The 236309-nt window shown below is 40.3% G+C and overlaps 7 protein-coding genes, 1 long non-coding RNA gene and 1 pseudogene across 11 annotated transcripts; 3 read left to right on the top strand and 6 right to left on the bottom strand.

Annotated features, from left to right (window-relative positions):
* Positions 1-32799: 32799 nt before the first annotated feature.
* Positions 32800-45077, bottom strand: ndufa4l2a (NDUFA4 mitochondrial complex associated like 2a). Its single transcript, XM_020940849.2, has 4 exons — positions 44897-45077; positions 39725-39810; positions 35281-35341; positions 32800-33519 (listed from the first exon to the last, which is right to left on the bottom strand). Exons 1-4 carry the CDS (start codon positions 44939-44941, stop codon positions 33463-33465), a joined length of 249 nt encoding a protein of 82 aa, XP_020796508.1. The 5' UTR covers positions 44942-45077; the 3' UTR covers positions 32800-33462.
* A 17930-nt stretch (positions 45078-63007) lies between these two features.
* On the bottom strand, positions 63008-77508 carry actr5 (actin related protein 5). Its single transcript, XM_020940832.2, has 9 exons — positions 76652-77508; positions 74754-74992; positions 73510-73679; positions 72555-72772; positions 71032-71193; positions 67913-68017; positions 66759-66898; positions 65013-65145; positions 63008-64003 (listed from the first exon to the last, which is right to left on the bottom strand). Exons 1-9 carry the CDS (start codon positions 77057-77059, stop codon positions 63671-63673), a joined length of 1908 nt encoding a protein of 635 aa, XP_020796491.2. The 5' UTR covers positions 77060-77508; the 3' UTR covers positions 63008-63670.
* Positions 77509-87573: 10065 nt separating this feature from the next.
* On the top strand, positions 87574-94060 carry LOC110174747 (vesicular inhibitory amino acid transporter-like). The gene is made up of 2 exons (XM_020940850.2): positions 87574-88125; positions 92506-94060. The coding sequence occupies exons 1-2, from the start codon at positions 87739-87741 to the stop codon at positions 93691-93693; spliced, it is 1575 nt and encodes a 524-aa protein (XP_020796509.1). The 5' UTR covers positions 87574-87738; the 3' UTR covers positions 93694-94060.
* Positions 93246-101903, bottom strand: LOC129412317 (uncharacterized). The gene is made up of 4 exons (XR_008633656.1): positions 101837-101903; positions 99291-99405; positions 98773-98960; positions 93246-93689 (listed from the first exon to the last, which is right to left on the bottom strand). It is a non-coding gene; the product is annotated as an uncharacterized LOC129412317 (long non-coding RNA).
* Positions 101876-120425, top strand: bpifcl (BPI fold containing family C, like). Of its 4 annotated transcripts, none has more exons than XM_055165691.1 (17): positions 101876-102032; positions 103428-103549; positions 103645-103919; positions 104394-104493; positions 105957-106088; positions 109340-109495; positions 110604-110667; positions 110750-110810; positions 111498-111589; positions 112984-113160; positions 113239-113298; positions 115073-115240; positions 117455-117522; positions 119565-119607; positions 119901-119961; positions 120064-120140; positions 120218-120425. In XM_055165691.1, exons 1-17 carry the CDS (start codon positions 101928-101930, stop codon positions 120263-120265), a joined length of 1809 nt encoding a protein of 602 aa, XP_055021666.1. In that variant the 5' UTR covers positions 101876-101927; the 3' UTR covers positions 120266-120425. The 4 variants fall into 4 exon arrangements, with proteins under 4 accessions (XP_055021666.1, XP_020796479.2, XP_055021667.1 ...); XM_055165692.1 differs by lacking the exon at positions 103645-103919 and adding an exon at positions 102212-102243 and having other exon boundaries at positions 101913-102032; XM_020940820.2 differs by lacking the exon at positions 103645-103919.
* A 2155-nt stretch (positions 120426-122580) lies between these two features.
* Positions 122581-137644, bottom strand: LOC110174720 (PRELI domain containing protein 3B-like). Its single transcript, XM_020940822.2, has 6 exons — positions 137524-137644; positions 132893-133061; positions 131546-131635; positions 131393-131463; positions 130849-130951; positions 122581-128312 (listed from the first exon to the last, which is right to left on the bottom strand). Exons 1-6 carry the CDS (start codon positions 137553-137555, stop codon positions 128196-128198), a joined length of 582 nt encoding a protein of 193 aa, XP_020796481.1. The 5' UTR covers positions 137556-137644; the 3' UTR covers positions 122581-128195.
* Positions 137645-141804: 4160 nt separating this feature from the next.
* On the top strand, positions 141805-143432 carry atp5f1e (ATP synthase F1 subunit epsilon). Its single transcript, XM_020940847.2, has 3 exons — positions 141805-141928; positions 142202-142323; positions 143269-143432. Coding segments are annotated over exons 1-3 (156 nt in total). The 5' UTR covers positions 141805-141896; the 3' UTR covers positions 143271-143432.
* A 3061-nt stretch (positions 143433-146493) lies between these two features.
* si:dkey-11f4.7 (piezo-type mechanosensitive ion channel component 2) lies at positions 146494-233828 on the bottom strand. Its single transcript, XM_055165796.1, has 56 exons — positions 233765-233828; positions 226413-226508; positions 219925-220026; positions 219541-219586; positions 218259-218418; positions 217905-218118; positions 216005-216218; positions 214533-214698; positions 212755-212859; positions 212631-212672; positions 211112-211241; positions 210867-211018; positions 208224-208490; positions 206376-206484; positions 206177-206298; positions 205788-205847; positions 200540-200688; positions 200144-200308; positions 198888-198929; positions 198782-198814; positions 198586-198698; positions 197705-197880; positions 195924-196100; positions 193980-194141; positions 192671-192871; positions 191551-191755; positions 190225-190326; positions 187242-187407; positions 182968-183211; positions 180849-180945; positions 180554-180713; positions 179078-179167; positions 178916-178997; positions 178781-178841; positions 178565-178677; positions 178366-178486; positions 175850-175924; positions 175519-175685; positions 169600-169799; positions 167833-167981; positions 166374-166728; positions 164213-164471; positions 162755-162943; positions 161553-161754; positions 159691-159826; positions 159385-159532; positions 158217-158431; positions 157066-157224; positions 155510-155657; positions 154073-154261; positions 152803-152895; positions 152549-152718; positions 151509-151625; positions 151341-151420; positions 149017-149236; positions 146494-147058 (listed from the first exon to the last, which is right to left on the bottom strand). Exons 1-56 carry the CDS (start codon positions 233826-233828, stop codon positions 146803-146805), a joined length of 8235 nt encoding a protein of 2744 aa, XP_055021771.1. The 3' UTR covers positions 146494-146802.
* A 1900-nt stretch (positions 233829-235728) lies between these two features.
* On the bottom strand, positions 235729-235845 carry LOC129412472 (5S ribosomal RNA; annotated as a pseudogene).
* Between the last annotated feature and the right edge of the window lie 464 nt (positions 235846-236309).

The following is a 236309-nucleotide window of genomic DNA, read 5'->3' as shown; positions in this document are numbered from 1 at the left end:
TTATGTGTAAGAGATGGTATTGTAGCACTTGAGAGCGGCCTTGAGACCACTTTTTTCTGGTCTTGGTCTCGTCTCAGACTCAAGCGCATTTGGACTCGGTCTTGTCTCGGTTTTGATGGCGCTTGGTCTCAGTCCTGTCTTGGTCTTGATGGTGCTTGGTCTCGGTCTTTTCTCTGCCTTGATGGTGCTTAGACACGGTCTTGTCTCGGTCTTGATTTCGCTTAGTCTTGGTGTTGTCTTGGACACTTGGTCTCGATCTTGTCTCGGTCTTGATGACACTTGGTCTCGGTCTTGTCTCGGTCTTGATGGCGCTTGGTTTCGGTCTTGTCTCGGACACTTGGTCACTTGGTCGGACACTCGACGAGTACGATCATATTTCATTCTGGCCGGTAGTGCACAGACTGTTAAATATCACCGCAAAACCAGAGAATGCCACTGTAAATGTTATAAACTTGAAAAAACTCACTTTCTTCACTTTGAAGTTGTTTTCTGAAAAGTGCCAGTGGAAGCAGGATTAAAGGAGAGGTTCGCAAACTGTGGGTGAGAGTCCAGAAAAGGGGCACAGACTGTTTAAGTGTAGTATAGTTTGCTTGGCTTATTTTAAGCTTAAATGAACATTAACTAAATCAGATGGAGAAATTTATAAAAACATAGATATATATCTGCCAAAATAACTGTAAAATACAAATAAATGTAGGAAATGACAAAGACGGTCTTGAGTTGGTCTCGATGGGCCATGGTCTCAGTCTTGTCTCGGTCATGGCCCTCAGATGTCTTGGTCTTGTCCTGGTCTTGGACTGGTCTTGGTCTTGATTAGAGCGCTCTTGACTACAACACCAGTGAGAGACTTGTTTAACAGTGCAAACAGTCTGACCTGTAGTAGTTCCAGCTAGGTCAGGTCTTTCTGGTCCAATTGTGTTAAAATAATGCACAGATTAAAGTCTGACTTGGGTAATAAAGCATCAGACAGAGCAGTGCCTACAGTTAGTGTCACACTCTCAGGCAATCCTCATGACATCAGCTGCAAAGTATCAACTGAAAAAACCTCAAAACAGAAATGTCTAGGTGTAATCTCCCAAACAAGGATATAATGTGACATAGTGCGATAGTAGGTCAGTTGGTAGAGCGTTTGTCCACTGATCTGAAGGTTGGCGGTGTGAATTCAGCTCCCACAGATGAATGCTGTTGTTGTGTCCTTGGGCAAGACACTTAACCCCCCCGCCGTGTCTGTGTACACTGGTGTATGAATATGTGTGTGAATGGGTGAGTGGTTCCTTGTTGTGAAGCGCTTTAAGAACCTTAAACGTGGAAAAGCGCTGTATAAAAATGTGACCATTTACCATTTCTTATGCTCTGTTCACATTAAGAGCAATACATAAACCTCAACCAAGGCACATTTTATTACATATATTACATTTTTGTCAATATCTCCCACCCCTAACGATATGTTAACAATGTTTCATCAAACTTTGTAGTAAAACCCCAATACAAGCAAAGATCAAATTTTTATGTCTGCTATATATTGGTTTAAAAATGTACATACTCGTTATTTGAAAGTAAATGGCTGTGTTTCACCACATTCTTAATAAGAAAGTATATTTATTCTGTTTTCAGTGTGACGGGAATGGTCCTATATTGTGAGATTTAAAGGGACAGTCTGGAATTTTGGACATAGGACCTCATTTCCTAGTGATCCAGAGTGTTGGAGATGTGTGGACACATTTTTTAAAATATTCCGTCCAGTCCTTGTATTTGCAGCGGTCGCTGGTGCTAGGCTAGTGCATGTCAATGACCATAGTTATCCTGCCACTAAAAACAGTCTTACCCACTCCACAAAACACCCAAAGAAAATCTATTATTACGCCAGACTGCCCATGTAAATGTGTTGATAGAATAATGTTTGAAATAAAACTAACCTTGCATCGCATGAATCGTCGCATGTTGAGGGACTATGTTCTCAAAAGCAGCGGAATTTTACTTTGTTGGTAAGATAGGTGCTAGGTGATATCAGTCCGCCGCTGCCAAGCTTTTTATCAGGATCATGGATCTATTAAAATAATGGGATAGGGTGTTGCTTTTTGTAGCTGCCCCTAGTTGACGTAGTGACACTCACTGGTACTACAGCGGAAAAAATCCTCTGGGATGAGAGAGAATTTTTCTCATAGAGCGCTATGTAATCAAAAACTGTTTGTGTTCGGCTGACAGGGACCTACAACTTTCAAAAATGTCATTTTGTGGCGATTTTTACCTATTGTTAGATCATAAACTTTTTCTCAGCTCAAAATCCTTCAGTTGTTGTAAAAAAACACTTTATAATCGTTAGCTCTAGCTCCGCTCTGCTCCTCTCGCTCTGATTGGTCAAAGCGATCATGTGATACACGAGACCATGCTCAGTGCGTGTGCTCGTGTGCATTGGCGTGTGCCCGCAGGAGAAAGGCACACGCCAATCGGCCCAGAGCCACCAGAAGTACCTCGCCAGGCTAAAGGCGAAGTCATGCGCCATTGAGCTCGGCCCATTGACTTGAAATGGCCGCTATTTTTGAAACCCCAGGGCTTGATCAGGAAGTACAACTCGCTGCTGCTGCTCAGACATAAATCCTTCAAATGCAAGGTTGGTTTTACTTCTGAAATTATTCTATCAACACAGACATTTACATGGACAGTCTGGTGTAATAATAGATTTTCTTCGGGTGTTTTGTGGAGTGGGTAAGACTGTTTTTAGTGGCAGGATAACTATGACCATTGACATGCACTAGTCTAGCACCAGCGACCTCTGCAAATACAAGGACTGAATATTTTAAAAAGTGTCTCCACACGTCTCCAACACTCTGGCTCACTAGGAAATGTCAAAAATTCCGGACTGTCCCTTTAAGACATCATGCTATAATGTTGTTACTTCCTCAAAAACAACTCTCCAAATCTCAAAATGCTCTGTTCCACTTTGTAACGTCATGAAGCGGTAGTTTTCAAGTTAATAGCTTCTTTCTACCTTTAGTTTAGTAGAGACTGGCTGAAATCATCCACATGAGTCTAGTGAAAGTGTATGGAGTTTAAAAACACTGTACCAGAGTTTGTGTGTTAAATGTGTGAATGAAAGAAAACACAACTCCTGGTCTGTTTATGTTTTTGATGAGGAAACAACATTATAACACAGATCATAAAATGGCATAACATGGGCCCTTTAAGTGATGGAAGTCCGAGGAAGAACAAAGGAGGACATTTTTGTAAGGACCCAGTTTCTGTCCTTGATCTTAATGATTTTTTCCTGGATGTTTATCGACGGCAAAATCAAACCGAGGATTTTCTGTTGAGCTGTACAAAGTTTTACACTGTGGACAAAGAACCCTCCATTGGATTTATGTCATTACATTTTTAAGACAATCAGAAGTGTTGAGGACCAGGCTGGAAGGAGATGCAGCGTGAACCACAAAGGATAACCACTCTGCCATCGTAGGAAAAGCAAAATTCAGTTCCAAGGTTCAAGGTTCAAGGTTCTTTATTTGTCATTCAAGCGAGAGAAACACATGACAGAATGAAATGTGTTCCTCGAAGCCAGGTGATTAAGTGAGTTTGCCAACTGGACAAAAGAAAAGGACAAAAGAGGAGCTAACTACAATGAAACTACTCTGAAACTAACACATCTACTTGTTTACAGTTTCAGTTTGTTAGCTCGGTCTATTGAACTGCACTGAGTCAAATTTGCATAATCAATCAGGTCTCTAAACAAAAACTGTAAACAAGTAGGTGTGTTAGTTCCAGAGTAGTTTCGATGTAGTTAGCTCCTCACCTCAGGCAGATACAGAACTGATTTTTTTCTTTTGTTTTGGATCATATCTGGACGACTGGGTTATTACACAGACACTGCCATTATGCAAAAACAAACTGTCTAAAGACTTTTGCGATTCTCACCGAGTCAAAACTTTGATATGATCTTGTTGAGGAACTTTGGAATGGTTTTATGTTTGGTAACACTTTGAAATAGCTGCACACTACTACAGCAATAATGAGGAGTTGGTTGATAAGTAACTGTTTCGTAGCCTTAGACTTCGATGAACTTTATTGATTCACAAAGGAAATATTTGGACACAGTAGCAAAAACATAAATGATGGTAATGATAAATTCAAAATAAGTAGCAAAAACAGGTGTCAAATAAGGCAAAAGTATATAAATGTGTATGTACATGTAAAAATAAAATATAGAAAATATGATAATACAAATATATCTTTTATTGTTGCTGTTTTGGTTTGGTCTTCTCTGGGCCTTACGTGTATTTGAGACAGGGGCGGGTGTAGTACTGCCCACATTCATCAACCACTGATGAGCTATTTTCAAGTGTTACCATATCTCACATATTTACTGTCTGATACTGTTTCTGTCCACGGCTCAATACATTTGACTAGTTACACTCAGATAATGAGTTGGTTTTATTATATTGAGTTCTGAGTTTCTTTTATGCTGCGTTAAGACAGCAACCTCATGTTGATGTGTGGTAATCAATCATATTTATTAATTTATTTAAATAGGGACAATCCACATTAATAAACATTTCTGTAAAGATCCCACTATTTGCTATAAGACCATTTTCCAACTGTAGTCCCTGGGCAAGGTGTAAATCGATAGCCTGATTCATCAGCTGGTTTCACTTCGTAGAATCCGTCTGACCTCGCAGCATTAGGATTCATTCACTCAACAGTAGGCAGGTACTTTTTTTATTTAACCAGTCACTACTACTTGGTCTTAATGTATGTAATGTGCCGCAAACAGAGCTAAATGGTATATTAAGCTTTTCCCAAAGCCTGTAGGAAGAAGGACAATAACGTCTTTCCCCTTGATAAAGTTCACCAAACGTTCCCTTTGTTCTGGGTTTAAATCCTCGATCTCGGGAATTGTTACCAACACAGAATGTCTGTCTTCGTCTACATCCATCTCAACGCTTTGTTTACTGTTGTGCTGTTCCACAAAAGGGTCCCAGACAGGTGCTTGAGTTTGACGTCATGGCTTCACAGCTCTTCGCTGAGTGGCCGGTGCGCGGTCCACAACTTCTGGGGTTCTTGCAAACCATCTAGTGTGTTCTGATTCCTCACCTAGTTGCTGAAGAGAAATGTAATTGAGCAGAGGCACTAAGTGGCACCAGCCTGGCTAGTAAATCTGTAGTATAAAAGACAAAATTTACTTTATATACGAAACATGCCGCAGAAATATTGCACTAGCCCATACACTTTTGCCCCATAGACACCCCTGACCCCGTGGACTAAACAGCTTTGACAAAACTTCACAAAAACAAGTGGATCTAGAGCTGTATCATGTCCCTTCGATTCCAGAGTGCAGGTGGATTAACTAATCAGAGACATGCTCAGTTGGCTTCAAAAACAAAACAAACGTGGCTGCTTATACATTAAAAAAAAGGATTGAGGATTGAGAAACAGCACAGAAACAGAAGCACCAAACTTTCATTTAAGGTAAACAAGTTATATATTTTGTTCTGAAAGTTATGGGAGTTTGAGAGACACGGGGTACAGATTAGCAGCAGGGGTTGGACTGTTCTGTGGCCTGATTCCAGGCTCTTCTAGTTTCGAATAGACTGTGTAAATGACCGGCTTGTTTAGTAAGCAGGCAGTGACCCTATTTTCACCTTTTTTTTTTTTTTTATTCATTTAATTTTCGTCCCAGTTTGAACACTGTGGCTTCCAGACTGTGATCACGTGGACTCCGTGCTGCATAGGTGAGTGTGTCCTGACTCTTTGATGCAGACAGCGTTTTTCTAAAGTCACATTTTAGAACCATAGAACTCATCTGTCTGGGTCCAACAGGCACAACAGCCAAACAAGGTCAGTCTGCGCTGGAAATGTATGAGCAAAAAGACGACATTGTTTTGTTGCGTAACTGTCTGGCTTTGAGTAGGCTGTTGAAGCTAATTTGTGTAAAGCTCTTTATTGAATGGTGGCCACATTTCAAAACGTATTTGCAGTGATGTAAGAGTTCATTTTGAGTTAATTTAAATGAGCATTGCGTAACTTTTCTGGTAGAGGGTCCGTCAAACGCTTTTCTCTGTGTAGATGTTATTGCTTTGTCTGGAAAGTTTAACAGTATGGCAGGTTACAGGTCAGATCTGTGGAGAGGCGACCCCACTCACAGTCAGAATTCCTGTTTTTTGAGGCATTTTTGAGCTATAAAACCACCTACACTGCAAAAAAGCTTGGCCAAAATGTAAGATATAAACTTAAATCTATCAGAAGATGACTTAAAAGTGGTGAAATTATCTGTCCATGCAGCAAGATCATTTTACTTGACAAGTTATCTTAAAATAAACAACCTCTAGACAAGAATTAAGACCTTTTTAAAACCACTTAAATCAAAATTAAGACCAACATCGTGCTCATTATGCGGGTGAAAAACACCAGATCCAATTTTAAAAATGACCCACCAACGACCGTATTTTCTGGGCTATTGGGCACTCTGGATTATAAGGCACACTGTCATTAAATGGTCTATTTTAGAACTTTCTTCACAAATAAACCGCACCAGACTTTAAAGGAAACACAACAGTTAGATGGGTCAGTGGGACTTTGTTTGTTGCGTTCACGGTGACTCTGGACTTTGTTTGTGGGTCATTTTTTTGATGGGGTTAGAGGCTTAAGAGCACGCCTAATAGCCCGGAAAATACGGTACTATATCTAGAACAGGTTTGCCCACACTTTTTCAGGATGCGAGCTACTTATAAAATGACCAAGTCAAAATGATCGATCTACTTCAAAGCCAAGAAAAGGCTATGTTCAGACTGCAGCCTGAAGTGAGCCAAATCCGATTTTTTGGCCCCTATGTAACCTGTATCTGATCTTTTAATGACTGTCTGAATGACACAGATCTGATTTTTTCAAATGTGACCCAGGCCACTTGGATATGTGGTCTTGAACCCGATACATATCTGATCTTTTGACATGCGACTTCAGTCTGAACGGCCAAAGTGCATTTATCCGACCTACACGTCATCAACAAGCCACAAACATCACTATTCTGCACTGAAGTAGGCAAAAATTGTTAATGAACTCGAAGCACATCACCACTCACCACTCTTGGCTACGTCTCCACATCCACACGTTCCTTTCAACGGACGTTGCTGCCGCTGTCCCACAAAATGCCACGGCCAGAAACCTCATCCTTCTCCTTCTCAATCTCCTCAAAACAAGTAAGTTGTTCATGTTTTGGCTCCGGTACGAGAGGAACTTTAAAATCTCCAGGTGCTCAATGCTCGCGTCCATGTTTGGACAACTTCCGTAAACACAGAGCACACTCCCTGCGGTTGAGGTCGTCGTGTCCTCCAGTGCCCGTGTGGGGCACTTTCGGGCAGTTTAATGTTCACACTGGAGATCACATACAAGACACATTTAATTGGAAATGTGAACGACCTCGCAAAAACATCGGATTTCACAAAAAAACTCAGAATTTGTTAAAGAATCACTGGTTGGAACCAAATATGCAGAGGAAAAAAGTATTTTATTTACAAAAATAGTCTTGGCGGGGGGATAGATTCCAGGGGAGGCAGGACGGGTCCGGGTTGGCTGCAGATGGGAGGTCTGTGGAGATGAAGGCTGACTGGAGGCTTACAGAATCTGGTGGTAACGGGATGAGGCTGGCTCCAAAACGGAAGAACTGGGGAACGGATAAAAGAAAACAGGTAAGAGTCAAAAATCTTCAAAATGCTCAAAAGCACCACTTGGTTGACGGAACGATCTGGCACTGGGGAGCAGGTCAGCAGGTCTTTTATTGCAGGAGATAATTACTTGACGAGGATCAGGAGTGGAGCTCAGCAGGTGAGTGATTGGGGTCCGCCCAGGAAAAACCAAATAGGGTAAGGAGAGAAAGAGCAGGGAAGGGAGGGGTAGGAGGGGCAGGATGAAACCCTCAGAGAATTGAGCGTTAAGCCCTGCAGCCCTGCAAAATGTGCTGCACTGAAACACTCTGCGCCTCTTTTTGGACCCTCATCAACAGTTTGAGAACCCCTTCTTTAAGAGAACTTCCACTGGCACTTTAAACGAAACTGTGAAAAAACTGAAGAAAGTGGGTAGGATTTTTAAACCTGTTTGTTCAAGTTTCTAACTGGAGTTACATTCTCGTACTGGTTTTGTAGTGGGATTAAGCTTCTGCACATTTACCAAACCAAACACACATCATGACAAACACAGATGCATTTTTGCACTTAATAGACTTAATAGACAAACTTCAACTTCACATTGTTGTCATTTTTTTTTCTCCTCCATTTAACATTGCACTACAGCCTAACTGAGTATAAAAAAAATATGCTAATGAAATTTAAGACCTTTGTAAAAATTAAGACTTGGACAGCATAATTTAAGACTTTTTAAGGCCTTCATTTTGGAACATGAAATTTAAGACCTTTTAAAGACTTTTAAGACCCTTCGGCTGCACTGAAGATGAATAACCTGAGTTTTTAAAAAAAGAGAAATTTACAGAGTGTAATTGAGTACATGTAAGATAGAGCTATTTCATGTTATAATGTGGAACATTCTAGGCAAAGCAATAACATCTCCATGGAGACAAGTAGGTAGCAGACCTATAGTGCACCTTTAAGCCCGGTGTATACAGCAGGATTATTTTTTTGTGTGTGTTATCAGATTGTTGGATGTCACACTACACGACGTGAGGAGTTTAAATGGTACAACAGTGATAGTTTGTCTGAGTGAGTATCAGGTTTCAGGGTTTGTAAAAGTAAGCGGTTGAAAGTGAATCACGGAGAGATGGCCCTGAGTTTTTCTGCTGTTACTCTGAGAAACGTTTGCCTTTACTGTGGCCACAAAGATTCATCACAGACACAGCAAGAGAGAGAGGAGGGCTCACTCTGTGACCCAAATTTAAAACATCACACAGGCTGATATCAGTGGCAGCTCGTTTTTGGTGATGAAATTTGATCTTTGTCCCGGTCTCACTCTGAGATCCTACGATTTTAAGCTACGACTCAAGATTTCTGGCCTGGTTTCACTTCGTAGAAACAATGGTTAGGGTTAGAATTCGTTCACTCGATGGTAGGCAGGTACTTTTTATCATTTAACCAATCGCTGCTATTTGGTCGTGACGTATGTAATGTGCCGCTAATGGGGCTAACTGGTATATTAAGCTTTTCCCAAATCCCGTAGGAAGAAGGACAATGACGTCTTTCCCCTTGATAAAATTCACCAAACATTCTCTTTGTTCCGGCTTTAAATCCTCGATCTCGGGAATCGTTGCCAACACAGAATGTATGGCTCTTCGCCGATTGGCTGGTACCTGAACTTCTGCTTCCGGGGTTTTTACAAATTGTTTAGTGTATTCAGATTTCTGACCTAGTCGCTAGAGAGAAATGAAATTGAGCAGAGGCACTAGGTGGTGCCAGCCTGGCTACAAGACTTTCCTCACAATCAGAAATTTTCATTAAACTAAGGCCGCTTTCAGACACTAGGTTGAATATTTTGTCTGCACCAGGGTATAAAATAGTTCTTCTGTATCATATAGACTCCAGTGTAATCTGTTTTCACATCTGCAAACTAACCAAAACTGGTCCAAAGCGGAAGTCAGTCTCCAGACTCACAAACCTATGGACCACCAGCCGTGGGTCAGGCATCCAGAACCAACCCCGGCCCCAGTCACACTCTTTAACCGGGTCACGGGGACCCACGCGCTCAATTCGGGATGGTGAAAATTGAGATTGAAGACCGAGGGGGTGGGTTGGTGCGCTCAATTTCGGAGCTCGAGCCTGCCCTCCCATGATGTATTTCCAGTAGTTAATTTGGACCTACTGTCTATGGTTTGGACCAGAGTTTGCGTTCTCATCAGATTTAGTGCGGATGTGAGTGCGATTGATGCTTTCACACCAACAAAAATGAACCGAACTAAGAGCTTTTGTGGACTAACTCAAAAAATTTCTCAAACCAAGACTCAAGCAGGACTAAACTAATACCAACACAGAACTTTAACTAGGTGTAATTAAACAAGAAGATAAATAAATACAAGAAAATGCAAAAATTAAAAAAGGGGCAAGAGAAGACAATTTCCAAAATAAGACCCAGAACCAACCATATACAAAATCAACGCACAGTCTGCTCTTACACATTTAAAATGTATATTATATTCAGTACTCTAAATGTGTTGAACATTTAGTTCAAAGCAACTACAGCAAAACAAAGAAGACTTTCTTTCTTTGGCTTTCTTTTCTTTGAGTCAAATTCTTCTTCTTCCCTGAACAAATGCCTCCCATGCTGTTAATTATCAAAAAGGACACAACTCTTTGTTTAGAACAAAGATCAGACTTGATGTACCACACTGTTCTCCGTCACAGGGGTCAGTACAGTAATATGGAACATTCTGTACCACAGTAAAAACACCATCTGGACTTAAGCAGCACATTCAAGGCCCTCGCTCTGAGCTGGGGTCAGGGCCCAAGTGACTCATGCTGAACACAGCCTGTGGAGAGATGGAAGTATAAAGTTTAAGAGACATATATTTTTCCTTGAATGTGTAACGATCTCCACACTATTCAAACCCTCCTCACAGTACGAGTCAGTACAACATACAAGCTCCCACGTGCAATTTGCCATAAATATACAAGTACCATATTTTCTGGACTAAGTCACACCAGCCAAAAAATTTATTTTTTCAAATGTGACCTAGGCCACTTGGATATGTGCTCCTAAAACCGATACATATCCGATCCTTCATCATTCATTCCCACCTACACATCAGGCTCAGAGTCTTGTCAATGGAGGGACTGCGAGGTTAGCGAGTTTATTAATATTTGGGGGGATTGCTGTATTCAGGACAAATTGGAGGAGTCTTATCTGAACCGGGCCAAAGAAAAGAAATGTGCGAGCGCGGCTACAGTCGGTCCTGGCTCCAATCTCAACGAACAATAAAGAGCCTGTGAGCCAAGACAAGGAGGTTAAAGACTCAAACAAACGAAGCGGCCGTGGACGTGTAACCTGTCCATTTTACCAAGAACTGGACTGTATTTTGGGAGACAAGCCCAGGGTTTAGGTGACTTCTGTAAACACTGAGCATGCTCGCTGTGTGTGACGTGCTCATGCGGGACACTTTTGGGGAGTGTAAAGTTCACACTGGAGATCACATGCAAGTCGCATTTAATTGGAAATGTGAACGACCTCACAAAAAAATTTGATTTCACAAAAAAATTTGAATTGAGCATTAACCCCTGCAATCTGAATGTAGCCTACGTCACAGGAAACACCCAAACCATGAAAAAAGTGTGACTTATAGCAGAGTCCTGCACTGGTACGTCACACACAAATTACAAGCTTTCTAACTGAAGCATCAATCAGAAAACAAATGAAAAATTTACAACTTCAAGAATTACAATCAATAAATGAAATGAAGCGGTTATACTTTCTTCAGTATGAATACGAATTTACAGGCGCAACTTGACTGTCATCACTTCACAGGATTTATTTACTGAGCAGAAGACTGATTGAGATGCCGGATTTTGCACCTCATACAGACTGAACCAGGACTGGTGATTCCAGGACTAACCCAGAAATAACCCAGGACTAATGTAACGGTCGCAGATTCTCCGTCAGGCCATATACAGAAGACAGGACACAGTGTGGAGTCAGTCCACTTTATTCCTGTGACATATAAATACTCCATTAATATTTCTCTGCGTATCAGCACTGGCTCCCCTCCTCTGCAGTTTCCAACGTGCTACTCAGAGGGACTTACACTTACAAACTGGCTAATTTATGTAAATCATGTATGAACAACAAAATAATTTCAAATCCAGTACAATGGAGCAGCTACCTGGAGAAACAAATGCACAATTCACACCCTTCATAAAAATAAAACTAAATAAAACATACCTGTGACATATAAATACTCTATTAATATGTCTCTGCGTATCAGCACTGGCTCCCCTCTGCGAGAATGAAAACAGCACTGTTAAGACGGCTGTTAATTTTAGCGGCACTCAGCACTAGGCTATGACATTAAGCTAACTTTTACAATACAAATAAAATATACAAAACTCAAAGCCAGTGCACCACAACACATTCACTACACGAAAAAAAAGTTATCTTATCAATATGTGTTCTTGTATTTTTGCTAAACATGCGCTGTTTTTGTGAAATATATTCATTTATACTCTGAGAGAACTCACCCTCTGCAGTTTCCAACATGCTACTGAGAGGGGAAGTTGAACTACCAAAATAAAATACACAGGGGAGCAGTGCCAACTTCCGGTTTTCAAAATAAAAATGTTAAAATGATAAAATTCACATAAATTACAATTAAACATGAAATACAAAAAAAAAAAAAAAAATAGTAGCATGTGCATTTTTAACTCCATTACACTAACCTAGGACTGATTCCAGGACTGAACCAGGAGGACTAAACCAGAACTGAACCAGGACTCGGAGTGGTGGTCGGGTGAACGCAGGTGAAAGAACCAGCACAGAACTCTTCGGAGGTAAGCACAGCCGTCGCCTGATCGTGCTTTGCATACACCCTGCTCCATGGGCTCGGGGTTCTCTCTCTCTCTCTCTCAAGTCCCAAGATTAGTCCTGGTGTAGTCCTGGTTTAGTCCTGATTTAGTCCTGACACGCCCATGTGTAATTACTTCCAGAATGTTAAAACTCTACTCGGTGCAGGACTCTAACTTATAGTCGAAAAAAATACGGTAGTTTCATTTGCATTTCCGCCTACACCACAGGGCTGCTCTGTGATTGGTCAGCTCTGTATGCCCCAATCACACCTGACCTGACCTGGAGCTGGAACCTGATGGAGTCTTACTCAGAATTCACGTTGCAAGTCTAGATTTTAATACGTCCCCTTTAAAAGTTGCATAAGTTTGACTGGCAACTTTGATTTCCAAATATTCCGAAACACAGATCCAAAAAAAAAAAAATCACACTCCAATTTACTCACGGCTTATGGAACCCTTTACGAACAAGATGAAAGCCCCGCATGTTTACGCAAGCTAAGCCCAAAATGCATTTGTAATAGGCTAAAGTAACCCCCCCCCCCCCTTTACGTAACTATCACACCGCTACACACTACAAGCTTGATAAGCAGTTAGCAAGTCCGAGGATTCTCCAAACATTTTATTTAATGTTGTTGTTTAGACTTCAAAAGGCGTCTTACCGCTCTCCCCCGTGGCCCCGCCCCCCTCTGCGCCGGGGATTGTAATTTGACGTGATGAAAGAAAATGTATTCGGCGTCAAAGGAGCCATTAAGGACGATAAACAATAAGAAATACATATTAAACAAAGCATCGCGTGGCTTATGGGGCAAAAGTGAGCGCTAAAAAGGCATAAAGGGACTCTGTTTATTCTTTTTACAAGCATTTTACTGGACTCTGGAGATTAACACAGTGAATATTATGGGATGTGGTTCATGTCTTTTTATGATTATTGGTCTGTTTGAACGCCAGACGTAAAAAATAAAAGGAAAAATAATGGGGAAATGTGCTGTGTTTGAATATAGTGGTTGATAGTTTGATCCCGGCTCTGAACAGTAGCGTAAAAATAAGACTGTCCTCAGATTCACGAATATTATATCAAGTGAAGTCATCCAAAAAGTGCTTTATTCTATTAATTACGAGGGCTGAACAATTAAAGGTTGTACGGAGGGTGTTTTTTTGTTTCAAATTGTCAGTAAAAGTTCAAAATAGCCATAGCCCCTTAACGCCGACTGTCACGAATATTTAAGAAACTGATAAAGATATAGGAACCTTTGGCAAGCTCTTTTTTCTAGTTGTCGCAAATTTGTAACATACCCAAAGTTGTTTTTTTTTGCTATAGTCAAATTAACCATCTCAACTTAATTGACCATCTGCTTAAAGGCAAAAACACACACAAAACTTTTTTTTTTTTTTTTTTTACATACATCTATATAAATTCAGGTGTAAAGGGGTTATAGTAGGGTGACCAAACGTCCATTTTTCCCAGGACATGTCCGCAGTTTTTTGCGTCCTGTCCTGGGCATCCGGGTTTGTTTGTTTTTTTAAAGTGATGTAAATGTCCGGGGTTTCATTACCTTTCATTGGGGCCATTAAACTGAGCGGTCAGTCTGCAACACGCCGAAGAGCAAATGCACATTTAACGGTCAGGACAAGTGGGAGGCCATGGCACAGGTTGCGAGATGAGAGTAGCTCAATGTCGAGGCCCCACCACCCCACTCCCGGTAAGGTGTCCGGGTTTTCACAAACAGAAATATGGTCACCCTAGGTTATAGAGATAGTCTGATTCATCAGTCGGTTTCACTTCGTGGAAACCGTCTGACCTTGCAGTGTTAGGATTTGTTCGCTCAACTGTAGGCGGGTACTTTTCTTATTTTACTACTCGCTGCTATTTGGTCGTGATGTATGTAATGCGCCAAATCCCATAGGAAGAAGGACAATAACGTCTTTCCCCTTGATAAAATTCACCAAACATTCTCTTTGTTCTGGCTTTAAATCCTCGATCTCAGAAATCGTTGCCAACACAGAATGTAGGTCTTCGTCTATATTCATCTGGACAGGCGCTTGAGTTTGACGTCATGGCTTCACAGCTCTTCACTGATTGGCCCGGTGCACGGTCTACAACTTCCGAGGTTTTTGCAAATTGTTTAGTGTATTATGATTCCTGGCCTAATCGCTGGAAAGAAATGAATTTGAGCAGAGGCATTAGGTGGCGCCGGCCTGGCTATTATAGAGTTGCAGCAGTTTGTAATTGTAATTATGATGACCCAAAAAAAAGAAATGAACATCTATCAACTGTGAACTTGGTGTGGCCATATAAACATCATCTATCATAGTTAACGAGGTAGCCTTCTTATCTATTGGTGCTGGGATTACATGGTTTATGTTCGTCTCTCATGCATTCCACATATGCAAGACGCTGTTTACTCAACCAACGCAGTGTTACCTCCTCAAAAACAGACCTGGAGTTGTGTTTTTGAAGAGAAAAAAACATTATAACACATATCAGAAAACAGTGTAATATGTTCCTTTTAAACACTGACGTCATCTGAAAACTACCAGTGTTTCTGTGATATTGTTTCGTGTATAACTAAAAGTGACAGCGTGTTTGTGTTTGTGTTTGTGTTTGTGGTGACAGAACCTGGAGCAGAGGGCTGTCCAGGACACGGGGAAAACACGAGCTCATACATAATACAAATATATGGACAGAATACAGAATGAACCACAACCCCCCGTCTGACTGTAAACACCACGTCTACAGGAGCTGCCGCAACTCATCTCAAAGGAGCTTTTTGACGCTGTTTTAGGATCTATGTTATAATGTTGTTTCCTCATCAAAAACAGACCTGGAGTTGTGTTTTGTTTCATTCACACATGTTTAATCCTGCATATTTAGGCTGAATTCTTCTCTCAAACAGAAAACAAGGTTCCATCCCATCTCCAAAGACCTTCTCTAGAATCATTTGGATCATTTCAGCCTTGGAATTGTAAATCTCTGCTGAATTAAAGGTAAAAGGTAAAAGTTTGTTAACGTGAAAACTAACACATGATATCACAAGGTGCAAAAGAGCATTTTGAATAACTCTAGTTAATGTTTTTAATAAGGTAATAGCATTATAACATGCTTTAGTATAATATAGGACAGGGGTCTCCAACCTTTTTCCTCTAGTGAGCTACATTTACAAAATGAAAATGCCAGAGAGCTACTCATTTTAGTGGTTCCAAGAAATTGAGTAAATATCAGAGCCTTAGATGGGGAACAGTCTGATGCCTATAAAACATTTACACAACTATTATCCATTTATTAGTGCACAAACACAGGAAATGATTTGTTTACAATGGTAATGAAATAAATTTTTTGTTATTCAGCACAATACAGATGATTCAGAAATCCCTTGGCGAGATACCTGGAAGGGGGTGGAGAGCTGCTGGTTGCTCCCGAGCTACAGGTTGGAGACTCCTGATATAAAGTAAAGATTTTATTGATGGATGTGTCAAATGCAGAGAATATCTATGCCAGATAAACGTGAAATCAGGATGAGGAGTAATTTTTATTTAGTTTTAGTCTTCATCTTTGTACAAAAATATTTTTGTTTTATTTTAGGCAGTCCTGTGTGATGTCACATAACACTTGAAATTGCAGTGGCCCCTGGTGACAGCACACACTCAGTTTTTGAGTGTTTTTAATCACAAAGCTGCAAAGTTATAGCCTGATTGACCAGCTGGTTTCACGTCGTGGAAATTAGATACTTTTTTTATTTAACCAATCGCTGCTATGTGGTCATGACATATATTAACCTTTTCCCAAATCCCGTAGGAAGAAGGGCAATAACATCTTTCCCCTTGATAAAATTCACCAAACATTCTCTTTTTTCCAGCTTTAAATCCTCGATCTCGGGAATCGTTGCCAACACAGAATGTCTGTCTTCGTCTACATCCATCTCAACGCTTTGTTTACTGTTGTTCTCTTCCACAAAAGGGACCGAGTCAGACGCTTGAGTTTGACGTCATGGCTTCACAGCTCTTCACTGATTGGCCAGTGCATGGTCTACAATTTCTGGGGTTCTTGTAAACCGTCTAGTGTATTCTGATTCCTAACCTAGTCGCTGGAGAGAAATGAAATTGAGCGTAGGCACTAGGTGGCACCAGCCTGGCTAACAGAGTTACACAGTTTGCGCTAAAATGGCCAAAACAAGAACAGTATCCAAAGCTATTAAAACACCATATAGTATAACCTATGTAGTAGCAAAAAAGTTTAGTAGCAAAACAAGGAAAAAAGTATTGATTTTTGATTGCTGCGGACACCGGCCCATATTGACTAGTTCTGTAAATGTTCTGACAGTTTTTAAACAGGTTCCGTCTCCTCCTTCCTTAATAGCGCGGCGTTTCCTCTCCTCTGTCCGTCCTGATGATGTATTGTCACTGACACTTTTGCTGCAGCTGCTCTTTGGCTTTGAGGCAGCTTCAGGCCAGACATCGAACTCATGAGGACACTGCGCTGGAGTGGCCTACATGACTCAGGTTAACTACATTTAACTATATTTAACTATATTTAAAGAAGACATACTTTTTCTGTTATTTAGAGATGTGAAATAATTTACACGGGTGATTTAAGTTTGCTCATTTTTAAGGAAAACCATTTGAATTAATGTTACTCTTCCCACTGCTGTTGAAGATTCAAAGACACTTTATGATCCAGTTCTTTGTGTATATATAGTTTTAATTATTCCAGCTCGGTGAAGAAAGCTGATGCAACTTCCCTCTCCTCTCCTGTCTCTGATAGAACTCACCTGCACAGCTCAAAACAAGTAAAAACACACTTTATTTGACAGTTGGGGAGAGGCTGATAGACTTTTGTGCATAAACATTAAGTTCTATAAAGAACTTTTTCCACTGTGACTTTCGCATCTGACTGATGTGTAACCTCAGATGGTTTAAGATAGAATAGTACTGAATCTATCCCCATAGCATTTAAAAGCACATATGAATATTGCTTGTTTTACTCTGAAATACACTGACAAAATATTTACTTTATATATCTATTTTTCTTTAATGCCAATTTTCTTTCCTCTGTTAACATCTCATCTTCTAAAACAAATCGTCATCTTGATTAACTCGTACTCATACGTGCATTCAGAGAAGAGTGTGGTTTGTGATTATAAATGACATAATCCTACATAATATAATAATAAGATAGGATGTGAAATGTGCATACAGTGTGTCCCTAAGTTAACCGTGCTCTCTGTATCTGTAGAATGTGAAGGTCATGTGACAAATTTTTAGAACAATGCTCTCAGTTACTTGCTCTTCAAGTGCACTTGTATTTCTCATCTATTGCTCACATTTGCTACAAATCAAATTTACACAAGAATCAAAATGAATTCAGCTCATCACAGCAAACCTGCAAAGGAAACCTCCTTCAAGGACAGCAAATAGATCATTTTAAACATATTCTGGGAGGATCTTTTGGTGTGGTCGCTTGATGCTTTCACCCTCAAGACTTTCAAGGTTGTGGTTGTGAAAGTCCTGAAGGACGCTGGGAGCAGCGTGGAAAATTAAGTGGAGATCTTGGAGTTGAGCCTTTTACAACCTGACAAATACAATATACTTCAAGGATCAGGACTTCAGATGCCTGGGATTAACGTGTGCTATGGTCCAAAGCAAGAAAAATATCCGATGAAGGCTTTTTTTGCTGAAATATTATTTTGGAAATAAATAAGCTTTTGGACATTGGCCATCTGAGTGTGCTATGCATTTTTTTTCACTTTTGTGGGATTAACCTTAGACCTTAGACCAGAGCCTGCAGCACTTCGTCAAACACAGAAACAAGTTCCTCTCTCGAAGAGAGGCTGGGATCATCCATGCCGACCTGAAGCCGGACAACATCATGCTGGTGGACCACAGTCATAGGTTTTTTTTAAGTCAAACTCACTGACTTTGGCCTGACTTGTTACACCGGCATGATGTGATCCATCCTTTACAGTACCGGACTCCAGAAACCACTCTGGGCTGTGAAGTCATGTGGTCTCTAGGCTGCACTCTGGAGGCCTGCTTCACTGGCTCTATTCTTTTCAATGGAGGCTCTTCCAACAACAACCTGCACTCTTTCGTCAAACTGCTGGAATTTCCCACCACAAAAGTGCTCCATAAAGGTGTAATGTCCCAGCAGGTCTTTATTTTAGACAATTTAAACCAGCGGAAGTTTAAAAGCCCAGAGGAGTATCACCCAGTCCCTGAGAGGAGGATCAGTTCCAGTTGATTTGACTCCTCCAAGCCCCAACCTGCAGGTCCTGTATTAAAGTACCTGTTGAAAAAATGTACGTAAAGAGTAAGAAGTTAAAGTATTTTAGCAGAGATTTTTAAAAGAATTAAAAGATGAAATGTAGTGATTTTGAAAAAGATTTGAGCGGATTTTAAATGATTCATTTGGTTTCTAGATGTTTTTGTGTATTTGGTTTGCTCAAAGTTGGGACGTTAACTCAAATGAATGTGTAAAAAAAGTAAAGTCTCAACCATTTCAGCACGTCTCACATCATAAAGAAAAGTACTTTTTACTTTTCAGTCCAAATCTAAAATGTAGTGGAGTAGAAAGTGCAGATACACATTCTCAAATGTAGTGAAGTAAAAGTAAAAAAGTATCCACCTTTGTAAGTAACTCTTGAGTGCAGACATTCTATAGTTAAAATATAATGTATGTTAAATATTCCAAATATTATATAAAAATGTAAAAATGTGGTTCCTTCTCGGTGTGACTCTCACTCTGTGTCTGTTCTGTCAGACCCTGTTTCTGCCACACTGCCTCTCCTCTCCGGTGACTTCTGTTTTTATGTTTTATTTTTCTTATATTTCTCCTTCTTTATGTTTTCTCTGTGTCACCTGTCAATCACTCACCTGTCCACCTGTCAGTCTGTCTCCTGACCCTCAGATCACCCATCTGCTGCAGGTCTGTGTGGAGTTTGCCTGGAGTTTCATGAGCTGCTGTCCTAAATATTTGCCCCGTTCACTTTACTTATTCATTGTTTTAACTACCGTATTTTTCAGACTATAAGTTGCACTTTTTTTCATGGTTTGGGTGTTTCCTGCGACTTATACTCCTCATATATTAAAATTTTCACTCTGACAGCTGCGAGAGGTTCTAGTCTTGTGGGTCAGTATCTGCTGCTCCTGTTCCTTCTGTACCACTGTCACTTGGATCTACTGCACATGTCTCCTGCAGAAAGAGCGTCTGTTCTGTCTTTATCATGTCAGTCGATCGCACCATTACTTCTGCACCACTGAACAAGTTAGCATTTAAACAAACTTATAAAGATGACTGAGAAGACTGAACACAAATGCCCCCAAAAAGAAAATCATAGTTTGCAGATTACAAGCCGCAAGTCGTGAAATCTGCAGCTGAAAACAGTAATCGAGCAGCAGAAAGAAAGTTTGGAGTGAAAGAGAAACTTGTGACACCGGGAGGATGCACCATGAAACTTTCCTGAAGTCACTGGATGGATGGTCAAAGTCTGGACTTCAGTGACACTGAAACCATCCTGTCGGGATTCAGAAAGGCCGGAATAATTCTAACTGGAACTGATGCTGAGTCTGACGACAGCTACACAGAAGAGGAAGTGACGCTCCGTTTACCTCCGGAGGGCGACGAGTTGCTCAGAAGTGACACTGAGGATGAAGAATTGAATGGATTTAATGATTTGGAGTGAGATGGAGAGTTTGGTAAACTTGTTCTGTTCTGTTATTTATGCTATAGTTATCTGAAGAACTGTTCATATGTGACGTTAACAGTCTGTTGTTCTCTGAAGTGTTCCAGAGTTTGGGACTGGTCACAGAGAAGATCCTGTCCCCCCTGGTTTTAAGTCTCATCTTAGGCCCCATGAGCTGAAGCTGGTCCATGGACCTCAGAGTAAATCTGGACATATTGTGGGACCAGTCCATTCAAAGCTTTAAAAACAAACAATAAAATCTTAAAAACAACTCTAAAACGATCTGGAAGCCACTGCCAGAGGACTGAGGGGTTTGAAGAGTGCCTGGAAGAGATTGCATAGATGACATATAAAACCACTTAAGGCGTTTTTGTGTTTTTTTGTTTGTTTTGTTTTTTTTTTTTTTTTTTTTTATGAAGGAACAACATTATAACATGGTAGAAAGCTAAAAAAAAAAAAAAAAAAAAAAGCACAACACCCCCTCTTTAAAGGAACTGTATGTATTTCTCTCTTGCAATTTTAAAACAGGTACTACAATCACAACTGAACCTGTGTTTCCAGAGCCTTAACCGGCACACAGAGGAGACAAATTTTTCTCATTCTATGGACAGGCCTCACCTGAAAATGTCACGTTTATTATTGTCCTCTTCTGTTTTTGAATCTCTTCTTAAAACACACTTGTTCACTTTGACACAGTTTAAGTTGTTGACATTCATTCATATGTTGTTTTATTATTTTTATTGCTTATGTTCTGCAGCGCTTTGGTCAACCTGAGTTGTTTTTAAAGTGTTTTATAAATAAAGTTGCAATTGCAATAGAAAAAAATAAATAAAAGCAAGAATTCAAAATCTGCTGTACAGATCTACTTTCTATAAACATCATATAGAGCACAATCACAAAGCCACAAAGCCTTTGTTGTGTGACCCAGAGCTCTGTGCTGCATCACCGAGCTTGACCAGAGGGGGGAGCTGTTTACTTGGCCCTCCCCTGTGCTTTTCCTCTCTGACCAACGACAGAACAAGAACAAGAGCTCTGATCACAGTTTAAGTAAGACCAAAGTAAATCCTGAAGGAGGTTTTAACATATTTGGTTTATGGAGAATTTGGACTTGCATACTATGCTGAAAAAGCTTGTCTTCATGTTATTTCTTTACCTGGAATGTTCCACAGTATAGCATTAAATATATATCTAAACATGTCTTACTTGACTATCTTTAATTTATTTACTTTACTTATCTATCTTTAATTTATTTCATTTATTATAAGTGTTTTGAATACTAAAATATACCTTGTAAACATATATTCTTGCTCTTGCTTGTTTCCATGGAGATAGAGAAGTTAAGAAAGCACCTGTATCTGATTTTTAATCAATCAATCAATCAACCACTTTAAAATAAAGTTCGCACAGCTCTAGTCATGCACAATCTATAAATAATAAAAGAAAAACAGACACCATACATTTAAACGTCAGTGCATCAGGGACACAATAGCAAATTCACTTTCCATTTAAAAGTTTTATGGCAGAAGGAATAAATGATTTAGCGTAGCGGTTAGTCTTTTGCTGTGGGGTGACATAGCGTCTCCCAGAGGGCATTTTCATGAACTGTGAGGGCAGAACATGGTTAGGCTGGCTCAGTATGGCCTTTGTCTTTTGGAGGACCCGATCTGAACACCACTGATTTTGTCGCACACTTTTACTATCTGGTTCAGACTGTTCTTGTCCTTCACACATAATCCATAAAACCAACAAATAAAAGAAAAGATCAGCAAACTTTCGAAAAAGGAATGATAAAAATTATTTAAAATGTTAGACGATACATTAAAAGAGTTTCCGCATCAAGTGAACCCTCTGCTGTCCTCGTTTGATCATTTGCTCAGTGTTCTTATCAAACCTTAGAGAGGAATCAAACACAGTTCCCAGTTACTTATAAGACTTCACCATTTCTACTGCTTCCCCATGGATGGAGCTGGCTATTGGGCTGTGGACTTTTTTCTGGAAGTCCACAACCATTTCTTTGGTTTTAGCTACATTTAGACCCAGGTAATTTTTATCACATCATTCAATGAAAGTGGGTATTTTGTACCAAGTATTTAAGTAAAATGTGTCTTTCCCCAGTACAGATATATTATATAAGCAGCAGCTGAGGTCAAAATAAGTCTGCTGTGTTGTCTCCATCTATAAAGTGCTTTCTTGTCTAAGAATTAGGAAGTGAGTGCTAGCATTCTGGTTGTTGCTTATAAAATCATTGCAGTGAAAAATTGATGATGTTCTGAACATATAAGGAAAGTGAGGAATAACTTTAGACTGCAAACTATTTAAAATGATCTAGTTATTTTGTGCATGTTTTAAGACAATAAAAATCAGATAAAACAAAAACAAGCTCATGGCAGACCACCAAAAAAGTTAGTGTAGCTTATCTTAAAAGTCCTACCACATGTTTTATGCATTCGCTGGTTATAAAAAGCACCTGTTGTGATTGTTTTGCATTTCATTTGTTGTGTTGAATCAAAAGCCTCTGAGCACCTGGAGTCCTGAGTCCTCGTGTTGTTCAGGTTAATCCTCCTGTAGAGCCCTCAGCTTTTGGGGTAAAGCCTGGGAACTGCAGCTGCCCAATGAGAGGCAGCTCCAAAACCACTCACGCCGCTTTAACATGCATTCATTTAAACTCGAGAGGCATTCATTATTCAGCAGAGAGTTCAAAACAATATTGTCAGGTCAACTTGATTTGGGTTTCATCAGGTTCAGCATTTGTGGGTTTAGCTTTTGGATGTTTCACAAGAAAAACGGGCTCTTCTTCATATCAAACATAGATACTTCTTCAATATTGTGCAAAAATGTGAGTCTGGTCACTTGTGAATCTCCCCCGAGTCCATATCCAAACAAATGTGGCTGCTCACAAGGAAATAATTAAGCCAAGAGGCTGAAAAAAATGGTGGATTTCTGCAGAATCACTGAGCAAAAGCACCAAACTCTGTTCATCTGAGGTGAAAGAAATGAGAGAAATGTCTTTTTGTTGTAAATGATGAGGAACCAATGAGCTCCTTTGTTTCACATGGTTCACTGGAATAAATAAATCTGATTGGACGATCTTGTAAAGTTCGGACATGAGATGGGACAGAGGCTGTGGGGACCAGACTGATATCCCTTTGTATAAAAAATATAGATCTGGACTGGCCTGGCTACAGATACAGTAAAAAAGATCACTTGTAGATGTAACTGTTTAAACTGTTTAAAGACTTGAACATCTTAAAGTAACAGTATGTTTCCTGAGTCTTAACCTGCAGATAAAGGACACGTACATGTTTTTCTCATTCTCAGTACCGTATTTTTCACACTTTTTTTCATGGTTTGGGTGGTTCTGACATATACTTAGGTGCGACTAATATATTACAGTATATAATTTCATATGTTTGTTATTTTCACACTGACAGCCAGTATCTGCTCTTTCTATTACTCCTGTACCACTGTCACTTGACACTACTGCACATGTCTCCTACAGAAAGAGCCTCTGTCCTGTCTGTATCATGTCAGTGTCTTGTAGAATTTCAGCAGATTTCAGGTTCTCCCAGGGGTGGGGATAGGTGTATGGATCAGGTATGAGTGAATGTGCGGCTACTGAAGTTTAAGACATTTCTTCTCGTCATTTACGCACTCACCTGTTTTTAAAACATACAGGTCAATTAAGACGTATCTCACTCACTAATGTTAATTTAGCATCATAACTTATTTATCATGTGCCGATAAACTGTTAATCATATTCTGCAGATTACAAGCTGCAGGTAATGAAATATGCAGCCAAAAACGGTAAGAAGCTTGTGTGGGACTGGTGAAAAGCGGAGGATACTCTATCTGCAATGAAGAAAACAAAAAAGCTAATCGCGGTGATTTGCTCAGAAGTGACACCGAGGATGAAGAACTGAATGGATTTAGTGATTTGGAGTGAGATGGAGAGTTTGGTAAACTTGTTCTGTTCTGTTGTTTATGCTATAGTTACCTGAAGAACTGTTCATATGTGACGTTAACAGTCTGTTGTTCTCTCTTCTATTGTTTTTACTAGAACTTGACTTTCAAGATGAAATGTCAGTTCCTGGTCTCTGATTTTATAAAATAAATTTCTCCCAAAAAATGCGACTTCAGCACAACTTATATATGTTTTTTCTTCTTCATTATGCATTTTTGGCTGGTGGTCCGGAATGACTTCTAGTCCGAAAACTACAGTATATGGACAGGCCTCATGTGAAAGCTCAGAACCTCCTCCCTGAGCTGCAAAGGCTACACAAGCACTGACTCATGATGTCTGCAGGTGCTCAGGTGACCACTCAGATCAGAAAGAATCCTTTTAGGTTTAAACCAACTGGATTTAATCACTATAAGTCATTTTTGTTGTATTTTTTTAAGTATAGGCAGATGTTTTTGCACTCATCACTGGTGTAGGTCTCATTCAAATATTACACATAATATTTCGGATTTTTTTTTAAAATCAGGTTTCTCAAGTTTCTTTGCGGTTGGATATATTTCTCAAATCTTTTTAAGTTCAGTGTAATGGTAGTTGTAACAATTGCCAGCATTTCTTCATGGATATTTTATTCAGCCTTGGGGCCCCTGGTGGTTTGAGGGCCCCTGCACATGTGTGATAAGTATCTGCGCTCTCAGGGGCCGGATCAGCTGCTCTGTTTGTGTTTGGGGAAGGTCTTTGATGATGTTGATGCTGTGAGGAAACGCACAGAGGAAATACCAGCAAATTATGACAAGATGGACGACGTAAACAAGACGATGCAAGAGACAAAGAGGATCAAATGAGAAAGACTGCAGTGAATTTGAAATAGAACGACAGCACTGGTCCTGCATGTAAGATTTTGATTTGAAATTGCATAAATGTGACCCGTGTCCCCAGATACGAAGTAGACATGTTCAAATGTACTTTTACTGATAAAACACTGATTTATTCTTAATTACAAAAATACTGGGCGTGATGGCCAAGTTGTTTTTGTTACAATTTGGTGTTTTAGTTCACGACGACTATCGTTTGTGTCTTTGTAGTTTCTCTGGTCTTGGCGCTCGATGACACAGAGCAGCGTCTTCTGTTGGAGCACGTTCATGAACAGAAGCATGATGTGCATAAACTCTTTGTTGTGCTGAGGTCCAAGGGTGTAGGTTTGCATAGGGACGGTGGGGACTTGTCACAACCAATATTTGGGGAAGACAAAATAGTCACCACAAATATTTGCCATTTTATTTTAGAATTCTGATATTTTTCCAAACTCAGTAGTATTAATTGAACACGTTTTAGTTCCCATTTTGTTTATTAGATGTTCTGAGATGTATTCAGTGATATGATGACAGGGTTACTCCTGCCACTGTTTCATTGGCTGCAAAACTTTGAAAAACTTTTCAAAGTTTGGTGCAGCTTCATCTTCATTTAAACTTGTCTTATAATGAGTCGCCGCGGAAAAAGAGTGACTATCAGCACGAGTGCACCTCCCAAACAGAGCTCTACTCGTGTGTTGTGAGACCCCGACTCTACTGACAATATTCCATGGAAAAATGTACGGACATGACCTCACAAATATCTCATCATCAAAGAGCAAAGATAAATCTGATACAAACTTCTACATCGCTGTTATCTGCTAAAGAATCATTTTTAGAAGGACAATGGTCACAAACTGAAAGATTAAACGACCTCTCACTTATTTTGGAAGCAAGATTTTTATAGGCTAATGTTATTTGTTATCTGAAATGTTTTTTTTGTTGCACAAGAGCCCAAAATATTCTTAAAATCTGAAAAAAGGAAAAAGTTAAGTGTTGAAGTATTCAGCATAGTGTGACTGTTTATGTGTGTGTTTCTGATAATGTCTCCACCAAAGCTGAGACCAAACCTACGGCCTTGTTGCGGTCCATCAGTGCCCAAAGCGACCAAAGCCAATGGTCGTGTAAACACTCCCCGGCGGCCCCAACTGAACCGTGCCAGTAGAAAAAGCGGCTCCAGACTGTTCTGTGCCAGGGGCCTCACATACACAGGAGCGGCCCTGCACACGTACACAAACATGTCCCCAGCTCCTCACAATGTCCTCACACTCACACCACAAAATCCTGCGCAAACATAGAGCCGATTACTGTAATGAAGAGGCCTTCACTGTCCTCACCACAGTGGGACGTTTAAGTTTACAGCAGCACTTCCTGTCTCAGTGCTTTTGTAACTTCTGTCAGCAACCAAATTCAAAAGTTCACATAACTTCTCTTCTTTCTCTCCTCCTCTCTTCTTGAAAAGAGTAAAGATGACTCATGAAAAGAAAAAAAAAAGCTGCATAATGCATCTCCTTTAAAACACAGGTTTTTGAGGTGGAAATAGAACTTGATTTTTATCTTGTAAAACATGAAAAACAGAAGTGTTATTTCATTTTTAATGCAGTGCTCCAAAGTTATTCCTCACTTACCTTATGCATTCTGAGCATCCCAATTATTCACCACAATGAAATGTCAGAGACCAGAGTGGAGTTTTGCCGTCATGGTAAGATAACAACAACGAGCAATGTGCTAACAGTGAACTTGTTGATTCTTGGTCAATAAATTGTTTTATAATCAGATGCAGACAGCACAAAGCAGTCTTATTTCTACCTTGAGAGCTGCTTTTACAATATATTTGTATAACGAAAAGCTCCAAAGGACTTTATGTTTTATCTCCTTTTTACAGTCACCATAAAAGCTAATTTACACAACACAAACTGGAGGGTCAGAGTAGTTTTTAACACAAAAAGTGTTATTTTAACTATTTGAAATGTAATAAAATAAAATGTAAAAATAAAACACCTCTGTGTGTTGTTTAGCTAAATCAGGATAACTCTACAAAGTGTTATCCGTTTACTTTCAAAACGTTAATACAACTCTTGATTTCGAGGTTAAACAGGAACTTTGGTCCAGTGTTACTTAATTAACATTTCCAAAAATGTTAAATGAACTCTAGAACAGATTGGACTCATATAAACCCTGCGAAAATGTTATAATTGATTCTGTGAGAGTCAATTTTAACACTCCACTTTTTACTAGTCATAGTTTTATATCAGCTTTTCTCTGTCTCGCATCTTTTTTTGCATCTTAAAAACCGCAGACTTGTTGCTGATATAAAACTGCGGCAGATGTCAGCTCTCATTAGAAACAGCTCCTCTTCCTCAGAGACACAGCAGCTGAGTGCAGGGTCGGAGGTCACAGCGGGGGTCAGAGGTTTCTCTCCGGTCATGGTGGAGGCAGGAGAACGTGCAGCTCTCTCCGCTCGTCTCTGCTCCTTCTCACGACCAAGACGCCGCTTTAGATCCTCAGGGACCAGTTTGTTTGTTTTTGAAAAGTGTGGATGATTTCTATAAAGAAAGTGCAGTTATTGGCTTTCTCAACGTGTTTACAATAGGCCGTTTAATTACTCCCTATTCACAGTGGTGAGCACGGAGAAGTGTTTTGCTCAAGGACATAACAGCACAAATCTTCTAGTTAGAGGGTTTGTTTTGTTTATTAATATGTATCTGTTTGGAAATAAATTAGAAGAACAATAATGGCTATAGGACAAATACGTGCCTTACCCATACTACTGAGTTTAATGCCTTACAGTGGAACATTTCAGGCAAAGAAATAACATCTCCATGGAGACAACCTTCCATCAGAAAGGGTACACAGTGCACTTTTAAATCAAATTATTCAATATGGGTGAGTGGCTAGAATTCAGAGGTGGAAGGTAACAGTGGAAGTAAAAGTAGTAAAGTGCTGTACTTAAGTAAACAATTTAGGTATCTGTACTTTTTTATTTGTTTACTTTTACTTTACTACATTTAAGAGCAGGTATCTGTACTTTCTACTCCACCACATTTTTGAACAGGACTGGAAAGTTGAAAGTGTTTTTTTATTATCATTGTTTGAGACCTGCTGAAAAGTTTGAGCAAATAAAAATATACAAATAAAAACAGCTATAGGGAAAAAAAATGATTCAGTTGTTTCTGCAGAACAAAATTCCGCTATAATCTGTTAGGGTTGGGCGGTAATACAGTATTACAGTATCCTGCTGCATCAGAAAGTAGCAACAGTATCAGTATCATTACAGTCATTAAAAAAATCTGCAGCACATAAGGACCTAATATAGTAATATCATTTATTGATACCTAAATTAGTTTGCTCAGCACAAATGAATGTGTGGTTGTATTTTCAGTTTAGTGCATCACGATTTAAAACTAATAGTGTCTATAATGTTTCTTTTAACTGCGTGGGGGGATGACGTTTGATTAGTTTTGTTCCGTTGTCACGTGACGCTCATAAGAGACCAAGACAAGACGACAAGTCCGGCCGCAAGTGAGTTGAAAAAAACAAAAACTAGTGCTTCTACAATTTGGCAGCATTTTGGCTTCAGGCACATTTGTTTACATTTTACAGAAACAAACTTAAAACCACATGGCTCATTTGTGTAAACTATAAAGCGCTGATACTATTGTGCGCTGATGCGGTTCAGCTTCTGTCGGACTAAAGGACATGACTCAGTGGAATATGAGTGTTCTTTTTGTGACAGAGGGATGTTCTGCTGATGGTGAGTCTGTTCTGTGTTTCTGTCGTGTTGGAGATGGTTCATCTGAAAAATTATAAGTCTGCAGGTCGTACGCACAGACCTTACAGCATTGCAGCTTCATATCTTACCAATGTTACTAAAACATTTTGATAATGGTAATGGTCACATTTTTCTATAGCGCTTTTCCACCTTCAAGGCACTTTACAACAAGGAACCACTCACCCATTCACACACACATTCACACACCAGTGTACACAGACACTGTGGGCAAGGTGGGTTAAGTATCTTGCCCAAGGACACAACGACAGCATTCATCTGTGGGAGCTGGAATCACACCAGCCAACCTGTGGGTCAGTGGATCTGACCGCTCAACCTGTGATGTTTATGTCAAGAGCTGGATTCAAACCGCCAACCTGCAGATCAGTGGGCAAATGCTCTACCAACTGAGCTACTGCCGCCCGTATTAATATGGTAATACAGTACACCTCGGTAAGATACTGAGAAGGTTTAACAGTATAAAAATTTGGATGCTGCCCAACCCTACAGTCTTAATCAACACATCGACATTTGAAGTTTTATTAGATACTTTTACTTTTTACTCCTTAAGTACTTTTTTAAATGGGTACTTTTATACTTTCTCATGTGATACTTTTACTTTTTTTTTTTTTTGCCCTGGCATCTGTACTTTTAGTTAAGTAACAGAATCACATTCTAATTTTCGAGTAGGCGAGACATTTCCACAGACATTTTGCCACAGAAAACCATTAGCCAGAAGTTCCTCAAACCTAAAGCAACGCACTTCCGGCTGTTGTGAAAAAGGTTTATTTTCAGACAGTAGGTTGTTGATGGTGGTGAAGAAGAGGAGACGGAGAGGCTGGTGGTTCGTGGTTCTGCTGCTGCGATATCAGAAGGGATAGGGAGTGCATTTATAGGCGTTAGTTGAGAGCAGCGGTGTTTTCAAGTAAATGATCGAAATGTCTCATCTCTCTCTCCTCTCTCCCTCTTTCTCTCCTCTGACCTCCTTTTCTCCTCACTTTCTCTCAGTCTTTTATGGACAGGAGTGACAGGAGTGACAGGAGTGACAGGTGTGACAGGTGTGACAGGTGCAGCGTGGACAGATGGATCCGTTCCAAAACAATGGCACCTGTCTGTCAGCCCCAAACACACACACACACAGAAGCGACGCGTGTGTGTTAGTGTGAAAATGTATGAAAATGTATGAAAATATACAAATATACGAGACAATGTTCCACAAAGTTATAATTTATTTAAGATTTCATTATCTTCAGACCTATTTCTACCACATAATTACATTTCTTCCAATTGAGACTTTGCAGTGAGTTCCCTCTGGGGGTGTTCTACATGTATGTGTGTGGTGGAATGTTCATCAGTTACCATGGTGACACAATGCATGCACGAAAAAAATACAAAATGGATTGAAACGGCAGACTTTCAAGAGCCTGTGATCATTACGAGCATTCATGATTCTATTTAGGCATTTGATTTCCAAGTCAGCTCTTTATGGTCAGATTGTGTTAAAGTAAAGCTCAGATTAATTAAACTTCAGACAGAGCAGTGCCTACAGTTAGTATCACACCCTCGGGGAATGTTGATCAGCTGCAAAGTATCAATATGACACAAGAACAACATGTACAACTCAGTCAGTGTATGAGAGCAAATATTACAAATACTCATATGATACACACAGAGGCTTAAGTGACATAATTTGTGTTTTAGTCCAAAAAGTTTCAGAGTCTCATGGTGTGAAAAAGTCTGGCTCTTTTACTCTCAGATCTGTTTAAAATGGTTCAAAGTCAGAGTGGGAGTGTGTTTACCCTTTGAAATTATGCTGATTCTATTTCAAATGTTGCAGTACAGTCATAATAATGAAGACTAAAGGCCACCACACGCTACAGGATTTTTTAGTCTTAAATGATTTATAAAAGTGCGACAAAAAGTGTACACCACAGACACGAGGAGAATCTATGAGATTTAAAATCTGCAATCGCAGAAACTGCAGCGGGATATGACTGCGGACCACAGGATATAAAGTTGTGAACGCGATTATGTCAGCTGTTTCCTGTCTACAGTAAAAGACTCTTAAGTGTTCAAAAGATAAGAGCTCTATACTTCTAGTTTAGACACAAGTCAAAACTGTGTTGTTATGTGTGAAATGTGATGAAAAACTTCAGATATATGTTTTTTAAAGCATAAAAGAGGAGATAAAGTCCACAGGAAGTTGAGTCAGTATCGATAATCTGCAGCTTCACCTCGATCCGTGCGCTGTGTGGATGTAAACAGACACGCATGAGGAACTACTCCCACCTTTTTACTTTTAAAGAACGACTCAAACTGGTTTAATTGTTTGCAATAGTCAGATTAATAATCTCAATTTAATTTATCATTTACTTAAAGGCAAAAATACACAGAAAACTTTTTTTTATATACATCTCTATAAATTCAGGCATTAAGGGGTTAAATTTATCACTTTGGCTGCACGGTGGCTGAGTGGCTAGCACTCATGCCTCACAGCAAGAAGGTTCTGGGTTCAATCCCCAGGTCGCCTGGGCCTTTCTGTGTGGAGTTTGCATGTTTCTCCCCGTGTCTGGATGGGTTTCCTCTGGGCGCTCCGGTTTCCCCCATCAACCCAAAACATGCTACAGGTCTCCATAAACAGTTGCTAGTCAAGGTCAGTTAAATACAATCAATTCAATCATTGTGTCCTTAGGCAAGACACTTCGCCCACATTGCCTAGTATGAAAGTGGTGTGTGTGAGTGATGGTGGTGGTCGGAGAGACTGATGGCGCCGAGTGGCATGGCAGCCGCGCTTCTGTCAGTGTGCCCCAGGGCAGCTGTGGCTACAATAGTAGTTTACCATCACCAGGTATAGAGTGAATAAATAATGCTGTGTAAAGTGTCTTTGGGGACAGAAAATGTCTGTGAAAGCGCTATATAATTATAGACTTACTTACTTTACGAGAGGTGAGTAATAAATTCTTCTCATTATTTTCGCTCTATCCTGAATTTGTATCTTGTGCTTCTGTGTCCATCACTCCTCTGTTTTATTGTCTGTTATCATAGAGTTGCTGATGTTTGGTGGTTCTGATCTGACAGAGAAGAGAAGAAGACACAAAGTTGGATCACGCCTCCCTGAAATCTGGGAGAGGCAAATCACAGCCAAAATCAGGTAAATTCTCCTGTCGTGTGTGGCAGTTTTAACTTATTACACTGCCAGACATGTTTTTGTGTATAAATCTCTCACTCGTGTTTCCTGCAGGACGGGGCTGGGGGGTTTTATGGTCAGTGAGTGATACATTAAACTTTGCTGTCAGGTTTCGTATTTGACCTGCCTTTTAATGAGTAGAGGACAACCACAGAGTCCAGGAACACGTGTCCAGATCTGAGCCGAGGTCAAGCTCAGAGTTAGAGACATGTCCCACAGTGGACAGGTCAGAGACAGGTCCCACACATAGACTGTAAAAATAAATGGACATAGATAACCTGAAAGTGGCCACGTTCCAAAAAGAAGTGAGTATGGGGGGCAACATTCGTTATACCATTCATTCTTTTGAATTTCAATTAGGAACGAAAAACAATAAAATGGGAAAACTGTTTATTTTATTATTCCGTTTTAGTGTCAAACAAAAAAGTGTATTTCCAGTAACACCAATCAAAAAACAGTCTCTGTGCCTGTTTTAATTCTGACATTTTATTCTCTCTGGTTTATTTGCCCCGGTTTAGCACGCCGCGTGTGAATTCAGTGTCCGCTGAACAAAGGAGAGTTTATTGCTGCTTCCTGTTTCTCGTCTCGGAGATTATTACTTTCTAATAATTACTTTCTAAGACGTGAAAGTAAATGCGTTGCTATGTATCATTCATTCATTCGTTTTTTCAATATAAAACCAAAAATAAGAAAATGAAAAAACAACAGTTATTTGTCTCCAAAACCAAAATGAAAAAACAGATAATGGTTCTGTTTTTTCATTTTTCAATTTTGTGTTTAAATGAATAATGGAAAAAAAGTTTAAGGGTCGTTTCCCGTTTACATGACTTAAACTGCGAGGAAACCAGGACTGAAAACAGGAGTAGAAATCAGGACCAGGACTAAAACCAGGACTGAGAACGGGACTAGACTGGGACTCAGACTTGGTTTAGTCCTGGTTCAATTCTGGTTTAGAGCTGGTTTAGACCTGTTTTAGTCCTGGTTCAGTCTGTATACGGCACAAAAGTCCAGCACTAAGACTGTTTTTTGATCGGTGTTATTGGAAATAAACTTTAAATAAAATATTGGAAATAGAGGTTTGACACTAAAACTGAAAAAATGAAATAACAAACAGTTTTCCCATTGTATTGTTTTTCGTTCTTAATTGAAATTCAAAAGAACAAATGGTACACGAACCCATTTCCGGCTCCAATTGACTTTTTATTGAAAAATTGTCACCCCTCTCTCTGTAACTGCTGCTGTGAGCCTTGTCATTTCAGTTTTAAAATGTTCATATTAACCTGAACTACATGATCCTGGTGTTTTTATTTTGCTATTTTGTCCATAAATCAATTCCTATTTCTGATATGGAACTCGGCTCTAAATCCGCTCCTATAACTGCCAGCCTTAGTGAGCTTCATTTGACTGGAGCCGAATCCTGTGACATCCACTTCTTGATACAGTCTGTGATGTGGACACAGTGGACGGGTCAGAGACAGGCCCCACAGTGATGAACAGGTGAAGGACATGTCTCTGAGGACGTCTGCAGTGCTGGGGACGTGTTCAGAAGTCAGGTCCCTCCTTCTTCAGGTTCTTGTAGTCGGTGGTAATCGCCATGAACTGTGGACAAAAATCAGACTCAGTGAGGACAGGACACAGTTAATCTACTTCCACTTTCCACTTTATGTATATATAGCACATTTTACAAACAAGGCAGATTCCAAAGTGCTGCACAGAGACCATAAAATGATGACAACAAAAAGGTAAACTGCTAAAATTTGGTCATACCAGTCCTAAAACAATAAAACCAGTAAAAGCAAATAAAAGCAAAACCATAAAAATAATAAAATAGCAGTAAATATTAGAGGTGTAATGGTTCACAAAATCACGGTTCGGTACATACCCTGGTTTGGAGGTCACGCTTCAGTTCATTTTCGGTACAGTTTGGGAACAAAATGCAAAACCATTTGCTTGATGTTTATTTGTGTTTTTATTTAACCAACAATTTGTTTCAACATTATACAAACAAGAAAATAAAATAAATGCAAAGTGCTGCTTGGTAAAACTAATAAGTTAAATAAAATATTCTCAAATAAGCAAGAAATGTATGAAATATTATTTAAAAAATGAATTCCTTGTAAACAGTAAAGAAAACTTCTCAAAAAGTAAAGTGCAGCACTAACAGTTCCAGCATGAACTTGAACTCAATCTTCATATTTTTGGCCAGAGAAACCAACTTATGGGGGGGGGGTTTGGTACACTGTTTTTTTATGACCTGTCACCCTTGGGTGTTTGCCACACCCTATTTAAGATGACCACCTGAGCTCTCATTCTGTTTGCCTGACGAAGCCCTAGTGCCGAAACGTTGCACGGTTTGTCCTAATAAATCTCACAATTTGCAAGTAAGACGGTGTGCGGGATTTTTCTCCATGTCCTGGTGAAAGGCGAGAGTGAGGACCGGGGCACGACAACCATAGTTTTGCAAGGATTCACGTGGTTCAGAGGGACGTAGTTAAGGCAGGGGGCAATTGTTGTCATGACAGCTGCCCTAACTATAAAGCGCTGAGGGAAACACTGTCCCAATCACGGACAAGTTTCCTTGTGAATATTAAAGAGCCGAGCCTCCGTGTAACTGCACATGTACTGGTCGAATGTAAACATACACACACGCAGGAATTCACTCGTGTACAGCCCTGCACCGAACCGAACATCCCATACCGAAATTTGGCACGATACATGTACTATTACACCCCTAGTAAGTAATTTTTAAAAAACAAATAAAATAAATAAAAGACACAGAGGACCACACAACTCACTCACTGTTAAAAGCCAAAAGGTTAAAGGTCATATATTACACAAAATGGACTCTTATGAGCTTTAAGTCATGATATAATTTATTACCTCCTCAAAAACAGACCTGGAGTTGTGTTTTGTTTCATTCACATGTTTGACTAACCCTGCATTATTAGTCTATATTTCCAAAACTTAAAATGCTCTGTTCCACCTTGTGATTTTATCTTTAGTTCAGTAGAGACAGCGGAAATTATCCAAATGATTTTAGTGAAGGTACATGGAGTTTAAAACACAGTGGAGTATTTCATGTTTGACGACATGACAACACAAGGTGGAGTGTTTTAGTTTGAGAGATAAACTCCTAAAAGCCTAAATATGCAGGGTTTGTATGTTAAAACGTGTGTGAATGAAACAAAAAACACAACTCCAGGTTTGTTTTTGATGAGGAAACATAACACAAATCAGAAAATAGTGGAATGTGAACCCTTTAAACCAAGATGTATTCTGTTTCAGGAAGTATACATTCCAGTGGCTCTTTTTGCCTTTTGCTCTCATGTCCGTCCTTATATTTATCATTATTTTTTTTACCTTGTACTGATACGTGGGATCCAGCTTGTTCCAGGGCTCAGGGTTCTTGGTCTTGTTCCAACTACAACACAAAACACAAAACACAAAACCACCACATTTTACCATCTACCATTTACTGTATTCTGGTGTCTTATTGTGTCAGAGCAATCGGGCCAATCAGGAGCAAGGAGCAATATACACAACCCTTCCTGCTCGTGCCAAACAAAGACTGCTGTCAATTAAAAGTTACACAATGCCTCTTTAACGAATCCTCAAAAAGATACACAAAGATTATGAAAACTAAGCGATACAATAAACACAAAGATTCAAATTATTTCACATTGTCGATATAAAGATTTTGTCACTTGTAGAGTAGTCAAAACTTTTACTCTTTTTAGGTTGCACAATACAGGATTGCCATTGTGCGATTTTTGGTCCTTTTTGAGACGATTTTTCACTCCTGCAACACTTTTTAGCCAGCCAATTAGCGAAGAGTCAGTGTTGGCAACGATTCCCGAGATCGAGGATTTAAAGCCGGAACAAAGACAATGTTTGGTGAATTTTATCAAGGGGAAAGATGTTATTGTCCTTTTTCCTACGGGATTTGGGAAAAGCAGTTACCGTCACATACATCACGAACAAACAGCAGCAATTGGTTGAATGATAAAAAGTACCCGCCTACTGTCGAGTAAAGAAATTATAACACTGCGAGGTCAGACGGTTTCTACGAAGTGAAATCACACTTTTTGGGATCGAGAACAGATTAATACCTCAAGACCAGCTCCTGATAGGCAATCATAGGTCGCACGAATATCAAACCTGTTTGAAATCCAGTCGCCTCTCGTGAGGGTTTTGCTCTGTTGAAGTCGTTCCATGAAGTTTTAAACCCTGCGATTTGGACCTTCAATTTGAGCTGGGGCTGAATGAAATATCAAAATGATATCACAATGTATGTAGAGCATTTAACGATTTTTAAACCTGCAACAAAAAGCGCAAATTGCAGACAAGAGTAGAATCTTATGAGACTTAAAATCTACGACTGCAGCGGGATCTGTCTGCGAACAACAGAATATAAAGTTGTGAGTGCGATCACGTCAGCTGTTTCCTTGTTGAGAGTAAAACTACTCGCTTTGAGACTCTTACACCAGGCGTACACTGTGCGATAAGATTTAAGATCATTTTACTCAGCCCCAGCTCAAACTGTACGACCAAATCACAGGGTTTAAAAGTTCACAGCTCAGAGATTCATGTTCTCACACTGTACGAACGACTTCAACAGAGCGAAACCCGCACGAGAGGCGACTGGATTTCAAACAGGTTTGATCTTCTTGTGACCAACAAATGCCGATCAGGAGCTGGTCATGAGGTATTAATCGGTTCTTGTTATCACATGCACACAAAGTACGACACACAATTTAGCCAAAACTTGTCTCGATCCCAAAAACAGTCACACGAGTGAAAAATTTACTCAAAAAGGACCAAAAATCATACAGTGTACACCTGGATTTGAAGTTTTCAAAAGATCAGAGCTCTGCACTAGTTTAGATAAAAGTCAAAACTGTGTTACTATTATTTGTAAAATGTGGTGAAATACTTCAGATACATGATTTTTAATGCACAGAAGGTTGGAGATAAAGTTCACAGGAAGTTGAGTCACTATCACTAATCTGCAGCTTCACCTTGATCCGTGCGCTGTGTGGATGTAAACAAACACACATGAGGAACTACTCTCACCTTTTTACTTTTAAAGAACATCTCAAACTGGATTAACAGCGCTGTTTTGTGGACCTGGATCATAATTTGCAGAGGACAAATTCTATAGATAAAGTGGATGAGATGCTGCAGTTTAAATTTACAACTTTATGAGAGATGAGTAATGACGTCTTATCATTATTTTCATAATTTCCTGAGTTTTTATCTTGCTTTTATCCAATGACTCTGTGTTTTTTCAGCTGTTATCATAGAGTTCCTGATGTTTGGTGGTTGTGATCTGATAAAGCAGCTCAGAGTCACACGGACACCACACACACGAGGAGCAGCGGCTTCAAAAGCAACACGAAGACACAAAGTCGGGTTCCCGCCCCTTGAACTCTGGAAGAAGCAAATCGCAGCCAAAATCTGGCAAATTCTCCTGTAGTGTGTGACGTCCTTTACACTCTCACATGAATAAAAGTACTAAATGTAATGTCGCTGAGTCACAGTGGTGGTCATTGCTTGTGTATTTTGCGGTGTTGCTTTGGGCTCTTTTCTTTTTCAAACCAAACAGTGTTCCTTTTAACTACATCTTCAGATCCAGCTTGTTAATTAAACCGCGGTAGCTGAGCGTAACATAGGGGGTCCATCCTGTGCTCTGTCAGCCACATCATTTCAATCAGAACTGAAACTTCTGCACCAGATGTCCAACCACCCGGGGTTCATTTAAGACGCTTTTTCCCAATCTGTGGTGCACTGACGCCTTTACAACACACAAGCAATTTGTACTAACATTCACAACCTCCTAATTCTGCGTTTCAGTCAGTCACATCTCAATCTCAGTCGCCGCTCCGCAGATCCGACCTGTAACTTGGTCTGGTTTGGTCTCCGTGAAGCAGAAAGGTTTAATGTCATACTGTGTAACGTTCCAGACAAAGCAATAACATCTCCACAGAGACAAGCATTTGACAGACCAGAAAAGTGACACAATACACCTTTAAAGATGCACTGCGTATCTGCGGATTTTTAGATCAAGGGACCATCACCGTGGAGATGCTATTGCTTTACCCATAATGTTCCACAATATGGCTTTAAACTTAAATAAGATTAATTTATTCAGTTATGGTTCACACGTTTACCTGGTTTAGTTCTGGTTTAGTCCTGGTTTTGTACTGGTTTAGTACTGGTTTAGTCGCACAATAGATTTCACTCAGTCCTGGTTTAGTCCTGGTTTAGTACTGGTTTATTTCTGGTTTCGTCTCAGAACAGATTTCATTTAGTCCTGGTTTAGTTCTGGTTTAGTCCCGGTTTAGTTCTGGTTTAGTCCTGGTTTAGTTCTGGTTTAGTCTCACAATAGATTTCATTTAGTCCTGGTTTAGTTCTGATTAATAGAGATTTCCACAGTTCTGGTTTAGACCCAGATCTTGGCCTTGGTGCAGATCTTAGTTGGACCGGATATAATCTGGGGTCCTGAAGGGGAAATGATTCTGATGCCAAAAGCTGACACAGCAAATAAATAAAATGAACAGATAAATTGTTTGTCTGGACTTGGACCAGGACTGGACTAGAAATGAACTGGGAATTTATAGGTCTGGACTAGAGCTAGACTAAAACAGGACTGAACTAAGTCAGGACTTGAATTGCACTAGACTTGAACTTGGACTGGTCTTAGATTGGACTTGGTCTGAAGTTGGACTGCTGCTGGCTGCAAACCATCTTCAGAAGTGTCACTGGTGTTGGTGGTGACGTGAAAGTAACAACAGCTGATACTCGACAAATCACCACCAACACCGGGGACAGTTCTGAGGACGGCAGCAGCAGCCGAAACATGTCAACAAGCTAAACACACTTTACTGCATTGCCTTTAAAAAATAACCCAAGAAGTTAAAGCCTCATCATCTCCTCTTCTTCTCACTAGCAGAGGCGGTGCTACCATTAGGCAACAGTAGGCAGCCACCTAGGGCCCCGGAACCTGGAGGGGCCCCCAACCAATTTGCCGTCAGTGACACTAATGGAGCAATTAGATTTTTTCTCTGTACGACATTAAATGAGAGCAGTTTTACTTTTAAACAAGAAAACACCATCAAAATAGTATCTGATTGTCAAATCTATTTTAACTGTCAATGCGTTCCCCCTTTCATGTTAGGATGGACGAGTAATCTTGACCCTGATTTGAACATAAGCATAGCATAATCATAATCATATGTAATGGATGTAAACAAAAATGTAATTGTACTAGCACATAAAAGTACTAGCAATAAAAGTACTTTCAGGTCTGGTTATCTAGTAGGTGACCAAACTAATAAGAGTGCATTATAAACAGTGCATTATAGTGAGAGCCTCAATCTCAAATTCACCTTAGGGCCTCCAAAACTCCGCCACTGCTCACTCTCTAGCACCAGATTATCTTTAACTATATCACTCTTTAGGATAATAATGGACTATGGACTCTGTTCACGCTTACACCACAAAACTGGAAGAATTTGGAAACATAACGACTTCCTTTGGGTTCTGTTTGTGAGAGTAACCCGGTTTTCTTCATATAGATGTCATTGTATTCTTTCTTTTTTCCTTATATAAATTGCTTATTAATTTGTGTATTATAATTTATGAAGGCGCTGCTGTTGAATCCACGGTTTCATCACATGCCCAGTGTCAGTAACTGCACCAGAAGTCATCATCTGCATGTTTCCAAATGTCTTCCGGTAAGCCTGAATAGAGTTTATAAAATGTCTATTGCATGTGTTTATAGTGTTGGTGGGCGTGTTCTTACGTCACATGGGGTCCCTTGGCCAATCGGAGCAGGTAGACGAAAGCTCCGCCCATCCCCAAACAGATGAACAAGACCTGCGGCACCAGCTGAAGACAGACACATGAAGGATATTAAAATAAAGGATTTAAATTACTTGAAGACAAATAATTATGTAAAAAAAAACGAAGACTACAATGTGTAAGTAGTAACAGTAACTCATTATTCAGCACCATAGACTGTATATAGAGGTGGACTCACAGATCGCTTTCACACCTCTAGTTCGATTATATGGTCCGCAGCAGGCAATAAAATAGTTCTTCTGTATCATATAGACTCCAGTGTGTTCCTTTCACACCTGCAAACCAACCAAAATTGGTCCGATTGACTATAGGCTCCTGCGCACAGCGGGTTCGACCACTTCCCCACACTTTCCCCCTGGAGAGCTCAGACGTGCAAACCTACGGACCGCCAGCCATGAGGCAGGTGTCCGGTCCCATGCAATCTGGCCTGGTGCAGGCACAGGGCAACCTGGTCGATCCTGCCAGTAGCTTGTCTCAAAGATTAAGCCATGCAAGTCTAAATCCACACAGCCAGTTCAGGGAAACTGCGAATGGCTCATTAAATCAGTTCTGGTTCCTTTGATCGCTCTGCCATTACTTGGACCACGTCGGGCCACGGTCCGAGGTTAGGCCCATGTCCTCTTCACTCACCACAAACAGGAAATAAATTAATTAGTATCCTCTCATCATGCATTTCGACTAGTTAGGTTGGACCTACTGTCTCTGGTTTGGACCCGAGTTCGTGCTCTCACCAGAGAAACTGCACCAGAGTTTGGCATTTGGTGCAGAGTCAAGCGGATCGAGACCACCTCTTTTTCTCTGTCTCGGTCCACTTGATTTAGCACAGATCCAAGTGCGACTGATGCTTTCACACCAACGAAAACAAACCAAACTAAGAGCTTTTAGTTCCAATTGAATGTCTGATGTGAACCAACTGCTGTCAATATGAAAGCACCCATAGACTGTATGAAAAAGTAGATTAAGGGAGTGTAACGTCACCTATAGCGTTTAGCTCCAGTCAAATAAAGCTGGTTGAAGTTTGCCGTTACAGCAGCTAATTTGGATCTGTATTTGGAAATCCGAGCATCACAGCAATCAGGCGAATCAGGAGCAAGGTTGTTGAATATAAACGACTTGCTTCCTGCTCGTACTGGTGGTTTGGCGGGGGGTGGGTGCCTAGCAAAGAGCTGTCAATTAAATTTTACACAGTGCCTCTTTAAAGAATCCTCAAAATTGGGTATTTAAGTCAATTTTGAAAGAGTGATAGCACAAATGTCATGGCAAAATCATTTCATATTGTCGACATAAAAATTTTGTCACTTTAGACTTTCTCACAGTGAGAGAAGTAGTCAAAACTTTTACTCAAGTAAGTGTACTGTAAAATATTAAAAGTAAAATCTTAATAAAAACTTGGCATAGAAAAGCACTATACTAAATTTAACATGGTTGAGTAATAACTGCATTACATTGGCCTTTAGTTGTAATCGTATGTACAGACACTCCCTCTAGTGGCCATTTTCTTAATTTTGCCATTTTTTTCCCCATAAAGCGTCCAATATTTTTAATGATTTGCTCTGTTAACGTCACCTCCAGACCCGTAGCTGCACTTTCTAAACCAGGTCTAAAACTTTAAAAGTTATTCAGGAGTTGCATCATTTTGGGTGAAACAATCGAATTAAATAACTCCGTATTTCATCATCCCTCACAGTAATAAGACCCAGCAAGGAGTTTTGTATATGCAGATGAGACAGAAGAGAGTTTCGTCATTATGCTGTGAATGCCAGGTCAGAAATATGATAAAGAATTGAGCTTTTTAATTATTTATTTTAAAGATGCACTGCATAGTTTTTTTTTGTTTGGGGGAGATGTTTTTGCTTTGCCTGTAACGCTCTAAAAATATGGTTTAAACTTATATAAGATGTGTTTAAAGGTGCACTATGTCATCTGCTTGTTTCTATGGATACGTCATAGCTCTGCCTGGAATGTTCCTCAGTGCAACTTTAAATATCTCTACTTTACATTTGCCACGTTTACATGATGTTTTTGAATTCCGATTTAATTATTCCAAATTAAATTGTTCTACTTCTAGTTTACATGGAAATAATAATTCGGAATTAAGGTTTACATGGAAAACACGTTAAATCAACTTTATTTAATTCTGCTCAACGTCTGCCAGTGGGGAAGGGTTCTGATTGGACAGAGACACGATCGTATTTACGTCGACCGAAATGATTTTTTTAAGCGGACTAAACGTTTACATAATCACCAAATAAATTAATTCGGAATAAACCACCCACTTAATTCGGATTTAAGTTTAATTCCGAATAAGGTTAATTCTGAATAATCATTAGGAATTAAGTGTTTACATGTTCGTTTTAAATTGGAATACATTTTTATTCAGAATATAATAAATTTAATCGGAATTAAAGACCATAGGTGGTTTTATAGCTCAAAAATAACAATAAAAAACAGGTGTTCGGACTCTGAGCGGGGTCGCCTCTCCACAGATCTGACCTGTAACTTGGTCTGGTTTGGTCTCCACACAAAGCAGCAACATCTCCATGGAGACAAGCATTTGACAGACCATGGTTTAGTCTTTGTTTAGTCCTGGTTGAGATATTGTTTAGTCTTAGTTTAGTCAGTTTAGTCCTGGTTTATTAATCCTGGTTTAGTCCTGGTTTGGTCTAGTGCAGGTATAGTCCAGATTTAGTCCTGGTCTATGTCTGGTCTCACATTTTAATCTTGTTTTTAGTCCTGGTTTAGTCCTCCTGTAGTCCCTTATAGTCCAAAATTCTCCCGGTGTAATCCTGGTTTAACCCTGACTACACGTTTACCTGTTTTAGTTCTGGTTTAGTTCTGGTTTAGTCTCACAATAGATTTTATTTAGGCCTAGTTTAGTTCTGATTAACAGAGATTTCCACAGTCCTGGTTTAGTCCGGGGTCTTGGCCTTGGTGCAGGTTTTAGTTGGACCGGTTATAATCTGGGGTCCTGAAGGGGAAATGATTCTGATGCCCAAAGCGACACTGCAAATAAATAAAATTAACTGAAAAATGGTTTGGCTGGATTTGGACCAGGACTGGACCAGGACTGGACCAGGACTGGACTAGAACTGGACAAGGACTGGACCAGGACTGGACTAGAACTGGACTAGAACTGGACAACGACTGGACCAGGACTGGACCAGGACTGGACCAGGACTGGACTAGAACTGGACTAGGATTAAACTAAAACCAGACTAAAACTGGACTTAGCCTGGAGTAGGACCAAACTTCGACTGGCCTTAGACTGACTAGGTCTGGACTGGAACTGGACTAGAACCGAATTTGGTCTGGACTAGGACTGGACTAAATTTGGACTTGGATTGCACTAAGACTAAACTTGGCCTTGGACTGGACTAGGTCTGAATTTGGACTGGACTAGGAATGAACTTGGATTGGACTGGTTTTAGACTGGACTTGGTCTGGACTTGGACTGGACTTGGACTAAACTTGGACTGGACTAGAACTGGACCTGGACTGGACTTGGACTGAACTAGATCTGGGCTAAATCTGGACTTGGACAGGCCTGGTCTTAAACTAGACTAGGTCTGAACTTGGACTGGACTTGGACTGAACTAGAACTGGACTAGGTCAAGACTTGGACTGAATTTGGACTGGACTAGGTCTGAACTTGGACTGAACTAGAATTGGACAAGAATTGGACCTGGACTGGACTTGGATTGAACTAGGTCTGGACTTGAACTGGACTTGGACTAGACTGGTTTTAGACTGGGCTAAGTCTAAACTTGGACTGGACTAGGACTGGACTTGGACTAGACTGGTCTTAAACTGGACTAGGTCTGAACTTGGACTGGTCTTGGACTGAACAAGAACCGGACTAGGACCTGGACTCTAGTTGGACTGCACTCAGATTATCTCAGGCGTTTATCTTTAGTCCATGTTCTTCTTTTTGTCACAGTCAGAGAATATTCACTAAAGTAAAACAGTGAAATAAAAAAATAAAAGTTAAAATATAAAACTTTTAATGAGGCAGATGGACGCGCAGATGCTTTCATTATTTAATCTGTAAAAAGTGACATATTGTGCATTATTGTCAGGGAAGACAATTAGATGAGTGTAGTCACCGTAGCAACGAGCAGGTCTGAGTTGCTCTTATCTCTGAGCTTTAGAAGTATTATTTTTATTTGTTTTATATACGTCAGTTCCATAATTTAATATATGTTTTATTTTTCCTCTTTCAAGCTCAGTTTTACCATCTAGTGCAGACATGTCAAACTCAGGCCCGGGGACCAAATTTGGGCCGCGATATAATTATATTTGATCATGTAAAATCATGATCGTGTAAAATCAAATCTGTATAGAGACATTTATTTTAAATGTTTATATATATATATATATATATATATATATATATATATATATATATATATGTGTACATATTATGCTTGTTCTAGATTAAATTTTTAAGCAAAACTATTATTAAACATTTATTTGAATAAGAACTTACATATCTTGAAAGAAGAGAAAACTTGCAGATGTTGTTGAAATTTTCCAATAAATCTTTAGTTTGGCCAATGACTTAATCCCAGTTTTTAATTTTGGCCTCTGTGAATTTGAGTTTGACACCCTGTTCTCGTGGGTTAAGAAAATTGTGTAAAAGAAGAAGAAGAAAGAAAAGAAAACAATGCTACAGATTATTTAGTACTTCTATTTTTAAAATTTGAAAACAAAAAAATAAGACAGTGAATGTTTGCGTGTCTTCTATTCTATTTTTCTAATTGCACAAAACCTTGAATTCAGATTATATATTTTTTTAAATATATGTATAAAATCTTAAAGCCAACCTTATTGAAGTCATATAAATCAAAACAAATGTACATTAAATCGGGATTCATAGTTTTGCATTGACCAAATTTTTACCAAATTGTTGACTTTTCAGTGTTTTTATTTTCAGTTTTCATATTTTTTGCAATTTCAAATAACATTCCACATTAAAATCTAAACGAGAACTCTGAAATTTTTTGTTAAAACATTGATTTTAACCACAAATTCTAACATTTTGCAAATGAAAAGTTCAGTAATTATTCTTGCAATTTTTAAAAAATATATAAAAATGTATAAATATTGTACTTACGCCCGGGTGCTTTCTGGCTTTCTCCACTGCAAACTTGAACAGCATGACTCCTCTGAAAGTAGGTCTTGAGTCCGGTCTCTGGTCTGGTCCTGGTCTGGTCCCTGGTCTGGTCCCTGGTCTGGTCCTGGTCTAGTCCTGGTTTAGATCTGGGTCTGGTCTGGTCAGTGAGATGAGAAGGACTGGAGCCTTTGAAAAGTCCAGAGCCAGAGCAGAGCTGATTACAGCTTGGACCCAGAGGACTCGAGGGGGCGGGGCTAAAGGGCAGGCGGGGAGGGGCTAAACATGACAGGTGACAGGGCAGGCGTGACAGGGCCATGACAGGGGAATCAGGACAGGGGCCCAGCAGGATAAGCATAATTGGTGAAAGGGTAAGCATGACAGGGGCACATGACAGGTGACAGACACATGACAGGGACAGGTGACAGGTGACAGGGCATGACAGGTGACATGGGTAGAGCAGGACAGGTGTGACAGGTGACAGGGCATGACAGGTGACATGGGTAGAGCAGGACAGGTGTGACAGGTGACAGGTGACAGGTGACAGGGCATGACAGGTGACATGGGTAGAGCAGGACAGGTGTGACAGGTGACAGGGCATGACAGGTGACATGGGTAGAGCAGGGCAGGTGTGACAGGTGACAGAGGTCGAGCAGGAAAGAGAAGAAGGGAGGAGGAAGAGGAGAGAGACGGAGAGAAAAGAAGAGGAGGAGACGAGAGGGGGACAGGAAAAAGAGAGGAAGAGAAGAGGAGGAGGAGAGAAGGTAAAGGAGAGGAGGAGAAGAGAAAGAAGAGAAGGGGGATAGAGAAAAAGGAAAGAGAATAGGAGGAGGGAGAAGAGAAGAGAGGGAGGAGGAGAGAAGGTAAAGGAGAGGGGGAGAGGGGAGAGAAGAGGAGAAGGAGAGAGAAGAGGAGGAGGAGATGAGAGGGAGACAGCAAAGAGAGAGGAGGAGAGAAGGAGGAAGAGGAGAGAGAAGAGTAGAAGGGAGGAGAGGAGAGAGGAAGAAAAAAGAAGGAGAGAGAAGAGGAGAAGAAGGATAGAGGAGAAGGGAGGAGAGAAGAGAAGGAGAGAGAAGAGGAGGAGGGAGCAGGAAAGGAGGATGCAACGAAGACAGAAAGCAAAGGAGAGGAGGAGAGAGGGGGAGAGGAGAGAGAAGAGGAGGAGGAGATGAGAGGGAGACAGCAAAGAGAGAGGAGGAGAAAAGGAGGAAGGGGAGGTGTGAGAGAGGAGGAGGTGGAGGAGGAAGAGGAGAGAGAAGAGTAGAAGGGAGGAGAGGAGAGAGGAAGAAAAAAGAAGGAGAGAGAAGAGGAGAAGGAGGATAGAGGAGAAGGGAGGAGAGAAGAGAAGGAGAGAGAAGAGGAGGAGGGAGCAGGAAAGCAGGATGCGAGGAAGACAGAAAGCAAAGGAGAGGAGGAGAGAGGGGGAGAGGAGAGAGAAGAGGAGGAGGAGACGAGAGGGGGACAGGAAAAGGAGAGGAAGAGGAGAGGAGGATGAGGAGAAGAGAGGAGGAGAAGAGAAAGAAGAGAAGGGGGATAGAGAAGAAGGAAAGAGAATAGGAGGAGGGAGAAGAGAGGGAGGAGGAGAGAAGGTAAAGGAGAGGAGGAGAGAGAAGAGGAGGAGGAGATGAGAGGGAGACAGCAAAGAGAGAGGAGGAGAGAAGGAGGAAGGGGAGGCGTGAGAGAGGAGGTGGTGGAGGAGGAAGAGGAGAGAGAAAGGGAGGAGGGAGCAGAAAAAGAGGATGAGAGGAGGAGGAGAGAAGGTAAAGGAGAGGAGGGAGAGGAGAAGAGAGGGGGAGAGGGAAAGGAGAGAGGAGGAGAGGAGAAAGAAGAGGAGAAGGAGGAGAGAGGGAAGAGGAGAAGGAGACGAGAGGGAAAAGAGGAGAGAGGAGGAGAGGGGAAAGAAGGAGAGGAGAAGAGGAGAAGGAGACAAGAGCGGGACAGGAAAGAGAGAAGAGGAGGAGAGACAGAGGAGAGAAGGCAAAGGAGAGGAGATAGAGAGGGAGAAGAGAGGAGGAGAGGGAAAGGAGAGAGAAGAGGACAAGGAGGGAAGAGGAGAGAGGAGGCGACAAGAAGAAGCGAGAAGAGGAGAAGAAGGATAGAGAAGAGGAGAGGGAGGATAGAGGAGAAAGGAGGAGCAGGGAGAAGAGGAGAGAGGTGGAGAGAAGGACGCAGAGTAGTGAGTGAGAGAGGAGATTTTGGAGGAGGAAGAGGAGGATGAGGAAAAGACAGAGAGAAGAGAAGAGGAGGAAGAGGAGTGGTTCCTGTGGAGATGCTCTGGGCTGTTGTTGTTTATTCCAAACCCTGTGGGACCAAACAGGGAAATGGAAACACAAACACACTGTCCACTTCCACCGGGACAAAAACGAGAGACTCTTACAGCACGGACGAGTGTTTGATGAACGAGTGCTTCTGTTACTCGCACCGAATACACCTGATGCCCTCCCACGTCCACACACACACACAGATATCTCACAGTATTTTACAGTATTTTCGTTCTGGAGACGTTCCTGAAGAGCAGTTTGCGGTGGCATCGTTAAACGTCCGTCTTCTGCAGCAGCTGTTTCCTGTTTATCGTCGCACGCCTCACGTCAAGATCTGATATTTCCAGAACAAACTGTAAAGCTCCTCACACGAGCCAGGCCCACGGTGTTACGTAAGGAGAAAGTCAACGGAAGAAAATGTCGAAATGTCCAGGAAGATTTTATCACCAAGTCAATCAAAACAACTGGACTGACTGAACTTCTGCAGCCGACGTCTCAATACCAACCGGGACGTTTTTTAACACTCCAGCTCCACCGTTACATCTGCCTCGAGTCACAGTCAGTTTTCAATATCAAATTAAATTAAAAATGTCTCTCATATTTTCCAAAAGCTTCGTAAATTCGCTCAGTTAATTCTAGAATTAATTCTGTCTGAGTGAACAAAGTTACTTCTGTTTTATTCATGATCATAATGTTAGTTTTGTTCAGTAATTCACTAATGCGTCGTCGTTCTCCTTGATGTTTTCATCTTTCTTACCTTGATAGTTGTGGATAAATTCTTCATGTTGTCTAGAATGTTTATCCTTTGTGGACCTTGTTGGATGAAGATTTGGTGATGGGGCAGATTTATGAAGGTGGGTGAAAATACGCAAGACATTTCTTCAGATATTTCGCCACAGAAAACCACCAAGGAGAAGTGACATTTACCCTACATCGCTGCATTTCTGGCCATTGTGATCAAGGTCTATAACCCTTTATTATTAGTCTGTCCATATCTTCAAAGGTCAAAATACTTGGAGTTTTGTGGTTTAAAAACTCAAAAACCTGAAACCACCCTCCAGAGTGGAAAAGTTGAATACACTCCGCCGTAGCGTTTCCATCTACACTGCCCAAAACGCAAAACTCTGGTTAGATCTGCTCAGGTCACGTTTACGTCACATTCATACAGTAACAGAAACAAACATGTCGGATCATTTCCATGCACTGGACCTTCAAGCTGCTCTTTCAGCTCTAATAAACTTACAGGAGGCTCCCAACAAATGTAGAGAATCTGCAGAGATACTGTTAGTGAACAGAGAAAGATCTGCAATAATCTCTGTCAAATTCTGGATGCACCAGGTCGTCACAGGGGAGTCGGGCGAATATAGACGAGACCTGGAGAACCAGTCGATGGTGGGACAAGTTTGTGGAAGGAGTAACTGATGAAAATGCGTAGTGTGAAAACTTCTGTATGTTCCAAGACGCCCTTGTTGCTTTAAGTACAAACATACACAATCAAATTCCACACACTTTTGCGTCACTGTATGTACGCAGATTTCCTCCTAAAAAAGCTTGTCTAAATGCAGAATAAAAAGTGAAGATGTGACGCCACGTAGCCTAAATCTGCAGGTTTGTGAGTTAAACATGTATGAATGAAACAAAATACAACTCCAGGTCTGTTTATGATGAGAAGTAGTAGTTTATTCAATCATTTTGCAGCCCATTATAACATAGATCAGAAAACTGTGTAATTTTGTCCCTTTAAATCAAGGTTCTCGAGGTTTTACGTAATCTCTCTTCATTAAAATCCTAAAGATAATCCAGTGTCCGTGCCGTGTGTGGTGATGTCCAGAGGCACATGTCCACACGCACGCTCATATTGTCTCTTCTTCCTGTATGTGCCCGGTCCCTGGCCCCTGCCCATTTCTTCACACTCTGGGCGTTTGTGAGGGGAGGGGCCCCGGCGGGGGGACAATGGACAGGGCGCGAGGGACCCGAGGCCTGGGCTCGCCTGGGGACCGCCGTACGTGTGGAGCGCTGGCAGACCTGGGCCTGATCTAATGCCCACATGTGAAAGACGGGCTGATGCTGACGCCACTTTAACAGCTGCAGATGTGATTGTAAACAAACTTGGGACACGCTGTTGTTGTGATTTAAAGGTCCATCTGATGATTGCCAGGAATGTTCCACAGTACGGCATTAAACATCTATCTATCTTGCATTTATTTAAGTATTTTTATTGCTCAAAAATACATAAAAAAAGTAACATAAAAAAAAAATTGTCCTGCTTTAAAACTGGTTTAGTTCCAGTTTAGTCCTGGTTTAGTTCCAGTTTAGTCCCGGTTTAGTCCTGGTTTAAACCTGGTTTAGTCCTGGTTTAGACCTGGTTTAGTCCCGGTTTAGTCCTGGTTTAGTCCGGGCTTAGTCCTGGTTTAAACCTGGTTTAGTCCTGGTTTAGTCCGGGTTTCGTCCTGGTTTCGTTCGGGTTTAGTCCGGGTTTAGTCCTTGCTTAGTCCTGCTTTAGTCCTGGTTTAATCCTGGTTTAGTCCTGCTTTAGTCCTGGTTTAGTCCGGGTTTAGTCCTGGTTTAGTCCTGTCTTAGTCCTGCTTTAGTCCTGGTTTAATCTGGGTTTAGTCCTGCTTTAGTCCTGGTTTATTCCTGGTTTAGTCCTGGTGTCTTACTGATGTTCAGTGATGTTAAAAGTCGCCTGCATGAAGTTGGAAATGATTTGCTGTTACAAAAATCATTTATGAATGCTCTTTTAAAAATAAATGGAAATATAATATTCAAAAAATATATTATCAGTTCTTACTGAAACTCGTCATTGCAAGAACACAGCAACCCTGCTTTACATCAAAAACCTGATACAAACTGTGCACAGAAACTTAAAATTCTCCTCTTTAAACGAAATATAAAATGCTTTTTTCCTGATGATTTACAATTTTGAATTACAGTGGGCGGGGCTAGGGAGTAGGTGAAAACTGCAAATTTTAGAGCCTCAAATGCAGCACAGTTCAAGAGATTACTGAAGCTTGCAGGAATCACTCAAAATGCATAAGTCATTTTCTATTTCATATGTCCCTTTTTTCTTTTTTTTAATTTATAAGCTTTTTCATTTTGAGGGAATGAATATCCAACACATTAATAAATCCAATAAATAAATAAATAAAATCCAATTTGTGGACAAAAGTTTATTTTGGTTGAAGCAGCTGTGAAACATGTGTATTTATATTTTAGGGCTGTCTAATCAAATTTGCAATTACATATTTTCTGTTCCCTTATATATTTAGTTTTCTGTTCATTAATCTTTTTTGTTGTTACTTTTTTTGTCATTTCCCAGAGTTCAGATCAAACGTTTATCTTTTATTCTAGATGCAGTTCTGAATGACACGAGCACATTTGAGAGCAGAGATAGAGGGGCCGGGCCAGGATACATTTTTACTTTGTTGTTGTACCCAGCGTTTCACAGTGACCTGGTCTGAACTCAAGTCCAAGAAAAGATCAGTGGCTTCTTTCCCAAACAAAAGCAGTTGTTTTAAAGACCAGAGCGGACCCAGCCCCAAAGCCTGAAGCAGATCTGGCACCAGCGCTCGGTTCCCATCGTCTCCTCACGTCCAACTGAGACCAGAAAAACACGCTATTTTAGTTGGAAGTAAATTTAGGTAACGATGATAACTGACTTTAGATACTTTTATTTTCCTAATCCAAAAGATTACATCATATTTAAAGGTGCATTCTGTTAATTTTCTGGTGTGTGTGGGTGTCTCCATGGAGATCTTATTATTTTATTTGATCTATTCATTAAACGAATATGTGTTGTTTTATTATTGGTCAGAAATTCTGTAAAAAACGCAGATCTGACTCGTAGCTTGGCCTGGTGGTGTGACCTCACTCCTTGTCTCCATGGAGATAGATGGGTTTAATGTCATACTGTGGAACATTCCAGGCAAAGCGATCTCTACAGACAGTTCACGTGTATAGTTCCCCCCAGAAATGTTACGTAGTTCATCTTTAATAATAATAATAATAATAATAATAACATATTTAGAGCACCATGTTAGCTTTTATTGTTTTAAAAATGAAATATTTGCCAAAAACATTGTATTTATAATAAGTTTTACTTTTGTTTTTGATGCTCTGAGTGGATGTTCTCATGGATCATGGATGATCTAAAACAGAGGTGTCCAAACATTTTTTCATCAAGGGCCACATGTCTAAACACAGATGAAGCAGAGGGCCGACTGAGGGCCATAGACTGGTGCTTAGTACAGGGAAAAATTTAAATATGTTTAATGCGTTAAAATGAGCCATCAGTCTTTATTCATGCTAAGATCCTTAAAACCACACACTAAATATTCACTTTATCAAGGTAGATTTTCAAAAAACTTGCAGTAAAAAAATATTTTTTAAATTGATGCAAGGTAATTTGGGCCAATTCACCTGGAAGCCTGAGGGCCAAGAAAAATTTGTCTGAGGGCCGCGTTTGGCCCCCGGGCCATAGTTTGGACATGCCTGATCTAAAACCTCTGCAGGCAACCTCTGTTTTTGATGTGGGAATAACGTTATAACATTGTAGAAAGCTTTAATTCCTTGGCATGGTGAGTAGCCAGAAATTGTACTCAGGTAAGAGTACTGTTACTTCAGAATAATATAATGAATAAAAAATAAATACATGAAATACATTATTCAAGTAAAAGTAAAAAAGTATTTAAGCAAACTACTATTCTAGTTATACCAAGCAATGCTACTCAAGTCATAACTAACTTAATTAGTGCTGTCAAAAATATCACGTTATTAACACACTAAAATTATTTTGCGTTAACGGCATACAGTTTTTTATTGCAAGATTAACGCTCTTTGTGACCTAGTTTTGTTCATAAGCTCTGGCCTCGACTGCCCATGCACATGCACAACTTTACTATGTGAGCCCTGTGTGCGCGCTGGTGTCTCTCATACGAGGAAAACACCAAATAAAGTCAAGGTGGCGAATCCACGTTTACCTTCGATAAGGACTGTGGACAACGACAGAAGTTTTGCAGCCTCTTTTCTGTCTGTCTCCATAAACTCAAGGAGGAGAGGGTATCGCAGTGGGACTCATATCAGCCTCAGTATTTAATAGATATTTATATTTCTGCTGCTGGACTTATTTTCTCTGCTTAAAGTGTTAGCTCTGGTGCATATAAACAAACAGCGCTGCGTGATGACGATGATGATGTCAGTGGTTCAGTTGTGCAGGTGTGAGTGTGGAACATAAAACCCAGAGCAATCGAGCTGGAGCACGGCACGTCATAAAAGTGGAACATGCGATTAATTTGAGATTAATAGCGAGTTAACTATGACATTCGTGAGATTAATCATGATGAAATATTTTAAGCGATTGACAGCACTAATCGTAATATAATTTTAGGAACAAAACAATGAAATAATGCACAAAATCTGCACAAATCTGAGACAAACTAAATCACATCTGAAGGAGCGCTGCAAGAAACACAAATGTTCATATTATTTTATACTGTAACATAAAGCTGAAAAGAAAACAGTCGCTTCCTTTAGAGTTGGTTTGTGTAAACAGAGACAGGACAGAGTTTGGAGCAGGTGCCTGGTCTGGTTCACATGAGAGGGACAATAAGAGCTGATTACACAAATTCTCCTTTCACAAGAGCACAAAGAGGATTAAGGCCTCACTCTGGTCCAGCTCCTCATTTAGACCAAGCACAGTCAAAAGAACAGACGTCACAGAGCCTTGACTAATATAATAAACATGCACAATATGGAAAATCTACTCTTACTCTTGACATGAGTAAGGTTAAAGGTCCTGTATACAGCCTACTCTTATGGCTCTGTCCAAATTTGTTAAAATTGTTACGTCTATAAGAGGCTCCTTTCTTTATCACTGACCCGACCGTTTGGTGAGATCCACTAAAAGCAGTGACAGCTCCTTCTCCGCACTGGTCTTGGTCCTTATAGTTGACCTCATGGAGTTGGTTAGAAGTCACGGACCAGGCAAAGTAAAAGGAAGGAGGTATTTTTACATCATTTCAGACTGAGCCCAGCTTTTAAACGGTGCTACAAACAGACAGAGGCAAAGCACACAAACAAGGTTTTCTCATTCTCAGTAACAAAGAAGAAAAAAACATATATAAGTTGCATCGGACTATACGTCACACTTTTTTGGGGAAATTTATTTTATAATCAATTTTATATCATCTTGAAAGTCAAGTTCTAGTAAAAACAATAGAAGAGAGAACAACAGATCATCACATATGAACAGTTCTTCAGATAAACTATAGCATAAACAACAGAACAGAACAAGTTTACCAAACCCTCCATCTCACTCCAAATCACTAAATCCAGTAAATTCTTCATCCTCGAAGGTAAACAGAGCGCCGCTTCCTCTTCTGTGTAGCTGTTGTCAGACTCAGCATCAGTTCCAGTTAGAATTATTCCGGTCTTTCTGAATCCCGACAGGATGGTTTCGGTGTCACTGAAGTCCAGGCTTTGTCCATCCAGTGACTTCAGGAAAGTTTCTTGGTGCATCCTCCCGGTGTCACAAGTTTCTCGCTCACTCCAAACTTTCTTTCTGCTGCTCGATTACCGTCTTCAGCTGCAGATTTCATGACTTGCCCCTTGTAACCTGCAAAATCTGATTTTCTTTTTGGGGCATTTGTGTTCAGTCTTCTCAGTCGTCTTTATAAGTTTGTTTAAATGTTAAAATTGTTCAGTGATGCAGAAGTAATGGTGTGATCGACTGACATAATACAGACAGGACAGAGGCTCTTTCTCTCTTTCAGGAGACATGTGCAGTAGAGCCAAGTGACAATAGTACAGGAGAAACAGGAGCAGCAGATACTGACACACAAGACAAGAGCCTCTCCTCGCTTCACTTTCAACATTTTAATGTATAAGGCACAGAAAACACCCAAACCATGAAAAAAGTGTGACTTATAGTCTGAAAAATACGGATATATGAACAGGCCAGGCCTCATGTGAAAGAACACAGAGTTCAGGCCTCACTGAGCTACAGAGGCTGCACTAGCACTGATTCATGTTTGGCTGCAGGTTCTGGGGTTTAGGTAGTGATTATTCAGGTCAGAGAGAGACATTTAAGGTTTAAACCAACTGGATTTCAACGTTGAAACTGGCAACACAAATGAGACAAGTGACATCATTGGCCCATCTGTCTGAGAACGTGACGACTCAGCGCTCCATCTCGTCATCGCAGCCTGTCAGTGGTGGAAGAAGGACTTGGTTTTGTTACTGAAAAGTGCATTAAGTAACTTTTCTGGAGGAGGGTTCATCAAATTCTTTTCCGCATAAAGATGTTATTGCTTTTGTCTGGAATGTTTCACAGAGCCTATTATAACAAATCAATGAAGAAGTGGGTCATTAAGAATAAATAGTAGTAGTACTAGTAGTAGTAGTAGTAGTTTATTCGGTCATTTTGCAATACTACAAAACAAAACAAAACAAAACAAAACATAGACAACCCCATGGATCATGACCGAAAGGGTTTAGGGTGAAGTAAAAAATACAAATGCCAAATCCTATTAAACAATGACAGAATTCCAAGAAAAAAACAGAGTATGAACAGCAAGTTAACATTTACAATTTCACTTATGACTTACTGTATATATAAGAGACAAAATATAAATTAAAACAAACAAAATTTCATGCATAATTCATTCATTCCAGAGCTCTATATCTTTCAAAACATAACGCATTATACTCTTTTTTTAAAGGCTTCTACAGTGTTAGACTTTTTAAAAAAAATCATCACTCAGATTATTCTAACAGAAATACAATTTTTTTTTTTTTCTTATTCCCCCATATTTCCACACAATAGTTTAGGTATGGAAGGAATAAACTAATACAGTAAATAAAGGAAATTTTGATTTAGAAGTCTTTTCATTTTACTCATTATAGCAAGAATTTTAGCAAACTTTATCTGAATTCAGTAATACAGCTGTCACCAATAAAAGCGATATTTGATTTGATGTTTACCTCATAACTCAGGACAGATTTATGAAGTTTAAAATTTTACATGCAGTGCCTTTAAATTTTAAACATGGCAGATTTAAACAGATGTTCATTCCACATTTGACTCCTTCACTCACCACTGACACATACAATACACTGTATTCTACTAACAACACTATTTTACTCTTTCAGCAAAAACAACTATTACATTCATTCTTCTACACTGACCTTTATAGATTTAGAGCTCACTCATCAGCACCTTTGTCTGACATGTTTTTATGAAGCCTGTTTGCTGCTTTCACTTCACCTCCTCTTGTACTCAACAAAGAGTTATTTTTACTAATGGCTTGAGTAATCTTTATTGTGACCTGTACAATCTTGAGCCTTAATAGATGCCACTTTATCCACTGATGCCACCAACATCACCAACACCATTGTCGAACCCACTGGCTGACCCACAATTTAAACACGCTTGATTCACTTTATTTTAACTTTAATTAACTAGGTTTGCTGACACGCCGCACTGCTGCTTTTCAACCAGGCGCAGTGTTGTACCTGAACTCAACCCCACTCACCGTGTCATACTGTGGAACATTCCAGGCAGAGCAATGACGTATCCATGGAAATGCACTTTAGAAAATGGGGGCGGGTGGGGGCTGTGTTTTTTTGTTTTTTTTTTAAAAGACTGTACTTGACATTCAATATTTTTAACTATTTATTCTTATAATTATCTATGCTGCTGTTGACCTGGACCTGAGTGCATTGTTTCGTTTCTGTGTATTTTTTATACTGAAATGACAAATACATTTTGATTCTTTTTTTCATAATTATGATTTTTAAACTCATAATTATGACTTTCTGTGAGGCTTTTATTTTGTTATTTTCTGGCGGAAATGGGCTTCCATACCTTCCTCCAAATATTGTAAAGTAAAAGTAAAAAGTATCCACTGTAAAATCTACTTAAGTAAAGTAGAGATACCTAAAATATTTAAGTACAGTCCTTTTACTATGCCACCACTGCAGCCAGTAAGTGAAAAGCTGCACCTCCTAATAAGAAACCTGAGCTAAAGAAAGTGTATGAGCATAGTTCAGGAGTTAATGCGGTCCAGACTTTTTTTTTTTTTACTTGAAATTGTCACTTCGTTTGGTCATTTTATATCGATCTAAACTCAAATTCACAGAGGCCAAAATTAAAAACTGGGACTAAGTCATGGGCCAAACTAAATATTTACTGAAAAATTTCAACAGCATCTGCATGTTTTTCTCTTCTTTCGAGATATGTAATGTTAAACCTTTTCTTATTAAAATAAATGTTCAATAATAGTTTTGCTTAAACATTGAATCCAGAGCAAATCCGAGCAAAATATAAAATAATAACAACATTTTAAATAAATAATGTCTCTATAGTCTACCTGTAGTCTGTGGACCAGCTCTAATACATATTTGATACGATCTCGTGGGCCAAATATAATTATATCACGGGCCAAATTTGGTCCCCAGGCCTGAGTTTGGCATGTCCGATCTAAACCAACATAATAAAAGAAAGAAATGTTCACTCCTGTTCACATTAGAAAACTGCGGTGTCCATTGGGGCTGATGTCACTGTAAACATCAACACAACAAAGCAGCGTACAGATGTTGGTACCTTCGATCAACAGCTGCACATCACACTAGCGAGGAGTGTTTTTTTTTATTTTATTTTTAAAAATTATACTGAAATTATTACGCTGCTGAATCCTACGTGTATCATCGATTAAGAAAATTAAACAGAACAACATTATAACATGGCTGAAAGGTGCACTGTTTAACTTCAACGTCAAATGATTTTTAATGATGATAATGATGATCATTAAAGCATTAAACCGTTCTATCTCCATGGAAACCAGACCAAGTCACAGCTCAGATCTGTGGAGAGGCGACCCCACTCACAGTCAGAATGTTGATTTTCTGGGTATTTTTGAGCTTTAAAACCACCTATAACTGAATAAAAGTAAGAGACGGCAATGACATATCTGTAAAAACAAGCAGGTGACGGACCCTCCACCAGAAAAGCGACGCAATGCACCTTTAAAGCTCACAAGAGTCACTTCTGTGTAATATAGGACCTTTAAAATCCCTCCCTGTGCGGCTCCTGTGTGTGCTGTGGCCCTCAGCTCCTCGGTTAAGTGTATTCTCCGCATAATGGTGAGGATTATTGGAGATAACAGGCGCTCGGGCTCGGCTGGAGACAATGGAGCAGATGAGGTGAGCAAAAAACAGACTGTAAAGGAAATATTCGAATGTAAAAGTTTTTCTTAGACTTTAGACAAACTTTATTGATCCACAAGGGAAATTATTTGGACACAGCAGCTCACAGATCACAATATAATATAATTACAAAGAGAAAAAAAATATAAATGGTAATAATAAGTTCTAAATAAGTAGCAAAAAACATGTATCAAATAAAAGATAATTATGTAAATTTAAATGTACAAGTCAAAATAAAATAGAAAAATAAGTAATAAAACATAAAAAAATAAAATAATAATAATAATCTGGTACATAAGGTTGAGTTGCCGTATACTTGTATGGAGTATTATCAGTCACATAAAGGTGAATTGCTGTACAGTTGTAGGGAGTATTATCTGTTACATAAGGGTGAGTTCTGTACAGTTGTAGGGAGTATTGTCTGCTACATAAGGGTGAGTTGTTGTACAGTTGTAGGGAGTATTATCTGTTGCATTAGGGGTGAGTTGTTGTACAGTTGTAGGGAGTATTATCTGTTACATATTAGTACATACATACAGATTGGTAAACAGGACAATTTAAAGGTGCAGCTTTTTTGTCGAACTGTCTGCCACCAGTCAATTTCTACGTAGATGTTGTTGCTTTACCTGGAATTTTCCGTAGTATGGCATTAACCTGACTGACTGGGATCCAATACAATACAATACACGCTTCAGTACTTTATAAACAGTTGCTTCAAGGCACAAAGAGCTTTACATGAGGGATCCACTCACACGTTCACACACTCACATGTACACCAGTGTGAATCTTTTCCAACTGAGCCACTGTGGCCCATAAAGATCTGAGTCTGGTCTCTGGTGAATCTGCCCTTTTTCAGATGGGCATGATTGACAGGTCCCTGAGTGCCACTTTAAAAGAACTAAAGCTTTAATTATAGAAGAATGTAGTGCTGTAGTCAAGACCGCACTAAGACCAAGACCACGGCCCACAAGACCAAATCAAGACCATCTTTGACATTTCCTACATTTATTTGTATTTTACATTTATTTTGGCACATTTATATGAATGTTTTTATAAATCTCCATTTTATCATATTAATGTTCATTTAGGCCTAAAATAGGCTGAGCAAACTGACCAACCTTTTTTAATCTGACTTCCACTGGCACTTTACAGAAAACAACTTCAAAGTTTATCAAGTGAGTTTTTTCAAGCTCACAACATTTACAGTGACATTATCTCTTGGTTTTGCAGTGCCTGCTCATTTACCGGTTGTAATGAAATATAATCACACTCTTCGCCTGTCAGACCTCGAGTCCGAGACAAGACGAAGACCAAGCACCATCAAGACCGAGACAAGACAGAGTCCAAATGCACTCAAGTCCAAGACGAGACCATAGAAAGAGGTCTCGAGGCCGGTCTCGAGTGCTAGAACTCTAGAAGAATGTCAAAGAATATTTGATACTCGGTTTATTAAATGGTCTTTTAAAAGTGTTTGTTGATGTATTCATAAAGAAAAATCCCACACACTCTCTTACTTGCAAATCGTGAAATTTATTAGGACATAAACAACATTTCGGCGCTCAGCCTTCATCAGGCTTTTTGTCTGTAAGTACGACAGTGTCTGGGATTTTTTCTCTGTGTTCTTGGGCTGCTCCCTCTCTCCTCCCACACGCCCGTTTCAAGAAATTGATGTGCAAAGTTCTCATTCATTTATATCGTTGATTTATTCATCAAATATTCTTTTAAAGGCGCTTTTAATTAAAGCTTTACTTCATTTAATGTGGCACTAAAGGTGTAACCAGACTATAAAGCTCAGAGCAGAGGAACGAAACAAAGTAAAACCGATAAAGTTCTGTACTTAAGTATCTGTACTTTACTGAAGGAAAGAAGGAAGAAAGACAGATAGAAAGACATATAGATAAAGATAGATAGATACCGTAAATTGTGGACTATAAGCCGCTACTTTTTTCTCACACTTTGAACTCAGCGGCTAATAAAACGATACAGCGAATATATGGACAGATTTTTTGTTTGTCACGTTGTCCTTTCATATAAACGGTCTATGGTTTGACAACACAGTGGATACATGCAGCCTGAGTGCAGAAAACATCGCTGTTTGTGCGGTCACACATGGATCTAGAGTTCACATGAAGTCGCTACACGAGCTCGCGATATTATCAGTGCACTCAAATAGTTTATGGCCATGTGATAAAATAAGTTATGATGTTAAATGAACATTAATGAGGAGGATACGTCTTACCCATGTGTGTAAATGACGAGAAGAAAGTGGCCGGACATCCACTCATACCTAGTGATGGGCGAATGGAGCCTCCTGAAGCATTGACACCTCAGTCGCAATATTGTCTCAAATGGTTCGACGTGTCTGAGGCCTCGGAGAAACACTGACCTCTAGTGGACAAATTTAACCATTGGCATGCAGGTGTCTCAGCATCGATGAAGTATTGTTAGTGCAGAGCATACACCGTACCTAACAACAACAATAATAATGATGATTTAAAATAATATGTAAAGAGCAACATAAATAACATGCTGTAAATAAGAAAATAGGTGTTACCTTGTTAGGTGGAATTAGATCAAAGTGATTCCAAACCATGGATCACTTTTTTCCACTTGTAGATGCCATCGAAAATGAAACAAATGCCAAAAGTCGCCAAAAGTCACCAAAATTACCACTAACATCACACAATACGCCTCACTACCCAACATTTTTAAGAAATATTGGTGCATCTTTTATACTGTAGCAGTTTAGCGCTTGTCAAACCACAGAAGTGCGCTGAACACTCTGAAGCACTCTGAACCAATCGCAAAGCGGAACATTCACTGAGCCAATGAAACGCTTCGATACACTGAAGCGATTGACACGCAGAGTGAAGCAGTCGGGGGAGGGGCCGACACTTCCACACTTTGGTCACGTGAGCGGCTGCTGCGAGACGAGCTCCGAGGCAGTGCTTCGGAGCAATTTGTTTCAGAAAGAAGGAGACGTGCTCCGGAGCTCATATCTGATCCATACACCTATCCCCGCCCCCGAGAATCTGAAATCTGCAGAAATCCTCCAAGACACTGACATGATACAGACAGGACAAAGACTCTTTCTGCAGGAGACATGCACAGTAGAGAAACGTGATGATGTGCCGAGGAAGATTGCTTATTTGATTGTGTTTTGAACAGTCATTTTGCGCTTCATACACAAACCCTCCACATGGAAAACACACGAAGAAACGCAGACAATGCAGCTTTTAACTTAAAGACGATTGATGTGGCTGTCGAAGAAAGAAACAGAGCTGCTGCACGTGAGCTTGACATCAGTGAGCCGACGGTGAGACGTTGGCGACGGCAGCGTGACAAACTGACTCAACGCAAAAAGACAACAAAAACTTTCAGGAGATAAAAGCAGACGGCCCCAAACTTAATAACGTTCTTGAAGATGTGAACACCTGCGGCTTATATTCAGGTGCGACCTACATATGTAAAATTTTTAAATTTTATTAAAATTTAGTTGATGTGGCTTATGTTCAGGTGCGGCCTATATATGTACAATTTTAAAATTTTGTTAAAATTTAGTTGATGCGGGGTATATTCAGGTGCACTTAATAGTCCAGATTTTACGGTAGATTCTTCAGCAGCAATGATGAAACATAATAATAATAGGTCACAGCAGTAATTCATCATTTATAACGGTGCATGGTAGAGACGTATGAATACTTTTTACGTTTACTTCACTACATCTGAGAGCAGGTAACTTTCTACTCCACTACATTTTTAACTGGACTGAAAAGTAAAAGTTTCCAAACCTTTTCCAAAATGGCTGCACACTGGAAAACCTCAAATGACCTCTTACCAAATCTCTCCTTCCTCCTTCCTCCTTCCTGATGAACTCCAGTCATTAAATGAATAATGTACAATTACAATAGAGCTTTGTTTTCATTGTAATCCTCTAGTTCAGTCTGAGCCGATCATAATCACACACATGGGTTTTGTTTGTTTCTTGTCTTGGATTCTATGAGGACAAATGTCAAACAGCGGTTCATATCTGTTACTGTTATATAAGTTTACAGAAGTTAAATATTTTTAGCTCTAGGTTTAAAACTAGGGATGTAACAATAACCGAAATATTGTGATATCGTATCGTCAAAGTTCTCAAAATAATATCGTGGACCATCACAATATATCGAATTACAAGTCTTTTTGGTTAAATTAAGAGTTATGGTGCTAAAAAAAAGACAGAGGAAACTACATAGACCATGATCCTTTGCTCCATTTCAATGTAGACTACATGAAGAAATAACAGTTTTAAGCACTTTTCAGTCTTATTTCTTTGGATTAAATCTTGTGAAGGCATTTTAAGAGGAAAAAGTTGCATATTAACAGATTTAGCTGTTTAGCCTCCACAAAATATCACAATAAATATCATACCGTGAGATGTATATTGTGAAAATATCGTACAGAGAGATTTGGATATTGTTACATCCCTAATCATGAGTCTCCCCACCATATCGTGAGCTATATCGTAATATCGTATCGTGAGACTTGGACATCATTACATCATTTAAAACAGGTCAGTGTGATAAAGTTTCCTTATCACAAACATCATAAACAAACAGATCTCTACTGAACTAAAGGTGAAAGGAGCTGTTAACTTGAAACTACCGCTTCATAACATTCATCACAAGGTGGAGCAGAGCATTTTGAGCTTTGGAGATGTAGATGTCCTCTCCAGGTGGGTGGAGAGTCCCGCCTCAAGTGGAGGAGTTCAAGTATCTCTGGGTTTTGGTCACGAGTGAGGGGAGGATCGAGCGTGAGATTGACAGGCGGATCGGACCGTTGTGGTGAAGAGGGAGCTGAGCCGAAAGGCAAAGCTCTCGATTTACCGTCATTCTTCATTCCTACTCTCACCTATGGTCATGAGCTATGGGTAATGACAGAAAGGACGAGATCGCAGATACAAGCGGCCGAAATGAGTTTCCTCTGCAGGGTGTCTGGGCGCTCCCTTAGAGTTAGGGTGAGGAGCTCAACCGCACAGGAGGAGCTCGGAGTAGAGCCGCTGCTCCTTCACATCAAGGGGAACAGCTGAGTCTCGGGCATCTGTTCTGGATGCCTCCTGGGTGCCTCTCTCGGGAGATTTTCCGGGCATGTCCCACCCTGAAGAGACCTCAGAGAAGACCCAGGACACGATGGAGGGACTGTGTCTCTGGGCTGGCCTGGGAACAGCTGGGACCCCTGGAAGACCTGGAGGAAGTGTGCGTGGAAAGGGAAGTCTGGGAGTCCCTGCTCAGACCTCTGCCTCCGCAACCGGACCTATAAAGTCCACATTTTGCTACCAAACTTTGGTGAGGTTTATAATTTTACATCCTGGTTGGAAAAAGACGAGAGCAGCTGTGACATTCAAAGAGATGATTCTGTTATAATAACTGTTATCAGGCAACCATGTTAATAGGGGTCAAAACCAAAAGCCCAAATCACACAAAAATAAATGACAACACCTTTATTTTGTTCAATGACACTTTTTTTTCTCCTTTTCTTCTATAAATGGTTTGGTTTATTCGGCAATTCTTCATATTTGTTGAAATATTATTGAAATATCTTAAAATACAACAAACATTTGGATTACACATTGGGAAAAAAGTTCTCTCCAAATATGTGATTAAACTCAAGCAAAGGGACAGAACCTGAGTTTGTGTGTGTGCTGGCGTCATCTAGTGGTGAAACACTGAACTGCAACTAATAATATAGAGAACGATCTACAGAAGCTGTTTAAAGGGCAAATATTTAGTTATTTTCTGATCTGTTATGTTGTTTACTCATCAAAAACAAACCAGGTAAACCATGTGATGTCATTTGATAATACAGGAAGTGCTCCAATGTGTTTTTAAACTAGAGTCATTCACATAATCTCAGGACTGGAATTGCCAATTTTCTAAAATATCACAATTTCAAGTGCCTCGATTTACTAATTAAAGGTGCTTTGTGTAACTTTTAGTGGTTGTCAGTCACTTATTTGCCTCTCTGCACATGTTATCACTTTGCCGAAAATGATCTGCACTATGGCATTAAACAGCAAAACCAAACAAAAGTTTGGTAGTTGAGTAAATGCAAGATATATACGCTCAATGTCATGCTGTGGACAATTCCAGCCAAATCAATAGCAACTTTAACTAATAAATAATCGTGTTACATAAAAATATGTCAGCAGCCATTTTCTTTTTGAATCTTTATGTCAAAAAGTACAAAAATCATATTTACAAACACAAATATGATAGAAAACTACTTATTAAAACCATTCAATATGAACGATCTCTCACTGCTCCACACCTGTTCAGGAGGTGACCATGGCGACATGGGAGCTCCCTGTCACCATGGCGACAGATGCTGTTGGTGCGGCGGAGTCGGAGGTGATGGCAGGGGCGGCAGGAGCGGCGGGTGGGGCAGGGACGGCAGGTAGGGCAGGTGGAGCGGGTGGGGCGGGTTTGACGATCCTCAGAGGCACAAAGAGGTTGGAGGCGCAGTGTTCACTCAGATACTCGCCGCCCTTCTCCTCGTAGTCCTGCCTGCTGATCCAGCCCTCGCCACCGGGGGCAGGAGGGTGCTGCAGGGCCCAGTCCCTCGCCCCGTACCAGGCATCCAGAGAGGGACGCGACGCCATGCTCACCTGGAACAGAACAGTAAAGAAATAATACCAAAGCTCAAAACACAAACACAGAAACACAGAACGCTGCTAAAGACCCAGGCCTTACATTTGACTTTTTACAGTTTTTGTTTGTTTGGAAGCTTTTACATTGTTTTTTCACAAATAATTTTAAAATGGACTGTGTTTAGTTCAGTGTTTAGGAGATGTTATTTCCTTGTCTGTTCTAGACAAGGAAATAACATCTCCAATAGGGATGGGCATTCAAAGAAATTATATTAATGGATCGTCGGGAGAATTAACAATCAATTTTCAATTAATCATTAACGTTTTTATATAAGTAACATCATTATCATTACTATTACTAATCTGCATAAATAAACAAAATTTTACGACGTATAAACCATAACCACTCTAGAGCCACATCAGCCCGTTTGAGATTAGAATGTATTTAATGGCTTTGAGGAAGTCTTAAAGAAACAAAACTAAAAACCGCATGACTAATTTGCATAAATTAAGAGGAGAAAAAAACACTCTTGCGCTGATGTGGTTCAGCATTAAAGGACATGACTCAGTGGAATATGAGTGTTCTCTCTGTGACAGAGGGATGTTGATGCTGAAGGTGAGTCTGTTCTGTGTTCGATGTTTTCAAAGATCGCACGTGTGCAGGTTTATCGCAGCTCTTTATGTTGCAGTAACCGGGATACTGTGTTTACATGCACCATGACGAAACCGGGATACAGATGTACATCTAAACGCTCTCACTGAATGGTACAGTGATCTCCAAGGAGGTGCCAGAGCCCAAACGTGGGACTGAGGCCGCAACTCCAGTATTTGCGCTGTCAGACGCAGCTTCGTTTCTAAGCACAGAAACCTACATTTGGTTTGTCGATTAGAAATGAAGGTAATTGATGAAATTTTTAATGATCAATTATCGATTAGTCGACTAATCATGACCATCCCTAATCTCCATGAAGACAAGCAGATGGCGGACACCTTTAAAACCTTATTAAAGACGGTCACTGGTCAGTACCTTGAAGTGAGACTGGAAGGGTCTCATGGCGAGCAGTTCCCTCTCCACTCTCTGCTTCATCCCCGGGTACAGCATGTTTCCTCCTGTCAGGAACACGTTACTCACTAGCGCCTCCTGCTGCTCCCGACTGTACCTGCACCCACAATAGAAAAGTTGTTTTAGTGGTTGGTAGAGCAGGTTATCTTTAAAAGGTAGTATATTATACCAAATGGATTCTTGTGAGCTTTAAGCCATGTTAGAAAGTTGTTACCTAAAGGGCCTCTGCTTGTACAAGTCTCTCCATGGTCGAACACCAAAGTCAATCTGTGACATGTTAGTGTCATATGAACCATGTGGCACTTTGAGGAGCTCAGGGACTGACATCCTGCTGGTGCCCAGAGTCACGACTAAACACACCCGTATTTCAGTTTTATGCAGCTAAAACCTGGAACAGTCTGAAAATGTGAGACAGGACTATACTTTGACTCTGTTTAAATCCAGGCTCTAAACTGTTCTGTTTAGCTGTGTATGTAAGGTTTTCATTCTGCACTTTTCTCTCTCATTTAATGTCTCTCTCTTTTTTAATTTTATGATGATTAGTTATGTTTTTATTTGTTTGTACAGTGAAGGTTAGAGTTATGTATTTATTTATCTGCCAGTGACCGCAATTGACAGCCAGAGCACGATTGAAGCTCTGCAGGACTGTCTCAGGGATGTACAGACTTGGCTGAGCACAAACTTCCTAAATCTAAATCATAAAAAAATGAGAAAAGTAAAGCCCTACCTCCCACGGGCAGAGTTCGAAAAAGCAATCCATGCTTTCATAACATCACGCCTGGACTATTGCAATTCTTTCTATGTAGGGTTAGACCAGGGCTCCCTGCAGCGCTTACAACACATCCAGAACGCTGCAGCTCATCTGCTCACAAATACTAAGAAACGTGAACACATCACACCTGTTCTGTGTGACCTGCACTGGCTCCTGTCTTATATCAGGTGCAATTTAAAATGTTATTAATTGTTTTCAAATGTTTGCACTCCACGGGTCCAGTCTATTTAACGGAGCCCTACAGCCCTGCAGCCCTACACTCCGCCCAGACCCTGAGATCAGAACAGCTCCTGTTGATCGTACCCAAAACTAATCTCAAGATGAGAGGTCACAGAGCTTTTTCTGTGGCAGCGACAAGGCTGTGGAACAACCTTCCTCTTAATGTCAGACCTTCACAGTCTGTAACACAGTTTAAGACGAGACTGAGAACTCACCTCTTCTCCCTGGTGCTTAGTACGAGCTAGTCAGGTTCTCTTGGTGTCTTTTTTATTGTAGTTTTCACATGTTTTCTGTATATATGTATTTGTAACTGTTTCTTCTATTTTGTTGACATGTATGTGAAACACTTTGGTCAGATGAAGTTGTTTTAAATGTGCTATATAAATAAACTTGAATTGAATTGAATGTATTTCTTATTCTGGAAAGCACTTTGAATTTGAATTACTTTGTGTATGAATTGAGTGATACAAATAAACTTGCCTTGCCTCCTTCAAAACATATATGAAGTTGTGTGTTGTTTTTTTGCATTCACACATTTGAGTAACCCTTTATTATTAGTCTGCCTACAAATCAAAATACTAAATATGCAGGGTTTGTGTGTTAAACATGTGAATGAAACAAAACACAACTCCAGGTCTGTTTATGACGAAGAAACGACATTAGAACAGATCAGAAAACAGAGTAATATGGGCCCTTAAATATAATAAAATGTAAAAGACCTGTCCAGAACGTATTGCAGAGTCTCCATCAGCCCCATCTGGTCCTCTCCGGTGAGGGAGGGCTGGAACAGGATCTCAGGGCAACGCAGACGCTCCGTGCCCACAAAAAGCTGGTGATACTCGGCCAGGTTGAACACAGGCTGAAGAAAACAACAAATGTGAACAACAATCAAATTTTATTCATTTCATACTTAAAGTTTGCTACAATTAAAGTGCAAAATGTTCTGCTCAGTGCCCTTGAATGATGCTTCTTTGTCTCTTTGTCACCCTGATGCTGTGAATCCTGCTGTAACATCATTAAAAGTAGAACAGTAGAACGATCTCTGTGCTTATTTTTGCAAAGATAAAACAAAAATCGACACAAGTATTAAAGCTCCTATGACAGATTGAACAACACATTTCACCAAAACACAGTTAACGTCATTATATTTAAGATTCTACAACAGATTTAACTTTTTGTTTCCCAATCTGGCTATTTTTTAAAGTTGAAAATTTTACTTTCTGTTGGGAAATCAAGACATTACACCAGGGAATTCTACAACCTTAATAATTTACTGCTCTATACTACACAGAAATGATAATTTGATTAATAAAAACACAACAAAACACCTTTATTTTGTTGCAATAATGATTAAAATAACAGAAGAAATTCTTGATTCTTGGGGGTAAATATAGAATTCTCCCCAGTGTGCTGTCATCAATATGTTTAGAAGTCTCTACGTCCTGTAATTTTCCACAACTTTTCTTCTCAAATTGCAAATTGATTTGTTTAAAACTATAATTTATATTTACAATATAATTAACAATAAATTAACAATACAATAGGTATTTTTAACCCTCTAGTTTTTGCTGTGCACCTTGTGATGTCGTGAAGCTGTGATTTTCAACACCTAACTTTTATCTTTTGATAATTCCAGGGTTGAAAATTATCCAAATGATTCTAGTGAAGGCATGTGGCGTTTAAAAACATGACATCACAAGGTGGAATAGAGTGTTTTCTGCTTGGGAGAAGATCTCAGCCTAAATCTGCAGGTGTGTTTGTGTGTTTAAACATGTGCGAATGAAACAAAACCCAACTCCAGGTCTGTTTGCAACAAGGAAACAGATCAGAACATGAGTTAAATAAAAGTATGTGGGTGTTCCTATGCTCATACCTGGACTACATTAGTCGGTTTCTCTGGCAGCGTCTCCTCTGGGAAGTCAGGATCCATCAGCCCCACCGCGTCTGCCTCGTCTAAGGGCTGCTCCAGCTCCGAAACCTGGGGACGAGAGCCGGAGGATGCCCCCGGGCGCACTGTCAGCCAGAGCTCACTGGTACCACACACCCACACCACATGCCCACGTAATGAGCAACTGGAATCTGAATATAAGCTTAAAGATGAAGTCCGGTGGGATCTTTGACTCGAGATTTTCCAGTAGGTAATTCTCTGGACAATCTCGTTAGTGTCAAAAAACGGAAGATTTGCATACGACAAAGAGGCCTCATGTGAAATTTGGTGATGTTTATTTTTACTTTTAATATAACTGCATGGTCCAATATTACAGAAAATTTACTGTTGTGAGCTTTATTAAAGGTGCATTGTGGAACTTTTCTGGAGGAGGATTCGTTAAATGCTTGGAGATGTTATTGTTTTGTCTGGAAAATTTCACAGCATTGCATTAAACCAGAGCAAGAGGAAACCCTGCTCAGTCAGAATTCCTGTTTTTCAAGGTATTTTTTCAGGTTTTACAGCTGTGAGTGTTCATATTTTTTTTAAATTAAAACTGTTTTTACTTTTTTTTTTTTATTTAAATTAAAATTTTTAAATTATTATTATTATTTCACATGCTTTAAATTAAATTATTATTTTACTTAGTCATCATCTAATTTTAGCTCTTCATTATTTTTATTTATTTATTTATTTTTATACTATAACCTTTAGGAGCTTTATGTTTCTAAATTGTTGCATATATGGAAGAAACAATGGGGTGGAGCAGAGCAAGTCGTGACTTGGTCAATATTTTTACAACATGAGGACTTGATAAAATGGACTAAGACTTGGGACTTGACTAGGACTTCAGGCCTGTGACTTGAGAAGACTTGATGCCTTTCCTAAAAAACATGTTTTTAGAAAATACTTTTCTCTTTATAGTCGACACGTGCGGTGCTGAATTTTACGAGACCAAACTGGAACATGTCCCTCACACTTCTGTTTGTTACTTTGGATGTAACTGAAGTACTGTGATATGGTATCCTCAAATGTACTACAGTAATACACAGTACAATACAGTAAAACAAAGAGAACTACATAGAACGTGATCCTTCATAACGATTGAATCACAATAAAATCTAAACAAGACATTTAAAAAAGAAAAAAACTGCATTTCTACAACTCTTATTTAAATACTCATACATAAATATACCATAACCAAGTACAAGTTTGTTTAAAATTCATATAAATTGCAAAAATCTAAGCTATATTTGTTTTTTTTTTGGTTTGGTTCTTTTTTGGTTTAAAGCCTTGAAATGACTTGAAGCTCAAAGCAGATAACTTGGACTTGACTTGGACTTATGGGCCAGTGACTCAAGACTCGACTTAGACTTGCCTGTATTTGACTTGGGACTTGACTCGGACTTGAGGTCAAAGACTTGAGACTTACTTGAGACTTGCAAAACTTGGTCCCACCTCTGGATTAGGGTTGCTGTTGTTTTTAATCACTGTATTTTTTTTTCTACTTTGTGCTATACAAATAAAGTTTGACTGACTGATTGATTGTTTTCTGAGCTATTAAAACACCTGTAGTTGAATAAATGTAAGGTAGAGCTGCTTAATGTCATACTGCAGAACAATGACATATGCATAGAAACAAGCAGGTGACAAAGCCCCAACCAAAAAGTTACACAGTGCACCTTTAAGTATCTGTCAATATCTCATATTCACCAGTATCCGTCTAGGAACAGAAAATGGTATCACTTCCTTAAAACACATTTAACTTATTAAACAAGAGATCCAAATGTGTTATATAACTGTTATTTATCCTTCACATCACTAATAAACCCCTTCATGTGAATAAAAGCACAAAAATATGAGACGTTTTAGGCTAAAATCTGTCTGTAAATAAATTTCTTACATCTATTTTAAGGCCCACTCAGGATATCTGCTGAATCGATATCAGGAAACCGATATCAGAGACAGATCATTTTTCAGTATTGGCGCCAATATTTGATTCCAGAATTGTTATCAGAGCATTTCTATAATTATGCAGTGATAGCGATGAGCAGATGGGTTAAGTAAACGATTGGAAATGTGCTAAAATATGCCTGTAAGTGTCTAAGAATGAAATATGACACCAAAAGTGATTGATGTGACTGTTAAACTTGTGTGTGAAAAATTACGCTGTATGTTTAATTTCTTTTATCACTCTCAGCACCTTTTAGTCATTTCAGTTTTGACAGTTCAGTGGCGTCTTGTGGAGAATACATCAACGCCTTTAACGCACAGAACAAAGTTTTAAAATTTCAAAGAATGAGCAGAATCTCTTATTCATGAAATTATAAACGTTTAACCTTCTGTTACATCGGTATAGGATGTATATATAAATTTATCTGTAACTGCACAATAACACTGTTTTGCAAGTGAAAAAGTCAGGAGTAATCCCCAATTTCACAATGTCACAATTTTTTAAAACACAAATTAAATAAAAAAAAATGCATTTGATTAATTTCCAGCCCTCACAAGACCTGTAATTTAATTTACAATCTGTTTATATTTTTGTAATAGTTATGTTATTAAATCATTCATGACAGAAAATTTTTTGGTTATATATTAGTTGTCAGTTATTGTGAGCTTTGTACACTCACACTGTTTTGTATTAAAACAATCATTACTATTATTATTATTATTATTATCATTGTCATTTTCAATTATCAATTATGTTGCTCTTTGTTATTATATTATATTGTGATGTCTGAGCGACGGTGTCTAAGTTTTTTTTTATCAATAAAGTTTATCTATGTCTAAAGGCCGCCACACTCTACAGTACAGTAGAATTTGCACGATTTTGGCTGCGATTTGTTTCTCCCCGAGTTTGAGGAGGCATGACACGACTTTGTGTCCTCGTGTGTGATTTTCTCCCCGTGTCTGTAGTGTGCGCTTTTTGTTGCACATTCAAAAATCATTTAAGACCAAAAATCCTGTAGTGTGTGGCGGCCTTTAGTCTAATCAGAACACTGAAACGTGAGATTGTACCACCGCACATTATCTGTACAGCAGACTGGTCTCTCTGTACCCACCTCAGTCCTCCCTTCGCTGGGTTCAGTCTGCAGCCTAAGCCTCCCCTGCTCCACACACAGCTGGAGCTTGTGGATGTAGGACTGGAGCTCCTGAGCTGAGTCCATGTTCAGCTCCACCAGACTCTTATGGAACTGCTCCACCAGGCCGTCCTCCAGCAGCTCCTGAACACAAACACACAGACACACACACACACAGGTTCATAGTAACACAAAGTAGTTTACTGTGTGCTCACCAGTGGAGGTAGTATGGTATTAAACCTTTCTATCTTCATGGAAACCAAACCAGACCAAGTTACAGGTCAGATCTGTGGAGAGGCGACCCCCCCTCACAGTCAGAATGTCTGTTTTTCAAGGTAGTTTTGAGCTATAAAACCACCTGTAATAGAATAATTATATAGTATAGCACAACATTCACGGCAGAGCAATGACATATCCACAGAAACAAGCAGGTGATGGACCCGAAACCAAAAGGTACATAGTGCACCTTTAAGTAAAAGTACAGATACAAAGGTAAAAGGTTACTCAAGTAGAAGTATCACATGAAAAAAATCTACTTAAGTAACAGTATTTAAGTACCCGTTTAAACTATGTATGTTAGAAAATGTAAAACGTTAAAGGGACAGTTCGGAATTTTGGATGCAGGGCCTCATTTCCTAGTGAGCCAGAGTGTTGGAAACGTGTGGAGACACTTTTTAAATATTCCATCCTGTCCTTGTATTTGCAGAGGTCGCTGGTGCTAGACTAGTGCATGTCAATGGCCATAGTTATCCTGCCACTAAAAACAGTCTTACTCACTCCACAAAACAGACTGTCGATGCGAATGTCTGTGTTGATAGAATAATTTTAAAAGTAAAACCAACCTTGCCCTCAACGTGCAACTATTCATGCGATGCAAGGTTAGTTTTATTTCAAACATTATTCTATCAACACAGACATTCACATCGACAGTCTGGCGTAATAATAGATTTTCTTCGGGTGTTTGGTTGAGTGGGTAAGACTGTTTTTAGTGGTAGGATAACTATGGCCATTGACATGCACTAGTCTAACACCAGCGACCTCTGCAAATACAAGGACTGGATGGAATATTTTAAAACGTGTCTCCACATGTCTTCCACACTCTGGCTCACTTGGAAATGAGGTCCTATGTCCAAAATTCTGGACTGTCCCTTTAAAGAAATGTCTGTAACATATTAAACAACACAATATTGTCCAATGTTACAGGTATGAAGTGTTTACATTGTTCTGGGGTGGTTTTCTACTCAGATTCACTCATTGTAGTTATTGGCCTTGTTGTATTACTCGTAAATAAACGGATACACACTGTACTGCTGCAAGAGAGACCGGTACCAGGACTAAACCATGATCAGGACTAGACTCTGAAGTAGGTTTACAAGAGAAAAATACCAGTTCCAGGGTATTACTTCAAGTCAGAGGAGGGAAGTGCTCCAGTTACCAGTCAATAAAAGTAGTTCAAATAGCACAAAATAAAATAAAAAGTGAAATGTCTGACAGTTAGGACGCACCTGCACAGCTAAGAGTCTGTCCAGTCTCTCCTGGTCCTGCTGGAGCCTCTCCTCTCTGCGTCTGGCGTTGATCTCCTGGAGGCGTCTCATCTGCTGGGCCTTCCGCTCCTGTCTCTCCTCCACGCTCACCAAACCCCCAGGGCCTTTAGCTGAGAACGGCAGCTGTATCCGGTGAACCTCGCGCTCGTAGAACTCCGGGCTGCGCCATTTCTCCAGCTCTGAGGACAATTCAACGTAAGATATGATAAAATAACCGTGCAAAGAATAAAAGTGTATGGTAAATTATAACTTTTATCCACATTTTGATGGTTTATTTTTTATTCAATGTCAAGGTCTCCTAAAGTAGCACAGTTTACATATTTTATTAGTTATTGGTAAAATTAAACGTATCATTGAAGGACTGAGATAATGATACCTACATGAGTACCATATTTTTCGGACTATAAGTTAGACTTTTTTTCATGGTTTGGGTGTTTCCTGTGACTTATATATTAAAATTTTCACAGTGAAGCGTCAAGAGAGTGAGATGAAGAGTTTGGGAAACTTGTTCTGTTCTGTTGCTTATGAATAATTGTTCATATGTGATGTTAACAGTCTGTTGTTTTCTGTTCTATTGTTGTTACTAGAAGTTGACTTTCAAGATGAAATGTCAGTTCCCCGTCTCTGATTTTATAAAATAAATTTCAACCAAAAAGTGTGACTTATATATGTTTTTTTCTTCATTACACATTTTTTGGCTGGTGCAACAATACTCCAGAGCGACTTATAGTCCAGAAAATACGGTAAATAAAATCACATACAATATCATTAATAAAACATAATGTGTGTGATATAATGATGACTAATCCAATCAGCAAGTGTAAGAAGAATGTATTTTTTTTGTTCTTTGTCTTTAATTACTGTACAGTCTTTTCACTTTATTTACTGATGTGTAACATTAAAGGCGCTGTGTTACCCTGGTGATAGTCGACTGCAGTGTAGCTGTGCTGGTGCAGTAGCTCCTCCATGCGGCTCAGGGTGATCGCTGCCACGTGTCCGGGATATTTGAGCTGTAGGAGGCGCTGCAGGTACGACGCAGCCTGGCTGCCTGCTACATTCACACGTTTACAGTTCACCGCATCCACCCTGACACACAGAACAACAGAGAACAGAGAACAGAGGTGCTGTTAGTTTTAAAGTAACTGTCATAACATTTACAGTGTGAGTGTTGAATACATTTAAGGCTTGTGTGCTCCAAAAATATTTTTTTCACTTAACCCTTATCTCTCCCCTCTTCTTGTCAATAAGTTGCATATGACTCAAAACATTCACACCCGGGGTCATAATACACACTCTGATTTCTCTGATCTGGCCAAGATTTTAAAACTTATAACTGGTTATTCGTCTTGTTTTCAGATTTATTATCTACTTACTAGTTCTGAGATGCTCAATTCTTGTCTATAGGTCGTTTATTTTGAGAGAACTTGTCAAGTAAAATTATCTTAATGCATGGAGAGATAATTTCACTACTATTAAGTCATTTTCTGATCGATTTAAGTGTTTATATCTTAAATTTTGGCCGAGCTTTTTCGCAATACACAGTCAATGGACCAGTTACTAATATTAGGCCATTTTAGACTGTGGAAAAACAAGTATTATTATATAAAATATGAATCAAAAGCAGGTTACTAAAGACTGATACAGACTTTTCCACAGCCTGAGATCGTTTATCTTCACTAGTTTTGTGGAGTTTTGCTAAAGCCGCTGCCGTCAGCTGAGCAGGAAATATAACAGCACAAATAAAAACTGTCACAGCACAAACAAAATACAAACATTTCATATAGTTTCCTTCCTGTTTTGAGGCTGTTTAACATTCTGAGGGGTTGAATGACGTCATCGGCCGAAAACAAAACCGCTAATATCTTAAGAAAGAACCATAATCACACAAACAAAATTTTATGCAGCACAAAACAGCACCAACGAAGCACAAACAATCAACACCATTTTGGGTGTTTTAGAGCATTTTGAAGCTTCTTGGGGGCTGGCTGACTCTAATTTGACCTATAAAGGAATCATTAATATCTTCAAAACTAAAGCAGCACAAACAAAACTTTTTGCAGCACAAACGAAGCACAAACAATTGACATAGTTTTTGTGTAGGTTTGCGTTTGATGGGGGGTCAATTTCACACAGGTCTACAGAGTCCTTTGTGGTTCTGACCTGCCGTTGATGACAGGCAGGACGTGGGAGCAGCTGTAGCCAGAGGAGAGCACGATGCCGGTGTGGGGAGGGGCCGTGCTCTGCTGCAGGTTGTGGTGGTAGAAGCTGTAAAGACTGTCGATGCCGTAGGACACAAAGGGCACTCGGTAACACTCGAACAGCAGCTCCGACATCATCTGCCGACAGTGCAGAGGGTTACAGGGAGCCTCCGTCACCACCAGGGGGTGCTCCACGCTACCCTGGACACACAAGAACAGCATGGTAAGTAGAGCTGGATATCTTTAAGAAGCTGCAAAACTGTATCACTGTGACAAAATAATTTAGTAAAATATACTAAAAAATACTCTAGGTAATATATCATCACAGCAGCCCACAATATCGATACTGTATCATCACATTAAACAATACCATATATCGATATTTCAGTATTTTTGCACACCCCTAATGGTAACGAAGACGGATTATGCTTTTTATCTGGTATTATTGTATTATTGTACTAAACTATTAATTTTTTTTTTTATTTGTTTGTTTACTGCATTATTGATTGATCTGAACCAACTTAAAGGTGCACTGGGTATCTTGGTATCTTTCCTGGTAGAGGGTGTCCCACCAGCTTCTCTCATCGTGAAAATGTTGCCTGCAATGTTCCATAGTGTGGCATTACACTTATTTATCTCTACAGACAGAGACAGCAGGTGATGCTGTTAGGTGACGGGACAAAAGTTTAGATCTGTGAAGAGGCAAGCCCACTCACGTTAACAATGGAAGTTTTTAAGTCAGTAAAACCCATGTTATGAGTGAATGCAAGATTTATAGACATAACGGGACATTACAGACAAAGCAACAACATCTCCATGATTTTCAACAAAAATCTGAGAGTGACGAACTGAAAACTGTTTCTGGTCAGACTGTGTTAACATAAAGCTCACATTAAAGTCTAACAAGCTTCAAACAGAGCAGTGCCCACAATTAGAATCACACTTCCAGTAGAGGTGTGCAAAAATAGTGAAATATCGATATATTGTATTGTTTAATGTGATAATACAGTATCGATATCGCGGGCTGCTCTACTGATATATCACCAAGAATATTTTTTGGTATATTACTCAGTTATTTTGTTACAGACTTACAGTTTTGATGCTTGTTTAGAGAAAGAAAACTCATGTAACACATTTGACATTTTCACTGTTTTGATGATTAAAATGTTTGTGTTTTATATGAACTTTGCACAAGAAGTGGTTTAACAAAGACTTTTAGTATTACAGCCATGATTTAGCCTTTATTTTTCATAGAACCGTATCAAATCATTAAGTGCTTGAATCATCATTTAAATATATCGTATTGAACTGTATTGAATCGAAAGCTCACTTTATCGAGATATTTATTGTATCATGGCCTATGGATCGAGCTATGTATCGTATTGTGGCTTATGTATCGAGGTATGTATCATATCGTGGCTTATATATCGAGATATGTATCGTATCGTGACCTATGTATCGAGATATGTATCGTATTGTGGCTTATGTATCGAGGCATGTATCGTACCATGGCTTATGCATCAAGGTATGTATCAAATCGTGGCTTATGTATCAAGGTATGTATCGTATCGTAGCCTATGCATCGAGATATGCATCATATCGCAGCCTATTGAGGTATGTATCCTATTGTGGTTTATGTGTCAAGATATATATCGTATCGCGGTCTATGTATTGAGGTATGTATCGTATCGGCAACTTCTGAACGATACCCAGCCCTAATTTCCAGGGAATTTTGATGAAACCCACTGCAAATTATCAATAAGTAAATATTTATGCCCTATGACCCAAGAAAATCCGTGAAGGCATTTTATTTTATTATAATTATTTTTATTCGCCCCTTGTCCCCGGAGCCGGACTGACCTCGGAGCCGATGCCCAGGTGACTGAACACATAGTCGAAGATGAGCTCCTGGATCTCGAAGTTCACCACCACGTTCCGGTCGAACTGACTCTTGAGCAGCCAGCGCAGAGGCTCCAGGCTCGGGATGTCGTTGCCGATCTGCGTGTCGCTGCGGGCGGCTCCTCTGCTCCGCGCCGCCACGGACCTGAACGAGAGCCGCGGAGAATCGAGTCCCGGAGAGTCGAGTCCCGGCGCGGACACTGCCCAGCCGGCCCGCGTCTGGAACGAACCGTTATCTATGACGATGGGCACCGGGGCCGGGCTCAGGCAGCAGGCCGGGAGCTCATAGACCGGGTCCGGGGACGTTTTGGGGTCGTTAAATGTGAATATCTGACACACAGGCGGCTTCTCGTGCTCAGGGGCCGCCATTTTGGGAGGGTGTTTCTTCAAAATACAACCGATGGGAAATTATACAAAGCTAAATTATAGTTCCGAGTTCGCTGTAGGCAAGTTATTATTATTACATTAAAGGTAACATTTCACACTTTGAAAATAGGCCTATAAAACATTTAACCTGTTTATCATGTTTAATAAATATGTCTAAATATGAATAACCAGCATTTTGTATGAGTTATAGCGTAATAGCCTATGCTAATACAGGTTTCAATCCAATTCAGTCCAGTATATTTCGTTTGCACATTTCACAAACAGTTTCCAAAATGCTGCACAAATACATAATAATAATAACAACAATAATAAAATGATAAAATAAACTACTAAAACAATCATACTAGTCTTAAAATAATAAAACCAGTAAAATAAAATAAGAGCAAATTCATAGAATAGCAATAAATAAATAAAACCAATAAAATACAATACAGAGACACAGAGGACCACACAACTCATGCAGTGTTAAAACCCAGAGAATAAAAGTGGGTCTTAAGACTTAAAACTCTCCACTGTGGGGGCTGCTCAAACGGGAAGGGGCAGAGCGTTCCACAGAGAAGGCCCTGTCCCGCCTGATTTTAAGTCTTGTCTTAGGTTTACTTTATTATTTACAAACCCCACACTTTGTCCAGTTTTTGACAGAAAAGTATACAGTTTATTGTGTCATTGCCTCTGAAATGAAAACATAGAACAAATAAGCAATTTGAGTTGGAAAAAAATTGTGGAATCAATTTATAGACCAAAATGTAAACTTTTGATTGATGAAAGTGTCCACCTTTGGCAGATATAACACACTCATGGCTCATTCTTTTTACAACAGAAATCAAATATTCATCAGAAAGCTCTTCCCAAGTCTGTTGAAGTAGTTTCCATAAATGTGTGACACTTGTAGGTTGCTTCACTCTTCTGTCCAGTTCATCCCAAACCAGCTCGATGGGGTTTAAGTCTGGACACTGTGCTGCTGGATACTCCAGGTTTTCAAGCTTTACCATTCTGTTCCTTTTTTTCTAAGGTAGTTTTGGCAGAGCTTGGACTTGTGTTTTGGGTCATTTTCGTTTTTTTAACCTCTGTCTGTTCTTTGTACCATTTCAAGCTCTTCATCGGACTTGCACGACTTGAATTTCAGTTAAATAACTGGAAAAATCAGGGTGTTCTAAAACTTTTGAGCAGTAGTGTATGTCTAAAATCTTACAAGGTCTATATTGTAGGCTTTGATTCTGTCATCAGTTCTTAAGTTCCTTTTCTTGTAACATGCATAAAATTCCACCAGATGGCACTGTATCTACTTTTTTCTGCTCTGGTCAACTATTACTGCAGTAAGTTATTCAAAACCATTTTTCTCAGCCTCCAAGCTGCAGCTGCAGGTTCACATACAGGCAGAAATCAGTTCCCAGAGCATGATGGACTGTGGCAGAGCCAGTGCTTCATAAAAAGATGAAGAACAAATGTTTCCATTCCTCTGGTCCTTCTGCACGGTCTGGTGGAGTTGTAGCCTTGGAGGAGTCAAAGGCAAAGTTCTCCATCCTCTGCTCATTACTCTCTGTGCAGTCTGGAGCTCTCAGGGTGGGGAGTCCACAATGAGAGGAGGGAGCTGAGGTGACTCTGGCTCAGACGCCCCTGGTCTCCCACATGAGACAAACATCTACACCAGTGTTTCCCAATTTTATTTTCTGGGGCCCTGGGGCAGTCCGGGTGCAGGAGGAGAGAGCAGCACCAGATAAGGAGCAGCATTCAATCTGTTTCTGAGCTTTGTCTTCATTTTTGTGAGCACAGAAAATCCCTATTCACACAAATATGTAGTCGTGAAGGGAATAAGCAGAGAAACACTGGACTTACTGAGAACAGGATGTCCTGACCAAATGCTGATCTAGAATGACAATAAGGTCACAGATGCTTAGCTGTGTAGATCATTGTTTCCCAAAGACTGGGTCGCGGCCCTCAGGTGGGTTGCAAGAGATTTTTTTAGGTCTCATTGTCACGATCTGTATGTAGCTCTCATCTGTGAGTCCAGCCCTCTGCATGAGACAGAGATTTCAGAGTCCTCAGTCCTGTCTCACGGTGTCCCTGTCCTCTTGTGTGTGTGTGTGTGTGTGTGTGTGTGTGTGTGTGCGTGCGTGCGTGCGTGTGTGTGTGTGTGTGTGTGTGTGTGGGTGGGTGGGTGTGTGTGTGCCTGTGTGTGTGAGGAGCTGATGTTGTGTGTGTCTGGGGCGGGGGCGGAGGGTCATGTGAGTCAGGATGGTGTGTCATGGCCCTCACAGTTCACTGCTCTGGCACAAAGTCCCCCCACCCTCCTCTTCCTCCTCCTCTTCCCCTCCTCCTCCTCCTCATGATGATGGTAATAAGCAGATCTGGGTCAGCGCTGCCCCTTCACACACACACACACACACACACACACACACACACACACACACACACACAGTCATGTATCTTGTTGTTCTTTGCTCCTGAGGGTAAGACGTGACATTGTGCCATCTCCACTGTCTCCACTGTCCATAATATAACCCACAGCTCCTCCTACACTCACTCTCTCTCTCTTCCCTCATCTCTCCCTCTCTCTGTCTCTCTCCATCTCCTCTCTCCCACATATCCCTCTATATATTTCCCTCTGTCTCTGTTTCTCTCTTTCCCTCTCTATTCTTTTCTTGCTTTCACTCTGTCTTTCTCTCTACCTCTACCTCTCTCGCTCCCCATCTCTCTTTCGTGCTCTCTTTGTCTCTCTCACACTTTTGCTGTTTCTCTCTTCTCTCTCTCCTACATGTCCCACTCTCTCTCTCCTTTCTCATCACTCTTTCACTTCACTTTCCCTCTCTTTCTCTCTCACTCTCCATCTCTCTTTCTCTCCTCTCTCTCCCACGTCTGCCTCTCTCTTTTCTGTACACTCTTTATCTTCATTTTTCTCTCTCCTTCTCTCTCTCTGTGTCCCTCCTACTCTTTTCTCCACTGTCTTTCACTCTCTCTTTCTCTCACTCCCCATCTCTTTTTCTTGCTCTCTTTCTCTCGCCTCTCTCTCATATGTCCCTCTTTTTCTTTTCTCTTTCTCTCTCACTCCCACAGGGGTCCCTCTCTCTCTTTTCTCACTTTTCTCTCTCTCTCTTCTCTCTTCCGCTTCACTTCTCTCTCTCTCTCTTTGTCTCTCTGTTTCCCTCTCTCTCTTTTCTCTTGTCTTTTTCACTCTCTCTTGCTCCCATCTCTCTTTCTGGCTCTTTCTCTCTCTCCATCTCTTTTTTTCTACTCTCTCTCCTAAATGCCCCCCTCTTTTTTCTCTTCACTCTTTTCTCTACTCTCTTTCACTCTCTTTGTCACTCTTTCTCTCCTCTCTCTACTACATGAGAGTCAATATTGTGGATAATTTCGGGCCTTTAAACACAAAAACACAAATAAAATCTAATAAATTCATACAAAACACCAAAACATGAGCCTGTTCTTTTTCACGTTTTACTCTCTCTCTGTCCCTCCTACGCTTTTCTCTCTGTTTCTCTCTCTCCCACATTTCCCCCTCTCTTTTTTCTCTTTTCTCTTCACTTTTCACTCTCTTTCTCCCACATGTCCCCCTCTCTTTTTCTCTTCACTCTTTCTCTTCACTTTCACTCGTTCTCTCTGTCTCTTTCTTTCTCCCACATGTCCCCTCTCTTTTCTCTCTTCAGTCTATTCTCTACTCTCTTTCAATCTGTATTTCTCTCACTCCTCATGTCTCTTTCTCATATCCCTCTCTCTCTTTTCTCTTCCTTCTTACAATTTGCTTCACTCTCTATGTGTCTCTGTTTCCCTCTCTCCCTCCCTCTTTTTTCTCTTCTCTGTCGATCCCACTCTTTTCTCTCTATCTTTCTCTCTCTCTCTCCCACATGTCCCTCTCTCTTTTCTCTTCACTTTCTCTTCACTTTTTATTCTCTTTGTTCCTCCCACTCTTTTCTCTCTCTCCCACATGTCCCCCTCTCTTTTTCTCTTCACTCTTTCTCTTCACTTTCACTCTCTTTCTCTCTGTCCCTTCCACTCTTCTCTCTCTCTCTCTCTCCCACATGCCCCCTCCTCTTTTTTCTCTTCACTCTTTCCTCTTTACTTTTCACCCCCCCCCACCCCCACACACACACACACACTCATTTCTCTGTCTCTCTCTTTTCTCTCCACTTTCTCTTGACTTTTCACTCACTCGCTCTCTCTCTCTCTCTCTCTCTCTCTCTCTGTTCCCACTCTTTTCTCTACGCTCTCTTTTCTCTTCTCTCTTTCACTCTCTCTTTCTCTCCCACATGAGAGTAAATACTGTGTATAATTTTTGGGCCTTTAAACACAAAAACACTCATAAAATCTAATAAATTCATAGAAAACACCCAAACATGAGCCTGTTCTTTTGTGCGTGTGTTTGCTGGTCATGTTGGTGTTTGTTTTGGTTTCTTTTCCTCTTTCGTCTCGGGGCGTGTGGGGGTCTGTGGGGGTCTGTGGGCGGTGTTTTGGGGGGGGTCGGACGCCGCCGTGGCTCCGGTCTGAACCTCGGGGCGTCTTGTCTCAGTTAGTTACAGTGAGTGGATTTGATTTCCGTGTCCTACATTTGGAGCGTCGAGGATTCACACACAGAGCGCTCGCGTAACCGGACATCAGCCACAGATCTCACACACACACACGACTCCATTTTAGACGCAGAGCAGCTCGTCCGGGGCTCAGTGTGTCACCGCAGAGATGGGGTCTAGAGTTAACACGCAGACAAAATGGCTCCTGATAAAATGATCTGTGAGGGCTTAGATTTGGTTTAGTCCAAGTAAAGATTCATCACTTCTAATCCACTTTATTTCTATAGCACATTTCATAAACAAAAGAATTTCCAAAGTGCTGCACAATATAAATAAAACACATCCAAAATAATCTGTCCATATGAAATCAGCCGTCCTCCTTTGAGCCATCCAGATTTTGCTGAAAAAAAATGTCTAAAAATGTCTAAAAGAATCTAAAATTTTTGTTATGAGAGACAAAGGCCATACCCACTTTTTCGGAAACCTTAATTTCAAAAAACCGGAACAAAGAGAATGTTTGGTGAATTTTATCAAAGGGAAAGACGTTATTGTCCTTCTTCCTACGGGATTTGGGAAAAGCTTAATATACCAGTTAGCCCTGTTAGTGGTGCATTACATACGACCAAATAGCAGCGAATGATTAAATAAAAAAGTACCCACCTACTGTCGAGTGAATGAATCCTAATGCTGTGAGGTCAGACGGTTTCCACCAAGTGAAACTGGCTGATGAGTCAGGCTAGTGCTGTGGGTCCCCCAAAATCTCAAATTTGGTTAGTTCTGGTTTAGACCTGGTTTAGTCCAGATTTAGACCTGGTTTAAACCTGCTTTAGACCTGGTTTAGTTCTGGTTTAGACCTGGTTTAGTCCAGATTTAGACCAAGTTTAGACCTGGTTTAGTTCTGGTGTAGTTCTGGTTTAGTTCTGGTTTAGACCTTGTTTAGTGCAGATTTAGACCTGGTTTAGTTCTAGTTTAGACCTGGTTTAGTTCTGGTTTAGACTTGGTTTAGTTCTGGTTTAGGCCTGGTTTAGTCCAGATTTAGACCTGGCTTAGTTCTCGTTTAGACCTGGTTTAGTTCTAGTTTAGACCTGGTTTTGTTCTGATTTAGACCTGGTTTAGTTCTAGTTTAGACCTGGTTTAGTTCTAGTTTAGACCTGGTTTAGTTCTGGTTTAGACGTAGTTTAATCCAACTTTAGACCTGGTTTAGACCTGGTTTATTTGTGGTGTAGTCCAGGTTTAGTTATGGATTAGTTCTGGTTTAGTCCTGGTTTAGACCTGGTTTAGTCCAGATTTAGACCTGGTTTAGTTTTGGTTTAGTGAGGTTCCTTACAGAAATTTTAATTAAAAAACACCTCAAAAATAAAATAATAATAAAATAATAACAAGTTTAGTTGAGTCCTTGTTGTTTCCTTGTGCGGCCCACTGTTTTTAACAGTCTTGATTCAGTGGTGTTTATCTCATTCTCTCCAGAGACACATTTCCCTCACAGTCCATTTACACCACATGTGCGGGTTTAGACTCTGCTGTTTTCTCTCGTGCGCCTTCAGTGTGAGCAGCTGTGCGGGCAGAAGGCTGCGGCTCTGTCAGATGGAGACCAACTTGTGGCGCAGTGACGCGGCTGGTGGCGCAGACTGCGGCTAAACCACGGGGACCAGCACCACGGACAGCTCCTCAGTGCGCCAACCCGATTCACCATGACAAACTACAGTCCTGGTTTAATCCTGGTTTAGATTTGATGTGAAAATGGTTCGGTCCTGGCTCTAGTCGTCCTGGTGCGCGCGCAGATACCACGTACTGTAAACGCAAACGCAAAATGATCACGCGCGTAATCGTTTAGTGATATAGCAGTTTTAAACATCTGATGCAATTTCGTTTTTGACATTTTCCAGAGGCAGTGGACGGGACTCAAACTGCTCTTTCCCCGCCTCATCAGCGCGTCTCTGTGCGTCTCTGTGCGTCCCTCCTCGCGCTCACCCAGCTCCTCCTGCGCCATTTAATCTGGAGTGACACGCGCGCGGACACGTCATTATTTTGTGCAGAGATTACGCACGAGAAGCAAAGAATCTTGGATGATTCGAGGCGCTGTTTTTGCTGAATGTTGATAAGTGACAATATCGTCTTTTAAAATGATTCGTGGGAAATTAAACACAAATCTTAAATATGATAAAAGGTGCGTTATTAAACAGAGCCGCGTGGTGCCACTGGTTTGGTTTTCTCTAAGTAGTTGTCACACAGTTTTGCTTTAGTGTTTCTAGAGACTCCGAACTGTAAAAACATTACGGGGGTTCATTATCTCTTTATTTAATCTCTCAAAATACAAAAATAACAAAACAAAATACACATATTTTATAATTTTACTTCATACCTGGACTAAAGCTGCTCTGGTATTATTATTATTATTTTATTTTATAATGATTTTTTTTGTAAGGAACCCCACTAAACCAGGACTAAACCAGGTATAAACCAGGACTAAACCAGGACTAAACCAGGTCTAAACCAGGAATAAACCAGGTCTAAACTAAGCCTAAACCAGAACAAAACCAGTACTAAACCAGATCTAAACCACAACTAAATCAGGACTAAACCGGGACTAAACCAGAACTAAACCAGGACTAAACCAGAACTAACACAGAACGAAATCAGGACTAAACCAGAACTACACCAGATCTAAATCAGGACTAAACCAGGACTAAACCAGATCTAAACCAGAACTAAACCAGAACTAAACCAGATCTAAATCAGGACTAAACCAGAACTAAACTTGGTCTAAACCAGATCTGAACCAGAACTAAATCAGGACTAAACCAGAACTAAACTTGGTCTAAACCAGATCTAAACCAGAACTAAACCAGGACTAAACCAGGTCTAAATCAGGACTGCTTTAATATTTTTAAAGGCCCCGTTCTGTAAAAATATTAAAATGGCCCATTATCTCTTTATTCAATCTTTCCAAATATGGTCATAAAGGCCTATTTTTCCTTCCGCTGTCTTAATCAAACACTAGAGAAATTACAGAAATGTTGTGGTGCGTCTGAATCGCGGCCTGTGACGTTTCTGACCGTCGTAGTGATTCGACGGAAACCGTCCCGGGATCGCGGCGCACGCACAGGTTTAATTTTATCCTCCGCCCGCGGACACACAAAGTGAAAGCGCACATTTCCGCTCGGCCTGCGCCTCCGCAGCTGCTGTGTGCGTACGCGCGCGCGTGCAGCAGGCCTTGTTGTGAGCGCGTGCGTGTGCGCGTGGCGCATCTGGGTAGCGTGAGGATGTGCGCGCGCGGGAGGAGGTGGGCGGCTCGAGCAAGGACGGAGGCTCCTCGAGGCGCCCGCGGATCCCTCCCCCCACGTGCGCGCGCGCGCACACCCCGGGCTCGAGCTAATGTCACACGCACGCGCACATCCAAACAGCGGCACGCGATGAGCGCTCGCGGACAGTCCAGAGATCTGAATACTGAAGAGAGAAGGAGCGTTTGACTTTTCACAAATTATGAAAAAAAAAAAAAAAAAAAAAATGAAAAAAAAAAAAAACTAAGCCGGCAACACTGCACTTTAAATACAAGCGTTATGGATGCAAGCAATGATTTTGGAACCTAAAATTTAATGCAAAAACAATAACTGGGCAATGTTTGATCTGACAGAAAAGCGTAAAGGTTGAGAGCTGAGAATTTAAATTGACATGTTAAATGGGTCTAACCGATTTGAGACTCAATTTGAACAACTTTAAATAAAAATAACTATGGTTCTAATTAAACTTGCATTTGTTGTAGGCCTATGTTTATTCGATATTTGTAATGTTTTATGCCTGTATCTTTTAAGTCCTTGTAGATTTTTATAATAAATCAAACCCATAAACACAGAACATTCAGCTGGATCTCTGTGGATGTTCCCTCGTGTTCCCTCCGTCTGCTCGGTTGCCGTGGAAACCGTTTTGGGTGTAAAAAAGTACAAAGAAACGGATTAACTCTGCCTTTAACGCGCGCGTGCAGCCGAGCACAGACGTCACGTGCGGCTGTGTGCGCGCGTGCAGGACCGAGATAGGCACGAGCTCATTTCCCGCGCGACAGGCCCTTCACGAGGCGCGCGTGAGGGGCGTAATCTCTGATAGTCGCCATGGAGACGGTAATTGGACAGGCCGCGAGCGAGTTTAGAGGAAAAGGGTTTATCCACAGAGAAAGACCGCGTCAAGTGTCCTGTAAATGAAATAAAGCCTAATAAATATAGAGTTTTTTGTTTTATAGGCACTAGAACAGTACAGGTTATAAAAATAAAAAAGGAGCAAACACAGAATGTACGGTTAATTTACCAGAGAGGAACCCCAATACACAAACACGGTTGTGAGGCAAACGCAGCTTTGTCTTGTCTAGACTCTGGACTCTTAACTCGGTCAATAAACAAATTAAATAGACAGACATGTTCTTGGTCTATAGTTGACCCCGTTCAGAAAAACAGGAACAACAATAGACTGACCAAGATCTTATAGACCAGAGAGCTCGTGGTTGCTCGCTGATCCGGGACCTGACAGACCGTCTCGGGCTTCGGTCCATCAGTCAGAGCCCCTCCGACCCGCCGCTTTAAGATAAATAAGAATTAATAAAATAAACATATTTTATCATTTTACCTCATGCCTCCTAATACAAGCTGTATCGCTTTTATTTGTATGTTATTTTTTAGGTGTCTTTTTTTAAATAAATTTTTTGTAAGGCAACCTCACTAAACCAGAACTAAACCAGGATTAAACAGAACTAAACCAGAACTAAACCAGAACTAAACCAGGACTAAACCAGAACTAAACCAGAACTAAAACAGGACTAAACCAGGTCTAAACCTGGACTAAACCAGGTCTAAACCAGGTCTAAACCTGGACTAAACCAGGTCTAAACCTGGACTAAACCTGGACTAAACCAGAACTAAACCTGGACTAAACCAGGTCTAGACCAGAAATAAACCAGGTCTAAACCAGATCAGAACGAAGCCAGGTCTAAACCTAGACTAAACCAGGTCTAAAATAGAACTAAATCAGGTCTAAATCAGGTCTAAACCAGGACTAAGATAGGTCTAAACCAAGACTAAACCAGATCTAAACCAGAACTAAATCAGGTCTAAACCAAGACTAAACTAGGTCTAAACCGGGTATAAACCAGAACTAAAGCAGAACTAAATCAGGTCTAAATCAGGTCTAAACCAGGACTAAACCAGGTCTAAACTAGGTCTAAACAAGAACTAAATCAGGTCTAAAGCAGGTCTAAACCAGGTCTAAACTAGAACTAAACCAGTCTAAACCAGGTCTAAATCAGAAATCAACCAGGTCTAAACCAGGACTGAGCCAGGTCTAAACCAGGTCTAAACTAAGACTAAACGGCTTTAGTGGTTTACTGTTTTGTTTTTGTTTTTTTTATAACGAAATACAATTCATATTTTGCAGATTTGAGTTCAGCATTTTGGCCTCCACAATATTTTCTGTTTCTCATGGCCCCATAGAGAAAAATAAATAAATAAATAAATGCCCACCCCTGCAGTAAATGAACCATTAACTGAACATTTCGACCCATTAACTGAACCTTCACTTCGGACTTTCCTCAGGTCTTAAATTCCCGGGCGGACAGCGGAGTGACGGGGCGGACCGCGGTGACATTTCCGAGGCGCTGCGCAGGTGAAGCCCTTTTCCCCCTCGCGCTCTCCCTTCTCCCGTCACGTGCCTCCGTCTTTTTCTGTGGCACTGATCGGGAGCGCGCTTCTTCCCTACTGCCCCTCTCCTCCAGGCGCGTGCACGTCTCCCCTCCCGCGCGCGCTCCTGTCGTCGATGCAGAAATTCCATCGCTCGCGCTGTCACCGACGGAAAATAGCGGCCAGTGGAGGAAATATGGACTTTTCGTATTTTTAGCGGACAAAAAACGCATTTAGGAGGTTGTATTTTTTGTTTTTTTTTTGTACGAATTCGAGGCTGAGGAGCGGTTGGAGGATTAACATGGAAGAGACAAGCAAGAAAAGCGGGTGAGAATTGGATTTTTTTTTCTGGAGAGGCCTACCAAGGTGGTTCGAACGTCGACGCGCAGGGAGGCAGCGATGACTTCTGTTTGGCATTTTTAGAAATATTACGAAACGAAAACGACGTATTTTCACACTTTTATCGCCAATTCCATTCGCTTACACGCAAGAGGACAAAATGGCACACCTAATCCGCCACAAAATCACCAACAAAATCACCAACACTGTCCACACGGTCTCCAACAAGTCGCAGGCCAAGGTCAGCGGAGTGTTCGCCCGGTTGGGGTTCCAGGCGGCCACCGACGAAGAGGGGCTGGGTTTTGCGGAGTGCGACGACCTGGACTATGACTACCGACAGGGAATGCAGATGGACGTGATGCAGCGGGAGGACTCGGGGCACACGGAGGACGGCGGCGGGGAGGACGGGGACATAGACGGGGACAGTCACTACCAGCGCGACGGTACCGGACCACGGGGTGCGCTCAAGAGCACCGGGTCTCTGGAGGAGGTCAAGCCCAAGATAACGTCGTGGGAGGCGGGATGGAACGTCACCAATGCTATCCAGGTATGAAGCTGTCAATCAAAGTCAATGCAGGGGGAGGGATTTGCGCGCGTAATGGGAAATGTGGGATTATGCTGTGCGTAAATGCTATGCGTAACTGTGTTCCGCTTGCATTAAAACACCATCCACGCCATCCAAGTGATAGGAAGTTCATTCTGGCAGTAGTAAATGGATTTGGAAAACACAGGTGAACAAGGACTATTATCCATGTACCAACATTTAGCTTAAATTGTGCGTAAATGCTGTGCGTAATTGTGTTCCGCTTGCATTAAAACATCATCCACGCCATCCAAGTGATAGGAAGTCAATTCGGGCAGTAGTAAAGGGATATGAAAACCATACGTGATGAACAAGGATTATTATCCGTGTCCCAACATTTAGTTTATATTGTGCGTAAATGCTATGCGTAATTGTGTGCCGTTTGCATTAAAACATCATCAGCGCTATCCAAGTGACAGGAAGTGCATTTTGGCAGTAACAGAGGGATCTGGAAAGCATAGGTGATGAACAAGGACTATTATCCGTGTACCAACATTTAGTTTATATTGTGCGTAAATTCTGTGCGTAATTGTGTTCCGTTTGCATTAAAACACCACCAACGCCATCCAAATGACAGGAAGTCCATTCTGGAAGTAGTAGAGAGATTTGGAAAGCACAGGTGATGAAAAATGGTTATTATGCGTGTACAAACGTTTAATTTATATTGTGCGAAAATGGTGTGGGTAATTGTGTTCCGTTTGCATTAAAACATCATCAACGCCATCCAAGTAATAGGAAGTCCATTTTGGCAGTAGTAAATGGATTTGGAAGGCCTTGGTGATGAACAAATCCGATTTGGAAGGCATAGGTGATGAACAAATCCGTGTGACAACATTTAGTTTATATTGTGCATAAATTCTGTGCGTAATTGTGTTCCGCTTGCATTAAAACACTATCAACCGCCATCCAAATAATAGGAAGTCCATTCTGGAAGTAGCAGAGGGATTTTGAAAGCATAGGTAATGGGTAATGGTTATTATCCATGTACAAACGTTTAATTTATATTGTGCGTAAATGTTGTGCGAAATTGTGTTCCGTTTGCATTAGAACACCATCAACGCCATCCAAGTAACAGGAAGTCCATTTTGGCAGTAGTAAAGGGATCTGGAAAGCATAGGTGAACATAGACTTCTATCCGTATGCCAACATTTAGTTTATATTGTTCGTAAATTCTGTGCGTAATTGTGTTCCGTTTACATTAAAACACAATCAACGCCATCCAAGAGATAGGAAGTCCATTCTGGAAGGAGTAGAAAGATTTGGAAGACATAGGTGATGAACAACTACTATTATCCGTGTACCAACGTTTAGTTTATATTGTGCGTAAAATGTGCGTAAGTCTTTTGCCATTTTTGCCATTGCAGTGCCAAGAAAGCTGTCCTTTGTCTTGGTTAACCCATATTTCAGCCCTAGCCATCCAAGGCCTTATACTTAACCTTAGCCTACACTGTGGACCGCTCCTCGCTGCGCTTTCTGAGTCGCGGCGCTGTCTCTTGCCTGGATCCGGGCCTTGACGTTAATACCCTACGCTGTGGAGTCAGCAGGTCACGTGGCATTGACGGCCCACCTGTCACAGACGTCAGCGCGCGCGAGATTCACTCCGGGCCCGAGGCTACAGAAAGAGAAAAAGTCACCTTCACATTTTACGCACGGGGTTTTAACGTCATATATAGACCAGATTTTAAATGTACGAAATAATTGATCAAGCGTAATAGCCTACATTTTATGGCATTTCTTATTTAAAACGTTTAAACCACAGAAGCAGTCACATGGGGCCTAGATGTTTCTATTTACCCGGGATAGTCCCAGTTTTGAGCCCTGTGTCCCCTGTCCCAGCGGATTTATCCAAAACGAATTAATTTGTAATTTGTCCAAGAAAATTATACAAGAAATATCCCTGGTGTTCCTATTTTTGACCAATCTGATCCCTGCCAAAAGTAAAGAGAAGCATAGATTGTAATTTGTTTAGATAAAATACAAAAAAAAATCTTCTTAAAAACGACCAAAACACGAAGAAAATGTGACTATACTGGCTCACATATTCGTCATGAATGGTCTCTGCGTAACAATTTTCTTTAATTACGCACTCGTTTCACAGTTTTATTATTACAAACCACTAAAAAAACAGAGATGTCCCAGTTTTTTTTTTTTTTGAAACTCTGGTCACCTAAATAGGGCTTATGTAAGCGCACACACCCGATACAATGGGCCTAAGAAATCCGCTGCGTAAAACAATGTCACTTTTGAAAAGTAGTCTGTAACCCAAAATCTATTCACAATATATACAGATATTTTTGGTTCAGTTGCTTAACTTTAATCAATTTCTGTTTGTTGTCACCGTGCGTAAACCGTGCGTTCCTCCACCCTTACGTTTAAATTAATCAAAGCTCAATAGTTGTACAAATAGAAATTAATTCAATGCATTACATTTTCAATCGTGTTTAAGTCTTGATTAAAAAGCGAGCACTTTATTGACTATTGTAACGTAAAATATCGCTAGTCTTTATACATAGAATGGTCTAAATAGTCTAAATTAACACGCTTTATGTTTGTTTGCTTATAGATTTATATATCGTTTTTTATTTCTTCTTTTATTGGCCATTGTGTATCCTAAAGCTCGTTGCCTCATAGTGAATCATCCTTATGTAATCCAGCCTATTTTGTTCCAACCAGAGCCAAAGAACTGCACGTATTACAAAAAAAAAAAAAAAAAAACAATATTTACGCACGCATTTAATTTAAAACACATTTTTAGATTAATTTTGAATGGGTAAAAACACCATCTACGTTACGATAATAAAAAAAAAAAACATCAAATATTTCATCACGTACGCGAACTATGCCACTACAAAGGCCTTAAACGTTTGCACTATCTTAAAACAAATGTATTTTCGGCTCTTTTCACGCCGTAATTGCGAATCTTAAATCAACGCATTTAAATTCAAATTAAATTCAAATCTTTTTATCGCGACGTAGCAGAGCCAGGGCCGCGCGCTGATAGCCCCGGGGCGCACGTGATACGCCGCGATCCACGCACACACCGAGGTGCACGCACGCGCCACAGTTCCACGCACACACCAAGTTCCACGCATCCATGTTTGCTCTTTTTTTAATCGATACCAAGCGGTTTAATCCGGTCAAACGTGTGTCGCTCTGTCGTCGAAGCTCTGATGCGCGTTCTGTGTCGGGAGCGCGCGCACGAGGCCTGGACGCGTCAATAAAATAAAATGGCGCAAGGAGGAGGAGGAGGAGGAGAGAAGAGGAAGAGGAAGAGGAGGAGAGAAGAGGAAGAGGAGGAAGAGGAGGAGGAGGAGAGGGGCTTCACGGAGACCAGGGCGCACGCAGCTCACGACTGTCACCGTTTTAGAGCGAAATGGAAGTGGATTTGTTGTTGCGTAAGAAGGAGAGAAGGAGACAAGGTGATAAGGAAAGGAAAGGAGGATTAAGGAGGTATAGGAAGGGGGAAGGGAGGAGGGTGGAGGATGGAGGATGTTCACGCTCAGGCAAAAGCAAATAAGACAGATCAAATTAAAGTAAGAGGCAGCAGAAAATTATGTTATTTATCATTTTAGCTGCAAAATCTCGGCAAGTCCAGTTGTTTTGGTAAATTTATCTTTTCCCTGGACATTTCAAGATTGGTTTCAGTTAATATCATAACACTTATTTTAATTTTTATTAATAGTCAAACATTTTGTAAGGAAGGAGCAGTGTCCCTTTTGTCCTTCAGGCACTGTCCAGTTTACCAGCGTGATTTTAAATGTGAATGTGGGCAGAGTCAGTGGCTCCTGGTTTAGTCCTAGTTTAGACCTGGTTTAGATCTGGCTTAGATCAAGTCTAGGCCTGGTTTAGAACTGGTTTAGGCTAGATTTAGACCTTGTATAAACCCAGTTTAGACCCACTTTGGATTTAGTTTAGACCCGGTTTAGGCCAGGTTTAGACCTAGTTTGGACCTGATTTGGACCTGGTTTAGGCCTGGTGTACACTTAGTTTAGACCTATTTTGGACCTGGTTTGGACCTGGTTTAGACCTGGACCTATTTTGACCTGGTTTAGAACTTTAGAACAGTTTATTGGACGTGTTAAAAGCCTGAACAAACACTAATTTAATTTAACATGAAACCTGTAGTAACTGAACCAAGGGGCCTCCAGTCGTGAGGACAATGTACCAAACTGCGTCGTCTCATTTTTTTCTTGGGGAAAACACTTGGCTCACCTGTCGTAGTTGCATGTGGTGTCTGAGTGCTGGTCGGAGGGGCTAATAGCGCAGATTCCAAGTGCAAATTATCATATTATTAATTTAAAAACAGTAAAACACAGTCTCACCGTCTCCCCTCTGTTCCTCCAGGGCATGTTCGTGCTGGGCCTGCCCTACGCCATCCTCCACGGGGGCTACCTGGGCCTGTTCCTCATCATCTTCGCGGCGGTGGTCTGCTGCTACACGGGCAAGATCCTGATCGCCTGCCTGTACGAGGAGAACGAGGACGGCATCAAGGTGCGCGTGCGGGACTCTTACGTGGACATCGCCAACGCGTGCTGCACCCCTCGCTTCCCCACGCTGGGCGGCCATGTTGTCAACGTGGCCCAGCTCATCGAACTGGTCATGACCTGCATCCTCTACGTGGTGGTGAGCGGAAACCTCATGTACAACAGTTTTCCGGGGTTCCCTGTGTCTCAGAAGGCCTGGTCGGTCGTAGCCACAGCCGCCCTGCTCCCGTGCGCTTTCCTCAAGAACCTCAAAGCGGTCTCCAAGTTCAGCCTCCTCTGCACCCTGGCCCATTTCGTCATCAACATCCTGGTCATCGCATACTGCCTGTCCCGTGCGCGAGAGTGGGCCTGGGAGAAGGTCAAGTTCTACATCGACGTCAAGAAGTTCCCCATCTCCATCGGGATCATCGTCTTCAGCTACACCTCGCAGATCTTCTTGCCGTCGCTGGAGGGGAACATGCAGAGACCCAGCGAGTTCCACTGCATGATGGACTGGACCCACATCGCCGCTTGCGTCCTGAAAGGTCTGTTCGCGTTGGTGGCGTACCTGACGTGGGCCGACGCCACCAAAGAAGTCATCACGGACAACCTCCCGTACTCCATCCGCGCGGTGGTCAATCTCTTTCTGGTAGCTAAAGCGTTGTTGTCTTACCCGTTGCCGTTTTTTGCCGCTGTTGAAGTCCTGGAGAAATCGCTGTTCCAGGACGGAGGCAGGGCCCTGTTTCCGGACTGCTACGGCCCCAATGGGCAGCTCAAAACCTGGGGACTCGGACTGAGAGTGGCCCTGGTGGTCTTCACTTTACTCATGGCTGTTTTCGTTCCACACTTCGCCCTCCTGATGGGGCTGACCGGGAGCTTGACCGGAGCGGGGTTGGCCTTCCTTCTCCCCAGCCTCTTCCACCTCAAGCTGCAGTGGAGGAACCTCCTCTGGCACCACGTTTTCTTCGATGTCGCCATCTTTTTCGTGGGCGGGATCTGCGCAATCTCCGGACTCATTCACTCCATCGAAGGGCTGATCGAGGCGTTCAAGTACGATCTTCCAGACTAAAAAAAAATATCCAAATAATCAAAATATCATCATCAGATATCATCAAGAGGAAATATTTGTGTGAATTGTACATCTTTTTATTTTGCCTTCGTGATAATGTGCAATAATGAACTCTAAAAATCATAGTATCGTAGTACAAAGTATTTGCTGGGGAAGTGCATGAGGCTGTGGCTTTGTGCGCGTGTGTACAGTGTGTGTAGTGTTTTCTCTGGAGATAAAAGTCTGTGTTAAACATGTCCGAGGAGACATGAAGCTGAAAGAGCCACTGGAGGTTCTCTGTCCGCACAGGGCTCAGGCCGCAGCACTGACAGCAGCTACGGCAACATGGAAGGGACACGTGAAATCTAACTATGCACCAGTTCTAAGCACAACACTGTGTCTCAAAGTGGCCAAATGTAACATACAACACTACACCTAATCATTCGTGCAGGATATACGTTATTAGGTTCTAAGAGGTTTAAGGGTTTGTTTTCATACCTGACAGTTTCGCAGTCTTACTCAGAGTCACGTGATGTTGCTGTGACGTGTCGCTCAGCTGATTAAAACAGGTTTTGGCGCTCACTTTCTACTGGTGGAGGCAGGACGACAGCGCCATCTGCAGTCCAATGAGGCTCATTTGGTATTCCGATTGGCATTATGTTATTAGGTTCTTTTTTGAGACCAAGAGTTTGTTTTCATACCTGACAGTTTCGACTGCTCACTAGCGGTCTTCCTCAGAATGGTCATGTGATGTTGCTGTGATGTGTCCAGTCAGCTGATTTAAACGGGATGAAGCAAACATTGGCACAGAGGAAAAAAAAACACCGTCGCTGAATTAAAGAGGCAATCGAAATATAGAAAACGTGTCCCTGGGACTATAAACCGGGATGAGGGGCTTTTTTACTCTCACACACCTGGGATACTGTCCTGAGGAAGTCAGACTCCAGATGGCGCTGTCGTCCTGCCTCCACTGGTATGAAGACAGCACCAAAAATTTTAAACTTTAAATCAGCTGAGCGACACTTCACAGCAACATTATGTGACTTTGAGGAAGACCTCGAAACTGTCAAGTATGAAAACAAACTCTTGGTCTGAAAAAAGAACCTAATAACACAGCACCATCTGCCATCCAACTTCCTCAGGACAGTATCCCAGGTGTGTGAAAGTAAAAAAGCCCCCTCCTCCCAGTTTATCATCCTGTGGGCACATTTTCCATATTCCGATGACCTCTTTAAACCAGAGATGATGTTTGTCGTCCTCTGTCCCAATGAGTTTTGCTTCAGGGAGCAGTCCAAACTGTCAGGTATGAAAACAAACTCTTGGTCTGAAAAAAGAACCTAATAACATAAATTATCGGAGGAACAAATTTACCTCATTGGATCATTCATGCAGGTTGTTTTGGATGTTTTTCTGTCAGATGTCCTTCCTGACGCAACCAACAACATTATGAGAAAACCAGAAACCAGAAATGTGTCTAATGTGAGCTCTTGGGCTGAAATGTTGCATGGCATTTATGTTCTTCTGGTAAGATGTGGTGCCCCAAAATCATGTTTCCAGATTGTCTTTTGAAGGAACGAACAGCAAGTTTACCACACAGAAAAGAGTACTTTAAAAAGTATATGCAGTTGTCATATGAAACTAAAATATGTGGAAGGTAAAGTATACATGTTGTAAGTCGAAAGGGCATTATTTTAGAGCTTTAACAATGGAAACGTTTGAAAACATGCGATGACTTCCGGTGTAGTTCCCGACACTGGGTTCACCGACCGACTAAGATAAAAATGTGATCAGCAGTAAAATGAAGACTGCATACGTATGTGCTCTTTGGCATCATCTTGAATTTGGCGCCTCAATGCGAAGTTGTAATTGCATATTTCCAAACGTCTTCCTGGTTTGTGACATACATTACCGGTCAAATGTTTTAGAACACCAAATTTTTAACTTTTTACTGTTGACCAAAAACGTATTCTAAACTTTTGATTCATGAAAGTGTCCATCTTCGGCAGATATAACAGCTGAACACACTCGTGGCTCATTCTATTTACAATAGAAATCAAATATTCTTCAGCAAGTTCTTCCCAAGTCTGTTGCAGAAGTTTCCATAAATGTGTGGCACTTGTTGGTTGCTTCACTCTTCTGTCCAGTTCATCCCAAACCAGCTCGATGTCATTCGTTCATTCGTTTTTCAAAATAAAACCAAAATAAGAAAATGAAAAAAATAACAACTTTCTTCATTATTTATCTCCAATCCAAAATGAAAAAAAAAAAAAAAAAAAAAAAAAAAAAAAAGATAATGATTTGTGTTTTCACTTTTCGATTTTGTGTTTAAATGAATAATGGAAAAAACGGATAAAGGCCGTTTCAGTTTCCATGACTTAAACTGTGATGCCGGACTTTTGCGTCGCATACGGACTGAACCAGGACTGAACCAGGACTAAAACAGGGCTAAAATGGGACTGAACCAGGAATGAACCAGGACTAAAACAGGACTGAACCAGGAATGAACCAGGACTAAAATAGGACTGAACCAGGACTAAAACAGGACTGAACCAGGAATGAACCAGGACTAAACCGTTTTCAGTCCCGGTCTCAATCCCAGTCTGGTCCCGGTCTGGTCCCGGTCTCAGTCCCGGTCTTGTCTCGGTCTCAGTCCTGGTCCTGTTCTCGGTCTCAATCCTGGTCTCAGTTCTGGTCCTGTTCCCGGTCTCAGGCCTGGTCTCAATCATGGCCTGGTCCTGGTCTGGTCCCGGCCTCAGTCCTGGTCTCAGTCCTGGTCCTGGACCCGGTCTGGTCTGGTCTGAGTCTGGTCCCAGTCTGGTCTCGGTCTCAGTCCCGATCTCAGTCATGGCCTGATCCTGGTCTGGTCCCAGCCTCAGTCCTGGTCTCAGTCCCAGTCTGGTTCCGGTCTGGTCGGACCTGGTTCAGTCCTGGTTCAGTCCTGGTTCAGTCCGGCATCACAGTTTAAGTCACGGAAACAAGAAACAGTCGTTATCCATTTTTTTCCAATTTTCATTCAAACACAAAATTGAAAACTAAAAATACGAATCATTATCCATTTTTTCATTGTGATTTTGAAGACAAATAACGAAGAAAATTGTAGTTTTTTCCCGTTTTCTTATTTTTGGTTTTATTTTGAAAAACAAATGAACTAATGACACACAGATTCTGAACGACTGAGGGATTCTACACGCATCTATAAGTAGTGTCTTGCTCTTGGACACAATGGCGTTAAGCGATCACACCACAAACTCTACACCTACCCTCAAACTTCACTGTCACAATCAAACCGGATGCCCTCCCGTCGCTGCAGCGTGAGCCCTGTGCGCCTCTTTACAGATCTCTTTATTTTGTGTCTCATCTTGGTCCTGTTGAGTTTCCGTGTTTCAAGTGTTTCAGATGTTTCAGGTGTTGGATGAACTTTTGCAGTGAAGCAGTGGGTCCTTCTTGTGTTTTTATGATGAAAACAGTTTGTCTGATAATATACTCCTCCTCTTGAAGTTGTTCAATGTGATTTCAATGGATCTAAATCATGGTGTGTGAGAAAAAGACTATTTGTTGAATTAAGAGAAACGTAAATAAATCAAATATTTTATGGCCAGTGATTCAAATGTGTTTCTTGCGGCTTCTGTGACTTTTGGGGCTTTAAATGTGCATTATGTAACTTTTCTGATGGAGGAGCTGCCACTTTCTCGTCTCTGTGTGTTTTTATTTTGCAGGAATGTTCCACAAATTTAACTTTTCTATCGCGTTTAAAACAAGTAGGTCATAAAGAAAACAATTAATGTTATATAGACATTCAATCTGTGTGTCATTCGTTCATTCGTTTTTCAATCTAAAACCAAAAATAAGAAAATGAAAAAACTGTTTTCTTTTTTATTTGTCTCCAAAATCAAAATGAAAAAACAGATAATGATTTGATTTTTGTTTTATTTTGTGTTTAAATGAAAAATGGGAAAAAAAAAACAAAAAAACGATAACGACCATTTCCCGTTTTCATGACTTAAACTGTGATGCCGGACTGAACCAGGACTGAACCTGGACTAAACCTGGACTAAACCAGGTCCGGGACCAGACCGGAACCAGACCGGGACTGAGACCGGGACTGATCGGGACCAGACCAGAACTGAGACCAGGACTGAGAGCAGGGGCTGAGACTGGGACCAGACCAGGACTGAGACCGGCAGTGATCGTGACCAGAACAGAACTGAGACCAGGACTGAGACCGGGACTGCGACCAGGATCAGGCTGGGACTGAGAGAATGACTGTGGCCGGAACAGGACCAGGACCAGCACGTGCTTGAAAACGGGACTGAGACCAGGACTGAGACTGGAACCAGAGCAGGACTGAAAACAGTTTAGTCCTGGTTTAGTCTTGTTTTAGTCCTGGTTTAGTCCTGGTTCAGTTCAGCATCACAGTTTAAGTCTCGGAAACGGGAAACAGCCGTTTTCCGTTTTTTCCATTTTTCATTTAAACACAAAATCGAAAACTGAAAAAAACTTATCATTATCTGTTTTGTTTTTTTCATTGTTATCCTGATTTAGCTAAACAACACACAGAGGTGGTTTATTTTTACACTTTATTTTAGTTAATTTAAATAAAACTGGTTCAAACTGGTTTTCTTTTGTTACTGTTGTTATTACTATAACTTGGCTTTCAAGATAAAATGTCGGTTTCTGATCTCTGATTTTATAAAATACATTTCCCCAAAAAATGCGACTTGTAGTCCGGTGTGACTTATATATATATATTTTTTTATTCTTCATTGCGCATTTTTTGGCTGGTGCGACTTATATGCCAGAAAATACGGTAATAGTATCAATGGAAGTTGAATCTAAATACGGACATTGTGGATCATTTGATGCAGGTTTTATGTCTCTATCATCATTAGTTTCTGAGATGTGGCAAAAGTGTAATTTCTTTGGGACTTCAAGGACCTTGATTAAACAATAGGTCCTGAATTGTAACAAATGTAGGGCTTAAAACACATTATGTAACTTGAAATTAACAAATTAATTAGAACTTAAAGACCTGAAACTGTGAAAAGTAAAATCTTTAATACAGGTATGATTATATTATCAGATGTGTGCACTGTAACCTACTTGTCTAAGCAGGAACTCCCAGACTTCCTTCACCCCGGACACTTCCTCCAGGGTTGTGTGAACAGAGCTCACCAGAAGTCGTCATCGCATCTTTCCAAACGTCATCCTGGTTTGTGACGTAAACATGTTTCAATCTCCACTGTAACCAGCAGAGGGCGCAAGACACCGAAGACTCCAAATGAAAAGGCCTGTCATTACAAAAGTGTAAAAAACTGTTTTTGCTTGCTTTTTTTGGTTCAGTCTCACTTCCCTTTTTCTTTAAATTTTCTTTTAACGGCAGACGTGACATGAGAACAACAGACATATGTAAATGTAAAATATTTTAATAGAATGTGTGAGTCCTGAAGGAGGAACCATGTACGCACACGCACACACACACACGCACACACACACACACACACACACACACACACACACACAGACACACACACACACTACTGTATTAGAGCAAAGGACAAGATCCGCTTTCTAGAGATTTTAACAAAGATACAAACACAAACACACACAAATGTACAAACATGAACTGTTGTTGTACGGCCTGATCATGAACGCTCGGGCAGAGAGTCCGTCACTTCCTCAACTCCATGTAGATCTTCTTCAGGCCACATCACAAGGCCAAGTTACAGGTCAGATCTGTGGAGAAATGGGCCTGATCACAATCTATTTGAAAGTTAAATGGGGGTTTGAGTTGATACGGTCCAAGTTAATTTGGCTCCTCCCCACCCACCACTTCAAACTCCCGCGAGAGAAGACCAGTTTGAACCAGTTTTGTACATAAATTCATTTTAAATCATCTAAAACAAGCACAATCAGAGACAGCAACCTGGTCCCCATGAGGCATCAGTGGGGGCAGTTCATCACCACAGAAGCAGCTTATGAGGAGCCCAGTCCATATTACATGATTGTTATATCCACAATGTAATGTGTGTATCTGTACAGGCCCATGAACATTTGTGTGATATTGGCCACACATGAGAATGTCTGTGTTTACTAGTGTGTAACAAAATGTAATTTTTCATGAGTTGTGTATATGTTAGTTGTGTGACTGTAGATCAGTGTGTTGTGTATCACCAGAAAAAGAAGAAATGGAAATTATTTTCATTCCAATTAGAATTTTAACGGCATACACTGAAAGAGAAAATAAGTGTTATAATTAGTGATTATCTCAAAAACTATTAATATTTTACTATACAAATGCATAGAATTATAAATAGATAATATTTTTTCTGAGATTTTGAGACCACTCCCGTTGCTCGAGCTAGATCCTTCGCGGAGTTATGACCAAAAACACATATTTGACCTTGGTTACCTCGACCTTCAAGTGACCTAGACCGGTTTCAACCTGTAAAATCCAGTGTACTCCTTTATAATGACGTGACCTTTCAATTGACCCGTGTGACCTCGGATCATCACCAAATTTTTTTTTTTGCAGCATCAGGCACGGGGGCTTGACGCACGTACCAAATTTGGTGACAATCGGTCCATAAATGGCCGAATTATCGCGGGTGGACAGACACACATACACACACACAGGGTGAATACAAAACCTGGTCAACCCTTCATGGACCAGGTAACAATATCTCGGTAAGTTAAAATTACTTAAATCACGAACATTTTACTTTATATGAGTAGATTCAACTTAAAAAAAATTATATACCAATGGAATACGTGTCTTAATTTAAGTAACATAAGTAACATTTTGTTTCTTATTTTAAGTGCAAAAAGTATTAGATAATTTTACTTGTCAAGTGAAATTTACTCTAATCATGATAAAACTTAATTCAAGTCATCTTAACTTGACTAGATTTAGTTTTTTCCATTGAAGTGTTATCTGTTTACTCTCAAAATGTTAATATAACTCTTGATTTTGGGTTTGGAACTTTGGTGCTGTGTTACTAAATTCACATTTCCAAAAAATTTTAAATTAACCCTAGCACAGATTGGACTCATATAAACCCTGAGAAAAATGTTAAAATCGATTCTGTGAAAGTCAATTTTAACACTTCACTTTTTGTGTGTATATGATTTTGCGGTCCTTTTGAGAAATAAAAACGCCTGTAAATGAATAAATACAAGATATATTTGCGTTAAGATATAGAACGTTACTTTATGTCAGATTAGTTTAAAATACGAGAATACAAAGAAGCTGTTGACTGATGTAAGTTTTAGCACATTTTTACCACAAAAAAGCAAGTGTGAGGTTTCAGCTTCCTGTTTGTCTGTGCCATTTTAAGGACTTTCCCCTTTTCTAAAGATGTAATATTTTGTTGATTTTTACGGATTCCTACAGCAACAGGGCTTTTTGACAATCCTTAAGTGTTAGGTTATTTGTTATGAGTTGAATAAACTGTTTATAGACCTGGTTTAGACTTGATTTAGCCTTGGTTTAGATCTGGGTTAGAAGTAACCTGGTATAGACCTGGTTTAGACCTAGTTTAGACCTGATTTAGAACTGGTTTAGGCTGGGTTTAGGTCCTAGTTTAGACCTGGTTTAGACCTGGTTTAGCCTTAGTTTAGACAGAGTTTAGTCTTAATTTAGACCATAATAGGCTTAGTTTAGTCCTAGTTTAGACCTTGTCTAGACTTGGTTTAGACCTGGTTTAGATCTGGTTTAGTCCTAGTTTAGACCTGGTTTAGAGGTACTTTAGTCCTATGTTATTAGGTTCTTTTTTTCAGACCTAGAGTGTTATTTCATACCTGACAGTTTCGACTGCTCACTAGCGTCTTCCTCAGAGTGGTCACGTGATAACATAGAATATTGGAAGACCAAATGAATCTCATTGGACTAGTTTAGTCGTAGTTTAGTCCAAGTTTAGATCTGGTTTAGACCTGGTTTAGTCCTAGTTTATAACTGGTTTAGATTAGACCTGGCTTATTGGATCTATTTTGACCTGGTTTAGAACTTTATAACAGTTTATTAGGCGTGGTTACTAAACCCTGAATAACATTTATTTAAATAAAAATGAAACTCCACACGTAGTAACTGAACCAAGGAGCCTCCGGTTGTGAGGTTAATGCACCAAACACTACACCGTCTCATTTTGCCGCGTGGCTTTTCAAATACCTTCAAAAACGCGCCATCAGACATTGTTCCTTCTCTTTTCTCACTTCAGACCACGCTCTCGGGTAAGTTTCATTTTTGACTAAACCAGGAAATGGCCCTGCCCAGAACAAAAGCGTCGGGAGTCCGCACGCACGAGGACACACGAGTCCGCACGCACTGGGATGAGACGCGCGTGCAGACGAGCGGGGGACGCACGGTGAGTTTAATGCGCTGTAAAACTTTGACTTTTACAATATGCATCTTTATTTTCATGTCTATGTGCAGGTTTTGTACAGCAGATGAGACAGAAGTGACTAAAGACATTGTTAAATAAAGTTTTAACTACGAAGCTATTTTGCAAAACTCTTCTTGTTACCTTAATTTTTTGTAATTCAGATTATTACGGAGCAGTGGTGGAACGTAAAGAGGTAAAAGTAGTAAATAACTGTGCTTAAGTTGGCATTTTAGGTATTCTGTATCTGCTTAAGTAGATTTTACAGTGGATGCTTTTTACTTCACTACATGTTTTGACTGGACTGAAAAGTAAAAGTATTTTCTGTTATAGTTTGAGACCCGTTCCAAAGGCTAAAGGTTTTACTGCATTTCTAACACGTTCATACTCAAGTTTGAGCAAAGAAAAATATTCAAATAAAACAATTAGGGGGGGAAAAATATGAATTCAGTTGTTTCTGTTGAACAGAATTCAGCACTATTCTAAATCACTACATTGTAAGATTTATCTGCTGAAATACTTTTACTTTTTACTCTTTAAATACTTTTTTTAATGGATGTTCTTCGTGGAGACAAGCAGGCCACATCATCAGGCCAAGTTACAGGTCAGATCTGTGGAGAAATGGGCCAGATCACAGTAAGAATACACGGCAAAAACTGGAGGGTTGTTTATATCACAAAAAGTGTTATTTTAAATGTTTGAAAGTTAATTCTGGGTTCGAGTTGGGGTTATTTCCCAGAGCTGATATGGTGATGGTTAAGTTAACCGTATGGATATGGTTAAGTTAATTTAACTTCCACTAGTGTTAATTTAACTTCCTTTAGTGTTAATTTAACTTCCACTAGTGTTAATTTAACTTCTCCTAGTGTTAATTTAACTCACACTAGTGTTAATTTTAATTCTTGTAGTGTTAATTCAACTTCCGTTAGTGTGAAATTAACTAAAATAAAGTGTAAAAATAAAATACCTCAGCATAACTCTACATAGTGTTATCCGTTTACTCTCAAAACTCTTGATTTCGGGGTTAAACAGGAAGTTTGGTCCAGTGTTACTTAATTAACATTTCCAAAAATGTTAAATTAACTCTAGAACAGATTGGACTCATATAAACTGTTAGAAAATGTTAAAACTGATTCTGTGAGAGTAAATTTTAACACTCCACTTTTTGCTGTGTACGCGGTATTTTTGAGAAGTAAAAACACTGTTAAATAAATAAATACAAGATATATTTACGATGGCATTACCATGGAAACAAGCAAATGGCGCAACTACATTTGAAGCTTTATCACATCTCAGAATCTGCTGAAATACTTTTACTTTTTACTCTTTAAGTCCGTGTTTAATTAGAATTTTAGATAACATTATTGTCCTCCCCTCCAGACTCTCTGTAAAAATGCTGTCTGCTATCTCCTTCGTGTTGTGGTCACTCGCTCTGGTCTCATGTGTCCGTGGAGAAAACCCGGCGGTCCAGCTGGCTCTGACCGACAAAGGACTCCAGACCGGTGAGAAAAGTCTAGAGTCTGAAGTTTTTCTGTTTTTGAGTCATGTTTTTTTTAAAGATTTAAATGCTCACATCTGCTCTATGTTCAAACACCAGATTACACCTTTTACATAAACACAATCTGATGCTCATACATGATGTCAAACTTGTCGTGTCTGTCTGGGTCCTTTTTGTGGAACAGCACAACAGTAAACAAAGCATCGAGATGGATGTAGACGAAGACAGACATTCTGTGTTGGCAACGATTCCCGAGATCGAGCATTTAAAGCCGGAACAAAGAGAATGTTTGGTGAATGTTATCAAGGGAAAGATGTTATCGCCCGTTATTCTACGGGATTTGATGCATTACATACGTCACGACCAAACAGCAGGTTGGTTTCACTTTGTGGAACGGTCTGAACTACCTCAGCCAAAAAACAAAATCTAGCCAAGTTAAGATGACTTGAATTAAGAAAGTTTTATCATAATTTGAGTAAATTTCACTTGACAAGTAAAATTATCTGCCATTGGAAGAAGATGTCTAAGACTTATAATATAATATAATATGATGAAATACATCTTGCTACACTTAAAGGGCCTATCTCATGCAAAATCAACTTTTCAGAGCTTTCTACCTTCTAAGAGTGATGTGTGGGCCTTGTATTTGTCGTCAGAGTGGTTTTTAGATTGATTCGGCTTTTCTTTAACAAATTGCAGCATATTTCTGCCACCCGAACTAAAGCTGCTACAACAACGTAGTAGAAAATGCTTCCCTTTTTATGAGGATATAACATTGAAAGATCATTAACAAACTTAAAAATCTGTTTGTCATCACCACATCAGACCTTTTTTTTTTTGTTTTTCAGTGCGCCACTTTGCAGCTGGAGTGATTCAGGATACATTGTCTGAGCTGGAGCTTCCTGAAGTGAGCGGTCACATCATGGGAGTCCACTATTTTCTGTCTGGGTGAGGTTCCACACAGGGAGGGACAAAACACTCTCATTATCGAGTAGTACTCAAGCAGAAGTAACATGCTTCAGCGGAGGAAGAGGAGGATGGCGCGTCAAGAGAAAAATAAACACGTTTTTGGTCACTGCATAAGAAAATATCAAGAGTGTGTGAATAAAGAGGATATGAAGAGAGCTGGTCAGAAGAGCAGAGGAGAGGGGTAGAGGAACATGAGAGGGTCAGAAGAACAGAGGAGAGGGTCAGAAGGTGCAGAGGAGAGGGTCAGAGGAACAAAGGAGCAGAGCAGAAGAACAGATGGAGCGGAGGAGAGGGTCAGAGGAGCATGAGAGGGTCAGAGGAACAGAGGAGAGGGTCAGAGGAACAGAGGAGAGGGTCAGAGGAACAGAGGAGAGGGTCAGAGGAACAGAGGAGAGGGTTAGAGGAGCAGAGGAGAGGGTCAGAAGGTGCAAAGGAGTAGAGGGTCAGAAGGTGCAGAGGAGAGGGTCAGAAGGTCCAGAGGATGCAGAGGAGAGGGTCAGAGGAGCATGAGAGGGTTAGAGGAGCAGAGGAGAGGGTCAGAAGGTGCAAAGGAGTAGAGGGTCAGAAGGTGCAGAGGAGAGGGTCAGAGGGTCCAGAGGAGCAACGGAGAGGGTCAGAAGGTGCAGAGGAGAGGGTCAGAAGGTCCAGAGGATGCAGAGGAGAGGGTCAGAAGAGCAGAGGAGAGGGTCAGAGGAGCATGAGAGGGTTAGAGGAGCAGAGAAGCAGAGGAGAGGGTCAGAAGAGCAGAGGAGAAGGTCAGAGGAACAGAGGAGAGGGTCAGAGGAACAGAGGAGAGAGTCAGAGGAGAAGAGGATGCAGATGAGAGGGTCAGAAAGTGCAGAGGAGAGGGTCAGAAGGTGCAGAGGAACAGAGGAGAGGGTCAGAAGGAACAGAGGAACAGAGGAGAGGGTCAGAAGGAACAGAGGAACAGAGGAGAGGGTCAGAGGAGAAGAGGATGCAGTTGAGAGGGTCAGAAGGTGCAGAGGAGCAGAGGAGAGGGTCAGAAGGTCCAGAGGAACAGAGGAGAGGGTCAGAGGAGAAGAGGATGCAGTTGAGAGGGTCAGAAGGTGCAGAGGAGAGGGTCAGAAGGTCCAGAGGAACAGAGGAGAGGGTCAGAGGAGAAGGGCAGAAGAGGAGAGGGTCAGAAGGTCCAGAAGAGCAGAGGAGAGGGAACATATTTTTAGAGCATACAGTATTCTATATTTTACATTAAATACAAAACTACTTTATTGCTACATGAAAGCGTTCTGTTGTGTTCTTGAGCAAGACTCTTCTCTCTCTTTACCAATAACCATGTGTGAGATTCACAGTGGTCAAATTCCAACTAATAAACATGTAATTGAATATAAATTGACACAGTGGACTTGGACAAAGACACAACAACAAATGCAGCTTCAGAGTTGAGATTGAACCTTCAACTCCACTGTTACTGTGTGTTTCAGTATGAAGGTTACCAAGCTGGACTTCCCTGAGCCTGAGGTGCACTTCTGTCCTTTGAGCTCTGGACTGAAGCTGTCTGTGATCGGCCTCAGTGTGGCTCTGACCGGGGACTGGCGCACACACGTGGGCTTCATGTGAGTGTTACTACTGTGGGATGGATGTCCAGATTTTACAGCGTTATGAGAGTATGATAATCATACAATAATCTTTTAATAATAATAATAATAATAATAATTTGAATTTTAAGTACTCTTGTGATTACAGTATTATGGGATGGATGGTATGGATCTATTTATGAAGCACTTTTAAAAATTAAGTTTACGAAGTGCTGTACAAGCAGCAAAGAATAATGCAAAAAGGATAAAAACAGCATAGAGAAAGCACAAAAACAGACAATGATGCAAACAATTCAATTAATTATACTTAATTAATGAAAGAAATAGAATAAAAATAAATATGGAATAAAATCAAGCTAAAACCAGTTAAAGGAAGGCCAACCGATAAAAATTTGTTTTAAGAAGTGATTTAAAAGATGATACTGATGGTGTGAGTCTCATCTCCTCAGGCAGGTCGTTCCAAAGTCAAGGAGCTGTATCTGGCCAAAATATTTGGGTCTAAATTTTATGCAAATTAATTTATATTTAGTGGATGCTCAAGACACTTGAATATTGCCCTATAGCCTGTACTATAACACAGTGGACCAAATAAATAAGGTGTATTTCAATTATTTGTCATTTTATTCTGCAAACACAAACTGAAACTTTCATAAAAATTACTTACAAAGTCTGTAAAAGTGACTTAAAAGTGCAGCTCCACTGTGTCTTTGTTTGCGGCACAACAGATGTGCCTGTGTCTTTGACACCTACAGTAGAAACAGTTTCTGATCTTCATTCTTTGTTCGGCTACAGTTAAAATCTTGACTAAGCTTCACCTTGTTTCAGCAACATTGACACTTTCTTGGAATGCACAGTTTTAGCAGCTTCTGAAAGTCTGCATCATCAGCCCAGTCTGCTGCAGGGGAACTGTTCAAAATATTTTTGGCAGATCAAGAGCTTCGAAGAAACATATCATGCTGGTGGTGACAAAATCACAAAATCATAATCTGCTTGATTAAGTGCGTCACGTCACTTTGGTGGAACTTCTGAACCTTCCTTTTCCATAATATTGTGAAAATCAGCTTCTTCTTTTCTTCTGTCACAATAGAGTTGAAGAATTCCAGGCCAACTATTTCTTCACTCAAGTAACAAAGACATCGGCCGAAAGCTGTTAAGGCACTTTTTTCACAACTGCATTTTCAGACAGTGATGGCTTCTTAAAGAAAATCAGATCATCTGCAGGAGCTTCAAAACTCCATGCACAAACTTCACGCAGCTTGAGCAACCTCTAAAACCTCTGGTTTTCTTCCAAATTTCTTCCTAAATCATGTTTTGGATGCTAAAACCTAATGCAGGGTTCTAATCAAGGTTATCTGAAACTTTATTTTTTACCGCGCTTTGATGGACCCTAATGTACATACAGTATATTACATTTATATTTTCAACATTATAGTATTAAGAATGAGTCTGTCCCAGGGCAGCTGTGGCTATAATAGAATTTGGAGTGAGTGAATAATGCTCTGTAGTCTGAAGATTATTATAATTAAAAGCTTTATTTTGACAGTAATAAATAATTTTTTGCACCTTCAGACACGGTTTAGATTTGGACATTTATGGACTTTTCTTTAGCGCCCAAAATTTGTCAAATATTTTAGGTTTTTCTAGATTGTATCTGAATCTACTGTAGATTATAAACCAGATGTTATGTCTTTAACTCTTATTAAGTAATATTATTTAAAAGTGAAGGTATAATAATAATAATAATTTGTGTAATTCATTGACAGACCTTAATACTTTTGAGTTTTTTTATATAAATGACTTTGGAGGAATTGTGAAGGAGGAAGTGCGTATTGTTAAATTTCACTTCATGATTTCTCGTGCGCTTAGTGTGACTTTTATTATAAATACTCTGAATCATTCTGAATCAGGAACTATTTCTAAAGTCAAGTGGTTTAGAGCCTCATGACCAAAATATGATATTACATGTCAAGGTTCAGGTGATGTTTTTTTTTTATCTTGTCAAATTTTAGCTTCTTATTTTAAAGGTGCACTGTGGAACATTTCTGATGGTGGGTCTGTGACCTGCTTGTCTCCATGGAGATGTGTCTAAAAATTATGGAGTAAGAGAGTTATCAGAAATATTTGTGTGCACAGTGTGATAGAAACCATGTATATTTAGAGATGCCGGACTTTTGCGCCGCATACGGACTGAACCAGGACTAAACCAGGACTAAACCAGGACTAAACCAGGACTAAACCCAGGACTGAACCAGGAAGACTAAACCAGAACTGAACTAGAACTAAAACGAACAAAATCAGGACTGCACCAGGATTGAACAAGGACTAAAACAGCTCTAAAACAGGACTGAACCACGATTAAAACAGGACTAAAACAGGACTAAACCAGGACTGAACCCTGGACTGAACTGGGAGGACTAATCCAGGACTAAAACCGGACTAAAACAGAACTAAATCAGTACTGATCCTAGGACTGAACTGGGAGGACTAAAACAGGACTAAAACAGGACTGAACCGGGACAAAAACAGGACTGAACTAGGACTGAACTGGGAGGACTAAACCAGGACTGAACTAGGACTAAAACAGGACTGAACCCAGGACTGAACTGGGAGGACTAAACCAGAACTGAACCAGGGCTAAATCAGGACTGAACCCAGGACTGAACTGGGAGGACTAAAACAGGACTGAACCAGGGCAAAAACAGGTCTTTAACAGGACTAAAACAGGACTGAACGAGGAATAAAACAGGTCTAAATTAGGTCTAAACCAGGTCTAAGCCAGATCTAAACCAGGTCTAAGACAGGACTAAACCAGAACTTAACTGAGTGTCGGGACGGGCGTGGAGGTGCGTCCGTGTAGACTGTTGGGTGACGGCAGGTGAAAGGACCAGCACAGAACTCCGAAGAGCTTGAGTTTGTGGAGAGAGAGTTTTTATTTTTATGCTCAACTACAGCCAGATATGCACTTTTATTTCTATCCTATGTAAACTAATATTTCTGAACGCTTTCTTACTCCATATAGATTGTTCCACATTATGGCCATCAACTTAAAGGTGCACACTGTGTAACTTTTCCATTGGAGGGTTGGTCAAATGTTTTTCCACAGTATGACATTAAACAGCTCACAAAAGACATGAAACACAAGACACTTTCAGGATTTGGCCTTGTATGATTAGGACTGTTCTATACTTCATGTGTTTAATAGTTTTCATATGTTATTTATAATCCCGTCTGTAGAATCCACTGACCCTTGTCTCTTTGTCCCTGTGCAGTTATGATCAAGGGACTTTCAACTTGGCCGTCTTTGACCTGTCCCTGAACTCCGTCCTGGGGCTGGACATGGACAGCTCCGGACGTCTCTCTGTGTCCTCCGTGTCCTGTTACACGGACATACAGTCTGTGGACATGCATTTCTACGGAGGAGCCAGGTAAACACACACAAGCACATATACAAAAGCGTACACACACATACAGGCGCACACACTCACATGGCTCAGTTTCTGCACGGATCAGTTTTTGGAGATCCACAACCGCACAGTTCAGCACCACATCTGCCTGTTAACCCGTGATTATATCAAAGATAAATCCACACTCACCCAGACCTGTTAACATTCCACCCGTTACCCGCCTGTGCCCGTGATAAATCAGGGTGAGCCTGACAGCCCAATAGTCCAGGTCTAAACCAGGACTAAACCAGGACTACACCAGGACTAAACTCTCTCTCAACCTGGTCCATCGTTCCGGGAAAAGACACGGAAATGTCACTGTCACTTACACATACAGTACATCCTGGACACGTGTCAAATATTTTCTCCTGTTTGTCGTTCGTTTGATTCACCTGACCCGCCCGTGTGTCATCACTATTCGCCCGCATACCTGCCCGTAAAATTCCAGAATGTTAAACCCGCCCGTTTCAGCAGCTATTTACAGGCACCTGACCCTGTGCAGGACTCTGATCTGCCGTGGCCGCCCTGGGACAGACTGACAGAAGCGAGACTGCCAATCTGCGACCACCACCAATCACACACATCACATTCATACAGGGCAATGTGGGTGAAATGTCTTGCCTAAGGACACAAAAACCTTTTTCCACTATCGCGTGCCTGTGGCTCCTGGTGTTTCCAGCCGTCTCCCATCCAAGTCTCCCACTAAAGCTCAGCAGGGCTGGGGCTGGGTGGAACCCCGGCCCTGAGACCTGACGGACCTGACGAGATCAGGCTCCGACAAGCTAAACACACACAGACACAAACAAATCCCATGGGGAAAGGTTTGGCTATAATCTTCTACTGTACGCATAAGAATTATCTCCATGGAGAATGTTCTGAAGTGGTTTTAACTTTCAGTTTCCAGGGAATCATGAAGGTGACGCACATTTCCAGAAAGTTACATATTAATACTTTAAGTTAAATGCACACACACTTCACTTTGGATCACTCTGTTGGCTGTTGTTTAATTCCCTGTGATGCAGTATTGCTAAGTTATGTTTTTATTGAATTTTGTACGAAAATAATGTAATTTCTTTCTCTCTGAAAACAGTTGGGTGTTTCAGTGGTTGGTGACATTTTTTCAAGACCACATCAGGGACAGGATACAGAACAAAGTGAGTTTTATAAATTATAAAAACACGTAACTTAATCTTCTATTTATAAATACAGTTTATAACACTACCTCTGTCTGCTCAGATCTGCCCGTGTGTGGACAGCGCCATCGAGGGCTTAGAGCGATATCTGCAGGCGCTCAACGGTACTGCAAATTTTAATTTTTTCTGCTGCCTTATAGAGTTCAGTTGAATTAATGTAAGATAGATACATTTAATGCATTGCCTTGGGACATTCCTGGCTTTAAAATGTATGTAATTAAATAAATGCAAGCTAAATAAAATCAAAGCAAGGACCAAAAGACGCAAAGACAGTTTTTTTCCCAAAGACTATAACACACATGCACTGACTATCTCCATATTCCTGTCTCTCGATTCCCCCATCTCCTTCCATCCATTTGTTGTGCAGGTTTTTTATACAGTTTAATACAGTGCAATATCTTTTTTTTTTTTTACTGAGTATACTAGTTAATGTTTAACACAGTACAATATTTCATACAGTGCAATATCTTGCTTGAGTGTTGCCCTAGTCTTTTTATGTCTTGCGCTAGTACTATGTTCTTCTTTATTTATTCTGTTTTATTTTTGTACTGTGTTGTAAGTGTCCCAACAGTTTGCAGTGGTCCAAAATAATTTTATTCCTCAGTTTTTGACCTTAAGAGTTATACACATATACATATTGTTTTTACTTCTTTCGGCTACATGTAAAAAGATCTAGTACAGTACTGTGGAGGTGGTTTATCCTGCAATAGCAAAGTTATATATTTGGATGATCTTTAACATGTTTAAATCGTTGTCTTGTTTTTTTTGGGGGGGGGGGTTTGTGCTCTTAGTGTCTGTGGATGTGAATTCTGTGATGGACCTGGACCTGCCCCTGACGGATCCTCCCACTGTGGACTCGGACAGCGTCAACTTTGGACTCAAGGTACGACTCGGAGCTGGAACGAAACAAAGTCAAAGTAGAAAATCGCCCTACCTTCACTATCCAACAGGGGTCCCCCAAGATAGTATTTTAGGACCTATTTTATTTAGTTTATATATCAGTGATCTTCCTAAAATGTGTCCAGCTGTATGTTGATGATGCTGTGATCTTTACACATGCCAAAACTGTACAAGAAGCTTCATAAAAGTTAACATCAGCCATGACTCATGTCCAAAAGTGGGTCAAGAACTCAAGAAAACTGTCTGCATGATGTTCAGTTAAAAAACAACTGAGCTACAGCGGTCCAGTGTCTTTCTGGACAACTGACCGATTCAGCCTCGTCCAAGAGTTTAAATACCTGGGACTAACGTTGGACTCGACATTGACATTTAAGAAACACATTAAGAGCCTCACAAAAACTGTTCATTTTAACTTAGTGAATTTTAGACAAGTAAGATCCTTCAGGACTCTATATGCAGCATGAATGTTTTTACACTCCATGATTCTGTCTCATATAGAGTGTTGCATAACCACATAACTCAAACCAGTCGAATCACTTTTTTAAAAAGGCCGTAAAAATACTGGAAAAGAACACCACTCTCATTTCACCACTGCACTATTTTAGACAAGTGCAACCTGCTTAATTTGAATAATTTTGTTGATTTTAAATATGGATGTTTTATCTATAAAGTTTTGCATGGACTTGCCCCCCTCTGTTACAGGATTTTATTAAAGTAAAGACTGTCAGAGGGATGAGAACTAGGGCCTCGTGGGGAACTATGAGTTCGCACACAGACCTACCACATTTGGACAAAGTGTGTCTCAGTCAGAGGCACAAAATCTTTGAAAAGTCTCCCAATATCAATAATCCAATCCAATCCAGCTTTATTTGTAGAGCACATTTTACAAATAAAACAGTTTCCAAAGTGCTTCACATGGCAATGCAACATTTTACTTTAAACAAGAAAAAAAATTTAAATAAAAAAATTATGTTTAATAAAGACACTAATAGAAAAATTAAATAATAATAATAAAATCAATGAACAAAAATCATAAAATCAATACATAAAAGCAGTACTAAAAATAAAATAGATAAAAACAATAAATAAATAAAAGACACAGAGGACCACACAACTCATTAAAAGCCATTAATAAGAGAGACTCCAACACTGGACACTTTCAGATCCCACTTGAAACAGTGGCTAAAAGAAAACCAGACTTGTGGACACTTTTAATAAAAATAAATAGAAAAGCACTCTTATTTAAAGGTGCACTGTGTAACTTTTCTGCTGGAGATGTGCCTGGAATGTTCTACAGTATGACTTCCATTATCCAAATCGTTTTCTTTCTCCATTACCACATATGTGACTATGTGTTGTTCCTGGGGCGTCCTGCAGGGGGAGTTCTACTGCCGCGAGTGTCATAAGGACCCTCCGTTCGTGGCCCCGTCCTTTTTTCTGCCCGTACACAGTGATTACATGTTATCAGTGGGCGTGTCTGAGTACAGCGTTAACTCCGCCTCCTTCGCCTACTACATCTCCGGACACCTGCAGGCGCTCGTCAATGACAGCATGGTACGGAAATTATTATTCTAACATTATTTATTTATTCACAAATTTATGAAAACAGCTCATATTTCTGTATTTTTTCAGATTCCTCCCTACTGCCCGATCCGTCTCAACACCACCTCCATGGGGAGATTTATTCCGCAAGTATGATTATTACTGTAACATTATTATTGTCATGATTTTCTGGGAACTAATGAAGAAATGTGGGTTAAAATAGCCAATGGCCAATTATACAGAGTGTCCCAAAATATCTGACATTATTGTGTATAAAAGGAGGCACAGTGGGCGGTCCAGCAGCATTGTTAAGTCCTGGTTGAATCCTGTTTTAGACCTGTTTTAGTCCAGATTTTGACCTGTTTTAGTCCAGTTTTAGACGTGGTTAAGTCCTGGCTAAATCCTGTTTTAGACCTGTTTTAGTCCTGTTTTAATCCTATTTTAGTCCTGTTTTAGTCCTGTTTTATACCTGGTTTAGTCCTGTTTTAGACCTGTTTTAGTCCTGGTTTAGACCTGGTTTAGTCCTGATTTTGACCTGTTTTAGTCCTGTTTTAGTTCAGTTTTAGTCCTGTTTTAGACCAGTTTTTAGACCTGTTTTAGACCTGTTTTAGTCCTGGTTTTGACCTGGTTTAGTCCTGTTTTAGTTCTGGTTTAGTGGCGCAAATTTAACCTTCACCAACCTGTGCCATCTGTGCCTTTAAAATTTTTTTTTCATTCTAGCAGTGACTCGTGCACCACAATTTGAGAAGCACAATATTAAATCTAATCATATATTTCTAAATCAAAAACAAACACTGGACAAAATTTTACCCTTTGCTTACATTTTAAATACTGTATTTTTCGGACTGTAAGTGGCACTTTTTTTCATGGTTTGGGTGTTTCCTGCAACTTATACTTCGGTGCGATTTATATATTAAAATGTTCACACTGAAGCAGCGAGAGGTTCTAGTCTTGTGTGTCAGTATCTGCTGCTCTTGTTCCTCCTGTACCACTGTCACTTGGCTCTACTGCGCATGTCTCCTACAGAAAAAGCTGCTGTCCTGCTGCAAGTAGTGAAATATTCAGCTGAAAACAATAATCGAGCAGCAGAAAGAAAGTTTGGAGTGAGAGAGAAACTTGTGACACCGGGAGGATGCACCATGAAACTTTCTTGAAGTCACTGGATGGATGGACAAAACCTGGACTTCAGTGACACTGAAACCATCCTGTCGGGATTCAGAAACACCGGAATAATTCTAACTGGAACTGATGCTGAGTCTGACGACAGTGACACAGAAGAGGAAGGGCCTCTTGTGAGTTTGGAGTGAGCGAGAAACTTGTGAGGGACTGGCGGAAAGCGGGGCTGGAGAACACAGCTTCACGGCAACTGGGAGGATGCACCATGAAACTTTCCTGGAAGTCACTGGATGGATGGACAAAGCCTGGACTTCATCCTGTCAGGATTCAGAAAGGATGAAATAATTCTAACTGGAACTGATGCTGAGTCTGTCGACAGCTACACAGAAGAAGAAGCGGCGCTCTGTTTACCTCCAGAGATCGTGGAGTTGCTCGTAACACCGAGGATGAATAATTGAATGGATTTAGTGATCTGGAGTGAGATGGAGAGTTTGGTAAACTTGTTCTGTTCTGTTGTTTATAATTATCTGAAGAACTGTTCATATGTGACGTTAACAGTCTGTTGTTCTCTGTTCTATTATTATTACTAGAACTTGACTTTTAACAGGAAATGTCGGTTCCTGGTCTCTGATTTTATAAAATATTTTTCCACCAAAAAGTGCAACTTATATATGTTTTTTTCTTCTTCATTACACATTTTTTGGCTGGTGTGACTTATTCTCCAGAGCGACTTACAGTCCAAAAAATATGGTACTTTTTACCTTCAGAAGCCGCTACTTTGAATCTAATCTTTTGTTTTATTTTCCAGTTGGTGCAGTTGTTTCCAGACCTCCTGATGGTTCTGCAGGTTTACGCTCGTCAGACCCCGATGTTCTCATTCGAGTCTGGGTTTGTTAAACTGGACCTGAACAGTGCCGTCAAAGCCTTCGTGGTTCAGGCCAACAAAACCCTGACCCCCATCTTCAAACTGCACGTGGTGAGGAGGAGGAGGAGGAGGAGGAAGAGGAGGGTGTCTGGTTTGGTTTAGTTTAGTTTAGCGCGCAAAGACTTCACATTTTAAAATAATGCTTGGCTGTGGGTTCAAACTGAAACACAAAGGAGTCGTATGTAAGATTTTATTCTATCTGTCTCCCCAGATACACAACAAGTTCAAATCAAATACAGCTTTTATTGGTAACACTGATTATAACACTGATTTATTTTTTATTACAAAAACATTGGACATAATGGACAAGTTGTTTATAGCCTTATTCCCAAGGGATAAGTACAATCTGGGGACGTCTGGTAATTTGCAAATTACTTAAATTTACTGACATTGACTGAGACTGAATGAGAAAAGAATGTGGAAAGAGATAGAAAAGTCGCACAATTACAACAACAAACAATAAGATGCAGATTTGCACGGGACTAGTATTATTACGGGATGTTTGTGCTTGGTGAAATATAAACCCTATTCGCACGGATTAATATGACCTGTGAACTTTTGGTGATTTGTAATAATTGCGGAGGATGCCTGAGATCTTAATCCCGTGCGAATGTGCCATGTCTATAAATTTCACTGCAAATTACCTACTATATATCGCCAAACACAGACATCTGGTGATAAAACTAGTCCAGTGCGAATCTGCATCTTAGTGTTTGTTGTTGTAACTGTGCAGCTTTTCTATCTCTTTCTTTTCTTTCCTTTTCCTTTCTTTTCTCTTTCAGTCTCTGGGTCAATGTCAGTAAAATAGAGTAATTTACAGACATAAGCCCTATTCACACAGGATAAGTACAACCTGGCAGCGTCCTCCACTGGGATGAGTACGGGCAAATAGTTGCTGAAACGGGCAGGTTTTAACGTTCTGGAATTTTAAATCAGGACTAAACCAGGACAACACCAGGACTAATCTTGGACTTAAGAGAGAACCCTGAGCCCACAGAGCAGCGTATATGCAAAGCGTGATTGGGCAACGGCTGCACTTACCTCCGTGCGGTGCGGAGCTCTGCACCGGTCCTTTTGGCCGCAGTCACTTAAAGGACTACGCGGGCGCACCTCCTGCCCTGTGAGTCCTGGTTCACTTCTGGTTTAGTCCTGGTTTAGACCTGGTTTAGTCCTAGTTCAGTCCTGGATTAGTCCTGGTTTAGTCCTGGTTTAGTTCTGGTTTAGTCCTGGTTTAGTTCTGGTTTAGTCCTGGTTTAGTCCTGGTTTAGTCCGTGGTGTGTGCGGCACAAAAGTGCGGCATCTCGATCAATTATTCTTCTGCTTTATAAATAAAGCCTGTGAAGTGATGACGTATTTTTGACAGTCAAATCATGTCTGTGAATTCGTGTTTGTACTGAAGAAAACAACCTTTCATTTTGTGATTATAATTCTTGAAGTGGTAACTTTTCAATTTGTATTCTGATGGATGTTTCAGTTATAATGCTTTTAGTTTGTGTGTGATTTATCACGGGCACTGGCAGATAATGGGTGGAATATTAAAAGGTCTGGGCAGGTGCAGGTTTAACTTTGATATAATCACGGGGTAACGGGCGGGCGCTGGTCTCTAAAACAGACCCGTGCAGGACACTACAACCTGGGGACGTCTGGTAATTTGCAAATTACCGCCCCATCTCTGTGTTAGCGCATTTGCACGGGATAAGCGAAGTCCATAAGTCTGTAAATGACTCTATTTTACTGACATTGACACTGAGATTGAAAGAGGAAAGAACACGGAAAGAAAAGAAAGAGATAGAAAAGGTGCAATTACAGCAACCAACACTGAGATGCAGATTCACACTGGTCTAGTACTGTCACCAAACGTCTGTGTTTTGCAAAATATACTAGGTAATTTGAGGTGGAATTTTTACTTTACAAATTACAGACGTGACGCATTCACACAGGATTAAGATCTCAGGCATCTTCCACAACTATTACAAACCACCAAAGCTCCATGGGTAAAACAATCCCGTGTTAATAGGGCTATAATTTGGCATTTTTGTTCTCAAGACTATGGTCCAATCAGAAATAGTCTCTCATTTCTATTGCAGTGCTGAAATCCAGTTGGTTTAAACCTAAAATTCTGGGGAGGGAATTCTGGAGGTTCTGACTTTCACATGAGACGTTGTTTGTGTCAGTTCCATTTCCTGTTGGGAACATAACATTTGCTTCTATTTTTTTTTTCTTTTCTGTTTGTTTTTAATGTGACTGATGTTTGTGTTTCTCCAGGACTCGGCGCTCAGGGGCAAAATGTGGGTGGACAGTGAGAAAGTCAAGAGCAGTGTGAAAATGGACAAGTGAGTGGAGCCGTGTTCAAGTGTTTCAAACTGTGTGTGTCTTTGTATCTGTGTCTGTACTGTGATGTTATGTGAATTATATGTGCAGGTTTGAAATATATATTCTATGTAACTAACTAACTAAAGGCCGCCACACACTATAGGAGAATTTGCCCGATTTTGACTGCGATTTGCTTCTGTCCAAGTTTGGGGAGGCGTGACCCGACTTTGTGTCTTTGTGTGTGATTTTGAAGCCACTGCTCTTCATGTTTGTGTGTCAGATCGTAACCACCAAGTTAGTCCTAGTTTAGTTCTGGTTTAGTTCTGGTTTAGTGGTGCAGTCCACATGATGTACGGGAGGAGGGACAGTCCACAAGGCGTACAGGAGGGGGATGGTCTGCTGTTTAAAATGTCAAATAAAAATGCCAAATAAAATATCCAGCATAAATTATTCATGATCTACTTACATTCATCATGTGTATATTTTACTTGACTCAGATTTAGTTTGCGGGACTGCAGTTTATCATCCCACCCTCCCTGGTTTTACTGTAGACAGGAAACAGCTGACGCAATCGCACTCACAACTTTATATCCTGTGGCAGTGTTGGGAAGGTTACTTTTAAAATGTATTCCCCTACAAATTACAGATTACATATCCCAAAATGTAGTTTGTAACAGACTCCATAAAATTACTTAAAGTGAGTAACGTAATCTGAATATTTTGGATTACTTGATTTGCTGTAGAGAAGCAAAGACGAGGAAATCTTCACGTAAGATGTTTTGTCTGCTAAAAGACAATTAAAAGTCCAGTCTTTACTTAACCAGATTAAAAATATTATTGATAGAAGAGGAGACACAGTCCATGCAGCATGATTTAGTCCTGTTAAAACCTGTTTTAGACCTGGTTTAGTCTTGGTTTAGAATTGGTTTTAGTCCTGGTTTAGTCTTGGTTTAGACCTAGTTTTAGACCTGGTTTTAGACCTGGTTTAGACTTGGTTTTAGACCTGGTTTATACCTGGTGTAGACCTGGTTTAGACCTGGTTTTAGACCTGGTTTTAGACCTGGTTTTAGACCTGGTTTTAGACCTGGTTTAGACTTGGTTTTAGACCTGGTTTATGCCTGGTGTAGACCTGGTTTAGACCTGGTTTTAGACCTGGTTTACTGGTTTTAGACCTGGTTTAGACCTGTTTAGACCTGGTTTTAGACCTGGTTTTAGACCTGGTTTACCTGACCTGTTTAGACCTGGTTTAGACCTGGTTTTAGACCTGGTTTTAGACCTGGACCTGGTTTAGACCTGAATTAGACCTGGTTTTAGACCTGGTTTTAGACCTGGTTTTAGACCTGGTATATACCTGGTATATACCTGGTTTAGACCTGGTTTAGACCTGGTTTAGACCTAGTTTTAGACCTGGTTTAGACCTGGTTTAGACCTGGTTTGGACCTGGTTTAGTGTCCAGCAATGAGTGGAATTACTGAGGAAAAAAAAAAAAGGGATATAGCCCGAAATGTGAAAACAGGAAAATACTGCTGTGTAATCCATTTATTTCAACAAATTACCACTCATTAATACAGTAACTGTAACTGAATACAGTTAACCATAATTTGTAATCTGATTACGTAACTCCGGTACATGTAATCTGTTACTCCCCAACACTGTCCTGTGGTCTGCAGACAAATCCCGCTGCAGTCTTTGCGATCTGAGATTTTAAGTCTCATAAGATTCTCCTTGTGTCTGTGGTGTGCACTTTTTGTCACATGTTTAAAAATCATTTAAGACCGAAAACTCCTGTTGTGTGTGGCGGCCTTAACTCAGTAAATCTAACACTGGAGCACAGGAGTGTTCCAATCCCCAACATCATGTGGCAGCGATCGTTTTAACCTGATTCAAACTGCCTCAATCCTCTCTTATGTAAGGAGCTCATTGTTGGGACAGTAGTTTGATGAATTATCTCATGTTTTTTAAAAGTACTTTAAAACCTGAACTGAATCCTTGTTTTTGGACTCATGTAAGAAACCAGACGAGTAATACTTTTGACATTTAAGTCTATAATATGTTTTTTCAGTTTCACCCTGTCTCTGGCCAGCACTGAAATTGGACCCTTTCAGGTAAAATTACAACAAGTGAACACAAAAAGGCACACTGTGTAACTTTTCTGGAGGGTTTGTCACCTGCTTGTTTCCATGGAGATGTTATTGCTTTGGCTTGGAATTAAATTAAACATTAAACATTAAACAACACTAAACATTTCCATCTATCATTTATTCACTGCAGGAGTTTCTGTTGCTCAAAAATGCACAAGTTCTTTCTGTGAATAGAGTTAAAGACAAACAGGCGGCAGACCCTACACTAGAAAAGTTACGCAGTGCAACTTTAAATTATAAATACATTTTCTTTACAGACAGACAAGTTGGAAAGTATAGCCAAGGTTGGAGCAGGCAAAGCAGTGGATATGCTCAACAGTGAGTTTAAGAATTAACAATATTCGATTTTAAATGACATTAAACAAAGACATACAGCTGAATTGATTAATGCGAGGTTAATATCTGCGTTTGTGACTTCAGAATACCTGGCCAAGGGTTTTGATTTGCCCCAAACCAGATGTGCCCAGCTGCTGAACTCTGTGCTGAGTGTGGAGGAGGTGGGTTTGACACCTTTTTGTTTTTCATCAGCCTGTATCTGTTTAATATCTGTAACTTTTGTATTTGTTCATTTCAGGGCTTCATCGTCTTCTATTCAGACGCCAAATTCCAGTCGCCATTTTAACTGCACTTTTTTGTTTTTGTTTTCTTTGTCACTTTCACAAAATGAGGGAATGAGTTATTGTTGCTGTTGATGTCGAATGTATTTTCTTATTTTTGTCTGTACTTCCAGAGAAAGTGATGTGTCCAGATTTTCAAAATAAAACTTGTTGTTAATAATAAAATTGTGAAACGAGTGCGTAATTAAAGAAAGTTGTTCTACTTTCGACCCATTTATGACTTACTCAACACTAACATGACTCAGTATCGTCACATTTTCTTTGTGTTTTCCGTATTTTTACCTAAAGAAATGACCGTTTATGCCTCTCTTTACTGTTATTAGGCATCAAATTGGTCAAAAATAGGAACACCTGGGACATTTCTTGTATAAAACTGGGACAAATTGCTGGTTTTGGATAAATCTGCTGGGACAGGGGACACAGGAGTCAAAACTGGGACTGTCCCGGGTAATTAGAAACGTGTGGTCATCCTAAGACAGGGGTCTCCAACCTGTAGCTCGAGAGCTTCCAGTAGCTCTCCACCCCCCTCAAAGTAGCTCGCCAAAGGATTTTGAAATTATACAATTGTGCTGATGAATAACTCTTTTTTTTTGTGCACATAGAGCAGATGTCTCAGTGAAAAACAACCAAGGACCAAGGTCACCCTAAATCTTTGTTTCCCAAAAGACTGTGTCGCAACCCTCAATGATTTCTTTGGGTCGCCTTTTCACGATCTGCATATAGATCTGACATATAGATCTGCATATAGATCTGCATATAGATCTGCATATACAGTTCTGACACATGAGCGAGTGAGTCAGTCTTTTTGCAATTATTTTATTGACTTTTGTTCCAAAATTGCTGGTTCAATTGAATGTTAGATATTTTAATTGCTGGTTCAGTTACTGTTTTTCATTGTTTAAAACTTGAGTAATACTAGTCCAATGATATTAATTTGGTCTTCTGATATTTTATGTTATTAGGTTGTTTTTACAGACCAAGAGTTTGTTTTCATACCTGACAATTTCGACTGCTCCCTGTGGTCTTCCTCAGAGTCACGTGATGTTGCTGTGACGTGTCGCTCAGCTAATTTAAACAAGTTTTGGCGCTGCTTTACTACCGGTGGAGACAGGATGACAGCGCCATCTCCAGTCCGACTTCCTCAGGACAGTATCCCAGGTGTGTGAGAATAAAAAAGCCCCTCATCCCGGTTTATCGTCCTGTTGGCACGTTTCTGTATTTCAATTGCCTCTTTAATCCAGGGCGATGTTTGTTTTCCTCTGTTCCAGTGATGTTTGCTCTGTCCCAGTCCAGAATGTGCTTCTCTCTTTTACAGCACAGAACAGAGTTGTTCCTGTTTTGCTTTGTGTTTTGTTGCTCGTGTTTCGCCTTCGCTGTTTCCTTCTTGCATTCTGTTTTGTGTTCCTTTTTGTATGTTTTGCTGCAGGACATGCAGGGTGTTTCATATATGACATTACATTTATGCTCCGTTTCTATTTTGTGTTTCGGGTGGACGAGTAATTGTCTTTGAGTTTTCTGTACGGTTTCACTGGTGTGTTCATATTGTGTTTTTTCATCGCCCTCTGCCCTGACCACTCTGAGGAAGACCGCGAGCATTCAAAACTGTATGTATAGGTATGAAAACAAACTCTTGTCCGTAAAAATAACCTAATAACATTGAGTAATACTAATTATTCAGAGACACGATCACTCAGCCAACAATAAAATATCCTCATTAATGTTCAATAATGGTCAAATCCATTTTGGATTTGTGAATTATGTCTATTGACTTTGGTCGTGAAGGTTTGTGACTTTTAAAAATATGGGTCCCCAGAAAAAAAGTTTAGTAAACACTGATCACTGATGAAGTTAGCCCCACTCTGATCTTTTTTTTTTTTTTTTTTAATACCAGTTTTTCTGTATTTTACCTAAAAACAAAGAAAAACGTGACTATAACTGAGGCTGTCCCAGTTTATTTTGGTATTTTGGTATTAGGGTGACCAGGCGTCCTTATTTACCCGGCACTGTCCAGTTTTAAGCTGTTTCATACAAAATATTTTCATATTGGTGACCCTATTTTTGACCAATCTGATGCCTAGTAACAGTAAAGAGAGGTATAAATTGTCATTTGTTAATTTTTGTTGAAAATCAAACTCTTAAACAGGATCATGAACACTCGTTTTGATCACAGGCTTCTGAAAATGTACTGTTTAAATCAGTTTTCTTGAGTTTTTCTTGAGCTCTTAAAACTTTGTCTGTTTGCTAATGTGTGTGTATTGCATAACCATGGCAACCGCCGAAAAGAACTAGTCTAGAAATGACAACGAGCAACAACCCAACGTCATGAAACAATGAACCTCTTTATTTGAAACATCTCACTCTTTGTCTGTTTTTTACATTCGTGGAATGTAACAGCACCAAAAATATAAATATGACAATATTTACAGCCAACAACACTGTCATGGTCTGTAGAAAAGACGACGTGCGGTTTATAAACGGGGCGGGTCTGCGGAGAGGAGAGGCGATGAAGCATGAAACGATGTCAGAGGAAAAGAACAGAGCAGGGTTTTGTGAGTTTTAATTCCAACAGGCTGCGTTCATGTTTTACCGTCGGATAAAATGCCAGTTTCTGTTTCATGCAAGACAAAAAGAAAAGAAATATCTGCTGCACAATTCTGACAGTTTTCCGTTGTTACAGCAGTAACAAAACTCAAATGAATTAATTCTCAGTCGGCAAAAGTCTTCACAAGTCTTCACAGGGACTCCCAAAAATACTCTGCATTTTATTCATATTCACCGGAGCTGACAGACTTGGGAAAACTGAGCTGTAATTCTTAGATAATAGAAAATTAGAAATAAATATCAATTATAATGATCCAGTAAATGGTATTAAAAGGTGTATAGCTGCTAATTGTACAGTTGTTTAGTGAAGGTCAGAATTAAAATGGTATTTTTTTAAAATGCAGAGAATTTAAGGAGTCCTCGTGAAATCAGTCAAAACAAGAAGAAAACTTTCACCTTAAAATCATGAATCGGTGGAATACGATGTTATAAACAATGTTATAAACGATGTTATAAACGATGTTATAAACGATGTTATAAACGATGTTATAAACGATGTTATAAACGATGCAGCCTGTTGGGAGTTTTGGGTTTGGAGGAGCACACAGGAGCAGTGTTTCCACGGTAACGCGTAGAAAAGGCACATTACGGAGCTTTTGTCAAATATAAACAGGTTAGACTAAATAAATCGTTAACAAATTAAAAAACGACACTAACGACCTCGTGAGAAACAGATCACAAAGAAGTACAGTCATTTTAAAAGTAATAGTAATAGTAATAGTAGTGGTAGTAGTAGTCATAATAGTAATAGTAGTAGTAGTAGTCATAATAGTATAATAGTAATAGTAGTAGTCACAATAGTACAAGTAGTCATAGTAGTTGTAGTCATTGAAATACTAGTACGAGCAGTCATAGTAGTACTCGAAGTCGTAGTAGTAGTACTAGTGGAGCAATCATAATAATACTAGTACTAGCAGTAGTAGGTACTGGTCAGTAGTAGTAGTCAAAGTAGTAGTTGTAGTACGAGCAATCATAATAGTCCCAGTACTCGCAGTCATAAAAGTACTAAAAGTCATAGTAGAAGTAGTACTCGCAGTCATAGTAGTACTAGTACGAGCAATCATAGTAGTACTAGTACGAGCAGTTATAATAGTACTATTAGTCATAGTAGTACTAGTACAAGAAGTTGTAGTAGTAGGGACTGATAATAGTAGTAGTAGTAGTCAGTACTAGTAGTCGCAGTAGTAGTCATAGTAGTACGAGCAGTCACAGTAGTACTAGTACTCAATAGCTGTTGTCATAGTGGTACTAGCAGTCATAGTAGTCATAGTACGAGCAGTTTTAATAATAGTACTAGTAGTCATAGTAGTTGCCATACTAACGCTAGTACAAGCAGTCATAGTAGTACTAGTACAAGGAGTGATAATAGTAGGTAGTGATAGTAGTAGTCAGTACTAGTAGTCATAGTAGTAGTAGTTGTAGACATAGTAGTACCTGTACTCAGTAGTAGTAGTCATAGTAGTAGGAGTTGTAGTCATAGCAGTAGCAGAAGTAGTAGTTTTAGTAGTATTTTCGGTTCATCTGTTTATGCTCCTGTTTACTTCTCCAAACCCAAAGTACATTTACAAGTACCATTTAGAGCAAAATAGTTCTTAAATACACAAAATACTGTTCTTTGTACATAGACCATCTCGAAAAAATAGAATATCATGAAAAAGATCAGTATTTTTGTCATTTTACACCAAAAAATATCAAACTTTCTCATGATATTGTAATTTTTTTTGATAGTCTGTGCTTAGATCCATGTGGGTTTTTCACATTAACAAACACTGAAAAACAAAAACCAAACTTTTTAAATAGTTAACAGCCATCGCCACTCATTCATCTGAACTATAAATACGACAACAGTTTCGTTTTAGTTGAACTGCAAAATAACACTACGGTAAATGCAAACTGATTTCTTCACAGCCTTCCACGCTTAAAAAGACACACTGTGTAACTTTTCTGGCGGAGGCTTAGTCAAACGCCTTGTCTGGAATGTTCCGCGGCACGTTTTATGACATTTAACCTTTCTATCTTCACGGAGACCCAAGTTCCACGCCAGATCTGTGGAGAGGCAACCCCGTTTATAGTCAGAATGTAGTTTTTCTAAGTATTTTTGAGCTATAAAACCACTTGTAATTGAATAAATGTAGATGTAAATGTAGAGCTGCTTAATGTCACAGTGTGGAACATTCAGAGCAACGACCACGTGACGGAGCCTCCACCGGAAAAGTTACGCAATGCAGCTTTAATGTCAAAATAAGTTAACATTCAAGTATGAAGCACAAACCAAAAACACAAACAGACAAGGTAACATGAGGAGATTAGAAAGTGACTAAAGGCAGACCGACCAGCGTCTACCAGGACTCAAGAAGTACTTTTTTAGTACTATTATTATATTTTTAGAGATATGGTCCCCTGCCGTATAGCTGCTAATTGTACAGTTATTTATTGAAGGTCAGAATTAAATGGTATTCTAAGAAGAAAAAAAAAAATGAAGCAGTCAGTTGTAAAGCTATTCTCAGGTTTTAAAGTGTTTTTTTGTTTTTGTTTTTTTTTGTAAATGGTGGCACAGTAACTAGCAGAGGTGGGACCAAGCGTCGTTTTGTAAGTCTCAAGTCTTTGAACTCAAGTCCAAGTCAAGTCCCAAGTCACATACAGGCAAGGCCGAGTCGAGTCTCAAGTTGGGACAATTTAAGTTGAAGTCGGCTTTGAGCTTCAATTCATTTCAAGTAGAGGTCTGCGCGGGACAGAATTTTCAGTCCCGCATCCGCACCCGCAAAGAATTGTAATTTTTAGCGAATGGGAGGAGGCGCAGTGGCCGGTCTGGCGGCATGGTTAAGTCCTGGCTAAATCCTGGCTAAATCCTGTTTTAGACCTGTTTTAGTCCTGGTTTTAGTCCTGGTTTAGACCCGTTTTAGACCTGTTTTAGTCTTGTTTTAGTCCTGTTTTAGACCTGAATCGTTACGGTCAGAATAGAAAGAATTCAGATTTAAAAGTGCTTCTCAAGTCTTCTCAAGTCACAGTCAAGTCCCAAGTCTTTGACCTCAAGTCCGAGTTACGTCCCAAGTCAAATACAGGCAAGTCCAGGTTGAATCTCGAGTCAAAAGTCCAAGTCCAAGTCATCTGCTCTGAGATTGACAAGAGTGAATCTTATAGAGTGAATCATTACAGTCAGAATAGAAAGAATTCAGATTTAAATGTGCTTCTCAAGTCACAGACAAGTCCCAAGTCTTAGTCCATTTTATCAAGTTAAGTCGCAAGTCCAAGTCACCTCTGGTAACTAGCATTTTTATTTTATTTTAACTAATTTTCCACATAATATCAATCAATATAATATCATAAATACACAAAATTATTAGAAACTGAAATGAATTATGGTGGAGAATTAGTTCACAGTTGCCCATATTTTTAGTAGCTTTTACAAAATACTGGACAACACAGGCCTTATTTGATCTTGGCTAAAAAAGTTGTCAATATTTAGAACTTTAGAGGATACTTTAGAAGATTACCACTAAATTAAAAAGAAAATAACATGTTCAAGTAATTCTGTAAACTGGTTTTGAGTTAGAAACTGTATAAATATTTGAGAAGTCAGAGCTGAAAATACTTAATACTAATTTGTAGGGAGGGTAAAAGATCTCGTGCCTCAAGATCTCCTGAGACAAAACTGCCACAAGACTCTAGACACGTGAGAAAAATGATCTTGTGCGATTTTTTTCCAAGTGTTTACATTTGGATTGGACAAAAAAGGGTCACGAGTTTTCCGAGTTACATGTCTTACAGTTCCAAAAAGTTGTACAAGAACAGAAACACAAACATTAAATCACATAAATACAAAATGTGAGGCCAAAATTGGGAACTGGATTGTGAAATTTATACATTAGAAATTATGTTAAAACTCGTCTTGTTTCATTCTCGTGGTCCCAATCTCGTCTCGTCTTGTGGAAATTGTGTCTCATCCCACCCTTACGAATATGGCACACGAGAATTTCCAGAGTTAGTGTCAAACGTGTATCTAAAATATAAACTTAATACAGTAACACTTAATTCAAACGTGTGCATTAAAGGTTCTATATTACACAAAACTGACTCTTGTGAGCTTTTATCCATGTTCTAATGCTGCTACCTCCTCAAAAACAGACCTGGAGTTGTGTTTTGTTTCATTCACATTCTCAGTTTGAGTAATCCTGTTAGTTTGTGTACATTTCCAAAGCTCAAAATGCTCCGTTCCGCCTTGTGATGTCAAGTTAACAACTCCATTTTACCTTTAGTTCAGTAGAGATCAGCAATTTCTGGTCTGAAATTACCAAAATAATTCTAGTAAAGGTGCACAGAGTTTAAAAACACACCGTTATAATCACATGACACCACAAGTTCAGGGTTCCCGCTCTTTATCACGGACAAAATTTTAAAGCTTTTCGGCAACTTCTTCATGATCTAAAGTGAATTTTCCATGACTTTACAGCACTTTTACATCTAAATATGAAATGTTAAACCTTTCCACTCACTTTGTAGTTTGGTTTTATAGTTTTTTAACATTCAAAATACCGTCAGTGCATTTATTGTTGTCTCTTTTAAGCAATAAAAGGTGCAGACATTCGGAAATATTCATAATAGCCTCATGAGAACTTAACAAAACGCTGAAGTTGTGTGAAAGAGACACACAGACCATGACTTTTCCAGGATTTTCATGATTGTGGGAACCCCGCATAAGTGTTTTCAGAGTATTTTCTGTTCAAGATGTAAGAACTCAGCCTAAATATGCAGGATTTGTGTGTTAAATGTGTGTGAATGAAACAAAACACAACAATGCAGGTCTATTTGTGATAAGGAAACAACATAAAAACTCAGAAAATAGCATAATTTAACATGTATACTATGTATATTTATGTTTCCTTCACAATTTAACACCATAAGAGTAGTTTTACAAATGCAATAGTTGAGCTGCTTGTGTCCAGTTCAGGATAATACCAGTTTTCAAAAGGTCTAGAAGGAGTCAGCCATTTTGTTGCTTCAGAAACGATAAACAAGGGGCAAAACAGATACGAAAAACAAGATGGAAGAAAAGCTTTGCTGTGAGAAGGAGGAGGAGGAGGAAGAAGTACGTGTAGGCACTGAGTGAATTCAAAAAGAGTTTGGCAATCACAACTTGGCGAACCTCAAAGATCTACCTGTCATCGGCTCGAAAGTACAAAGATGGCAGATGCGCTGGGGTCGTGTTGTGGGCTGAGACTGTAGAAGAAGAGGAGGAGGAGGAGCAGGTTTGTGCATCTAGAGTCCATTGGTTCATGAAAGGAGGAGACAAGGAGGACAGGACAAGGAGGAGGAGGAAGAGAAAGAGGTGGAGGGTCATTTGTTGGTCATGGCGGCGGCCATCGGCGTTCGGATCGTCCCCCTCGCCGTCGCCGCCAGTTCTTCGATTTCGCTGTTGAGTCTCCGGATCACCCACTCCATCGCCTCACGCCCCTGAGAAAAACGAGGAATGATGGGTACATAAGAGAAAGAAGAGCGATATAAGAGTTTCAAAGCAATATCTGACCATAGACCGTATAAAGAAGTGGACTAAATGAGCGGAACGTCGATGATAGCGTTCAGTTCCAGTCAAAAGAAGCTCATCGAGGCTGGGAGCGAGTTTGGAGTTAAGTTCCATGTTAAGGCCGCCACACACTACAGAATTTTTACATTTTGTCTGTCTCCGCTATGATATCACTCTAGAACAGTGGTTCCCAAACTTCCCTGAAACTTCATGATAGTCGTGTACCCCAGACTGTGACACACTTGAGGATAAAGTTTGTTGACATGATATTTTCTTATATAATAGTTGGAATATTTGTAATTATGTCAAAGCATGTGCAGCACTTTTAAAGCTGTTGGGCAGGAGATCCAAATAATGCAAACATGAATGCCTTAAATACAGGCTCTCCTCTCAGTGCACTATAATAATAATTTCTTAATTGGATTACTTTCTGAAAAAAAATTACATTTCATAGACCACATTTTTATACCTCACCCACCACAGAGCATTTACTGTGTGAATCTTTAAATACAACAGTCTCACCAATAGGGCTGGGGTATCAGAAGTTGCATACCTCAATACGTAGGCCATGATACGATACATATCTCGATACAGTGAGCTTTCAATTCAATAGGATATATTTAAAAGCGAGTCAATACTTTTCAATAAAAATAAAGGCTAAATCATGGTTGTGATACTAAAAGTCTTTGTTAAACCACGGATGCAAACAGCTGGGGAATATTTTACGCACAAGACGGGCTGTGCTCAGGGTGAGTTCTATTTGAAACTTTAATACCCCCCTGTCCATCATGCCTGTGTTTTTTCTTTCTTATGAGAGCTTTTTATTCATTAGTAGGCATGTCACAATATCCAAATCTCTCGGTACGATACTTACACGATATGCAGCTCAAGGTTCGATGTCTACTGCGATATTTTGTAGAGGTGAACTGAACTGTGAATATGATGCATTTTTCTTTCAAAATGCCTTGACATGACTTTGATTCTGTCCTAATCCATAGAATTAAGATTTAAAACAGTTATTACAGGCACTGAAACGGAGAAAAGGATCATGGTCTAAGTAGTTCCCTCTGTTTTTTTTTTAGCTATTGCTGCACAATAACTAATCATTTAAGCAGAAAGACTTGTAATTTGATATATTGTGATGGCCAATGATATTACTGTGAGACTTCTAAGGATATCATGATATTTCGGTTACTGTTACATGCCTTTTCATTAGATTATCTTCATTAGATGTCATCTGTTTCATAGCGAGGCCTGGAGTAGCACCTGCTCGTGCTCAGGGCGTCACTTTGATATGGCACAGCTTTTGTTTAGAACCCTGCGTCCCAGGTTATAACACAGGAGACATACAGAGACAGACTCTTGCTCCAGAATAAAAATAGACAAACAATATAAACATAAACACGGACATAAAAGTGATATGGCAAAGCCCACTGTGCACCGTGTGGAGGATTGACACCCACATGTCAATTTTATTTTATCATGTTCCCCCATGACGCCGGGTGGTACCGCAGTTTGGGAACCACTGCTCCAGACCTTTATGTATCTTCCAAAATGTCACAATATGGAGACTTGTCCATACTTTTACACAGTTACAGCTAGGGATGGGCATGATTAATCGATTAATCGATAATTGATCATTAAGAATTTCATCGATTACGTTAATTTTAATCGACAAACCGAATGTAGGTTGCTGTGCGTAGCGTGACCAAACAGGTCCGTACATGTAGCTCTCTGCACTCAGAAGGAGCGAGCAAACAGAAACATTCGGTCAGTCTGCAATGTACCAAAGCACAAATGCATATTTAACGATGACTTGTTCAAGAAATTCCACACTTTCCGTTGCGTCCGGGACAAGTGTGAGTCCATGTGCACAGTGTACAAAGCAGGAACATATGTTTCGGTGTCCAGTGGGAAAAAGCTTTGCCAGGTGAGAGTCGCACAATGTCGATGACGAGGTCCCACCTCCCACCCCCTGTACGGTGTCCTGGTTTTGACAAACGCAAATATGGTCACACTAACCTGTATTCCACTGAGTCGTGTCTTTTAATCCGACAGAAATTGACCGCATCAGCGCACAAGAGCTGTAGTTTTATCTTCGCTTAGTTTATGCAAATTAGAGATGCGGCTTTAAGTTTCGTTTCTGTGAAAGTTGCGCAAAATTGAATTAAACACATTATAATGTCAAACGGATTGATGTGGCTCTAGAGTCGTTACGGTTTATATGTCGTAAAGTTGAATTTATTTATGCAGATTAGTAGTGCAGATAGTAATAATAATGATGATCATTTTAATATAAAAACGTTAATGATTAATCGATAATCGATCATTAATTCTTCCGATGATCGATTAAGAAAATTTGATCGAATGCCCATCCCTAGTTACAGCTACAACACGACCTCAGGTGTTCATTGAACACAGTAGAATCTTAATTCTGGCTCCAGTCCTGGTTAAATGAGTGTGTACCTTTCCGGCGTTGGTGGAGATGGTGTTGGCCATGAGCCCCTCGAGGTAACTGCTCAGACTGACCCCCTTCACACTGATTAGAGCCTCCTGCGTCAGCACAGTCCTGAGAAAAACAGGTCAGAGGGCAAAGGTCACACAAACAATCAGCCAGAGCTCTGTGGTAACCAACGTCCATTACAGGGTCGTTTTTAGTCCAAAAAAAAAGAAAAAAGACTTCTCTTTAGGTGAGCAGTCATTGTTCTTCATTACAGCACAAAAAATGTATATGTAACATATATATATATATATATGTTTACAAACATTACAAAACTGTAACAGGAAATCCAGACACCTTTCAATACTAAAACTTTTATAGAAACTAGATAAGACGACTGTGTGGGTTTTTTTGGTTTTTTTTTTTAACCAATACAGAATGGTATTTTCTTAGTATAATAAGAGTCTGAAATTTTAGTTTAGTGACAGCTCTAAACTGTAGTGAGTGTTAATGATTTAAAGTATACATTTGTGAACACTTAATTTTGGCAAAAGAGCTCTTTGCACTTACTTCTGAGGGTCTTGTGGGTGTGGTTTGTAGGTTAACTTCTCATCGACTGATACTAGATTTGTGAAGGAGATCTGGAGAACAAATAATTATATTCATTATTGTAGATTTTATGATTTTAGGTTAAGCAGTTCTATAAAACCATTTTCTACTTACATTTGTGGACTGTAGTTCAAATGTCTTCTCTTTAGGGTCGATTATCGAGTGCTCTTGGACATATGTGCATGTTCGTGTTACACCAATTATCTGGGGAAAAATAACAATACAAACTGTTCAGGCTTCAGTTATCCAGTATATTTTTCAACATAAATGTGTATCACAAACACAAGTTAAAGGCAGAATGACTTGGAAAATGTATCCCACTGAAAAAAAGGATAGTAAGATTTGAATGGACACTTGCAACATTTACATGAGAGTTTTAATTCCAAATAAAAATAATTTAATTCTGAATAAGAAATAATTCCATTTTAAAAAGACCATGTAAACATTTAATTCCTAATGAAAATGATTATTAATTCCAAAGTAAGTGGGTGGTTTATTCAGATTTTAAAGCTGAATTAATTTACTCCTTGATCATGTAAACGTTTATTCTTCTTAAAAATAATTGCAATCATTCAGTTCATGCTCGTTGTGTCTCCCTTCTGACACGATCCGGACAATCCAGCTCCACCAGTCGTGGCCTTGGACTTTCATCAACGTCTCTTTGGATTTGCAAGCAGGATGCGGGAGTGGGCTGAGGTAGAGCAGCCTCACACTCAGTTTGTCTTCTTCCTCCCTTCTCTGACACTCTTCCCTCCTCCTCCTCAGCTGACAGACGTAAAGCGTGATGAGAGAATTCTCCAGCTGCTGCGCAATTATCATCGGAACAACTGCGAAATAAGTTTGAATCGTGTTTGTGTCCGTGGCGTAATGACAAACCGAGATGACAGAAAAGTCGGTAGCAGTTGAAGTGTGTGTTTTCTTCTGGTCGACGTAAATATGTTTCAAATTAGAACACTTCCCCACCCCCAGAAATTGAGTGGAATTAAATAAAGGCAATTTAACGTGTTAAACTCGAAGGAGAATATTTTCATTCAAAACTATTTCATTCAGAACAATTAACTCAGAATTTTAAAAATATTATGTAAACGCAGCCAATGTCAGCAAATCGCGAAGGCTACAATGATTTAAGTCCTTCACAAATATCAAAACACCCTGTGTTATTCTGCATAAAAGCTGCTAGGGATGAATGTTTTGAAGCGGTAATTTTCACGTTAACAGCTTCTTTTAACTTTAGTTCAGAAGAGACTGGCAATTCCAAGGCTAAAAGTGAACAAATGATTCACTTTCCTGTTTCCTGTTTGAGATAAGAACTCTAAATCTGCAGGGTTTGTGTGTTAAACATGTGTGACTGAAAAAAAACGCAACTCCAGATCTGTTTTTAACATAAACATAGATCAGAAAAGGGCGTAATATGGGCCCTTTAACTGTATTATTTTCTCTTTCTCTTGTGGGTGGACTCACAGACTTGGCGATGGCGGGCAGTCCCCACTCGGTGCTGAGGAGCCTGGTGCTGTGGAGACGTCCGGCCGTGTCCACGTTCCGGTCCAGCACGTCCACTCCAAACACACTGGGGTTCATGGGGTTGGGGTATTTCTGCATGGCTGCTTTGGTCACCGTCTCCCAGGGGTGGCTGTTTGAGAGACACAGGTTCAACGTTAAAGGCTCTACTTTTACTCTTACTTTTACTTAAGTGTTGACACGATACTAAAATTTCAAACTCGATTTCGTTTCTAAGGACCAGACTCGATACTCAACACCAATTCCGCTACCACAGTAAGCTTAATACATTTATATGATTAAGCCTCATTTGACACTAGTCTCTTGCTATTTTTCCAACTTAATTAGAATTTATTATCATCTTTTAGATTTGTTATTGTCATATATCGTATTTTTCGGATTATAAGTCACACTTTTTTTTCATGGTTTGGGTGTTTCCTGTGACTTATACTCCGGTGCAACTTATATATTAAAATTTCCAGACTGACAGCCACAAGAGGCTTGTGTCTTGTCTAGTCTTGTGTGTCAGTATCTAGTACTACTATTACTCCTGTACCACTGTCACTTCGCTCTCTACTGCTCATGCCTCCTGTAGAGGCCGCTGTCTTGCCTCAAATTGTGAAATATTCAGCCGAAAAAGGTAATTGAGCAGAAATTTGTGAGGGACTGGCGGAAAGTGGAGATGGAGAACACTGAGCGGGTGCGCCCTGTAACTTTCGTGGAAGTCTCAATGAGAACTGAAACCATCCTGTCGGGATTCAGAAAGGCCGGAATAATTCTAACTGGAACTGATGCTGAGTCTGACGACAGCTACGCAGAGGAAGCAGCGCTCTGTTTACATCATGGATCTATGGTTTATCTCCAGAGGTCGCGCAGAAGTGACACCGAGGACAAAGAATTCAGTGGATTTTGTAATTTGGAGTGAAATGGAGAGTTTGGTACACCTATGTTCTGTTGTTTATGCTATAATTATCTGAATAACTGTTCATATGTTACGTCAACATATTAACGCCTGTTCAGTCTGTTGTTCTCTGTTCTATTGTTATTACTATAACTTGACTTTCAAGATGAAATGTCGGTTCCTGGTTTCTGATTTTATAAAATAAATTTCCCCAAAAAGTGCAACTTATATATGTTTTTTTCTTCTTCGTTGGACATTTTTTGGCTGGTGCGATTTATACTCTGGAGCGACTTATAGTCCGAAAATAAGGTAATGTGATGTGTGAGCTACTGTGTCCAAGTATTTTCCCTTGTGGATCAATAAAGTTTGTCTAAATCTAAGTTAGAAAGCAGAATATAATTCTCAATATTTACTTTCTTTAATATTACCATGTGGTCTTATATAATTATAATCCTTCAGTCACACAGGTAGATTCCACAGTGGTCTACATATGTGCTCTTAAACTTCTTCGTTCTAAAGCTATTGAGAAAAGGTTCATTTCTGTCCTGTGAATGTGAAAATGTGAAATGTGTCAACTGTTGGCTTGATTTTCTTGTTTTATATGCCAGATATAAAATAAATATTTAGCAGAGTTGTTGACTTTTGTATTTATTATTAAGCTGTAGCTGCTCTTTGACATTTTACATGCATTTTGAGCTGTAGAATGTCATTACTCACCACTGACACTCACATGATGCTGCCACTCATTGTACATTTAGGATGTACTAGTAATGATCAATTGCACAACCTCAATAGTGCGGTTATTCATGGGTTTTGGCTTCCTGTTCTGTGCAACATTGAGGACTTAATGCTATTCAATTGTTCATTGTTCTATGTTTACAGCAACAATCCTAATTACTCATTATTCTGAAGCTCATGAATAAGCAGAAAATGTCTTAGCCAGGAAAATTAATCATATTTTATGCCATCCCAGCGAGAAATATTTGCCATTACTCACAAAAAAAGGTCCTCCGTGTACCTTTCCTGGAATGTTTCACAGTATGGCATGAAAGTCATTTCCATGGAGACAAGACACCTAAAGGTCGAGTTAAAAGAGAGGCGAGTCCCCTCACAATAAGAATGCATGTTTCTAAGGGTATATTAGCAATAAAAACACCTGGAATTGAATTAAATTGAATTGAATTAAAACTAATAGATCACTTTAGCTGAACATTCCAGGCAAACCAATAACATCTCCAATAAGACAACCAGAAATGTTAAGGTGAGGAAATCCTTTTGATGGGAATTTAAGGAATTTAAGGCGCCTCAGCTTTAGAACAACCTGCCTGAGGAGATAAGACTCGCACCACCTGAATCATCTTTTATCATCAATCACTTCTTGAGACTGGTTGGCCTTCCTTTAGCTGGTTTTATCTTGATTTTATCCCTTATTTACTTTTATCCTATTTATTTTTATTTATTTATTATAATTTATTGGATTGTTTGCATTATTGTCTGTTTTTGTATGCTTTCTGTTTGCTATTTTGATGCTTTTTCTATTGTTCTTTGCTGCTTGTACAGCACTTTGTAAGCCTTATTTTTAAAAGTGTTTTATAAATAAAGAATTATTATTATTACTATTATCTCCATGGATAAAAGATGCCTAAAGGTTAAGTTATATGCCAGACCTATGGAAAGGCGAGTCCCCTTACAATAAAAATGCATGTTTCTCAAAGTATATTAGCAATAAAAACACCTGGGTTTGAATTAAAACTGATAAATCACTTTAGTGGCTTACTATGGAACATTCCAGGCAAAGCAATAACATCTCCAATGCGACAACCAGAAAAGTTAAGGTGAGGAACTTCTTTTGAAGGGAATTTAAGGCGCCTCGGCTTTAGAACGACCTGCCTGAGAAGATAAGACTCGCACCATCAGTATCATCATTTAAATCACTTCTTGAGACTCATTTTTATCGGTTGGCCTTCCTTTAACTGGTTTTAGCTTGATTTTATTCCATATTTATTTTTATTCTATTTCTTTTTATTTATTTATTATAATTTATCAGATTGTTTGCATCAGTGTCTGTTTTTGTATGCCTTCTATTTGCTATTTTGATGCTTTTTTTACTGTTCTTTGCTGCTTGTACAACACTTTGTAAGCATCGTTTTTAAAAGTGCTTTATAAATTAAGAATTATTATTCTTACTATTATCTCCATGGATACAAGATGCCTAAAAGTCAAGTTATAGGCCAGTCCCCTTACACTAAAAAAGCATGTTTCTCAAAGTATATTAGCAATAAAAACACCTGGAACTGAACTAAAACTAATAGATCACTTGAATGACTTACTCTGGAACATTCCAGGCAAAGCAGTAACATCTCCAGTGAGACAACCAGAAAAGTTAAGGTGAGGAAATCCTGAGGGAATTTAAGGTTTTTTTTTTTTTTTTTTTTTTAAAGAAGCACAAATATTTGGGAAGGGAAAACAGTAGGGATGTAACGATATCCAAATATTTTATATATTATTGCAATATTTTGGAGAGGCTGATATAATTGTAGATAGGACACTTTTTTGCTTTTAAAATACCTTGAAAAGATTTTGGTGTGCATTATTTCCATCATAATCCCAAGATTTCAACTCAAAAACATATTTCTTCGTGTTGTTTGCACTGAAATGAATCATGGGATATGTACTTCCATATGTTTATAAGCTGTTGCTTCTATAAAACCATGCTTTTAAGGAAAGAAACTTGTAATTCAATATATTGTGACAGCCCACGATATTAATAGTGAGCCTTTTAACAATTATTCCTAGAAAACAGAGGTTCATTCTCACGTTTTCTAGAATACTGAAGGGAATAGAAAAAAATAAAAACTCCCTCTGCTGGCTCCTTACATAACACATTTGCTAAGAAAAATAAACGCTGTCCTTGCGTAGAGACAGAACGTTCAGAAGATAACAAAGTCACAGAAATGTCAGGACAAAAAAAACACTAATGCATCAAGGATTTTTTTTTTCGCGTTGGCCGATTGCAGCGATGCTCTCCCGGGATGACGCCCCCTCCCTCCGCAGCAGCAGCATCATCATCATCCCGGAGCTTCCAGAAACTTCCCAAACACCAAAGAAACGTCGAAAGCATCTCAGATCCACAACACAACTGCAATTTTTACGATAATCTGGATAAAAACACGGTAAAAACCCACGCAGCGCTGCATTTTAATCGCATGCAACCCGCTGCCAATCTGTAATCTGTTATGTAACCAGTGTCATAGCCTGTCAAAAACAACAGAACACTTAAAATATACAATTATACAAGGTTAGGACGAATGGAGAAGCTGCTTTAAGTTATAATTTAATCTTAATAATACATGTCCTGAGGTGTTGTCCCCTGTGACCGCAGTTAACCCTGGGCTACTGCTAACTAGTAAGAAAAAAGCTTAAAGTGTGCCAAAACAATGATCAATCTTTACTAACACGAGAATATACGTGTAAAAATAATCACAAATATCTAAACTTAGGTGTTGCTCACGTAGGATTAATAATATGTAAGATTTAGTACTTTTACCATCGACGAGCGCCAAGTTATGTATGTACGCGGCAAATGCTAACATGCTAACACGTATTTAGCAGTGTTACGTGACTTTTCTTTGTTTTGAAGCGAGCTCATGTCACGTTATTAAAAGAAAATTCACGCATAAAGTTGATCGCTTACTTGAATACGTGCTCTGACGCCCAGATCTTCATTTTTGACGGGTTTTTGAGTCAGGGCAAGGGAGCCGGTGCCGAATGACAGCGTGACCGAAGGAAGAAGGAGGAATCAGCCGCGCCACACGCCTCTAGCGGCCGAAACGCGCACTGCAGCGTATTACTGAGTTATGTAATAATAATAAACTTCTAGAATCTGGTGTTTTTGATCAGACTTAACCCTCATATCAGTGATTAATCCGTTTAAATCCTTGTATATTCTGGTATTTATCCATTTACACAAGTAGAAAATATTGGACGTAATAAAGTAGGGATGTAACGATATCCAAATCTCTCGGTACAATATTATCACGATATACATCTCACGGTACGATGTTTATGGCGATGTTTTGTGAAGGCTGACAAAACTGTGAATATTCAACTTTTTCCTCTTGAAATGCCTTGACAAAACTTAATCCAAAGAACTAAGACTTAAACGTGCTTATAACTGTTATTTCTTCACGTAGTCTACACTGAAACAGAGCAAAGGATCATGGTCTATGTCAGGGGTGTCAAACTCATTTTGGTCCGGGGGCCGTGTCCAACCAACTTTGATCCCAAAAGGGCCAGATCAGAAAACTCATGGCATATATACCCCAAAAATAACAATAAGTTCAAATATTTGTGCAGAGAAACGCAAATCTATTACACAAATATTTTTTAATTGATGAACTCTTTCTTTTACAAAATATTATAATATTATGAACAACCTGAAACTTTAAGAAAAATGCAATTTCATTTGACATTTTGCTGATGAGGGTGTCACGATCAACAGTCAAAACGATCGTCCTTTAAGAGCATTTGGAAAGAGACAAGTCTTCATTTGTGCTGCTCTGGTGGGAGGGGCCACGCACGGAGACGCTGCTCTGCTAAGCACCGCAGAAAATTAACAATATTTTAATAGAAAATATAATTAAAATATTTTAGTAGAAAATCACCAGAGGGCCAAATTAAAGGTCTTGGAGGGCCAAATCTAGCCCCCCCGAGCCGTATGTTTGACACCCTTGGTCTATGTAGTTCTCTCTGTATTTTTAGCTATTGCTGTGTCATAACTTTTCATTTAAGTGATAATTCGATATATTGTGACAGCCCACAATATTATTGTAAGACCTTTGATGATACAATATCATGATATTTCGGTTGTTGTTACATCCCTATAATGAAGGCATGACTGAATGTTTCTCCTAGCAACTAAACTATTACAGGCACTTAATCTAGTTACAAGTATGAATTTGTAATAATGAGGTTTAAAGGAATATTTAATTGTTCTTACATTGAAAACTTTAATACAGATGTTGGTGTTTTATGACTAAGGTCAGTGGTTCAAATTCCCATCAGGCTGTGTTCAGCAGTGAAAATCAACCCATCCTGCTCAAAAACGTAAAAGAAGTGAAAGGTACAGATTAACATCAACATTCCCATCATTCTCATATTTTCCAGGTTCCAGGAGTGTTGAGTTACTCTGAATCAAAGAAAATTTCAAATCTCCAATGGCTTTAATAGTGATAAAACAGTGTAACCACCAAGTAGAGAAATGATTTGAATAATATCTTGTTTTAATGATTCTGTGGAACATTTATTGAAAGTTCAGTCCAGCTTTAAATGTCAACAGAATAGGTTTAAACCAGGCATGTCCAAACTATGGCCCGTGGGCCATTTGCGGCCTTTAGACAATTTTTTCTTGGCCCTCAGGCTTCCAGGTGAATTGGCCCAAATTATCTTGCATCAATTAAAAAAATACTTTCTATTGCAAGTTTTTTTCAAAATCTACCTTGATAAAGCGAATATTTAAAATTTAGTGTGCGGTTTTAAGGATCTTAGCATGAATAAAGGAGTGATGGCTCATTCTAACGTGTTAAACTTGCACATATTTTAATTATTCACTGTATTGAGCACCAGTCTACTGCCCTCGATCGGCCCTCTGCTTTGTCTGTGTTTAGATATGTGGCCCTTGATGAAAAAAGTGGACACCCCTGGTTTAAACTCATAGCCCCATTTTTGAGTTGATGGTTAGTTATGGTTGGGTAAATTTGATGGTACAATATTATTTTTCTTATATTACTCTATAGGAAAGTGTATTACCATTTTTATATTGTTTTGATGGTCATGTTCTTGATGAATTGTATTTTAGACGATAATAATCCTGACGAATTTGGTAAATGTGCATTTTTGAGGATATTAATGACATTGAAATTTTTAGAAGATAATGATGAATTTGAAATCTTGTATTTATGGAAATTAGAATGAATTCATTTTGATTGTTTTAATGATGAATTGGATAGTGGTTATTTTAAGGAGACACTGTTAATGATGATTTATTGTTGTGTAAACAGTTTCCTTAATGTATTTTGTACCTGCCCAGTTTAATGTTTTCTGTGCACTGTCCTTGTTTTGAATAAATAAAATAAAATAAATAAATAAATAAATAAATACTCTTTCTTATTGTGATGTGTGAACTCTAAACGCCCCCTAGTGACTGCAGCCTATTTCTGCCTTATGTAATAATAATAAGTACACTAATAGAATCTGGTGTTTTTGTAAATTTGACCGTACAATTTTTTTTTTTTCTTAAATTACCCTATGGGAATGTTTATTACCACTATTATATAGCTTTTTACTCTTTCTTACTGTAATGCAATGTGATGTGTGAGCTACTGTGTCCAAGTAAGTTCCCTTGTGGATTAAAAAAGTCTGTCTAAGTCTAAAGAAAAATAACCCTACCCTATATTGTGCACAAATAGGATTTTGTTTACCTGGACACCTCCCAAGGGAGGTGTTCCGGGCATGTCCCACCGGGAGGAGGCCCCGGGGAAGACCCAGGACACGCTGGAGGGACTATGTCTCTCGGCTGGCCTGGGAACGCCTCGAGGTCCCCCCGGAGGAGCTGGAGGACATGTCTGGGGTGAGGGAAGTCTGGGAGTCCCTGCTTAGACTGCTGCCCCCGCGACCCGGCCCCGGATAAGCGGAGGAAAATGGATGGATGGATGGAGGACTTTGTTGGATGGATGGAGGACTTTTGTTTGTTTGTTTGTTTGTTTGTTTTTGTTTTGTTTTTTCTTTCACATATGTTTGAGTAGTTTTTTTTTTTTGTTTTTTTTTTTGGTCTGTCTACATCTCCATATCTCAAAATGCTCTGTTTCACCTTGCGATGTCATATAGTGGTGGTTTTTAAGTTGAGCTGCAGCTGCTTTTTACCTTTTGTAGTAAAGACTGGATATTCCAAATGATTCTAGTGAAGGCGTATGGAGTTTAAAACACAGTGGAGCACTTCATGTATTACCTCATGACATCACAAGGTGGAACAGAGTGTTTCCAGTTTGACAGAAGAACACAACCTAAATATGCAGGGTTTGTGTGTTAAACATGTGTGAATGAAACAAATAATCTCTTCTGTTATAGTTGACCTTGAAAACATGAACCGCAAACCCACACACATTCACACTCATTTGCTCACAATTTCTTATTATTACTTATGTTAAATTTTGTATTACTAAATATGTTAAGCATTTATGTATGTTCTGTGTATTACTTTATTTGTTATCTGTCTGTCTAATTTTTTTGCTTATCTTATTTATCTACAGCTGTTATTTTTATAATTTAAAAAAAGAAAATTATAAAGCATGTTAACTATTTGCATATACACTAGGGTGACTAGACCTCCCTATTTACCCGGGACAGTCCCAGTTTTGAGCCCTTTGTCTCCTGTCGCAGCAGATTTATCCAAAACCAGTGATTTGTCCCAGTTTTATTCAAGAAATGTCCCTATTTTTGACCAATTTGATGCCTGTCTACAGTAAAGAGAGGCATACATTGTCATTTGTTTAGGTAAAATACAGAAAAGCTGCTTAAAAATGACCAAAACACAAAGAAAATGTGACTATACGGACTCACATTAGTGCCAAGTGCATAACAATTTTCCTTAATTACACACTCGTTTCACAGTTTTATTATTACCAACCAAACCAAACCAAAGATGACCCAGTTTTTTTTCTTTTTTCTTTTCTTTTCTTTCTTTGTATTTATTTATTTATTTATTTATTTTGCGACCATCGAAACAATCGCACGGAAAAGACAACGGAAAAAATAATAAAAAAAATAGACTTTGATAAAATATATATGCTAATTATTAATCCATGACATAACCAGATTAGTTTTATTATTACAAATATTTTTATAAAGCAATTTTTTTGGATGTAAAAAGCTTAAGTACTTAGGGGCGGGTCATGTCGCGGTTTAAGATGTCAGTCAAAGCTCTCTAGCGTTTTTATTGGTCAGTGTTCTCACGCACGTTTGACGTTATCACGCACGCATTCGACCGTCCTTGAGCCGCACTCAAGCAAAATGGTCGCGTACTGGAGACAAGCTGGTCTAAGGTGAGATTTTACGGATTTAAATTGAAATTGACCCAGCGTTTTTCGTCTGGATATTGTTAAAATTATAACTGCGTAATCTCTTAACTATTTGGAGTTTGATTATGACCAGAATATGCTCAGATCTTGGTGCTATGCTATGTAGGCTAGCTTGTGTCACATTGGAATGAATTGAAATCGTATAGCTCCACATGCTAATGAGTGCTAATGCTAAATAAACCTAAAATGTGCTGTCTGTATCGCCAACTTGATCATAAATGTCGTGTCCTTTTGCAGCTACATCCGCTTCTCCCAGATCGCCGCTAATGCGGTGCGGGCTGCGCTAAAGCCGCAGTTTAAAGCGGAGGCAGTGAAGGCCGCAGAGGCGAACGTCAGAGTCAACAAGCCCAAAACAGCATGTGAGTAAAACCCTCTCCTACACCTGTACATGTCCGACTGAACCGGAACATGTCCAACTGAAGCCTGACCTGTACCTGTCCCACTGAAGCTCTACCTATGCAGCTCTACCACTGTGAACTCTGTGACCTTTAGTTTGCCCTTTGTGCCACTAATTTTAGTGAAGATACTCGATGCAGGGTGATTATGGTCGGAGAGAAATTAGAGATTGAGGTAAAATTTACTCTCAGGTCTTTCTTCCTAAGGTTAAACCAACTTTAAGCCCACGGTATAGTTATAGTCAGAACTCTGACTAAAGTAAAGACTTGTGTTGTCATTCTAGCTGTTTTTTGCACTAAAAAACCCCCAGAAAAAACACTTGTCTTTACTGTGAGTGGATTTGCATCTCCACAAAGGTGACTCTTATTTGACTTTGATATGGACTTCTCCTGCTTGTTTTCATATCTCCATGAAGAGTGGTTTAACTTCTGCATTATGCAGGTGCTTCCTCTAGGAAGATAAATGCTTTACCTTTTTATCATTTAACTGGTAGTTTTCGGTCCCTAACACTCACAGATTTAGAGTCTGTACTGAGAGAAAGGCAAGATGCCATAACATTGTTTACCTCCTTGTTTCCTTTTGATAAGAAATGGGAATCTGATTCTCTTCTGCCATGCTGAAATGGCATACACAATGGATTTTTAAACTTTACACACAAGTACCAACTAAGTCAGTCTGTCCCAGGGCAGCTGTGGCTACTGTAGTAGTTTACCCCAACAGGGTATGTAAATGGATGCATTATTAATTAGGTCTAAAACTAGGATTACAACCACGGGGACTAGCCCAGGGGACAAATCACAAATAAAATTTACTCAATTAAACCAAATGCTAAATCTACAAATGACCTCTCAGTCTGTTTTACTATTTCTTGTGTATCACATTCTAACATGTTTTTCTTGCTTCGACAGGATTTGAGCTGCGTTGTACATAGTTTTGCTTCTTTGTTCCTGACCTCGTCCAGCCGAGCACCAGAGAAAATGGACAACACCAAGAGAAATCCAACTATAGAAGGGGGACTTGGATGAAATAATTTTTCCTCATTTGTAATTAAAGTTATCCATGTTTAAAAACAGTTTCTCGTGTGTAATTGCTGATTTTTTTATCAGAAAGAAACGCATGACAACATTTTTCTGCAAAGTTTTAATTTCATATAAACAGCCCGAGCCTATACATCATTGGAAGATCAGACTTTACCCTCAGTGATTAATCCATTTAAATCCTTGTATTTTCTGGTATTTGTTCATTTACACAAGTAGAAAATACTGGACATAATGAAGGCATGCCTGAATGTGTCTCCTAACTACTAAATTATTACAGGCACTTAATCAAGTAACATGAAGTTTTAAGTATGAATTTGTAATAATGAGGTTTAAAGGAATATTCAATTGTTCTTACATTGAAAACTTTAATACAGCTGTTGGTGTTTTATGACTAAGGTCAGGGGTTCAAATTCCCATCAGGCTGGGTTCTATCCTAGAGTGAAATGTAAAAGAGGTCATAGGTACGGATTTGCATAAACATTCCCATCTTTTCCAGGTTCCAGGAGTGTTGAGTTACTCTGAATCAAAGAAAATTTCAAATCTCCAATGGCTTTAATAGTGATAAAACTGTGTAACCACCAAGTAGAGAAATTATTTGAATAATATCTTGTCTTAATGATTCTGTGGAACATTTATTAAAAGTTCAATCCTGCTTTAAAAGTCAAAAGAATAGACCTCTTTCACTAAGGCTGGATGTGTCGCCATGTAGGGTAAACGTCACATACGTCAATGTTTTTCTATGGCAAAATATCTGTGGATGGATTATCTGTCTGGCATATTCTCCACCAGCTTCATAAATCTGCCCCATCACCAAATCTTCAACCAACAAGGTCCACAAAGGATAAACATTCTAACATGAAGAATTTATCCACAACTATCAAAATAAGAAAGATGAAAGCTTAAAGAAGAACGACGATGACGCATTAGTGAATTACTGACCAAAACGAACATTATGATCATGAATAAAACATAAGTAACTTGTTCCCTCGGACTGACTCTACAATTAAAATTAAAAATCGATTTCATGATGTAGATATTAGCACAGACAGAGAGATTTGTGAAGTTTAAATGCTAGAAAATGTAATCTGTTAACATCTGTAGAATTTAAACTGCACAATATCCACACTGCTAATATCCACATGAAATAGATTTTTTAAATTTTAATTGTACAATTGGTCTGAGTGGTCAAATGGTCACATTTTCTATAGCGCTTTTCCACCTTCAAGGTACTCAAAGCGCTTTACAACAAGGAACCACTCACCCATTCACACACCAGTGTACGCAGACACTGTGGGCAAGGTGGGTTAAGTGTCTTGCCCAAGGACACAACAGCAGCATTCATCTGTGGGAGCTGGAATCACACCAGCCAACCTGTGGGTCAGTGGATCTGACCGCTCAACCTGTGATGTTTATGTCGAGAGCTGGATTTGAACTGCCAACCTTCAGATCAGTGGGCGAATGCTCTACCAACTGAGCTACTGCCGCCGTGAACAAATTACTGTATTTTTTTGGACTATAAGTTGCACTTTTTTCATGGTTTGGGTGTTTCCTGCCACTTATCCTCTGGTGTGACTTTTATGTTAAAATGTTCACACTGACAGCCACGAGAGGGTGCTCTAGGCTTGTGTGCTCCTGTACCACTGTCACTTCACTCTACTGCGCATGTTGGCTGCAGAAGAAAGAGAAAGAGCCTCTGTCCTGTCTGTATCATGTCAGTACATTGCACCATTAGTTCTGCATCACTGACAATTTAAAATTTAAACAAACATAAAGATGATCGAAACCATCCTGTTGGGATTCAGAAAGGCTGAAATAATTCTAACTGGAACTGATGCTGAGTCTGACGACAGCTACACAGAACTGCAACTTGTAGTCAGAAAAATACAGTACTTATTAATGAATGACTTTTTACTATGTTTTATTACCTGGTCCCTGAAGGTTTGACCAGGTTTTGTATTCACCGTGTGTGTATGCGTCTGTGTGTCTGTCCACCCACAATAATTCTGCCATTTATGGACCGATTGTCACCAAATTTCTTACGTGGGTCAAACCCTCGTGCCCAATGCCGCAAAAATGTTTGGTGATGATCCGAGGTCATTTGAGGTCACACAGGTCAATTGAAAGGTCACGTCATTATAAAGGATCGGCAATTTCAACAATTTCTGAACCATCTGTGGGCTGAAATATTCACCCAATCATCACACAAGTTGGCACACACATAACCGGGGCACACTGGATGTTACAGGTTCAAACTGGTCAAGGTCACTTGAAGGTCAAGGTAACCAAGGTCAAATATGTGTTTTTGGTCATAACTCCGCGAAAGATCGAGCTTGACCAACGGGAGTGGTCTCAAAATCTCAGAAAAATTATTATCTATTTATAATTCTATGCATCTGTATAGTAAAATATTAATAGTTTTTGAGATAATCACTAATTATAACAGTTATTTTCTCTTTCAGTGTATGCCGTTAAAATTCTAATTGGAATGAAAATCATTTCCATTTCTTCTTTTTCTGGTGATACACAACACACTGATCTACAGTCACACAACTAACATATACACAACTCATGAAAAATTACATTTTGGTTACACACTAGTAAACACAGACATTCTCATGTGTGACCAATATCACACAAATGTTCATGGGCCTGTACAGATACACATATTACATTGTGGATATAACCATCAGGTAATATGGACTGGGCTCCTCATAAACTGCTTCTGTGGTGATGAACTGCCCCCACCGATGCCTCATGGGGACCAGGTTGCTGTCTCTGATTGTCCTTGTTCATGCATAATGTTAGAATTGCTCAGTAGTTCACTAATGCGTCGTAATTGTTCGCCTTTAAGCTTTCATCTTTCTTACCTTGATAGTTGTGGATAAATTCTTCATGTTAGAATTTTTATCCCTTGTGGACCTTGGTGGATGAAGATTTGGTGATGGAGCAGATTTATGAAGCTGTTGGAAAATACGCAACACATTTCCACGATATTTGGCCACAGAAAAGCATTGACGTACATGACATTTACCCTACATTGCTGCACTTCTGGTCATCATGAAAAAGGTCTACAAGTTTAAGCTCACAGCCACATTTTTGAGTTTATGATTGGGTCTGTATTCACAAATTTGCCTTATTAATCTTTTAACTTAGTAGTATATTTTGTTTTTTGTGGATTTACATAAATATTAAACACAATACTTGGAGTTAAAGGTCAAATATACTTGAATTAAAAACTATGAGCACTTTAAAATATTCCACAAACCGAACCTTTTAGTCAGACTTGAGTAACAAATGAGCACATCTTTACACATGTAGTCATAGTAGTATTACAATTACAACCAAATAAATACATATAAGACAGCTGATGGAGCCTGTCGAGTCTTTGGGAGCAGCACATTTCTAGCTGTCTTTCTTCTCCCTGGTCATTTTGATCATGGTTTCGGGGGATCTGTAGAGGAAGATGAGCTTCTCGAACAGGGTCTCCTCCAGCTCCATCTCGCCGGTCTCTCTCACCACGAAGATGTCCGTGCAGAGCTTCAGCACGCGGTCCACGCACGGCAGCTCCTCGAACATGATGGACCTCGAGATGCCGTTAAAGAACTCGCGCACGAATTTACCAATGACGAGGACCACGGACATGTACAGCCCCACAATCCTGCAGAGACAGAGTGAGACAGGTTATGGATTTAGTGTAATAAATAGGATAAAAAATATATTCAAGGTCCTATATTAAGCAAAACTGACTCTTGTGAGCTTAACCCACATTATAATGTTGTTACCTCATCCAAAACAGGCCTGGAGTTGTGTTTAGCTCAGGGGTCACCAAACTTTTTTCTCTGGGGGCCACATTATCGCTCCAGACTGTGATGGGGGCCAGGGTCGGGTCGGCCTGACGACGCAGATTATATTCTTTGAAAACCGCCAGACTTTCTTTACACATCAGACAAACTGCACGGTCCTTACACTGAACAAAAAAATGATCGGTCGTCCACTGTTCTTTGAAAACTCAGCACTCTCTGTCAACTTTTCGTACTTAAACATGAGACATGAGATTTTTGTTGAAGATCACCAAGGACTGTAGACTGTGTACTGGACATTTCATCCGAAAGAGTAAAGAGTAAATTAAGACAAGAATGCATTTTTGGCGCCTTTAATGTCCTGTCTTCTCTCTTTTTTGCTGTTTGATTTCATCTGAACTATCCTTTCATCTGGTCTCTATATGAACATTTGAATCATAGAACTAACTGAAGTCACACACACATAAAATCAGTCTATGAGTAACTCTTAAACAGTTACACTATCGCGTTGGAGACGTATTAAACTTTTCAGAGATTATACATCTACAGGTCGACACATAGACCAGACATGTCAAACTCAGGCCCGGGGACCAAATTTGGCCCACGATATAATTATATTGATATATATATTATATATGATATCATATCAAACATGTATGAGAGCTGCCTACAGATAGACTATAGAGACATTATATATTTAAAATTGAGTTATTATTATTTTATATTGTTTGTTCTGCATTCAATGTTTAGTCAAAACTATTATTAAACTTTTTTTTTTATATATAAGAAAAGGTTTAATATTACATATCTTGAAAGAAGAGAAAACATTCAGATGTTGTTGAAATTTTTCAATAAATATTTAGTTTGACCCACAACTTAGTCCCACTTTTTAATTTTGGCCTCTGTGAATTTGAGTTTAACACCCATGACATAGACCGTTTATATGAATGGACATATATTTTAGCCTCTTAGTGTTTTGAATTACTTCACGGCGCATAGACCTACATGAGAGTATCAGTGTTTTCAGGCGTCCACACAGTGCCGGATCAGACCTGTACTCAGATGAATTTGTGGGAGCTGGTGGCACCAGATCACTGCGTCTCTGGAGCCGTTTTCAATCAGATTAGTGTGAACAAACACTGCATCCACAACGAAAATGACATGAATATGTACTAGTGTGTGGATGGGGCCACACTTAGTTAACAGCTCCTTTTGTTCAGTAGAGATGGGCAATTCCAGGACTGAAATTATTCAAATAATTCTAGTAAATAAACGAGAGTTAATAAATAGAATATTAAAACACAGTGGAGAACATCCTGCATCACCACATGACATCACAAGGTGTAATACAGTAGAGTGCTTTCTGTTTGAGAGAAAAACTCACATATGAAACCCAAATATGCAGGATTTGTTTGTTAAACATGTGTGAATGAAACAAAACACAACTCCAGGTCTGTTTTTGAGGAGGAATATGGTGGAACATTCCCGCCAAAGCAATAATATATCTACTAATATTATAATGGTGTTTCATTATAACAATAACTCCTACTCTTTAAAAAAAATTCTGTTGGAAACACTGCAAAAAATCTTGGCCAAAATCTTAGATATAAGCACTTAAATCTATCATAAAATGACTTAAAAGTAGTGAAATTATCTGACCATGCAGCAAGATCATTTTACTTGACCAGTTATCTTAAAATAAACAACCTCTAGACAAGAATTAAAGAGTTTCTGTTCTAATAAGTAGATCATAAATCTGAAAACAAAAATCTTGGCCAGATCAGAGAAATTTGCAGTGATTGAATGTTTGTGTTACCCATGTCCTGCCAGGAAGCCCAGACTGGACGGACTGACTTTGTCGCTGAAGATGGTGATGTGGATGTTGTGGCAGCTGCGTTTGGGCCCCGTGTTACACTCCTCCACCACCCACCACTGGTCTTTGTCGTCGTCCTGGTCAGAGCCGCTCTCCTGCTGCAGCTTCAGGGACAGCGGTCTGAAGAAGGAGAGAGCGTGGAGGTCCGGGCGCTCTGAAAGATCTGACACAGCACGGGAGATTAGACTCAGACACTGCTGGAAGGAAACAAAGTATAAATGTAAAAGTAAAATTTTTATGTATCTGTACTTTACTTAAGTTAATTTTACAGCCAGTACTTTTTACTTTTGGGTTAGTCCATATGAAATCAGCCACCCTCCACTATGAGCCATCTCAGATTCAGCTGGAATATTTTGTTTTTAAATTCTAACATTACCAAATGAAAGAATCAAACATTTTAGCTCAGTCCCTTCAGTCGCTTTAAACTAATCAGAATATGCCAAAGTTTCTCTGGTAAAAAATGTTATCAACATCTATCTGTGCCCACATGGGGAACCGAGGCTTCAAAGAAGGGGCCAAAAAGATCACATTTGGTCTGTGACTATATTTGTGACTTTACACCATCCATATGAAAGCTCAGAAAAGTGTGAGATTGTTGTCAGAAATGATCATTCTCTCAAATATTCAGCCTCAACAGTTAGTTTGTAAATATCTGCTTGGAGTAAATAGATCGTGGACCTCAAACATTGAAAAAAAAATTAGCAGCAACCAAATTTGAGATTTTGGGGGCCCACAGCACCCCCATTAATAACTAGAAAAGCAGTCAGAGAGCGCAGACCTCCACCAAGGACTACCCCCATTTTTTATATAAATTGGGATAAAATCAGTCTTCTGGATCAGATTCGGATCAGCCTTTGGAATATGAAAGAGGATCCCACTGTCCATCCCTGAGTCAAATTTCATGGGGTTTGGTCAATAATTAACCGAGATATTGAGAAACAAAATTTTTGGCCCCATTTACCACAATGTTAACTAAAATTTCAAAGTGATCCAGAATCCAGGATTTCTTCCGGATCACCCCCAAAATGAAATCAGTTCTTCCTTTTCACATTTCCAACAAATCCTGAAAATTTCATCAAAATCGGTCCATAACTTTTTGAGTTATGTTGCTAACAGACAAACAAACAAACAAACGCCGGCAAAAACATAACCTCCTTGGCGGAGGTAAAGATACACAATAAAGGTACCCAACAACAGATTTACAATCTATGACCAAGAATCTACAATAATACAAATGTTCAGATTCCTAGCTCTATTTTTTATGAAGTTATGGTCTCTCAAAAATGCTTATAAATTAAGGTTTCTGAAAAAGTGAACATGGCCCCAAAATTTCACCGGGCCATAACTCAGGAATGACTGAAGGGACTCAGCTAAAATTTTAGATTCTTTCATTTGGTGATTTTAGAAATTTTTAGAATTTTTTTCAGCCAAATCTGAGATGGCTCATTCCTTGAAGATGGCTGATTCATATGGACTGATGCACTGACCCTTTTACTTCACTACATTTGAGAGCAGGTATCTCTATTTTCTACTCCTATTCTACTACTTTTCTACTACTATTTTCTACATTTTAGATCTGTACTGAAAAGTAAAAAGTACTTTTTATGGTGAGAGACTGATTTTTAGCACATTTACAGTAATTTGATCAACACAAAACACAAAAACAGTGAGAAAAATAAACAAATCAGTTGAATCGTCCACTGAGGTTCATTTGGTCTTCCAATAATTTATGTTATTAGGTTCTTTTTTCAGACCAAGCTCAGGTTCAGCTGTGGTTGTGGTCGCTATTTCAAACCTCCCACATTATCAGTTTGCTCAGTGTGTAATTCACTCAGCATCCTCCAGAGGGCGTGTGTCAGATCATGAGCTGTCTGTGCAGTAAGTAGACATTAGTGTTTTTATATTCTCTGGCTTTTAACACCTCGTGAGTTGTGTGGTCCTCTGTGTTTTTTATTTATTTTTTATGCGTTTTTATGTGGTTTTATTGATTTAATTTATTTATTGGTTTATTTATTTCTATTCTGTGATTTTGTTTTTATTTTATTTTATATTACTGGTTTTATTATTTTAAGACTAGTATTATTTTAGTTTATTTTATCATCATTCATTATTATTGTTGTTATTATTATGTATTTGTGCAGCACTTTGGAAACTGTTTATTTGTGAAATGTGCTATAGAAATAAAGTGGATTGGATTAGTGTGCTCAGATATAGTAAGAAAAGTGCCATTGTTATGTAAATGAATACTGTAAAGAACTTCAACTGACCAACTTTCATCCTGGTGGCCATTTTAGACTCGGGTCCCTTTGGTCCGCGGATAAACTTTGGAAGCAGATGTTCGATTATCCTGGAAAATCACATGTACATAGTGTATATAATCACAATACACTGAATCCAGTACTTCATATTTGATCATATTTGGGTTGGTTCCTTACACAGGCTTACTGCTGTTTCCTTTGAGCATTTGGACGATGCCTTCTCTCAAAACCATGTCCTCATATTTCACCGTGTGCTCTCCCACAGTCTCGGGGTTCATGGAGATGGAGGCATTCCTGCAATACAAATATACAAACTATATTATTTTTAGTGCTGTCAAGCTATTTAAAAAATTGAGAGATTAATTATGATCTGTAATTAATTAATCTAATTAATCTCTTTTTTAATCTCACCTAAAAATTGCTGAGAAAAGCCTTCAACTTCAAGTATTTTCATTAACGATTTATATAAGTATCATTATTATTACTATTACTAATCTGCATAAATAAACTCAACTTTACAACATATAAACCATCACCACTCTAGAGCCACATCAGCCCGTTTGACATTATAATGTGTTTAATGCAGCTTTGTGCAAGTCTCACAGAAATGAAACTTAAAACCACATGGCTAATTTGCATAAACTAAGCAGAGAAAAGAAAAAAAAAATGCTCTTGTGCTGATGCGGTTCAGCTTCTGTGGGACTAAAGGACACGACTCAGTGGAATATGAGTGTTCTCTCTGTGACAGAGGGATTTTGATGCTGAAGGTGAGTCTGTTCTGTGTCTGTGTCGCGATGTTTTCAGAGATCATACATGTGCAGGTTTATCGCAGATGCGGCGAGAACAGGAACTAAAATTACAATTCTTTGCAGGAGTGAGCGGAGCAGGACTGCACAGTGTGGGACTGTGTCCTAACAACACATAAAAACAGATTTTATAATAAGACAACTCACATACAGAAGCAGTAAAGTTAGAGATAAAAAATAAGATTAACACGATTAAAAAACATAATGCACTAAATATGACTGTAATTAATTAATATCAATTAACACGATAATTTGACACCCCTAATGATTTCACACTTGTATAGTTGATAAGAGATTCATTGCATTGTTTTTGCACCCTGCCTGACTTATCCGGCTGTAAAAATTAATACAAAACATATTACTCATTTGTTCCGTTTGTCATTTGTCACGTGGCAGTGCGTGTGAGCGTACCTGAGCAGAGTCCACCTGAGTGTGATGTAAATGTGGGAGGAGTTGCTGAGCTCTTGGATCATGGCGGCGCGTGAGGCGGGGCTGATACTCCACAGCAGACTGGCGTCGCTCTTGATCTTCGCCACCATCACATCCTCCGCCTCGTAGTTCATGATAAACTGCATTGCCGACTGAAACGGGGAGAAGTTTGACGTTTAGAAAGGAAAATGATCTGCGTATAATGAACAGCAAAAAGGTGGGTTAAAGAGAGTTACGGGGTGTGTCGCGTAGACTTTGGTGAGGCGGTTAAACGCGGATTCGGAATAAGGCACGAGGTTCTGCTCCTGAGCCGTCATGGTGAACAGAGGCTGTGAACACAAAGAAAACACTAAAGTGGTAAATAGGTCACATTTAGTGCATGAACTATTCACACATGGACATAATTATAACATATACTTAACTTAGAATAGAACAGAATAGAATAGAATAGAAAGCATTTATTGTCATTATACAGTATAATGAGATTCAGAGCTGCTCCGACAAAGTGCAAGAAAAAAAAAAAAAAAAAAGAACAGTTCCCAGTGTAAAGATGAGTTCAGTATGGTGACAGCTTTGGGAATGAAGCTGTCCCTGACTCTCTTTGTTCTGGCTGGAATGGATCTGATGAGCCTGCCAGAAGGTAACAGGTTGAACAGGTGGAACAGATGTTCCTCGCTCTGCTGAGACAGTGGGAGTTGTAAAATGTGGTTAAGGACAGCAGAGGGCAGCCAATAATGCCCTGTGCAGTGTTGGTGACCCTCTGCAGATGCTTCCTGTCGGCCTCTGTGCAGTGAGAGTGCCACACTGACACAGTAGAGGTCAGCAGGCTCTCAATGGTGGAACGATAGAAGGTCACCAGCAGCTTGTGTTTAGTTGCTCCTTCTTGAACACCTCAGGAAGTGTAGCCGCTGCTGGGCCTTTCTGACCAGTGCTGAGGAGTTGACTGACCAGGAGAGATCCACAGAGATGTGAACCCCAAGGAACTTGAAGGACTCCACTCGCTTCACACTTAAGCCGTTGATGTACAGGGGGGCAGGGGTGGCTCTGTTCCACCGAAAGTCCAGGATGAGTTCCTTAGTCTTGGTGATGTTCAGTGCCAACTTGTTAGTTGCACACCGCTCGCTGAGTTTCAGGACCTCATCTCTGCCTTTTGGGTGCGACCGCAGGAGCCTTTGTTGTTGCAGAACGTTTTGTCGACATTGTGGGTTTTGTCGGGGAGAAAACTTCTTCTCTCACGGCTAGCAATCGAACATTTATGTAATTTGGCGAGCTGGCGAATGCACCTGTACTGCACAAGAGACAAGGGATGGAGGAGATTGATTGACAATGGTCTGTAGTCCCTTATCCAATCAGGATGCAGGGGGAGGTTACTGTTTTAGATGCCTGTCATATACTCCATCAGTCCCAGCTTCTGTCATGAACTTGTTGTCTGAGCTCGTTCCTTGACAGCTCGTTTGCGGTACACACTCAGTTTTACATTTAGATTCACCAGTCTCATGTCTGTACCTCATATCCTGCGATGCTGAGCTGGATCGACACATCCACGGGCTGGTTGGTGACTCCAGCTGCCGACTGGACCAGAGACATGAAGAGCAGAGGAAACCAGATGATCCCGATGAGGACGAATATCAGAAGACCTCCCATACCATACTTCACCACCTTCTTCTTCTTCTGGCCCGGAGGATGAGGGAATTTCTACAACCAAAACCATCAATCACAAATTATTCACAGTTCCAGATGTAGCAGTGAGACAACAAAAATCTACGTTCGAATAAAACGTAATTAAGCCACACTGCAAGAGCTGAAATATCAGGGTGTCCCAAAAAGTTTGACATAATTTCTTAATTTTTGTTAAAATAACCTTTAATTTTCACAGAATGTATAGAAACAGATCAAGATTTTATGTTTAATGTTTTATTTTTGTTCCGTTTTCAGGTTGAGCTGTTCACTCCCAAAGAGAAGTCATTTTGTCAAAGATGTTCATTTTGTCTTCTTATGTACTATAACGAGACAAGACTAGACTAGACAACAAGAATTAACCACATTATGGATTTGGACAGGGCTCGGGTCATTGGATCAGAAAACAACAATTTGAAACGCTGGATCAGGGAGGAAATGAGGCATGGACAGCATTAACCAAGATGACAAAGCATTTCTTTTTTCATACACCTGGGACACCCTCCTCCAGAGAACATCAGGCGACGGGAGGTGTGGTCAGTCTGAGTGACCTGCAGGTCCATCAGGTCTGACCACGTCTACAGGAAGTAACAACAGCTTATATATGACACATCAGCAGTAACAGTTCTGTAGATGGCTTTCAGCGAGCAGCCGAAACATTTCAGCAAGGTAAATACACTTTACTGTATTGTCTTTAAAAAGAACCCAAGAAGTTATAGTCATTTTGTGTCTTGGAATCTGCTGCACACACTCACCAAAGACTGTGCAGCCTTCAGCCTTTGGAAAAACTTCACCAACTAGCAAACAAATTTGGACTTGGTACCAAAAATTTAAAGAGAAAGGTTGTTTATGCAGGGCTAAAGGAGCTGTAGACCAACATCAACATCAGAAGAGATGGTCGAGCAAGTTCGTGAAAAACTTGCAAACCCCCAAGAAGACAGATGAGAAAAAAATATTATTCCCAAGCCACAACTTCTTAAAATTATGTCAAAATATGGCAAAAAGTTTCATATATATATACTGTATGTGTCTTATTATTTTTGTTAATTTTTACAGTGCTATGTTATTAAATAGGGAGCCATTTGGGAGCTGATCCAAAAGAGCCAAATCTTTGAAAAGAGCCAAAATGCCCAACATAAATTTGTACAGAATTTTTCTTCATTGACAGAACTATCATAGACTCTTGTGCAGTTTACTTAAAAAAATACAAATGAAAACTGAAACTAAAACAATAAACCTTTAAATATAAAAAAAAATCAATCTCACTTTGTCAGACTCCCTCCAGCACTTGAGGATAAAGATATTTGCGTAAATGTCCTCGACACAGATCCAGCTGGACAGGGACAGGGTGGTGTCGGTCCAGACCCAGTCCATCACCGCGCGCAGCTCCGTCAGGAAGGGCACCATGCGGAACCTGCAGGGGCACAGAGGGCACAGCCAGAGGGCACACAGACTCAGACAGAGTGGAGATTAAACACCAAGGATGTAAAAGTCACAACATGCCAGAGAAAACAACACCAGAGTCACTGTATCTGCAGTTTGAGTGAAAAAGAATTTATAAAACAGTAATCCGTGTATCATTCGTTCATTCGTTTTTCAGTATAAAACCCAAAAAAAAAAAAAAAAAAAAACATCAACTATTTGTTTTTTTCGCAACTATGAAAAAATAGATAATATTTTTTTCAGTTTTGTGTTTTTTGTGTTTAAATTAATAATGGAAAAAACTCATCATGACCGTTTCCCGTTTACGTGACTTAAAAGGCGATGCCGGACTGAACCAGGACTGAACCAGGACTAAATCAGGTCCGGGACCAGATCAGAACCAGACCTATACTGAGACCAGGACCAGGACCAGGACTGAGACTGGGACCAGACTAGGACCAGACTGTGATTGAGACCGGAACCAAACCGAGACTGAGACCGGGACCCGACCAGGACCAGACTGGGACCAGACCAGGACTGAAAACAATTTAGTCCTGGTTTAGTCCTGGGACTTGACTGGGACTTGATGTCAAAAAATTGAGACTTACTTGAGACTCGCAAAACAATGACAACAACTATTTTCTTCATTTATTTGTCTCAAAAACCAAAATGAAAAAACAGATAATGATTCATTTTTTTCATTTTTTGATTTTGTGTTTAAATGAAAAATGGAAAAAAAACTGTTTCGCGTTTCTGTAACTTAAATTGCAATGCCGGACTGAACCAAGGACTAAACCAGGTCCAGGACCAGACCGGAACCAAACCAAGACTGAGTCCGGGACCAGGACCAGGACTGAGACCGGGATTGAGACCAGTACTAGACTGGGACCAGACCAGGACCAGACCGGAACTGAGACCAGGACTGAGACTGGGACCAGATCAGGACTGAAAACAGTTTAGTCGTGGTTCAGTCCGGCATCTACAACTCTTACGTAAATACTCTATACTCATATAAATATACAATGACTTTTTATGTACAATTTATCTTAAAATTCATATAAATAGTAAAAATCTATGTTGTACTAGATTTAAAGACTTGAAATGACTTGAACCTCAAAGCAGACAACTTAGTCTAGACTTGGGCATATGGTCTAGTGACTCGAGACTCGACTTGGACTTGCCTGTATTTTACTTGGGACTTGACTGGGACTTGAGGTCAAAGACTTGAGACTTACTAGAGACTTGCAAAACAATGACTTGGTCCCACCTCTGATATGATCATAAAATCTAGTTCTAGTTTAACAGGAATGTCACACACTCTAAGTCCACTACTTTGTGCAGTCTGTGAGCGTGAGAGGACGACTTGCATGAAGCATCGAGTCTTTCTTTTATTCTCTTACCCCTGGAAGAGGAAGAGGTTGAGGTAGTTGTAGTTCTTGGTGAGGAAGTTGCCCAGGATCCGGTTTGGATATCCACATTTGATCTGATACGCAGACAGGCCGAAGTAAATGCACTTGACAAAGTACCAGAGCTGAGCCACTGGGTTTCTGTTGAACCTCCTACAACGACACAGAACAGAGAGAAGTATTCACATCAAACAGGCTTTTTATTTATGCATGCACAGTGTCCTCAAGAAATATTAGCACCCAAAGTAAATATAGGAAAATCATTATTTCATTATAAAAATATGATTCCAAACTAGGGCTGACTAAAATTCCTGGCCAAATTAACAAAATAAAATAATAGATGAGATTTGTCTCATTTCAGCATGTGGACTGAATATTCTCTGAGAGGGACTTCTTTAAAGAGGTGGTATTAAACTTCTATGGGGTATGAATCAGTAAGACATATTGAGATCACCACTTCATCGCTTTTATTGATTAACTGAAAACAATGTAATAACATGTAATCACAAGAATACTAAAACATGCATGGAAGACATAAAACATCTTCAGGCATGTCATGAAGAAAACTATCTTATATAACACTGTAGAAGATTCTCAAAATTCTCTTATTACCTCCGCCAAGGAGGTTATGTTTTTGCCGGCGTTTGTCTGTTTGTTTGTTTGTTTGTTTGTTTGTCTGTTAGCAACATAACTCAAAAAGTTATGGACCGATTTTGATGAAATTTTCAGGATTTGTTGGAAATGTGAAAAGGAAGAACTGATTTCATTTTGGGGGTGATCCAGAAGAAATCCTGGATTCTGGATCACTTTGAAATTTTAGTTAACATTGTTGTGGTAAATGGGGCCAAAAAGTTTGTTTCTCAATATCTCGGTTAATTATTGACCAAACCCCATGAAGTTTTACTCAGGGATGGACAATGGGATCCTCTTTCATATTCCAAAGGCTGATCCGGATCTGATCCAGAAGACTGATTTTATCGCAATTTATATAAAAAATGGGGTAGTCCTTGGCGGAGGTCTGCGCTCTCTGAGTGCTTTTCTAGTTTTGTATAATACCCATCTTAAAGGTCTACAATGCATTCAGCTAATGTCGCCTTCTTGTTGTGCAGAACTGTTTTTATTGCACAGAGAAGCTCCTCCCTGACCTTTCAGTGACCCCAGGCAGAATGAAGAACATCCAGAAGTGAATGCCAAACACGAGGACCACCTGGAACACACACTTCCCCAGCAGAGACTTCTTCAGGTACAGGGCCCGGTCCACGATCATGGTCCCAAATTGCATCAGCAGCATCACCAGGAAGGCCTCAGGAACCTGGTCTTCAGACAGGGACTCTGTGATGTCGGCCGCTGCAGAGTATTTCTAAACACACAGTTGTTCTCGTTAGAAATACTTCTACAAATACATCTGCAGTACTTTCCACATTATTGATTCTGTGTCCAAAAGTTCAAAGTTGGCCTCATTGTCAATTTCTCATGCGTAGACAATTGGAAGAGTGAGAGGCCTCTACATCTGCATGTACTGCAAATATACACATTTATATGGTCTGGATTGAAGGATGGGTCAAATGCAGAGGATAAATTTCTCTTCGGGAACCGTAAAGTCTTACTTTAGTAGGTTTTACTTTCTCTTCACCTTGAGTACTTCACATATTTGACAGCGTAACTGAATGAGCACTGGGCCTGGGACAGACTGAGGCTCACTGCAGCCTGGAGAAAGTCTGTTAGACCCAACAGAAAACAGGCTCTAGAAAATACCTCATAAATGTTATTGGATCATATAGTCATATGTTTATATGAAATAATTTAAGAAAATACATAACTTACAATCATGGAGGAATTTGAATTTTTTGTTGCATTATCAGAGAAATAATATTCTAAAACAGTAGAATTCTTGTTCTTACAAGTGCCCCTGACTGTTTGTAGGATTTGTTCTTCCAGAAGAACATTTTCAGTTAAGAAAAAGTTTTGTGAATGCCAAAAATGTTCAGAAGAAGGCCTTAAGTACAAATTTGTTTGTAAGAAAATTTCATTCCCTTCCAATTACATGAACTTCAAATAATAATTACTCTTAGCCATGTCTGGGCATTATAAAGATAAATAATTAATTGCGATCTCAGTACAGAGGCTTTGTGTCACTATGTCTGCTCATATCTAATGCAGATTTCTGCCCAGATATTTTTTTCTTATATCACACTCCCCTACTCTTAGCTTAGTCACAGGTTTACTAAATGTTTTTTTCTCTTTCTTGACTGATTTCTAGTAGTGACACTTTACAACACTTGTGCTTAATACCAAATCAAAATCAAGAGTTACCCCGAAAGCCCAGTATCCATAAATGGTGACGATGAAGTTGACGACATCGATGAGGAACATGAGCGCGTAGACGTCACACACAGGGCTGTAGTCCGGGTGGATAATGTCATAGAAGAACTGCCTTATGGGTAAATAAATATGGAGTCCACTGTGGGGAAGAAGAAGAGGAGGGATTTAATTTATCCGGTAAAAGTAAAGGCTTGCCAAGAAAGTGCACAAGGTTTGATCCATTTGTCCTTTCCACCTTCTCACAGTAAGCCTAAAACTAGATTTGTGATAATAACCAAACTTAAGAGTTAGACGTACACTTCGATGATGGTGGCTTTGGCCTGGAGCATCTTCTCTCGGATCTGCTGACGGAGGCGCTGTTTTCGGGTCAGAGGAGTTTTGTGGCGCTGGTTTCTCCTCTTTTTACAGCTCTGCTTCTTGGGCTTTATCCCTCCTGTAAAGAAACAATATACACAGTTTTCATTTAAATAAGTGATGACAGCAAAACATGTGTGTAGTAAGAAATATAAAATGTTTAATTTTAGAGAGTATTGACCAATTTGAAAATGCTGCTCAATATCCTTGTCTCCATAAAGTCTCATTATGCATAAATAATAAATTATGTGTATGTCCATCCGTTGATTTTCTTCCGCTTATCCGGGGCCGGGTCACGGGGCAACAATCTAAGCAGAGATTATCAGACTTCCTTCACCCCAGACACTTCCCAGGCCAGCTGAGAGACATAGTACCTCCAGTGTGTCCTGCAAAAGTGTACATTTGCACAGGGAAGTTGGGGACATGTCACAACCAATATTAGGGAAGACAAAATAGTCCCTATCAATATTTGCCATTTTATTTTAATAAACAAAAATATTAATTTATTCCAATATTTTTCCAAACTCAAATAGTATTAATTTAACATGTTTTAGTTCACATTTTGTTTATTAGACGTTCTGAGATGTGTTCAGTGATGTGACGACAGGGTTACAACAGAGTGATGTCATTAGTGGAGCCAGGAGCATAAACTGGGGAAGCGGCAGGACAGGGCCGCACCTGAAGATGTCGGCTTGAGCAGGCGTGAGTGAAGACACTGAACACCAAACTTTGAAAAACTTTTCAAAAGGAACTTACTTGTCTTCATCTTCAGTTAAACTTGTCTTATAATGAGTGGCCGTGGAAAAAGAGTGACTATCAGCACAAGTGCACCTCCCAAATGGAGCTCTACTCGTGCGCTGTGAGACCCCGACTCTACTGACAATATTCCATGGAAAAATGTTTAGACATTACCTCACAAATATCTCATCACCAACAAGCAAAGGGAAATCTCCTACAAACTTCTACATCACTGTTATCCGCTAAAGAATCATCTTAGAAGGACAAAGGACACAAACTGTACATTTTGTGAACTGAAAAATGAAACCACCTCTCACTTATTTTGGACCTGCTCAGACTCTGTGTTTTTGGAAAGAATTCATAAAACATATACACAACTTTTTATCCTATCCTATCCTATATTTTATCCTTTTTTATAAAGGTGTGCTGTGTGTTTTTTGCAGTGTGCATCATACAAAAAGTGAACAATATTATATAATTACTCTGTTAATCAAGTTAATTGGTTTTATGGGGTGGGGAGCTGAGACCAAACCTACGCCCTTGGTGTCCTGGGTCTTTCCCGGGATCTCCTCTCAGTGGGACGTGCCTGGAACACCTCCCAAGGGTGACACCCAGGAGGCATCCGGAACAGATGCCCGACCCACCTCAGGTAGCTCCACCTGTGTGACTGAGCTCCTCACCCTATCTCTAAGGGAGCGCCCAGACACCCTGCAGAGGAAACTCATTTTGGCCGCTTGTATCCACGATCTTGTCCTTTCAGTCATTGCCCAGAGCTCATGACCATAGGTGAAGGGAGGAACATAGACTGACGATAAAGCGAGAGGTTCACCTTTCAACTCAGCTCCCTCTTCAACACTACTGTCCAATACAGCGACCACATCACTGCCAACGCTGCACCAATCCGCCTGTCAATCTCACAGTCCGTCCTCCCCTCACTCCTGAACAAGAACCCGAGATACTTGAACTCCTCCACTTGACTTGTATGTGCACGTTTGACTTAAAAATATCAGTTATCACAATTAGAAAGAAAAAAACATCCCTACTACTGTACGGTTGGACATATTCACCATCTGAGTCTGCGTCCCCTTTCCTGCGCCGACAGAACAGGGAGGTGGAGGAGGCGTTGAGGGGCAGAAACTTGAGACAGCGGGACGCGTCTTTACTGTTGCTTTTCTCTGAGCCCTGGGTCTTCTTCTTGTCCACCTTCTTCTTCATCTTCTTAAAGAAATCGGGCATCTCCACCTCTTTGTTGTCCCACAAACCATGGCACTGTTGGCAGAAGCACGGAGGCATCAGCTTTAATCACACACGGAAAAGGGGAAGAGCAGCAAAAGATTGTCTGATTTTGTATGCTACAGAAAGTGCTTGGACAAAGTTGGAACAGCCAAAGGGACCTGCCTGAGGATTTATGGCTGCAGAAGGCTTGTACAGGGTTAAAAGATCTTAAATGTAACTTGGGGTGAGACCTAAACGAGCTTTAAAAGTGAGTGTGTTCAGTGTTTAGCTCCAGTCAAATGAAGTTCACTGAGGCTGTAGTTATAGGAGCGAATTTGGAGCTGAGTTCCATATTTGAGTCCGAACAGGAATTAACTTTCTCTTCACCTTGAGTAATTCATATTTTGACAGAGTAACAACTGAGTATAAAGTTTTGGATTATGGTAAATGGTCGCATTTTTATATAGCAACTATTCTTGTTTTTATGTTTATATACTGTAATAAAAATTCACTTTTTACTTTCTTTTCAATAAGTACAATAACATGGAATAATAAAATGTAATCAGTACATTTTAAAAAGTGGATATTTTCTTTGCTTTTCTATTAGGAATCTATGGAAGTCCATTTCTGCCAGTAAATAAAAAATAAAAGCCTCACAGTAAGTCATAATTATAATTTTTAAACTCATAATCATGTGTTTAAAACTCAGAATTATGTGTTTAAAATGTGTAATTATGACTTTTAGACTTTAAAACTCATAATTATGACTTTCTGTGAGGCTTTTTTTTTTATTTACTGGTGGAAATGGGCTTCCATAGTAATCCCAAAACTAAAATATGAAAAATAAAAAAATAATCTTGATTGATATATTGACTGTATTGACTTAATTACTTTTACTGTGAAGCACTTTATGACTAACATTATGTCTGTGAAAAGCACTGCATAAATAAAGTTTACCGACATAATTACTTATAAATGAGTAAAAGGAGCAAAAAATGTCTTGTAAACCACAAATGATAACGGTACACAGTAAAGACGTCAGCGTTGTCTTCACCTTGAGGATGGACCTGTGGAAGAACAGAGCCAGCAGCTGTATGAGGTCGAACAGCACGTATCCGTCCTTCTTCTCTACTCCGATGATGTTGGGTAAAGCGAAGGGCCGGTCTGCGTTTATGCCTCTGTACGCAGACGTTGTCCAGGGGAAGAACCCGAACTGGAAAAAGTACTTCACCACCACAGTCAGCTGCACACACCAAACAACAAGAATAGAGATTAAAAAGACGACGCTGTTAGACGGTCTGAGCAGATGTGAAAAGAAAGAGATTACTTGGTTAGAGCTACAACAAATGAGATTATTTGTGCTGTTAAACAAATCAATGCATAAAATTACAGTTACACTGCTATTTTGACATTGGCATCTAATTGTCCGAGTAGCAGTATAAACATTATTTTTCAAGCATCCAATTACTTCGACTTTTTTTTTTCATTTTTGCAGTCAGACGAGCAGCTCGCCACAAGACGCAGAGTGCGACTAACCACTTTTTTTTTTTTTTTAATGTTGTTTATATACTGAATTGGGAATCAGTAAAGCTGATCTATTTACCTACCAACCTATCAATCAGCACCATGGACAGCAGCCTGAATATGCACAGACAGCTGTCGGAATAGCAAAACTAAAAAGTGTCACGTCTAAATAGAGACATAATAATCTGTGTATCATTCGTTCATTTGTTTTTCAATATAAAACCAAAACTAAGAAAACAAAAAAAACAACAATTTTCTTCATTATTTGTCTCCAAAACAAGATGAAAAAATGGATAATTATTCGTTTTTTCAGTTTTTGATTTTGTGTTTAAATGAAAAATGGAAAAAACACGTGATTTAAACTGAGATGCCGAACTGAACCAGGACTAAACCAGGTCGGTGTTGGGACGGGTCTGGAGGCTGCTGGGTGATCAGGACTGAGACCAGGATTAGACCAGGACTAAGACCAGGACTGAGATCTGGACTAAGACCGGGACCAGGACCAGGACTGAGACCAGGATTGAGACCGGGACTAGACCGGGCCCGAGATCGGAACTGAGACTGTGACCAGACCAGCACTGAGACTGGGACCAGACCAGGATCGGGCCCAGGACTGAGACCGGGACCAGGACTGAGACCAAAACCGAAACTGAGACTGGGACCTGACGAGAACTGAAACTGGGACCAGACCGGGACCAGACCAGGACTGAGATGAGACCAGGACAAGACCGGGACTAGACCAGAACCAGACCAGGACTGAGACCGGGACTGAGACCGGGACTGAGACCGGGACCAGACCAGGACTGAGATCAGTTTAGTCTGGTTGAGTCCTGGTTTAGACCTGGTTTAATCCTACTTCAGTTCTGGTTTAGACGTGGTTCAATCTGGCATCACAGTTTAAGTCACAGAAACGGCCATTCTCCGTTTTTTCCATTATTCATTTAAACACAAAATCGAAAACCCATCTTTACACAGTCTTTTGCCGTACCTCGGTGTAAATGATCGCCGTCATCCAGAAGCGCTTGGTGGGCCTGGGCACAGAGAGCATGGCCCAGAGGAAGATGAGGATGGGCAGGATGAGCGACAGCAGTGAGGCGGACACGATGTGGTTCAGGATGATCACAAAGTAACACAGCATCTCAGACTTGGACACCATGGTGTTGTACAGAGCAAAGAGCAGCTTCATCGGACGAGGCAACTTCAGGAAGAACTTATCAGACTCCGAGATCTCATCGTTTTCAAACATGCTAAAAAATAAAAACAGGATATTATTAGATATTAAATCTCCCGTTTTGACAGGAACCAATATAACGAGAACATATCACACCCATCCTTGCGTCTTTGCACTGGCTTTCTGTTCGATTTAGAATTGATTTTAAGATTTTATTGTTTGTTTTTAAAGCTTTGAATGGACTGGCCTCTCATTACATCTCTGAACCTCCTCCAGATTTACTCCCCCTGGGCTCGCTCTGAGGTCCGTGGGCCAGAGCCAACTCGTGGGGCCTAAGACGGGATTTAAAACCAGGGGGGACAGGACCTTCTCTGGCCGAGCTCTGGAACGCTCTACCCCCCCACGTCCCAACAGCCCCCACACTGGAGTGTTTTAAGACCCATTGTCTTGCTTTACAGAATAAGAAATACATTAAAATCACAATAAAAACAAATCAAAACAAATAATCCATCCAGTTTCTTACGCTTATCCAGGGCTGGGTTGCGGGGGCAACAGTCTAAGCAGGGACTCCCAGACTTCTTTCACCCCAAACACATCCTCCGGGGGAATCCCGAGGTGTTCCCAGGCCAGCCGAGAGACATAGTCCCTCCAGCGTGTCCTGGGTCTCCTCCCGGTGGGACGTTGCCGGAGCACCTACAGAGGAAGGCGCCCAGCAGGCATCAGGACCAGATGCCCAAGCCACCTCAACTAGCTCCTCTCGACGTGGAGAAGCAGCGGCTCTACTCCAAGCTCCTCCATGTGTGACTGAGCTCCTCACCCTATCTCTAAGGAAGCCCCCAGCCACCCTGCACAGGAAACTCATTTTGGCCGCTTATATCTGTGATCTTGTCCTTTCGGTCATTACCCAGAGCTCATGACCATAGGTGAGAGGGGAACGAAGACTGACCGGTAAATCGAGAGCTTCACCTTTCGGCTCTACTCCCTCTTCACACAACGGTCCAATACAGCGACCGCATCACTACTGATGCTGCACCGATCCCTCACTCCTGAACAAGACCTCAAGATACTTGAACTCCTCCACTTGAGGCAGGGACTCTCCACCCACCCAGAGAGGCCAAGACATTTTTTTCCGGTCAAGAACCATGACCTCGGATTTGGAGGAGCTGATCCTCATCCCAGCCGCTTCACACTCGGTTGCAAACCGCCCCAGTGCATGTTGTAGGTCCTGGTTCGATGAAGCCAACAAGACAACATTGTCTGCAAACAGCAGAGATGAAATCCTGTGGTCCCCAAACCGGACCCCCTCCGGCCCCTGACTGCGCCTAAAAATTCTTCAATGAACAGAACTGGTGACAAAGGGCAGCCCTGGCGGAGTCCAACATGCACCGGGAACAGGTCTGACTTACTGCCGGCAATGCGAACACAGCTCCTGCTCAGGTCATACAGGGACCAGACAGCCCTTAGCAAAGGGCCCCGAACCCCATACTCCCAGAGCACGAGCACCTCCCACAGGACACTACGAGGGACACGGTCAAATGCCTTCTCCACAAATAATCATCATATAATTAAAAATAGAGAAAGACATTAAATGAGAGAAGAGTGCAGAATGGAAACCTTTCAGTCATATGCAGCTGAAAAGAATGGATTTAAACAGCGTCAAAGTTGAGTCTATCTCACATCTTCAGGAAGACTGTTCCAGGTTTTAGCTGCATGAATCTGAAACTAACTCCCCGTGTTTAATCCTGACTCTGGGCACTAGCAGGAGGAAAAGTGCTTTTGGACAGCTCCCTTTTGATTATCGAGCAGGTCAAACATGGAATACAGTACCTGCTCATATTCGAGAACTTCCAACACTGGCAGCATTTTCTAAAGCTTTAAAACAGTGGTTGTTCAATGCCCAAATATGTCACCATGTTTAACCAAATAACTGTAAATAAATAAAAATAATAAAATTAAAATAAATGCAGTGCAGACTTACTTGTTGAGCAGTAATTCGCTGGCCGTGAGGTTTCTCGTTTCCTGACTCAGAGGCCTGGGGGATTCTGGGAGATCGAGGCTTTTGTCTGCGTCACTGTCTCTGAAGCCCAGGGAGATGCTGCCGTCCTCAGTGTGCTCCTCCTCCTCTTTCTCTCTGAACTCTTCATCGCGCTCCTGATCAAACTCACAACTCACTGGGTCATGGGCATCTGAATGTGCGGACCGCTCCTCTCGCTCCTCTGGCTTCTCTGGTTTCTCTGGCTCCTCTGGTTTCTCTGGCTCCTCTGGTTTCTCTGGCTCCTCTGGCTCCTCTGGCTCCTCTGGCTCCTCTGGCTCCTCTGTGACCGGGCGTTTCACTTCTGTGGGTGATTCCAGTGCTTTCTCATCTTCATCCAAAACTTCACGCTTTTCTTGAAGAGCGAGATCTTCGAGGCTGTTCCACAAAAGTCAAAACGGCAACAATATTATGTCACAACAGTCATTGCTTAAAGAGCCCATATTACGCTATATTTTAACCTTTTTTATAATTTTCCTCATCACAAACAGACCTGGAGTTGTTTTTTTTTTTCATTTTGAGCTTTGAAAATGTACATAAGGACCTTTAACACTAAGTATGTATCTTGCATTCTTACTGCTTTAAAAAACAAATAGAGATAAACGATATTTGGACTTTTTAGCGTATTGCCTTAAAATTCCATCTCAGGCCGATATTTTGTTTTGATTCAATCTGCTGACTAAAAAAGTTTTATTTTAACACTTTGATACAAAGATATAACTGCCCAAAGTGACGCTATATTGTTTAAAGAATGTTGGTTAAAAAAATGGCTGTGGGTGAGTTTGTTGTAAATTTCAATTAATCAATATTGGCCCTATACACTGCCAGGCCAAAAAAAAAGTCACCACTGGACTAGACCAAGGATTGGATGGAATATTTAAAAATGTCTCCAACACTCTGGCTCACTAAAAAATGAGGTCCTATGTCCAAAATTCGAGAATGTTCCTTTAAGTTTGTGGTAAGTAAATCTTTATTTATATAACGCTTTCCACAGACATATGTCACAAAGACACTTTACAGAGCATTGTTCAGCATTATTCATTCACTCCAGACCCAGTGGTGGTAAACTACTATTGTCGCCACAGCTGCCCTGGGGCAGACTGTCAGAAGCACGGCTGCCATGCCAATCAGCGCCATCGGTCCCTCCGACCATCACCATCACTCACGCACACACCACTTTCATACTAGGCAATGCAGATGAAGTGTCTTGCCTAATAACACAATGACAGTTTTTGTGACTGACGCCCCCCTGTTGCTCCTGATTTTCCCAGTGTCTCCATCCAAGTTCTAACCAGGCCCAGCCTCTGAGCGTCTGTGATCTGACGGGATCAGGCTTTGACAAGCCGTTATGGCCACGTGGTGTTTGTCCCTTTAAAGACAGAAATCTTTACTTGCCTGGGTGAGCGGTCATCATTGTCAAAAGAGCCTAAGTCCACATTGCTGGTCTTCAGGAGTCTCCGTCTGAGCTGGTCTGGACCTGGAGGGACCGGGGGCTCGTCCAGCTCCTCTTGGGTGGGCTGCCTGGACCCCAGCATTGTCTCATCTGTCATACAGCTGACGGGGAAATACACAGAAAAATTAATTTAATCTTTCTTTGGGAGGCCTCCCATTAACACAAACATGACTGTGGTGATGCAACAAATAAATGCACATTTAAACTGGCAAGGGGTGTTGCTCAGAGGCACAACAACAGGATGAACAGAGGAGAACAAGATGAGAATCTCTGCCTCAGTGTTGTCCAAATGTAATTAGTATAACTTATTGCATTTAATAACCAACTATTTTTACTATACGCACACACACTGACCTGGAAACACACACACTGACCTGGAGACACACACACTGACCTGGAAACACACACACTGACCTGGAAACACACACACTGACCTGGAAACACACACACTGACCTGGAGACACACACACTGACCTGGAAACACACACACTGACCTGGAAACACACACACTGACCTGGAAACACACACACTGACCTGGAAACACACACACTGACCTGGAAACACACACACTGACCTGGAAACACACACACTGACCTGGAAACACACACACTGACCTGGAAACACACACACTGACCTGGAAACACACACACTGACCTGGAGACACACACACTGACTGACCTGGACTGAAACACACACACTGACCTGGAAACACACACACTGACCTGGAGACACACACACTGACCTGGAGACACACACACTGACCTGGAAACACACACACTGACCTGGAGACACACACACTGACCTGGAAACACACACACTGACCTGGAAAACACACACACTGACCTGGAGACACACACACTGACCTGGAAACACACACACTGACCTGGAGACACACACACTGACCTGGAAACACACACACTGACTGGACACACACACTGACTGACACACACACTGACCTGGAAACACACACACTGACCTGGGACACACACACTGACCTGGAAACACACACACTGACCTGGAGACGCACACACACTGACCTGGAAACACACACTGACCTGGAAACACACACACTGACCTGGAGACACACACACTGACCTGGAAACACACACACTGACCTGGAGACGCACACACACTGACCTGGAGACACACACACTGACCTGGAGACACACACACTGACCCGGAGGCACACACACTCACCCGGAGACGCACACACTGACCTGCAGACACACACACACTGACCTGGAGACACACACACTGACCTGGAGACACACACACACACACTCACCTGGACACACACACACTCACCTGGAGACACACACACACTGACCTGGAGACACACACACTGACCTGGAGACACACACATACTGACCTGGAGACGCACACACTGACCTGGAGAGACACACACACACACACTGACCTGGAGACACACACACACACACACACACACACACTGACCTGGAGACACACATACATACTCACCTGGAGACACACACACATTGACCTGGAGACGCACACACACACTGACCTGGAGACACGCACACATTGACCTGGAGACGCACACACACACTGACCTGGAGACGAACACACACTGACCCGGAGACGCACACACACACTGACCTGGAGACACGCACACTGACCTGGAGACACACACACACACACACTGACACTGACCTGGAGACACACACACTGACCTGGAGACACACACACACACACACTGACCTGGAGACGCTGCTGCCCCAGGACACTTTGGAGGCCTGGCTCTTGAGTTTGGCGTAGCCCCGTCGTAGGGTGGGCGCAGTAGACGGAGAGCAGGGCGCAGCCGGGGGGTCGTCCAGATCCTCCTGAGACGAGAGGGTGTTCTGACGCGACATCCAGCTCTCGTAGAACTGTTTCACACTCTCCTGGCTCACCTCTTTACCCTGGGGAGGCCACACAAGAAGATCCGCTGAAAATACTCCTACTAGGATACATGATGAATACAACAACTGAGGGTCAATATTTACTGTGGGTACTTTTACTTTGAAATATCTCATTGCAAATGGATTTATGATTTACGTTTTGATAACAGGATTCACCTCCGATTGTGGAGGAAAGCAGGGGGCGAGCTTTATTTTTTCCTTCCTGTGCCAGCGGAGGTCAGGTTTAATAATCCCAATATCTGCTGGCTGGTGGTTTTAAACAATCTCCATTTTAATAATTTTAGCTATTTTTAATATTCTTTTAATGGGTTTTTATCGTAAGTTTCATTTCTCTCCAGCAACTAGGTCAGGAATCAGAATACAATAGATGGTCCACAAAAACCCCGGAAGTGCAAGTTCAGGCACCCGACAATCAACGACGAGTCATTCTGTGTTGTCAACGATTCCCGAGATTGAGGATTTAAAGCCGGAACAAAGAGAATGTTTGGTGAAATTCATCAAGGGGAACGACGTTATTGTCCTTCTTCCTACGAGATTTGGGGAAAGCTTAATATACCAGTTATCCCTGTTAGCGGCGCATTACATACGTGACAGCGTGACATAGCAGCGATTGGTTAAATGATAAAAAGTACCTGCCTACTGTCGAGCAAACAAATACGAACACTGCGAGCTCAGACGGTTTCTATGAGGTGAAACGAAGTGAAACCGGCAGATGAATCAGGCTAGACCAGGGGTCGGCAACCCGCGGCTCCAGAGCCGCATGCGGCTCTTTAGCACTCCCCTAGTGGCTCCCTGGAGCTTTTTCAAAAATGAGTGAAAATGGAAAAGGAATGATTTTTTTTGGTTGTTGTTTTAATATGGTTTCTTTAGGGGTAAAACCCTCGTTCATCTCTGGTCATGGATCTGATCTATGGATCTGATCAGCTGTGTGTGCAAATGCAAACACATGAAAAGTGTTTCAGCAGAACAAATAGATGAGCTGAAGCAGGGGTGGTGTCCGGTGCCGCCACCTGAGAAGCGCTTTCCCCGAAAAAAAAACAAAAAAACATATGCACAGACGGACCCTCAGAACAACATATAACGAACCAAATGGGACGCGCTTCTATCCGGATACTTTGCACCACCTCGGAACCAGCCACGGTCGAGCGCGGAGGACTGGAGCAGCCCGCCTGGACCTGTGGTCCACAGCACATTCTCGCTTTTCTCGCATGGAACCAGCGCACAGATGACAGCACTGAAGCACTCAGACCCAGTCTTTTGCGTGCTGGTCTTGTTCGCCCCCGTCTGGAACCAGGACATGGAGGACGAAGCCTCCGGACAATCTGACCAACACTGGACCCACAGCCCCGTCTGGAGGAGCTGCGCGATGAGTGCTCCCGTGTGTTTGGCGCTGCTGCCCGAGTTCAGAGCTTCTTCTCCGGGCTGATGTTGCATATGAAGTTCTACATGGTGCTGTTTTATGAGTGCTCCTATGCACAATCAGAAGAAATGCGACTGCTGCTCTGAATGCTTCCATCATCATTGTCAAAGCAACAGGTAAACGTCAGTCGCACTTTCGGCGCATCAGCTCCTAAAACTCCATTTATCTCAGTTTACACGCAAACGTGAAACCGGAGTTTTCCAAAATCTCCACTCTAGCCGGAATTTTTAGAAAGATTCGTTTTCAGAGGTGAATTAGCTGTTTGCATGTAAACGATGTGTACAAACAAAGGGAAATGTCTCAGTTTTTAAAAATACCCATGTGCGTGTAAACGGGCCTAAATGACAAAGGGATAAACACTAACCACCTGATTTCAGTGGCTACAGATGGCGCACCGAGTATGAGAGGGTCGCAAAAGGGGTTTGTGTCATCATGAATGCTCATTTTGTATTTGTAGCCTACTTAGTCATTTTAATACTAGGCTTATATAGCTAATATACTGACAGCCTATGTTGCCTTCATATTAGGCTTATATAAGGCTTTTCATTTTGTGCGGCTCCAGGCAGGTATGTTTTTTGTTTTTTTGGGCCAATATGGCTCTTTGATCAGGGTGAAAAAATGCATAGCACACTCGGTTGGCCGATGTCCAAATACTATTTTTAAGTTGTATGAACAACTTAAAAACATCATAACTAAACATTGGCATATACTAAAAACTGACCCTTCATTGGGTGTGGCTTTCAAAGAGCACCCCCTAGTGGTGTATAAAAGAGGAAGAAACCTTGGAGATAGACTTGTGCACTCCTACATTCCTCCTAATCAAACCACATCATACCAAACTATACTGACTCCTATTCCTGATGGAAATCGTCGATGTGGTGGGTGCAGTCAGTGTAACTACACATATCGCTGCAACAGTTTTAAGCACCCTCACACTGGTAAAGAAATAACGATCAAAGGAATTATATCCTGTAATACCAAGTCTGTGATTTATATGGTCACCTGCCCCTGTGGTAAAGCTTATGTGGGTAAAACCAGCAGGGCTTTAAAAACACGGATTGCAGAGCATAGGAGTACAATCAGATGTAAAAACATGAACTATCCTGTGGCGGCTCATTTTGTTGATTTTAACCATCCTATCTCTTCCTTAAGATATATTGGCATTGAACATGTGGAACTGCCCCCTAGAGGTGGTAATCTAGAGATGCTCCTGTCAAAAAGAGAGCACTTCTGGATTCACCATCTTAAAACTCTTACTCCTCATGGACTGAATGTGGAGTTTGATTTAAGATGTTTTTTGTGATAGACAAACTATTTTTGTATTTTATAAAATGTTTTTTTATGTAAACTGTTGTTTCTTGTTGTAGAATGGGCTGAACTCACTGGGTGACCTCACTTTGGGACCTCCCATTCATTGAGTGGGTATATGGGCACCTGGGCTGGCAACCATTTTGTGTGCTGTGGTCCAAGACAAGAAAAATCTGATGAAGGCTTTTTTTGCCGAAACGTTATTTTGTTAATAAAATAGTATTTGGACATCGGCCAACCGAGTGTGCTATGCATTTTTTCACCCTGATCTGGCTACTCCTTGCATTTGCACCTCTGCAGGAATCTTGGTGTGCGTTTTCTGTTTCTTTTTATCCAATATGGCTCTTTGAACATTTTGGATTGCTGACCCCTGGGCTAGACCTTTTCCCCCCCGAGTGTTTACATTTTTAAGGTAGGATAGGTATCTTTTAAATCGGGGTTTTTAACATGGTTTTAATCCTTGGTTTTAACAATAATCTGTCCTTTTATCATAGAATTTTGGTCTGCTACTCTTTTTTTGTTTAGTTTTATCGTGTTTTACTGTTTTGTGTAGTATAGTTTTTTAAATGTAGTATATTTTAGCTCTATTGCACATTTTAAATAAACGTGTGTTTTATCGTTGCTTTTAATTTCAGTTCTAGTTTATGTTCCCGGGTCGTGCTTGGGAGGGGTTTAGCCCGTACCTTTTTGTTTGCACTTGGGTTTTAAGTTATTTTAGATGTGATTGCATGGTAGCCCTTTCTCTTTTGTTCTGGGTGGGGCTGCCCTCTCTCAAGTCATCCTTGTTTGGTTAAGTTGTAACATTTATTTCTGTTTTTTCAGATTTGGTTTTATCATTTTAACCCTCCACCTGGCTCTTTTATAGAATAAATCCTTTTATATTTCTACCTGCCCTTCTTTCAGTCTTTAATACATTTTAATTATACATTTTAAGTCACATCTCTGTCCTTTTTATTTTACCTGTGGCCTTGGTCATTTTATGTGTTTTATTTATCTATTTATTGAAATAGATGGGTACCTAAGGTCACACAAGTTCACATGAGAATTGACAAAAAGACTGAAATATAAACTGACAAACTAAAACAAGAATCACTTTTCAGATCATTTTGTACAGGTTTGCAGTTTTTATGCAGAATAAGACAGGAGATTATGTGATGGAAATGATGGTACTTTAAATATTGCATTGTGCTAACTGTGTCCATCTAAATAGTGAAGCTGATTCGATTGTGATTGATCTTGTGACCCCATTTTATTGATCCCTCCCTCTGCATTTGATCCATTTTCAACAGCCTGTCAGGAGCAGTCAGCTGTGAGCTGTAGCGCTCAGGGACCAGTCTCTAGATCTTGAGCAAGGCTTGGTCTGGAGATTTTACCGATGGTGCATTTTTTGAGCCTGACTATGTGGAGTCTGCATGTTTCTCCCTGCGTTTACTAACCGATTCCACTAACCATTCTGCTACTTATTAGTTTTTTACAGTACTTTTTTGGGATAGTGATCTTTTCTTAATATGTCACACTTCACATTTCACTTTCAGACATTCACTGTGGAGTGCCCCAAGGGTCAGGTTTTGGGCCTCTACTTTTTTCAAATCATCTGTTGCTTTTCGGATCAATTCTCCAAAAACACAATGTATCATCTCATTTTTATGCAGATGAGTTCAGTTGTACGTGCAGCTGAACCAGTCTAATTCTCTTGTGGAGTGCTTGGATGAAGTCAAGGCATGGATGGCTTCTAACTTCCTGCACTTGAATGAGAAAAAACAGAGGTAACGTTGTTCTCTCCCAGTGGTGCCGCTGTGGTTGCTCCTACACAGTTGGGCTCCTTATCCCAGACCGTGAGTAGTCAGGCTGGCGCCACCTAGTGCCTCCACTCAATTTAATTTCTCTCCAGCGACTAGGTCAGGAATCAGAATACACTAGATGGTTTGCAAAAACCCCGGAAGTTGTAGACCGCGCACCGGCCAATCAGTGAAGAGCTGTGAAGCCATGACGTCAAACTCAAGCATCTGTCTGGGTCCCTTTTGTGGAACAGCACAACAGTAAACAAAGCATCGAGATGGATGTAGACGAAGACAGACATTCTGTGTTGGCAACGATTCCCGAGATCGAGGATTTAAAGCCGGAACAAAGAGAATGTTTGGTGAATTTTATCAAGGGGAAAGACGTTATTGCCCTTCTTCCTACGGGATTGGGTGCAACACATACGTCACGACTAAATAGCAGTAATTGGTTAAATCAGGGGTGTCAAACTCATTTTGGTCCGGGGGCTGTGTCCAACCTACTTTGATCCCAAAGGGACTGGGGAAAAAAAAGGCATATATACCCCAAAAATAGCAATAACTTCAAATATTTGTGCAGAGAAACGCAAATCTATTACAGAAATCCTTATTAATTGATGAACTCTTTATTTTACAAAATATTAAAAAAAACTATAAAAAAAAAAATGCAATTTCAACACAATGTTTTTAGCATTAACTTGTATGCAAATAGGAATAAGTCTATTTTTCTTGGAAAATCCTGCACTCGGCGTCCACTTTTCTCATTTTGGACATTTTGCTGATGAGGGTGTCATGGTCAACAGTCAAAACAATCGTTCTTTAAGAGCGTTTGGAAAGAGACAAGTCTTCATTTGTGCTGCTCTGGTGGGAGGGGCCACGTACAGAGACGCTGGAGACGCTGCTATGCTCAGCACTGCAGAAAATTACCAATATTTTAATAGAAAATATAATTAAAATATTTTAGTAGAAAATCAGCTCAGGGCCAGATTAAAAGGTCTTGGAGGGCCAGATCCGGCCCACGGGCCGTATGTTTGACTCCCCTGGATTAAATTTTAAAAAGTACCCGCCTACCATCGAGTGAACGAATCCTAATGCTGCAAGGTCAGACAGTTTTACACTACTATTTTCACTACACTACTATCATTTCTTTCTTTCTTTCTCTTTATCCTCTTTAGTTTAGTTTGAGTGTTTGAGTTGTGTGTTTGTGTGTGACCTTCTTGAGTTGTTGGTTGAGGAGAGCTCTCTCAAACAGCAGCACTTTGGAGATGTCCAGGTTGTCTTTGCAGAATGAATTGAGTCCCTCGGTCAGATCATCCATCAGAGACTGAATGAATGCGAAGCCGAACTTCACGGTGCTGATCACACGCTGGAGGAGGTTTTCTGGAGATACAACAAACAAATCATGTATTATATTTATTTACTTGAACTTTTTGAACGGTTCCTTAACATGAACTGTTGGAACCGGATCTCAGTTTTTAATTCTGAACCAACACAAGAATTGATCAACTGGTAATGTAGGATGTGTTCGGTCCTAGTGCACTTACCTTTCTCTTCTGGTGCCTCTTCATCCATCGTGGTTTCATCAAGTTCATCCTCACTGGAATCAGCTCTTTCAAGACCTGCAAAGTCAAAAGTAAAATTCTTCTGTGCCATTTTATTATTTATGTGTGTGTGGAAACTGGTTCAAAGGTCATTTATTGAGCAAAATTGACTTTTGTGAGAGTTAAGCCAAGTTATAATGCTTTTACATCATCAAAAAACACACCTGGAGCTGTATTTTGTTTCATTCACACATGTTTGAGTAACTCTACATTATTATTCTGTCTGGATCCCCAAAGCTCAAAATGCTCAGCTCCAACTTGTGATGTCATGAAGCAGTAGTTTTAAGTAAACAGCACCTTTTGCCCTTTAATTCAGTCGAGATTGGCAATCCCAGGGCTGAAATTATCCAAATGACTCTAGAGTTAAACATGAGCAAATGAAACAAAACACAATTCTGTATGTTTCTGATGAGGAGGTGGCCCAACGTGGTCAGAGTAGGAGGCAGGTTAAAACCAAAAAAAGAGTCTTTGACCAGACAAATATTTCCAGACTTCTGGAGTTAACGCAAAACCTAAATCAAAAGCACCAACACCATACGCCCATCTGGAAGTCTCTTTTAACTGAGTGTTTAACAAAAACTATAGAGTGTGTTGAAATAACTATAAAATAACTATAAAACCACAAAAACCATATACAGAAAACTAATGAAACAGAACTTAAACCAATTCTTCCTCCACATGGTCCAGCCCACGACCTCCTCCCAGGTTTTAAAAATGAGGTACACCCCCTTTTTTGTCTGGACCATGTGGAGCTGCAGGTAAATATGGTGAATATGGAAAATAAAATGAATTAACAAATAAAGTATATTTAAATTAACAATGTCTAACAAAAAGAAGCAAGAATTATTGTAACTGTATAGTTGGATATGGTAACAAATTAATGTGTGAACTTAAACAAATGAGAGTTTAAAATGTTAGTTTTAATTGGGACCAAGGCCCACTTTGTCACAATGAGGAAACATAAGTCATAAAATAGTGTAATATGGGCCTTTAAGCGAAAAACATATATGACATTTACAACTGTTAAAGTCCCTGTACCTGATTGTCTTTTCCATATATTTAAAATAAGTCTTGCCCCAGTACAGATATATTGTATAAGCAGCTCTGGAAGTGTTTGCATCTCACTATAAACCCTTTTATTGCTCAATAATCAAGAAGTGCACTGTTAGCATGCTCAGAATGCATAAGGTCAGTGAGGAATAACTTCGGACCACTGCAAAAATGATCTGTTTTTGCTTTTCACGTTCTGTAGATCAGTGTTTTCCAAAGAATGGGTCACAAGAGATTTTTTTGGGGGGTTGCCTTGTCACGATCTGCATGTAAGTCTGTGCATGTAATTTTCTGTGCTCACAAAAAGACAAAGCACAGAAACAGACTGAATGCTGTGCCTGATCTGCACCCGGACTGGAACGTGATACAAAAAAACAGACAGGTCCACCTATGTCACTAGAAATGTTGAAAAGTTAAGACATGTTTGTATCATTTCTGCTTGTATAATTTTTCTTTTTGTAGTTATTTTATTGATTGTTTTGTTCCAATGTTGCTGGTTCAATTGAATGTTGAAAAGAAAAAGAAATGGGCCAGATTTAATGTCCAAATAGGCGACTTATGGATCCTTTTATTGCTGCTTCAATTTCTGTTTTTCATTGTTTAAAACTTGAGTAAAACTAATTGTTCAGAGACACGACCAGTCAGCAATAAAATATTCTCATTAATGTTCAATAATGGTCAAATCCAGGAGTAAACCAGGACTACACCAGGTCTAAACCAGGTCTAAACCAGGTCAAATCCAGGACTAAACCAGGACTACACCAGGTCTAAACCAGGTCTAAACCAGGTCTAATCTTGGACTTAAGAGGGAGAAGCTTGAGCCCACGGAGCAGGGTGTCTGCAAAGCGCTACCGGGCGGCAGCTGCGCTTTCCTCCATGAGGTGTGGAACTCTGCGCGGGTCCATTCGCCTTCTCCCTCCTTTCTCCTTTAGTCCTAGTTCAGTCCTGGTTTAGTCCTCCTCTTCAGTCCTGGAATCAGTCCTAGGTTAGTTCTGGGTTAGTCCTGGTTTAGTTTTGGTTCAGTCCGTGGAGTGTGCAAACGCAAAAGTTTGATATAATCTCGGGTAACAGGCGGGTGCAGTGCTGTACTGCGTGGGTGCGAGTCTCCAACAATGGACTCGTGCATGACTCTGTGCTGTTGGGCTCCATTACAGAATAAATTAATCTTCGGTTCGTTAAATAAAGAAGAAAATAACAAAAGGACGACAGCAGCAATAAGTTTTAAGAAGGATGTAAAAAAGTGTTGTTAAGGTCCTGTGTGAGTATGTGGTGAGGGGTTTTACAGACTTAAAACAGATATAATAATTGTAAAATATAAAGCTGCTTTGTGGAATAAAACTCGATTCGTATTTTGTTGAAGGTAAAGTTTTACAGGTCAATTCAAACGTGTTAAATGTAATCGTCCTCACCCTGTAGTTTTTGCATCTCTTTCTTGGCTTTCTTCTTTTCCTCTTTCTTCATCTTTTTCTTCTCTTTTTTCAGGTCTTTCAGGGCGTTTTTGGAGCTGGTCACCCACGCTTCATAAGCCAACTGCAGATGTGTCAAACATGTATGTGTGTTAAATGTAATATTCTAACATTTATAATCAGTATATTTGTTCTAATTTACCTGAAAAGCAGATTTTTTCTTGGGGGGCTGCTCTTCCTCTTTTTTCTCTGTGACCTCCTCCTCCTCTTCTTCACTGTCACTTTCAAACAGGTGATACCCACAGTTGTTTTCCACTGTTCAATGCAAAAAGGTAAAAAGAGCACAGATATAATGAGCTAAATGTATAAACTGTATGATACTGTAAATATTGTTATTTCATATATTGTTTATTCACACCTCCGGGCTTTGAGACCCAAGGCTTCCACCACTTCCCTGCATCTCTTTTTGCTTTTTCCTCCTCATCTGGATTAATAAAAGAAACATATTGGATGCTGAAGTCAAACAGAAGCAGAGTCTCATGATGATTTAAACCTCACCTTCTGCAGACTCCTCTGGTCCAGGCTCTTCTTTCGGGGCAGGTCGACCCTTCTGTTTAGATTTTATTTTCTCCATTCTCGAAGGTAAACATAATGAAGTATTTTTAACAATTTAATATTAATATAACTTAACAAATGTTCTTTCTTTTGTTCTTACTGTTTCTTGAGCGTGGCCACAGACTTCTTCTCCACCTCCAGACGAGCAGCCACTAACTTCTTCACCTTTGCTTCAAACAGTTCAGCACCTCTAAAGTAAAATAAAAGACACACTCACTGTCCATTGTCTGGGCTTCTGCTGTGAATGCTCACATCCCCTGTAAGTGTGAGGCACTGCTTAGACATTTAGGCTGAATCCCATTACACCCCTTGGTCATACCACTTTCCCCTACCCCTCCGTTTTGCACGTTCACAGGCTATACACCCCTCCAAATGAGGATTTTTTAGAGGCACAGTCCAAATGGAGGGGTCTGAGCAATTTCTTAGAATGCCTTGCGAATCACCGGCAAAGATGGCAAAAGCTTGTTGCATCTGGTTACATAAAAGCTGGTGGAGACGACTGATGACGTATGTGATTGTTGAAGGGGTGTCCCAATTCATAGGGGTTTACTCTAAACCCAAGGGTAAGGGGTTGGGGTAGAAATTAAAAATGGGATTGGCCCTTAATGTACACATTAATGCAGCGCCTGGAGGTGTCTGAAAACTCCAACATAATGACTCTGACCAATGTTCAAATGAGCTCATGCCATTATACCTCTGCTCTGAGGACACACTGGGCAAAGAAACTCTGCACTTTTTAATGAACTTTATGGACTAATTTGTGTGCTGTGTATGTTTTTTTTTTTTTTTGTTTTTTGTATCAGTTTTTTCTTTTAAACTATGGAGCGGATAATATTTGTGTCTAAAATAAATAATAATAATAACTGATTCACTCCAAACTGTGTGGTGGTAAGCTACTATTGTACACAGTTGCCCTGAGGCAGACTGACAGAAGCAAGACTGCCAATCTGCGCCATCTGCCTTTAAGATCACCACCAACACTCACTCATGCACCACATCCATACTCGGTCTTGCCTATCTTCAGATTGAAATTTCATGCAATCAAGGTATAAAACTGTCATATCAAAACTATTACTTTTATAATATTTTAAAATAATTTTACATGCACACACCTTTAGGGCATAAACAACATTGTCCTAAATGTGGTTTAAAAAGGCAATGAAAAACATAAATCCCATCTATTATGTAGCAGTACAGATCCTATGGCAGTACAGACCTAGTCAGGCTGGTGCCATCTAGTTCCTCCGCTCAATTTAATTTCTCTCCAGCAACTAGGTCAGAAATCAGAATACACTAGATGGTTCACAAAAACCCCAGAAGTGCGAGCTCGGGCACCAGCCACCAGACATTATTGTCCTTCTTCCTATGGGATTTGTGAAAAGCTTAATATACAAGTTAGCCCCGTTAGCGGTGCATTACGTACGTCACAACCAAATAGCAGAGACTGGTTAAATGAAAAAAGTACTCGCCTACTGTTGAGCAAACAAATCCTAATGCTGCGATGTCAGATGGTTTCAACGAAGTGAAACCGGCTGATGAGTCAGGCTAGTACAGACCCTAACAGAGCAGTACAGACCTGGAGGCCAGTATCTTGGAGGACTTGAGGTCTGACACCACGTAGAGGAAGTAGTAGCTGAGAAACACCCTCCTCTGGGCCAGGAGCACCGTGAAGCAGATGGCGTCCCACACGATGCCCGCCTCCCCCTCGGGCAGCTCACACTCATCATCAGGGTCAGCTGGAAAACAGACATCAAAACCATCACAATCTCCAAAAAGGAAAATCGAAACAACAACCTAATTTCAGCCTAGGTTTTGGGCGTATATGGCATCCAGATTTACCTAAAGCTTAGGCCTGACTGAGCGACACTTACGGACGTCGTATCCTTTAATGGTGCAGAACATACTGAAGGCTTGAATGAGCCAGCAGCCGTTCTTCAGCAGACTGTCCAGGTACGCACAGGAGCCCAACTGAACACACACAGAGAATCAGACATATTTCATTGCACAAAACAAGTTATTAAAGAGCACTGTACGTGATTTTACTGTCTTCAAAACGTGAATAATGCCGTCATGGTGCATTTTTAGGCATGTAATAGACTAGGGATGTAACAATAACTGAAATATCATGATATTGTATCATCAGAGTCATCACAATATATCTAATTACAAGTCTCTTTGCTTAAATTATGAGTTATGGGTTAAAAAAGTTTTAAAAAGACAGCGGGAACTACATAGACCATGATCCTTTGCGCCATTTCAGTGCAGACTATAAGAAGAAATAACAGTTCTAAGCACTTTTAAGTCTTGTCAAGGCATTTTAAGAAAAAAAAAAAAAAAAAGTGGCATATTAACAGTTTTAGCTGTTTAGCCTCCACAAAATATTGCAAAAAAATTCGTACCGTGAGATGTGTATCGTGAAAATATCGTACAGAGAGATTTGGATATTGTTACATCCCTAATCGTGAGTCTCCCCAACATATCGTGAGTTTTCCCACGATATCGCAATAAATATTGTACCATGAGGTTCATTCCGTGACAATATCGTATCGTGAGACTTGGATATCGTTACACCCCTATAATACACTTTTTTCACAACGGCCAGAAGAGCTGCGATGTAGGGTAAACATCACGTACGTCAATGCTTTTCTATGGTAAAATATCTGTGGAAATGTCTGGCGTATATTCCACCAGCTTCATAAATCTGCCCCATCACCAAATCTTCATCCTACAAAGTTCACAAAGGATAAACATTCTTCACTCCTATTACTCCTGTACCACTGTCACTTGAAAGTTTGGAGTGAGCAAAAAACTTGTGAGGGACGGTGGAATGCGAGAATGGAGAACACAGCTTCACGGTAACCGGGCTGATGCACCATGAAACTTTCCTGAAGTCACTGGATGGATGGACAAAGCCTGAACTTCAGTGAAACTGAAACCATCCTGTCGGGATTCAAAAAGGCCCGAATAATTCTAACTGGAATTGATGCTGAGTCTGACGACAGCGACACAGAAGAGGAAGCGGCGCTCTATTTACCTCCGGAGGTCGAGGCCGAGTTACTCAGAAGTGACACAGAAAATGAAGAATTGAATGGATTTAGTGATTTGGAGTGAGATCTAGAGTTTGGTAAACTTGTTCTGTTCTGTTGTTTATGTTATATTTATCTGAAGAACTGTTCATATGTGACGTTAACAGTCTGTTGTTCTCTGTTCTGTTGTTATTACTAGAACTTGCCTTTTCAAGATGAAATGTCAGTTCCTGGTCTCTGATTTTATAAAATAAATTTCCCCCCAAAAGTGCGACTTATAGTCCAGTGTGATTTATATTCCGGAAAATATGGTTTTATTTGTGACCATAAAGTTAGTTTTGCTCAGGAGTAGTTCACTAATGTGTCGTCGTTGTTCGCCTTTAAGTTTTCGTCTTTCTTATCTTGATAGTTGTGGATAAATTACTTCATGGACAGAATATGTCCTTTGTCAGTCTTGTTGGATGAAGATTTGGTGATGGGGCAGATTTATGAAGCTGGTGAAAAATACGTGAGACATTTCCACAGATATTTTGCCATAGAAAAACATTAACTGAAAGTCTATTATTCACCTCAATGAGTTTATAATGAGTTTATAAGTACTTCACAACTTTTTTGAGGCATCACATCACAATAATGCATGTCAATTAATTGAATTGTTTATTACATGTAGACAGAAGACAGCGGCGTAAGAGCAAATTTGACCATATATCTTTACTGCAAGACATATTTTACTTTATTACATGAAACAAAAGTCAAGTACAGCCCCTTTAAATGGAATTACTCGAAATATTAATGCATTCTTTGAACACTGGAAAACAGGTATCGAAAACATCAGAATCTCCAAAAAGGAAAATCGAAAAAACAACCTAATTTTGGGCCCAGGTTTTGGGCGTATATGGCATCCAGATTTACCTAAAGCTCAGGATGTCGTATCCGTTCCTTCTTTGAATAAAAACAGACTCACAGACAGCAGGTTCTTCATGGCGATGACGAAGCAGGTGTATCCTATGAGCCAGTCCCACAGTCTGAGGATACAGCGCACAGGCTGCATCAGGACGCTGCCCCCGAATAGCATGAAGTAGAAACAGGCCACTAAGTATCCCAGGCAGAAGATGTTAATGCGCGTGGTGCCCGTGATGAAGATGAGGCACAGCACCAGCCAGAAGAAATAACTGAATACAAACACTTTCACCATGTCCAGGTAGGATCTGCAAAGAGGAGGGAGAGTGAAGTTAACTGTAAACCAGAGGAGAATGCATATGACAAGTTTGACTCAGAGAACCTGGAGCAGTCTTCAAGAACATGTGACACTTTTGCTCTGACTGTGTTTAAATCCAGGCTCAAAACAGTTCTGTTTAGCTCCATATGAATAAAAAGTTTTTATCCCACACGCTTCTCTTTTAATGTTTATTTTGTAGTGATTACTTATGTTTTTATTTGTTGGTATTGCATGTTTTCATTTGTTTGCATTGTATTGTATTGTTGTACTGCTTTTATGTATAGATTTAATTATTTTTGTTAATTGATTTTATTATTATTATTTTATTAATTGATTCTATTAGTTTCCTCATGGTTGAAAAATAATTTATTAGATTTTGTCTGTCTTGTTAGTCTTGTTTATAAAATGTGCTATAAAAATAAATAAAGTTGGATTGGATTGGTTGTATTATATATACCGTATTTTCCGCACTATTAGGCGCTCTGGATTATATATAATATATTATATTGAATGGTCTATTTTCAAACTTTTTTCACAAATAAACCACGTGGGACTTTAAAGGAAACACAACAGTTGGATGGGTCAGTGGGACTTTGTTTGGTGCGTTCACGGTGACTCTGGGCTTTGTTCAGTTGTGGCGTGTAGGGAGGGTGCTGTCTGGGACCGCTGGATTGTTGGCGTGTTCACAGTGACTCAGTTGTTCAGTTGTGTCTAGAAGTGGCACATTGCACTCGCTTTTTCGGTTCGTTCCTCCGTTCCTCGTCGGCGTGGAGTGATGAGTGTGTCTGTATGTGTTTTTCGCTGTGCGGTCGCTGTCTGCTCCGTGCGTGTACAAAAGGCCCTTTGATTTCCATGTTCATGTTCGATAAGTTTTCTGGTTTAGTTGTAACCTGTGGAGGGTCCAGTAGAGGGCGCTCTTACCTCCTAAATTGCCTAAGTAGTGACTGGGAAAACGTGGTTCCTGTAACTGGAGTTTACTTTAGATTTTGCAGATTGTCATTTGGAAGTGTGCGTTTATGACCACAGTAAGTTTGTACCTTATTATGATGTTGTATTATGTGTCTTGTTTCCTATTACTGTTTGATTGTGTAAGGTGTTATGTTAGAGGGGGACTAAGTGAATTTATATTTGTGTAGCTTGTATGTTTGTTGTTTATTACTGACAATTAGTAATTGAATGTTTTATTTCTGTTTATTCCTAGAGACCACACACATGCATACCCACTTATGATCACCCCCGTCAATGTGTACCTCCTTATGTCAAATATAAGAACCTGAACGTCGCCATTTGTCTCCTCATTGCCTCCTCCTGCTGAGTATTCATCTGGGCCTTAAGAGGTGTTCTGGCCGACAGCCCAGAGCAGTGACAGCTTTACACCTGAACCAGTGCCTACAGTCCACTCTAGTTAAAGTTCCTACAACAGTGCGTGTTTGCGTGTTCTGTGGGCTTTGTAGTTTACTGAAGTCGTGCTGGGACACCCGAGTGGATTCGTGTATAGGGTGCTCTGGATTGTGGTGCGCACAGTCGTTTTTTGATGAGGTTGGAGACTTTTGAGTGCGCCCTATAGCCCGGAAAATACAATATTCTGTGTAAAGTAATTTGAATTACTTTGTGCAATTGTGCTATACAAATAAACTTGCTTTGCCTAAACTGTATAAAGAAGTGGACTAAGGAGAGTGACATCACCCACAGCATTCAGCCTCAGTCAAGTGAAGCTCATGAGGACATGAAGTTAGAGGAGCTAGTTCCATGTTACAAATAGGAATTTATTTACAGATAAAATAGTGAAATGAAAACACCAGGACCATGTAGAGCAGGTTAATAGGAACATTTTAAAACCAAAAATATTATAAAAGCTCATTCAGAACTAATTTATAGCCATATGCATTGCTTGTAAAATGGCCAAAAAATCATTTACAACATTCAAGACAAGACAAACTAACCTTTCACATTGTCTTGTCTCACTTTGTCTTTCAAAGTGCTTCAACCATTTAACATTTTCAACAACAAAATAGAAATGTAAATACATCTTATGAGAGAGAGAAAGAGCGAGAGAAAGCAAGAGTGCGAAAGAGAGAGAGAGAGACAGAGAGAGAGAGGAGGGAGAGAGAGAGAGGTTGCACTGCAGACAGGTTGAGTACGCAAAAAATAGGCTAATGAAACCTTTCTACAAAAAATTAGACTTGGACAATATAGACTTTTTAAGGCTTTAATTCAGGAACATTAAATTTAAGACCTTTTTAAAACATTTAAAACCCCGCGGCTACCCTGTATAACTGTATTTAGGATCATGGTGAAGCTTTTTAATTTTATTTCCAGACTGAACACCATACGAACTAGTGACCATATAGTAAACAAGGCCAAAGCTCGTCTGATTTACACAAGAGTGTGTGAACAAAGATTTGACAAATAAAAATATATTTCAGCAGCTTTTAAAGTACTTTTTATCCACCCAGTCAGATGCCCCTGATTCTAATCAAATTTAATATTTCATGAGAAAAAATAAGTACATTTGAGGCAATATATTTGACAGTATATAAAACGTCAATATACTACAACTTGGTCCAGTCCATGAAGGATTTTAGAGCACACCCAGACCTCACTCTGACCTGATAAACTCTACATTTGTTATTTCTTTCAACAACATTCAGTAACAATAAGATCTTATCGTGAGCGTCCATCTTCTGAAGGCTAATGTAATATTCACTGCACCTTCTAATCTTCCCCGTTCTGTGAATTTAAGTTGTGTTTTTACAACCCAGACATAATGCATCATCAGCGCTTACCCAGCAAACCCGGTTTAACAGGAACAGCTCTTCTCCCAACTCTAAGCACACATGAATTAAAGATCGACTCCTTCATATCGTCCAATTAAAAAGCACAAACTGAAGCAATGGAGTTTCCATTTGCTGCTGCGGCTCCGGCAAAACAGACATAAAGACCTCAGAGAAGTAAACCGAATGCTCTGGTTCAAATATCTCTGGAGTGAATGTGATCAAACATCGATACTTTATAGTGACATGATCCTGGGGACTACTACATGTATGTCTATGGAGGAATGTTCAGCAGTTACCATGGTGACACAATGTAAACATTAGCAAACGCTGGACAAATTCAATATGGATTTAAACAACACAATTCAGGAGCCTCTTCATGATCCTGTTTATGTTTTTGATTTTTCATTTCTAAGTTGTTGTTTTTTTTGGTTGTTTTTTTTCCTAAAATTTGGCCCTATGTTCTCACATTTCCTTTATCATCAATTTGCACCAGATTTTATCCCAATTTCTCCCAATTTGGTCATCATTTACTCCCAACGTTTTATCCATGAGCAGCAGCTGAATACAGATGTAATAAAGAGGTCATGGTGCAAAGGATCCTAGGTTGAAATGACTCCGAATTATCCCTTTAAATGCAAAATAAAAATAAAAATGATTTGAATTGGAGTTTCATTTTGAGAAAAATCTTAGAAATAAATAAAATCTTAGAAATGAGGGAACATAGGGCTGTGGGAAAATAGGGCTGACCCCGTACAGCTGACCTATTGTAGTTCCAGCGAAGTTATTCATGGTCAGAATGTGTTAGAATCATAAACTGTATATATAATAATCATAAACTGCATAATATAAATGGAAAGAGCTAACATTCTAGCCGCTACGTTCCAAATAAGAAGTAACCAAGGGCGCTTCCATCTCCATTGACTCAAACTAACTATTTATATACTATTTATAACCTCATCATTTCAGTCTTAAAATATTAGTTTCAATCTGCTGTACATGATCCTGATGTTTTTATTTCAATATTTTTTCAGATTAATAAATTCTTGTTCCTAATACAGAACCCTGCTCCAAATTCTTCCTTAAACTGCAGCCTCGGTGAACATCATTTGACTTCAGCAAAACACCACAGGTAAAACACAGCTTCACTCACCGAGCTAAACTGATGATAGTATCTGCTGCAGAGTATTAGGACAGGCTCAGAGGGAGTTCAGACAGAGCTGGAGCGTCTCAGGTGAGAGTTACCTGCAGTGGAGGAAGTTGTCAACTGGGATGAACTGGTTGAAGGAGCAGGGGTCCAGGCTGCGGCTGATCTCCACGTTATCTCCGGCCAGAAGTCGGATCGCCGCTCGATTCTCCTCCTCGAAAACCTGCCACTGGAGCGAGGCACAGATCAGCAGCATGTAGTCGTCTGTAAAGAGAGAGCGTGTTTAGTAAAATGTATTTGTGTTTAAAGGGCTCATATTACGCTATTTTCTGATCTATGGATTATTTGTTTATCAGCACAGTGGATGTTTGCGCAGCCTTAGTGCAGAAAGAGCCGCTGTCTGTGTGGTTTACATGAAGTTGCAACACTAACTAGCATTAAAACAGTTTATCGCCCTGTGATAAAATAAGTTACGATGCTAAATGAACATTAATGAGTGGGATAGTCTTCATGACCCATATGCGTTAAATGTAGGTGCAATGCATGAAAACAAATGATAGGTTACTTGATTAACAAATCCATTGCCTTTCTAAGATGATTCTTTAGTGGATAACAGCGATGTAGAAGTTTGTAGCAGATTTCCCTTTGCTTGTTTGCTTGTCCGCACATTTTTCCATGGAATATTGTCAGTAGAGTCGGGGTCTCACAGCGCAGGAGTAGGGCTCCGTTTGGGAGGACCACTTGTGGTGATAGTCGCTCTTTTTCCACGGTGATTCATTATAAGGCAAGTATAACTGAAGATGAAGCCAAGTAAGTTCCTTGCTTGAGGTTTGGAGGCATAAACAGACTCATTATGCAGGATTACTCAACATTGTTGGGCAAATTACTTCAAAATTGTAATGTGATATTTATGACTTGTTTTGGTCATTTCAAAGTGATTCGTAACTTTACAATATTACTGTGTTTAAAATGTAAAATATTCCATTACCATTGCAGCACTTTTAAGTTACTCTCACCAAAATAACTGTGAAGATGCTGAACTTTTGCGCTGTATATGGACTGAACCAGGACTAAACCAGACCTGAACTGGGACTGAACCAGGACTGAACTGAGGACTGAATAAGGACTAAACCAGGACTGAAACGAGGACTGAACCAGGACTAAAATAGGACTAAACCAAGACTGAACTAAGACTAAAACAGGTCTAAACCAGGACTAAACCAGACCTGAACCAGGCCTAAACTAGGTCTAAACCAGGACTGATCCTAGAACTAAACCAGGGGTAAACCAGGTCTAAACCAGGTCTAAAGCAGGACCAAACCAGGACTAATCTTGGTCTAGAACAGGGGTCGGCAACCCAAAATGCTCAAAGAGCCATATTGGCCTAAAAAAAACCAAAACCATACCTGCCTGGAGCCGCAAAAAATTAAAAGCCTTATATAAGCCTAATATGAAGGCAACATAGGCTGTCAGTATATTAGCTATATAAGCCTACTATTAAAATGACTAAGTAGGCTACAAATACAAAATGAGCATTCATGATGACACAAACCCCTTTTGCGACCCTCTCATACTCAGTGCGCCATCTGTAGCCACTGAAATCAGGTGGTTAGTGTTTATTCCTTTGTCATTTAGGCCCCGTTTACACGCACATGGGTATTTTTTAAAACGGAGACATTTCGCTGAGTTTGTATCGTTTACACGTTAATTCGCCTCTGAAAACGAATCTTTCTAAAAACTCCGGCTAGAGTGGAGATTTTGGAAAACTCCAGTTTCACGTTTGCGTGTAAACTGAGATAAACAGAGCTGACGCACTGAAAGTGCGACCGACGTTTACCTGTTGCTTTGACGACGATGATGGAAGCATTCAGAGCAGCAGTCGCATTTCTTCTGATCGTGCATAGGAGCACTCATAAAATAAACCTGAAGCAGAAGCTCTGAACTCGGGCAGCAGCGCTAAACACATGCGAGCAGTCAGCACGCAGCTCCTCCAGACGGGGCTGTGGGTCCAGTGTTGGTCAGATTGTCCAGAGGCTGCGTCCTCCATGTCCTGGTTCCAGACGGGGGCGAGCAAGAGCAGCACGCAAAAGACTGGGTCTGAGTGCTTCAGTGCCGTCATCTGTGCGCTGGTTCGGGAAAAGCGAGAATGCGCTGTGGATCACAGGTCCGGGCTGCTCCGGTCCTCCGTGCTCGACCGCGGCTGGTTCCGATGGGGTGCAAAGCATCCGGACAGAAGCGTGAATCTGTCTGCGCACGTGTTTTTTTGTTTTTTGTTTTTTTTCGGGGAAAGCGCTTCTCAGGTGGAGGCACCGGACACTTCAGCTCATCTATTTGTTCTGCTGAAACACTTTTCATCTGTTTGCATTTGCACACACAGCTGATGGATCAGATCCATGACCAGAAATGAACGAGGGTTTTACCCCTAAAGAAACCATATTAAAACAACAACCAAAAAAATAATTTCTTTTCCATTTTCACTCATTTTGGAAAAAGCTCCAGGGAGCCACTAGGGGAGTGCTAAAGAGCCGCATGCGGCTCCGGAGCCGCGGGTTGCCGACCCCTGGTCTAGAACTTGGAATCGCTGCTGAGAGAACCCCAAGCCCGTGGAAGAAGGTATCTGCAAAGTGAGATCGGGCGTCAGCTGTTCGGTCCTTTCGCTCACAGTCACCCGACGGTCTACACGGGCGCGTCTCTGGAATTTCACCTCTGCTGATATCGCGGTGATTTAAGCGAATTTGTATGAAGAAAAATGAAAAATCCACCACTTCAGTCCAGGTTAAAAAAGCATTGTGCCGCACGTTACTGACTTTTGTACCGAGTAAAATATTTTAAAAATGTTTCCCTGTACTCCCACATTACTGCGGTACAGCAAAAAGCAACGCATTACAGTAATTCATTACTTTTATAACACATTACTCCCAACACTGTTACTCAAACATGTGTGAATGAAACAAAACACAACTCCAGGTCTGTTTTTGAGGAGGTCACAACATTATAACTTGGCTAAAACCTCTCCAGAGTGGATTTTGCGTAATATCGGAGCTTTACGTAAAAAAAAGTTTTAAAGGAATCATAAATTACAGAATATGAAGAGGGGATTGGGTCTCATAGCGAAGTCCGGCAGGTAAAACCACTTGATCACGTTGGAGGTTAGAGGTCGATACGCAGTTCTCCACGGATAGTCTGAAAATCAAGACAAAAGACAAATAAATCCACAAGAGTTAAATACGGACAACAATGAAAATATAAATACAATGTTGTGGAATTTGTTTTTCAAAATAAAACCAAAAATAAGATTTGTCATGATTTGTCTCCAAAACCAAAATTTGTTTTTTCAATTTTCGATTTTGTTTTTAAATGAAAAAATGTGAATAACGTTTCTGTGACTTAAACTGCGATGCCGGACTGAACTAGGACTGAACTAGGACTGAACCAGGACTAAACCAGGAATGAACCAGTACTAAACCAGGATTGAACCAGGTCTAAACCAAGACTAAACCAGTACTGAGTGTTGGGACGGGCCTGGAGGTGCGCCCACAGTGGAGGGTGACCAGACCGGGACCAGACCGGGACTGAGACCAGGACTGAGAATGGGACCAGACCGGGACTGAAACTTGGACCAGACCAGCACTGAGACCAGGACTGAGAACGGGACCAGATCAAAACTGAGACCAGGACTGAGAGACCAGACTGAGACTGAGAACAGGACTGAGACCAGGACTGAGACGGGACCAGACTGGACAGACTGAGAGACTGAGACCAAACTGAGACCAGGACTGAGACCGGGACTGAGAACGGGACTGAGACCAAGACTGAGACCGGGACCAGACCAGAACTGAGACCAGGACAGAGACCTGGAACAGACCGAGACTGTGACCGGGGAAAAGACCGGACTGAGACTTGGACCAAACCAGCACTGAGACCAGGACTGAGAACGGGACCAGATCAAGACTGAGACGGGGACGGAGACTGAGACCAGGAACTGAGACCAGGATCGAGAACAGGACCAGACCGGAACCAGACTGGTCCTGAGACCAGGACTGAGAATGGGACCAGACTGGAACCAGACAGGAACTGAGACCAGGACTGAGACCAGGACTGAGATCAGGACAGAGACCGGGACCAGACCAGAACTGAGACCAAGACCAGACTAGGACTGAGACCGGTTTTAGTTCTGTTTTAGTCCAGCACCGCAGTTTAAGTCACAAAAATATACATTTAAACACAAAATCGAAAACTGAAAAAACAAATCATTTGTTGAGTTGTAGGAAGTTCTGTGTCAGATCATGTACATAATGCACCTTTAATTTTATTTAGTGGTAGTTTTCTTTATATTTCTACATCCACATGCCCAGGCTTTAAAGCCTCACTGTGAGTCTCAGTGGACTCAGTCGACATTTTCCGTACCAACACAGATCGCAGGAGGGATGCCGATGCAGAGGACGTACTGCAGCACCATGAGCCCCGCCGTGAAGCAGCAGTATTTGGGCCACACCTCCCCAATGGCCTTCCTCCTTCTCCGGGACAGAACCAGCAGCAGAGCGAACGAGTGGAGCAGAGCGTAGAAGTCCATCCTCTGACCAATCACGTTCACCGCCACGATCAGACTCACCTGTGGAGGACGAGGGACGCAAACGAGTGAAAATAATGCAAGCGTACGCGTTAAAGGCCCTGTGTTTGAGTACAGATATTTAGGTCATTCTGTCTGCTACTTAATAATCAGGAAATACCTGTTAGCATGCTAGTTTTGACTGAGACCGGGACCAGACCAGGACCAGACCAGGACTGAGACAAGGACTGAGAAAGGGACCAGACCGGGACTGAGACCAGGACTGAGACCAGGACTGAGACTGGGACCAGACCGGAACTGAGACCAGGATTGAGAACGGGACTGAGACCTGGACCAGACCGGGACCAGACCAGGACTGAGACCAGGACTGAGAACGGGACCAAACCAGGACTGAGACCTGGATCAGACCGGGACCAGACCTGAAGTGAGACCAGGACAGTGACCTGGACCAGACCGGGACTGAGACCAGGACCAGACCAGGACTGAGACCAGGACCAGACCAGGACCAGACTAGGACCAGACCAGGACCAGACCAGGACCAAACCAGGACCAGACCAGGTCTGCGCATTTTTGGCCTGTGCGACTAATAATCCAGAAAATATGGTAATACATAAGGCGCACTGTTGATTTGTTGATTTTTCAAAAAATTAAGTGCGGCCTTATAGTCCAAAAAATACAGTACTCAAGTTTTCAACAAGCATTAACAGTAATCAGTGTTTCCCACAGAAAACTGGTTAAGCAAGGTGGTGCTGCAGAAGAAGTGAAGAGCGGGGGGATGCGCGGAGATGTCACGGCCCAGTCTTTGGGAAACAATGATGTAAAAGGTACTAAACAAAAAATGGCACTTAAATACTACTTACATTTGATGAAGCAAAAATGCAAGCAAAAAATTATTTATTGTTTTTACACTATTTAATTCTCAGCCCTCGATGTGTCCACCAGAGACGAACTTTATACCTCAAGTCCAAATTTGTAGAAGAAGAAGTTGATGAAGTATTTGACGCAGGGCGCGACGCCGTGGTCCAGGTGCTGCCGGGTGATTCCCTGGAACAGGATGGTGAAGGGAGGAGGCTTCAGGTCATTATGGAGACGGAAGTAGAGCTGGTGACGGAAGACTGTCGCCTCGAAGACAAGCAGCCCCAGAATCATCAGGTGGTTCTGCAACAAGAGAGAGACAGAAGCGAGCTGTGTGATGGGTAATAGAACACGACAATAATATTTCATAAGAGCAATTGTGAAATTAAAAGTACAAAATCTGTTGTGTCAGAAAGAAATGAAGAGTGTATAAGCAAGACAGAACTTATAAAAAAAAAAATAAATGACCTGTGCTCCAAGGTACTGTACACTTTTATGATGTAGATGAGTGGTGTAGTGGGGATTTGTTAAGTGGGGCACCCGATTCATGACGTCACCCTAACCCCCTCCCCCACTCAAAATGATGCAGAATCATGTTATTAAGATTAAAACCATTTATAATCACCTACAGAACATAAAACACAGGCTACAACACATGTGCCCAGGACAGAACCCGGACTAAACCAGGACTAAATTAGGACTAAATCAGGACTAAATCAGGACTAAATCAGGTGTAAACAAGGACTAAACCAGGACTAATCTTGGACTTCAGAGTGAGAGAGAGAACCCTGAGCCCGCGGAGCAGGGTGTCCGCAAAGTGCGATCGGGCGACAGCTGCACTGACCCCACACCACAGACCACAGAGCTCTGTGCCGGCCCTTTCACCTGCGGTCACCCGACAGTCTACACGGGTGCACCTCCAAGCCCGTCCTGACACTCCTAGTTCAGTCCTAGTTCAGTCCTGGTTCAGTCCTGGTTTAGTCCTGTTTTAGTCCTGTTTTAGTCCTGTTTTAGTCCTGTTTTAGTCCTGGTTTCGTCCTGGTTCAGTCCTGGTTTAGTCATGTTTTAATCCTGGTTTAGTCCAGGTTCAGTCCTGGTTTAGTTCTGGTTTAGATCTGTTTTAGTTCTGTTTTAGTCCTGGTTCAGTGCTGGTTCAATCCTGGTTTAGTTCTGGTTTAGTTCTGTTTTAGTGCTGGTTCAGTCCTGGTCCCTCATGTCTCAGGTCACTATAGGACAGAAAAAGTATATATAAAGAAATGGGTGGGAAACAGGGTAGGTGAAAAGATCCTGCCCTAAATGATCTTTTTTTTTTTTTTAAATCCTATATTAATTGAAAACAACACATTAACATGTTTTTTAAGTTTATAATTAGTTTATTCAAAAGTAAAAATGACAGATATGTGTGAGTTACTCTGAGACAGGGGAGGATCCGGCCCTCACACTTCCGCAGAGCCCCGCACCAGTACACCGGGTCCACAGGTTCAATGTACAGGATGGACCTCCTCAACAGCTCCACCATGTTACTCCTCAAGTCCTCCTCTTCCAGAAAGGAACTGTTGGACTGCAGCAGGCCCTGACAAACACACACAAACACAAACAGAAGCATCATCACACATTTAAGAGAAAAATCAGGACAGGACAGGAAAAGAATATTCAGTAACAAGATACTGTATGTCCTGCTGTTTGGACCACTTCTTTACCGGGCAGCAAATATTTTACGTTTTATACACATGGTTAAAGGGACAGTCTGGAATTTTGGACATAGGGCCTCATTTCCTAGTGAGCCAGAGTGTTGGAGACGCGTGAAGACACTTTTTAAAATATTCCATCCAGTCCTTGTATTTGCAGAGGTCGCTGGTGCTAGACTAGTGCATGTCAATAGTCATAGGTATCCTGCCACTAAAAACAGTCTTACCCACTCCACAAAACACCCGAAGAAAATCTATTATTACACCAGACTGTCCATGTAAATGTCTGTGTTGATAGAATAATTTCAGAAGTAAAACCAACCTTGAATTTGAAGGATTTATGGCTGAGCAGCAGTGAGCTGTATCTCCTGATAGAAAGCTCTGCAGAGGTGGACTGATATATGAGAAAATAGTCCCTCAACATGCGACGATTCACGCGATGCAAGGTTAGTTTTACTTCAAACATTATTCTATCAACACAGACATCTACATCGACAGTCTGGAGCAATAAGAGATTTGCCTCAAGTGTTTTCTGTCTAAGAGAAGAACTCAGAGTTTATGCATCAAACATCTGTGAATAAAACAAACAATAAAATAAAACAAAACACAACTCCAGGTATTTTTTGATGAGGAAACAAGATTATAACATAGAACCGAAATCAGATAAGTACATGAAACCAGTACTGTATTTTTTGGACGATAAGTCGCGTTTTTTTCATGGTTTGGGTGTTTACTGCGACTTATACTCCGGTGCGACTTATGTATTAAAATTTTCACACTGACAGCCACAAGAGGGCACTCTAGGCTTGTGTATAGTTTTTTCGCATGTCTCCTGCAGAAAAATCTGCTGCAAGTAGTGAAATATGCAGCTGAAAACAGTAATCGAGCAGCAAAAAGAAAGTTTGGAGTGAGCGAGAAACTTGTGAGGGACTGGGGAAAACGCTGAGCCATGCCTGGACTCCAGTGACAACCGACGTTGCGTGGATTTGCTTAGAAGTGACACGGAGGATGAAGAATTCAATGGATTCAATGGATTTAGTGATTTGGAGTGAGATGGAGAGTTTGGTAACCGTATGTTCTGTTGTTTATTCTCTAGTTATCTGAAGAACAGTTAATATGTTATGTTAACATACCAGACGCCTATTCAGCCTGTTGATGTTTATTCTATTGTTATTACTATAACTTGACTTTCAAGATGAAATGTTGGTTCTTGGTCCCTGATTTTATAAAATAAATTTCCCCCAAAAAGTGCAACTTATAGTGCAGTGCGACTTATATATGTTTTTTCTTCTTCATTATGCATTTTTGGTTGGTGCGACTTGGAGCGAATTATAGTCCGAAAAATACAGTAAATGCTTTTGGGTGTTTAGGGCTGTAGTTGGCTAAAAAATTCTTGGTCAACCAAAGACATCGATCACTTGACCAAAAACGTAGTGTGGTAAAAGCTCTTAAAGTATCAGTATCCACGTATTCGACCCAAACTGCACTCAAAAGACAACATCCAAAAACAACTATCTACACAGAAAATTAAGAGGGTATCAGGCTTCCAATCCAAGCTATAGAAACATGAAGAAAGTTATTGAAAAAAAATAAACTATTGTCCAGGGCTGTCCAAAAATATGTCCTTTGAACATTTTTTTAAAATCTTTGTCTTGTCCTCTACTCACAGCCGTGCAGTTGGACGAGTATTCCAGAGGCTTGATGACTTTGAGCTGGTAGAACATCTTGCACACCACCATGATGCAGGCGTGAACGGCGGAGATACTCGAGGCCAAAGGTCGTAACCGTGGAAACGGGAGGGCGAAGACCCACAAGACCAGAAAGAGCATGTTCATCAGAGAAACCTAGAGAAAAACAAAGACACGACAGATACTAGTATGTGATGATAATCCGTGTATCATTCATTCATTCGTTTTTCAAAAATAAAACCACAAATAAGAAGACCAAAAAAAAAAAAAAGAAAGCTGTTTTCTTCATTATTTGTCTCCAAAACCAGAATTTAAAAATGGATAATGATTAATTTTTTCACTTTTTCGATTTTGTGTTTAAATGAAGAATGAAAAAAACGCATAATGGCCGTTTCCCGTTTTTGCCATTATTCATTTAAACACAAAATCAAAAACTGATCATTATCCTTTTTTTAAAATTTTAGTTTATGATTAATGATTATGTTAACTGATAGAAGAAAAATAAACTACCTAACTAACTAGCGCTGTGGATCGGTGCAGCTTCGGCAGTGATGCGGTCGCTGTATTGGACCTTTGTGGTGAACAGGGAGCTGAGCACAAGAGCAAAGCTCTCGATTTACCGTTAATCTACGTTCCTCCCCTCACCTGTGGTCATGAGCTCTGGGAAATGACCGAAAGGACGAGATCACAGATAAAAGTGGTCAAAATGAGTTTCCTCCACAGGGTGGCTGGGTGCTCCCGTAGAGATAGGGTGAGGAGCTCAGTCACACGGGAGGAGCTTGGAGTAGAGCCGCTGCTCCTCCACATAAAGAGGAGCATTTGAGGTGGCTCGGGCATCTGTTTTGGATGCCTCCTGGGCACACCTCAGGAGGTGTTCTGGGCATGTCCCACCAGGAGGAGGCCCCGGGGAAGACCCAGGACACACTGGAGGGACTATGTCTCTGGGCTGGCCTGGGAACATCTTGGGATCCCCCCAGAGGAGCTGGAGGAAGTGTCCAGGGTGAAGGAAGGCTGGGAGTCCCAGCTTAAACTGCTGCCCTTGTGACCCAGCCCCAGAGAAGCGGAAGAAATGGATGGATGGATGGATGGATAACTACCTAACTAACTAACTATGTATAGTGTGTGTTCTGGTGTTATGTACTACTGTGTGATTGTTGTTGTATTTTCTCTGTCCTGTAGATGATTTCACATCAACCTGCAGAGGGACTGAAGATGGAAATTAGCCACGCTGGCTATAATCTTTACATATTTACACTTTAAATCTTCATTAATATGTGCTGTAAATAACTAAATAAGAAGAAGGAGTCCTGGTTTAATCCTGGGATATTCTTAGTTCAGTTCTTAGTTCGATACTAGTCTGTGTGCTCTTATACTTGTTCAGATTCATCTCTAAAAGCTATTCAGGAAAATTTCTGTCCTGTGAATGTGACGTGTTTAGTATTGATACCAGCTCAAATGAGTATCTAGTTTTGATACTATTTCTACTTTCATCAACCCCATTCTTTTCTCTTACTAACAAATTCACTCCATTCACAAATTTCCTCTTTGCTCAAACCCTTTAAACTTTTGTCCACCAGCTCCCCTCGGTAGCTTGTTCAGTTATACCACGGTCAGTGAGTTAATACTGCATAACACACACAGCTTCTCGTTGTTCTCGTATGCTTACTTAAACTACATATCTAATTGGTTCAGCCATTGAAAATAATATTAGAATAATTAAAAACATTAAAATATATTACAAAACTAGAACCATGTCACACCTCTTGCAGTGAGACCCAGATGATTCCAGCGGACACGATTTTGAGATTGTGCAGTTCCATGAGTCTCCAGAGAAGCTCCTGAAACCTGCGCAGTCCTGACAAACCCTGGTACAAGAGGAGACTAGCCCTGTCCACGATCACGTCCCACTGGTCCACAGCCGGACTGGGAGGGCGCTCTGGGGAACAAGAAGAGAAAAAAAGAGACATGGCCATTTATTAGGGTTGTAAGATTAACTTATTTAGCAAACCTGCAATTTTCGAAGTACCATAATTTCCTCCACAAACAACAAAATCTTCTGCATAAATACTGCTAACCCTGTAGTTTAGATCTGCACAAACAGGTTCTGAAATACATGTGATTGCTGTTTTATTTTGAGAGTTTGTATTTAATTAATTGTATGTTTGATCATTGGGTTGCAACCAAACACAAAAGTGGGTAATAGAGAGTACACAAAATTGTTACTATTACTATTACTACTACCATCCATCCTCTTACAAAAAAATATATATATATATTTACACATGACACTTATTGTACATAAGCTTGGCTGTATGAAAAAATCTGTTTGCTACTTATGTTTTTGAATCAGGATTTGGTTCACAGAAGCATAAAGATTTGAGAGACTATAGACTGAAATCTGAACTGATAAACTAATACAAGAATCCCATGTATTTCAGAACAGTTTTGTAGAGGTCTAAACCGGTGTTTCTCAAAGACTAGGTCGCAACCCTCAGGTGGGTCGCAAGAGATTTTTTTGGGTCACCTTGTCACAATTTGCATGTACCATGTTTTGCAGACTGTAAGTTGCACTTTTTTCATTGTTTGGGTGTTCCCTGTGACTTATACTCCAGTGTGACTTATAAATGTCTCTTGCCGTTACCGTCTCCCGCCTCGCTCGCCTCCTCCCCAGGGTCTTTCTCTGAAGACGTCTGGAGCCCCACACTGTTCAGAGTGTCCTGGCTTTTGCCTTCTCCCATCTGCTCCTTCGCCAGTCTGAAATATAAAAAAAAAATACATGTTCACTAATCAAACAAAGTCTAACAATAAAACCTAGTCATGAAGTAGTGGAATCATACCTATTTCTCAACTTCGTAATGGTTTCCTTGATGCTGAAAAACAGAAAGCAAAATGTAACTGTCACAAAACTTGAATCGTGTCATTTACAAAAAAAATGACACTTACATGTCTCTTATTATGGCAATTGAACTCTTCAGCTCCTCGTCACTAAAAACAAGGAAATAAAAACAATGATTAGAGCATAAAGTGCACTTAAACTACACAACTGTACATCGTGCAATCAAAGCGTGTTTATGATCATACAGCCTATTCGTACAAGTGTTTATACAGACGTTACGGAGAGAAAATTAACAATTTATTTGTGTCTTTATGTGAGTCTGTGACAGTGTTGGGAAATAACTAAAGACATGTACTGAAAATATGTACTCTGAATACTCATTTTGAGTAACTGTATTCCAGTACAGTAACTTTTCTGTCCATCCATCTATCCATTTTCTTCTGTTTATCCGGGGCCCGGGTCATGGGAGCTGCAGTTTAAGTAGGGACTCCCAGATTTCCATCAACCCAGATGCTTCCTCCACCTCCTTCGGGGGAACCCTGAGGCATTCCCAGGCCAGCAAAGAGACATAGTCCCTCCAGCATGTCCTGGGTCTTTCACGGGGCCTCCTCCCAATGGGACATGCCCAGAACACCTCCCAAGGGAGGCACCCAGGAGGCATCAGGAACAGATGCCCAAGCCACCTCAGCTGCTCCTCTGGATGTAAAGGAGCAGTGGCTCTACTCTGAGCTCCTACCATGTGCCCGAGCTCCTCACCCTATCTCTAAGAGAGCCCCCAGCCACCCTGCGGAGGAAACTAATTTCGGCCACTTGTATCCTCAATCTCGTCCTTTCTGTCATTACCCAGAGCTCATGATCATAGGTGAGGGCAGGAACGTAGATTGACGGTAAATCGAGAGCTTTGACTTTCGACTCAGCTCCCTCTTCACCACAACGGTCCGATACAGCGACCGCATCACTGCCGGCGCTGCACCGATCCACCTGTCAATCTCACGCTCCGTCCTCCCCTCACTCGTGAACAAGACCTCGAGATACTTGAACTCTCCCACTTAAGGCAGGGATTCTCCACCCACCCAGAGAGGGCGGTTTATATATTATATACAAAGTCTCTGGTGTAGGTCTGGCGCTTGAGGTTGTCGTCATGTCTCCAGAAACGTCTCCCCTGCCATAGACGCCCTGTGACTGGGCTGACTACTGTGGGGGGTGATTTTAAACTGAACAGCGGGAGCACCTCTAGATGGAGTTTGTGAACTCACAAATATCCCATGAATCCATCTTGCTGTGCATGGTTAGTGAGGATGTCTGAAAATGAGTTGCTTAAATGCATGTAGGTAAAGCTGATTTGTGAAAACCGTTGGTGCACCTGGATGCCTGGCGCACTGGGACATTCTCCAGGTCGGTGAGAGCGAGGAAGTCGGCATTGAAATAATGCAGCTGGAGAATACAGGCCAATAGAAACGCAGCAGGCAGCAGGATGCGAGCAAACAACTCCACTGTGTCGTAACGCTCCAAACCAAGGTCACGTAGACTGCAGAGAAACACAGTGGAATAATAATTAAAGCTATAACAAGTTGTGCTGTCATGATACTAAAATTTCAAACTCAATTCCAACACTAACTGATTCAGTACTTCACACCAATTACAATATCATACAAATATTAAAGCTGCACTATGTAACTTGTTCGGTAGAGGGTTCTCCACATAACTCTCTCCATGGAGATGTTAACTCTACCTCTCACTTGCCTGCAGACAGACTCACCCGTCCTCTGACATGCCCATGATCTGCCTGAACAGAGCGGACACACTCCTGAACTGGTACATGTAGATGGCGATCAGCACCAGCATGGAGTATCCCACCACCACGGCCCAGAAGTTCTTCAGGATGCGGCGCCACACATCGTAACGCGTCTGAAAAGGAAATATTATTCAGTACAATGACATCAGAACATTTGGTACTGTTAAAAAAACACAACACACCTCTGAGGAACCTGTGATCAATACGAGTGTTCACGGTCCTGTTTAGGAGTTTGATTTACAATAAAAATGGTGAATGTGAGTAACATGTGTAAGAGACTTGTTTAACAGAACAAATCAACTCCTGCGCTGTAGTTCCTGTTGTAGCTAAATGAGTTCTTTCTAGTCAGATTGTGCTAAGATAAAGCACAGATTAAAGTCTAAATAAAGCCTCAGACAGAGCAGAGCTTACAGTTAGCGTCACACTCCCAGGGACTGTCAACCAGTGATTCTGCTCCAAAGGCTTCTCCAAACAACCCCACCATCACAAAACATGAAAGAAGTGTCACATCACCAAACACACAACAATAATATAGGATGTAATTTGGTTATAAGATGTTCTAGGTTGAAGAAGTAGTTTAAGTAAATCTGATGACAAGGGACACTGTAATGCTCACACAACTAGGACTAGACCTGGGTTAGACCTGGTTTCAGGACCAGCGTCCTGTTGATTTGATCTCCTTAGAACCGGTCCTGACTTGGTTACACTTGTGTTAGACCTGAGTCGGTCCTAGGTTACAATACATCTTTGTATATCACATTTTACCAACACAAACTCTCCAAAGTGCTGCACAAAGTAGGCAAAATATTAATTAATACAATGATTAAAATAAACTATAAAAATAAATGAGTAAATCAAGCAATAGAAATAGAAGACAAATCAATAAAAGACTCATGCCAGGTTAAAGCCAGAGTAAAAGTGTGTTTTTAAAGGTTTTTAAGGTTAGACCTGGGTTAGACCCGGATTAGACCTGGATTAGACCTGGGTTAGACCTGGATTAGACCTGGATTAGACCTGGGTTAGACCTGGGTTAGACCTGGGTTAGACCTGGGTTAGACCTGGGTTAGACCTGGGTTAGCTGGTAGTGGTCACTATAAAATGGTTTCAGGACTTTACTGGTGGCGTCCATGGAATTCTGAGGCAGTAAACCTGACCAATAATTTGCAATTGTAAAATGACACCGTACTGATGTGCCCCTGATGTGTCTGTCCTGAAAAACACCACAGTTTTAACACAGTTACTACCATGTTGGTCAGATTTCCTCCATCACGCTCTTAAATCTGTCTTCCCTGACGTCACCTCCGCAGCCATTAGGAGAATGTCTAAGTGCCTGCAGACTGCGTTTTTTAAAACATCAGCAAAAAAGACAGGGAGAGGAAATCAGCGGAGAAACATAAAAGAATGGACGAGTGAGTCAAAATCAATATCTGTAATCTGGTCATTTTTAGGGCTGGGTGGTGCAGTTGTAATGTGTGTAAAGACTCAGATATGTGTAAACTTTCTGGTACGGGTTCCACCACCTGCTTAATTAATTCTGCAAATGAGCCTCTCTCCTGTCTCTGCAGATCTCACCTGTAACTCGGCCCAGTGGCGCCACCTGTCTGTGGAACATTCCAGGCAAAACAATAACATCTGACTGCTGCTAGAAAAGATTCATTTGCAACTTAGGCTACATTCAGACTGCAGGGCTTAACACTCAATTTGGATTTTTTTGTGAAATCTGATGTTTTTGCGAGGCCGTTTACATTTCCAATTAAATGCGACTTGTATGTGATCTCCAGTGTGAACATTAAACGCCCAAAAGTGTCCCGCGTGTTCACTGGAGGACACGACGACGTCAACCGCAGCGAGCGTGCTCTGTGTTTACGGAAGTTGTCCAAACATGGACGTGAGCATTGAGCACCTGGAGATTTTAAAATTCCTCTCGTATCGGAGCCAGAACATGAACAACTTACTTGTTGTAAGGAGGAGATTGAGAAGGAAAAGGACGAGGTTTTTAGCCGTGGCATTTTGTGGGACAGTCCGTTGAAAGGAACGTATGGATGTGGAGACGTAGCCAAGAGTGGTGAGTGGCGATGTGCTTCACTTCAATGACACGGAGTTCATTAACAATTTTCGCCTACTTCAGCGCAGAATAGTGACATTTGTGGCTTGTTGATAACGTGTAGGTCGGATGAATGCACTTTGGCCGTTCAGACTGAAGTCGCATGTCAAAAGATCAGATATGTATCAGTTTTAGGACCACATATTGAAGTGGCCTCTGTCGCATTTGAAAAAATCAGATCTGTGTCATTCAGACTGTCATTAAAAGATCAGATACAGGTCACATAGGGGCCAAAAAATCAGATTTGGGTCACTTCAGGCTGCAGTCTGAACATAGCCTAAAACATGACACCTTTCCAAACCTATAATCTATCATGATGCTCAAGTTGGCACTTCTTGGGCTCGAAAATCCGGTCTCAATCAATCAATCAAACAATCTCCACTGATTGTTGTGGCTGTAAAAATGTGTCATTTGTCAGGGTTTGTAGGGAGATTTAACTTTGTAAGACTTAACTTAGCCCTGCTCTGAGTTCATGGAAGTATAATACAATCTGGAGTGTCCTATGCAGTTCTTATTATAGATCCAGGAGGTGAAGCATTAAGACTGAGCTTCCTGAGAAGTGAAACTAAACAGAGGATTGACAGAGCTGGTGTTGTGTATTATTAAAAGAAACATTTAATTAACCTTATGTCCTATGAGTAAAAAGGATTTACTTTTATAAACTGTTGCAACCTAATGTTAGTCTGATTCATCAGCCGGTTTCACTTCGTGGAAACCGTCTGACCTCGCAGCATTAGGGTTTGTTCGCTTGACGGTAGGTGGGTACTTTTTTTATTTAAAGGTTGTATGGAGGATTTTTTTTTTTTGTTTCAAATTGTCCATGATAGCATTATAGAGATGCAGTAGCCTTGTAATTATGATGACCAAAAAAAAGAGAATAAAAATTCATCAACCTCTGGACGTGGCGAGGCCAGCTAAACATTTGCCAATAGATAACGAGACTGCCTCGTTATCTGTTAGCCGATAGGCTGTCAATCAAACTCCCTATGTTTCTAGTGTAACTGACTTGCCTGTGTGCTGGCATTACTTGGTTTACGTACGCCTGTCACGCAGTCCACAGACGCAAGATGCACAGACGCTGTTTACTCCACCAACGCAACAGTTCTTAGCGGCTTTTTTGACCTATATCTTAGTTAGCACAAAGTTTGTTGCAATGGCAGACAAGAATCTACGAGCAGTTAGCCGCAAAAGAAAGTCCGTTTTTGAGGTCACTGAAAGAAGAAGACAAGGGGAAAAGCAGCGAAGCCAAACTAAGGTGATTCTTGGAGATTCATTCCAGTAATGGCGCGACTGAAGCAGACAAAGGGTCTAAAGACTGACACACTGGTCGCCAAATTACTCCTGGACAGGTAACTTCTGCTTATTATGAAAACGTACTTTATTTCCAAGAGCTAGACAAACGTTTTTCAGGACATGAAAGCGATATCCTATGTCTGAAAACGTAATTTTCAATGCAAAGAAAGAGTCCGCTTGCTGCTGCGTGTTGTAGTAGTAGCTAGTTCATTTGCACGGAATCTCCACGCACCCCTCTCTGCACCCCTTCCTGCTCCTCTCCCTGCTCCCCGTTTCGCTGTTCTCCCTGCTCCTCACTTCTTCTACGCGCACGGAATCTCCGCGCACCGCTCCCCTCTCCCCTCTCCTCTCCCGCTCCGCCTTCTCCGCTTCTTCTCCCCGCTCCTCACTTCTCCGCCTTGCCTAACCAACACTGTAGTTAGTTGTTTACAAGTCATGTGCAGCGATGAGTACTTGTTTTCTAGAAACAAACCTCTTTCTGGTGTAAGGAGGAGGCATTTCTACGTCGGGAGCTGTGGGGGAGGGGGAGTGGTTTCACGCATGCGCAACATTTGAAAAAGGACAAACAGTCGCTGGACTTCTCGTTCTTTGGAAAATCCTCTATACAACCTTTAACCAATCGCTGCTGTTTGGTCGTGACGTATGTAATGCGCTGGAGCGCTCAGTGGTGTTGTGTAATTTCCGGCACAACAGCAAACAAAGCAGAGAGTAAACATGCCTGTCAACGATCATTGTTGTTTCTGTGAGATGAACTTGCGAATTAAAGGTGCAATCAAAAATGCAAAGTTTGTATTTGACAAAGGAAATCCAAAGGAGGATAGCGTATGCAATCTGCTGTTGCAACTCGGGTTGGTTTAGCTCTTTGCTGATTGGCCGGTGCACCGTCTACAACTTCCAGGGTTTCTGCGAACAGTCTAGTGTATTCTTGACCTAGTCGCTGGAGAGAAATGAAATTGAGCGGAGGTGTAACGGTGATTACCTGATATTTTATTCCACTTGTCATTACATTTATTGGACTAATATATTTTGGTTTAGTAGCGTCCTCTTGTGATGACCGGTAGTGATAAGTGTCCCTGGTCCCAAGAGCACGTTGCCAGTTCATGAGAGACAAGTATGAGGTGGGACACTGATTTTAGCTCTGTCAGTAAAAATTGTGTATTTCTGTTTAATTACTCATTATATGATCACAGCCTAATTGTACAACTTATTTATGTCATCCAGAACATTTATGAGCTAATATTCTGCGCAATGTATAAATTATGACACAGTAGTGGACTTTGCACATGTCGTGACAGAAGATAACTTTTAGATGTTAATGTGACTTTCTCTCCTTGTAGAGCTGCTCGCTGTGTTGAGCAGAGGTTTCCTGACCAGTACATATTTTGTTTCATGCAGATTAAAACCACAAAAGACAGCACTGTGTCCTGACCATTTGTTCACAACACAACACAGATAAACTATACGACAAGCGAAAGACGAACAGACGGGTTATTACTGCTATGTTTTCTTATAGAAACTGATTTTCCTTTTTCATATCAAGGTAATACTCAAAATAATGAAAGAGATGGCATGATAAACTCTTAGCTACTTAGGAAAATATGTTATGTGTAAGCTATTAAAACCCCAGAGCATAATGACCCATATTTAAATCATATACAGTAGTTTTGTGTCATTGCTGTTTTTGACACCAGAAATTCTTTATCCAGTATAGGTTTGGTTATGGTTAAACTCGTGCAAGTTGAAAGATTAACAGAATAAAAAAAGCATAATCACACACACATTTTGTACATACTGATAAAAAAAAAAACCTCAAACCTGGTACAGGACAACGCAGAAGAGAAAGAGCACGATGTAGAGGATCTTGTAAACAACCACCTAAAATAAAAAGAAAACATTCACATGAGTAGTTTTGGTATGCAGTTTTAATTCCTGTTTTTAGATTAGCATGTGTAGAAGCAGCATGGCCTATTCATGGGGTTCTGGTAAATGAGTTCTCCCGGATTTGAAGAATTTTTTACTTAAAATTGTGGGGTTGCTGTAACATTGGAGAATGACTAGAAAAGCTCGAAATCCATAGGCAGATTTATTTCACACAAGCATTTTAAGAATTGTATTGTGTCACTCTGGCGACTCTGACTAGGTAATTTCTTTTGTGACTCTATAAATTCCTACATTTCTAAATCTTTCAGGTCTATGTGCAGTACCTTTCCAGAGAAGCTGACCACAAAAAACATGGAGCAGCAGAAGAGGATCCAGTATTTGACCAGTATCCCTTTCACACCTGATATCAGCATCACAACGAGTGGAGAAGGCTGACTCTCCTCCTCTGAGAAAAACAGACAAAAAGATCATCAAACAAACACGCTATTGCTGTTGAATAGAAAGTAGAGGACTCAAATGTACCTGACATGACTTTAAGTTCATCCAGAGATTCTGCCTTCAGACTCTGTGCCTCAGCTCTTTCCTTCAGCTGCTGACGAAACATCAGCCAAAAACTGAAGCTGTACAGAACCTACAGCATCACCAAAACATGCAGGTGTTCAGTGTGACTTTAGAGAGTCTAGTTTGTGTATTCAGAGTAAAAGCCATATGTTATGCTTCAGCACCTTTTGTTTCCCCGTTTTTTATTGTCTATATTCTTTGTAGCATTTTTTTCCCTAGTTTTCCCTTTCTGTTGTTACTTTTCTTAGTTCTTTTGGGCATGGGTTAAGGGTTTCATTTTTGATTCCAAAACATCTGCAAAGTCTGAAAAATAAAAAACATCTCTAATCCTTAACTTGATTTCTGTGTCCTTCTTAAGTATGTTGGGACTAATTTTTTTGGGTCGTAATAAAGATTTTTTTTCATCCACAAAGACACTATTCCTTCTGCTTTGTATTTAAACAAATCATCATAACATTTATTTTTTTTAATGTAAGTAAGTACTAAAAGAAAGTACCAAAATTCAGATACTAATAGACTTTTTTCACAATGGCCGGAAGTGCAGAGATGTAGGGTAAACGTCACTTACGTTAATGATTTTCTATGGCAAAATATCTGTGGAAATGTGAAGAGTATTTTCCAAAAGCTTCATAAATCTGCCTCATCACCAAATCTTCAACCAACAAGGTCCACAAAGGATAAACGTTCTAACATGAAGAATTTATCCACAACTATCAAGGGAAGAAAGACAAAAACTTAAAGGAGAACAACGACAAGCATTAGTGAACTACTGAGCAAAACTAACATTCTAGTCATGAATAAAACATAAGTAATAAGTAATGCATTATTAAGTAATTTGTTCACTCAGACTGATTCTACAATTAAAATTAAAAATCACTATCATGATGTCGATTAGCATAGACAGAGATTTGTGCAGTTCGAATGCTACAGATGTTCACAGATTACATGTCTGGCATTTAAACTGCACAAATCTCTCTGTCTATGCAAATATCTACATTATGAAAATCGATTTTTAATTTTAATTCTAGAATCAGTCTAAGTTACTTATGTTTTATTCATGACCATAACGTTGTTCAACATAGTCATTTTTCACCTTTATGTTTTCATCTTTCTTACCTTGATAGTTGTGGATAAATTCTTCATAGACAGAATGTTTATCGTTAGTCGATCTTGTTGGTTGAAGTTTTGGTGATGGTGACAGATTTATGAAGCTGGTGGAAAAAACGCAACACATTTCCACAGATATTTTGTCATAGCATTAACGTAAGTTCCACTGAGTCATGTCCTTTAGTTCGACAGAAGCTGAACCGCATCAGCGCACAAGAAAAGCTGTTTTGTTTTGTTTTTTCCAGCGCTTATAGTTTATGCAAATGAGCCTTGCAGTTTTAAGTTTTGTTTCTGTAAAACGTAAACAAATGTGTCAAAGCTGCATTAAACACATTATAATGTCAAATGGGCTGATGTGGCTCTATAGTCGTTATGGTTTATATGTTGTAAAGTTGAGTTTATTTATGCAGATTAGTGATAGTAATAATAATTGTGATCATTTTAATAAAAAACTTTAATTATTTATCAAAAATCAATTGTTAATTCTCCCGACGATTGATTAAGAAAATTTAATCGAATGCCCCTAATCAAGTCTATTTCTTAATATCGAAATTGAGTGTAATATTGTAGATATAGAATAGTTTTCAGGGGAGAAGAAAATATTTATCATGAGAGTAACAGGCAAAGTAGTAACATGTTCATAAAGCCCCACCACCAGAAAAGTTACACGGTGCCCCTTTAAAAGAGTTTTCTGTCTCCAACCTTGGCCCCCAGGTGCACACAGGGCGCGGGGTGGTAACTGTTCAGGTCGAAGTCCACGATGACGGCGGGCGGCAGGGCAGGGTAGAGCTCTGCCCGGCTCAGGCGCAGTCCGCTCAGGAAACCCAGAGCCACCAGCGCCGTCCCGTACACCGCCAACACCGGTGCCGACATCATGGCGTAACGCCGTCGGTCCCGCATCATCCAGATAACACATGACCACACCAGCAGCGCGAACGTCAGCCAGTTATTGTAGGTGATACTCCATATCTGCAAATAAAGTGAGACAGAAAGAGTTAAAATGTGTCTTTTTAAAAAGCTTTGTCTTGTGAAATGTCGGAAGCACGGGTTATAGTCACATACACAGGCACACTTTTGAATGCTGAGTTAATGTTAGGCGGATTCATGGATCTATTAAAATAACTGGAGAGGGTTTTGCTGCTTGTAGCTGCCTCCAGTCGGCGTAGTGGCCACTCACTGGTACTACAGCAAAAAAATCCCTTCGGCCAAGAAACGACTTTTCCCATACGAGAAAACACGATGATGTCATGTTAGCCATTTTGGTAGGCAAAAAGCATCCGTATCAACAAGTCGACATCAACATCGTCAACAGTTATCGGTGTACAACATCAACAATTGTCAGACAACAGTACAACATCAACAATCGTCAGACAACAGCACAACATCAACATCATCAACAGTTATCGGCGAGTTTTGACTTTTCAAAGTAACATTTTTGATCCTCAACATCCAGTGACTTAGAGTAAGATGATGAATGTCAAAACTATTAAATGCAAAACCTACTTCAAAATAAAAGGAGTTTTCTCATGACAGACATATGCAACGCAACTGTCAACACAAACGAGCAGCCCAACTGACTTTTTGTCTACCAGCCACTGCACACGTGCAGAAAAGCCGGACGTAAACAAAAGCAACATTTTCTCGTATATAGCTCTATCATCACAAACTGCTCATGTTCGGGTGACAGGACACCCACAACTGTAAAAATGGTCAGATTTTGTGGCTATTTTGACCTATTTTCAGATTATAAACTTTTTCTCAGCTCAAAATGTGTCTGTCATCTTAAAAAATAATTTATAATCATTAGCTCCAGCTCCACTCTGCTTCACTCTAGCTCCTCTCACTATGATCGGTCAAAACAATCACGTGATGCATGAGATCGCGCTCCTTGAGCACTACTGTCCATGTTCAATGGGCAGGGAGCCAACAGAATAACTCACCCGGCTGAAGGCGAATCTGAAGACCTGCAACACTGAGCTTGGCCCTTTGACTTGAATGGGCAGCCATTTTTAGATCCCGTGGCTTGGGTGGATTACTAACGAGAAGCTAACTAGACAACAGCTAACTAAGTAACTAGCATCACTCACCCCTTTGTTTAAGACAAATAAGACTACGCAACTATACAACAAAATTAACAAAATCATAAAAAGAGTTAAGAGTTAGAGTTAACTTAGCCACATTTAACAGATGCTAACAAACATTCTTATAACGTTACATGACAAAGACTGTTGTTGCTTTGAATACTGATGCGATCAAGCCTCGGGGTTTCAAAATGACCGCTCATTCAAATCAATGGGCTGAGCTCAATGGTGGAAGATTCCAGATTCACCTTTAGCGTGGTGAGTTTCTTCCAGTGGCTGTGGGCCGATTGAGCATGTGCAGTAGTGTCTTTTCTTCCGCGGGCACACACGAATGTACACAAGCACATGCATGGAGCGCAGGCTCTTGTATCATGTGATCTCTTTGACCAATTAGAGACAGTGGAGCTAGAGCAAAGCAGAGCGGAGCTGAAGCTAATGATTATAAAGTGTTTTTTTAAGACAACTGAAGGATTTTGAGCTGAGAAAAAGTTTATAATCTAAAAATAGGTAAAAATTACCACAAAATCCAACATTTTTGAAAGTTGTAGGTCCCTGTCAGCCGAACACAAGCAGTTTGTGATTACATTGCCTCTATGAGCAAAATCCTCTCTCAGCCCAGGAGATTTTTTCCACTGAAGTTCCAGTGAGTGTCACTACGTCAACTGGAGGCAACTACAAGCAGCAAATACTCTATCCAGTTGTTTTAATAGATCCATGGATGCAATGTATGAAACTGATGTATTAACATAACTTTAAAAAATACTTCATTAAAACTACTGGTTGAAAAATACCAAAAATACTTATTGTGTATGAAGTAGTAGTAGTAGTAGTAGTAGTAGTAGTAGTAGTAGTAGTAGTAGTAGTAGTAGTAGTAGTAGTAGTATAAAATAATGTGTAGGCCAGTGGCTCTCACTTCTCACAGATACCACTGAAGAAAAGATTTGGTTTTTAGGGTAACACTGGATCTAAATCAGGTCAAGAACACAACTCCAGATCTAATCTAGGGCTAAACCAGGTCATAAAGTGAACTATGTCATTTCCATTGTAGTTCTACACAAGAAATTACCCAAAGATGTACAAAAAAAGTGGACAAAATTAGCTTTAAGTGAGGCAAACCCACAAACTTAAAAGCTAAGTACCATCTGAAGGAAGAATGTGTTTCGTATTCGATTATTTTAAGATATTTAAAGTGTATAACCACCTTTTATTTTGGTTTTTATCCTGTCTCATTTATCATAGAAGTTTTAGCAGAGTATTTATTTACCATCATTATGATCAGAGCGCTGACATAGCTGTGTTTCTGCACCAAAAGACCAAAGACGACCAGACCACTTGGACCTGAAGCCGGGGCCTCAGTTTCAGCCTGACTCTGCACAGCTTCACCGTTCTCCCCTGGGTCTTCTTCAGCGTTACTGTCTGTGTTGCATAAAAAGACACAAAGTAAGTTCCAGGATGACAATAGACACACTTGACTTGTAAATGTTTGACAAATTATCAACATTTCTTAACCATGAGAGTCCACATCCTTGTCTTCATACATGGGAGGAGGGTAACAGTTTGTGTATCCAGCTCCTCCCAACAAAGAGCCCAAATCGTTTTTTTCGTCTTGCCAGGAACAGGTGCGTATTAGAATAGCTGGCTGTAAAAAGATACAGATACGCTCGATAAATGTAAATGAAAAATTGGTTGAAAACAAACTAGTCATGCGCAATCCTTGGATAATTTTTTCATTTGTTTTTCAAAATAAAACCCAAAATAAGAAAATGAAAAAACAACTATTTTCTTCATTATTTGTTTCCAAACCCAAAATGAAAAAAACGGATAATGATTTGTTTTTTCAGTTTTCAATTTTGTGTTTAAATGAATTATGGGGAAAAAATGGTGGGAAAAAAACTGAACCAGGACTAAAGCAGGACTAAAATGGACTTAAAACAGGTTTAAACCAGGACTGAACCAGGCCTAAACTAGGACTAAACCAAGACTGAACCACGTCTAAACCAGGACTGGACCAGGTCTAAACCAGGTCTAAACCAGGTCTAAAACAAGGACTAAACCAGGACTGGACCAGGTCTAAACCAGGTCTAAACCAGGTCTAAAACCAGGTCTAAACCAGGACTGAACCAGGTCTCCACCAGGTCTAAACCAGGACTGAACCCGGTCTAAACCAGGACTAAACCAGGTCTAAACCAGGACTAAACCAGGACTTCCAACACTTAGTACTGGTTCAGTCCTGGTTCAGTCTTGGTTCAGTCCTGGTTCAGTCCCGCATTGCAGTTCAAGTCACGGAAACGGCCGTTATCCTTTTTTTCCATTTTCATTTACACACAAAATCGAAAACTGAAAAAACAAATCATTATCCATTTTTTCATTTTGGTTTTGGAGACAAATAATGAAGAAAACAGTTGTTTTTTTCATTTTTTTTGGTTTTATTTTGAAAAAGGAATGAACGAATGATACACGAATTGTGCACTCATAAATAGATGATGTTGGATGATGGCAGATGTTGTTTTTACAGTAAATATTCCCTGTCAGACTAATTTTTTGTGTTGTCACGATACATTTCAAACTCGATTCCGATATGATAATTAAAAACACTCTTTTACTTCCTTTTATATTACCAAGTGGCCTATTTAGTACCAGATTTTAAACGCAACCTTACTAATTTCACAACATAGTCACATCGACATCATTATATTTATATTAGTGAAAATTTGCATGACTTAATAAAAATAATTTTACTTCCCGGTTGGACATGGACAGCAGATATGACATGTAGAGAAAAACAGGAATGTTAGCAAAGGCCATAAATAGACCTTTATTGTGTTAACTTCCTCTGTTTTTATTCTTTCCTTCTCAGCTTTTTTCCACAAGCTGCCATTTAACTGATTAATATATTACATTTTATACTACTATCCCACCAGACTAAGTAATAATAAGAAAAATATTAAAGTCTGGCATATGCAGTTTCATGTTTTTATCTTTCTAAGAAATGGAATAAATAAAATGTGTAAATGTGAAGTTGCATCACCTCATCAGGAAGGTAAGTTTCTTCATCAGTGCTGCTTAAAAGCTAAAATGCAGACACATGTATATTTAAATGTACTTACAGTAAATTAACTGACAGTTTTACTTTCATTTAAAGACTGTATTACCTCCTGTTTATCTCCTGTGATGTAAATGACTCTGGAGAAACTGGGCGGAGCGTCTGGGCTGCCCACTGGACTCTCACAGTCTTCATCATCGTCTTCTTCAATGTCCTATAGAAGCACAGTTGTAAGTAAAGTGACAATATTAGAAACCACTGTGATGTATTTGAATCAGACTGTTATGTACTCACTGAGTTTATGTACTTCAATATTTAATAAAATGTGAGTCTGGTCACTTAGATTTAGACTTAGACAAACTTTATTGATCCACAAAGAAAATTATTTGGACACAGTAGCTCACACATCACAATATAATATAAAAAACAAAGAGTAAAAAAGATATAAATGGTAATAATAAATTCTAAATAAGTAACAAAAATAGCAAGCGACTGGTGTCAAATATACATAATTAAATAAATGAATAAGTACATATCGTAAGGAAAATAACGTGAATCTCCCCAAGTTCTGATGAGATTGACTGACAGGTGAATTAGCCAATCAGGGACAAGCATGGTCCAAGCATGTCAAACTAAATATGGTTGCTGAGGAAAAAAGAAAAAAAAAATCATATCTGGGGAACTGAAATAAATGCAGATTTCTTGTGGAATCAATGAACAAAGCACTAAACTCTGCACGGTCATGTTTGGTTCTGGCTTTACGTGATGACCTGCACTTTGGTCAGCTGTGATGTCTTTAAAGTGCATTCAAGTGAACTTCAGGCTATATTTACATGATGACGGTCTGAACAGAAGATGCAAAAGTGGTGTCGTGTCTCCACTTTTTATTCCGCATTTAGACGTGCGTTTTCAGGAGGAAATCTGTGTGGATACAGTGACGCAAAAGTGTATGGAATTCGACTGGGTATGCATGCCATATTTTTGTGTACTGTATGTATGTGAGGTAAACACATACGCGATGTGAGTACATCTGATCAGAGTTTGGTGTCTTGGGCAGTGTCGACAGAAATGCTACGGCGGAGCGTATTCAGCATTTCCACTCTGAAGGGTGGTTTCAGATTTTTTTAAGCCCCAAAAACACCGTCACCATCTAAACCAGACATGTCAAACTCAGGCCCGGGGGCCAAGTTTGGCCCTGATATACTTATATTTGGCCCGCAAGATCATATCAAATATGTATTAGAGCTGCCCACCGGCTACAGATAGACTATAGAGACATTATTTATTAAAAATTTTGTTCTGGATTCAATGTTTAAGCAAAACTATTATTAAACATTTATTTTAATAAGAAAATGTTTAATATTACATACCTCAAAAGAAGAGAAAACATGCAGATGTTGTTGAAATTTTTCAATAAATATTTAGTTTGGCCCACAACTTAGTCCCAGTTTTTAATTTTGGCCTCTGTGAATTTGAGTTTGACACCCCTGGTCTAAACGAAAGGCACTTCCGATAAACTATTTCGTCATTTTTACCTGCAAGCGTTCTTGTGTAAACAAGCCCGAAGAAGCAGCTTGGATGAGCTTTGAAACTATTTTGACCAAAATAAACTTGTTTTTCTGAACACTAAAAGACAGTGTACAGAGCATTATTCATTCACTCCGTATCCAATGGTGGTAAACTACTACTGTAGCCACGGTGGCTCTGGGGCAGACTGACGGAAGCTGAGCTGTCAATCTCCACCATGAACCCCTCCGACCACTATCACTCACACACACACCACAAAATTTAATTATCGTATTGTATTATTAAATTAAATGTAATGATCTTAAGTGTGATTTAGTGAAATTAGTCATTCAGTGTGTCAAAGGCCCTTTAAGCCTTTACCTCTTCAGTGATGTGGACCCATTTGTGCAGCAGAGCCACCAGGGTGTAGTACATGAGCAGCAGGACCACAGGGTTGACGAAGTCGGGCCAGCTGATGTGTGCGTGCAGACCCAGACTGTATGGCCTCGAAGGGTGAGTTTTGATCACTCCAGTCATACCGAACAGCCTTGGAGACGTAGAAACAAAGAAAACAAAAGAGACTGAGACACAAATCTATCAATATGGTGCATTTACACACTAGAAATTGGTGATAATTGTAATCGGTAACCATAATTTCTGACAGAGTGTAGGCGTCTATGGAAGAAATACTGTTTTGGAAAAAATATTGTAACAGGAAATCTCAATCAACTGTTGAACTTTGTTAGTATTTGTATAGGACTGGCTTCACAAAGTTACATCACATGGACTTGTGTTTTGTTTGAGTGTTCATGTTTGAGTAACCCTTTATTTTCAGTCTGTCTGCATCTCTAAAGCTCTAAACCTCAAATTGCTCTGTTCCACCTTGTGATGTCATGAAGGTGGAACAGAGCATTTTCAATAACTCAGGCTAAGTTTACACTGAAACAAATCCGCGTATCACCGTATTGGAAACGATCTGCACCCAGACACGTCGTTTCTGTGTCCGCAAGCCTTCCCTATCCACACAGCTTTGAGCATATTTGTTTACATTTTACAGAAACAAAACTTAAAACCACATGTCTCATTTGCATAAACTGAGCGCTCAAAAAACAGCTCACTATTGTGCGCTGATGCGGTTCAGCTTCTGTCGGACTAAAACACAAGACTCAGTGGAATATGAGTGTTCTTTCTGTGACAGAGGGGTGTTCTGCTGATGGTGAGTCTCTTCTGTGTTTCTGTCATGTTGGAGATGGTTCATGTTAAACTTTTCAGGGATTATACGTCTGCAGGTTGTACACACAGACACACGTTTCTATGAATGGACATATATTCTAGCCTTTTAGTGTTCTGGCAGTGAATTACTTCGCGGCGCACAAACCTACATCAGAGTATCAGTGTTTTCAGGCGTCCACACAGTGCCGGATCAGATCTGTACTCAGATGAATTCATGGGAGCTGGCGGCACCAGATCGTTCCATCTCTGGAGCTGTTTTCAATTGGATTAGTGTGAATGAACACTGCATCCACAACAAAAATGACTGGAAAATGTACTAGTGTGGACGGGGCCTCAGTCTAAATCTGCAGGGTTTTATGTTAAACATGTGTGAAAGAAACAAAACACAACTCCAGGTCTGTTTTTGGTGAAGAAGCAACATTAAAAGCAACCTTTTCATTTCAGTACTTTTCAACTAAATTAATCAATTGCTTGTATTAATTACTGCACCGTGTAGCAAAACAAAAGTGATATTTGTATAAGAAAGTGTAGTGAAGTATAAACATATTCAAATCTACAAACTATTACTTAACCCAATATTTAATGCTGATGTTAAATATACCAGGTGTGATGTTACTAACCTGGCGAAAATGTCGTCATGTGGGACGAGCTGCTGGGAGATGGGCAGCTGGTACAGGTACAGGAGCAGCAGGTGTCCTCCACTGAAAATGGCCATCATCACACACAGAGAGCTGAAGAGGAGCAGGCTGAGGGAGCGACTGAAGACCCACCACCAAACCAGGCCCAGGAACGTGCCGAAGTACAGACTGGAGGTGATGGACGGGAGGATGATACCTGCAGATACACGCAAGGAGGCGCCATAAAAGAAGTGGACTAAGCGAGTGTGAGTGTGTCAGCCACAGCGTTCAGCGCCGCTCAAATGAGGCTGGTGATGCTCATGGCTACAGGAGTGAATCTGGAGCCAGGCTCTGTGTTATGAATAGGATTTTTTTGACAGACAAAATAGTGAAAAAAAAAATTCAGGATCATGTAGAGCGGGTTAATACAAACATTTTAACACCAAAATAACAAGGCTCGCAGAGGCAGTTACAGAGAAAGGGACAACACGATCTCAATGTAAGTCAATTGGAGCCAGAGTCAGAAGGAGCCGGAAGAGCCTCCTGGCGCACTTCCTATTTGGAATACGGCGGCTAGCACATTAGCTATGTCCACTTATATATACGGTCTATGGGCGGTGCCCAGGTTGAAGAGAGATCAAGGGTCTTCAACGTTTTTCCTCCAGTGAGCTAATTTTACAAAACAAAAATGCCACAGAGCTAACTATTTTAGCAGGTGCAAAGAAACTGAGTGAATATAAGAGCCTCGGTAAGGTTTAGATATGGAACAGCTAGATGTTTATGAAACATAAACCATTGTCCATTAATCAGCGCACAAAGTTAGGCATGATGAGAAAATGATACATTTACAATGGTAATTAATCAAATTTTACTTATTCAGTACAATACATAGAATTCCGAAATCCCTTGACGAATGAGAGGTGGAGAGCTGCTGGTCGCTCCTGAGCTCCAGGCTGGAGACCCCTGGTGTAAATTTACTAAATACTAGCTCTGAGAATTTGCAGATTGTGGTTTAAAACAACTGAATTTTGTTTTGCACTTTTAGCTTGATCAGGTTTTGTATAAAAGTGTGTGTGTGATGTAAATTGCAGACTTCTTACTTGTCTTGACATAGGTACTGGGCAATATCAGATATCACCTGCTACAGCAAAGTAAATATCAAACTGAAGGAATCAGCTGAAAAAACATCCATGGTGCTTGATGCTTGTGTTACACCCAGACTGTGTGTGTGTACTGCAGCCAACACATTTCAAACAGGAAGTGAGCATGGGGACGCTGCTGGCTCCATTGGCTCTGGCTCCTATTGAACTCGAGCACATTGGTGCTTGGTCTCTGTCTTGTTTCGGGCTTGGTGGCACTTGGTCTCGGTCTCGATGGAATTTGGTCTCGGGCTTGTCTTGTCATAGTCTTGATGGTGCTTGGTCTCAGTCTTGATGGTGCTTGGTCTCGGTCTTGATGGTGCTTGGTCTCGGTCTTGCTGGAATTTGGTCTCGGTCTTGATGGTGCTTGGTCTCGGTCTTGATGGTGCTTGGTCTCGGTCTTGCTGGAATTTGGTCTCGGTCTTGATGGTGCTTGGTCTCGGTCTTGATGGTGCTTGGTCTCGGTCTTGCTGGAATTTGGTCTCGGTCTTGATGGCGCTTGATCTCGGCCTTGTCTCGGTCTTGGTCTTGGCCTCTACCTTCTCTTGGTCTAGGCCTCTACCTTTAAAAGTCTTGGTCTTGTCTCAGTTTTGACTCTCCAAGGTCCTGGCCTTGCGACCCTGTGGTCTTGGACTGATCTTGGTCTCGATTAGTGCCACCCGTCTCTCTGTAACAGCTGCAGTGAACATCATCAAGTATTCGTATTAACCTGCTCTACACGATCCTCACACTCCTTTAGTTCTTTATACCGTCTGTGGTTCTACCTGCCAGTCCCAGCAGCAGAGTCACCACCACCTTCCCAGCCGTGTTCATGATGGTGGAGAGAAGCAGCCTCAGCCCCGCCGCAAACACCAGGAACTTCTGGACAAACTGCGGCGGTTCAGTCTGAGTGCGGACAGTGGTCTCTTCTGAGCTGTCAAAGGACGAGCCCTCAGACTCACTCTCCTCCTCAGACTCTGTGTCCGAGGTCTCTGCATCCTGCAGCAAAAAACACACACATAAAACTATTACGAAAATACTGAAATTGAAAATATTAATATTACGTTGTCCTGTCACTTTTAATATATAGTATTTTTTGTTTTGTCGACACGGAGCAGAGTTGGAGCTGGCATGGTTACCTCTGGGTGGGGATGGGTGATGCCGTTGTCATGGATACTGATTTGGGGAGCAGGACGAAGGAGCTTTTTGCAGAGTCTCAGGATGAAGAGTGAGGAGATCATCAGGCCAAAATCAGGAGCTAAATATCGCACCACATCTCCTGGTCCTAATAAGCTAAACCTAAGAAATGAAAGATTTAGTGTCAAAAAAGAAAACTGAAATTGTAGGACTCCAGTGAGGTTCATTTGGTCTTCCGGTAATTTATGTTATGAGGTTGTTTTTACAGATCAAGAATTTGTTTTCATACCTGACAGTTTCGACTGCTCCCTGTGCTCTTCCTCAGAGTCACGTGATGTTGCTGTGACGTGTCGCTCATATGATTTAAACCGTTTTTGGCACTGTTTTCCTAACAGTGGATTCAGGACGACAGCGCCATCTGCAGTGCAAATTCCTCAGAACAGTATCCCAGGTTTGTGAGAGTAATCGGTTAATCGTCCTGTGGGCACCTTTCTGTATTTCAATTGCCTCTTTAATCCAGCGACAATGTTTGTTTTCCTCTGCCCAGTGATGTTTGCTCGGTCGCAGTCCATAATGTGGTTCTCTCTTTTACATCGTTCAGAAACGGCCGATTTGATTTGTTCCTGTTCTGCTTTGTGTTTTGTTGCTTGTGTTTCACCTTCGATGTTTCCTTCTCATGTTCTGTTCTATGTTCCATTTTTTCGTGTATTGAACGCCCTCCCTGTTTCCCTAATGGATATTTTATTGTACAACGTGCAGGATATTTCATATACGAAACATGCCGACAGAACTATAAACCGGGACAAGGGGGCGTTTTAGTCTCACACACCTGGGATACTGTCCTGAGGACGTCGGACTGCAGATGGCGCAGTCGTCCTGCCTCAACCATTTGGAAGACAGCACCAAAACCTGTTTAAATTGAGACCACTCTGAGGAAGATTGCTGATCAGGTGATCAGGTGACTCTGAGGAAGAGCACAGTGAGCAGTCGAAACTGTCAGGTATGAAAACAATCTCTTAATCTGAAAAAAGAACCTGATAACATGAAATCATAGGAGCTGTTTGCTCATTTTGTTTATTCTTAAATTTGTTTATTATTTTTGTTTATGTCAGTTAGTTTACTAATTAAGTTTTGTTAAGATCAGTCTAATTTGTTCAGTCTTATACAGTAATACAATAATACCGTATATCCCTGTAAAATCCTGAGAAGGTTTAACAGTATCAAAATTTGGATACCGCCCAACTTAATTGTAGTTGTAGTTGAAATACACGTACAGTGACACACCTTACAATGCCAAAATGGTACATAATATCTTCCCAGGGACCACTTCCTAAAAAAAAGACAAGAGAAATGTGTGGATTTTATTTTGAATTATATGCAGTACACACTCTATATTCTGATTTAGTATGTTAAATTGTAGTTTCCTCATCAAAAACAAACCTGGAGTTCTGTTTTGTTTCATTCACACATGTTTGAGTAAATCTGTGTTTGAGAGAGGAACACCTGAACACGCAGGGTTAGTGTGAATGAAACAAAACACAATTTTGTGTGGTCTGTTTGTGATGGGGAAATGACATTGTAACATAGATCAGAAAACGGCATCATATGTGTCCTTTAAACCTGGAATACTTCTATATTTAAAGGTTGTACATTATAATGTCCGTTTACCTTCAATGGGGATGTACGTGAAGGGGATCTGCATGAAGCACTGAAGAGCGAAGAAAGTCACACTGGTGTAGATGATCGTCCGCAAGAATTGCCCCGTCCTACCTGACAACAAACAACAAACTCCAGGTATGTTTGTGAGGAGGTAACAACATTTTAACATGGTTTAAAGCTCACAAAAATCAATTCTGCGCAATATAGAACCTTTAAATTATTTAGTGGGTGCACAGATTTATGGAATAGCAATGCACCAATCCAACTTTTTCAGTTCTGATACTGATTCCGATACTATAGCTCTAAGAATCTGCCGATGCCTTATTCCTTTAAAAAAAAAAAAAAAAAGACAAAAATTATCCAAATGTGTTATGGAGCTGTTATTTATTACTTAAATTGCTACAGAACAGCTTTGTTTAAATAAAAGTTCAAACATTATGAGACTTCCAATCCAGCAAATTTTTCAGTATCAGCGCAAATATTCAAGTATCGGGTCAATCTGTTTTTCATTTGTTCATTTGTTTTACAATATAAAACCAAAAGTAAGAAAATGAAATAACAACTGTTTTCTTCATTATTTGTCTCCAAAACCAAAATGAAAAAACAGATAATGATTTGTTTTTTCAGTTTTTGATTTTGTGTTTAAATGAAAAATGGAAAAAACGGATTGTGGCCGTTTCCCGTTTACGTGACTTCTGTGACTGCGATGTCGGACTTCTGCGCTGCATACGGACTGAACCAGGACTGAACCAGGTCCGGGACCAGATCAGAACCAGACTGGGACTGAGACTGTAACCAGACCGAGACTGAGACCAGGACTGAGACCGGGACTGAGACCGGGACCAGACTGAGACCAGACCAGGACTGAGACCAGACCGGGACCAGACCGAGACTGAGACTGGGACCAGACCGGGACTGACACCGGGACCAGACCGGGACCAGACTGGGAGCAGACTGGGACCATACTGGAGGCTCAGAGCCCACGGCAGGGCCGGAGCTCGAAGCTGAAGCTCGCAGTCAAAGCTCGGAGTCCACTCTGGTCCCGCTGTGGTCCCAGTCTGGTCCCGGACCTGGTTCAGTCCTGGTTTAGTCTGTATGCGGTGCAAAAGTCCGGCATTGCAGTTTAAGTCACGTAAATGGGAAACGGCTGTTATCCCTTTTTTCCATTCTTCATTTAAACACAAAATCGAAAACAGAAAAAATTAATCGTTATCTGTTTTTTCATTTTGGTTTTGGAGACAAATAATGAAGAAAACTATTGTTTTTTCATTTTCTTATTTTTGGGTTTATTTTGAAAAAATAAATGATGATGATTGATGATGATGATGAAATTTATTCAGATGTTTCCATAAATGATAACTGATAAAGGCAATTATTTTACATTGCTTATCACAAATATAATCTTCAAAAGTAAAATAGAAATGTAAAAAAAAATCAATAATTCTGAAAAGGAGTGGGGAGAAGCAACGTTTATCTACTCTCACCTTCTTTACAATCCCATTAAAGCAATAATGTGCTTCTGCCAGACTCTTATAGTCAGTCACATTACTCCAGATACAAAATAAATATGTTATAGTTTACATTCAGATGACAAATAAACTTAAATTCCTTCTTCTGCAAATGTAGCTATAATAATTTCTTTATATTTATGTTTAAACATTTTCATATTGGACATTTTTTGATCCAGATTTTGACCCCACAGTCTGAAATATAAAAAGTTTTCCTTCTTGTTCAGACTCTGGCCATTTTAAAGAAACTAATTCCCCTTAAATTATACTACTTTCGTTTTCAATAAAGGTTTCTGAATATTTTTGGTGTTTCTTGTACATTATTTTTGTTGTCTGGAAGCTCATCAGATCCTTAAGTTTCAGAACTTTTGAAGCGATAAATAGCTGGTTGGTGTTGTCATAAAACCCATTTCATTTTTTCTGTTTTAGTGTCAAACAAAAAAACAGATTTCAAGCTCTATTTCCAATATTTAAGTTTATTTCAAATAACACCAGTCTCCTTGCCTATTTCAATTTTGATATTTTATTCGCTCTGATTTATTTGCCCCGGAAGTTCTGCTACTTATTAGTGTCTGAATTCAGTATCAACTATGGATCTATAACAAAAAACTATTTTTATTTTAGTTCTATGGAGTCAAATGAGGAGTTTATCGCTGCTTCCTGTTTCTCGTTGTGAAGTTCAGCAATGACTTTCTAAGATGCAAAAGTAAATGCATCGCTATAAAAGAAGATATGTTTGTCCACAGAACTGAAAAGATTTTTTCAGGTGAGTCCTTCTAGCAGCAAAACGTCTGGGACAATAAACCAGAGAGAATGAAATATCAAAATAAAAATAGGCACAGGGTCCATGTACCAGTCGTTCTTTTGAATTTCAATTAAGAGCGAAATATAGTAAAATGGGAAAACAGTTCGTTTTTTAATTTTTCCGTATTAATGTCAAACAAAAAAATAGATTTTGACCTCTAGTTCTAATATTTAATTTAAAGATTAAAGTCTCAGTGACTAATTAATTTTGATATTCTATTCTCTCTGGTTTATTTGCCCCAAAAGTTCTGCTGCTCAACCATGGATCTATAATAAAAAATATTTTTATTTTAGTTCTATGGAGTCAACTATCGCTGCTTCCTGTTTCTTGTCATGGAGTTTCTTTCTAAGACGTGAAAGTAAACGCATCACTGTAAAAGAAGACGACATGTTTGTCCACAAAACTGCAATGATTTTTTAGGTGAGTCCTTCTAGCAGCAGAACTTCCAGAGCAAATAAACCAGAGAGAATTGCAGTGGCTTCCAGTTCATTTTAGAATTGATTTTAAGATCTTATTGTTTGTTTTTGAAGCTTTGAATGTTCTGGCCCCACGTTACGTCTCGGACCTCATCCAGATTTACACCTCTGTGTGCTCTGAGGTCTGAGGGCCAGATCCAGCTCATGGGGCCAAAAACCAGACTTAAACCAGGAGGACAGGATCTTCTCTGTGTCTGGGCCCAAACTCTGGAAAGCTCTGCCCCTTTAAATTACATTTTGTAAATAGAGCTTGAAATCTGAAACAGAATAATGAAATAACAAACTGTTTTCCCATTTTATTGTTTTTCGTTTTTAATACATGCATCACGAATTTTGGACTTCCAGTCATTGTGCAATGCATACTGGGAAGGATATTCTGAAAAAGTGAGCATCAAACCGACATGTTTGTTTTCCCAGTGGGATGCGTCTATTGTCAAAGTCGATCTTTTCAAGTCTTTTGAATCATATCACTTTTGTTTCTGGTTCTGATATTGTCATATTTTAGTTTTGGGATGCAGACATCATAAATGTGTGGTTGTAGGATCCTAACAGCGGAAAACGGCTCGAGAAATGTGCTGCAGAAGTTTGCAAACTCCATAAATGCAAAAGAAGTTGAACATTTTGTATGTGGAGCGCCATCAAGGTGGGATCCTGTTTGCTAAGCGAGAGGTGCAGAAGACAAACAGGCTGAGCTCGCACTTTCTTGTTCTCGTGGTTTTACAGAAACATCACGTCTTGGTCTCTTTGCAGTGGATGGTGTTTCTTGGTGAACAGCTGGTGCTTTTCGCTTTGGTGTTGACTTTTTAAATTCATAACCAAGGTGGAGCGAGGGATTGGGATTTTGCTTTGATGTACAAAATATTCGCGGTAAACTCGGGGTGATTTCTTAGACAGCCAAAGGTTTCCTTTTTGGTCCTTCCTGGGATTCAATCCTGCCCATCGCCTTCACCTTTCACTATTTTTCAGTTCCATTGGGAAGGGAAACAGTTTGAACAGAGGTTTGCAGTCACACATATCTTATGCCCTTTTGCATTTATGGAGTTCGCAAACTTCCAAAGCACATTTCTCAAGCCGTTTTTGCTGTTAGGATCCAACAACCACACAATTACGATGTCCGAATCTCAAAACTAAAATATGACAATATCAGAACCAGAAACAAAAGCGATATGGTTCAAAAGACTAGAAAAAATCTGCTTTGACAACAGATGCATCCCACTGGGAAAACAAACATGGCGGTTTGATGCTCACTTTTTCAGAAAATCCTTCTCAGTATGCATTGCGCAATGACCAGAAGTCCGAAATTCGTGATGCATGTATTGAAACGCAAAAGAACGAATGGTACACGGACAGTATCGGTGTCGGTGCATCCCTGTCATGAAAATAATTAAGTAAAGCTTGCGAAGTATCCAATAATTTGATTTTAAATAGCAAAATTTGACTCAAAACGACTGACATACTTCATCCATCGTCCCTTGCTCCACTGTTGTAATCTCCCCGATCAGGTTTCAAGCATTAATAGGTGTCCCAACATTAGCTGACCCAGCAAATGTGTTGTTGATGCCTTGGATTTTTACTAAAAGCTTTGTTTCACTTAAACCTCTCCGCTTCCCAATAGCAGTCACGAAAACCTGCACGTACGAAGCACACAGGAAGTCCACGGCTCCGGCCACTTAAGGCTCAGAGAGTGGGCTCATATTAGGCCGGTGAAGATAACCACGGGATCTATGGGGCTTTCAAAGACGGAGACCAGAACGGTAAACGGGAGAAAGATGCTGTCAAAATGCTGAGCGGACATCTTTTAATTCCTCGCTGTAATTACCAGGCTATGTATAATTGATTCCACCACATCCCATTTTACTAAGTACGCAGAGGGAGGAGTTCAGGAGTTCAGATACTTTAATACATCTGAGGATCAATATGGAAAGGCACATAAACATACACGGGAAAGTACACAAGCAGCTTTATATCTATGTTCAAACATTTTCAGATTTGGATATATTTTGATCCAGATTTTGACTCCACAAAAACTTTTCTGTGTTGTTAGGACTTTGGACATTTTAAAGAGAAGAATTCCCCTTAAATTATAAGTACTTTCTCTTTCAATAAAAGTTTCTGAATATTTTTGTTGGTTCTTGTACATTATTTTAGCTGTCTGGAAACTTATCAGATCCTCAAGTTTCAGAATTTTTGAAGCGATAAATAGCTGGTTGGTGTGATCATAAAACCCATTTCATTATTCTGTTTTAGTGACAAACAAAAAACAGATTTCAAACTCTATTTCCTCTCTGGTTTATTTCTGCTTCCAGTGGCGGAGTTAGCATTTTGGGGGCCCTAGGCGAACATGAGTTTGGGGCCCTCACTCTAATGCACCGTTTTTCAGTTTTTTTTTTGTTGTTTTTAAAAAAATATGTATTGTCTGATTTTCCACATTGTTCTTGAGACATTATGGTGGATTGGAAACTTGTCTTATTAGTTCGGTCGCCTACTAGGTAACCAGAACTGAAAGCAGTTTTATTTTTTGCTAGTACAATAAAAACATTTTGTTTACATCCATTACATATTATTATTAATATTATTAGTAATATGATTATTGTTTAAAAGTAAACTACTCTCATTTAATGTCATATTGAGAGAAAATTAAATTGCTCTGAGTCCTCAGCCATTAGTGGCACTGAAATTGGTTGGGGGCCCCTCTAGGTTTGGGGGCCCTAGGCAGCTGCCTACTTTGCCGAATGGTAGTGTCGCCTCTGATGCCATCGCTTTTCAATATTGTAGGGTTTTAACTTGATACTAAAAAGGAAAATGAGTTTCTGTAAAAAAGCATACATTTTTCTTTACATCAATTACATATGATGATGATGATGATGATGATGATGATTATTATTATATTAGTAGTAGTAGTAGTAGTAGTGGTAGTAGTAGTAGTAGTAGTAGTAGTGGTGGTATTTAAAAGTAAACTACTCTAATTTCATGACATATTGAGAGAAAATCAAATTGCTCTGAGGCCTCTGCCATTAGTGGCACTGAAATTGTTTGGAGGCCCCTCCAGGTTTGGGGCCCCTAAGCAGACGCTTTCTTTTGCCTAATGGTAGTGCCGCCTTTGTAAATAAGCAGGGCAAAATTGCAGTTTGAGTTGGTGCTGGTTTCAAATCACAAAGGTCATTTTTAGACAATAGAATGCTCTATGCGACCGAACTAATAAGACAATTTTCCAATCCACCATAATTCAAAAAACTAGAGATGTGCATGCGTCTAGAATAATGAGGAAAAACAGATAAGAAATATAAGTAAATATAACTGGCATTCCCTCCATGATTCCCTCATTTTCTACAGTGTCACTTCTTATTTGTTCTTTGATTATTATTATTATTATTATTATTATCATAGCAAATAAATAAATGTTAAAAAAAAACATTGCAAACAGCATTATAGTGAGGGCCCCAAACTCAAGTTCACCTAGGGCCGCCAAACTGCTCACTTCGCCACTGCCCATGATGCCCTAACATGAATATTTTTACAGAATGAGAATATATACATTGGAAAATTCACTGAAAAACACATTTGAAACTGGGAAAAAAAAAAGGATATATATATATATATATATATATATATATATATATATATATATTACAATATCAGTCTTGTTCAGAATGATTATTGTTAGATTGAACCTGAACTTGCCAATTTCACGATCACAGCTTCTCTCACCTTTCATTGTGGCCAGACTGGGGTTCGGCAGCAGAGGCAGCATCAGCAGATACAGGAAATAGACCACAGAGAGGCCATTGAATCTGAACGAAGACGCTGGAAGGAAAACAGGGAACATGGACCAGTGTTTCTCGTTAATACAGGAGACAACGGAGGCTCCCTATGGTCTAAAATAACCCTCCTTTGCCTAAACTAACTGGACTATGTATCATCTTAAAGGGACAGTCCAGAATTTTGGACGTAGGACCTCATTTCCTAGTGAGACGTGTGGAGACACTTTTTTAAATATTCCATCCAGTCCTTGTCCATCCAGTATTTGTAGAGGTCACTGGTGCTCGACTAGTGCATGTCAATGGCCATAGTTATCCTGCCACTAAAAACAGTCTTACCCACTCCACAAAACACCTGAAGCAAAACAATTATTACACCAGACAGTCGATGTATATGTCTGTGTTGATTTTAATTGTTAGTTGTTAATTTTAGAAGTAAAACTAACCTTGCTTTTGAACGATTTATGTATGAGCAGCAGCAATGAGTTGTACTTCCTGATAGAAAGTCTGGCAGTGCCGGACTGATATATGAGAAATTAGTCCCTCAACATGCAACGATTCATGCCATGCAAGGTTAGGTTAACTTTTCTGTGTAACTTTTCTGGTGGAAAGTCGTCTAAATGTCCCAAAATAGTGTGTGGAATTCGATTGGGTATGCATGCCATTTGACGTGTTTGTTTCTGTGTACTGTATGTATGTAACGTAAACATGTACGTGACATGAGCAGATCTAACCAGAGTTTTGCATCTTGGGCAGTGTAGACGGAAATACTACAGCGGAGCGTATTCAACTTTTATACTCTGGAGGGTGGTTTCAGATTTTTGCATTTTTAAGATCCAAAAACACAGTCACCATCTAAACCAGGGGTCTTAGACTCGCGGCCCGGGGGCCAACTGCGGCCCTCGGAAGGATTTTTTGCGGCCCTCCACTTAATTCCAAAGAATAATGTCAGTGCGGCGGTGGTAGATGTACGCACAATCCCACCCCCCTACTGCGGGCCGCACTGACAGATGAAGCTGCAATCGGTGCCCATGCAGATTCAAAACAACGGATTATTAACGCATCTTACATCCCAAAACTCAACTTACAGCAGTTGTGAAGCAACAGTCTAAGTGGATCTGTTAATACGAGTACACGTACACATATGGCATCACTGAAGAACCAAAACAAACCACACATGGTGGAACAAGTGTGCGCACTTCAATTTACGCTCCCATAACCACAGTATCAGAGCGCAGAGGAGGCGCTGACAGAATTCGCCTGTTTATAAGTTGGATCTTTATTGGAGGGGCTAATAAGAAATAAAAAGACTTTGACAGTCTGTTTGCCTGCTTAACACTCGGTGCGTAACTTGCTGGCAACCCGATGACCAAGCTCCACGTATGTGTCGCCGAAATCCACGCGCATTCAGCGGCAAACACAGCTGTCCCATCAATATGCAAGCACAACAAAACTGCAGTGATCTATTCCAGAGGCTTGGCGACATGTTAGCAAAAAGTACGAGGCAAAAACAAGCGTCTTCCATCCATGTTTGACATACGAGAAGCAGATACACTCCAGTGTGGTCTGCTTTCACACCGGCAAACGAACCAAAATTGGTCCGATTAACGAGCCTCTGTATCCCGGTAGAACAGCGATACCTCCAGTAACCAATACTGATGTTCCCTGTTAATACCGTGAGCCGTCCTCATCTTATCACCATGAACTCATAAAACAGCAACATGTAAAACTTTCTACAAACTCACCGCATCAGCCCAGAGTTCGGGTAACAGCAGAAGCCAACAGCGTTCACCGTAGCGCGCAGCTCCTCACGACAGCGCTGGGGTCTGGTCCTTGGTCTTCTGTCGTCCTACAAGCGCGTTGGTCAGATGGTCCGGAGGCTCTGTCCTCCATGTGCTGGTTCCAGACGGTGGCGAGCAAGACCAGTGCGCAATGACTGGGTCTGAGCGGGTACATTCCGCCATCTGCGCGCTGGTTCAGTGCGGGGAAAGTGAGAATGCGCTGTGGACTATACCTACAGGTCTGTGCTGCTCCTGTCCTCCGCGCTCAAGAACCGCGGCTGGTTCCGAGGTGGTGCAAAGCATCCGGACAGAAGCATGAATCCAGTTTAGTTGGTGTCCGCATTTGGTTCTTCCCGGGAAAAGCGCTTTTCACTCCCCGCTCCACGTCATCTGAGCCCGGACAGAGCCGGAGCTGCTCCTGCTGGTTCGAGACTCCAGTTTGGATCTAGTCCGACTGTATTTCTCACACTAGGCTAAAAGCAGGACATTTTTTAAAGGTGAATCAATTGATAAGATAAGATAAGATAAGATAAGATAAGATAATCCTTTATTGTCTCCCATGGGAAAAATTTGTCTTGGGACAGGGGGTAACATGTTTTATCAAAAAAAAGGACAACACAACACAAAGCAGCACATAAACAAACACCATAAAACAAAGTAAATATGAGACCAGTATGACCACGAGTGATGCACCAACAGGACCCTTAAATTATCCTTAACAGGCAAACCCTTGCATTCTTCTGTTCTATTAATTATTGCACATTCCCTAAGCCTATGTGCAGTTTTGATTGCACATTCCCTAAGCCTATGTGCAGTTTTGATTGCACATTCCCTAAGCCTATGTGCAGTTTTGATTGCACATTCCTTAAGCCTATGTGCAGTTTTGATTGCACATTCCCTAAGCCTATGTGCAGTTTTGACTGCACATTCCCTAAGCCTATGTGCAGTTTTGATTGCACAATCCCTAAGCCTTTTTTATAATTATTTTTTAACTGCATTATCTGAGTTTAGCAGTTTAACAGCTAGTGGCACAAAAGAATGTTTGAATCTGTTCAGTTTACAGTTTGGGACCTTCCTGATCACCTTCCTGCTGAGCTTCCTAACAGTCTCCTCAAAAATTTGCTGAAGTGAGCTTGGGGCCACACCCATTATTTTACCTGCTCTTTTAGTCAAGGTAAGAATCTGTGCTTTAAGTTTGACTGAGAGGTTACCAAACCATGTTGACATGCCATAGCGTAAGATAGATTCTATGCATGCTTTATAAAACAACAGCATTACATTGGTGTCAACTCCATGTAACCTAAGCCGTCTTAAAAAATAGAGATGCTGGCTGATTCTTGAGCAGACAGACTGTACCTGCTGGCTCCATTGGAGCTGAGAATCAAATAACACACCCAAGTACTTATAACATGTCACCTGCTCTATGTCCCTCCCCCTGATATTAATGGGGCTGTGGTCCCCGACAGATTTGGGATCAAAAATGATCTCCTTTGTCTTTTCCACATTTAAGACAAGGTTATGCTCCTCACACCAATGCACCACTTCATCAATTCCTGTCCTGTAGCTGATGGCATCTGTGCTTTTACTGAGTAAACTAAGAATAGCTGTGTCATCAGAAAATTTAATTATATAGTTGTTTACCTGTCTACTCCTGCACGCATTGGTGTACAAAGTGAGCTAACACAGCCCTGTGGTGCCCCAGTGCTGACAACCTGAATATCTGACAGCGCTGAGTTAACCTTAACTTGTTGCTGTCTCCCTGTAAGAAATGCCCAATACCACTTAATAACATGACTGTTAACACCCAGATCTAACAGCTTCTTCAGCAGAATGCTCGGTAATATTGTATTAAATGCTGAGCTAAAATCCATGAACAGAATTGAATGGGCGATTGCCTATTGCCATAAAATTATTTGGTTAATTAAAGCCAAAAATATCAAATGCTGGTTCATACATGATCACAGGGAACACCGGGACCTCTGTGCAGGTCCTGAACAGAAGTACACACCCCCAATTTTGACTCACTCTGGAGCCACACGTTCGCACGTACTTGCTCTGATCTTCGTGTGTTACATTCTCTGTATTGGCCATTGTTGGTAAAATAATTTGAAAATGAATCGCGGCTGCGTCTGGTCAACAATCTGTTACTGCGCTGGAAGTCATACAGCGCGTCTTTACAGGCAAAGAAGACGTGTTTCTCCCATGATGCATTTCGAATAGTTCGTTTGGACCTGCTGTCTATGGTTTGGACACGGGTTCGCATTCACACCAGAGGTGCGGATTCAAGCGAACCAAGACCACCTCTTTTTTGAGGTCTCGGTCCGCTTGAGTTGGTCCGGGTCAGAGTCCTATTGACGCATTCACACCAACGCAAACGAACCGCTTCTGGTTCGAATGGACCGTTTGGTGCGCACCAAATACTGTCGGTGTGAAAGCACCTAATACAGGTCAAGGCTCACTGATGAGCATCTTCAATCTATCCTGAGGATCTCATATGCTTCCTCCTGCAAACCAAATATCTCTCAGCTGTGGAAGATGAAGCGTAGCCAGGTTTCAACCAGCAAGGAGTAGGCAAAAGAAGAAGAGTAGACATATTAGTTTAAACTTACGTTCTGAATACATTTTCGTATTCTGAACTGTTATTAAAGATTAAGAAAGTGTGTTGCATGTTGTTCTTTCTCTCTCTTTTTTTCCCGTGCAACCGCTATTTATCAAATACTCAATGCGGCCCAGCCTCACTCAGACTTTATCTAATGTGGCCCCCAGGTACTTTGAGTTTGAGACCCCTGATCTAAACGAAAGACACTTCTGATAAAATATTTTGCCATTTTTACCCACAAGCGTTCTTGTGAAAAGAGGCCCTGAAGGTAAAAGGAGCTATTCACTTAAAAACTACCGCTTCATCCACCTTACTGGCCCAAAGGCTGATTTTACTTAATTGGAATCTTCCCCATCTCCCGACACTTCTCCACTGGGTTTGTGAAGTGCTTTACAGTCTTAAACTTGAAAAACTGAGGTTCTCACTCAGAGGCTCTGTTAAATTATTCCATGCTACCTGGGACCCCTTTTTACATCACATAGACTCTTTAACTCTTCCTCAGAATCTGGAGGATGGCTAAAGTAAAGAAAATAATCCTTTCTTCCACTCAATTTTTCCTCTTCTTTTCTCATGTAAGTTTTTCACCTCTATGGGCTCCTTTCCTCCTTTCGCCTCCCTACTTCTTACTTTTTAATTTATTCTTAAATTAGTTATTCTTTTTATTAATTTTCATCATTATTATTATTATTATTATTTGGATTAATTTACAATGTGTATTTATTTAATTTATCTACTACTATCAATTTTATTTACTTTACTTTATTTACTCATTATTATTATTTTAATTGATTTATTTATTTTTATTTTGGGTTGTTTGGCCAGTGGGTGGGGGGTTGTGTCCTCCTTACTACTAACTACCGCTTCATGACATCACAAGGTGGACCAGAGCATTTTGAGCTTTGGGAATGCAAACAGACTAATAATAAAATGTCACTCAAACCCGTGTGAATGAAACAAAACACAACTCCAGGTCTGTTTTTGATGGCGTAATAACATTATAACGTGGCTTACAGCTCACAGAAGTCAAAATCGCATAATATAAGAGCTTTAAATGAAAAATAATTCATGGGAAGCATCATGGCATATTTGGTTTGGTTGGTTACATAACCAGGTATAACTTTGTACAGCAGCCTTAAACTTAGACAAACTTCCATTATTATTTGGACACAGTAGCTCACACATCACACTATAATATAATAACAAACAGCAGCAATATAAAAATAAGATATAATATGGTAATAGAAGTACATCTCCTCATATAGCCTCATAATAATATCCGTCTGTAACAGTTAGCTCTGTTTATTATCAAATTAAAAGCCCCAGAGCCGTTCGCCAGGCCCTCCTCTGGATCGATAAAAAGGAGTCATTTAATCTCCTTCCACAAAAGAAATGATTAAGCATTCAGAAAAAATACAGTACATTATCACATGCCTAATCCCAGAAAATCATCTTTACACACTGGATTTGTCAATAAATATAGCAGAAAATAAAATTAACAGTGCGATTTTAAAACTATAACTGTATTTTTCCTCGTACAAGTGCAAAGAAAACATATTTAAGGAGGGATGTAACGATATTCAAATCTCACGGTACGATATTTATTGTGATATTTTAAAGAGACTAAAATTAATTGTAATTGTATATGGTACACTTTTATGCTTTTAAAACACCTTGACAAGATTTTGATGTGAATTATTACCATCATAATCCCAAGAATTCAAGTAAAAAACATATTTCTTCATGTTGTCTGCACTGAAATGAATCATGGGATATGTAGTTTCCAATGTTTATAAGCTGTTACTTCTATAAAATCATGCATTTAAGCAGAGGAACTTGAGGATTTGATATATTGTGACGGCCCACGGTATTATTCTGAGACTTTTGACAATACGATATCACGATATTTCAGTTAAGAATTTGAAGACAAAAACTGTGCAAAACTGTAATCTGGTTCTCTGCTGTTATTGCAACAACAGCAAACATGGGCAGTACTTTTACATTCACTTTTTCAAGCATTTGTACTTTTGTTGCTTCATATTTTTACTCCTATTTGAAAAATATTTGTATTAAAATAACAGTACTCTTACTTGTGTACAAATTTCGATTATTCTTCCCACCGTGAGTAAGTCTAAAAGTAACAAAAGCTTTATTTATTTTATTTGGATTTGAACATTTGTGTCTTATTTTTGGTCTATCCTTTGAAAATACCAGATTTTGTGCATTTTATCCTTTAAATTACAATCACTTCAAATTTTAAAACAGTTTTACGTCCTGCTAGTTACTTTTTAAGTCACTCTACTTATTTTTTACTCTTAATTCAGTAATTTCTTAGACCACTACTTTGTACTTTTGCTTGAGTAAGATTGTTTTGAAGTTACACTTTCTTACTTGAGTACAATTTTCATTTACTCTACCCACTTTTGACAACAGCACATACATTTTTAAGTTGAAGTTACCATAATTAAAAACATTATACCACACCATATGTTATTGCGTTAGAACAGACATGTCAAATTCAGGCCCGGGGCCCAAATTTGGGCCGTGATATAATTACATTTGGCCTGTGAGATCATATCAAGTCTGTATCAGAGCTGTTAGAGAGGCTATAGAGACATTATTTATTTAAAATGTTGTTATTATTTTATATTTTGCTTGCTCTGGATTCAGTGTTTAAGCAAAACTATTATTAAAAATGTATTTTAATAAGAAAAGGTTCAACATTACATCTCATTAGAAGGGAAAATATGCAGATGTCACTGAAATTTTCCAATAAATATTTAGTTTGGTCCATGGTTTAGTCCCAGTTTTTAATTTTCTCCCTCTGTGAGTTTGAGTTTGACACCCCTGCCTTAGAAACTATTTTCTCACCCTTATCTCCTCGCGACTCACAAACTGTGTGTAAAAAACAAAAGTCCCACTTACCTGTCAGCAGAAGCAGAGGTAGCAGTAAGTTATAAACCATCCCTACTGCAAGATCCCCCGCCATCTCTCTGAGCTTTTCCCAAAATGAAAACTACATCAAAATCTTCAAATCGTCACAAAAACATTTACACATCCCTCTGAAATCTGCCATGCCCCAACAACACCATCTTTCACCGGTTCGAAAAGCACCAAAATTCTCAAGCCGAAGTCCCAATCTGTGTGTTTGTTGGTGTAGTAAATGCCTCCACCACTCCTCAGTCACGCCCTCTCCGCTCTGTCTCTCTCTCTTTCTCTCTCTCTCCACCTCCAGTCCCTCTTTTTCTTCGCTTTAATGGGTTATAGGCGAGCATCTCCGTTATCAGGTCTAATCTCACTCAGGAGAATACAGGTGCTGTCAGTAAATGTTCCGAATCGCGCCTCTCGTAATGTATCAAAAGTACAGCACAATCGAAAACGGCCTTGTAAAAAATGTTTGGATAGTTTAATGCCTTATCTATCGAATTGAAACAAGTTTATGTCCAGCTATCGACACGGCTGTTGGCTCATCATATTTGTGCCGCGGAGTGAAGGGAAATGTATCTAATATTCATGGCTGTGAGGAGGCCATTAGGAGCTGCTGTGACTACAAGTGATCAATGCCAAAACGTCAGCTGAGCAAAACATGTTCTTCGGCCTTAAAAACAGCCAAAAACTAAATCTGTATGTTTGAAGAGGAGCCCCCTGTAATCACTGCGTATGTTGAATTATTTATTTTACCCCAACTGCACTCAAAACTACAGCACACGTGTATTGATTACGCCAAGAAAGGGTTAATAATTGAAGAAGTTACACTCAAAGGACTTGACGATAGTTAGTACAGCTGTTCTGTGAGTTTCAGAATGATGAAAAGTGAGGACCCTTGTCATACTATAAGCCACACTTTTTCATGGTTTAGGTGTTTCCTGTGACTTATATATTTCAAAATGTTGAGAGTGAAGCGTGGAGAGGCTCTAGTCTTGTGGGTCAGTATCTGCTGCTCCTGTTCCTCCTGTACCACTGTCACTTGGCTCAACTGCCCATGTCTCCTGCAGAAAGAGCCTCTGTCCTGTCTGTATCATGTCAGTCGATCGCACCATTACTTCTGTACCACTGAAAATTAAAAATTTAAACAAACTTATAAAGATGAATGAGAAGATTGAACACAAATGCCTCCAAAAAGAAAATCAGGTTTTGCATATTACAAACTGCAAGTTGTGAAATCTGCAGCTGAAAACGGTAATTGAGCAGCAGAAAGAAAGTTTGGAGTGAGAGAGAAACTTGTGACATCAGGAGGATGCACCAAGAAACTTTCCTGAAGTCACTGGACTTCAGTGACACCAAAACCTTCCTGCCGGGATTCAGAAAGGCCCGAATAATTCTAACTGGAACTGATGCTGAGTCTGACGACAGCTACAAAGAAGAGGAAGCGGTGCTCTGTTTACCTCCGGAGGTCGTGGAGTTGCTCAGAAGTGACACCAAGGATGAAGAATTTAATGGATTTAGTGATTTTGAGTGAGATGGAGAGTTTGTTAAACTCCTCTGTTCTGTTGTTTATGTTATAGTTTATCTGAAGAACTGTTCATATGTGATGTTAACAGTCTGTTGGTCTCTCTTCAATTGTTATTACTAGAACTTGACTTTACACATGAAATGTCGGTTTATGATCTCTGATTTTATCAAATTGATTGATAGCATTTATATAGCGCCTTTCAAGATACCCAAAGCGCTTTACAGTTCATTATTCAGTCACTCCACACTCAGTGGTGGTAAGCTACTACTGTAGCCACAGCTGCCCTGGGGCAGACTGACAGAAGCGAGGCTGCCAATCTGCGCCATCGGCCCCTCCGTCCCCCGCCATCACTCATGCTCACACCACTTACATACTAGGCAATGTGGGTGAGGTGTCTTGCCTAAGGACACAACGACAGTTTTTTGCCACTGGCGCCCCACTGTGGCACCTGGAATTCCTAGTGGTCTCCCATCCAAGTACTACCCAGGCCCAGCCTGCTTAGCTTCTGAGATCTGACGGGATCAGGCTTTTACAAGCCAGTATGGCAATAAAATAAATAAATAAATAGAAATAAATAAATTTCCCCCCAAAAGTGCGACTTATATATGTTTTTGTCTTCTTCATTACGCATTTTTGGCTGGTGTGACTTGGACTCCGGAGAGACTTATAGTCCGAAAAATACTGTAATTAAAAGTGCTGGTTGAAGGTCGTCTCAATGTCTCATAATAAGTCATTAAACATCTGTCTCCATGACGTCCGCCAAGTTACAGTTCAGATCTATGGGTAAGTGAGCCCGCTCTCAGTCAGAATGCTTTTCAAGACATTAAAATCCCTTGTAATTGAATAAATGCAAGTAATATAAGTTTTTGAGCATGTGATGTAATTTGCATGTCTTTAAAAGAAAGAGCAAAATGAGACATAAAGTTGCGTGTATGTTTGATGAATTCCTTCCAAAAAAAACCTGATAATGACGTTTCTCATTTACGTGACTTAAACTACGATGCCAGACTGTATCAG

The sequence above is a fragment of the Boleophthalmus pectinirostris genome, unplaced genomic scaffold, assembly GCF_026225935.1.
Source record: "Boleophthalmus pectinirostris isolate CB_2022bp ecotype Guang Dong unplaced genomic scaffold, ASM2622593v1 HiC_scaffold_8, whole genome shotgun sequence".
Lineage (NCBI taxonomy): Eukaryota > Metazoa > Chordata > Actinopteri > Gobiiformes > Gobiidae > Boleophthalmus > Boleophthalmus pectinirostris.
Note: the sequence above shows the minus strand (reverse complement) of the source record. Positions and strands in the feature narration are given on the sequence as shown.

Coding starts and splice junctions, on each gene's coding strand:
- ndufa4l2a (XM_020940849.2), bottom strand. CDS start 44,941: ATGCTGTTCAAGTTTGCAGTGGAGAAAGCCAGAAAGCACCCGGGC. Junction 39,811..44,896: donor AAGCCAGAAAGCACCCGGGC/GTAAGTACAATA, acceptor GTCTGTCTTCAG/CTGGTGCCGCAGGTCTTGTT. Junction 33,520..35,280: donor ATCCCACGTATCAGTACAAG/GTAAAAAAAATA, acceptor TTTTGTCCACAG/TTCATGGCGATTACCACCGA.
- actr5 (XM_020940832.2), bottom strand. CDS start 77,059: ATGGCGGCCCCTGAGCACGAGAAGCCGCCTGTGTGTCAGATATTCACA. Junction 74,993..76,651: donor ACCTGGGCATCGGCTCCGAG/GTCAGTCCGGCT, acceptor TTGTGTGTCCAG/GGTAGCGTGGAGCACCCCCT. Junction 72,773..73,509: donor TGCAGTCGACTATCACCAGG/GTAACACAGCGC, acceptor AATTGTCCTCAG/AGCTGGAGAAATGGCGCAGC.
- LOC110174747 (XM_020940850.2), top strand. CDS start 87,739: ATGGCACACCTAATCCGCCACAAAATCACCAACAAAATCACCAACACT. Junction 88,126..92,505: donor ACGTCACCAATGCTATCCAG/GTATGAAGCTGT, acceptor CTGTTCCTCCAG/GGCATGTTCGTGCTGGGCCT.
- bpifcl (XM_055165691.1), top strand. CDS start 101,928: ATGGCCCTGCCCAGAACAAAAGCGTCGGGAGTCCGCACGCACGAGGAC. Junction 104,494..105,956: donor GTCCACTATTTTCTGTCTGG/GTGAGGTTCCAC, acceptor TGTGTGTTTCAG/TATGAAGGTTACCAAGCTGG. Junction 120,141..120,217: donor CTGTGCTGAGTGTGGAGGAG/GTGGGTTTGACA, acceptor TGTTCATTTCAG/GGCTTCATCGTCTTCTATTC.
- LOC110174720 (XM_020940822.2), bottom strand. CDS start 137,555: ATGAAGATCTGGGCGTCAGAGCACGTATTCAA. Junction 131,464..131,545: donor TTGAACTACAGTCCACAAAT/GTAAGTAGAAAA, acceptor TTTGTTCTCCAG/ATCTCCTTCACAAATCTAGT. Junction 128,313..130,848: donor TCTCCACCAACGCCGGAAAG/GTACACACTCAT, acceptor CGTTTTTCTCAG/GGGCGTGAGGCGATGGAGTG.
- atp5f1e (XM_020940847.2), top strand. CDS start 141,897: ATGGTCGCGTACTGGAGACAAGCTGGTCTAAG. Junction 141,929..142,201: donor TGGAGACAAGCTGGTCTAAG/GTGAGATTTTAC, acceptor GTCCTTTTGCAG/CTACATCCGCTTCTCCCAGA.
- si:dkey-11f4.7 (XM_055165796.1), bottom strand. CDS start 233,828: ATGGCGGGGGATCTTGCAGTAGGGATGGTTTATAACTTACTGCTACCT. Junction 206,485..208,223: donor GTGTGCACCTGGGGGCCAAG/GTTGGAGACAGA, acceptor GTGATGCTGTAG/GTTCTGTACAGCTTCAGTTT. Junction 149,237..151,340: donor GGCCACCAGGATGAAAGTTG/GTCAGTTGAAGT, acceptor GTGCTGTGTCAG/ATCTTTCAGAGCGCCCGGAC.